The sequence below is a fragment of the Salmo salar genome, chromosome 02 (assembly GCF_965601325.2).
Source record: "Salmo salar chromosome 02, fSalSal1, whole genome shotgun sequence".
Lineage (NCBI taxonomy): Eukaryota > Metazoa > Chordata > Actinopteri > Salmoniformes > Salmonidae > Salmo > Salmo salar.
The window spans coordinates 19,327,931-19,614,808 of NC_138292.1; the positions used below are offsets into that span (position 1 = coordinate 19,327,931).

At 44.3% G+C, this 286,878-nt stretch overlaps 10 protein-coding genes and 2 non-coding genes across 23 annotated transcripts; 7 read left to right on the plus strand and 5 right to left on the minus strand.

The window, feature by feature from the left end:
* Positions 1 to 8,591: 8,591 nt before the first annotated feature.
* LOC106605899 (small ribosomal subunit protein eS27) lies at positions 8,592 to 13,163 on the minus strand. 3 transcript variants are annotated; one of them, XM_014201900.3, is made up of 5 exons: positions 13,058 to 13,161; positions 12,364 to 12,472; positions 11,599 to 11,709; positions 10,657 to 10,775; positions 8,592 to 8,866 (listed from the first exon to the last, which is right to left on the minus strand). In XM_014201900.3, exons 1-4 carry the CDS (start codon positions 13,061 to 13,063, stop codon positions 10,684 to 10,686), a joined length of 318 nt encoding a protein of 105 aa, XP_014057375.1. In that variant the 5' UTR covers positions 13,064 to 13,161; the 3' UTR covers positions 8,592 to 8,866; positions 10,657 to 10,683. The 3 variants fall into 3 exon arrangements, with proteins under 3 accessions (XP_014057375.1, XP_045554942.1, XP_014057376.1); XM_045698986.2 differs by lacking the exon at positions 10,657 to 10,775 and having other exon boundaries at positions 13,058 to 13,163; XM_014201901.1 differs by lacking the exons at positions 10,657 to 10,775; positions 13,058 to 13,161 and having other exon boundaries at positions 12,364 to 12,514.
* Positions 11,390 to 11,524, minus strand: LOC123739750 (small nucleolar RNA SNORA13). Its single transcript, XR_006767907.1, has one exon. It is a non-coding gene; the product is annotated as a small nucleolar RNA SNORA13 (small nucleolar RNA).
* Positions 11,820 to 11,955, minus strand: LOC123739739 (small nucleolar RNA SNORA13). The gene has a single exon (XR_006767896.1). It is a non-coding gene; the product is annotated as a small nucleolar RNA SNORA13 (small nucleolar RNA).
* Positions 13,164 to 13,597: 434 nt separating the features above from the next.
* On the plus strand, positions 13,598 to 24,023 carry LOC106605895 (ras-related protein Rab-13). Its single transcript, XM_045699001.2, has 7 exons — positions 13,598 to 14,259; positions 15,123 to 15,183; positions 19,351 to 19,411; positions 19,699 to 19,776; positions 21,628 to 21,717; positions 21,959 to 22,024; positions 22,254 to 24,023. The coding sequence occupies exons 1-7, from the start codon at positions 14,136 to 14,138 to the stop codon at positions 22,371 to 22,373; spliced, it is 600 nt and encodes a 199-aa protein (XP_045554957.1). The 5' UTR covers positions 13,598 to 14,135; the 3' UTR covers positions 22,374 to 24,023.
* A 559-nt stretch (positions 24,024 to 24,582) lies between these two features.
* Positions 24,583 to 126,408, plus strand: LOC123733553 (protein ENTREP3-like). The gene is made up of 12 exons (XM_082968610.1): positions 24,583 to 25,993; positions 26,637 to 26,693; positions 27,596 to 27,703; positions 28,077 to 28,193; positions 119,120 to 119,227; positions 119,378 to 119,538; positions 123,781 to 123,880; positions 124,203 to 124,275; positions 124,974 to 125,283; positions 125,379 to 125,719; positions 126,167 to 126,235; positions 126,395 to 126,408. Exons 1-12 carry the CDS (start codon positions 25,763 to 25,765, stop codon positions 126,406 to 126,408), a joined length of 1,689 nt encoding a protein of 562 aa, XP_082824736.1. The 5' UTR covers positions 24,583 to 25,762.
* On the plus strand, positions 125,382 to 129,579 carry LOC123728170 (uncharacterized). Its single transcript, XM_082960519.1, has 4 exons — positions 125,382 to 125,719; positions 126,167 to 126,509; positions 126,649 to 126,795; positions 126,900 to 129,579. The coding sequence occupies exons 2-4, from the start codon at positions 126,420 to 126,422 to the stop codon at positions 127,149 to 127,151; spliced, it is 489 nt and encodes a 162-aa protein (XP_082816645.1). The 5' UTR covers positions 125,382 to 125,719; positions 126,167 to 126,419; the 3' UTR covers positions 127,152 to 129,579.
* Positions 129,580 to 129,887: 308 nt separating this feature from the next.
* fpps (Farnesyl pyrophosphate synthetase) lies at positions 129,888 to 134,514 on the plus strand. Of its 3 annotated transcripts, NM_001140378.1 has the most exon segments (11): positions 130,089 to 130,149; positions 130,840 to 130,995; positions 131,179 to 131,319; positions 131,434 to 131,514; positions 131,723 to 131,845; positions 131,938 to 132,026; positions 132,185 to 132,257; positions 132,357 to 132,434; positions 132,642 to 132,776; positions 132,943 to 134,197; positions 134,271 to 134,514. In NM_001140378.1, coding segments are annotated over 10 exon segments (1,080 nt in total). In that variant the 5' UTR covers positions 130,089 to 130,146; the 3' UTR covers positions 133,144 to 134,197; positions 134,271 to 134,514.
* Positions 134,515 to 134,813: 299 nt separating this feature from the next.
* LOC106605797 (uncharacterized) lies at positions 134,814 to 164,101 on the plus strand. The gene is given in 14 exon segments (XM_082960521.1): positions 134,814 to 135,067; positions 136,766 to 138,993; positions 138,995 to 140,411; positions 149,289 to 150,341; positions 152,714 to 152,836; positions 153,107 to 153,183; positions 153,898 to 153,915; positions 155,290 to 155,464; positions 156,019 to 156,124; positions 156,209 to 156,255; positions 156,411 to 156,928; positions 157,062 to 157,306; positions 157,409 to 157,567; positions 159,280 to 164,101. Coding segments are annotated over 13 exon segments (6,222 nt in total). The 5' UTR covers positions 134,814 to 135,067; positions 136,766 to 136,875; the 3' UTR covers positions 159,446 to 164,101.
* A 1,019-nt stretch (positions 164,102 to 165,120) lies between these two features.
* Positions 165,121 to 193,592, minus strand: LOC106590786 (uncharacterized). 5 transcript variants are annotated; one of them, XM_082960527.1, is made up of 13 exons: positions 193,379 to 193,592; positions 192,261 to 192,291; positions 186,789 to 187,501; positions 181,112 to 185,459; positions 172,338 to 172,647; positions 171,853 to 172,026; positions 171,651 to 171,742; positions 168,964 to 169,037; positions 168,820 to 168,865; positions 168,455 to 168,590; positions 168,181 to 168,344; positions 167,470 to 167,564; positions 165,121 to 167,279 (listed from the first exon to the last, which is right to left on the minus strand). In XM_082960527.1, exons 3-13 carry the CDS (start codon positions 187,356 to 187,358, stop codon positions 167,166 to 167,168), a joined length of 6,123 nt encoding a protein of 2,040 aa, XP_082816653.1. In that variant the 5' UTR covers positions 187,359 to 187,501; positions 192,261 to 192,291; positions 193,379 to 193,592; the 3' UTR covers positions 165,121 to 167,165. The 5 variants fall into 5 exon arrangements, 4 of the variants coding, with proteins under 4 accessions (XP_082816653.1, XP_045554973.2, XP_082816649.1 ...); XR_014380207.1 differs by lacking the exon at positions 192,261 to 192,291 and having other exon boundaries at positions 168,168 to 168,344; positions 193,379 to 193,579; XM_045699017.2 differs by lacking the exon at positions 192,261 to 192,291 and having other exon boundaries at positions 181,112 to 185,456; positions 193,379 to 193,579.
* Positions 193,593 to 194,208: 616 nt separating this feature from the next.
* On the plus strand, positions 194,209 to 204,881 carry LOC106591640 (small ribosomal subunit protein mS29). 2 transcript variants are annotated; one of them, XM_045699031.2, is made up of 13 exons: positions 194,209 to 194,352; positions 194,592 to 194,633; positions 197,950 to 198,063; positions 198,152 to 198,253; positions 198,325 to 198,433; positions 200,148 to 200,240; positions 200,330 to 200,460; positions 202,620 to 202,700; positions 203,295 to 203,459; positions 203,680 to 203,739; positions 203,848 to 203,937; positions 204,182 to 204,299; positions 204,396 to 204,881. In XM_045699031.2, exons 1-13 carry the CDS (start codon positions 194,326 to 194,328, stop codon positions 204,479 to 204,481), a joined length of 1,218 nt encoding a protein of 405 aa, XP_045554987.1. In that variant the 5' UTR covers positions 194,209 to 194,325; the 3' UTR covers positions 204,482 to 204,881. The 2 variants fall into 2 exon arrangements, with proteins under 2 accessions (XP_045554987.1, XP_045554992.1); XM_045699036.1 differs by having other exon boundaries at positions 194,219 to 194,366.
* A 20,950-nt stretch (positions 204,882 to 225,831) lies between these two features.
* On the minus strand, positions 225,832 to 242,681 carry asal (Mannose-specific lectin). Of its 3 annotated transcripts, none has more exons than XM_082958490.1 (4): positions 242,402 to 242,681; positions 236,103 to 236,195; positions 235,676 to 235,769; positions 225,832 to 226,884 (listed from the first exon to the last, which is right to left on the minus strand). In XM_082958490.1, the coding sequence occupies exons 3-4, from the start codon at positions 235,763 to 235,765 to the stop codon at positions 226,639 to 226,641; spliced, it is 336 nt and encodes a 111-aa protein (XP_082814616.1). In that variant the 5' UTR covers positions 235,766 to 235,769; positions 236,103 to 236,195; positions 242,402 to 242,681; the 3' UTR covers positions 225,832 to 226,638. The 3 variants fall into 3 exon arrangements, with proteins under 3 accessions (XP_082814616.1, XP_014057348.1, NP_001134458.1); XM_014201873.3 differs by lacking the exon at positions 242,402 to 242,681 and adding an exon at positions 238,655 to 238,911; NM_001140986.2 differs by lacking the exon at positions 242,402 to 242,681 and having other exon boundaries at positions 226,332 to 226,884; positions 236,103 to 236,164.
* A 12,690-nt stretch (positions 242,682 to 255,371) lies between these two features.
* LOC100196392 (glucosylceramidase beta) lies at positions 255,372 to 265,417 on the plus strand. Its single transcript, NM_001141421.2, has 5 exons — positions 255,372 to 255,456; positions 264,151 to 264,219; positions 264,484 to 264,675; positions 264,805 to 264,951; positions 265,124 to 265,417. The coding sequence occupies exons 2-5, from the start codon at positions 264,156 to 264,158 to the stop codon at positions 265,219 to 265,221; spliced, it is 501 nt and encodes a 166-aa protein (NP_001134893.1). The 5' UTR covers positions 255,372 to 255,456; positions 264,151 to 264,155; the 3' UTR covers positions 265,222 to 265,417.
* Positions 265,418 to 286,878: the final 21,461 nt, after the last annotated feature.

Here is a 286,878-nt window from a genome sequence, read left to right on the forward strand (position 1 = left end):
TACCTTATTCATAGGTAACTAACCACACCACCACCTTGTTCATAGGTAACTAACCACACCCCACTCCTTGTTCATAGGTAACTAACCACACCACCACTACCTTGTTCATAGGTAACTAACCACACCACCACTACCTTGTTCATAGGTAACTAACCACACCACCTTGTTCATAGGTAACTAACCACACCACCACCACCTTGTTCATAGGTAACTAACCACACCGCCACTACCTTGTTCATAGGTTACTAACCACACCACCACTACCTTATTCAGAGGTAACTAACCACACCACCACTACCTTATTCATAGGTAACTAACCACACCACCACCACCTTGTTCATAGGTAACTAACCACACCGCCACTACCTTGTTCATAGGTTACTAACCACACCACCACTACCTTATTCATAGGTAACATAACCACACCACCTTGTTCATAGGTAACTAACCACACCACCACCACCTTGTTCATAGGTAACTAACCACACCACCACTACCTTATTCATAGGTAACTAACCACACCACCACTACCTTGTTCATAGGTAACTAACCACACCACCTTGTTCATAGGTAACTAACCACACCACCACTACCTTGTTCATAGGTTACTAACCACACCACCACTACCTTATTCATAGGTAACTAACCACACCGCCACTACCTTGTTCATAGGTAACTAACCACACCACCTTGTTCATAGGTAACTAACCACACCACCACTGCCTTATTCATAGGTAACTAACCACACCACCACCACCTTGTTCATAGGTAACTAACCACACCGCCACTACCTTGTTCATAGGTAACTAACCACACCACCTTGTTCATAGGTAACTAACCACACCACCACCACCTTGTTCATAGGTAACTAACCACACCGCCACTACCTTGTTCATAGGTTACTAACCACACCACCACTACCTTATTCAGAGGTAACTAACCACACCACCACTACCTTATTCATAGGTAACTAACCACACCACCACTACCTTGTTCATAGGTAACTAACCACACCACCACTACCTTGTTCATAGGTAACTAACCACACCACCACTACCTTGTTCATAGGTTACTAACCACACCACCACTACCTTGTTCATAGGTAACTAACCACACCACCACTACCTTGTTCATAGGTAACTAACCCCACCACCACTACCTTGTTCATAGGTAACTAACCACACCACCACTACCTTGTTCATAGGTTACTAACCACACCACCACTACCTTGTTCATAGGTAACTAACCACACCACCACTACCTTGTTCATAGGTAACTAACCACACCACCACTACCTTATTCATAGGTAACTAACCACACCACCACTACCTTGTTCATAGGTAACTAACCACACCACCACTACCTTGTTCGTAGGTAACTAACCACACCACCACTACCTTATTCATAGGTAACTAACCACACCACCACTACCTTGTTCATAGGTAACTAACCACACCACCACTACCTTGTTCATAGGTAACTAACCACACCACCTTGTTCATAGGTAACTAACCACACCACCACTACCTTGTTCATAGGTAACTAACCACACCACCACTACCTTGTTCATAGGTAACTAACCACACCACCACTACCTTGTTCATAGGTAACTAACCACACCACCACTACCTTGTTCATAGGTAACTAACCACACCACCACTACCTTGTTCATAGGTAACTAACCACACCACCACTACCTCTAGGTAACTAACCACACCACCACTCTAGGTAACTAACCACACCACCTTGTTCATAGGTAACTAACCACACCACCACTACGTTATTCATAGGTAACTAACCACACCACCTTGTTCATAGGTAACTAACCACACCACCACCATATTGTTCATAGGTTACTAACCACACCACCACTACCTTATTCAGAGGTAACTAACCACACCACCACCTTCTAATAGGTAACTAATCACACCACCACTACCTTCTTCATAGGTAACTAACCACACCACCACTACCTTATTCATAGGTAACTAACCACACCACCTTGTTCATGGTAACTAACCACACCACCACCATATTGTTCATAGGTTACTAACCACACCACCACTACCTTATTCAGAGGTAACTAACCACACCACCACCTTCTAATAGGTAACTAATCACACCACCACTACCTTCTTCATAGGTAACTAACCACACCACCACTACCTTATTCATCGGTAACTAACCACACCACCACTACCTTGTTCATAGGTAACTAACCACACCACCACTACCTTGTTCATAGGTTACTAACCACACCACCACTACCTTATTCATAGGTAACTAACCACACCACCACTACCTTGTTCATAGCTAACTAACCACACCGCCACTGCGTAATTCATAGGTAACTAACCACACCACCACCACCTTGTTCATAGGTAACTAACCACACCGCCACTACCTTGTTCATAGGTAACTAACCACACCACCTTGTTCATAGGTAACTAACCACACCACCACCACCTTGTTCATAGGTAACTAACCACACTGCCACTACCTTGTTCATAGGTTACTAACCACACCACCACTACCTTATTCAGAGGTAACTAACCACACCACCACTACCTTATTCATAGGTAACTAACCACACCACCACCACCTTGTTCATAGGTAACTAACCACACCGCCACTACCTTGTTCATAGGTTACTAACCACACCACCACTACCTTGTTCATAGGTAACTAACCACACCACCACCACCTTGTTCATAGGTAACTAACCACACCACCACTACCTTATTCATAGGTAACTAACCACACCACCACTACCTTATTCATAGGTAACTAACCACACCACCACTACCTTGTTCATAGGTAACTAACCACACCACCTTGTTCATAGGTAACTAACCACACCACCACTACCTTGTTCATAGGTTACTAACCACACCACCACTACCTTGTTCATAGGTAACTAACCACACCACCACTACCTTGTTCATAGGTTACTAACCCCACCACCACTACCTTGTTCATAGGTAACTAACCACACCACCACTACCTTGTTCATAGGTAACTAACCCCACCACCACTACCTTGTTCATAGGTAACTAACCACACCACCACTACCTTGTTCATAGGTTACTAACCACACCACCACTACCTTGTTCATAGGTAACTAACCACACCACCACTACCTTGTTCATAGGTAACTAACCACACCACCACTACCTTATTCATAGGTAACTAACCACACCACCACTACCTTGTTCGTAGGTAACTAACCACACCACCACTACCTTATTCATAGGTAACTAACCACACCACCACTACCTTGTTCATAGGTAACTAACCACACCACCACTACCTTATTCATAGGTAACTAACCACACCACCTTGTTCATAGGTAACTAACCACACCATCACTACCTTGTTCATAGGTAACTAACCACACCACCACCACCTTGTTCATAGGTAACTAACCACACCACCACTACCTTGTTCATAGTTAACTAACCACACCACCACCACCTTGTTCATAGGTAACTAACCACACCACCACTACCTTGTTCATAGGTAACTAACCACACCACCACTACCTTGTTCGTAGTTAACTAACCACACCACCTTGTTCATAGGTAACTAACCACACGTCCTTGCTCATAGGTAACTAACCACACCACCACGTTCATAGGTAACTAACCACACCACCACGCTCATAGGTAACTAACCACACCACCACGCTCATAGGTAACTAACCACACCACCACGTTCATAGGTAACTAACGACACCACCACTACCTTGTTCATAGGTAACTAACCACACCACCACTACCTTGTTCATAGGTAACTAACCACACCACCACTACCTTGTTCATAGGTAACTAAACACACCACCACGTTCATAGGTAACTAAACACACCACCACGTTCATAGGTAACTAACCACACCACCACTACCTTGTTCATAGGTAACTAACCACACCACCACGTTCATAGGTAACTAACCACACCACCACGTTCATAGGTAACTAACCACACCACCACTACCTTGTTCATAGGTAACTAACCACACCACCTTGTTCATAGGTAACTAATCACACCACCTTGTTCATAGGTAACTAACCACACCACCTTGTTCATAGGTAACTAACCACACCACCACTACCTTGTTCATAGGTAACTAACCACACCACCACTACCTTGTTCATAGGTAACTAATCACACCACCTTGTTCATAGGTAACTAACCACACCACCTTGTTCATAGGTAACTAACCACACCACCACGTTCATAGGTAACTAACCACACCACCACGCTCATAGGTAACTAACCACACCACCACGCTCATAGGTAACTAACCACACCACCACGCTCATAGGTAACTAACCACACCACCACGCTCATAGGTAACTAACCACACCACCACGCTCATAGGTAACTAACCACACCACCACTTTCATAGTTAACTAACCACACCACCACGTTCATAGGTAACTAACGACACCACCACTACCTTGTTCATAGGTAACTAACCACACCACCACGTTCATAGGTAACTAACCACCACTACCTTGTTCATAGGTAACTAACCACACCACCACTACCTTGTTCATAGGTAACTAACCACACCACCACTACCTTGTTCATAGGTAACTAAACACACCACCACGTTCATAGGTAACTAAACACACCACCACGTTCATAGGTAACTAACCACACCACCACTACCTTGTTCATAGGTAACTAACCACACCACCACGTTCATAGGTAACTAACCACACCACCACGTTCATAGGTAACTAACCACACCACCACTACCTTGTTCATAGGTAACTAACCACACCACCTTGTTCATAGGTAACTAATCACACCACCTTGTTCATAGGTAACTAACCACACCACCACTACCTTGTTCATAGGTAACTAACCACACCACCACTACCTTGTTCATAGGTAACTAACCACACCACCTTGTTCATAGGTAACTAATCACACCACCTTGTTCATAGGTAACTAACCACACCACCTTGTTCATAGGTAACTAACCACACCACCACGTTCATAGGTAACTAACCACACCACCACGCTCATAGGTAACTAACCACACCACCACGCTCATAGGTAACTAACCACACCACCACGCTCATAGGTAACTAACCACACCACCACGTTCATAGGTAACTAACCACACCACCACGCTCATAGGTAACTAACCACACCACCACGCTCATAGGTAACTAACCACACCACCACGCTCATAGGTAACTAACCACACCACCACGCTCATAGGTAACTAACCACACCACCACGCTCATAGGTAACTAACCACACCACCACGTTCATAGGTAACTAACCACACCACCACTACCTTGTTCATAGGTAACTAAACACACCATAAAGTTCATAGGTAACTAACCACACCACCACTACCTTGTTCATAGGTAACTAACCACACCACCACGTTCATAGGTAACTAACCACACCACCTTGTTCATAGGTAACTAACCACACCACCACTACCTTGTTCATAGGTAACTAATCACACCACCTTGTTCATAGGTAACTAACCACACCACCACGTTCATAGGTAACTAACCACACCACCACGTTCATAGGTAACTAACCACACCACCACCACCTTGTTCATAGGTAACTAACCACACCACCACGCTCATAGGTAACTAACCACACCACCACGCTCATAGGTAACTAACCACACCACCACTACCTTGTTCATAGGTAACTAACCACACCACCACGTTCATAGGTAACTAACCACACCACCACTACCTTGTTCATAGGTAACTAACCACACCACCACTACCTTGTTCATAGGTAACTAACCACACCACCACGTTCATAGGTAACTAACCACACCACCACGTTCATAGGTAACTAACCACACCACCACTACCTTGTTCATAGGTAACTAACCACACCACCTTGTTCATAGGTAACTAATCACACCACCTTGTTCATAGGTAACTAACCACACCACCTTGTTCATAGGTAACTAATCACACCACCTTGTTCATAGGTAACTAACCACACCACCTTGTTCATAGGTAACTAACCACACCACCACTACCTTGTTCATTGGTAACTAACCACACCACCACTACCTTGTTCATAGGTAACTAACCACACCACCTTGTTCATAGGTAACTAACCACACCACCACGTTCATAGGTAACTAACCACACCACCACGCTCATAGGTAACTAACCACACCACCACGCTCATAGGTAACTAACCACACCACCACGCTCATAGGTAACTAACCACACCACCACGTTCATAGGTAACTAACCACACCACCACGCTCATAGGTAACTAACCACACCACCACGCTCATAGGTAACTAACCACACCACCACGCTCATAGGTAACTAACCACACCACCACGCTCATAGGTAACTAACCACACCACCACGTTCATAGGTAACTAACCACACCACCACTACCTTGTTCATAGGTAACTAAACACACCATAAAGTTCATAGGTAACTAACCACACCACCACTACCTTGTTCATAGGTAACTAACCACACCACCACGTTCATAGGTAACTAACCACACCACCTTGTTCATAGGTAACTAACCACACCACCACTACCTTGTTCATAGGTAACTAATCACACCACCTTGTTCATAGGTAACTAACCACACCACCACGTTCATAGGTAACTAACCACACCACCACGTTCATAGGTAACTAACCACACCACCACCACCTTGTTCATAGGTAACTAACCACACCACCACGCTCATAGGTAACTAACCACACCACCACGCTCATAGGTAACTAACCACACCACCACTACCTTGTTCATAGGTAACTAACCACACCACCACGTTCATAGGTAACTAACCACACCACCACTACCTTGTTCATAGGTAACTAACCACACCACCACTACCTTGTTCATAGGTAACTAACCACACCACCACGTTCATAGGTAACTAACCACACCACCACGTTCATAGGTAACTAACCACACCACCACTACCTTGTTCATAGGTAACTAACCACACCACCTTGTTCATAGGTAACTAATCACACCACCTTGTTCATAGGTAACTAACCACACCACCTTGTTCATAGGTAACTAATCACACCACCTTGTTCATAGGTAACTAACCACACCACCTTGTTCATAGGTAACTAACCACACCACCACTACCTTGTTCATTGGTAACTAACCACACCACCACTACCTTGTTCATAGGTAACTAACCACACCACCTTGTTCATAGGTAACTAACCACACCACCACGTTCATAGGTAACTAACCACACCACCACGCTCATAGGTAACTAACCACACCACCACGCTCATAGGTAACTAACCACACCACCACGCTCATAGGTAACTAACCACACCACCACGTTCATAGGTAACTAACCACACCACCACGCTCATAGGTAACTAACCACACCACCACGCTCATAGGTAACTAACCACACCACCACGCTCATAGGTAACTAACCACACCACCACGTTCATAGGTAACTAACCACACCACCACGTTCATAGGTAACTAACCACACCACCACTACCTTGTTCATAGGTAACTAACCACACCACCACTACCTTGTTCATAGGTAACTAACCACACCACCACTACCTTGTTCATAGGTAACTAACCACACCACCACGTTCATAGGTAACTAACCACACCACCTTGTTCATAGGTAACTAACCACACCACCACTACCTTGTTCATAGGTAACTAACCACACCACCACGTTCATAGGTAACTAATCACACCACCACGTTCATCGGTAACTAACCACACCACCACCACCTTGTTCATAGGTAACTAACCTCTCAGTTGGTGGTGACTTACTCTCTTCTGTATTTGTCAGTGTACAACTCCTGCATGCAGACGGTTCCTGTCCCGGTGGTCGGCCTGTACCCAAACACACGTCAGTACCAGTTATCTTCTCCTACTATATTGGTGCATCAGGTAGCATAAATTATTTCTAGGCTTTATATCAGAGGTAATTGTTCTCCAGTGGAATTCAGCAGTCTTAGTGTTGTGTCTAAGCTGGTGTGTGTTCTCCAGTGGGATGCAGCAGTCTTAGGGTTGTGTCTAAGCTGGTGTGTGTTCTCCAGTGGAATGCAGCAGTCTTAGGGTTGTGTCTAAGCTGGTGTGTGTTCTCCAGTGGAATGCAGCAGGACGGTGCGTTTCTCTCCCTGAATCAGACCCTCGTCCCCAGACACAGCTGGAGCACACACTAACAGCCCTGTGAATGATCCATGTTAAAACCTTCAACTAAACAATTTCCTGCCAAACGTTGTCAGTGTGTTGCGTTGGCACAGGTGTCAAACTCATTCCAGAGGGACGAGTGTCTGCGGGTTCTCTCCTCCCTTGTACTTGGTTGAATTAAGGTCACGGATTACTGTCCTCACCTGGTTGCCTAGGTCTTAATTGAAAGGGAAAACCCAGCAGATCCTAGGTCCTCCATGGAATGAGTGACACCCTAATTTAAGAACAGTGGGTCTACTTGAACAGGGTCTCGAGGTAGTTGTTCAGGCATAGATCTAGGACCAGCTTACCTTCCCCATATGACACCATGTTGTTTTCTAATAATAGAGTCAAACATATGACACCTGGATCAAAGACTGACAAGTAAACTGGATTCTTTAACGAAAAAACTAAACTTTATTAAGAAGTGAGAGAAAGGCCGATGGAGGAGTGATGTCATCATGCCAGGGGACGTTTTCTCTACGTACACAAAACAGAGCTCAACACCATCTTTCCTCTTCTTCAGTTTCATCTCCACTTTTCCTCTCGCGTTGTCACTTCCTGAGCAGGGTCACTGTGGGGTCAATCCCGTCTCTCCTCCCTTGGGTCTCTCGATCCAACAAGCTCCATTGCTGAGAGTCTAGTGCTGTTTTCTCCTGAATGAGCATCCTGGGTGAAGGAGAAAGAGTTAGTTATGGTCCCAGACAGATTTCACTTTTATATGGGAGGGAGAGTGAGAAGATCAAACAGTTTATTGTTAAGGCCAGACTGACAGCCTACCGGTTATTCAATAATTTAATCTAAACTGTACACTCGTCTGCGTAACCAGCGTTTGACGCGCTGCAAGTCCCACCTCTCCCATCTTCTCATTGGTTTTTAGGAGCATATACCCACATTGGTTATAGAAATATGAACTAAAGGTCCACACACCAGTCCAGTCGGTGGTGGTAATGCACTTAAGTTGGTTGCCAACCGACAAAGCCCACAGAAGAAGAGTACACTAGAAACTAAATAGGTTTCCCCTTTTATCTGTGGATTGTCGGAGTATAGAACACACAATTGTGTACAACTCAAAATGGGTCAATATTCTACAGAGATCCAGAAAAAAGGACATTGTGCATTTCAGATAAAATAACCCAATGTATACATCTATGTAATTTATCCAGAGCGACTTACAAATTGGTGCATTCACCTTATGATGAACAACCACTTTACAATAGTACATCTTTACTTTATCCTATCCCAGGTATTCCTTAAAGAGGTGGGGTTTCAGGTGTCTCCGGAAGGTGGTGATTGACTCCGCTGTCCTGGTGTCGTGAGGGAGCCAGAGCAGCGAACAGTTTATCTCCCAGGACAAATTAGCTCGCAACAGCAAGGTAGCTAAATGTTTTGTGTTTCAACCTGAACAAATCAGTCAATGTAAATAAATTCATTAAGCCCTAATCTATGGATTTCACATGACTGGGAAGACATATGCATCTGTTGGTCTAAGATTAAAAAAAGGGTCTCATGCTATTTCTGTGCATTCAAATTGCCATTGATGAAATACAATTGTGTTCATAGCTTATTCCTGCCCATACCGTAACCCTGGGGCACTGTTCACCCACGCGACGCCGATTGGATGTACTGCCAAATTCTCTTAAAACGACGAAGGCAGGTTATGGTAGAGAAAAACATTCAATGCTCTGGTGGATATTCCTGCAGTCAGCATGCCAACTGCACGATCCCTCAACTCATCTGTGGCATTGTGTTGTCTGACAAAACTGCACATTTGAGTGGCCTTCTGTGTAATGATCATGCTGTTGAATCAGCTTCTTGATATACCACACCTGTCAGGTGGATTATCTTGGCAAAGGAGATATGCTCACTAACAGGGATCTTTTATTTCAGCTCATGGGACCAACACATGCTGCGTTTATATCTTAGTATATAGTTGGTTCAGAGCTCGTTCTGATATTTCAACCTGCCTGTCTTGGATCGCGTCTGGTGTGGACATACAAAACCAACATGGTCCAGTCAGCATGTTATATGGACAGACATTCACTAGGAACTCATTGCATGCCAATATTGTCAATCATTAATACTAGTACAATATTGACCAACTGACTGATGACCCAGGAAACGGTATATAGCACCGCTGTCACTAAGCAAACAATACAGGGAATAGGTTCCACCTGGCAACAGCACATAGTGAGAAATATGTTTAACATCAAATCGCAATACACAGCATTTTGAATGTGTTTTTGTGCATCTCTTGGTGATGTTCTATCAATTCATGTGTATCGGAGCCATTGCCGTTCAAGCAGCCAGAAATTCAGGCACCACTGATAGTCAATAGGAATATGACTTTTAGATTGCAAAACAGTCCGTCATACAGGTCAGATTTTAATACGGGCCAATGTCATAACACGAGAGGTTGTCTTCTCTCAAATGAGCCATCATTTTTGCAATTTTCTTACATCGAAATGTGTAATTTAACAGAGGGTCTAACACATTCCTCCTGTGTCTGCTTCGTCAGTCCAGGGTGCATTGCATGGTGCTGCTGTGAATGTCAGACTCCACGATGAGGCACATCGATCTGCAGGTCGAAAATGGTGAGATTGTAGACTCCTAAATTGATAGTGCAGTTTGTTTAGGTGATTTCATAGCTAACTAGCAACTTCATATGCTGATATTGACTTGTGTTTAGGTACGTTTGCGAGCCAGCTACCTACCTAGCTAGCCTATAGAGCTTTGCATTGTGGATTTTGTAGTCGACTTGAGCTGCAACAGATTTCCACAAGTTGCTACCAACCTTATAACAAAATGAAACATTTCTTCACAAAACATTGTCCACAGTGTTATGTAGCACTGTAAATGATAGGAATGAGTGGTTTTGGATGGAATCTTCCTTTCAGTATTGTTCTGATATTGTGAGGTCCCTGGCCATTCCTATCCCCACAAATACTGCCAACCTGAGCTGTGGTGAATACAAACCAAGCCAGCTGAGCTGGTAAAGGATCACACTTCAATTGGGGCTATTGAAAAGCAATACATTAAATTATTTTGGTCATGGTCAGTAAAGTATGAAAACTACATTTAACTGGAAAACAAAAATAGTTTTATTTGACATCTCATGGCATGATTCTAAAGAGTGGCAGGTCAGACTATTACAACTAGAAACAGAACAGACAGTATTATTTCTGTATACTACTGTGTTCCTGCAGTTACTTATTGAAAGGAATCAGTGGAGACTCCTTCCAAACAAAGACAATCACAAGGTTACTGTATGCCTTGGTAGACACCTCATTCACTCTGGAGACAATGAATGGGCAACACATAAAGGCATCAATCATGTCCAACAGTATTTTTCCATCCTGGATACTCTGTGTGGAAGGCTGGGAGTGTGTGTAGTATAGTACCTTCTGTGAGGCGTGCTTTACCCCCTGTAGGTTGACACAGGACTGTGGAGCATCCGACACACAGCACGACCGTCTGGGCGTGACTGAACACTGTCGTGATCTTATAGCATCCTGTAGAGAGAACAGTAAAGACAAATTAACATTCACCTCAATGTCCTAAACTGAACGAGACGTACTCGTGTTTTCAGTCCCAACAAATCACACACAAATTATGTTCGAATTACTGTTGTGTTCTTGCAGTTATTGAAAGGAATCAGTGGAGACTCCTTCCAAACAAAGACAATCACAAGGTTACTGTATGCCTTGGTTGACACCTCATTCACTCTGGAGACAATGAATGGGCAACACATAAAGGCAAGTCGCTACTCATCCCTCTAGAAACAAGTCAGTCTCAGTAATCAATAACTACCAGACTAGATTTACATTTAAGTCATTTAGCTGACAACTTACAGAGCGCATACATTGTTGTACTGTTCCCCTGTGGGAATCAAACCCACAACCCTGGCTTTGAAAGCACAATGCTCTACCAACCGAGCCACATCGAGTTTCCATTGGCGGACTGACCAGTTTTACTGAAGACAGGCAAACCAATGACTTGTCAGTTGAATATGGTCCCACATCCTTTGATTCTAAACCAATGTCAGTTTAGTTAACTTTTTTTTTAAAGTCAGTTAAGAACACGTTCTTATTTACAATGATGGCTGCGTTTGGTGTGAGCTGAGCCTGGGAGTCACTTCTAGCTAAGCTACAGGGAGACACACTAACCTGGACATTTGACATCCATAAAATACGAGTTAGGGCTCTGTACAAGACGCTTCTTCTTGTGACTTCTCTTCTCCTCCTCGGAGGTTGGGTGCAACAGGTCCTTTGCGAGCTGAAAGAGAAACCAGAGGGTGGCCATCTTAGAAAATGCAGATGGAAAAGTCCATTTGATAATCTAGCTAACTAACAAGTTAAAACAAATGTCCATACAGGAGACGTGTACGTAAGTTAGTATAATCAAAAATATTTGACAAAAAAATTTCGTCTGGTAAACGCCTGGCTAGTAACTTCAGTACTGGCTAGCCTAAGCTTTTTAACGTTAGCTTGTTTAGCTAAAGAATGCGTACGTCCACTAACAAACATAAGTCAAGGAATGCGCATATCTAGTAAAACTGCATCGTGTACAAGCGCTGTCAAATGCTTAGAAACAATCACTAAACATCAAACTAGTTAGTTACATGTCAGTCCATGCTTTCTAGTGCATGTACGCCGCCATATTGCATCAATTCAGCAGACCATAGCACGCGCTTGGCACGCAGTTTAAGATTGTTCTAGCTATCCATTGGTTGAATAATTCTGAATATAAATAAATCTGAATATTTGCAAAGTTCTAATACATCGATGGATGTGGTCATGTCCCGCTCAAACAAAATTCCCGAGCTGAAGCAAGGGTTATATTGCCTGTGTGCGCACTTACTGGCATGTTGGCGAGTTTGTAGCCGTTGCCGAAAAGAAGGATCAACCGGAAGTTGACAGTTAATAAATGAACGGGGTCGAAGAGCAGGGGCCGGAAGTGTTTTGTCGCTATTACGTGTCAAGGAGGCGAGACAAAGGAGGCCATGTTTGTGAGGTCAACTCTTCCAAAACACAGGTCTACACACAGAGGTTTTGTTCAGCGCCATCTATAACTAGCCTTACTGGCACATTTTGTTAGATTTCTCTCGCAGTGTGAGGGAGAGACCACATATTTTTTAATAGAGACATTCAATTTTATATTTCTCATCCACCTCATTTTTTCATTTACTTGTCAGTCAAATCGTGTTTGTTACTCATTGTTTTATCCACGAAAATAAATATGGTACTAAGGAAACGTATACAGAGATATTATAACATATTTCAGTACATGGGGCTCTATAATACACCTAAATAACCATTGACTTTATTCATATGGTCGAGCGCCCTCTGCTGTCTATAAGCAGTATCGGTCATTCCTGCTGTCCCATGTCAGTCTGTTCCCTCCACTGTAATAACTGAACCTCTCCCTCTACGTAATTCTACGTGAACTTCGGCAGGAGAAAGTTTTTGGGCGAAAACGTAGCCCTGTCTGTGTGGAATGGATGTATGTTAATCGGCCTTTGGAAGAAAATAACTTGACATTTTGGCTTGATAAATGGATTTTAACAAAGCTTTGTGGCGCTGTAGAATTGTATAGCCCATTGAAGTGCTGAAACGTTGGTTCCAACTTTCGTTTTGAACTTGTGGCGTTCTGTTTTATTTTTCTCGGACCAAAAGAGACATTGGGGGAGAACCGTATTTACCGGTGACAGTTTTCAAGGGAAAGGGAAAACTAGCGGATTTTATGCTAAAGAAAGCAGAAATTCCCCAGGAGAAATGAGAGTGTGATTTTGACCTTTGTGTATGTTGAGCAATACTTTTTAAGGCATTTGTTAACCTCTTAAACGTTACAAATAAGTGTAAGAAGAACATTGGAAAGTGTATTGGTTTTGTAAAGAGTCATAGTTTCTGATCATTCACCAAACACTTTGAAAAACATTATGGCGAAGAAGTACGACTTCCTTTTCAAATTATTACTCATCGGAGATAGTGGAGTGGGGAAAACATGTCTGATTATTCGATTTGCTGAGGACAACTTCAACTCAACCTACATATCAACTATCGGTATGTAGCCTAGCTCTACGAAATCCCATTTAATCGGTTATAGCCTAATCGCCCCCAAAATATTCAGCAACCCTTTAAATTCGTCATTGCTGATATAGGTACCATTCTGTCAGCTAACATATAATGCCAAGTTCTTATCACTTTCACCACGCAGTTATCTCACGTTTCCAGTTCTGCTGTGTTCATGTCTCTACACGTCTATCGCTGTCTTCCTATATCCCTATTGTAGTTCACCTGCATTATTGCTGTGTTGCTGTTGTTTCTATATCTTTTCCATATCTCCCTCTCCCTTCCCTCACTTTACCCAGAGGGTCCACCCACCCCCATTCCTCCTATCTCTCCTATCTCTTTTCAGTCTCTCATTATCAGAAAAATGGTTGTCCTCCCTTGGAATTCACAGTTTAAGACGCCCATCTTCTCTGTCCTCTCTCTGCCCTCTCTCTCTATCTGCCATCCCTCTCTTTCTCTGACCGTCCCTGTCCTGCAGGAAACCCAGACAATAACAAACCCAGAGACCGTGTGTGTGTGTGTGTGTGTGTGTGTGTGTGTGTGTGTGTGTGTGTGTGTGTGTGTGTGTGTGTGTGTGTGTGTGTGTGTGTGTGTGTGTGTGTGTGTGTGTGTGTGTGTGTGTGTGTGTGTGGTACAATACAGCAGAATGGGGCAGAGCTAGACAGACTTTACTATCCCAGTGAAAGTTTGATGAATTGAGAATGCCTGTCTCCCCCTCCATGCATGTTAAATGGTTTAATTGGCATGACCTATATTTGCTGCAATGTGTGTGGGAATTGAACTCATTGTCTTCCCTCCCTTCCTGTCGACCTCCTCCCTCCCCTCTCTCTGTCATCCTCCCATCCTTTCTTCAGGCATCGACTTTAAAGTAAAGACCATAGACGTGGAGGGAAAGAAAGTCAAACTGCAAGTCTGGTAAGAGAAGAGGATCCAGGCAGAGAAAGAATGAAAGGTCCATTTAGGACTACTGTTTGCTGCTCTCTAAGAGTGATGACCGTTATGGGACCGACACACAGATTTTATTCAACTCCTCGTGTGTTATGGACATGTGTCTACTTCTCTTTCTCAGAGGAAAGAGGAACCTCCCTTTTTACCAAAACAACCAACTGTTTATGACAGGGTTTACTGTCCAAATGTCACTCAAAGGGTCACCACACACTGATTGTAGTACAAGACCTTAGGAATGCAAGATTTTGATTTTATTTGTCTTGTTAGACTAAAGGCAGGCAACCCAGTATGCAATAGCTGCAATATACACTACAAATCAAAATCACATTGTATTTGTCACATGCGCCAAATACAACAGGTGTAGTAGACCTTACCGTGAAATGCTTACTTACAAGCGCTTAACCAACAATGCAGTTCAAGAAATGTAGGGGGACAATGTAGATAGTCCAGGTGGCCATTTGATTAGTTGTTCAGCAGTCTTATGGCTTGGGGGTAGAAGCTGTTAAGGAGCCTTTTGGTCCTAGACTTGGCGCTCCGGTACCGCTTGCCTTGCGGTAGCAGAGAGAACAGTCTATGACTTGGGTGACTGGAGTGGTTGACAATTTTTTGGGCTTTCCTCTGACACCGCCTATTATATAGGTCCTGGATGTCAGGAAGCTTGGCCCCAGTGATGTACTGGGCTGTACGCACTACCCTCTGTAGCGCCTTACGGTCAGATGCCGAGCAGTTACCATACCAGGCGGTGATGCAACTGGTCAGGATGCTCTTGATTTTTTACCTTTATTTAACTAGGCAAGTCAGTTAAGAACAAATTCTTATTTTCAATGATGACCTAGGAACAGTGGGTTAACTGCCTTGTTCAGAGGCAGAACGACAGATTTTTACCTTGTCAGCTCGGGGATTCGATCTTGCGACCTTTCAGTTACAAGTCTAACACTCTAACCACTAGGCTACCTGCCGCCCGATGGTGCAGCTATAGAACTTATTGAGGATCTGGGGACCCATGCCCAAAAAGGTGTTGTCGTGCCCTCTTCACAACTGTCTTGGTGTGTTTGGACCATGATAGTTTGTTGGTGATGTGGACACCAAGGAACTTGAAACTCTCGACCCGCTCCACTTCAGTCCCGTCGATGTTAATGGGGGCCTGTTCGGCCTGCCTTTTCCTGTAGGCCACGATCAGCTCCTTTGTCTTGCTCACATTGAGGGAGAGGTTGTACTCCTGGCACCACACTGCCAGGTCTAGAACTCCTCCCTATAGGCTGTCTCATCGTTGTCGGTGATCAGGCCTACCACTGTTGTGTCGTCAGCAAACTTAATGATGGTGTTGGAGTCGTGCTTGGCCATGCAGTCATGGGTGAACAGGGAGTACAGGAGGGGACTCAACATGCACCCCTGAGGGGCCCCAGTGTTGCGAATCAACATGGCAGATGTGTTGTTGCCTACCCTTACCACCTGGGGGCGGCCCGTCAGGAAGTCCAGGATCCAGTTGCAGATGGAGGTGTTTATTCCCAGGGTCCTTAGCTTAGTGATGAGCTTTTTTGGGCACTGGTGTTGAACACTGAGCTGTAGTCAATGAACAGCATTCTCACATATGTGTTCCATTTGTCCAGGTGGGAAAGGGCAGTGTGGAGTGCAATAGAGATTGCATCATCTGTGGATCTGTTGGGGTGGTATGTGAATTGGAGTGGGTCTAGGGTTTCTGGCATGATGGTGTTGATGTGAGCCATGACCAGCCTTTCAAAGCACTTCATGGCTACCGAAGTGAGTGCTACGGGGCAGTAATCATGTAGGCAGGTTACCTTTGCTTTCTTGGTCACAGGGACTATGGTGGTAATTTTGAAACGTGTAAGTATTACAGACTCGGTGAGGTTGAACATGTCAGTGAAGACACTTGCCAGTTGGTAATGCTTTGAGTACACGTCCTGGTAATCCATCTGTCCCTGCAGCCTTGTGAATGTTGACCTGTTTTTAAAGATCTTGCTCACATCGGCTATGGAGAGCGTGATCATACAGCTGGTGCTCTCATGCATGCTTCAGTGTTGCTTGCCTCGAAGCGAGCATGAAAGGCATTTAGCTCATCTGGTAGGCTCGTGGTGACCAAAAGCATGTGGGCACCTGTTCGTTGAACATCTCATTCCAGATTCATGGGCATTAATATGGGGTTGAGGTCAGGGCTCTGTGCAGGCCAGTCAAGTTCTAACACACCAATCTCGACAAACCATTTTTGTATGGACTTGGCTTTGTCATGCTGAAACAGGAAAGGGCCTTCCCCAAACTGTTGCCACAAAGTTGGAAGCACAGAATCGTCCAGAATGTCATTGTATGCTGTAGTGTTAAGATTTCCCTTCACTGGAACTAAGGGGCCTAGCCGGAACCATGAAAAACAGCCCCAGACCATTATTCCTCCTCCACCAAACTGTACAGTTAGCACTATGCATTGGGGCAGGTAGCTTTGTCGTGGCATCAGCCAAACCCAGATTTGTCGGTCGGACTGCCAGATGGTAAAGCGTGATTCATCATTCCAGAGAACATGTTTCCACTGCTCCAGAGTCCAATGGCAGCTAGCTTTACACCACTCTACCTGACGCTTGGCATTGCGCATGGAGATCTTAGGCTTGTGTGAGGCTGTTCGGCCATGGAAACCCATTTCATCAAGCTCCCAATGAACAGTTCTTATGCAGAGGCAGTTTGGAACTTGGTAGTGAGTGACAATTTTTACACGGTACGTGCTTCAGCACTCAGCAGTCCCGTTCTGTGAGCTTTTGTGGCCTACGACTTCACGACTGAGCCGTTGTTGCTCCTAGGCGTTTCCACTTCACAATAACAGCACTTACAGTTGACTCGGGCAGCTCTAGCACGAACTGACTTGTTGAAAAGGTTGCATCCTATGACGGTGCCACATTCAAAGTCACTGAGCTCTTCAGTAAGGCCATTGTACTGCCAATGTTTGTCAATGGAGATTGCATGGCGGTGTGCTCGATTTTTATACACCTGTCAGCAATGGGTGTGGCTGAAATAGCCGAACCCACTAATTTTAGAAGAGGTGTCCACATACTTTTTTATATATAGTGTATATCTGGCATATGTCACTGAGTACACTGAGATATTGACTGGCAAGGCCTTTGGTGTAGGCTATGACTTCACCTATGTTTTATCTGTCAGTGAATGCCAGTGAGTTATCATAAAGCCAGACATGAAATCTGAAGCCGCCATAAAGAGTTTATTGAACTGGCATAAAACATACGCATGTCTCATCTCTGTGGATTCCACACCCCTGGTAGAAGTTGTCCTTTAATACAGGATCAGGTTAACCTCCCCAAATCCTGACTTGAGCCATTAGGGGGATATGCCATATTGACCATCACAGGAGGCTGCTGAGGGGAGAATGGACAGAACGGAGCAAATGGAGTGGCATCAAACACCTGGAAACCATGTGTTTGATGTATTTGTTACCATTTCACTTATTCCGCTCCAGTCATTAGAACGAGCCTGTCCCCCCCAATTTAAGGTGCCACCAACCTCCTTTGCCGACTATAGCTCAGTGTGTAGGTGGGGAACTTCCACGTTCTGTGCTGTGAGAACATTAGTGTGACCATAGCGTAATGTTTTTGCAGAAGCGTGGATAATTGATGTGCAGGACACGTGTGTAAAGGCTGTATTGCTCTGGATATGTATGTATAAACAGTGTACTCTTTGAATTGGGTGCTGCGTTAGAAAAACAGGAAATGTATAGAGAAAGAACAGCTGCCAACACAGACAAATCTGCAGTAGTTTCAGTGCTCACTACAGATGTAGGATCTTAATTTGATCATTCTTTTGTTTCTGAGAATCATCCTGCAAAGCATGAAATCCAAACTTGTAGTGTATTTGATTTTTAAAAAGGGTTCTAAAATGTGTAATTTCCACTTTGAAATTTCAGACTTGATTTACCCTTATGGAAAATGTATCAACCCCCACAAAAATGCTCCATTAATTATAATCCACATAATAATTCACATTTCCTGTTGCTGCAGGATTATTTTCCTGTTGTAGCAAACTGGCTCAAATTAAGATCCTACATCTGTACTCTAGGGTGTTCAAAGAGCTACTTTTTGAAGGAGGTGAAACATTTTCTCTAATGTATTCTGTTTCCAGGGACACAGCAGGGCAGGAGAGGTTTAAGACCATCACTACAGCCTACTACAGAGGAGCTATGGTGAGTCTCTCAACTCTCTCTCGATCAGATCACAAGCCATTTAATCATCTACACCTGTCTAAAACTGTGAGCACAATCAGAATGTGGACAAGATCAGGACAAAATGGGCATCTTAGCACCAGGCATAAACGGGCCTTCTCTCTCCCTTCACCTTTGTAGATATGAGAGAACATTATGGGTGTAAGATTATGACTGAAACTATTAGTATCATATTTCTTACATCCATCAGGTTGATTTTGAATTGCACAATGTTTTATTTTTGACTCATGTCTCCCGTGATCTCTCAGGGCATCATCCTGGTGTATGACATCACAGACGAGAAGTCCTACGAGAACATTCAGAACTGGATGAAGAGCATCAAGGAGGTGACAGGGAAACACACAGACTGACTGTTGACAGGGAAACACGAAGACTGACTGTTGACAGGGAAACACACAGACTGACTGTTGACAGGGAAACACGAAGACTGACTGTTGACAGGGAAACACACAGACTGACTGTTGACAGGGAAACACGAAGACTGACTGTTGACAGGGAAACACGAAGACTGACTGTTGACAGGGAAACACGAAGACTGACTGTTGACAGGGAAACACGAAGACTGACTGTTGACAGGGAAACACACAGACTGACTGTTGACAGGGAAACACGAAGACTGACTGTTGACAGGGAAACAGTTGACAGGGAAACACGAAGACTGACTGTTGACAGGGAAACAGTTGACAGGGAAACACGAAGACTGACTGTTGACAGGGAAACACGAAGACTGACTGTTGACAGGGAAACACGAAGACTGACTGTTGACAGGGAAACACGAAGACTGACTGTTGACAGGGAAACACGAAGACTGACTGTTGACAGGGAAACACACAGACTGACTGTTGACAGGGAAACACGAAGACTGACTGTTGACAGGGAAACAGTTGACAGGGAAACACGAAGACTGACTGTTGACAGGGAAACACGAAGACTGGCTGTTGACAGGGAAACACGAAGACTGACTGTTGACAGGGAAACACGAAGACTGACTGTTGACAGGGAAACACGAAGACTGACTGTTGACAGGGAAACACGAAGACTGACTGTTGACAGGGAAACACGAAGACTGACTGTTGACAGGGAAACACGAAGACTGACTGTTGACAGGGAAACACACAGACTGACTGTTGACAGGGAAACACGAAGACTGACTGTTGACAGGGAAACAGTTGACAGGGAAACACGAAGACTGACTGTTGACAGGGAAACACGAAGACTGACTGTTGACAGGGAAACACGAAGACTGACTGTTGACAGGGAAACACGAAGACTGACTGTTGACAGGGAAACACGAAGACTGACTGTTGACAGGGAAACACGAAGACTGACTGTTGACAGGGAAACACGAAGACTGACTGTTGACAGGGAAACACACAGACTGACTGTTGACAGGGAAACACGAAGACTGACTGTTGACAGGGAAACACGAAGACTGACTGTTGACAGGGAAACACGAAGACTGACTGTTGTGAAAGAGGGAAAGGACAAGACATGACACAGGCCAGAAAGAAACTGAGAGGGCAGCATTTTCTCAGGCCTCTAGGAAGGATTTGAAACAATACAATGAGACATGAGCAACACTACCAGAGGGTCTCATACTACTGTTTCCTTATTCTGTGGTCAGTGATGGATGACTTTTAGAAAAGCACGAGGAGCAGAAATTATGTAGCTGTCTCTCCACTGACATTGGAGGCACAGTCCTGGTCCTCATTATAGAAACATGTTAACATTCTTTAGATGAATCAGCCATTATGCACAGTGACATCAAACAACCCCTAGACAGACAGTCTTATGGAATGACTGCACAGGACATTATTCTGATTGACCAGACTTGCCATCTATAAACCACAATAACAAGGGTTACATTGAGACTAGATGTTGGTCTGTTTTCTACGGGGGTGCCTTTAGCGAATAACGGGGCATACAACTACACTCCCAAAAACATGTTTAAATGTGTTTAATTTTGTTTGCATAGTTAACAAAGATAAGTTCAAAGTGGACATTTTGAAATGAGTTCATGATTTCCCATCTGAACCAAGAGTTAGACGTGGCTCCAATGTAGAGCTGAATTAAAACCTCCTAGAGGGTGCTTGTGGAGGCAGAATTAAGGCCAGAAGTTGAGGGATACGTCATTGAAATATAAAATGGATGCCAACTCCCTATCTTTTATCCCCCAGAATGCATCAGCGGGGGTCAGCCGGATGTTGCTAGCTAACAAGTGTGACATTGAGGCCAAGAGGAAGGTATCCAAGGAAACGGGGGAAAAGGTGAGCCTCTACAATTTTAATAATCATTGTTTTGATTATGAAGTGTTTTCTTTCAATGATATTGACACTGATGTGCAGATGTTAGTGATGGATGAATGGATGTGTGGATCATTGAGGGCTAAGAGCTCTGACTTTTCAACATGTTCCCAGTTGTTTTGAACGTGGCATAAACTCTGCTGATTAGGAGAGGGACGTGACATCATATCCTGCTGTAATCACACTTGTGTTATGTTGTTGACAGCTGGCAAAGGATCATGGGATCAGATTCTTTGAGACCAGTGCAAAGGCCAGCATCAATGTTGATGAGGTGAGATAAATATGTTATTTTACATATTATATTTATGTCCTTTATTCAATCACAGAGTCTGTCTTTATCTGGTCCTTTATTATGCATTTCACATGGGGAATATGGGTGATATGTTCTTTTCATACAGGTTACATGTGCCACATACTCTAATAATCCCCATGCCCCCTCTCGCCTACTGTTACCCTTTCTCTGCCTCTCTCTCCCTCCACCTCTTCCTGCCTCTCTGTAGTCTTTTATGGCTTTGGCTCGAGATATTCTACTGAAGTCCAGCAAGAAGCCGGGCTCCACAGGTCGCGAGGTCAAAATCACCAACGCTGAGAAGAAATCCTCCAAATGTCTCCTACTGTAGAGGCAGAGCTGGCCTGTCCTGGCTGACTCCTCGTTACCTGAGGGAACTATCACATATAGGAACAATATTATTGCAAAGGAAAGGGTTTCAAAGGCGCAATCCACAAGTTCTCTGTCCCCTGTGGCAACAAGATCAATTTCAAACACTATTGACTTGAGAAAATATATAAATGTTTTCATTTACTACCCCCTCCCCTTTAAAACATGCTAACTACATTTTTTTTTACCAGAAAGCGAACTTATGGATTGCACTTTTAATGACCATGTAACTATGTTGAGGTGGTCCAAGGGCATTTTACAGAGGAATATCCAGTGGTTTGTTTAAATAATAGGATGAACACCACCTTGATTTCACCCAAAACATGTTTTGTATCAACTGTCTTCAATCTCCTGCAATGGCTTTGTTGTCATGGTGACTGACTGATTGACAGCCATGGTATGTTTACACTCCACCAGAGCCATACAGAGTTAAGGAAAATATCTTCCATGTTGGCTCTGCATGTTCCATGAGACAACATTCCAATATGAATTCCTTCTACAATGATCTGTTGAATTAGATGTTTTGGAACCAACATGGTGGTCGCTCAAATTCTAAATCCCAAACCGAGTTTGCTGAACTCTGTAATCCCATGGCTCTGGACTTCACACTGTAGGGAAGTGGTGCACAGCTCCTTAATGGAACAAGAGTCTGCTGTGTTTCATCTGATCTCTCTATTTCAGAGGAATTATTTTTCCTTGATTAACCAGGAACATTAACAAGTGACCTTTCAGTGAAACTGCCAATCACATTCTTGCTTTTTGATTGAACAGTTGATGTAACAGTAGATTGTCTCGAGAGTGTAACTAGAGGACCTGAGTTGTGCACCGCTGCCATAGAATCACTTTTCAGTGTCACAGCCAAAGAATTTGAATTAGGACAACACGCAGACATTCCTTTCCATTTGTTTTATTTCTATGGTCATAGCAGCTCAGAGCTGTTTAGGCAGAGCACAGGGGGCATTCTAGAGAGTGACGGGAGTTTAGATCTATATGCTGTAACTATGGTGATGGAACATTATGCTCTTAAAGGGATAGTTCACCCTGAATTGTAATTTTGCCTGTGTTTTCCACACTACGTAAAGATGAGTGATCTGGGTTGTGCCTGTTGTAAACTATTCTTCTACTACATAAAGTGTGGTGCACCCCTGGAGGTAATCACTGATGTACTACTGGATAGATTTGCAAATATATCTCTCCATATATCATATACTGTACTGTGATTGGACAAGACTTCCACCTCGATACTCTCACCATTCCAAACGTGTCAGATCAGTGATTACTCTGAAGGAAGGAATGATGTCGCTTCCCATGCCAGACACTATATAATAATTACTGTGCCAGCAAGCTTCTCTGTCTATGGGTTCATTTCAATACTCTAAAGTGTCTTCTGGGAAGAAGACGAGGGGAAGAAGCTACTCCAGACTGTTGATGATGCACCCTGTGTGTTTTTACTCTGATATCTCACTGTCCCCTCCTTCACCTTTCCTCTTTTCCGTCACACACCTTTTCACCCTATCCACCATTCCTTGTCTGATCAATTATCTTATGACCAATGTATTCCATTTTACATACGCGCTGCTTAGCCTATTCAATAAAAGACTGTCAAAAAGAACCCTTCTATTTTGTAGGCTTATACTTTAATTTTCTCAGGGTGAATTGCATTTTGGTGCATCACTCTTGTCTGTCCCACTAAAATAGTGTATCTCAGTTTACAGGAGTCAGTGCATTGTCCCCCACTCTCCAAACATTCACAGTTTCATGAATAAGTCTAACAGCCCCCCCTAAAGAGCATTGCTGCATTTTTACGCTATGACAATACCAGCTGGGCAAAATGTGTCTAATGGTTTACATAAATGTTCTTGTTGAGCCCCTCGCCATTTCTTCCCCCTGGTATGTATAGGCCTATATAAGAGATGAGGATGGAACCAAAGTGAAACATAATGTGACATGCAGGCAGTCCTATAGTGTGAGACGTGTATAATAGGGAACTACAACTGCCTATAGTCCTGGGACTACAAACTTCCTGGAGGACGCACAGTGCAGTGAAATCCTATCTGATTGGCTGGCTGCAGTAAGCCTTGAAGGTGGGTGCCCCTCCCGCGCAGCATCAGCACCACCAGGACACTCGGGCTTTGCCGCATCCTCCTCGCGCGTCTTGCGTGCATTTTCGTCACATGACGACGTGTCGGTTTACAAACACTAGGCATTCCTTTATTTTGCCTCTATGGTGAAGGAGAGAGGATGGAGGGGTGGGGTGATGGTGAACGGGAAAGAGAAGAATGATCATCAGCAAGGCTCTTTGACTTGGGAAACGGATGTGTGTGAAACTGGAACCGATCGCTTGAGATGTGTGTGTGACGTATAATTCGGTGCAGTGAGGTAGATGTCCGGGATATACAGAAGCAGAACGAGAGGCCCGCGTGACTGCTGCAGGGAAGAGAGAAGAGGACAGAGGGGGGTGAGTTTGTGTGTTCCAGCGCAAAACTCCCACGGAGGCAAAAGATGGAAAGAGGAGGAATAGTAAATGAAAACAGCACAAACGTACCGACGGCTCAAGGAGGATGGACTTCCTATCATTTATTTACGTTTACTTTCGACGGATTTAAGTAATTTCTTAACCTGAACGGTTTGCCGACCGGACCGATTAAGATCTGATCAAGAGCTATCTCTCTCATCCTTCGGATAGGTCCGGTCGTCGGACCTTCGTGAGGACAGAACAACTCGGGCCTTGTTTCGATGCTTGTTCCTCGTCACCTTGACAAGATCCAGACCCACTCACCGCCCTACACAATACATGTGGTTTCTCATTACGGTAGAAACAACGGGATATCTGGTGCTTATTAACGGGTGATGCTACAGGGCTGCGGCCTCGGGGCTCCGCCCAGCGCAATGCTATGGACCTTAGGAGGTAGAGATATGGAGAGAGAGGAACGGAGGAACGGAGGAACGGAGCTGTGTGTCGTAAATGCATTTAGGTTCTCAAGGATTAGCCCTAGGTATTTTTCTTGTTTTTTTCCTTGTCTGGGGTGCAGTTTTAATAGGACATAAACACTCTGCTAAGCAGCTATTGCTGTTTTCATATGCTAAATAGCCCAGGCTTCTGAGTTGAGAGTTTTTGGAAACTGCACTGAGGCGCGTCAGGATCGAACCTTGCGGATTGCACAACGCGCTTTGTCATCTGCCAATTGACTACGCCGGGTCAAAGTGAAAAGGGGGGGATTTTTTTCAAAGCAACAAACTCTCCATCTCTCTTTCACACACACACACACACACACACACACACACACACACACACACCGCATATAGGCCTACACACGCACACAGACTCACCACTCTCCACACCCACCAGCCATGCCATCCCGGTCAGACTCCAGCAGTGTAGTGTCAGCCTCTGGCTCTAGGGGCTGGTCAGATAGCTGCCGGGGCATGTCTGGCCGTCAGGGTGGCGCCAAACTGCTGCTGTACCTGGGGCTGTGCCACTTGGGCCTGGGGGCCATGGTCCTGGCCTTCTCCTTCACCAGCATGGCCTTCACATCCTCAGCCCGCGTACGACAGTCCTGCCCCTTCTGGGCCGGCTTCTTTGTGAGTATCCTGTGGGAGCATCTTTAAATGGGCTGAATCACTACCTTTCCTTCATCTGCACTGATAAGGAGGGACGATCCTGGAAACCTAAATATCATGTTTAGCAGGATAATCATAAGTCCATTATGCAATGGAGGAACATGATCTGAATGCAAAAAAATAGATTTATATTTTACAGATGTGGGACCTTCATTTGATCACTATTTCATGCAAAGCATGAAATGCAAACTTGTAGTGTATTTTATTTTTTCCCACTTTGAAATTTCTGGCATGATTTGCCCTAACTGAAAATGTATCAACCCGTACAAAAATATCCGCAAATTATAATTCACATAATAATTCACATTTCCTTTTGCGGCAGGATTATTGTCCAAACTGCACCAAACTGGCTCAAATGAAGATCCTACATCTGTATGTGAAACTCGCCCCTGAAAAGACAGAAGGCTGTTTTATAGGTGAAAGCAGTATGGAGAATGTCTCTGTTAGATGGAGATGGAGTGCAGATGGAGGAAAGGATACATGGAGAAGAAACCTCTTCAGAATATTGAAATGATCCCATATTTCCTGGCTGTGGTTGATTGTTTTCTAGATATGATAATTGATGAATGGATTTTCCTTACTGTAATGTGTGTGTTGTTCTTAGGTTGTGGCATCAGGGTTAGTTGGACTTATCTCATGGAGAAGACCACTCACTCTTGTGGTGAGTAGTACACAAGTGTCTATTTATATGTCTATGGTGTGTGTGTGTGTGTGTGTTTGTGTGTTTGTGCGTGTGTTTGTGTGTGTTTGTGTGTATGTATGTATGTTTGTGTGTGTGTGTGTATGTATGTTTGTGCGTGTGTTTGTGTGTATGTATGTTTGTGTGTGTGTGTTTGCGTGTATGTATGTTTGTGTGTGTGTGTTTGTGCGTGCGTGTGTTTGTGCGTGTGTGTGTTTGTGTGTATGTATGTTTGTGCGTGTGTTTGTGTGTATGTATGTTTGTGTGTGTGTGTTTGTGTGTATGTATGTTTGTGTGTGTGTGTTTGTGTGTGTGTATGTATGTTTGTGTGTGTGTGTGTGTGTTTGTGTGTATGTATGTTTGTGCGTGTGTTTGTGGGTGTTTGTGTGTATGTATGTTTGTGTGTGTGTGTGTGTGTTTGTGTGTATGTATGTTTGTGTGTGTGTGTTTGTGTGTATGTATGTTTGTGTGTGTGTGTTTGTGTGTATGTATGGTTGTGCGTGTGTTTGTGTGTGTTTGTGTGTATGTATGTTTGTGCGTGTGTTTGTGTGTGTGTGTTTGTGCGTGTGTTTGTGTGTGTGTGTTTGTGTGTATGTATGTTTGTGCGTGTGTTTGTGTGTGTGTGTTTGTGCGTGTGTTTGTGCGTGTGTGTGTTTGTGTGTATGTATGTTTGTGTGTGTGTGTTTGTGTGTATGTGTGTTTGTGCGTGTGTATGTAACGGACCAACCTGCTACCTGATTGGAACACAGGTCATCTGCACACCGAGCCCACCGAGCTACAGCCTATAGGCAGCTAGAACAAGTATTTAGGTCATAGCCAAGGTTACTCATCCCATGTGTAGTTCTCTGACCCCCTACGAGTCCTCCCCATGTCTCCCTCTCCAGGTCTCCCTCTTCATGCTGCTGTCTGCTGTGTGTGTCATCCTTAGTCTGGCTGGATCCATGCTCTCCTGTCAGAATGCACAGATGGTCAAGTCTCTCCTCACCTGCCAGGTATGTAGGGAAAGGGGAAATGGGTTGTACAACTGAATGCATTCAACCAAAATGTGTCTTCCTCATTTAACCCAACCCCTCTGAATCAGAGAGATGCACACAGCCCTGTGGAGAGTATGTGTGTGTGTTAATCCTCTGTGTGTGTGTTGATCCTCTGTGTGTGTGCTTTGCAGGTGGAGAATGGGTTGTGTGTGTGTTAATCCTCTGTGTGTGTGCTTTGCAGGTGGAGAATGGGTTGTGTGTGTGTTAATCCTCTGTGTGTGTGCTTTGCAGGTGGAGAATGGGTTGTGTGTGTGTTAATCCTCTGTGTGTGTGCTTTGCAGGTGGAGAATGGGTTGTGTGTGTGTTAATCCTCTGTGTGTGTGCTTTGCAGGTGGAGAATGGGTTGTGTGTGTGTTGCGCTCCAACACACTCCTGCTCTATAAACGAGGAGGAGACCCTGGTCCTCTACCTAAACGCAGACTGCCACTCTGTCAGACATCAGCTCAAGGTGTGTGTCTGTTTTATGACAGCTCAGTGTGTGTGTTTTATGACAGCTCAGTGTGTGTGTTTAATGACAGCTCAGTGTGTGTGTGTTTAATGACAGCTCAGTGTGTGTGTTTAATGACAGCTCAGTGTGTGTGTTTTATGACAGCTCAGTGTGTGTGTTTAATGACAGCTCAGTGTGTGTGTGTTTAATGACAGCTCAGTGTGTGTGTGTTTTATGACAGCTCAGTGTGTGTGTGTTTAATGACAACTCAGTGTGTGTGTTTAATGACAGCTCAGTGTGTGTGTTTAATGACAGCTCAGTGTGTGTGTTTAATGACAACTCAGTGTGTGTGTTTAATGACAGCTCAGTGTGTGTGTGTTTAATGACAGCTCAGTGTGTGTGTGTTTAATGACAGCTCAGTGTGTGTGTGTTTAATGACAGCTCAGTGTGTCTGTGTTTAATGACAGCTCAGTGTGTGTATTTAATGACTGCTCAGTGTGTGTGTTTTATGACAGCTCAGTGTGTGTGTTTAATGACAGCTCAGTGTGTGTGTTTTTAATGACAGCTCAGTGTGTGTGTGTTTAATGACAGCTCAGTGTGTGTGTGTGTTTAATGACAGCTCAGTGTGTGTGTTTAATGACAGCTCAGTGTGTGTGTGTTTAATGACATCTCAGTGTGTGTGTGTTTAATGACAGTTCAGTGTGTGTGTTTAATGACAGCTCAGTGTGTGTGTTTAATGACAGCTCAGTGTGTGTGTGTTTAATGACAGCTCAGTGTGTGTGTTTTATGACAGCTCAGTGTGTGTGTTTAATGACAGCTCAGTGTGTGTGTTTTATGACAGCTCAGTGTGTGTGTTTAATGACAGCTCAGTGTGTGTGTTTAATGACAGCTCAGTGTGTGTGTTTAATGACAGCTCAGTGTGTGTGTTTAATGACAGCTCAGTGTGTGTGTTTAATGACAGCTCAGTGTGTATGTTTAATGACAGCTCAGTGTGTGTGTTTAATGACAGCTCAGTGTGTGTGTTTTATGACAGCTCAGTGTGTGTGTGTTTAATGACAGCTCAGTGTGTGTGTTTTATGACAGCTCAGTGTGTGTGTTTAATGACAGCTCAGTGTGTGTGTGTTTAATGACAGCTCAGTGTGTGTGTTTAATGACAGCTCAGTGTGTGTGTTTAATGACAGCTCAGTGTGTGTGTTTAATGACAGCTTAGTGTGTGTGTTTAATGACAGCTCAGTGTGTGTGTTTAATGACAGCTCAGTGTGTGTGTTTAATGACAGCTCAGTGTGTGTGTTTAATGACAGGTCAGTGTGTGTGTTAAATGACAGCTCAGTGTGTGTGTTTAATGACAGCTCAGTGTGTGTGTTTTATGACAGCTCAGTGTGTGTGTTTAATGACAGCTCAGTGTGTGTGTTTAATGACAGCTCAGTGTGTGTGTTTTATGACAGCTCAGTGTGTGTGTTTAATGACAGCTCAGTGTGTGTGTGTTTAATGACAGCTCAGTGTGTGTGTTTAATGACAGCTCAGTGTGTGTGTGTTTAATGACAGCTCAGTGTGTCTGTGTTTAATGACAGCTCAGTGTGTGTGTTTAATGACAGCTCAGTGTGTGTGTTTTATGACAGCTCAGTGTGTGTGTGTTTAATGACAGCTCAGTGTGTGTGTTTTATGACAGCTCAGTGTGTGTGTTTAATGACAGCTCAGTGTGTGTGTTTTTAATGACAGCTCAGTGTGTGTGTTTAATGACAGCTCAGTGTGTGTGTGTTTAATGACAGCTCAGTGTGTGTGTTTAATGACAGCTCAGTGTGTGTGTGTTTAATGACATCTCAGTGTGTGTGTGTTTAATGACAGCTCAGTGTGTGTGTTTAATGACAGCTCAGTGTGTGTGTTTAATGACAGCTCAGTGTGTGTGTGTTTAATGACAGCTCAGTGTGTGTGTTTTATGACAGCTCAGTGTGTGTGTTTAATGACAGCTCAGTGTGTGTGTTTTATGACAACTCAGTGTGTGTGTTTAATGACAGCTCAGTGTGTGTGTTTAATGACAGCTCAGTGTGTGTGTTTAATGACAGCTCAGTGTGTGTGTTTAATGACAGCTCAGTGTGTGTGTTTAATGACAGCTCAGTGTGTGTGTTTAATGACAGCTCAGTGTGTGTGTTTATTGACAGCTCAGTGTGTGTGTGTTTAATGACAGCTCAGTGTGTGTGTTTTATGACAGCTCAGTGTGTGTGTTTAATGACAGCTCAGTGTGTGTGTGTTTAATGACAGCTCAGTGTGTGTGTTTAATGACAGCTCAGTGTGTGTGTTTAATGACAGCTCAGTGTGTGTGTTTAATGACAGCTCAGTGTGTGTGTTTAATGACAGCTCAGTGTGTGTGTTTAATGACAGCTCAGTGTGTGTGTTTAATGACAGCTCAGTGTGTGTGTTTAATGACAGCTCAGTGTGTGTGTTTAATGACAGCTCAGTGTGTGTGTTTTATGACAGCTCAGTGTGTGTGTGTTTAATGACAGCTCAGTGTGTGTGTTTTATGACAGCTCAGTGTGTGTGTTTAATGACAGCTCAGTGTGTGTGTTTTAATGACAGCTCAGTGTGTGTGTTTAATGACAGCTCAGTGTGTGTGTGTTTAATGACAGCTCAGTGTGTGTGTTTAATGACAGCTCAGTGTGTGTGTGTTTAATGACAGCTCAGTGTGTGTGTGTTTAATGACAGCTCAGTGTGTGTGTTTAATGACAGCTCAGTGTGTGTGTTTAATGACAGCTCAGTGTGTGTGTGTTTAATGATAGCTCAGTGTGTGTGTTTTATGACAGCTCAGTGTGTGTGTTTAATGACAGCTCAGTGTGTGTGTTTTATGACAACTCAGTGTGTGTGTTTAATGACAGCTCAGTGTGTGTGTTTAATGACAGCTCAGTGTGTGTGTTTAATGACAGCTCAGTGTGTGTGTTTAATGACAGCTCAGTGTGTGTGTTTAATGACAGCTCAGTGTGTGTGTTTAATGACAGCTCAGTGTGTGTGTTTAATGACAGCTCAGTGTGTGTGTTTAATGACAGCTCAGTGTGTGTGTTTAATGACAGCTCAGTGTGTGTGTTTAATGACAGCTCAGTGTGTGTGTTTAATGACAGCTCAGTGTGTGTGTTTTATGACAGCTCAGTGTGTGTGTTTAATGACAGCTCAGTGTGTGTGTGTTTAATGACAGCTCAGTGTGTGTGTTTAATGACAGCTCAGTGTGTGTGTTTAATGACAGCTCAGTGTGTGTGTTTAATGACAGCTCAGTGTGTGTGTTTAATGACAGCTCAGTGTGTGTGTTTAATGACAGCTCAGTGTGTGTGTTTAATGACAGCTCAGTGTGTGTGTTTAATGACAGCTCAGTGTGTGTGTTTAATGACAGCTCAGTGTGTGTGTTTAATGACAGCTCAGTGTGTGTGTTTAATGACAGCTCAGTGTGTGTGTTTAATGACAGCTCAGTGTGTGTGTTTAATGACAGCTCAGTGTGTGTGTTTTATGACAGCTCAGTGTGTGTGTTTAATGACAGCTCAGTGTGTGTGTTTAATGACAGCTCAGTGTGTGTGTGTTTAATGACAGCTCAGTGTGTGTGTGTTTAATGACAGCTCAGTGTGTGTGTTTAATGACAGCTCAGTGTGTCTGTGTTTAATGACAGCTCAGTGTGTGTGTTTAATGACAGCTCAGTGTGTGTGTTTAATGACAGCTCAGTGTGTGTGTTTAATGACAGCTCAGTGTGTGTGTTTTAATGACAGCTCAGTGTGTGTGTGTTTAATGACAGCTCAGTGTGTGTGTGTTTAATGACAGCTCAGTGTGTGTGTTTAATGACAGCTCAGTGTGTGTGTGTTTAATGACAGCTCAGTGTGTGTGTGTTTAATGACAGCTCAGTGTGTGTGTTTAATGACAGCTCAGTGTGTGTGTTTAATGACAGCTCAGTGTGGTGTGTTTAATGACAGCTCAGTGTGTGTGTGTTTAATGACAGCTCAGTGTGTGTGTTTAATGACAGCTCAGTGTGTGTGTTTAATGACAGCTCAGTGTGTGTGTTTTATGACAGCTCAGTGTGTGTGTTTAATGACAGCTCAGTGTGTGTGTTTAATGACAGCTCAGTGTGTGTGTTTAATGACAGCTCAGTGTGTGTGTTTAATGACAGCTCAGTGTGTGTGTTTAATGACAGCTCAGTGTGTGTGTTTAATGACAGCTCAGTGTGTGTGTGTTTAATGACAGCTCAGTGTGTGTGTTTAATGACAGCTCAGTGTGTGTGTTTAATGACAGCTCAGTGTGTGTGTTTAATGACAGCTCAGTGTGTGTGTTTTATGACAGCTCAGTGTGTGTGTTTAATGACAGCTCAGTGTGTGTGTTTTAATGACAGCTCAGTGTGTGTGTTTAATGACAGCTCAGTGTGTGTGTTTAATGACAGCTCAGTGTGTGTGTTTAATGACAGCTCAGTGTGTGTGTTTAATGACAGCTCAGTGTGTGTGTTTAATGACAGCTCAGTGTGTGTGTTTAATGACAGCTCAGTGTGTGTGTTTAATGACAGCTCAGTGTGTGTGTGTTTAATGACAGCTCAGTGTGTGTGTTTAATGACAGCTCAGTGTGTGTGTTTAATGACAGCTCAGTGTGTGTGTGTTTAATGACAGCTCAGTGTGTGTGTTTAATGACAGCTCAGTGTGTGTGTTTAATGACAGCTCAGTGTGTGTGTTTAATGACAGCTCAGTGTGTGTGTTTAATGACAGCTCAGTGTGTGTGTTTAATGACAGCTCAGTGTGTGTGTTTAATGACAGCTCAGTGTGTGTGTTTAATGACAGCTCAGTGTGTGTGTTTAATGACAGCTCAGTGTGTGTGTTTAATGACAGCTCAGTGTGTGTGTTTAATGACAGCTCAGTGTGTGTGTTTAATGACAGCTCAGTGTGTGTGTTTTAATGACAGCTCAGTGTGTGTGTTTAATGACAGCTCAGTGTGTGTGTGTTTAATGACAGCTCAGTGTGTGTGTTTAATGACAGCTCAGTGTGTGTGTTTAATGACAGCTCAGTGTGTGTGTTTAATGACAGCTCAGTGTGTGTGTGTTTAATGACAGCTCAGTGTGTGTGTTTAATGACAGCTCAGTGTGTGTGTTTAATGACAGCTCAGTGTGTGTGTTTAATGACAGCTCAGTGTGTGTGTTTAATGACAGCTCAGTGTGTGTGTTTAATGACAGCTCAGTGTGTGTGTTTAATGACAGCTCAGTGTGTGTGTTTAATGACAGCTCAGTGTGTGTGTTTAATGACAGCTCAGTGTGTGTGTTTAATGACAGCTCAGTGTGTGTGTTTAATGACAGCTCAGTGTGTGTGTTTAATGACAGCTCAGTGTGTGTGTTTAATGACAGCTCAGTGTGTGTGTTTTAATGACAGCTCAGTGTGTGTGTTTAATGACAGCTCAGTGTGTGTGTTTAATGACAGCTCAGTGTGTGTGTTTAATGACAGCTCAGTGTGTGTGTGTTTAATGACAGCTCAGTGTGTGTGTTTTAATGACAGCTCAGTGTGTGTGTTTAATGACAGCTCAGTGTGTGTGTTTAATGACAGCTCAGTGTGTGTGTGTTTAATGACAGCTCAGTGTGTGTGTTTAATGACAGCTCAGTGTGTGTGTTTAATGACAGCTCAGTGTGTGTGTTTAATGACAGCTCAGTGTGTGTGTTTAATGACAGCTCAGTGTGTGTGTTTAATGACAGCTCAGTGTGTGTGTTTAATGACAGCTCAGTGTGTGTGTTTAATGACAGCTCAGTGTGTGTGTTTAATGACAGCTCAGTGTGTGTGTTTAATGACAGCTCAGTGTGTGTGTTTAATGACAGCTCAGTGTGTGTGTTTAATGACAGCTCAGTGTGTGTGTGTTTAATGACAGCTCAGTGTGTGTGTTTAATGACAGCTCAGTGTGTGTGTTTAATGACAGCTCAGTGTGTGTGTTTAATGACAGCTCAGTGTGTGTGTTTAATGACAGCTCAGTGTGTGTGTTTAATGACAGCTCAGTGTGTGTGTTTTAATGACAGCTCAGTGTGTGTGTTTAATGACAGCTCAGTGTGTGTGTTTAATGACAGCTCAGTGTGTGTGTTTTAATGACAGCTCAGTGTGTGTGTTTAATGACAGCTCAGTGTGTGTGTTTAATGACAGCTCAGTGTGTGTGTTTAATGACAGCTCAGTGTGTGTGTTTAATGACAGCTCAGTGTGTGTGTTTAATGACAGCTCAGTGTGTGTGTTTAATGACAGCTCAGTGTGTGTGTTTAATGACAGCTCAGTGTGTGTGTTTAATGACAGCTCAGTGTGTGTGTTTAATGACAGCTCAGTGTGTGTGTGTTTAATGACAGCTCAGTGTGTGTGTTTAATGACAGCTCAGTGTGTGTGTTTAATGACAGCTCAGTGTGTGTGTTTAATGACAGCTCAGTGTGTGTGTTTAATGACAGCTCAGTGTGTGTGTTTTATGACAGCTCAGTGTGTGTGTTTAATGACAGCTCAGTGTGTGTGTGTTTAATGACAGCTCAGTGTGTGTGTTTAATGACAGCTCAGTGTGTGTGTGTTTAATGACAGCTCAGTGTGTTGTGTTTAATGACAGCTCAGTGTGTGTGTTTAATGACAGCTCAGTGTGTGTGTTTAATGACAGCTCAGTGTGTGTGTTTAATGACAGCTCAGTGTGTGTGTTTTAATGACAGCTCAGTGTGTGTGTGTTTAATGACAGCTCAGTGTGTGTGTGTTTAATGACAGCTCAGTGTGTGTGTTTAATGACAGCTCAGTGTGTGTGTTTTAATGACAGCTCAGTGTGTGTGTGTTTAATGACAGCTCAGTGTGTGTGTTTAATGACAGCTCAGTGTGTGTGTTTAATGACAGCTCAGTGTGTGTGTGTTTAATGACAGCTCAGTGTGTGTGTTTAATGACAGCTCAGTGTGTGTGTTTAATGACAGCTCAGTGTGTGTGTTTAATGACAGCTCAGTGTGTGTGTTTAATGACAGCTCAGTGTGTGTGTTTAATGACAGCTCAGTGTGTGTGTTTAATGACAGCTCAGTGTGTGTGTTTAATGACAGCTCAGTGTGTGTGTTTAATGACAGCTCAGTGTGTGTGTTTAATGACAGCTCAGTGTGTGTGTTTTATGACAGCTCAGTGTGTGTGTTTAATGACAGCTCAGTGTGTGTGTTTTAATGACAGCTCAGTGTGTGTGTTTAATGACAGCTCAGTGTGTGTGTGTTTAATGACAGCTCAGTGTGTGTGTTTAATGACAGCTCAGTGTGTGTGTTTAATGACAGCTCAGTGTGTGTGTTTAATGACAGCTCAGTGTGTGTGTGTTTAATGACAGCTCAGTGTGTGTGTTTAATGACAGCTCAGTGTGTGTGTTTAATGACAGCTCAGTGTGTGTGTTTAATGACAGCTCAGTGTGTGTGTTTAATGACAGCTCAGTGTGTGTGTTTAATGACAGCTCAGTGTGTGTGTTTAATGACAGCTCAGTGTGTGTGTTTAATGACAGCTCAGTGTGTGTGTTTAATGACAGCTCAGTGTGTGTGTTTTATGACAGCTCAGTGTGTGTGTGTTTAATGACAGCTCAGTGTGTGTGTTTAATGACAGCTCAGTGTGTGTGTTTAATGACAGCTCAGTGTGTGTGTTTTAATGACAGCTCAGTGTGTGTGTTTAATGACAGCTCAGTGTGTGTGTGTTTAATGACAGCTCAGTGTGTGTGTTTAATGACAGCTCAGTGTGTGTGTGTTTAATGACAGCTCAGTGTGTGTGTGTTTAATGACAGCTCAGTGTGTGTGTTTAATGACAGCTCAGTGTGTGTGTTTAATGACAGCTCAGTGTGTGTGTGTTTAATGACAGCTCAGTGTGTGTGTTTTATGACAGCTCAGTGTGTGTGTTTAATGACAGCTCAGTGTGTGTGTTTAATGACAGCTCAGTGTGTGTGTTTAATGACAGCTCAGTGTGTGTGTTTAATGACAGCTCAGTGTGTGTGTTTAATGACAGCTCAGTGTGTGTGTTTAATGACAGCTCAGTGTGTGTGTTTAATGACAGCTCAGTGTGTGTGTTTAATGACAGCTCAGTGTGTGTGTTTAATGACAGCTCAGTGTGTGTGTTTAATGACAGCTCAGTGTGTGTGTGTTTAATGACAGCTCAGTGTGTGTGTTTAATGACAGCTCAGTGTGTGTGTTTAATGACAGCTCAGTGTGTGTGTTTTATGACAGCTCAGTGTGTGTGTTTAATGACAGCTCAGTGTGTGTGTTTAATGACAGCTCAGTGTGTGTGTTTTATGACAGCTCAGTGTGTGTGTTTAATGACAGCTCAGTGTGTGTGTTTAATGACAGCTCAGTGTGTGTGTTTTATGACAGCTCAGTGTGTGTGTTTAATGACAGCTCAGTGTGTGTGTTTTATGACAGCTCAGTGTGTGTGTTTAATGACAGCTCAGTGTGTGTGTTTAATGACAGCTCAGTGTGTGTGTTTAATGACAGCTCAGTGTGTGTGTTTAATGACAGCTCAGTGTGTGTGTTTAATGACAGCTCAGTGTGTGTGTTTAATGACAGCTCAGTGTGTGTGTTTTATGACAGCTCAGTGTGTGTGTGTTTAATGACAGCTCAGTGTGTGTGTTTAATGACAGCTCAGTGTGTGTGTTTAATGACAGCTCAGTGTGTGTGTGTTTAATGACAGCTCAGTGTGTGTGTTTAATGACAGCTCAGTGTGTGTGTTTAATGACAGCTCAGTGTGTGTGTTTAATGACAGCTCAGTGTGTGTGTGTTTAATGACAGCTCAGTGTGTGTGTGTTTAATGACAGCTCAGTGTGTGTGTGTTTAATGACAGCTCAGTGTGTATGTGTTTAATGACAGCTCAGTGTGTGTGTTTAATGACAGCTCAGTGTGTGTGTTTAATGACAGCTCAGTGTGTGTGTTTAATGACAGCTCAGTGTGTGTGTTTTAATGACAGCTCAGTGTGTGTGTGTTTAATGACAGCTCAGTGTGTGTGTGTTTAATGACAGCTCAGTGTGTGTGTTTAATGACAGCTCAGTGTGTGTGTGTTTAATGACAGCTCAGTGTGTGTGTGTTTAATGACAGCTCAGTGTGTGTGTTTAATGACAGCTCAGTGTGTGTGTTTAATGACAGCTCAGTGTGTGTGTGTTTAATGACAGCTCAGTGTGTGTGTTTTATGACAGCTCAGTGTGTGTGTTTAATGACAGCTCAGTGTGTGTGTTTTATGACAGCTCAGTGTGTGTGTTTAATGACAGCTCAGTGTGTGTGTTTAATGACAGCTCAGTGTGTGTGTTTAATGACAGCTCAGTGTGTGTGTTTAATGACAGCTCAGTGTGTGTGTTTAATGACAGCTCAGTGTGTGTGTTTAATGACAGCTCAGTGTGTGTGTTTTATGACAGCTCAGTGTGTGTGTGTTTAATGACAGCTCAGTGTGTGTGTTTAATGACAGCTCAGTGTGTGTGTTTAATGACAGCTCAGTGTGTCTGTGTTTAATGACAGCTCAGTGTGTGTGTTTAATGACAGCTCAGTGTGTGTGTTTTATGACAGCTCAGTGTGTGTGTTTAATGACAGCTCAGTGTGTGTGTTTTATGACAGCTCAGTGTGTGTGTTTAATGACAGCTCAGTGTGTGTGTTTTATGACAGCTCAGTGTGTGTGTGTTTAATGACAGCTCAGTGTGTGTGTTTAATGACAGCTCAGTGTGTGTGTGTTTAATGACAGCTCAGTCTGTGTGTGTTTAATGACAGCTCAGTGTGTGTGTGTTTAATGACAGCTCAGTGTGTGTGTGTTTAATGACAGCTCAGTGTGTGTGTTTAATGACAGCTCAGTGTGTGTGTTTAATGACAGCTCAGTGTGTGTGTTTTATGACAGCTCAGTGTGTGTGTTTGATGACAGCTCAGTGTGTATGTGTTTAATGACAGCTCAGTGTGTGTGTTTAATGACAGCTCAGTGTGTGTGTTTAATGACAGCTCAGTGTGTGTGTTTAATGACAGCTCAGTGTGTGTGTTTTAATGACAGCTCAGTGTGTGTGTGTTTAATGACAGCTCAGTGTGTGTGTGTTTAATGACAGCTCAGTGTGTGTGTTTAATGACAGCTCAGTGTGTGTGTGTTTAATGACAGCTCAGTGTGTGTGTGTTTAATGACAGCTCAGTGTGTGTGTTTAATGACAGCTCAGTGTGTGTGTTTAATGACAGCTCAGTGTGTGTGTGTTTAATGACAGCTCAGTGTGTCTGTGTTTAATGACAGCTCAGTGTGTGTGTTTAATGACAGCTCAGTGTGTGTGTTTTATGACAGCTCAGTGTGTGTGTTTTATGACAGCTCAGTGTGTGTGTTTAATGACAGCTCAGTGTGTGTGTTTTAATGACAGCTCAGTGTGTGTGTTTAATGACAGCTCAGTGTGTGTGTGTTTAATGACAGCTCAGTGTGTGTGTTTAATGACAGCTCAGTGTGTGTGTGTTTAATGACAGCTCAGTGTGTGTGTGTTTAATGACAGCTCAGTGTGTGTGTTTAATGACAGCTCAGTGTGTGTGTTTAATGACAGCTCAGTGAGTGTGTGTTTAATGACAGCTCAGTGTGTGTGTTTTATGACAGCTCAGTGTGTGTGTTTAATGACAGCTCAGTGTGTGTGTGTTTATGACAGCTCAGTGTGTGTGTTTAATGACAGCTCAGTGTGTGTGTTTAATGACAGCTCAGTGTGTGTGTTTAATGACAGCTCAGTGTGTGTGTTTAATGACAGCTCAGTGTGTGTGTTTAATGACAGCTCAGTGTGTGTGTTTAATGACAGCTCAGTGTGTGTGTTTATTGACAGCTCAGTGTGTGTGTGTTTAATGACAGCTCAGTGTGTGTGTTTTATGACAGCTCAGTGTGTGTGTTTAATGACAGCTCAGTGTGTGTGTGTTTAATGACAGCTCAGTGTGTGTGTTTAATGACAGCTCAGTGTGTGTGTTTAATGACAGCTCAGTGTGTGTGTTTAATGACAGCTCAGTGTGTGTGTGTTTAATGACAGCTCAGTGTGTGTGTTTAATGACAGCTCAGTGTGTGTGTTTAATGACAGCTCAGTGTGTGTGTTTAATGACAGCTCAGTGTGTGTGTTTAATGACAGCTCAGTGTGTGTGTTTAATGACAGCTCAGTGTGTGTGTTTTATGACAGCTCAGTGTGTGTGTTTAATGACAGCTCAGTGTGTGTGTTTTAATGACAGCTCAGTGTGTGTGTTTAATGACAGCTCAGTGTGTGTGTGTTTAATGACAGCTCAGTGTGTGTGTTTAATGACAGCTCAGTGTGTGTGTTTAATGACAGCTCAGTGTGTGTGTTTAATGACAGCTCAGTGTGTGTGTGTTTAATGACAGCTCAGTGTGTGTGTTTTATGACAGCTCAGTGTGTGTGTTTAATGACAGCTCAGTGTGTGTGTTTAATGACAGCTCAGTGTGTGTGTTTAATGACAGCTCAGTGTGTGTGTTTAATGACAGCTCAGTGTGTGTGTTTAATGACAGCTCAGTGTGTGTGTTTAATGACAGCTCAGTGTGTGTGTTTAATGACAGCTCAGTGTGTGTGTTTAATGACAGCTCAGTGTGTGTGTGTTTAATGACAGCTCAGTGTGTGTGTTTTATGACAGCTCAGTGTGTGTGTTTAATGACAGCTCAGTGTGTGTGTTTTAATGACAGCTCAGTGTGTGTGTTTAATGACAGCTCAGTGTGTGTGTGTTTAATGACAGCTCAGTGTGTGTGTTTAATGACAGCTCAGTGTGTGTGTGTTTAATGACAGCTCAGTGTGTGTGTGTTTAATGACAGCTCAGTGTGTGTGTTTAATGACAGCTCAGTGTGTGTGTTTAATGACAGCTCAGTGTGTGTGTGTTTAATGACAGCTCAGTGTGTGTGTTTTATGACAGCTCAGTGTGTGTGTTTAATGACAGCTCAGTGTGTGTGTTTTATGACAGCTCAGTGTGTGTGTTTAATGACAGCTCAGTGTGTGTGTTTAATGACAGCTCAGTGTGTGTGTTTAATGACAGCTCAGTGTGTGTGTTTAATGACAGCTCAGTGTGTGTGTTTAATGACAGCTCAGTGTGTGTGTTTAATGACAGCTCAGTGTGTGTGTTTAATGACAGCTCAGTGTGTGTGTTTAATGACAGCTCAGTGTGTGTGTGTTTAATGACAGCTCAGTGTGTGTGTTTAATGACAGCTCAGTGTGTGTGTTTAATGACAGCTCAGTGTGTGTGTTTTATGACAGCTCAGTGTGTGTGTTTAATGACAGCTCAGTGTGTGTGTTTAATGACAGCTCAGTGTGTGTGTTTTATGACAGCTCAGTGTGTGTGTTTAATGACAGCTCAGTGTGTGTGTTTAATGACAGCTCAGTGTGTGTGTTTTATGACAGCTCAGTGTGTGTGTTTAATGACAGCTCAGTGTGTGTGTTTTATGACAGCTCAGTGTGTGTGTTTAATGACAGCTCAGTGTGTGTGTTTAATGACAGCTCAGTGTGTGTGTTTAATGACAGCTCAGTGTGTGTGTTTAATGACAGCTCAGTGTGTGTGTTTAATGACAGCTCAGTGTGTGTGTTTAATGACAGCTCAGTGTGTGTGTTTTATGACAGCTCAGTGTGTGTGTGTTTAATGACAGCTCAGTGTGTGTGTTTAATGACAGCTCAGTGTGTGTGTTTAATGACAGCTCAGTGTGTGTGTGTTTAATGACAGCTCAGTGTGTGTGTTTAATGACAGCTCAGTGTGTGTGTTTTATGACAGCTCAGTGTGTGTGTTTAATGACAGCTCAGTGTGTGTGTGTTTAATGACAGCTCAGTGTGTGTGTGTTTAATGACAGCTCAGTGTGTGTGTGTTTAATGACAGCTCAGTGTGTTGTGTTTAATGACAGCTCAGTGTGTGTGTTTAATGACAGCTCAGTGTGTGTGTTTAATGACAGCTCAGTGTGTGTGTTTAATGACAGCTCAGTGTGTGTGTTTTAATGACAGCTCAGTGTGTGTGTGTTTAATGACAGCTCAGTGTGTGTGTGTTTAATGACAGCTCAGTGTGTGTGTTTAATGACAGCTCAGTGTGTGTGTGTTTAATGACAGCTCAGTGTGTGTGTGTTTAATGACAGCTCAGTGTGTGTGTTTAATGACAGCTCAGTGTGTGTGTTTAATGACAGCTCAGTGTGTGTGTGTTTAATGACAGCTCAGTGTGTGTGTTTTATGACAGCTCAGTGTGTGTGTTTAATGACAGCTCAGTGTGTGTGTTTTATGACAGCTCAGTGTGTGTGTTTAATGACAGCTCAGTGTGTGTGTTTAATGACAGCTCAGTGTGTGTGTTTAATGACAGCTCAGTGTGTGTGTTTAATGACAGCTCAGTGTGTGTGTTTAATGACAGCTCAGTGTGTGTGTTTAATGACAGCTCAGTGTGTGTGTTTTATGACAGCTCAGTGTGTGTGTGTTTAATGACAGCTCAGTGTGTGTGTTTAATGACAGCTCAGTGTGTGTGTTTAATGACAGCTCAGTGTGTCTGTGTTTAATGACAGCTCAGTGTGTGTGTTTAATGACAGCTCAGTGTGTGTGTTTTATGACAGCTCAGTGTGTGTGTTTAATGACAGCTCAGTGTGTGTGTTTTATGACAGCTCAGTGTGTGTGTTTAATGACAGCTCAGTGTGTGTGTTTTATGACAGCTCAGTGTGTGTGTGTTTAATGACAGCTCAGTGTGTGTGTTTAATGACAGCTCAGTGTGTGTGTGTTTAATGACAGCTCAGTCTGTGTGTGTTTAATGACAGCTCAGTGTGTGTGTGTTTAATGACAGCTCAGTGTGTGTGTGTTTAATGACAGCTCAGTGTGTGTGTTTAATGACAGCTCAGTGTGTGTGTTTAATGACAGCTCAGTGTGTGTGTTTTATGACAGCTCAGTGTGTGTGTTTAATGACAGCTCAGTGTGTATGTGTTTAATGACAGCTCAGTGTGTGTGTTTAATGACAGCTCAGTGTGTGTGTTTTATGACAGCTCAGTGTGTGTGTTTAATGACAGCTCAGTGTGTGTGTTTTAATGACAGCTCAGTGTGTGTGTGTTTAATGACAGCTCAGTGTGTGTGTGTTTAATGACAGCTCAGTGTGTGTGTTTAATGACAGCTCAGTGTGTGTGTGTTTAATGACAGCTCAGTGTGTGTGTGTTTAATGACAGCTCAGTGTGTGTGTTTAATGACAGCTCAGTGTGTGTGTTTAATGACAGCTCAGTGTGTGTGTGTTTAATGACAGCTCAGTGTGTGTGTTTTATGACAGCTCAGTGTGTGTGTTTAATGACAGCTCAGTGTGTGTGTTTTATGACAGCTCAGTGTGTGTGTTTAATGACAGCTCAGTGTGTGTGTTTAATGACAGCTCAGTGTGTGTGTTTAATGACAGCTCAGTGTGTGTGTTTAATGACAGCTCAGTGTGTGTGTTTAATGACAGCTCAGTGTGTGTGTTTAATGACAGCTCAGTGTGTGTGTTTAATGACAGCTCAGTGTGTGTGTTTTATGACAGCTCAGTGTGTGTGTGTTTAATGACAGCTCAGTGTGTGTGTTTAATGACAGCTCAGTGTGTGTGTTTAATGACAGCTCAGTGTGTGTGTTTAATGACAGCTCAGTGTGTGTGTGTTTAATGACAGCTCAGTGTGTGTGTTTTATGACAGCTCAGTGTGTGTGTTTAATGACAGCTCAGTGTGTGTGTTTTATGACAGCTCAGTGTGTGTGTTTAATGACAGCTCAGTGTGTGTGTGTTTTATGACAGCTCAGTGTGTGTGTGTTTTATGACAGCTCAGTGTGTGTGTGTTTAGTGACAGCTCAGTGTGTGTGTTTAATGACAGCTCAGTGTGTGTGTGTTTAATGACAGCTCAGTGTGTGTGTGTTTAGTGACAGCTCAGTGTGTGTGTTTAATGACAGCTCAGTGTGTGTGTGTTTAATGACAGCTCAGTGTGTGTGTGTTTAATGACAGCTCAGTGTGTGTGTGTTTAATGACAGCTCAGTGTGTGTGTGTTTAGTGACAGCTCAGTGTGTGTGTGTTTAATGACAGCTCAGTGTGTGTGTGTTTAATGACAGCTCAGTGTGTGTGTGTTTAATGACAGCTCAGTGTGTGTGTTTAATGACAGCTCAGTGTGTGTGTTTAATGACAGCTCAGTGTGTGTGTTTAATGACAGCTCAGTGTGTGTGTTTAATGACAGCTCAGTGTGTGTGTTTAATGACAGCTCAGTGTGTGTGTTTAATGACAGCTCAGTGTGTGTGTTTTATGACAGCTCAGTGTGTGTGTGTTTAATGACAGCTCAGTGTGTGTGTTTAATGACAGCTCAGTGTGTGTGTTTAATGACAGCTCAGTGTGTGTGTGTTTAATGACAGCTCAGTGTGTGTGTGTTTAATGACAGCTCAGTGTGTGTGTGTTTAATGACAGCTCAGTGTGTATGTGTTTAATGACAGCTCAGTGTGTGTGTTTAATGACAGCTCAGTGTGTGTGTTTAATGACAGCTCAGTGTGTGTGTTTAATGACAGCTCAGTGTGTGTGTTTTAATGACAGCTCAGTGTGTGTGTGTTTAATGACAGCTCAGTGTGTGTGTGTTTAATGACAGCTCAGTGTGTGTGTTTAATGACAGCTCAGTGTGTGTGTGTTTAATGACAGCTCAGTGTGTGTGTGTTTAATGACAGCTCAGTGTGTGTGTTTAATGACAGCTCAGTGTGTGTGTTTAATGACAGCTCAGTGTGTGTGTGTTTAATGACAGCTCAGTGTGTGTGTTTTATGACAGCTCAGTGTGTGTGTTTAATGACAGCTCAGTGTGTGTGTGTTTAATGACAGCTCAGTGTGTGTGTTTTATGACAGCTCAGTGTGTGTGTTTAATGACAGCTCAGTGTGTGTGTGTTTAATGACAGCTCAGTGTGTGTGTTTAATGACAGCTCAGTGTGTGTGTTTAATGACAGCTCAGTGTGTGTGTTTAATGACAGCTCAGTGTGTGTGTTTAATGACAGCTCAGTGTGTGTGTTTAATGACAGCTCAGTGTGTGTGTTTAATGACAGCTCAGTGTGTGTGTTTAATGACAGCTCAGTGTGTGTGTTTAATGACAGCTCAGTGTGTGTGTTTAATGACAGCTCAGTGTGTGTGTTTAATGACAGCTCAGTGTGTGTGTTTAATGACAGCTCAGTGTGTGTGTGTTTAATGACAGCTCAGTGTGTCTGTGTTTAATGACAGCTCAGTGTGTGTGTTTAATGACAGCTCAGTGTGTGTGTTTAATGACAGCTCAGTGTGTGTGTTTAATGACAGCTCAGTGTGTGTGTTTAATGACAGCTCAGTGTGTGTGTTTTAATGACAGCTCAGTGTGTGTGTTTAATGACAGCTCAGTGTGTGTGTGTTTAATGACAGCTCAGTGTGTGTGTTTAATGACAGCTCAGTGTGTGTGTGTTTAATGACAGCTCAGTGTGTGTGTGTTTAATGACAGCTCAGTGTGTGTGTTTAATGACAGCTCAGTGTGTGTGTTTAATGACAGCTCAGTGAGTGTGTGTTTAATGACAGCTCAGTGTGTGTGTTTTATGACAGCTCAGTGTGTGTGTTTAATGACAGCTCAGTGTGTGTGTGTTTAATGACAGCTCAGTGTGTGTGTTTAATGACAGCTCAGTGTGTGTGTTTAATGACAGCTCAGTGTGTGTGTTTAATGACAGCTCAGTGTGTGTGTTTAATGACAGCTCAGTGTGTGTGTTTAATGACAGCTCAGTGTGTGTGTTTAATGACAGCTCAGTGTGTGTGTTTAATGACAGCTCAGTGTGTGTGTGTTTAATGACAGCTCAGTGTGTGTGTTTTATGACAGCTCAGTGTGTGTGTTTAATGACAGCTCAGTGTGTGTGTGTTTAATGACAGCTCAGTGTGTGTGTTTAATGACAGCTCAGTGTGTGTGTTTAATGACAGCTCAGTGTGTGTGTTTAATGACAGCTCAGTGTGTGTGTTTAATGACAGCTCAGTGTGTGTGTTTAATGACAGCTCAGTGTGTGTGTTTAATGACAGCTCAGTGTGTGTGTTTAATGACAGCTCAGTGTGTGTGTTTAATGACAGCTCAGTGTGTGTGTTTAATGACAGCTCAGTGTGTGTGTTTAATGACAGCTCAGTGTGTGTGTTTAATGACAGCTCAGTGTGTGTGTTTTAATGACAGCTCAGTGTGTGTGTTTAATGACAGCTCAGTGTGTGTGTGTTTAATGACAGCTCAGTGTGTGTGTTTAATGACAGCTCAGTGTGTGTGTTTAATGACAGCTCAGTGTGTGTGTTTAATGACAGCTCAGTGTGTGTGTGTTTAATGACAGCTCAGTGTGTGTGTTTAATGACAGCTCAGTGTGTGTGTTTAATGACAGCTCAGTGTGTGTGTTTAATGACAGCTCAGTGTGTGTGTTTAATGACAGCTCAGTGTGTGTGTTTAATGACAGCTCAGTGTGTGTGTTTAATGACAGCTCAGTGTGTGTGTTTAATGACAGCTCAGTGTGTGTGTTTAATGACAGCTCAGTGTGTGTGTTTAATGACAGCTCAGTGTGTGTGTTTTAATGACAGCTCAGTGTGTGTGTGTTTAATGACAGCTCAGTGTGTGTGTTTAATGACAGCTCAGTGTGTGTGTTTAATGACAGCTCAGTGTGTGTGTTTAATGACAGCTCAGTGTGTGTGTTTAATGACAGCTCAGTGTGTGTGTTTAATGACAGCTCAGTGTGTGTGTTTAATGACAGCTCAGTGTGTGTGTTTAATGACAGCTCAGTGTGTGTGTGTTTAATGACAGCTCAGTGTGTGTGTTTAATGACAGCTCAGTGTGTGTGTTTAATGACAGCTCAGTGTGTGTGTTTAATGACAGCTCAGTGTGTGTGTTTAATGACAGCTCAGTGTGTGTGTTTAATGACAGCTCAGTGTGTGTGTTTAATGACAGCTCAGTGTGTGTGTTTAATGACAGCTCAGTGTGTGTGTTTAATGACAGCTCAGTGTGTGTGTTTAATGACAGCTCAGTGTGTGTGTTTAATGACAGCTCAGTGTGTGTGTTTAATGACAGCTCAGTGTGTGTGTTTAATGACAGCTCAGTGTGTGTGTTTAATGACAGCTCAGTGTGTGTGTTTAATGACAGCTCAGTGTGTGTGTTTAATGACAGCTCAGTGTGTGTGTTTAATGACAGCTCAGTGTGTGTGTTTAATGACAGCTCAGTGTGTGTGTTTAATGACAGCTCAGTGTGTGTGTGTTTAATGACAGCTCAGTGTGTGTGTTTAATGACAGCTCAGTGTGTGTGTTTAATGACAGCTCAGTGTGTGTGTTTAATGACAGCTCAGTGTGTGTGTTTAATGACAGCTCAGTGTGTGTGTTTAATGACAGCTCAGTGTGTGTGTTTAATGACAGCTCAGTGTGTGTGTGTTTAATGACAGCTCAGTGTGTGTGTGTTTAATGACAGCTCAGTGTGTGTGTGTTTAATGACAGCTCAGTGTGTGTGTTTAATGACAGCTCAGTGTGTGTGTTTAATGACAGCTCAGTGTGTGTGTTTAATGACAGCTCAGTGTGTGTGTTTAATGACAGCTCAGTGTGTGTGTTTTAATGACAGCTCAGTGTGTGTGTGTTTAATGACAGCTCAGTGTGTGTGTGTTTAATGACAGCTCAGTGTGTGTGTTTAATGACAGCTCAGTGTGTGTGTGTTTAATGACAGCTCAGTGTGTGTGTGTTTAATGACAGCTCAGTGTGTGTGTTTAATGACAGCTCAGTGTGTGTGTTTAATGACAGCTCAGTGTGTGTGTGTTTAATGACAGCTCAGTGTGTGTGTTTAATGACAGCTCAGTGTGTGTGTTTAATGACAGCTCAGTGTGTGTGTTTAATGACAGCTCAGTGTGTGTGTTTAATGACAGCTCAGTGTGTGTGTTTAATGACAGCTCAGTGTGTGTGTTTAATGACAGCTCAGTGTGTGTGTTTAATGACAGCTCAGTGTGTGTGTTTAATGACAGCTCAGTGTGTGTGTTTAATGACAGCTCAGTGTGTGTGTTTAATGACAGCTCAGTGTGTGTGTGTTTAATGACAGCTCAGTGTGTGTGTTTAATGACAGCTCAGTGTGTGTGTTTAATGACAGCTCAGTGTGTGTGTTTAATGACAGCTCAGTGTGTGTGTTTAATGACAGCTCAGTGTGTGTGTTTAATGACAGCTCAGTGTGTGTGTTTAATGACAGCTCAGTGTGTGTGTTTAATGACAGCTCAGTGTGTGTGTTTAATGACAGCTCAGTGTGTGTGTTTAATGACAGCTCAGTGTGTGTGTGTTAATGACAGCTCAGTGTGTGTGTTTAATGACAGCTCAGTGTGTGTGTGTTTAATGACAGCTCAGTGTGTGTGTTTAATGACAGCTCAGTGTGTGTGTTTTAATGACAGCTCAGTGTGTGTGTGTTTAATGACAGCTCAGTGTGTGTGTTTAATGACAGCTCAGTGTGTGTGTTTAATGACAGCTCAGTGTGTGTGTTTAATGACAGCTCAGTGTGTGTGTTTAATGACAGCTCAGTGTGTGTGTTTAATGACAGCTCAGTGTGTGTGTTTAATGACAGCTCAGTGTGTGTGTTTAATGACAGCTCAGTGTGTGTGTTTAATGACAGCTCAGTGTGTGTGTTTTAATGACAGCTCAGTGTGTGTGTGTTTAATGACAGCTCAGTGTGTGTGTGTTTAATGACAGCTCAGTGTGTGTGTTTAATGACAGCTCAGTGTGTGTGTGTTTAATGACAGCTCAGTGTGTGTGTTTAATGACAGCTCAGTGTGTGTGTTTAATGACAGCTCAGTGTGTGTGTTTAATGACAGCTCAGTGTGTGTGTGTTTAATGACAGCTCAGTGTGTGTGTTTAATGACAGCTCAGTGTGTGTGTTTAATGACAGCTCAGTGTGTGTGTTTAATGACAGCTCAGTGTGTGTGTTTAATGACAGCTCAGTGTGTGTGTTTAATGACAGCTCAGTGTGTGTGTTTAATGACAGCTCAGTGTGTGTGTTTAATGACAGCTCAGTGTGTGTGTTTAATGACAGCTCAGTGTGTGTGTTTAATGACAGCTCAGTGTGTGTGTTTAATGACAGCTCAGTGTGTGTGTTTAATGACAGCTCAGTGTGTGTGTGTTTAATGACAGCTCAGTGTGTGTGTTTAATGACAGCTCAGTGTGTGTGTTTAATGACAGCTCAGTGTGTGTGTTTAATGACAGCTCAGTGTGTGTGTGTTTAATGACAGCTCAGTGTGTGTGTTTTAATGACAGCTCAGTGTGTGTGTTTAATGACAGCTCAGTGTGTGTGTTTAATGACAGCTCAGTGTGTGTGTTTAATGACAGCTCAGTGTGTGTGTTTTAATGACAGCTCAGTGTGTGTGTGTTTAATGACAGCTCAGTGTGTGTGTGTTTAATGACAGCTCAGTGTGTGTGTTTAATGACAGCTCAGTGTGTGTGTTTAATGACAGCTCAGTGTGTGTGTTTAATGACAGCTCAGTGTGTGTGTTTAATGACAGCTCAGTGTGTGTGTTTTAATGACAGCTCAGTGTGTGTGTTTAATGACAGCTCAGTGTGTGTGTTTAATGACAGCTCAGTGTGTGTGTTTTAATGACAGCTCAGTGTGTGTGTTTAATGACAGCTCAGTGTGTGTGTGTTTAATGACAGCTCAGTGTGTGTGTGTTAATGACAGCTCAGTGTGTGTGTTTAATGACAGCTCAGTGTGTGTGTTTAATGACAGCTCAGTGTGTGTGTTTAATGACAGCTCAGTGTGTGTGTTTAATGACAGCTCAGTGTGTGTGTTTAATGACAGCTCAGTGTGTGTGTTTAATGACAGCTCAGTGTGTGTGTTTAATGACAGCTCAGTGTGTGTGTGTTTAATGACAGCTCAGTGTGTGTGTTTAATGACAGCTCAGTGTGTGTGTTTAATGACAGCTCAGTGTGTGTGTGTTTAATGACAGCTCAGTGTGTGTGTTTAATGACAGCTCAGTGTGTGTGTTTAATGACAGCTCAGTGTGTGTGTTTAATGACAGCTCAGTGTGTGTGTTTAATGACAGCTCAGTGTGTGTGTTTAATGACAGCTCAGTGTGTGTGTTTAATGACAGCTCAGTGTGTGTGTTTAATGACAGCTCAGTGTGTGTGTTTAATGACAGCTCAGTGTGTGTGTTTAATGACAGCTCAGTGTGTGTGTTTAATGACAGCTCAGTGTGTGTGTTTTAATGACAGCTCAGTGTGTGTGGTTTAATGACAGCTCAGTGTGTGTGTTTAATGACAGCTCAGTGTGTGTGTTTAATGACAGCTCAGTGTGTGTGTGTTTAATGACAGCTCAGTGTGTGTGTTTAATGACAGCTCAGTGTGTGTGTTTAATGACAGCTCAGTGTGTGTGTGTTTAATGACAGCTCAGTGTGTGTGTTTAATGACAGCTCAGTGTGTGTGTTTAATGACAGCTCAGTGTGTGTGTGTTAATGACAGCTCAGTGTGTGTGTTTAATGACAGCTCAGTGTGTGTGTTTAATGACAGCTCAGTGTGTGTGTTTAATGACAGCTCAGTGTGTGTGTTTAATGACAGCTCAGTGTGTGTGTTTAATGACAGCTCAGTGTGTGTGTTTAATGACAGCTCAGTGTGTGTGTTTAATGACAGCTCAGTGTGTGTGTTTAATGACAGCTCAGTGTGTGTGTTTAATGACAGCTCAGTGTGTGTGTTTAATGACAGCTCAGTGTGTGTGTTTAATGACAGCTCAGTGTGTGTGTGTTTAATGACAGCTCAGTGTGTGTGTTTAATGACAGCTCAGTGTGTGTGTTTAATGACAGCTCAGTGTGTGTGTTTAATGACAGCTCAGTGTGTGTGTTTAATGACAGCTCAGTGTGTGTGTTTAATGACAGCTCAGTGTGTGTGTTTAATGACAGCTCAGTGTGTGTGTTTAATGACAGCTCAGTGTGTGTGTTTAATGACAGCTCAGTGTGTGTGTTTAATGACAGCTCAGTGTGTGTGTTTAATGACAGCTCAGTGTGTGTGTGTTTAATGACAGCTCAGTGTGTGTGTTTAATGACAGCTCAGTGTGTGTGTTTAATGACAGCTCAGTGTGTGTGTTTAATGACAGCTCAGTGTGTGTGTTTAATGACAGCTCAGTGTGTGTGTTTAATGACAGCTCAGTGTGTGTGTGTTTAATGACAGCTCAGTGTGTGTGTTTAATGACAGCTCAGTGTGTGTGTTTAATGACAGCTCAGTGTGTGTGTTTAATGACAGCTCAGTGTGTGTGTTTAATGACAGCTCAGTGTGTGTGTTTAATGACAGCTCAGTGTGTGTGTTTAATGACAGCTCAGTGTGTGTGTTTAATGACAGCTCAGTGTGTGTGTTTAATGACAGCTCAGTGTGTGTGTTTAATGACAGCTCAGTGTGTGTGTTTAATGACAGCTCAGTGTGTGTGTTTAATGACAGCTCAGTGTGTGTGTTTAATGACAGCTCAGTGTGTGTGTTTAATGACAGCTCAGTGTGTGTGTTTAATGACAGCTCAGTGTGTGTGTTTAATGACAGCTCAGTGTGTGTGTTTAATGACAGCTCAGTGTGTGTGTTTAATGACAGCTCAGTGTGTGTGTTTAATGACAGCTCAGTGTGTGTGTTTAATGACAGCTCAGTGTGTGTGTTTAATGACAGCTCAGTGTGTGTGTTTAATGACAGCTCAGTGTGTGTGTTTAATGACAGCTCAGTGTGTGTGTTTAATGACAGCTCAGTGTGTGTGTTTAATGACAGCTCAGTGTGTGTGTGTTTAATGACAGCTCAGTGTGTGTGTTTAATGACAGCTCAGTGTGTGTGTTTAATGACAGCTCAGTGTGTGTGTTTAATGACAGCTCAGTGTGTGTGTGTTTAATGACAGCTCAGTGTGTGTGTTTAATGACAGCTCAGTGTGTGTGTTTAATGACAGCTCAGTGTGTGTGTTTAATGACAGCTCAGTGTGTGTGTTTAATGACAGCTCAGTGTGTGTGTTTAATGACAGCTCAGTGTGTGTGTTTAATGACAGCTCAGTGTGTGTGTTTAATGACAGCTCAGTGTGTGTGTTTAATGACAGCTCAGTGTGTGTGTTTAATGACAGCTCAGTGTGTGTGTTTAATGACAGCTCAGTGTGTGTGTTTAATGACAGCTCAGTGTGTGTGTTTAATGACAGCTCAGTGTGTGTGTTTAATGACAGCTCAGTGTGTGTGTTTAATGACAGCTCAGTGTGTGTGTTTAATGACAGCTCAGTGTGTGTGTTTAATGACAGCTCAGTGTGTGTGTTTAATGACAGCTCAGTGTGTGTGTTTAATGACAGCTCAGTGTGTGTGTTTAATGACAGCTCAGTGTGTGTGTTTAATGACAGCTCAGTGTGTGTGTTTAATGACAGCTCAGTGTGTGTGTTTAATGACAGCTCAGTGTGTGTGTTTAATGACAGCTCAGTGTGTGTGTTTAATGACAGCTCAGTGTGTGTGTTTAATGACAGCTCAGTGTGTGTGTTTAATGACAGCTCAGTGTGTGTGTTTAATGACAGCTCAGTGTGTGTGTTTAATGACAGCTCAGTGTGTGTGTTTAATGACAGCTCAGTGTGTGTGTTTAATGACAGCTCAGTGTGTGTGTTTAATGACAGCTCAGTGTGTGTGTTTAATGACAGCTCAGTGTGTGTGTTTAATGACAGCTCAGTGTGTGTGTTTAATGACAGCTCAGTGTGTGTGTTTAATGACAGCTCAGTGTGTGTGTTTAATGACAGCTCAGTGTGTGTGTTTAATGACAGCTCAGTGTGTGTGTTTAATGACAGCTCAGTGTGTGTGTTTAATGACAGCTCAGTGTGTGTGTTTAATGACAGCTCAGTGTGTGTGTTTAATGACAGCTCAGTGTGTGTGTTTAATGACAGCTCAGTGTGTGTGTTTAATGACAGCTCAGTGTGTGTGTTTAATGACAGCTCAGTGTGTGTGTGTTTAATGACAGCTCAGTGTGTGTGTTTAATGACAGCTCAGTGTGTGTGTTTAATGACAGCTCAGTGTGTGTGTTTAATGACAGCTCAGTGTGTGTGTTTAATGACAGCTCAGTGTGTGTGTTTAATGACAGCTCAGTGTGTGTGTTTAATGACAGCTCAGTGTGTGTGTTTAATGACAGCTCAGTGTGTGTGTTTAATGACAGCTCAGTGTGTGTGTTTAATGACAGCTCAGTGTGTGTGTTTAATGACAGCTCAGTGTGTGTGTTTAATGACAGCTCAGTGTGTGTGTTTAATGACAGCTCAGTGTGTGTGTTTAATGACAGCTCAGTGTGTGTGTTTAATGACAGCTCAGTGTGTGTGTTTAATGACAGCTCAGTGTGTGTGTTTAATGACAGCTCAGTGTGTGTGTTTAATGACAGCTCAGTGTGTGTGTGTTTAATGACAGCTCAGTGTGTGTGTTTAATGACAGCTCAGTGTGTGTGTTTAATGACAGCTCAGTGTGTGTGTGTTTAATGACAGCTCAGTGTGTGTGTTTAATGACAGCTCAGTGTGTGTGTTTAATGACAGCTCAGTGTGTGTGTTTAATGACAGCTCAGTGTGTGTGTTTAATGACAGCTCAGTGTGTGTGTTTAATGACAGCTCAGTGTGTGTGTTTAATGACAGCTCAGTGTGTGTGTTTAATGACAGCTCAGTGTGTGTGTTTAATGACAGCTCAGTGTGTGTGTTTAATGACAGCTCAGTGTGTGTGTTTAATGACAGCTCAGTGTGTGTGTTTAATGACAGCTCAGTGTGTGTGTGTTTAATGACAGCTCAGTGTGTGTGTTTAATGACAGCTCAGTGTGTGTGTTTAATGACAGCTCAGTGTGTGTGTTTAATGACAGCTCAGTGTGTGTGTTTAATGACAGCTCAGTGTGTGTGTTTAATGACAGCTCAGTGTGTGTGTTTAATGACAGCTCAGTGTGTGTGTTTAATGACAGCTCAGTGTGTGTGTTTAATGACAGCTCAGTGTGTGTGTTTAATGACAGCTCAGTGTGTGTGTTTAATGACAGCTCAGTGTGTGTGTTTAATGACAGCTCAGTGTGTGTGTTTAATGACAGCTCAGTGTGTGTGTTTAATGACAGCTCAGTGTGTGTGTTTAATGACAGCTCAGTGTGTGTGTTTAATGACAGCTCAGTGTGTGTGTTTAATGACAGCTCAGTGTGTGTGTTTAATGACAGCTCAGTGTGTGTGTTTAATGACAGCTCAGTGTGTGTGTTTAATGACAGCTCAGTGTGTGTGTTTAATGACAGCTCAGTGTGTGTGTGTTTAATGACAGCTCAGTGTGTGTGTTTAATGACAGCTCAGTGTGTGTGTTTAATGACAGCTCAGTGTGTGTGTTTAATGACAGCTCAGTGTGTGTGTTTAATGACAGCTCAGTGTGTGTGTTTAATGACAGCTCAGTGTGTGTGTTTAATGACAGCTCAGTGTGTGTGTTTAATGACAGCTCAGTGTGTGTGTTTAATGACAGCTCAGTGTGTGTGTTTAATGACAGCTCAGTGTGTGTGTTTAATGACAGCTCAGTGTGTGTGTTTAATGACAGCTCAGTGTGTGTGTTTAATGACAGCTCAGTGTGTGTGTTTAATGACAGCTCAGTGTGTGTGTTTAATGACAGCTCAGTGTGTGTGTTTAATGACAGCTCAGTGTGTGTGTTTAATGACAGCTCAGTGTGTGTGTTTAATGACAGCTCAGTGTGTGTGTTTAATGACAGCTCAGTGTGTGTGTTTAATGACAGCTCAGTGTGTGTGTTTAATGACAGCTCAGTGTGTGTGTTTTAATGACAGCTCAGTGTGTGTGTTTAATGACAGCTCAGTGTGTGTGTTTAATGACAGCTCAGTGTGTGTGTTTAATGACAGCTCAGTGTGTGTGTTTAATGACAGCTCAGTGTGTGTGTTTAATGACAGCTCAGTGTGTGTGTTTAATGACAGCTCAGTGTGTGTGTTTAATGACAGCTCAGTGTGTGTGTTTAATGACAGCTCAGTGTGTGTGTTTAATGACAGCTCAGTGTGTGTGTTTAATGACAGCTCAGTGTGTGTGTTTAATGACAGCTCAGTGTGTGTGTTTAATGACAGCTCAGTGTGTGTGTTTAATGACAGCTCAGTGTGTGTGTTTAATGACAGCTCAGTGTGTGTGTTTAATGACAGCTCAGTGTGTGTGTTTAATGACAGCTCAGTGTGTGTGTTTAATGACAGCTCAGTGTGTGTGTTTAATGACAGCTCAGTGTGTGTGTTTTAATGACAGCTCAGTGTGTGTGTTTAATGACAGCTCAGTGTGTGTGTTTAATGACAGCTCAGTGTGTGTGTTTAATGACAGCTCAGTGTGTGTGTTTAATGACAGCTCAGTGTGTGTGTTTAATGACAGCTCAGTGTGTGTGTTTAATGACAGCTCAGTGTGTGTGTTTAATGACAGCTCAGTGTGTGTGTTTAATGACAGCTCAGTGTGTGTGTTTAATGACAGCTCAGTGTGTGTGTTTAATGACAGCTCAGTGTGTGTGTTTAATGACAGCTCAGTGTGTGTGTTTAATGACAGCTCAGTGTGTGTGTTTAATGACAGCTCAGTGTGTGTGTTTAATGACAGCTCAGTGTGTGTGTTTAATGACAGCTCAGTGTGTGTGTTTAATGACAGCTCAGTGTGTGTGTTTAATGACAGCTCAGTGTGTGTGTTTAATGACAGCTCAGTGTGTGTGTTTAATGACAGCTCAGTGTGTGTGTTTAATGACAGCTCAGTGTGTGTGTTTAATGACAGCTCAGTGTGTGTGTTTAATGACAGCTCAGTGTGTGTGTTTAATGACAGCTCAGTGTGTGTGTTTAATGACAGCTCAGTGTGTGTGTTTAATGACAGCTCAGTGTGTGTGTTTAATGACAGCTCAGTGTGTGTGTTTAATGACAGCTCAGTGTGTGTGTTTAATGACAGCTCAGTGTGTGTGTTTAATGACAGCTCAGTGTGTGTGTTTAATGACAGCTCAGTGTGTGTGTTTAATGACAGCTCAGTGTGTGTGTTTAATGACAGCTCAGTGTGTGTGTTTAATGACAGCTCAGTGTGTGTGTTTAATGACAGCTCAGTGTGTGTGTTTAATGACAGCTCAGTGTGTGTGTTTAATGACAGCTCAGTGTGTGTGTTTAATGACAGCTCAGTGTGTGTGTTTAATGACAGCTCAGTGTGTGTGTTTAATGACAGCTCAGTGTGTGTGTTTAATGACAGCTCAGTGTGTGTGTTTAATGACAGCTCAGTGTGTGTGTTTAATGACAGCTCAGTGTGTGTGTTTAATGACAGCTCAGTGTGTGTGTTTAATGACAGCTCAGTGTGTGTGTTTAATGACAGCTCAGTGTGTGTGTTTAATGACAGCTCAGTGTGTGTGTTTAATGACAGCTCAGTGTGTGTGTGTTTAATGACAGCTCAGTGTGTGTGTTTAATGACAGCTCAGTGTGTGTGTTTAATGACAGCTCAGTGTGTGTGTTTAATGACAGCTCAGTGTGTGTGTTTAATGACAGCTCAGTGTGTGTGTTTAATGACAGCTCAGTGTGTGTGTTTAATGACAGCTCAGTGTGTGTGTTTAATGACAGCTCAGTGTGTGTGTTTAATGACAGCTCAGTGTGTGTGTTTAATGACAGCTCAGTGTGTGTGTTTAATGACAGCTCAGTGTGTGTGTTTAATGACAGCTCAGTGTGTGTGTGTTTAATGACAGCTCAGTGTGTGTGTTTAATGACAGCTCAGTGTGTGTGTTTAATGACAGCTCAGTGTGTGTGTTTAATGACAGCTCAGTGTGTGTGTTTAATGACAGCTCAGTGTGTGTGTTTAATGACAGCTCAGTGTGTGTGTTTAATGACAGCTCAGTGTGTGTGTTTAATGACAGCTCAGTGTGTGTGTTTAATGACAGCTCAGTGTGTGTGTTTAATGACAGCTCAGTGTGTGTGTTTAATGACAGCTCAGTGTGTGTGTTTAATGACAGCTCAGTGTGTGTGTTTAATGACAGCTCAGTGTGTGTGTTTAATGACAGCTCAGTGTGTGTGTTTAATGACAGCTCAGTGTGTGTGTTTAATGACAGCTCAGTGTGTGTGTTTAATGACAGCTCAGTGTGTGTGTTTAATGACAGCTCAGTGTGTGTGTTTAATGACAGCTCAGTGTGTGTGTTTAATGACAGCTCAGTGTGTGTGTTTAATGACAGCTCAGTGTGTGTGTTTAATGACAGCTCAGTGTGTGTGTTTAATGACAGCTCAGTGTGTGTGTTTAATGACAGCTCAGTGTGTGTGTTTAATGACAGCTCAGTGTGTGTGTTTAATGACAGCTCAGTGTGTGTGTTTAATGACAGCTCAGTGTGTGTGTTTAATGACAGCTCAGTGTGTGTGTTTAATGACAGCTCAGTGTGTGTGTTTAATGACAGCTCAGTGTGTGTGTTTAATGACAGCTCAGTGTGTGTGTTTAATGACAGCTCAGTGTGTGTGTTTAATGACAGCTCAGTGTGTGTGTGTTAATGACAGCTCAGTGTGTGTGTTTAATGACAGCTCAGTGTGTGTGTTTTAATGACAGCTCAGTGTGTGTGTTTAATGACAGCTCAGTGTGTGTGTTTAATGACAGCTCAGTGTGTGTGTTTAATGACAGCTCAGTGTGTGTGTTTAATGACAGCTCAGTGTGTGTGTTTAATGACAGCTCAGTGTGTGTGTTTAATGACAGCTCAGTGTGTGTGTTTAATGACAGCTCAGTGTGTGTGTTTAATGACAGCTCAGTGTGTGTGTTTAATGACAGCTCAGTGTGTGTGTTTAATGACAGCTCAGTGTGTGTGTTTAATGACAGCTCAGTGTGTGTGTTTAATGACAGCTCAGTGTGTGTGTTTAATGACAGCTCAGTGTGTGTGTTTAATGACAGCTCAGTGTGTGTGTTTAATGACAGCTCAGTGTGTGTGTTTAATGACAGCTCAGTGTGTGTGTTTAATGACAGCTCAGTGTGTGTGTTTAATGACAGCTCAGTGTGTGTGTTTAATGACAGCTCAGTGTGTGTGTTTAATGACAGCTCAGTGTGTGTGTTTAATGACAGCTCAGTGTGTGTGTTTAATGACAGCTCAGTGTGTGTGTTTAATGACAGCTCAGTGTGTGTGTTTAATGACAGCTCAGTGTGTGTGTTTAATGACAGCTCAGTGTGTGTGTTTAATGACAGCTCAGTGTGTGTGTTTAATGACAGCTCAGTGTGTGTGTTTAATGACAGCTCAGTGTGTGTGTTTAATGACAGCTCAGTGTGTGTGTTTAATGACAGCTCAGTGTGTGTGTTTAATGACAGCTCAGTGTGTGTGTTTAATGACAGCTCAGTGTGTGTGTTTAATGACAGCTCAGTGTGTGTGTTTAATGACAGCTCAGTGTGTGTGTTTAATGACAGCTCAGTGTGTGTGTTTAATGACAGCTCAGTGTGTGTGTTTAATGACAGCTCAGTGTGTGTGTTTAATGACAGCTCAGTGTGTGTGTTTAATGACAGCTCAGTGTGTGTGTTTAATGACAGCTCAGTGTGTGTGTTTAATGACAGCTCAGTGTGTGTGTTTAATGACAGCTCAGTGTGTGTGTTTAATGACAGCTCAGTGTGTGTGTTTAATGACAGCTCAGTGTGTGTGTTTAATGACAGCTCAGTGTGTGTGTTTAATGACAGCTCAGTGTGTGTGTTTAATGACAGCTCAGTGTGTGTGTTTAATGACAGCTCAGTGTGTGTGTTTAATGACAGCTCAGTGTGTGTGTTTAATGACAGCTCAGTGTGTGTGTTTTAATGACAGCTCAGTGTGTGTGTTTAATGACAGCTCAGTGTGTGTGTTTAATGACAGCTCAGTGTGTGTGTTTAATGACAGCTCAGTGTGTGTGTTTAATGACAGCTCAGTGTGTGTGTTTAATGACAGCTCAGTGTGTGTGTTTAATGACAGCTCAGTGTGTGTGTTTAATGACAGCTCAGTGTGTGTGTTTAATGACAGCTCAGTGTGTGTGTTTAATGACAGCTCAGTGTGTGTGTTTTAATGACAGCTCAGTGTGTGTGTTTAATGACAGCTCAGTGTGTGTGTTTAATGACAGCTCAGTGTGTGTGTTTAATGACAGCTCAGTGTGTGTGTTTAATGACAGCTCAGTGTGTGTGTTTAATGACAGCTCAGTGTGTGTGTTTAATGACAGCTCAGTGTGTGTGTTTAATGACAGCTCAGTGTGTGTGTTTAATGACAGCTCAGTGTGTGTGTTTAATGACAGCTCAGTGTGTGTGTTTAATGACAGCTCAGTGTGTGTGTTTAATGACAGCTCAGTGTGTGTGTTTAATGACAGCTCAGTGTGTGTGTTTAATGACAGCTCAGTGTGTGTGTTTAATGACAGCTCAGTGTGTGTGTTTAATGACAGCTCAGTGTGTGTGTTTAATGACAGCTCAGTGTGTGTGTTTAATGACAGCTCAGTGTGTGTGTTTAATGACAGCTCAGTGTGTGTGTTTAATGACAGCTCAGTGTGTGTGTTTTAATGACAGCTCAGTGTGTGTGTTTAATGACAGCTCAGTGTGTGTGTTTAATGACAGCTCAGTGTGTGTGTGTTTAATGACAGCTCAGTGTGTGTGTTTAATGACAGCTCAGTGTGTGTGTTTAATGACAGCTCAGTGTGTGTGTTTAATGACAGCTCAGTGTGTGTGTTTAATGACAGCTCAGTGTGTGTGTTTAATGACAGCTCAGTGTGTGTGTGTTTAATGACAGCTCAGTGTGTGTGTTTAATGACAGCTCAGTGTGTGTGTTTAATGACAGCTCAGTGTGTGTGTTTAATGACAGCTCAGTGTGTGTGTTTAATGACAGCTCAGTGTGTGTGTTTAATGACAGCTCAGTGTGTGTGTTTAATGACAGCTCAGTGTGTGTGTTTAATGACAGCTCAGTGTGTGTGTTTAATGACAGCTCAGTGTGTGTGTTTAATGACAGCTCAGTGTGTGTGTTTAATGACAGCTCAGTGTGTGTGTTTAATGACAGCTCAGTGTGTGTGTTTAATGACAGCTCAGTGTGTGTGTTTAATGACAGCTCAGTGTGTGTGTTTAATGACAGCTCAGTGTGTGTGTTTAATGACAGCTCAGTGTGTGTGTTTAATGACAGCTCAGTGTGTGTGTTTAATGACAGCTCAGTGTGTGTGTTTAATGACAGCTCAGTGTGTGTGTTTAATGACAGCTCAGTGTGTGTGTTTTAATGACAGCTCAGTGTGTGTGTTTAATGACAGCTCAGTGTGTGTGTTTAATGACAGCTCAGTGTGTGTGTTTAATGACAGCTCAGTGTGTGTGTTTAATGACAGCTCAGTGTGTGTGTTTAATGACAGCTCAGTGTGTGTGTTTAATGACAGCTCAGTGTGTGTGTTTAATGACAGCTCAGTGTGTGTGTTTAATGACAGCTCAGTGTGTGTGTTTAATGACAGCTCAGTGTGTGTGTTTAATGACAGCTCAGTGTGTGTGTTTAATGACAGCTCAGTGTGTGTGTTTAATGACAGCTCAGTGTGTGTGTTTAATGACAGCTCAGTGTGTGTGTTTAATGACAGCTCAGTGTGTGTGTTTAATGACAGCTCAGTGTGTGTGTTTAATGACAGCTCAGTGTGTGTGTTTTAATGACAGCTCAGTGTGTGTGTTTAATGACAGCTCAGTGTGTGTGTGTTTAATGACAGCTCAGTGTGTGTGTTTAATGACAGCTCAGTGTGTGTGTTTAATGACAGCTCAGTGTGTGTGTTTAATGACAGCTCAGTGTGTGTGTTTAATGACAGCTCAGTGTGTGTGTTTAATGACAGCTCAGTGTGTGTGTTTAATGACAGCTCAGTGTGTGTGTTTAATGACAGCTCAGTGTGTGTGTTTAATGACAGCTCAGTGTGTGTGTTTAATGACAGCTCAGTGTGTGTGTTTAATGACAGCTCAGTGTGTGTGTTTAATGACAGCTCAGTGTGTGTGTTTAATGACAGCTCAGTGTGTGTGTTTAATGACAGCTCAGTGTGTGTGTTTAATGACAGCTCAGTGTGTGTGTTTAATGACAGCTCAGTGTGTGTGTTTAATGACAGCTCAGTGTGTGTGTGTTTAATGACAGCTCAGTGTGTGTGTTTAATGACAGCTCAGTGTGTGTGTGTTTAATGACAGCTCAGTGTGTGTGTTTAATGACAGCTCAGTGTGTGTGTTTAATGACAGCTCAGTGTGTGTGTGTTTAATGACAGCTCAGTGTGTGTGTTTAATGACAGCTCAGTGTGTGTGTTTAATGACAGCTCAGTGTGTGTGTTTAATGACAGCTCAGTGTGTGTGTTTAATGACAGCTCAGTGTGTGTGTGTTTAATGACAGCTCAGTGTGTGTGTGTTTAATGACAGCTCAGGTGTGTGTGTTTAATGACAGCTCAGTGTGTGTGTTTAATGACAGCTCAGTGTGTGTGTTTAATGACAGCTCAGGTGTGTGTGTTTAATGACAGCTCAGTGTGTGTGTTTTAATGACAGCTCAGTGTGTGTGTTTAATGACAGCTCAGTGTGTGTGTTTAATGACAGCTCAGTGTGTGTGTTTAATGACAGCTCAGTGTGTGTGTTTAATGACAGCTCAGTGTGTGTGTTTAATGACAGCTCAGTGTGTGTGTTTTAATGACAGCTCAGTGTGTGTGTTTTAATGACAGCTCAGTGTGTGTGTTTAATGACAGCTCAGTGTGTGTGTTTAATGACAGCTCAGTGTGTGTGTTTAATGACAGCTCAGTGTGTGTGTTTAATGACAGCTCAGTGTGTGTGTTTAATGACAGCTCAGTGTGTGTGTTTAATGACAGCTCAGTGTGTGTGTTTAATGACAGCTCAGTGTGTGTGTGTTTAATGACAGCTCAGTGTGTGTGTTTAATGACAGCTCAGTGTGTGTGTTTTAATGACAGCTCAGTGTGTGTGTTTAATGACAGCTCAGTGTGTGTGTGTTTAATGACAGCTCAGTGTGTGTGTTTAATGACAGCTCAGTGTGTGTGTTTAATGACAGCTCAGTGTGTGTGTTTAATGACAGCTCAGTGTGTGTGTTTAATGACAGCTCAGTGTGTGTGTTTAATGACAGCTCAGTGTGTGTGTTTAATGACAGCTCAGTGTGTGTGTTTAATGACAGCTCAGTGTGTGTGTTTAATGACAGCTCAGTGTGTGTGTTTAATGACAGCTCAGTGTGTGTGTTTAATGACAGCTCAGTGTGTGTGTTTAATGACAGCTCAGTGTGTGTGTTTAATGACAGCTCAGTGTGTGTGTTTAATGACAGCTCAGGTGTGTGTGTTTAATGACAGCTCAGTGTGTGTGTTTAATGACAGCTCAGTGTGTGTGTGTTTAATGACAGCTCAGTGTGTGTGTTTAATGACAGCTCAGTGTGTGTGTTTAATGACAGCTCAGTGTGTGTGTGTTTAATGACAGCTCAGTGTGTGTGTTTAATGACAGCTCAGTGTGTGTGTTTAATGACAGCTCAGTGTGTGTGTTTAATGACAGCTCAGTGTGTGTGTTTAATGACAGCTCAGTGTGTGTGTTTAATGACAGCTCAGTGTGTGTGTTTAATGACAGCTCAGTGTGTGTGTTTAATGACAGCTCAGTGTGTGTGTGTTTAATGACAGCTCAGTGTGTGTGTTTAATGACAGCTCAGTGTGTGTGTTTAATGACAGCTCAGTGTGTGTGTTTAATGACAGCTCAGTGTGTGTGTGTTTAATGACAGCTCAGTGTGTGTGTTTAATGACAGCTCAGTGTGTGTGTGTTTAATGACAGCTCAGTGTGTGTGTTTAATGACAGCTCAGTGTGTGTGTTTAATGACAGCTCAGTGTGTGTGTTTAATGACAGCTCAGTGTGTGTGTTTAATGACAGCTCAGTGTGTGTGTTTAATGACAGCTCAGTGTGTGTGTTTAATGACAGCTCAGTGTGTGTGTTTAATGACAGCTCAGTGTGTGTGTTTAATGACAGCTCAGTGTGTGTGTTTAATGACAGCTCAGTGTGTGTGTGTTTAATGACAGCTCAGTGTGTGTGTGTTTAATGACAGCTCAGTGTGTGTGTTTTAATGACAGCTCAGTGTGTGTGTGTTAATGACAGCTCAGTGTGTGTGTTTAATGACAGCTCAGTGTGTGTGTTTAATGACAGCTCAGTGTGTGTGTTTAATGACAGCTCAGTGTGTGTGTTTAATGACAGCTCAGTGTGTGTGTTTAATGACAGCTCAGTGTGTGTGTTTAATGACAGCTCAGTGTGTGTGTTTAATGACAGCTCAGTGTGTGTGTTTTAATGACAGCTCAGTGTGTGTGTTTAATGACAGCTCAGTGTGTGTGTTTAATGACAGCTCAGTGTGTGTGTTTTATGACAGCTCAGTGTGTGTGTTTAATGACAGCTCAGTGTGTGTGTTTAATGACAGCTCAGTGTGTGTGTTTAATGACAGCTCAGTGTGTGTGTTTAATGACAGCTCAGTGTGTGTGTTTAATGACAGCTCAGTGTGTGTGTGTTTAATGACAGCTCAGTGTGTGTGTTTAATGACAGCTCAGTGTGTGTGTTTAATGACAGCTCAGTGTGTGTGTTTAATGACAGCTCAGTGTGTGTGTTTAATGACAGCTCAGTGTGTGTGTTTAATGACAGCTCAGTGTGTGTGTGTTTAATGACAGCTCAGTGTGTGTGTTTAATGACAGCTCAGTGTGTGTGTTTAATGACAGCTCAGTTGTGTGTGTTTAATGACAGCTCAGTGTGTGTGTTTTAATGACAGCTCAGTGTGTGTGTTTAATGACAGCTCAGTGTGTGTGTTTAATGACAGCTCAGTGTGTGTGTGTTTAATGACAGCTTAGTGTGTGTGTTTAATGACAGCTCAGTGTGTGTGTTTATGACAGCTCAGTGTGTGTGTTTAATGACAGCTCAGTGTGTGTGTTTAATGACAGCTTAGTGTGTGTGTTTAATGACAGCTTAGTGTGTGTGTTTAATGACAGCTCAGTGTGTGTGTTTAATGACAGCTCAGTGTGTGTGTTTAATGACAGCTCAGTGTGTGTGTTTAATAACAGCTCAGTGTGTGTGTGTTTAATGACAGCTCAGTGTGTGTGTGTTTAATGACAGCTCAGTGTGTGTGTTTAATGACTGCTCAGTGTGTGTGTTTAATGACAGCTCAGTGTGTGTGTGTGTTTAATGACAGCTCGGTGTGTGTGTTTAATGACAGCTCAGTGTGTGTGTTTTATGACAGCTCAGTGTGTGTGTTTTATGACAGCTCAGTGTGTGTGTTTAATGACAGCTTAGTGTGTGTGTTTAATGACAGCTTAGTGTGTGTGTTTAATGACAGCTCAGTGTGTGTGTTTAATGACAGCTCAGTGTGTGTGTTTAATGACAGCTCAGTGTGTGTGTTTAATGACAGCTCAGTGTGTGTGTGTTTAATGACAGCTCAGTGTGTGTGTTTAATGACAGCTCAGTGTGTGTGTGTTTAATGACAGCTCAGTGTGTGTGTGTTTAATGACAGCTCAGTGTGTGTGTGTTTAATGACAGCTCAGTGTGTGTGTGTTTAATGACAGCTCAGTGTGTGTGTTTAATGACAGCTCAGTGTGTGTGTTTAATGACAGCTCAGTGTGTGTGTTTAATGACAGCTCAGTGTGTGTGTTTAATGACAGCTCAGTGTGTGTGTTTAATGACAGCTCAGTGTGTGTGTTTAATGACAGCTCAGTGTGTGTGTTTAATGACAGCTCAGTGTGTGTGTTTAATGACAGCTCAGTGTGTGTGTTTAATGACAGCTCAGTGTGTGTGTTTAATGACAGCTCAGTGTGTGTGTTTTATGACAGCTCAGTGTGTGTGTTTAATGACAGCTCAGTGTGTGTGTTTAATGACAGCTCAGTGTGTGTGTGTTTAATGACAGCTCAGTGTGTGTGTGTTTAATGACAGCTCAGTGTGTGTGTGTGTTTAATGACAGCTCAGTGTGTGTGTTTAATGACAGCTCAGTGTGTGTGTTTAATGACATCTCAGTGTGTGTGTGTTTAATGACAGCTCAGTGTGTGTGTTTAATGACAGCTCAGTGTGTGTGTTTAATGACAGCTCAGTGAGTGTGTTTAATGACAGCTCAGTGTGTGTGTGTTTAATGACAGCTCAGTGTGTGTGTGTTTAATGACAGCTCAGTGTGTGTGTGTGTTTAATGACAGCTCAGTGTGTGTGTGTTTAATGACAGCTCAGTGTGTGTGTGTGTGTTTAATGACAGCTCAGTGTGTGTGTGTTTAATGACAGCTCAGTGTGTGTGTGTTTAATGACAGCTCAGTGTGTGTGTGTTTAATGACAGCTCAGTGTGTGTGTGTTTAATGACAGCTCAGTGTGTGTGTGTTTAATGACAGCTCAGTGTGTGTGTGTTTAATGACAGCTCAGTGTGTGTGTTTAATGACAGCTCAGTGTGTGTGTTTAATGACACCTCAGTGTGTGTGTTTTATGACAGCTCAGTGTGTGTGTGTTTAATGAAAGCTCAGTGTGTGTGTGTAATGACAGCTCAGTGTGTGTGTTTAATGACAGCTCAGTGTGTGTGTTTTATGACAGCTCAGTGTGTCTGTTTTATGACAGCTCAGTGTGTTTGTTTAATGACAGCTCAGTGTGTGTGTTTAATGACAGCTCAGTGTGTGTGTTTAATGACAGCTCAGTGTGTGTGTGCGTTTAATGACAGCTCAGTGTGTGTGTGTAATGACAGCTCAGTGTGTGTGTTTTATGACAGCTCAGTGTGTGTGTTTAATGACAGCTCAGTGTGTGTGTGTGTGTTTAATGACAGCTTAGTGTGTGTGTTTAATGACAGCTTAGTGTGTGTGTTTTATGATAGCTCAGTGTGTGTGTTTTATGACAGCTCAGTGTGTGCGTTTAATGACAGCTTAGTGTGTGTGTTTAATGACAGCTTAGTGTGTGTGTTTAATGACAGCTCAGTGTGTGTGTTTAATGACAGCTCAGTGTGTGTGTGTTTAATGACAGCTCAGTGTGTGTGTTTAATGACAGTTCAGTGTGTGTGTTTAATGACAGCTCAGTGTGTGTGTGTTTAATGACAGCTCAGTGTGTGTGTTTAATGACAGGTCAGTGTGTGTGTTTAATGACAGCTCAGTGTGTGTGTTTAATGACTGCTCAGTGTGTGTGTTTAATGACAGCTCAGTGTGTGTGTTTAATGACAGCTCAGTGTGTGTGTTTAATGACAGCTCAGTGTGTGTGTTTAATGACATCTCAGTGTGTGTGTGTTTAATGACAGCTCAGTGTGTGTGTTTAATGACAGCTCAGTGTGTGTGTTTAATGACAGCTCAGTATGTGTGTGTTTAATGACAGCTCAGTGTGTGTGTGTGTTTAATGACAGCTCAGTGTGTGTGTTTTATGACTGCTCAGTGTGTGTGTTTAATGACAGCTCAGTGTGTGTGTGTGTTTAATGACAGCTTGGTGTGTGTGTTTAATGACAGCTTAGTGTGTGTGTTTTATGACAGCTCAGTGTGTGTGTTTTATGACAGCTCAGTGTGTGTGTTTAATGACAGCTTAGTGTGTGTGTTTAATGACAGCTTAGTGTGTGTGTTTAATGACAGCTCAGTGTGTGTGTTTAATGACAGCTCAGTGTGTGTGTTTAATGACAGCTCAGTGTGTGTGTTTAATAACAGCTCAGTGTGTGTGTGTTTAATGACAGCTCAGTGTGTGTGTGTTTAATGACAGCTCAGTGTGTGTGTGTTTAATGACAGCTCAGTGTGTGTGTGTTTAATGACAGCTCAGTGTGTGTGTTTAATGACAGCTCAGTGTGTGTGTTTAATGACAGCTCAGTGTGTGTGTTTTATGACAGCTCAGTGTGTGTGTTTAATGACAGCTCAGTGTGTGTGTTTAATGACAGCTCAGTGTGTGTGTTTAATGACAGCTCAGTGTGTGTGTTTAATGACAGCTCAGTGTGTGTGTGTTTAATGAGAGCTCAGTGTGTGTGTGTAATGACAGCTCAGTGTGTGTGTTTAATGACAGCTCAGTGTGTGTGTTTTATGACAGCTCAGTGTGTCTGTTTTATGACAGCTCAGTGTGTCTGTTTTATGACAGCTCAGTGTGTGTGTTTAATGACAGCTCAGTGTGTGTGTTTAATGACAGCTCAGTGTGTGTGTTTAATGACAGCTCAGTGTGTGTGTGTTTAATGACAGCTCAGTGTGTGTGTGTAATGACAGCTCAGTGTGTGTGTTTAATGACAGCTCAGTGTGTGTGTTTAATGACAGCTCAGTGTGTGTGTTTAATGACAGCTCAGTGTGTGTGTTTAATGACATCTCAGTGTGTGTGTGTGTTTAATGACAGCTCAGTGTGTGTGTTTAATGACAGCTCAGTGTGTGTGTTTAATGACAGCTCAGTATGTGTGTGTTTAATGACAGCTCAGTGTGTGTGTGTGTTTAATGACAGCTCAGTGTGTGTGTTTTATGACTGCTCAGTGTGTGTGTTTAATGACAGCTCAGTGTGTGTGTGTGTTTAATGACAGCTTGGTGTGTGTGTTTAATGACAGCTTAGTGTGTGTGTTTTATGACAGCTCAGTGTGTGTGTTTTATGACAGCTCAGTGTGTGTGTTTAATGACAGCTTAGTGTGTGTGTTTAATGACAACTTAGTGTGTGTGTTTAATGACAGCTCAGTGTGTGTGTTTAATGACAGCTCAGTGTGTGTGTTTAATGACAGCTCAGTGTGTGTGTTTAATAACAGCTCAGTGTGTGTGTGTTTAATGACAGCTCAGTGTGTGTGTGTTTAATGACAGCTCAGTGTGTGTGTGTTTAATGACAGCTCAGTGTGTGTGTGTTTAATGACAGCTCAGTGTGTGTGTGTTTAATGACAGCTCAGTGTGTGTGTGTTTAATGACAGCTCAGTGTGTGTGTTTAATGACAGCTCAGTGTGTGTGTTTAATGACAGCTCAGTGTGTGTGTGTTTAATGACAGCTCAGTGTGTGTGTTTAATGACAGCTCAGTGTGTGTGTTTTATGAAAGCTCAGTGTGTGTGTTTAATGACAGCTCAGTGTGTGTGTTTAATGACAGCTCAGTGTGTGTGTTTAATGACAGCTCAGTGTGTGTGTTTAATGACAGCTCAGTGTGTGTGTTTAATGACAGCTCAGTGTGTGTGTTTAATGACACCTCAGTGTGTGTGTGTTTAATGACAGCTCAGTGTGTGTGTTTAATGACAGCTCAGTGTGTGTGTTTAATGACAGCTCAGTGTGTGTGTTTTATGAAAGCTCAGTGTGTGTGTTTAATGACAGCTCAGTGTGTGTGTTTAATGACAGCTCAGTGTGTGTGTTTAATGACAGCTCAGTGTGTGTGTTTAATGACAGCTCAGTGTGTGTGTTTAATGACAGCTCAGTGTGTGTGTTTTATGACAGCTCAGTGTGTGTGTTTAATGACAGCTCAGTGTGTGTGTTTAATGACAGCTCAGTGTGTGTGTTTAATGACAGCTCAGTGTGTGTGTTTAATGACACCTCAGTGTGTGTGTTTTATGACAGCTCAGTGTGTGTGTGTTTAATGACAGCTCAGTGTGTGTGTTTAATGACAGCTCAGTGTGTGTGTTTAATGACAGCTCAGTGTGTGTGTTTAATGACAGCTCAGTGTGTGTGTTTTATGAAAGCTCAGTGTGTGTGTTTAATGACAGCTCAGTGTGTGTGTTTAATGACAGCTCAGTGTGTGTGTTTAATGACAGCTCAGTGTGTGTGTTTAATGACAGCTCAGTGTGTGTGTTTAATGACAGCTCAGTGTGTGTGTTTAATGACAGCTCAGTGTGTGTGTTTAATGACAGCTCAGTGTGTGTGTTTAATGACACCTCAGTGTGTGTGTGTTTAATGACAGCTCAGTGTGTGTGTTTAATGACAGCTCAGTGTGTGTGTTTAATGACAGCTCAGTGTGTGTGTTTTATGAAAGCTCAGTGTGTGTGTTTAATGACAGCTCAGTGTGTGTGTTTAATGACAGCTCAGTGTGTGTGTTTAATGACAGCTCAGTGTGTGTGTTTAATGACAGCTCAGTGTGTGTGTTTAATGACAGCTCAGTGTGTGTGTTTTATGACAGCTCAGTGTGTGTGTTTAATGACAGCTCAGTGTGTGTGTTTAATGACAGCTCAGTGTGTGTGTTTAATGACAGCTCAGTGTGTGTGTTTAATGACACCTCAGTGTGTGTGTTTTATGACAGCTCAGTGTGTGTGTGTTTAATGACAGCTCAGTGTGTGTGTTTAATGACAGCTCAGTGTGTGTGTTTAATGACAGCTCAGTGTGTGTGTTTTATGACAGCTCAGTGTGTGTGTTTAATGACAGCTCAGTGTGTGTGTTTAATGACAGCTCAGTGTGTGTGTTTAATGACAGCTCAGTGTGTGTGTTTAATGACAGCTCAGTGTGTGTGTGTTTAATGACAGCTCAGTGTGTGTGTGTAATGACAGCTCAGTGTGTGTGTTTAATGACAGCTCAGTGTGTGTGTTTTATGACAGCTCAGTGTGTCTGTTTTATGACAGCTCAGTGTGTCTGTTTAATGACAGCTCAGTGTGTGTGTTTAATGACAGCTCAGTGTGTGTGTTTAATGACAGCTCAGTGTGTGTGTTTTATGACAGCTCAGTGTGTCTGTTTTATGACAGCTCAGTGTGTCTTTTTAATGACAGCTCAGTGTGTGTGTTTAATGACAGCTCAGTGTGTGTGTTTAATGACAGCTCAGTGTGTGTGTTTAATGACAGCTCAGTGTGTGTGTTTAATGACAGCTCAGTGTGTGTGTTTTATGACAGCTCAGTGTGTCTGTTTTATGACAGCTCAGTGTGTCTGTTTTATGACAGCTCAGTGTGTGTGTTTAATGACAGCTCAGTGTGTGTGTTTAATGACAGCTCAGTGTGTGTGTTTAATGACAGCTCAGTGTGTGTGTGTGTTTAATGACAGCTCAGTGTGTGTGTGTAATGACAGCTCAGTGTGTGTGTTTAATGACAGCTCAGTGTGTGTGTTTAATGACAGCTCAGTGTGTGTGTTTAATGACAGCTCAGTGTGTGTGTTTAATGACATCTCAGTGTGTGTGTGTTTAATGACAGCTCAGTGTGTGTGTTTAATGACAGCTCAGTGTGTGTGTTTAATGACAGCTCAGTATGTGTGTGTTTAATGACAGCTCAGTGTGTGTGTGTGTTTAATGACAGCTCAGTGTGTGTGTTTTATGACTGCTCAGTGTGTGTGTTTAATGACAGCTCAGTGTGTGTGTGTGTTTAATGACAGCTTGGTGTGTGTGTTTAATGACAGCTTAGTGTGTGTGTTTTATGACAGCTCAGTGTGTGTGTTTTATGACAGCTCAGTGTGTGTGTTTAATGACAGCTTAGTGTGTGTGTTTAATGACAGCTTAGTGTGTGTGTTTAATGACAGCTCAGTGTGTGTGTTTAATGACAGCTCAGTGTGTGTGTTTAATGACAGCTCAGTGTGTGTGTTTAATAACAGCTCAGTGTGTGTGTGTTTAATGACAGCTCAGTGTGTGTGTGTTTAATGACAGCTCAGTGTGTGTGTGTTTAATGACAGCTCAGTGTGTGTGTGTTTAATGACAGCTCAGTGTGTGTGTTTAATGACAGCTCAGTGTGTGTGTGTTTAATGACAGCTCAGTGTGTGTGTTTAATGACAGTTCAGTGTGTGTGTGTTTAATGACAGCTCAGTGTGTGTGTGTTTAATGACAGCTCAGTGTGTGTGTTTAATGACAGGTCAGTGTGTGTGTTTAATGACAGCTCAGTGTGTGTGTTTAATGACTGCTCAGTGTGTGTGTTTAATGACAGCTCAGTGTGTGTGTTTAATGACAGCTCAGTGTGTGTGTTTAATGACAGCTCAGTGTGTGTGTTTAATGACATCTCAGTGTGTGTGTGTTTAATGACAGCTCAGTGTGTGTGTTTAATGACAGCTCAGTGTGTGTGTTTAATGACAGCTCAGTATGTGTGTGTTTAATGACAGCTCAGTGTGTGTGTGTGTTTAATGACAGCTCAGTGTGTGTGTTTTATGACTGCTCAGTGTGTGTGTTTAATGACAGCTCAGTGTGTGTGTGTATTTAATGACAGCTTGGTGTGTGTGTTTAATGACAGCTTAGTGTGTGTGTTTTATGACAGCTCAGTGTGTGTGTTTTATGACAGCTCAGTGTGTGTGTTTAATGACAGCTTAGTGTGTGTGTTTAATGACAGCTCAGTGTGTGTGTTTAATGACAGCTCAGTGTGTGTGTTTAATGACAGCTCAGTGTGTGTGTTTAATGACAGCTCAGTGTGTGTGTTTAATAACAGCTCAGTGTGTGTGTGTTTAATGACAGCTCAGTGTGTGTGTGTTTAATGACAGCTCAGTGTGTGTGTGTTTAATGACAGCTCAGTGTGTGTGTGTTTAATGACAGCTCAGTGTGTGTGTTTAATGACAGCTCAGTGTGTGTGTGTTTAATGACAGCTCAGTGTGTGTGTTTAATGACAGCTCAGTGTGTGTGTTTAATGACAGCTCAGTGTGTGTGTTTTATGAAAGCTCAGTGTGTGTGTTTAATGACAGCTCAGTGTGTGTGTTTAATGACAGCTCAGTGTGTGTGTTTAATGACAGCTCAGTGTGTGTGTTTAATGACAGCTCAGTGTGTGTGTTTAATGACAGCTCAGTGTGTGTGTGTTTAATGACAGCTCAGTGTGTGTGTTTAATGACAGCTCAGTGTGTGTGTTTAATGACAGCTCAGTGTGTGTGTTTAATGACAGCTCAGTGTGTGTGTTTAATGACAGCTCAGTGTGTGTGTTTTATGACAGCTCAGTGTGTGTGTTTAATGACAGCTCAGTGTGTGTGTTTAATGACAGCTCAGTGTGTGTGTTTAATGACAGCTCAGTGTGTGTGTTTAATGACAGCTCAGTGTGTGTGTGTTTAATGACAGCTCAGTGTGTGTGTGTAATGACAGCTCAGTGTGTGTGTTTAATGACAGCTCAGTGTGTGTGTTTTATGACAGCTCAGTGTGTCTGTTTTATGACAGCTCAGTGTATCTGTTTAATGACAGCTCAGTGTGTGTGTTTAATGACAGCTCAGTGTGTGTGTTTAATGACAGCTCAGTGTGTGTGTTTTATGACAGCTCAGTGTGTCTGTTTTATGACAGCTCAGTGTGTCTTTTTAATGACAGCTCAGTGTGTGTGTTTAATGACAGCTCAGTGTGTGTGTTTAATGACAGCTCAGTGTGTGTGTTTAATGACAGCTCAGTGTGTGTGTTTAATGACAGCTCAGTGTGTGTGTTTTATGACAGCTCAGTGTGTCTGTTTTATGACAGCTCAGTGTGTCTGTTTTATGACAGCTCAGTGTGTGTGTTTAATGACAGCTCAGTGTGTGTGTTTAATGACAGCTCAGTGTGTGTGTTTAATGACAGCTCAGTGTGTGTGTGTGTTTAATGACAGCTCAGTGTGTGTGTGTAATGACAGCTCAGTGTGTGTGTTTAATGACAGCTCAGTGTGTGTGTTTAATGACAGCTCAGTGTGTGTGTTTAATGACAGCTCAGTGTGTGTGTTTAATGACAGCTCAGTGTGTGTGTGTTTAATGACAGCTCAGTGTGTGTGTTTAATGACAGCTCAGTGTGTGTGTTTAATGACAGCTCAGTGTGTGTGTTTTATGACAGCTCAGTGTGTGTGTTTAATGACAGCTCAGTGTGTGTGTTTAATGACAGCTCAGTGTGTGTGTTTAATGACAGCTCAGTGTGTGTGTTTAATGACAGCTCAGTGTGTGTGTGTTTAATGAGAGCTCAGTGTGTGTGTGTAATGACAGCTCAGTGTGTGTGTTTAATGACAGCTCAGTGTGTGTGTTTTATGACAGCTCAGTGTGTCTGTTTTATGACAGCTCAGTGTGTCTGTTTTATGACAGCTCAGTGTGTGTGTTTAATGACAGCTCAGTGTGTGTGTTTAATGACAGCTCAGTGTGTGTGTTTAATGACAGCTCAGTGTGTGTGTTTAATGACATCTCAGTGTGTGTGTGTGTTTAATGACAGCTCAGTGTGTGTGTTTAATGACAGCTCAGTGTGTGTGTTTAATGACAGCTCAGTATGTGTGTGTTTAATGACAGCTCAGTGTGTGTGTGTGTTTAATGACAGCTCAGTGTGTGTGTTTTATGACTGCTCAGTGTGTGTGTTTAATGACAGCTCAGTGTGTGTGTGTGTTTAATGACAGCTTGGTGTGTGTGTTTAATGACAGCTTAGTGTGTGTGTTTTATGACAGCTCAGTGTGTGTGTTTTATGACAGCTCAGTGTGTGTGTTTAATGACAGCTTAGTGTGTGTGTTTAATGACAACTTAGTGTGTGTGTTTAATGACAGCTCAGTGTGTGTGTTTAATGACAGCTCAGTGTGTGTGTTTAATGACAGCTCAGTGTGTGTGTTTAATAACAGCTCAGTGTGTGTGTGTTTAATGACAGCTCAGTGTGTGTGTGTTTAATGACAGCTCAGTGTGTGTGTGTTTAATGACAGCTCAGTGTGTGTGTGTTTAATGACAGCTCAGTGTGTGTGTGTTTAATGACAGCTCAGTGTGTGTGTTTAATGACAGCTCAGTGTGTGTGTTTAATGACAGCTCAGTGTGTGTGTGTTTAATGACAGCTCAGTGTGTGTGTTTAATGACAGCTCAGTGTGTGTGTTTTATGAAAGCTCAGTGTGTGTGTTTAATGACAGCTCAGTGTGTGTGTTTAATGACAGCTCAGTGTGTGTGTTTAATGACAGCTCAGTGTGTGTGTTTAATGACAGCTCAGTGTGTGTGTTTAATGACAGCTCAGTGTGTGTGTTTAATGACACCTCAGTGTGTGTGTGTTTAATGACAGCTCAGTGTGTGTGTTTAATGACAGCTCAGTGTGTGTGTTTAATGACAGCTCAGTGTGTGTGTTTTATGAAAGCTCAGTGTGTGTGTTTAATGACAGCTCAGTGTGTGTGTTTAATGACAGCTCAGTGTGTGTGTTTAATGACAGCTCAGTGTGTGTGTTTAATGACAGCTCAGTGTGTGTGTTTAATGACAGCTCAGTGTGTGTGTTTTATGACAGCTCAGTGTGTGTGTTTAATGACAGCTCAGTGTGTGTGTTTAATGACAGCTCAGTGTGTGTGTTTAATGACAGCTCAGTGTGTGTGTTTAATGACACCTCAGTGTGTGTGTTTTATGACAGCTCAGTGTGTGTGTGTTTAATGACAGCTCAGTGTGTGTGTTTAATGACAGCTCAGTGTGTGTGTTTAATGACAGCTCAGTGTGTGTGTTTAATGACAGCTCAGTGTGTGTGTTTTATGAAAGCTCAGTGTGTGTGTTTAATGACAGCTCAGTGTGTGTGTTTAATGACAGCTCAGTGTGTGTGTTTAATGACAGCTCAGTGTGTGTGTTTAATGACAGCTCAGTGTGTGTGTTTAATGACAGCTCAGTGTGTGTGTTTAATGACAGCTCAGTGTGTGTGTTTAATGACAGCTCAGTGTGTGTGTTTAATGACACCTCAGTGTGTGTGTGTTTAATGACAGCTCAGTGTGTGTGTTTAATGACAGCTCAGTGTGTGTGTTTAATGACAGCTCAGTGTGTGTGTTTTATGAAAGCTCAGTGTGTGTGTTTAATGACAGCTCAGTGTGTGTGTTTAATGACAGCTCAGTGTGTGTGTTTAATGACAGCTCAGTGTGTGTGTTTAATGACAGCTCAGTGTGTGTGTTTAATGACAGCTCAGTGTGTGTGTTTTATGACAGCTCAGTGTGTGTGTTTAATGACAGCTCAGTGTGTGTGTTTAATGACAGCTCAGTGTGTGTGTTTAATGACAGCTCAGTGTGTGTGTTTAATGACACCTCAGTGTGTGTGTTTTATGACAGCTCAGTGTGTGTGTGTTTAATGACAGCTCAGTGTGTGTGTTTAATGACAGCTCAGTGTGTGTGTTTAATGACAGCTCAGTGTGTGTGTTTTATGACAGCTCAGTGTGTGTGTTTAATGACAGCTCAGTGTGTGTGTTTAATGACAGCTCAGTGTGTGTGTTTAATGACAGCTCAGTGTGTGTGTTTAATGACAGCTCAGTGTGTGTGTGTTTAATGACAGCTCAGTGTGTGTGTGTAATGACAGCTCAGTGTGTGTGTTTAATGACAGCTCAGTGTGTGTGTTTTATGACAGCTCAGTGTGTCTGTTTTATGACAGCTCAGTGTGTCTGTTTAATGACAGCTCAGTGTGTGTGTTTAATGACAGCTCAGTGTGTGTGTTTAATGACAGCTCAGTGTGTGTGTTTTATGACAGCTCAGTGTGTCTGTTTTATGACAGCTCAGTGTGTCTTTTTAATGACAGCTCAGTGTGTGTGTTTAATGACAGCTCAGTGTGTGTGTTTAATGACAGCTCAGTGTGTGTGTTTAATGACAGCTCAGTGTGTGTGTTTAATGACAGCTCAGTGTGTGTGTTTTATGACAGCTCAGTGTGTCTGTTTTATGACAGCTCAGTGTGTCTGTTTTATGACAGCTCAGTGTGTCTGTTTTATGACAGCTCAGTGTGTGTGTTTAATGACAGCTCAGTGTGTGTGTTTAATGACAGCTCAGTGTGTGTGTTTAATGACAGCTCAGTGTGTGTGTGTGTTTAATGACAGCTCAGTGTGTGTGTGTAATGACAGCTCAGTGTGTGTGTTTAATGACAGCTCAGTGTGTGTGTTTAATGACAGCTCAGTGTGTGTGTTTAATGACAGCTCAGTGTGTGTGTTTAATGACATCTCAGTGTGTGTGTGTTTAATGACAGCTCAGTGTGTGTGTTTAATGACAGCTCAGTGTGTGTGTTTAATGACAGCTCAGTATGTGTGTGTTTAATGACAGCTCAGTGTGTGTGTGTGTTTAATGACAGCTCAGTGTGTGTGTTTTATGACTGCTCAGTGTGTGTGTTTAATGACAGCTCAGTGTGTGTGTGTGTTTAATGACAGCTTGGTGTGTGTGTTTAATGACAGCTTAGTGTGTGTGTTTTATGACAGCTCAGTGTGTGTGTTTTATGACAGCTCAGTGTGTGTGTTTAATGACAGCTTAGTGTGTGTGTTTAATGACAGCTTAGTGTGTGTGTTTAATGACAGCTCAGTGTGTGTGTTTAATGACAGCTCAGTGTGTGTGTTTAATGACAGCTCAGTGTGTGTGTTTAATAACAGCTCAGTGTGTGTGTGTTTAATGACAGCTCAGTGTGTGTGTGTTTAATGACAGCTCAGTGTGTGTGTGTTTAATGACAGCTCAGTGTGTGTGTGTTTAATGACAGCTCAGTGTGTGTGTTTAATGACAGCTCAGTGTGTGTGTGTTTAATGACAGCTCAGTGTGTGTGTTTAATGACAGTTCAGTGTGTGTGTGTTTAATGACAGCTCAGTGTGTGTGTGTTTAATGACAGCTCAGTGTGTGTGTTTAATGACAGGTCAGTGTGTGTGTTTAATGACAGCTCAGTGTGTGTGTTTAATGACTGCTCAGTGTGTGTGTTTAATGACAGCTCAGTGTGTGTGTTTAATGACAGCTCAGTGTGTGTGTTTAATGACAGCTCAGTGTGTGTGTTTAATGACATCTCAGTGTGTGTGTGTTTAATGACAGCTCAGTGTGTGTGTTTAATGACAGCTCAGTGTGTGTGTTTAATGACAGCTCAGTATGTGTGTGTTTAATGACAGCTCAGTGTGTGTGTGTGTTTAATGACAGCTCAGTGTGTGTGTTTTATGACTGCTCAGTGTGTGTGTTTAATGACAGCTCAGTGTGTGTGTGTATTTAATGACAGCTTGGTGTGTGTGTTTAATGACAGCTTAGTGTGTGTGTTTTATGACAGCTCAGTGTGTGTGTTTTATGACAGCTCAGTGTGTGTGTTTAATGACAGCTTAGTGTGTGTGTTTAATGACAGCTCAGTGTGTGTGTTTAATGACAGCTCAGTGTGTGTGTTTAATGACAGCTCAGTGTGTGTGTTTAATGACAGCTCAGTGTGTGTGTTTAATAACAGCTCAGTGTGTGTGTGTTTAATGACAGCTCAGTGTGTGTGTGTTTAATGACAGCTCAGTGTGTGTGTGTTTAATGACAGCTCAGTGTGTGTGTGTTTAATGACAGCTCAGTGTGTGTGTTTAATGACAGCTCAGTGTGTGTGTGTTTAATGACAGCTCAGTGTGTGTGTTTAATGACAGCTCAGTGTGTGTGTTTAATGACAGCTCAGTATGTGTGTTTTATGAAAGCTCAGTGTGTGTGTTTAATGACAGCTCAGTGTGTGTGTTTAATGACAGCTCAGTGTGTGTGTTTAATGACAGCTCAGTGTGTGTGTTTAATGACAGCTCAGTGTGTGTGTTTAATGACAGCTCAGTGTGTGTGTGTTTAATGACAGCTCAGTGTGTGTGTTTAATGACAGCTCAGTGTGTGTGTTTAATGACAGCTCAGTGTGTGTGTTTAATGACAGCTCAGTGTGTGTGTTTAATGACAGCTCAGTGTGTGTGTTTTATGACAGCTCAGTGTGTGTGTTTAATGACAGCTCAGTGTGTGTGTTTAATGACAGCTCAGTGTGTGTGTTTAATGACAGCTCAGTGTGTGTGTTTAATGACAGCTCAGTGTGTGTGTGTTTAATGACAGCTCAGTGTGTGTGTGTAATGACAGCTCAGTGTGTGTGTTTAATGACAGCTCAGTGTGTGTGTTTTATGACAGCTCAGTGTGTCTGTTTTATGACAGCTCAGTGTGTCTTTTTAATGACAGCTCAGTGTGTGTGTTTAATGACAGCTCAGTGTGTGTGTTTAATGACAGCTCAGTGTGTGTGTTTAATGACAGCTCAGTGTGTGTGTTTAATGACAGCTCAGTGTGTGTGGTTTATGACAGCTCAGTGTGTCTGTTTTATGACAGCTCAGTGTGTCTGTTTTATGACAGCTCAGTGTGTGTGTTTAATGACAGCTCAGTGTGTGTGTTTAATGACAGCTCAGTGTGTGTGTTTAATGACAGCTCAGTGTGTGTGTGTGTTTAATGACAGCTCAGTGTGTGTGTGTAATGACAGCTCAGTGTGTGTGTTTAATGACAGCTCAGTGTGTGTGTTTAATGACAGCTCAGTGTGTGTGTTTAATGACAGCTCAGTGTGTGTGTTTAATGACATCTCAGTGTGTGTGTGTTTAATGACAGCTCAGTGTGTGTGTTTAATGACAGCTCAGTGTGTGTGTTTAATGACAGATCAGTATGTGTGTGTTTAATGACAGCTCAGTGTGTGTGTGTGTTTAATGACAGCTCAGTGTGTGTGTTTTATGACTGCTCAGTGTGTGTGTTTAATGACAGCTCAGTGTGTGTGTGTGTTTAATGACAGCTTGGTGTGTGTGTTTAATGACAGCTTAGTGTGTGTGTTTTATGACAGCTCAGTGTGTGTGTTTTATGACAGCTCAGTGTGTGTGTTTAATGACAGCTTAGTGTGTGTGTTTAATGACAGCTTAGTGTGTGTGTTTAATGACAGCTCAGTGTGTGTGTTTAATGACAGCTCAGTGTGTGTGTTTAATGACAGCTCAGTGTGTGTGTTTAATAACAGCTCAGTGTGTGTGTGTTTAATGACAGCTCAGTGTGTGTGTGTTTAATGACAGCTCAGTGTGTGTGTGTTTAATGACAGCTCAGTGTGTGTGTGTTTAATGACAGCTCAGTGTGTGTGTTTAATGACAGCTCAGTGTGTGTGTGTTTAATGACAGCTCAGTGTGTGTGTTTAATGACAGTTCAGTGTGTGTGTGTTTAATGACAGCTCAGTGTGTGTGTGTTTAATGACAGCTCAGTGTGTGTGTTTAATGACAGGTCAGTGTGTGTGTTTAATGACAGCTCAGTGTGTGTGTTTAATGACTGCTCAGTGTGTGTGTTTAATGACAGCTCAGTGTGTGTGTTTAATGACAGCTCAGTGTGTGTGTTTAATGACAGCTCAGTGTGTGTGTTTAATGACATCTCAGTGTGTGTGTGTTTAATGACAGCTCAGTGTGTGTGTTTAATGACAGCTCAGTGTGTGTGTTTAATGACAGCTCAGTATGTGTGTGTTTAATGACAGCTCAGTGTGTGTGTGTGTTTAATGACAGCTCAGTGTGTGTGTTTTATGACTGCTCAGTGTGTGTGTTTAATGACAGCTCAGTGTGTGTGTGTATTTAATGACAGCTTGGTGTGTGTGTTTAATGACAGCTTAGTGTGTGTGTTTTATGACAGCTCAGTGTGTGTGTTTTATGACAGCTCAGTGTGTGTGTTTAATGACAGCTTAGTGTGTGTGTTTAATGACAGCTCAGTGTGTGTGTTTAATGACAGCTCAGTGTGTGTGTTTAATGACAGCTCAGTGTGTGTGTTTAATGACAGCTCAGTATGTGTGTGTTTAATAACAGCTCAGTGTGTGTGTGTTTAATGACAGCTCAGTGTGTGTGTGTTTAATGACAGCTCAGTGTGTGTGTGTTTAATGACAGCTCAGTGTGTGTGTGTTTAATGACAGCTCAGTGTGTGTGTTTAATGACAGCTCAGTGTGTGTGTGTTTAATGACAGCTCAGTGTGTGTGTTTAATGACAGCTCAGTGTGTGTGTTTAATGACAGCTCAGTGTGTGTGTTTTATGAAAGCTCAGTGTGTGTGTTTAATGACAGCTCAGTGTGTGTGTTTAATGACAGCTCAGTGTGTGTGTGTGTTTAATGACAGCTCAGTGTGTGTGTGTAATGACAGCTCAGTGTGTGTGTTTAATGACAGCTCAGTGTGTGTGTGTGTTTAATGACAGCTCAGTGTGTGTGTGTAATGACAGCTCAGTGTGTGTGTTTAATGACAGCTCAGTGTGTGTGTTTAATGACAGCTCAGTGTGTGTGTTTAATGACAGCTCAGTGTGTGTGTTTAATGACATCTCAGTGTGTGTGTGTTTAATGACAGCTCAGTGTGTGTGTTTAATGACAGCTCAGTGTGTGTGTTTAATGACAGATCAGTATGTGTGTGTTTAATGACAGCTCAGTGTGTGTGTGTGTTTAATGACAGCTCAGTGTGTGTGTTTTATGACTGCTCAGTGTGTGTGTTTAATGACAGCTCAGTGTGTGTGTGTGTTTAATGACAGCTTGGTGTGTGTGTTTAATGACAGCTTAGTGTGTGTGTTTTATGACAGCTCAGTGTGTGTGTTTTATGACAGCTCAGTGTGTGTGTTTAATGACAGCTTAGTGTGTGTGTTTAATGACAGCTTAGTGTGTGTGTTTAATGACAGCTCAGTGTGTGTGTTTAATGACAGCTCAGTGTGTGTGTTTAATGACAGCTCAGTGTGTGTGTTTAATAACAGCTCAGTGTGTGTGTGTTTAATGACAGCTCAGTGTGTGTGTGTTTAATGACAGCTCAGTGTGTGTGTGTTTAATGACAGCTCAGTGTGTGTGTGTTTAATGACAGCTCAGTGTGTGTGTTTAATGACAGCTCAGTGTGTGTGTGTTTAATGACAGCTCAGTGTGTGTGTTTAATGACAGTTCAGTGTGTGTGTGTTTAATGACAGCTCAGTGTGTGTGTGTTTAATGACAGCTCAGTGTGTGTGTTTAATGACAGGTCAGTGTGTGTGTTTAATGACAGCTCAGTGTGTGTGTTTAATGACTGCTCAGTGTGTGTGTTTAATGACAGCTCAGTGTGTGTGTTTAATGACAGCTCAGTGTGTGTGTTTAATGACAGCTCAGTGTGTGTGTTTAATGACATCTCAGTGTGTGTGTGTTTAATGACAGCTCAGTGTGTGTGTTTAATGACAGCTCAGTGTGTGTGTTTAATGACAGCTCAGTATGTGTGTGTTTAATGACAGCTCAGTGTGTGTGTGTGTTTAATGACAGCTCAGTGTGTGTGTTTTATGACTGCTCAGTGTGTGTGTTTAATGACAGCTCAGTGTGTGTGTGTATTTAATGACAGCTTGGTGTGTGTGTTTAATGACAGCTTAGTGTGTGTGTTTTATGACAGCTCAGTGTGTGTGTTTTATGACAGCTCAGTGTGTGTGTTTAATGACAGCTTAGTGTGTGTGTTTAATGACAGCTCAGTGTGTGTGTTTAATGACAGCTCAGTGTGTGTGTTTAATGACAGCTCAGTGTGTGTGTTTAATGACAGCTCAGTATGTGTGTGTTTAATAACAGCTCAGTGTGTGTGTGTTTAATGACAGCTCAGTGTGTGTGTGTTTAATGACAGCTCAGTGTGTGTGTGTTTAATGACAGCTCAGTGTGTGTGTGTTTAATGACAGCTCAGTGTGTGTGTTTAATGACAGCTCAGTGTGTGTGTGTTTAATGACAGCTCAGTGTGTGTGTTTAATGACAGCTCAGTGTGTGTGTTTAATGACAGCTCAGTGTGTGTGTTTTATGAAAGCTCAGTGTGTGTGTTTAATGACAGCTCAGTGTGTGTGTTTAATGACAGCTCAGTGTGTGTGTGTGTTTAATGACAGCTCAGTGTGTGTGTGTAATGACAGCTCAGTGTGTGTGTTTAATGACAGCTCAGTGTGTGTGTTTAATGACAGCTCATTGTGTGTGTTTAATGACAGCTCAGTGTGTGTGTTTAATGACATCTCAGTGTGTGTGTGTTTAATGACAGCTCAGTGTGTGTGTTTAATGACAGCTCAGTGTGTGTGTTTAATGACAGCTCAGTATGTGTGTGTTTAATGACAGCTCAGTGTGTGTGTGTGTTTAATGACAGCTCAGTGTGTGTGTTTTATGACTGCTCAGTGTGTGTGTTTAATGACAGCTCAGTGTGTGTGTGTGTTTAATGACAGCTTGGTGTGTGTGTTTAATGACAGCTTAGTGTGTGTGTTTTATGACAGCTCAGTGTGTGTGTTTTATGACAGCTCAGTGTGTGTGTTTAATGACAGCTTAGTGTGTGTGTTTAATGACAGCTTAGTGTGTGTGTTTAATGACAGCTCAGTGTGTGTGTTTAATGACAGCTCAGTGTGTGTGTTTAATGACAGCTCAGTGTGTGTGTTTAATAACAGCTCAGTGTGTGTGTGTTTAATGACAGCTCAGTGTGTGTGTGTTTAATGACAGCTCAGTGTGTGTGTGTTTAATGACAGCTCAGTGTGTGTGTGTTTAATGACAGCTCAGTGTGTGTGTTTAATGACAGCTCAGTGTGTGTGTGTTTAATGACAGCTCAGTGTGTGTGTTTAATGACAGTTCAGTGTGTGTGTGTTTAATGACAGCTCAGTGTGTGTGTGTTTAATGACAGCTCAGTGTGTGTGTTTAATGACAGGTCAGTGTGTGTGTTTAATGACAGCTCAGTGTGTGTGTTTAATGACTGCTCAGTGTGTGTGTTTAATGACAGCTCAGTGTGTGTGTTTAATGACAGCTCAGTGTGTGTGTTTAATGACAGCTCAGTGTGTGTGTTTAATGACATCTCAGTGTGTGTGTGTTTAATGACAGCTCAGTGTGTGTGTTTAATGACAGCTCAGTGTGTGTGTTTAATGACAGCTCAGTATGTGTGTGTTTAATGACAGCTCAGTGTGTGTGTTTTATGACTGCTCAGTGTGTGTGTTTAATGACAGCTCAGTGTGTGTGTGTATTTAATGACAGCTTGGTGTGTGTGTTTAATGACAGCTTAGTGTGTGTGTTTTATGACAGCTCAGTGTGTGTGTTTTATGACAGCTCAGTGTGTGTGTTTAATGACAGCTTAGTGTGTGTGTTTAATGACAGCTCAGTGTGTGTGTTTAATGACAGCTCAGTGTGTGTGTTTAATGACAGCTCAGTGTGTGTGTTTAATGACAGCTCAGTGTGTGTGTTTAATAACAGCTCAGTGTGTGTGTGTTTAATGACAGCTCAGTGTGTGTGTGTTTAATGACAGCTCAGTGTGTGTGTGTTTAATGACAGCTCAGTGTGTGTGTGTTTAATGACAGCTCAGTGTGTGTGTTTAATGACAGCTCAGTGTGTGTGTGTTTAATGACAGCTCAGCGTGTGTGTTTAATGACAGCTCAGTGTGTGTGTTTAATGACAGCTCAGTGTGTGTGTTTTATGAAAGCTCAGTGTGTGTGTTTAATGACAGCTCAGTGTGTGTGTTTAATGACAGCTCAGTGTGTGTGTTTAATGACAGCTCAGTGTGTGTGTTTAATGACAGCTCAGTGTGTGTGTTTAATGACAGCTCAGTGTGTGTGTGTTTAATGACAGCTCAGTGTGTGTGTGTTTAATGACAGCTCAGTGTGTGTGTTTAATGACAGCTCAGTGTGTGTGTGTTTAATGACAGCTCAGCGTGTGTGTTTAATGACAGCTCAGTGTGTGTGTTTAATGACAGCTCAGTGTGTGTGTTTAATGACAGCTCAGTGTGTGTGTTTAATGACAGCTCAGTGTGTGTGTTTAATGACATCTCAGTGTGTGTGTGTTTAATGACAGCTCAGTGTGTGTGTTTAATGACAGCTCAGTGTGTGTGTTTAATGACAGCTCAGTATGTGTGTGTTTAATGACAGCTCAGTGTGTGTGTGTGTTTAATGACAGCTCAGTGTGTGTGTTTTATGACTGCTCAGTGTGTGTGTTTAATGACAGCTCAGTGTGTGTGTGTGTTTAATGACAGCTTGGTGTGTGTGTTTAATGACAGCTTAGTGTGTGTGTTTTATGACAGCTCAGTGTGTGTGTTTTATGACAGCTCAGTGTGTGTGTTTAATGACAGCTTAGTGTGTGTGTTTAATGACAGATTAGTGTGTGTGTTTAATGACAGCTCAGTGTGTGTGTTTAATGACAGCTCAGTGTGTGTGTTTAATGACAGCTCAGTGTGTGTGTGTTTAATGACAGCTCAGTGTGTGTGTGTTTAATGACAGCTCAGTGTGTGTGTGTTTAATGACAGCTCAGTGTGTGTGTGTTTAATGACAGCTCAGTGTGTGTGTTTAATGACAGCTCAGTGTGTGTGTGTTTAATGACAGCTCAGTGTGTGTGTTTAATGACAGTTCAGTGTGTGTGTGTTTAATGACAGCTCAGTGTGTGTGTGTTTAATGACAGCTCAGTGTGTGTGTTTAATGACAGGTCAGTGTGTGTGTTTAATGACAGCTCAGTGTGTGTGTTTAATGACTGCTCAGTGTGTGTGTTTAATGACAGCTCAGTGTGTGTGTTTAATGACAGCTCAGTGTGTGTGTTTAATGACAGCTCAGTGTGTGTGTTTAATGACATCTCAGTGTGTGTGTGTTTAATGACAGCTCAGTGTGTGTGTTTAATGACAGCTCAGTGTGTGTGTTTAATGACAGCTCAGTATGTGTGTGTTTAATGACAGCTCAGTGTGTGTGTGTGTTTAATGACAGCTCAGTGTGTGTGTTTTATGACTGCTCAGTGTGTGTGTTTAATGACAGCTCAGTGTGTGTGTGTATTTAATGACAGCTTGGTGTGTGTGTTTAATGACAGCTTAGTGTGTGTGTTTTATGACAGCTCAGTGTGTGTGTTTTATGACAGCTCAGTGTGTGTGTTTAATGACAGCTTAGTGTGTGTGTTTAATGACAGCTCAGTGTGTGTGTTTAATGACAGCTCAGTGTGTGTGTTTAATGACAGCTCAGTGTGTGTGTTTAATGACAGCTCAGTGTGTGTGTTTAATAACAGCTCAGTGTGTGTGTGTTTAATGACAGCTCAGTGTGTGTGTGTTTAATGACAGCTCAGTGTGTGTGTGTTTAATGACAGCTCAGTGTGTGTGTGTTTAATGACAGCTCAGTGTGTGTGTTTAATGACAGCTCAGTGTGTGTGTGTTTAATGACAGCTCAGCGTGTGTGTTTAATGACAGCTCAGTGTGTGTGTTTAATGACAGCTCAGTGTGTGTGTTTTATGAAAGCTCAGTGTGTGTGTTTAATGACAGCTCAGTGTGTGTGTTTAATGACAGCTCAGTGTGTGTGTTTAATGACAGCTCAGTGTGTGTGTTTAATGACAGCTCAGTGTGTGTGTTTAATGACAGCTCAGTGTGTGTGTGTTTAATGACAGCTCAGTGTGTGTGTTTAATGACAGCTCAGTGTGTGTGTTTAATGACAGCTCAGTGTGTGTGTTTAATGACACCTCAGTGTGTGTGTTTTATGACAGCTCAGTGTGTGTGTGTTTAATGACAGCTCAGTGTGTGTGTTTAATGACAGCTCAGTGTGTGTGTTTAATGACAGCTCAGTGTGTGTGTTTTATGACAGCTCAGTGTGTGTGTTTAATGACAGCTCAGTGTGTGTGTTTAATGACAGCTCAGTGTGTGTGTTTAATGACAGCTCAGTGTGTGTGTTTAATGACAGCTCAGTGTGTGTGTGTTTAATGACAGCTCAGTGTGTGTGTAATGACAGCTCAGTGTGTGTGTTTAATGACAGCTCAGTGTGTGTGTTTTATGACAGCTCAGTGTGTCTGTTTTATGACAGCTCAGTGTGTCTGTTTAATGACAGCTCAGTGTGTGTGTTTAATGACAGCTCAGTGTGTGTGTTTAATGACAGCTCAGTGTGTGTGTTTAATGACAGCTCAGTGTGTGTGTGTGTTTAATGACAGCTCAGTGTGTGTGTTTAATGACAGCTCAGTGTGTGTGTGTTTAATGACAGCTCAGTGTGTGTGTTTAATGACAGCTCAGTGTGTGTGTTTAATGACAGCTCAGTGTGTGTGTTTAATGACACCTCAGTGTGTGTGTTTTATGACAGCTCAGTGTGTGTGTGTTTAATGACAGCTCAGTGTGTGTGTTTAATGACAGCTCAGTGTGTGTGTTTAATGACAGCTCAGTGTGTGTGTTTTATGACAGCTCAGTGTGTGTGTTTAATGACAGCTCAGTGTGTGTGTTTAATGACAGCTCAGTGTGTGTGTTTAATGACAGCTCAGTGTGTGTGTTTAATGACAGCTCAGTGTGTGTGTGTTTAATGACAGCTCAGTGTGTGTGTAATGACAGCTCAGTGTGTGTGTTTAATGACAGCTCAGTGTGTGTGTTTTATGACAGCTCAGTGTGTCTGTTTTATGACAGCTCAGTGTGTCTGTTTAATGACAGCTCAGTGTGTGTGTTTAATGACAGCTCAGTGTGTGTGTTTAATGACAGCTCAGTGTGTGTGTTTAATGACAGCTCAGTGTGTGTGTGTGTTTAATGACAGCTCAGTGTGTGTGTGTAATGACAGCTCAGTGTGTGTGTTTTATGACAGCTCAGTGTGTGTGTTTAATGACAGCTCAGTGTGTGTGTGTTTTAATGACAGCTCAGTGTGTGTGTTTTATGACTGCTCAGTGTGTGTGTTTAATGACAGCTCAGTGTGTGTGTGTGTTTAATGACAGCTTGGTGTGTGTGTTTAATGACAGCTTAGTGTGTGTGTTTTATGACAGCTCAGTGTGTGTGTTTTATGACAGCTCAGTGTGTGTGTTTAATGACAGCTTAGTGTGTGTGTTTAATGACAGCTTAGTGTGTGTGTTTAATGACAGCTCAGTGTGTGTGTTTAATGACAGCTCAGTGTGTGTGTTTAATGACAGCTCAGTGTGTGTGTTTAATAACAGCTCAGTGTGTGTGTGTTTAATGACAGCTCAGTGTGTGTGTGTTTAATGACAGCTCAGTGTGTGTGTGTTTAATGACAGCTCAGTGTGTGTGTGTTTAATGACAGCTCAGTGTGTGTGTTTAATGACAGCTCAGTGTGTGTGTGTTTAATGACAGCTCAGTGTGTGTGTTTAATGACAGTTCAGTGTGTGTGTGTTTAATGACAGCTCAGTGTGTGTGTGTTTAATGACAGCTCAGTGTGTGTGTTTAATGACAGGTCAGTGTGTGTGTTTAATGACAGCTCAGTGTGTGTGTTTAATGACTGCTCAGTGTGTGTGTTTAATGACAGCTCAGTGTGTGTGTTTAATGACAGCTCAGTGTGTGTGTTTAATGACAGCTCAGTGTGTGTGTTTAATGACATCTCAGTGTGTGTGTGTTTAATGACAGCTCAGTGTGTGTGTTTAATGACAGCTCAGTGTGTGTGTTTAATGACAGCTCAGTATGTGTGTGTTTAATGACAGCTCAGTGTGTGTGTGTGTTTAATGACAGCTCAGTGTGTGTGTTTTATGACTGCTCAGTGTGTGTGTTTAATGACAGCTCAGTGTGTGTGTGTATTTAATGACAGCTTGGTGTGTGTGTTTAATGACAGCTTAGTGTGTGTGTTTTATGACAGCTCAGTGTGTGTGTTTTATGACAGCTCAGTGTGTGTGTTTAATGACAGCTTAGTGTGTGTGTTTAATGACAGCTCAGTGTGTGTGTTTAATGACAGCTCAGTGTGTGTGTTTAATGACAGCTCAGTGTGTGTGTTTAATGACAGCTCAGTGTGTGTGTTTAATAACAGCTCAGTGTGTGTGTGTTTAATGACAGCTCAGTGTGTGTGTGTTTAATGACAGCTCAGTGTGTGTGTGTTTAATGACAGCTCAGTGTGTGTGTGTTTAATGACAGCTCAGTGTGTGTGTTTAATGACAGCTCAGTGTGTGTGTGTTTAATGACAGCTCAGTGTGTGTGTTTAATGACAGCTCAGTGTGTGTGTTTAATGACAGCTCAGTGTGTGTGTTTTATGAAAGCTCAGTGTGTGTGTTTAATGACAGCTCAGTGTGTGTGTTTAATGACAGCTCAGTGTGTGTGTTTAATGACAGCTCAGTGTGTGTGTTTAATGACAGCTCAGTGTGTGTGTTTAATGACAGCTCAGTGTGTGTGTTTAATGACAGCTCAGTGTGTGTGTGTTTAATGACAGCTCAGTGTGTGTGTTTAATGACAGCTCAGTGTGTGTGTTTAATGACAGCTCAGTGTGTGTGTTTAATGACACCTCAGTGTGTGTGTTTTATGACAGCTCAGTGTGTGTGTGTTTAATGACAGCTCAGTGTGTGTGTTTAATGACAGCTCAGTGTGTGTGTTTAATGACAGCTCAGTGTGTGTGTTTTATGACAGCTCAGTGTGTGTGTTTAATGACAGCTCAGTGTGTGTGTTTAATGACAGCTCAGTGTGTGTGTTTAATGACAGCTCAGTGTGTGTGTTTAATGACAGCTCAGTGTGTGTGTTTAATGACAGCTCAGTGTGTGTGTGTTTAATGACAGCTCAGTGTGTGTGTAATGACAGCTCAGTGTGTGTGTTTAATGACAGCTCAGTGTGTGTGTTTTATGACAGCTCAGTGTGTCTGTTTTATGACAGCTCAGTGTGTCTGTTTAATGACAGCTCAGTGTGTGTGTTTAATGACAGCTCAGTGTGTGTGTTTAATGACAGCTCAGTGTGTGTGTTTAATGACAGCTCAGTGTGTGTGTGTGTTTAATGACAGCTCAGTGTGTGTGTGTAATGACAGCTCAGTGTGTGTGTTTTATGACAGCTCAGTGTGTGTGTTTAATGACAGCTCAGTGTGTGTGTGTTTTAATGACAGCTTAGTGTGTGTGTTTAATGACAGCTTAGTGTGTGTGTTTTATGACAGCTTAGTGTGTGTGTTTTATGACAGCTCAGTGTGTGTGTTTAATGACAGCTTAGTGTGTGTGTTTAATGACAGCTTAGTGTGTGTGTTTAATGACAGCTCAGTGTGTGTGTTTAATGACAGCTCAGTGTGTGTGTTTAATGACAGCTCAGTGTGTGTGTTTAATGACAGCTCAGTGTGTGTGTTTTATGAAAGCTCAGTGTGTGTGTTTAATGACAGCTCAGTGTGTGTGTTTAATGACAGCTCAGTGTGTGTGTTTAATGACAGCTCAGTGTGTGTGTTTAATGACAGCTCAGTGTGTGTGTTTAATGACAGCTCAGTGTGTGTGTTTTATGACAGCTCAGTGTGTGTGTTTAATGACAGCTCAGTGTGTGTGTTTAATGACAGCTCAGTGTGTGTGTTTAATGACAGCTCAGTGTGTGTGTTTAATGACACCTCAGTGTGTGTGTTTTATGACAGCTCAGTGTGTGTGTGTTTAATGACAGCTCAGTGTGTGTGTTTAATGACAGCTCAGTGTGTGTGTTTAATGACAGCTCAGTGTGTGTGTTTTATGACAGCTCAGTGTGTGTGTTTAATGACAGCTCAGTGTGTGTGTTTAATGACAGCTCAGTGTGTGTGTTTAATGACAGCTCAGTGTGTGTGTTTAATGACAGCTCAGTGTGTGTGTGTTTAATGACAGCTCAGTGTGTGTGTGTAATGACAGCTCAGTGTGTGTGTTTAATGACAGCTCAGTGTGTGTGTTTTATGACAGCTCAGTGTGTCTGTTTTATGACAGCTCAGTTTGTCTGTTTAATGACAGCTCAGTGTGTGTGTTTAATGACAGCTCAGTGTGTGTGTTTAATGACAGCTCAGTGTGTGTGTTTTATGACAGCTCAGTGTGTCTGTTTTATGACAGCTCAGTGTGTCTTTTTAATGACAGCTCAGTGTGTGTGTTTAATGACAGCTCAGTGTGTGTGTTTAATGACAGCTCAGTGTGTGTGTTTAATGACAGCTCAGTGTGTGTGTTTAATGACAGCTCAGTGTGTGTGTTTTATGACAGCTCAGTGTGTCTGTTTTATGACAGCTCAGTGTGTCTGTTTAATGACAGCTCAGTGTGTGTGTTTAATGACAGCTCAGTGTGTGTGTTTAATGACAGCTCAGTGTGTGTGTTTAATGACAGCTCAGTGTGTGTGTGTGTTTAATGACAGCTCAGTGTGTGTGTGTAATGACAGCTCAGTGTGTGTGTTTAATGACAGCTCAGTGTGTGTGTGTTTAATGACAGCTCAGTGTGTGTGTTTAATGACAGGTCAGTGTGTGTGTTTAATGACAGCTCAGTGTGTGTGTTTAATGACTGCTCAGTGTGTGTGTTTAATGACAGCTCAGTGTGTGTGTTTAATGACAGCTCAGTGTGTGTGTTTAATGACAGCTCAGTGTGTGTGTTTAATGACATCTCAGTGTGTGTGTGTTTAATGACAGCTCAGTGTGTGTGTTTAATGACAGCTCAGTGTGTGTGTTTAATGACAGCTCAGTATGTGTGTGTTTAATGACAGCTCAGTGTGTGTGTGTGTTTAATGACAGCTCAGTGTGTGTGTTTTATGACTGCTCAGTGTGTGTGTTTAATGACAGCTCAGTGTGTGTGTGTATTTAATGACAGCTTGGTGTGTGTGTTTAATGACAGCTTAGTGTGTGTGTTTTATGACAGCTCAGTGTGTGTGTTTTATGACAGCTCAGTGTGTGTGTTTAATGACAGCTTAGTGTGTGTGTTTAATGACAGCTCAGTGTGTGTGTTTAATGACAGCTCAGTGTGTGTGTTTAATGACAGCTCAGTGTGTGTGTTTAATGACAGCTCAGTGTGTGTGTTTAATAACAGCTCAGTGTGTGTGTGTTTAATGACAGCTCAGTGTGTGTGTGTTTAATGACAGCTCAGTGTGTGTGTGTTTAATGACAGCTCAGTGTGTGTGTGTTTAATGACAGCTCAGTGTGTGTGTTTAATGACAGCTCAGTGTGTGTGTGTTTAATGACAGCTCAGTGTGTGTGTTTAATGACAGCTCAGTGTGTGTGTTTAATGACAGCTCAGTGTGTGTGTTTTATGAAAGCTCAGTGTGTGTGTTTAATGACAGCTCAGTGTGTGTGTTTAATGACAGCTCAGTGTGTGTGTTTAATGACAGCTCAGTGTGTGTGTTTAATGACAGCTCAGTGTGTGTGTTTAATGACAGCTCAGTGTGTGTGTTTAATGACAGCTCAGTGTGTGTGTGTTTAATGACAGCTCAGTGTGTGTGTTTAATGACAGCTCAGTGTGTGTGTTTAATGACAGCTCAGTGTGTGTGTTTAATGACACCTCAGTGTGTGTGTTTTATGACAGCTCAGTGTGTGTGTGTTTAATGACAGCTCAGTGTGTGTGTTTAATGACAGCTCAGTGTGTGTGTTTAATGACAGCTCAGTGTGTGTGTTTTATGACAGCTCAGTGTGTGTGTTTAATGACAGCTCAGTGTGTGTGTTTAATGACAGCTCAGTGTGTGTGTTTAATGACAGCTCAGTGTGTGTGTTTAATGACAGCTCAGTGTGTGTGTGTTTAATGACAGCTCAGTGTGTGTGTAATGACAGCTCAGTGTGTGTGTTTAATGACAGCTCAGTGTGTGTGTTTTATGACAGCTCAGTGTGTCTGTTTTATGACAGCTCAGTGTGTCTGTTTAATGACAGCTCAGTGTGTGTGTTTAATGACAGCTCAGTGTGTGTGTTTAATGACAGCTCAGTGTGTGTGTTTAATGACAGCTCAGTGTGTGTGTGTTTAATGACAGCTCAGTGTGTGTGTGTAATGACAGCTCAGTGTGTGTGTTTTATGACAGCTCAGTGTGTGTGTTTAATGACAGCTCAGTGTGTGTGTGTTTTAATGACAGCTCAGTGTGTGTGTTTTATGACTGCTCAGTGTGTGTGTTTAATGACAGCTCAGTGTGTGTGTGTGTTTAATGACAGCTTGGTGTGTGTGTTTAATGACAGCTTAGTGTGTGTGTTTTATGACAGCTCAGTGTGTGTGTTTTATGACAGCTCAGTGTGTGTGTTTAATGACAGCTTAGTGTGTGTGTTTAATGACAGCTCAGTGTGTGTGTTTAATGACAGCTCAGTGTGTGTGTTTAATGACAGCTCAGTGTGTGTGTTTAATGACAGCTCAGTGTGTGTGTTTAATAACAGCTCAGTGTGTGTGTGTTTAATGACAGCTCAGTGTGTGTGTGTTTAATGACAGCTCAGTGTGTGTGTGTTTAATGACAGCTCAGTGTGTGTGTGTTTAATGACAGCTCAGTGTGTGTGTTTAATGACAGCTCAGTGTGTGTGTGTTTAATGACAGCTCAGTGTGTGTGTTTAATGACAGCTCAGTGTGTGTGTGTTTAATGACAGCTCAGTGTGTGTGTGTTTAATGACAGCTCAGTGTGTGTGTTTAATGACAGCTCAGTGTGTGTGTTTAATGACAGCTCAGTGTGTGTGTTTTATGACAGCTCAGTGTGTGTGTTTAATGACAGCTCAGTGTGTGTGTTTAATGACAGCTCAGTGTGTGTGTTTAATGACAGCTCAGTGTGTGTGTTTAATGACAGCTCAGTGTGTGTGTGTTTAATGACAGCTCAGTGTGTGTGTGTAATGACAGCTCAGTGTGTGTGTTTAATGACAGCTCAGTGTGTGTGTTTTATGACAGCTCAGTGTGTCTGTTTTATGACAGCTCAGTGTGTCTTTTTAATGACAGCTCAGTGTGTGTGTTTAATGACAGCTCAGTGTGTGTGTTTAATGACAGCTCAGTGTGTGTGTTTAATGACAGCTCAGTGTGTGTGTTTAATGACAGCTCAGTGTGTGTGGTTTATGACAGCTCAGTGTGTCTGTTTTATGACAGCTCAGTGTGTCTGTTTTATGACAGCTCAGTGTGTGTGTTTAATGACAGCTCAGTGTGTGTGTTTAATGACAGCTCAGTGTGTGTGTTTAATGACAGCTCAGTGTGTGTGTGTGTTTAATGACAGCTCAGTGTGTGTGTGTAATGACAGCTCAGTGTGTGTGTTTAATGACAGCTCAGTGTGTGTGTTTAATGACAGCTCAGTGTGTGTGTTTAATGACAGCTCAGTGTGTGTGTTTAATGACATCTCAGTGTGTGTGTGTTTAATGACAGCTCAGTGTGTGTGTTTAATGACAGCTCAGTGTGTGTGTTTAATGACAGATCAGTATGTGTGTGTTTAATGACAGCTCAGTGTGTGTGTGTGTTTAATGACAGCTCAGTGTGTGTGTTTTATGACTGCTCAGTGTGTGTGTTTAATGACAGCTCAGTGTGTGTGTGTGTTTAATGACAGCTTGGTGTGTGTGTTTAATGACAGCTTAGTGTGTGTGTTTTATGACAGCTCAGTGTGTGTGTTTTATGACAGCTCAGTGTGTGTGTTTAATGACAGCTTAGTGTGTGTGTTTAATGACAGCTTAGTGTGTGTGTTTAATGACAGCTCAGTGTGTGTGTTTAATGACAGCTCAGTGTGTGTGTTTAATGACAGCTCAGTGTGTGTGTTTAATAACAGCTCAGTGTGTGTGTGTTTAATGACAGCTCAGTGTGTGTGTGTTTAATGACAGCTCAGTGTGTGTGTGTTTAATGACAGCTCAGTGTGTGTGTGTTTAATGACAGCTCAGTGTGTGTGTTTAATGACAGCTCAGTGTGTGTGTGTTTAATGACAGCTCAGTGTGTGTGTTTAATGACAGTTCAGTGTGTGTGTGTTTAATGACAGCTCAGTGTGTGTGTGTTTAATGACAGCTCAGTGTGTGTGTTTAATGACAGGTCAGTGTGTGTGTTTAATGACAGCTCAGTGTGTGTGTTTAATGACTGCTCAGTGTGTGTGTTTAATGACAGCTCAGTGTGTGTGTTTAATGACAGCTCAGTGTGTGTGTTTAATGACAGCTCAGTGTGTGTGTTTAATGACATCTCAGTGTGTGTGTGTTTAATGACAGCTCAGTGTGTGTGTTTAATGACAGCTCAGTGTGTGTGTTTAATGACAGCTCAGTATGTGTGTGTTTAATGACAGCTCAGTGTGTGTGTGTGTTTAATGACAGCTCAGTGTGTGTGTTTTATGACTGCTCAGTGTGTGTGTTTAATGACAGCTCAGTGTGTGTGTGTATTTAATGACAGCTTGGTGTGTGTGTTTAATGACAGCTTAGTGTGTGTGTTTTATGACAGCTCAGTGTGTGTGTTTTATGACAGCTCAGTGTGTGTGTTTAATGACAGCTTAGTGTGTGTGTTTAATGACAGCTCAGTGTGTGTGTTTAATGACAGCTCAGTGTGTGTGTTTAATGACAGCTCAGTGTGTGTGTTTAATGACAGCTCAGTATGTGTGTGTTTAATAACAGCTCAGTGTGTGTGTGTTTAATGACAGCTCAGTGTGTGTGTGTTTAATGACAGCTCAGTGTGTGTGTGTTTAATGACAGCTCAGTGTGTGTGTGTTTAATGACAGCTCAGTGTGTGTGTTTAATGACAGCTCAGTGTGTGTGTGTTTAATGACAGCTCAGTGTGTGTGTTTAATGACAGCTCAGTGTGTGTGTTTAATGACAGCTCAGTGTGTGTGTTTTATGAAAGCTCAGTGTGTGTGTTTAATGACAGCTCAGTGTGTGTGTTTAATGACAGCTCAGTGTGTGTGTGTTTAATGACAGCTCAGTGTGTGTGTGTAATGACAGCTCAGTGTGTGTGTTTAATGACAGCTCAGTGTGTGTGTGTGTTTAATGACAGCTCAGTGTGTGTGTGTAATGACAGCTCAGTGTGTGTGTTTAATGACAGCTCAGTGTGTGTGTTTAATGACAGCTCAGTGTGTGTGTTTAATGACAGCTCAGTGTGTGTGTTTAATGACATCTCAGTGTGTGTGTGTTTAATGACAGCTCAGTGTGTGTGTTTAATGACAGCTCAGTGTGTGTGTTTAATGACAGCTCAGTATGTGTGTGTTTAATGACAGCTCAGTGTGTGTGTGTGTTTAATGACAGCTCAGTGTGTGTGTTTTATGACTGCTCAGTGTGTGTGTTTAATGACAGCTCAGTGTGTGTGTGTGTTTAATGACAGCTTGGTGTGTGTGTTTAATGACAGCTTAGTGTGTGTGTTTTATGACAGCTCAGTGTGTGTGTTTTATGACAGCTCAGTGTGTGTGTTTAATGACAGCTTAGTGTGTGTGTTTAATGACAGCTTAGTGTGTGTGTTTAATGACAGCTCAGTGTGTGTGTTTAATGACAGCTCAGTGTGTGTGTTTAATGACAGCTCAGTGTGTGTGTTTAATGACAGCTCAGTGTGTGTGTGTTTAATGACAGCTCAGTGTGTGTGTGTTTAATGACAGCTCAGTGTGTGTGTGTTTAATGACAGCTCAGTGTGTGTGTGTTTAATGACAGCTCAGTGTGTGTGTTTAATGACAGCTCAGTGTGTGTGTGTTTAATGACAGCTCAGTGTGTGTGTTTAATGACAGTTCAGTGTGTGTGTGTTTAATGACAGCTCAGTGTGTGTGTGTTTAATGACAGCTCAGTGTGTGTGTTTAATGACAGGTCAGTGTGTGTGTTTAATGACAGCTCAGTGTGTGTGTTTAATGACTGCTCAGTGTGTGTGTTTAATGACAGCTCAGTGTGTGTGTTTAATGACAGCTCAGTGTGTGTGTTTAATGACAGCTCAGTGTGTGTGTTTAATGACATCTCAGTGTGTGTGTGTTTAATGACAGCTCAGTGTGTGTGTTTAATGACAGCTCAGTGTGTGTGTTTAATGACAGCTCAGTATGTGTGTGTTTAATGACAGCTCAGTGTGTGTGTGTGTTTAATGACAGCTCAGTGTGTGTGTTTTATGACTGCTCAGTGTGTGTGTTTAATGACAGCTCAGTGTGTGTGTGTATTTAATGACAGCTTGGTGTGTGTGTTTAATGACAGCTTAGTGTGTGTGTTTTATGACAGCTCAGTGTGTGTGTTTTATGACAGCTCAGTGTGTGTGTTTAATGACAGCTTAGTGTGTGTGTTTAATGACAGCTCAGTGTGTGTGTTTAATGACAGCTCAGTGTGTGTGTTTAATGACAGCTCAGTGTGTGTGTTTAATGACAGCTCAGTATGTGTGTGTTTAATAACAGCTCAGTGTGTGTGTGTTTAATGACAGCTCAGTGTGTGTGTGTTTAATGACAGCTCAGTGTGTGTGTGTTTAATGACAGCTCAGTGTGTGTGTGTTTAATGACAGCTCAGTGTGTGTGTTTAATGACAGCTCAGTGTGTGTGTGTTTAATGACAGCTCAGTGTGTGTGTTTAATGACAGCTCAGTGTGTGTGTTTAATGACAGCTCAGTGTGTGTGTTTTATGAAAGCTCAGTGTGTGTGTTTAATGACAGCTCAGTGTGTGTGTTTAATGACAGCTCAGTGTGTGTGTGTGTTTAATGACAGCTCAGTGTGTGTGTGTAATGACAGCTCAGTGTGTGTGTTTAATGACAGCTCAGTGTGTGTGTTTAATGACAGCTCATTGTGTGTGTTTAATGACAGCTCAGTGTGTGTGTTTAATGACATCTCAGTGTGTGTGTGTTTAATGACAGCTCAGTGTGTGTGTTTAATGACAGCTCAGTGTGTGTGTTTAATGACAGCTCAGTATGTGTGTGTTTAATGACAGCTCAGTGTGTGTGTGTGTTTAATGACAGCTCAGTGTGTGTGTTTTATGACTGCTCAGTGTGTGTGTTTAATGACAGCTCAGTGTGTGTGTGTGTTTAATGACAGCTTGGTGTGTGTGTTTAATGACAGCTTAGTGTGTGTGTTTTATGACAGCTCAGTGTGTGTGTTTTATGACAGCTCAGTGTGTGTGTTTAATGACAGCTTAGTGTGTGTGTTTAATGACAGCTTAGTGTGTGTGTTTAATGACAGCTCAGTGTGTGTGTTTAATGACAGCTCAGTGTGTGTGTTTAATGACAGCTCAGTGTGTGTGTTTAATAACAGCTCAGTGTGTGTGTGTTTAATGACAGCTCAGTGTGTGTGTGTTTAATGACAGCTCAGTGTGTGTGTGTTTAATGACAGCTCAGTGTGTGTGTGTTTAATGACAGCTCAGTGTGTGTGTTTAATGACAGCTCAGTGTGTGTGTGTTTAATGACAGCTCAGTGTGTGTGTTTAATGACAGTTCAGTGTGTGTGTGTTTAATGACAGCTCAGTGTGTGTGTGTTTAATGACAGCTCAGTGTGTGTGTTTAATGACAGGTCAGTGTGTGTGTTTAATGACAGCTCAGTGTGTGTGTTTAATGACTGCTCAGTGTGTGTGTTTAATGACAGCTCAGTGTGTGTGTTTAATGACAGCTCAGTGTGTGTGTTTAATGACAGCTCAGTGTGTGTGTTTAATGACATCTCAGTGTGTGTGTGTTTAATGACAGCTCAGTGTGTGTGTTTAATGACAGCTCAGTGTGTGTGTTTAATGACAGCTCAGTATGTGTGTGTTTAATGACAGCTCAGTGTGTGTGTTTTATGACTGCTCAGTGTGTGTGTTTAATGACAGCTCAGTGTGTGTGTGTATTTAATGACAGCTTGGTGTGTGTGTTTAATGACAGCTTAGTGTGTGTGTTTTATGACAGCTCAGTGTGTGTGTTTTATGACAGCTCAGTGTGTGTGTTTAATGACAGCTTAGTGTGTGTGTTTAATGACAGCTCAGTGTGTGTGTTTAATGACAGCTCAGTGTGTGTGTTTAATGACAGCTCAGTGTGTGTGTTTAATGACAGCTCAGTGTGTGTGTTTAATAACAGCTCAGTGTGTGTGTGTTTAATGACAGCTCAGTGTGTGTGTGTTTAATGACAGCTCAGTGTGTGTGTGTTTAATGACAGCTCAGTGTGTGTGTGTTTAATGACAGCTCAGTGTGTGTGTTTAATGACAGCTCAGTGTGTGTGTGTTTAATGACAGCTCAGCGTGTGTGTTTAATGACAGCTCAGTGTGTGTGTTTAATGACAGCTCAGTGTGTGTGTTTTATGAAAGCTCAGTGTGTGTGTTTAATGACAGCTCAGTGTGTGTGTTTAATGACAGCTCAGTGTGTGTGTTTAATGACAGCTCAGTGTGTGTGTTTAATGACAGCTCAGTGTGTGTGTTTAATGACAGCTCAGTGTGTGTGTGTTTAATGACAGCTCAGTGTGTGTGTGTTTAATGACAGCTCAGTGTGTGTGTTTAATGACAGCTCAGTGTGTGTGTGTTTAATGACAGCTCAGTGTGTGTGTTTAATGACAGCTCAGTGTGTGTGTTTAATGACAGCTCAGTGTGTGTGTTTAATGACAGCTCAGTGTGTGTGTTTAATGACAGCTCAGTGTGTGTGTTTAATGACATCTCAGTGTGTGTGTGTTTAATGACAGCTCAGTGTGTGTGTTTAATGACAGCTCAGTGTGTGTGTTTAATGACAGCTCAGTATGTGTGTGTTTAATGACAGCTCAGTGTGTGTGTGTGTTTAATGACAGCTCAGTGTGTGTGTTTTATGACTGCTCAGTGTGTGTGTTTAATGACAGCTCAGTGTGTGTGTGTGTTTAATGACAGCTTGGTGTGTGTGTTTAATGACAGCTTAGTGTGTGTGTTTTATGACAGCTCAGTGTGTGTGTTTTATGACAGCTCAGTGTGTGTGTTTAATGACAGCTTAGTGTGTGTGTTTAATGACAGATTAGTGTGTGTGTTTAATGACAGCTCAGTGTGTGTGTTTAATGACAGCTCAGTGTGTGTGTTTAATGACAGCTCAGTGTGTGTGTTTAATAACAGCTCAGTGTGTGTGTGTTTAATGACAGCTCAGTGTGTGTGTGTTTAATGACAGCTCAGTGTGTGTGTGTTTAATGACAGCTCAGTGTGTGTGTGTTTAATGACAGCTCAGTGTGTGTGTTTAATGACAGCTCAGTGTGTGTGTGTTTAATGACAGCTCAGTGTGTGTGTTTAATGACAGTTCAGTGTGTGTGTGTTTAATGACAGCTCAGTGTGTGTGTGTTTAATGACAGCTCAGTGTGTGTGTTTAATGACAGGTCAGTGTGTGTGTTTAATGACAGCTCAGTGTGTGTGTTTAATGACTGCTCAGTGTGTGTGTTTAATGACAGCTCAGTGTGTGTGTTTAATGACAGCTCAGTGTGTGTGTTTAATGACAGCTCAGTGTGTGTGTTTAATGACATCTCAGTGTGTGTGTGTTTAATGACAGCTCAGTGTGTGTGTTTAATGACAGCTCAGTGTGTGTGTTTAATGACAGCTCAGTATGTGTGTGTTTAATGACAGCTCAGTGTGTGTGTGTGTTTAATGACAGCTCAGTGTGTGTGTTTTATGACTGCTCAGTGTGTGTGTTTAATGACAGCTCAGTGTGTGTGTGTATTTAATGACAGCTTGGTGTGTGTGTTTAATGACAGCTTAGTGTGTGTGTTTTATGACAGCTCAGTGTGTGTGTTTTATGACAGCTCAGTGTGTGTGTTTAATGACAGCTTAGTGTGTGTGTTTAATGACAGCTCAGTGTGTGTGTTTAATGACAGCTCAGTGTGTGTGTTTAATGACAGCTCAGTGTGTGTGTTTAATGACAGCTCAGTGTGTGTGTTTAATAACAGCTCAGTGTGTGTGTGTTTAATGACAGCTCAGTGTGTGTGTGTTTAATGACAGCTCAGTGTGTGTGTGTTTAATGACAGCTCAGTGTGTGTGTGTTTAATGACAGCTCAGTGTGTGTGTTTAATGACAGCTCAGTGTGTGTGTGTTTAATGACAGCTCAGCGTGTGTGTTTAATGACAGCTCAGTGTGTGTGTTTAATGACAGCTCAGTGTGTGTGTTTTATGAAAGCTCAGTGTGTGTGTTTAATGACAGCTCAGTGTGTGTGTTTAATGACAGCTCAGTGTGTGTGTTTAATGACAGCTCAGTGTGTGTGTTTAATGACAGCTCAGTGTGTGTGTTTAATGACAGCTCAGTGTGTGTGTGTTTAATGACAGCTCAGTGTGTGTGTTTAATGACAGCTCAGTGTGTGTGTTTAATGACAGCTCAGTGTGTGTGTTTAATGACAGCTCAGTGTGTGTGTTTTATGACAGCTCAGTGTGTGTGTGTTTAATGACAGCTCAGTGTGTGTGTTTAATGACAGCTCAGTGTGTGTGTTTAATGACAGCTCAGTGTGTGTGTTTTATGACAGCTCAGTGTGTGTGTTTAATGACAGCTCAGTGTGTGTGTTTAATGACAGCTCAGTGTGTGTGTTTAATGACAGCTCAGTGTGTGTGTTTAATGACAGCTCAGTGTGTGTGTGTTTAATGACAGCTCAGTGTGTGTGTTAATGACAGCTCAGTGTGTGTGTTTAATGACAGCTCAGTGTGTGTGTTTTATGACAGCTCAGTGTGTCTGTTTTATGACAGCTCAGTGTGTGTGTTTAATGACAGCTCAGTGTGTGTGTTTAATGACAGCTCAGTGTGTGTGTTTAATGACAGCTCAGTGTGTGTGTTTAATGACAGCTCAGTGTGTGTGTGTGTTAATGACAGCTCAGTGTGTGTGTTTAATGACAGCTCAGTGTGTGTGTGTTTAATGACAGCTCAGTGTGTGTGTTTAATGACAGCTCAGTGTGTGTGTTTAATGACAGCTCAGTGTGTGTGTTTAATGACACCTCAGTGTGTGTGTTTTATGACAGCTCAGTGTGTGTGTGTTTAATGACAGCTCAGTGTGTGTGTTTAATGACAGCTCAGTGTGTGTGTTTAATGACAGCTCAGTGTGTGTGTTTAATGACAGCTCAGTGTGTGTGTTTAATGACAGCTCAGTGTGTGTGTTTAATGACAGCTCAGTGTGTGTGTTTAATGACAGCTCAGTGTGTGTGTTTAATGACAGCTCAGTGTGTGTGTGTTTAATGACAGCTCAGTGTGTGTGTTAATGACAGCTCAGTGTGTGTGTTTAATGACAGCTCAGTGTGTGTGTTTTATGACAGCTCAGTGTGTCTGTTTTATGACAGCTCAGTGTGTCTGTTTAATGACAGCTCAGTGTGTGTGTTTAATGACAGCTCAGTGTGTGTGTTTAATGACAGCTCAGTGTGTGTGTTTAATGACAGCTCAGTGTGTGTGTGTGTTTAATGACAGCTCAGTGTGTGTGTGTAATGACAGCTCAGTGTGTGTGTTTTATGACAGCTCAGTGTGTGTGTTTAATGACAGCTCAGTGTGTGTGTGTTTTAATGACAGCTCAGTGTGTGTGTTTTATGACTGCTCAGTGTGTGTGTTTAATGACAGCTCAGTGTGTGTGTGTGTTTAATGACAGCTTGGTGTGTGTGTTTAATGACAGCTTAGTGTGTGTGTTTTATGACAGCTCAGTGTGTGTGTTTTATGACAGCTCAGTGTGTGTGTTTAATGACAGCTTAGTGTGTGTGTTTAATGACAGCTCAGTGTGTGTGTTTAATGACAGCTCAGTGTGTGTGTTTAATGACAGCTCAGTGTGTGTGTTTAATGACAGCTCAGTGTGTGTGTTTAATAACAGCTCAGTGTGTGTGTGTTTAATGACAGCTCAGTGTGTGTGTGTTTAATGACAGCTCAGTGTGTGTGTGTTTAATGACAGCTCAGTGTGTGTGTGTTTAATGACAGCTCAGTGTGTGTGTTTAATGACAGCTCAGTGTGTGTGTGTTTAATGACAGCTCAGTGTGTGTGTTTAATGACAGTTCAGTGTGTGTGTGTTTAATGACAGCTCAGTGTGTGTGTGTTTAATGACAGCTCAGTGTGTGTGTTTAATGACAGGTCAGTGTGTGTGTTTAATGACAGCTCAGTGTGTGTGTTTAATGACTGCTCAGTGTGTGTGTTTAATGACAGCTCAGTGTGTGTGTTTAATGACAGCTCAGTGTGTGTGTTTAATGACAGCTCAGTGTGTGTGTTTAATGACATCTCAGTGTGTGTGTGTTTAATGACAGCTCAGTGTGTGTGTTTAATGACAGCTCAGTGTGTGTGTTTAATGACAGCTCAGTATGTGTGTGTTTAATGACAGCTCAGTGTGTGTGTGTGTTTAATGACAGCTCAGTGTGTGTGTTTTATGACTGCTCAGTGTGTGTGTTTAATGACAGCTCAGTGTGTGTGTGTATTTAATGACAGCTTGGTGTGTGTGTTTAATGACAGCTTAGTGTGTGTGTTTTATGACAGCTCAGTGTGTGTGTTTTATGACAGCTCAGTGTGTGTGTTTAATGACAGCTCAGTGTGTGTGTTTAATGACAGCTCAGTGTGTGTGTTTAATGACAGCTCAGTGTGTGTGTTTAATGACAGCTCAGTGTGTGTGTTTAATGACAGCTCAGTGTGTGTGTTTAATAACAGCTCAGTGTGTGTGTGTTTAATGACAGCTCAGTGTGTGTGTGTTTAATGACAGCTCAGTGTGTGTGTGTTTAATGACAGCTCAGTGTGTGTGTGTTTAATGACAGCTCAGTGTGTGTGTTTAATGACAGCTCAGTGTGTGTGTGTTTAATGACAGCTCAGTGTGTGTGTTTAATGACAGCTCAGTGTGTGTGTTTAATGACAGCTCAGTGTGTGTGTTTTATGACAGCTCAGTGTGTGTGTTTAATGACAGCTCAGTGTGTGTGTTTAATGACAGCTCAGTGTGTGTGTTTAATGACAGCTCAGTGTGTGTGTTTAATGACAGCTCAGTGTGTGTGTTTAATGACAGCTCAGTGTGTGTGTTTAATGACAGCTCAGTGTGTGTGTGTTTAATGACAGCTCAGTGTGTGTGTTTAATGACAGCTCAGTGTGTGTGTTTAATGACAGCTCAGTGTGTGTGTTTAATGACAGCTCAGTGTGTGTGTTTTATGACAGCTCAGTGTGTGTGTGTTTAATGACAGCTCAGTGTGTGTGTTTAATGACAGCTCAGTGTGTGTGTTTAATGACAGCTCAGTGTGTGTGTTTTATGACAGCTCAGTGTGTGTGTTTAATGACAGCTCAGTGTGTGTGTTTAATGACAGCTCAGTGTGTGTGTTTAATGACAGCTCAGTGTGTGTGTTTAATGACAGCTCAGTGTGTGTGTTTAATGACAGCTCAGTGTGTGTGTGTTTAATGACAGCTCAGTGTGTGTGTAATGACAGCTCAGTGTGTGTGTTTAATGACAGCTCAGTGTGTGTGTTTTATGACAGCTCAGTGTGTCTGTTTTATGACAGCTCAGTGTGTCTGTTTAATGACAGCTCAGTGTGTGTGTTTAATGACAGCTCAGTGTGTGTGTTTAATGACAGCTCAGTGTGTGTGTTTAATGACAGCTCAGTGTGTGTGTGTGTTTAATGACAGCTCAGTGTGTGTGTGTAATGACAGCTCAGTGTGTGTGTTTTATGACAGCTCAGTGTGTGTGTTTAATGACAGCTCAGTGTGTGTGTGTTTTAATGACAGCTTAGTGTGTGTGTTTAATGACAGCTTAGTGTGTGTGTTTTATGACAGCTTAGTGTGTGTGTTTTATGACAGCTCAGTGTGTGTGTTTAATGACAGCTTAGTGTGTGTGTTTAATGACAGCTTAGTGTGTGTGTTTAATGACAGCTCAGTGTGTGTGTTTAATGACAGCTCAGTGTGTGTGTTTAATGACAGCTCAGTGTGTGTGTTTAATGACAGCTCAGTGTGTGTGTTTTATGAAAGCTCAGTGTGTGTGTTTAATGACAGCTCAGTGTGTGTGTTTAATGACAGCTCAGTGTGTGTGTTTAATGACAGCTCAGTGTGTGTGTTTAATGACAGCTCAGTGTGTGTGTTTAATGACAGCTCAGTGTGTGTGTTTTATGACAGCTCAGTGTGTGTGTTTAATGACAGCTCAGTGTGTGTGTTTAATGACAGCTCAGTGTGTGTGTTTAATGACAGCTCAGTGTGTGTGTTTAATGACACCTCAGTGTGTGTGTTTTATGACAGCTCAGTGTGTGTGTGTTTAATGACAGCTCAGTGTGTGTGTTTAATGACAGCTCAGTGTGTGTGTTTAATGACAGCTCAGTGTGTGTGTTTTATGACAGCTCAGTGTGTGTGTTTAATGACAGCTCAGTGTGTGTGTTTAATGACAGCTCAGTGTGTGTGTTTAATGACAGCTCAGTGTGTGTGTTTAATGACAGCTCAGTGTGTGTGTGTTTAATGACAGCTCAGTGTGTGTGTGTAATGACAGCTCAGTGTGTGTGTTTAATGACAGCTCAGTGTGTGTGTTTTATGACAGCTCAGTGTGTCTGTTTTATGACAGCTCAGTTTGTCTGTTTAATGACAGCTCAGTGTGTGTGTTTAATGACAGCTCAGTGTGTGTGTTTAATGACAGCTCAGTGTGTGTGTTTTATGACAGCTCAGTGTGTCTGTTTTATGACAGCTCAGTGTGTCTTTTTAATGACAGCTCAGTGTGTGTGTTTAATGACAGCTCAGTGTGTGTGTTTAATGACAGCTCAGTGTGTGTGTTTAATGACAGCTCAGTGTGTGTGTTTAATGACAGCTCAGTGTGTGTGTTTTATGACAGCTCAGTGTGTCTGTTTTATGACAGCTCAGTGTGTCTGTTTAATGACAGCTCAGTGTGTGTGTTTAATGACAGCTCAGTGTGTGTGTTTAATGACAGCTCAGTGTGTGTGTTTAATGACAGCTCAGTGTGTGTGTGTGTTTAATGACAGCTCAGTGTGTGTGTGTAATGACAGCTCAGTGTGTGTGTTTAATGACAGCTCAGTGTGTGTGTGTTTAATGACAGCTCAGTGTGTGTGTTTAATGACAGGTCAGTGTGTGTGTTTAATGACAGCTCAGTGTGTGTGTTTAATGACTGCTCAGTGTGTGTGTTTAATGACAGCTCAGTGTGTGTGTTTAATGACAGCTCAGTGTGTGTGTTTAATGACAGCTCAGTGTGTGTGTTTAATGACATCTCAGTGTGTGTGTGTTTAATGACAGCTCAGTGTGTGTGTTTAATGACAGCTCAGTGTGTGTGTTTAATGACAGCTCAGTATGTGTGTGTTTAATGACAGCTCAGTGTGTGTGTGTGTTTAATGACAGCTCAGTGTGTGTGTTTTATGACTGCTCAGTGTGTGTGTTTAATGACAGCTCAGTGTGTGTGTGTATTTAATGACAGCTTGGTGTGTGTGTTTAATGACAGCTTAGTGTGTGTGTTTTATGACAGCTCAGTGTGTGTGTTTTATGACAGCTCAGTGTGTGTGTTTAATGACAGCTTAGTGTGTGTGTTTAATGACAGCTCAGTGTGTGTGTTTAATGACAGCTCAGTGTGTGTGTTTAATGACAGCTCAGTGTGTGTGTTTAATGACAGCTCAGTGTGTGTGTTTAATAACAGCTCAGTGTGTGTGTGTTTAATGACAGCTCAGTGTGTGTGTGTTTAATGACAGCTCAGTGTGTGTGTGTTTAATGACAGCTCAGTGTGTGTGTGTTTAATGACAGCTCAGTGTGTGTGTTTAATGACAGCTCAGTGTGTGTGTGTTTAATGACAGCTCAGTGTGTGTGTTTAATGACAGCTCAGTGTGTGTGTTTAATGACAGCTCAGTGTGTGTGTTTTATGAAAGCTCAGTGTGTGTGTTTAATGACAGCTCAGTGTGTGTGTTTAATGACAGCTCAGTGTGTGTGTTTAATGACAGCTCAGTGTGTGTGTTTAATGACAGCTCAGTGTGTGTGTTTAATGACAGCTCAGTGTGTGTGTTTAATGACAGCTCAGTGTGTGTGTGTTTAATGACAGCTCAGTGTGTGTGTTTAATGACAGCTCAGTGTGTGTGTTTAATGACAGCTCAGTGTGTGTGTTTAATGACACCTCAGTGTGTGTGTTTTATGACAGCTCAGTGTGTGTGTGTTTAATGACAGCTCAGTGTGTGTGTTTAATGACAGCTCAGTGTGTGTGTTTAATGACAGCTCAGTGTGTGTGTTTTATGACAGCTCAGTGTGTGTGTTTAATGACAGCTCAGTGTGTGTGTTTAATGACAGCTCAGTGTGTGTGTTTAATGACAGCTCAGTGTGTGTGTTTAATGACAGCTCAGTGTGTGTGTGTTTAATGACAGCTCAGTGTGTGTGTAATGACAGCTCAGTGTGTGTGTTTAATGACAGCTCAGTGTGTGTGTTTTATGACAGCTCAGTGTGTCTGTTTTATGACAGCTCAGTGTGTCTGTTTAATGACAGCTCAGTGTGTGTGTTTAATGACAGCTCAGTGTGTGTGTTTAATGACAGCTCAGTGTGTGTGTTTAATGACAGCTCAGTGTGTGTGTGTGTTTAATGACAGCTCAGTGTGTGTGTGTAATGACAGCTCAGTGTGTGTGTTTTATGACAGCTCAGTGTGTGTGTTTAATGACAGCTCAGTGTGTGTGTGTTTTTAATGACAGCTCAGTGTGTGTGTTTTATGACTGCTCAGTGTGTGTGTTTAATGACAGCTCAGTGTGTGTGTGTGTTTAATGACAGCTTGGTGTGTGTGTTTAATGACAGCTTAGTGTGTGTGTTTTATGACAGCTCAGTGTGTGTGTTTTATGACAGCTCAGTGTGTGTGTTTAATGACAGCTTAGTGTGTGTGTTTAATGACAGCTTAGTGTGTGTGTTTAATGACAGCTCAGTGTGTGTGTTTAATGACAGCTCAGTGTGTGTGTTTAATGACAGCTCAGTGTGTGTGTTTAATAACAGCTCAGTGTGTGTGTGTTTAATGACAGCTCAGTGTGTGTGTGTTTAATGACAGCTCAGTGTGTGTGTGTTTAATGACAGCTCAGTGTGTGTGTGTTTAATGACAGCTCAGTGTGTGTGTTTAATGACAGCTCAGTGTGTGTGTGTTTAATGACAGCTCAGTGTGTGTGTTTAATGACAGTTCAGTGTGTGTGTGTTTAATGACAGCTCAGTGTGTGTGTGTTTAATGACAGCTCAGTGTGTGTGTTTAATGACAGGTCAGTGTGTGTGTTTAATGACAGCTCAGTGTGTGTGTTTAATGACTGCTCAGTGTGTGTGTTTAATGACAGCTCAGTGTGTGTGTTTAATGACAGCTCAGTGTGTGTGTTTAATGACAGCTCAGTGTGTGTGTTTAATGACATCTCAGTGTGTGTGTGTTTAATGACAGCTCAGTGTGTGTGTTTAATGACAGCTCAGTGTGTGTGTTTAATGACAGCTCAGTATGTGTGTGTTTAATGACAGCTCAGTGTGTGTGTGTGTTTAATGACAGCTCAATGTGTGTGTTTTATGACTGCTCAGTGTGTGTGTTTAATGACAGCTCAGTGTGTGTGTGTATTTAATGACAGCTTGGTGTGTGTGTTTAATGACAGCTTAGTGTGTGTGTTTTATGACAGCTCAGTGTGTGTGTTTTATGACAGCTCAGTGTGTGTGTTTAATGACAGCTTAGTGTGTGTGTTTAATGACAGCTCAGTGTGTGTGTTTAATGACAGCTCAGTGTGTGTGTTTAATGACAGCTCAGTGTGTGTGTTTAATGACAGCTCAGTGTGTGTGTTTAATAACAGCTCAGTGTGTGTGTGTTTAATGACAGCTCAGTGTGTGTGTGTTTAATGACAGCTCAGTGTGTGTGTGTTTAATGACAGCTCAGTGTGTGTGTGTTTAATGACAGCTCAGTGTGTGTGTTTAATGACAGCTCAGTGTGTGTGTGTTTAATGACAGCTCAGTGTGTGTGTTTAATGACAGCTCAGTGTGTGTGTTTAATGACAGCTCAGTGTGTGTGTTTTATGAAAGCTCAGTGTGTGTGTTTAATGACAGCTCAGTGTGTGTGTTTAATGACAGCTCAGTGTGTGTGTTTAATGACAGCTCAGTGTGTGTGTTTAATGACAGCTCAGTGTGTGTGTTTAATGACAGCTCAGTGTGTGTGTTTAATGACAGCTCAGTGTGTGTGTGTTTAATGACAGCTCAGTGTGTGTGTTTAATGACAGCTCAGTGTGTGTGTTTAATGACAGCTCAGTGTGTGTGTTTAATGACACCTCAGTGTGTGTGTTTTATGACAGCTCAGTGTGTGTGTGTTTAATGACAGCTCAGTGTGTGTGTTTAATGACAGCTCAGTGTGTGTGTTTAATGACAGCTCAGTGTGTGTGTTTTATGACAGCTCAGTGTGTGTGTTTAATGACAGCTCAGTGTGTGTGTTTAATGACAGCTCAGTGTGTGTGTTTAATGACAGCTCAGTGTGTGTGTGTTTAATGACAGCTCAGTGTGTGTGTAATGACAGCTCAGTGTGTGTGTTTAATGACAGCTCAGTGTGTGTGTTTTATGACAGCTCAGTGTGTCTGTTTTATGACAGCTCAGTGTGTCTGTTTAATGACAGCTCAGTGTGTGTGTTTAATGACAGCTCAGTGTGTGTGTTTAATGACAGCTCAGTGTGTGTGTTTAATGACAGCTCAGTGTGTGTGTGTGTTTAATGACAGCTCAGTGTGTGTGTGTAATGACAGCTCAGTGTGTGTGTTTTATGACAGCTCAGTGTGTGTGTTTAATGACAGCTCAGTGTGTGTGTGTTTTTAATGACAGCTTAGTGTGTGTGTTTAATGACAGCTTAGTGTGTGTGTTTTATGACAGCTTAGTGTGTGTGTTTTATGACAGCTCAGTGTGTGTGTTTAATGACAGCTTAGTGTGTGTGTTTAATGACAGCTTAGTGTGTGTGTTTAATGACAGCTCAGTGTGTGTGTTTAATGACAGCTCAGTGTGTGTGTTTAATGACAGCTCAGTGTGTGTGTTTAATGACAGCTCAGTGTGTGTGTTTTATGAAAGCTCAGTGTGTGTGTTTAATGACAGCTCAGTGTGTGTGTTTAATGACAGCTCAGTGTGTGTGTTTAATGACAGCTCAGTGTGTGTGTTTAATGACAGCTCAGTGTGTGTGTTTAATGACAGCTCAGTGTGTGTGTTTTATGACAGCTCAGTGTGTGTGTTTAATGACAGCTCAGTGTGTGTGTTTAATGACAGCTCAGTGTGTGTGTGTGTTTAATGACAGCTCAGTGTGTGTGTGTTTAATGACAGCTCAGTGTGTGTGTTTTATGACAGCTCAGTGTGTGTGTTTAATGACAGCTCAGTGTGTGTGTTTAATGACAGCTCAGTGTGTGTGTTTAATGACAGCTCAGTGTGTGTGTGTGTTTAATGACAGCTCAGTGTGTGTGTGTTTAATGACAGCTCAGTGTGTGTGTTTTATGACAGCTCAGTGTGTGTGTTTAATGACAGCTCAGTGTGTGTGTTTAATGACAGCTCAGTGTGTGTGTTTAATGACAGCTCAGTGTGTGTGTTTTATGACAGCTCAGTGTGTCTGTTTTATGACAGCTCAGTGTGTCTGTTTAATGACAGCTCAGTGTGTGTGTTTAATGACAGCTCAGTGTGTGTGTTTAATGACAGCTCAGTGTGTGTGTTTAATGACAGCTCAGTGTGTGTGTGTGTTTAATGACAGCTCAGTGTGTGTGTGTAATGACAGCTCAGTGTGTGTGTTTAATGACAGCTCAGTGTGTGTGTGTTTAATGACAGCTCAGTGTGTGTGTTTAATGACAGGTCAGTGTGTGTGTTTAATGACAGCTCAGTGTGTGTGTTTAATGACTGCTCAGTGTGTGTGTTTTATGACAGCTCAGTGTGTGTGTTTAATGACAGCTCAGTGTGTGTGTTTAATGACAGCTCAGTGTGTGTGTTTAATGACATCTCAGTGTGTGTGTGTTTAATGACAGCTCAGTGTGTGTGTTTAATGACAGCTCAGTGTGTGTGTTTAATGACAGCTCAGTATGTGTGTGTTTAATGACAGCTCAGTGTGTGTGTGTGTTTAATGACAGCTCAGTGTGTGTGTTTTATGACTGCTCAGTGTGTGTGTTTAATGACAGCTCAGTGTGTGTGTGTATTTAATGACAGCTCGGTGTGTGTGTTTAATGACAGCTTAGTGTGTGTGTTTTATGACAGCTCAGTGTGTGTGTTTTATGACAGCTCAGTGTGTGTGTTTAATGACAGCTTAGTGTGTGTGTTTAATGACAGCTCAGTGTGTGTGTTTAATGACAGCTCAGTGTGTGTGTTTAATGACAGCTCAGTGTGTGTGTTTAATGACAGCTCAGTGTGTGTGTTTAATAACAGCTCAGTGTGTGTGTGTTTAATGACAGCTCAGTGTGTGTGTGTTTAATGACAGCTCAGTGTGTGTGTGTTTAATGACAGCTCAGTGTGTGTGTGTTTAATGACAGCTCAGTGTGTGTGTTTAATGACAGCTCAGTGTGTGTGTGTTTAATGACAGCTCAGTGTGTGTGTTTAATGACAGCTCAGTGTGTGTGTTTAATGACAGCTCAGTGTGTGTGTTTTATGAAAGCTCAGTGTGTGTGTTTAATGACAGCTCAGTGTGTGTGTTTAATGACAGCTCAGTGTGTGTGTTTAATGACAGCTCAGTGTGTGTGTTTAATGACAGCTCAGTGTGTGTGTTTAATGACAGCTCAGTGTGTGTGTTTAATGACAGCTCAGTGTGTGTGTGTTTAATGACAGCTCAGTGTGTGTGTTTAATGACAGCTCAGTGTGTGTGTTTAATGACAGCTCAGTGTGTGTGTTTAATGACACCTCAGTGTGTGTGTTTTATGACAGCTCAGTGTGTGTGTGTTTAATGACAGCTCAGTGTGTGTGTTTAATGACAGCTCAGTGTGTGTGTTTAATGACAGCTCAGTGTGTGTGTTTTATGACAGCTCAGTGTGTGTGTTTAATGACAGCTCAGTGTGTGTGTTTAATGACAGCTCAGTGTGTGTGTTTAATGACAGCTCAGTGTGTGTGTTTAATGACAGCTCAGTGTGTGTGTGTTTAATGACAGCTCAGTGTGTGTGTAATGACAGCTCAGTGTGTGTGTTTAATGACAGCTCAGTGTGTGTGTTTTATGACAGCTCAGTGTGTCTGTTTTATGACAGCTCAGTGTGTCTGTTTAATGACAGCTCAGTGTGTGTGTTTAATGACAGCTCAGTGTGTGTGTTTAATGATGCTCAGTGTGTGTGTTTAATGACAGCTCAGTGTGTGTGTGTGTTTAATGACAGCTCAGTGTGTGTGTGTAATGACAGCTCAGTGTGTGTGTTTTATGACAGCTCAGTGTGTGTGTTTAATGACAGCTCAGTGTGTGTGTGTTTTTAATGACAGCTCAGTGTGTGTGTTTTATGACTGCTCAGTGTGTGTGTTTAATGACAGCTCAGTGTGTGTGTGTGTTTAATGACAGCTTGGTGTGTGTGTTTAATGACAGCTTAGTGTGTGTGTTTTATGACAGCTCAGTGTGTGTGTTTTATGACAGCTCAGTGTGTGTGTTTAATGACAGCTTAGTGTGTGTGTTTAATGACAGCTTAGTGTGTGTGTTTAATGACAGCTCAGTGTGTGTGTTTAATGACAGCTCAGTGTGTGTGTTTAATGACAGCTCAGTGTGTGTGTTTAATAACAGCTCAGTGTGTGTGTGTTTAATGACAGCTCAGTGTGTGTGTGTTTAATGACAGCTCAGTGTGTGTGTGTTTAATGACAGCTCAGTGTGTGTGTGTTTAATGACAGCTCAGTGTGTGTGTTTAATGACAGCTCAGTGTGTGTGTGTTTAATGACAGCTCAGTGTGTGTGTTTAATGACAGTTCAGTGTGTGTGTGTTTAATGACAGCTCAGTGTGTGTGTGTTTAATGACAGCTCAGTGTGTGTGTTTAATGACAGGTCAGTGTGTGTGTTTAATGACAGCTCAGTGTGTGTGTTTAATGACTGCTCAGTGTGTGTGTTTAATGACAGCTCAGTGTGTGTGTTTAATGACAGCTCAGTGTGTGTGTTTAATGACAGCTCAGTGTGTGTGTTTAATGACATCTCAGTGTGTGTGTGTTTAATGACAGCTCAGTGTGTGTGTTTAATGACAGCTCAGTGTGTGTGTTTAATGACAGCTCAGTATGTGTGTGTTTAATGACAGCTCAGTGTGTGTGTGTGTTTAATGACAGCTCAATGTGTGTGTTTTATGACTGCTCAGTGTGTGTGTTTAATGACAGCTCAGTGTGTGTGTATTTAATGACAGCTTGGTGTGTGTGTTTAATGACAGCTTAGTGTGTGTGTTTTATGACAGCTCAGTGTGTGTGTTTTATGACAGCTCAGTGTGTGTGTTTAATGACAGCTTAGTGTGTGTGTTTAATGACAGCTCAGTGTGTGTGTTTAATGACAGCTCAGTGTGTGTGTTTAATGACAGCTCAGTGTGTGTGTTTAATGACAGCTCAGTGTGTGTGTTTAATAACAGCTCAGTGTGTGTGTGTTTAATGACAGCTCAGTGTGTGTGTGTTTAATGACAGCTCAGTGTGTGTGTGTTTAATGACAGCTCAGTGTGTGTGTGTTTAATGACAGCTCAGTGTGTGTGTTTAATGACAGCTCAGTGTGTGTGTGTTTAATGACAGCTCAGTGTGTGTGTTTAATGACAGCTCAGTGTGTGTGTTTAATGACAGCTCAGTGTGTGTGTTTTATGAAAGCTCAGTGTGTGTGTTTAATGACAGCTCAGTGTGTGTGTTTAATGACAGCTCAGTGTGTGTGTTTAATGACAGCTCAGTGTGTGTGTTTAATGACAGCTCAGTGTGTGTGTTTAATGACAGCTCAGTGTGTGTGTTTAATGACAGCTCAGTGTGTGTGTGTTTAATGACAGCTCAGTGTGTGTGTTTAATGACAGCTCAGTGTGTGTGTTTAATGACAGCTCAGTGTGTGTGTTTAATGACACCTCAGTGTGTGTGTTTTATGACAGCTCAGTGTGTGTGTGTTTAATGACAGCTCAGTGTGTGTGTTTAATGACAGCTCAGTGTGTGTGTTTAATGACAGCTCAGTGTGTGTGTTTTATGACAGCTCAGTGTGTGTGTTTAATGACAGCTCAGTGTGTGTGTTTAATGACAGCTCAGTGTGTGTGTTTAATGACAGCTCAGTGTGTGTGTGTTTAATGACAGCTCAGTGTGTGTGTAATGACAGCTCAGTGTGTGTGTTTAATGACAGCTCAGTGTGTGTGTTTTATGACAGCTCAGTGTGTCTGTTTTATGACAGCTCAGTGTGTCTGTTTAATGACAGCTCAGTGTGTGTGTTTAATGACAGCTCAGTGTGTGTGTTTAATGACAGCTCAGTGTGTGTGTTTAATGACAGCTCAGTGTGTGTGTGTGTTTAATGACAGCTCAGTGTGTGTGTGTAATGACAGCTCAGTGTGTGTGTTTTATGACAGCTCAGTGTGTGTGTTTAATGACAGCTCAGTGTGTGTGTGTTTTTAATGACAGCTTAGTGTGTGTGTTTAATGACAGCTTAGTGTGTGTGTTTTATGACAGCTTAGTGTGTGTGTTTTATGACAGCTCAGTGTGTGTGTTTAATGACAGCTCAGTGTGTGTGTTTAATGACAGCTCAGTGTGTGTGTTTAATGACAGCTCAGTGTGTGTGTTTAATGACAGCTCAGTGTGTGTGTTTAATGACAGCTCAGTGTGTGTGTGTTTAATGACAGCTCAGTGTGTGTGTTTAATGACAGCTCAGTGTGTGTGTTTAATGACAGCTCAGTGTGTGTGTTTAATGACAGCTCAGTGTGTGTGTTTAATGACAGCTCAGTGTGTGTGTGTTAATGACAGCTCAGTGTGTGTGTTTAATGACAGCTCAGTGTGTGTGTTTAATGACAGCTCAGTGTGTGTGTTTTATGACAGCTCAGTGTGTGTGTTTAATGACAGCTCAGTGTGTGTGTTTAATGACAGCTCAGTGTGTGTGTTTAATGACAGCTCAGTGTGTGTGTGTTTAATGACAGCTCAGTGTGTGTGTAATGACAGCTCAGTGTGTGTGTTTAATGACAGCTCAGTGTGTGTGTTTTATGACAGCTCAGTGTGTCTGTTTTATGACAGCTCAGTGTGTCTGTTTAATGACAGCTCAGTGTGTGTGTTTAATGACAGCTCAGTGTGTGTGTTTAATGACAGCTCAGTGTGTGTGTTTAATGACAGCTCAGTGTGTGTGTGTGTTTAATGACAGCTCAGTGTGTGTGTGTAATGACAGCTCAGTGTGTGTGTTTTATGACAGCTCAGTGTGTGTGTTTAATGACAGCTCAGTGTGTGTGTGTTTTTAATGACAGCTTAGTGTGTGTGTTTAATGACAGCTTAGTGTGTGTGTTTTATGACAGCTTAGTGTGTGTGTTTTATGACAGCTCAGTGTGTGTGTTTAATGACAGCTTAGTGTGTGTGTTTAATGACAGCTTAGTGTGTGTGTTTAATGACAGCTCAGTGTGTGTGTTTAATGACAGCTCAGTGTGTGTGTTTAATGACAGCTCAGTGTGTGTGTTTAATGACAGCTCAGTGTGTGTGTTTTATGAAAGCTCAGTGTGTGTGTTTAATGACAGCTCAGTGTGTGTGTTTAATGACAGCTCAGTGTGTGTGTTTAATGACAGCTCAGTGTGTGTGTTTAATGACAGCTCAGTGTGTGTGTTTAATGACAGCTCAGTGTGTGTGTTTTATGACAGCTCAGTGTGTGTGTTTAGTGACAGCTCAGTGTGTGTGTTTAATGACAGCTCAGTGTGTGTGTTTAATGACAGCTCAGTGTGTGTGTTTAATGACACCTCAGTGTGTGTTTTATGACAGCTCAGTGTGTGTGTGTTTAATGACAGCTCAGTGTGTGTGTTTAATGACAGCTCAGTGTGTGTGTTTAATGACAGCTCAGTGTGTGTGTTTTATGACAGCTCAGTGTGTGTGTTTAATGACAGCTCAGTGTGTGTGTTTAATGACAGCTCAGTGTGTGTGTTTAATGACAGCTCAGTGTGTGTGTGTTTAATGACAGCTCAGTGTGTGTGTGTAATGACAGCTCAGTGTGTGTGTTTAATGACAGCTCAGTGTGTGTGTTTTATGACAGCTCAGTGTGTCTGTTTTATGACAGCTCAGTGTGTCTGTTTAATGACAGCTCAGTGTGTGTGTTTAATGACAGCTCAGTGTGTGTGTTTAATGACAGCTCAGTGTGTGTGTTTTATGACAGCTCAGTGTGTCTGTTTTATGACAGCTCAGTGTGTCTTTTTAATGACAGCTCAGTGTGTGTGTTTAATGACAGCTCAGTGTGTGTGTTTAATGACAGCTCAGTGTGTGTGTTTAATGACAGCTCAGTGTGTGTGTTTAATGACAGCTCAGTGTGTGTGTTTTATGACAGCTCAGTGTGTCTGTTTTATGACAGCTCAGTGTGTCTGTTTAATGACAGCTCAGTGTGTGTGTTTAATGACAGCTCAGTGTGTGTGTTTAATGACAGCTCAGTGTGTGTGTTTAATGACAGCTCAGTGTGTGTGTGTGTTTAATGACAGCTCAGTGTGTGTGTGTAATGACAGCTCAGTGTGTGTGTTTAATGACAGCTCAGTGTGTGTGTTTAATGACAGCTCAGTGTGTGTGTTTAATGACAGCTCAGTGTGTGTGTTTAATGACATCTCAGTGTGTGTGTGTTTAATGACAGCTCAGTGTGTGTGTTTAATGACAGCTCAGTGTGTGTGTTTAATGACAGCTCAGTATGTGTGTGTTTAATCACAGCTCAGTGTGTGTGTGTGTTTAATGACAGCTCAGTGTGTGTGTTTTATGACTGCTCAGTGTGTGTGTTTAATGACAGCTCAGTGTGTGTGTGTGTTTAATGACAGCTTGGTGTGTGTGTTTAATGACAGCTTAGTGTGTGTGTTTTATGACAGCTCAGTGTGTGTGTTTTATGACAGCTCAGTGTGTGTGTTTAATGACAGCTTAGTGTGTGTGTTTAATGACAGCTTAGTGTGTGTGTTTAATGACAGCTCAGTGTGTGTGTTTAATGACAGCTCAGTGTGTGTGTTTAATGACAGCTCAGTGTGTGTGTTTAATAACAGCTCAGTGTGTGTGTGTTTAATGACAGCTCAGTGTGTGTGTGTTTAATGACAGCTCAGTGTGTGTGTGTTTAATGACAGCTCAGTGTGTGTGTGTTTAATGACAGCTCAGTGTGTGTGTTTAATGACAGCTCAGTGTGTGTGTGTTTAATGACAGCTCAGTGTGTGTGTTTAATGACAGTTCAGTGTGTGTGTGTTTAATGACAGCTCAGTGTGTGTGTGTTTAATGACAGCTCAGTGTGTGTGTTTAATGACAGGTCAGTGTGTGTGTTTAATGACAGCTCAGTGTGTGTGTTTAATGACTGCTCAGTGTGTGTGTTTAATGACAGCTCAGTGTGTGTGTTTAATGACAGCTCAGTGTGTGTGTTTAATGACAGCTCAGTGTGTGTGTTTAATGACATCTCAGTGTGTGTGTGTTTAATGACAGCTCAGTGTGTGTGTTTAATGACAGCTCAGTGTGTGTGTTTAATGACAGCTCAGTATGTGTGTGTTTAATGACAGCTCAGTGTGTGTGTGTGTTTAATGACAGCTCAGTGTGTGTGTTTTATGACTGCTCAGTGTGTGTGTTTAATGACAGCTCAGTGTGTGTGTGTATTTAATGACAGCTTGGTGTGTGTGTTTAATGACAGCTTAGTGTGTGTGTTTTATGACAGCTCAGTGTGTGTGTTTTATGACAGCTCAGTGTGTGTGTTTAATGACAGCTTAGTGTGTGTGTTTAATGACAGCTCAGTGTGTGTGTTTAATGACAGCTCAGTGTGTGTGTTTAATGACAGCTCAGTGTGTGTGTTTAATGACAGCTCAGTGTGTGTGTTTAATAACAGCTCAGTGTGTGTGTGTTTAATGACAGCTCAGTGTGTGTGTGTTTAATGACAGCTCAGTGTGTGTGTGTTTAATGACAGCTCAGTGTGTGTGTGTTTAATGACAGCTCAGTGTGTGTGTTTAATGACAGCTCAGTGTGTGTGTGTTTAATGACAGCTCAGTGTGTGTGTTTAATGACAGCTCAGTGTGTGTGTTTAATGACAGCTCAGTGTGTGTGTTTTATGAAAGCTCAGTGTGTGTGTTTAATGACAGCTCAGTGTGTGTGTTTAATGACAGCTCAGTGTGTGTGTTTAATGACAGCTCAGTGTGTGTGTTTAATGACAGCTCAGTGTGTGTGTTTAATGACAGCTCAGTGTGTGTGTTTAATGACAGCTCAGTGTGTGTGTGTTTAATGACAGCTCAGTGTGTGTGTTTAATGACAGCTCAGTGTGTGTGTTTAATGACAGCTCAGTGTGTGTGTTTAATGACACCTCAGTGTGTGTGTTTTATGACAGCTCAGTGTGTGTGTGTTTAATGACAGCTCAGTGTGTGTGTTTAATGACAGCTCAGTGTGTGTGTTTAATGACAGCTCAGTGTGTGTGTTTTATGACAGCTCAGTGTGTGTGTTTAATGACAGCTCAGTGTGTGTGTTTAATGACAGCTCAGTGTGTGTGTTTAATGACAGCTCAGTGTGTGTGTGTTTAATGACAGCTCAGTGTGTGTGTAATGACAGCTCAGTGTGTGTGTTTAATGACAGCTCAGTGTGTGTGTTTTATGACAGCTCAGTGTGTCTGTTTTATGACAGCTCAGTGTGTCTGTTTAATGACAGCTCAGTGTGTGTGTTTAATGACAGCTCAGTGTGTGTGTTTAATGACAGCTCAGTGTGTGTGTTTAATGACAGCTCAGTGTGTGTGTGTGTTTAATGACAGCTCAGTGTGTGTGTGTAATGACAGCTCAGTGTGTGTGTTTTATGACAGCTCAGTGTGTGTGTTTAATGACAGCTCAGTGTGTGTGTGTTTTTAATGACAGCTTAGTGTGTGTGTTTAATGACAGCTTAGTGTGTGTGTTTTATGACAGCTTAGTGTGTGTGTTTTATGACAGCTCAGTGTGTGTGTTTAATGACAGCTTAGTGTGTGTGTTTAATGACAGCTTAGTGTGTGTGTTTAATGACAGCTCAGTGTGTGTGTTTAATGACAGCTCAGTGTGTGTGTTTAATGACAGCTCAGTGTGTGTGTTTAATAACAGCTCAGTGTGTGTGTTTAATGACAGCTCAGTGTGTTTGTGTTTAATGACAGCTCAGTGTGTGTGTGTTTTATGACAGCTCAGTGTGTGTGTTTAATGACAGCTCAGTGTGTGTGTGTTTAATGACAGCTCAGTGTGTGTGTTTAATGACAGCTCAGTGTGTGTGTTTAATGACAGGTCAGTGTGTGTGTTTAATGACAGATCAGTGTGTGTGTTTTATGACAGCTCAGTGTGTGTGTGTTTAATGACAGCTCAGTGTGTGTGTTTTTTGACAGCTCAGTGTGTGTGTGTTTAATGACAGCTCAGTGTGTGTGTGTTTAATGACAGCTCAGTGTGTGTGTTTAATGACAGCTCAGTGTGTGTGTGTTTAATGACAGCTCAGTGTGTGTGTTTAATGACAGTTCAGTGTGTGTGTTTAATGACAGCTCAGTGTGTGTGTGTTTAATGACAGCTCAGTGTGTGTGTTTAATGACAGCTCAGTGTGTGTGTTTTATGACTGCTCAGTGTGTGTGTTTAATGACAGCTCAGTGTGTGTGTTTAATGACAGCTCAGTCTGTGTGTTTAATGACAGCTCAGTGTGTGTGTTTAATGACAGCTCAGTGTGTGTGTTTAATGACAGCTCAGTGTGTGTGTTTAATGACAGCTCAGTGTGTGTGTTTAATGACAGCTCAGTGTGTGTGTTTAATGACAGCTCAGTGTGTGTGTTTTATGACAGCTCAGTGTGTGTGTGTTTAATGACAGCTCAGTGTGTGTGTTTAATGACAGCTCAGTGTGTGTGTTTAATGACAGCTCAGTGTGTGTGTTTAATGACAGCTCAGTGTGTGTGTGTTTAATGACATCTCAGTGTGTGTGTGTTTAATGACAGCTCAGTGTGTGTGTTTAATGACAGCTCAGTGTGTGTGTGTTTGATGACAGCTCAGTGTGTGTGTGTTTGATGACAGCTGAGTGTGTGTGTGTTTAATGACAGCTCAGTGTGTGTGTGTTTAATGACAGCTCAGTGTGTGTGTGTTTAATGACAGCTCAGTGTGTGTGTGTTTGATGACAGCTCAGTGTGTGTGTGTTTAATGACAGCTCAGTGTGTGTGTTTAATGACAGCTCAGTGTGTGTGTTTAATGACACCTCAGTGTGTGTGTTTTATGACAGCTCAGTGTGTGTGTGTTTAATGACAGCTCAGTGTGTGTGTTTAATGACAGCTCAGTGTGTGTGTTTAATGACAGCTCAGTGTGTGTGTTTTATGACAGCTCAGTGTGTGTGTTTAATGACAGCTCAGTGTGTGTGTTTAATGACAGCTCAGTGTGTGTGTTTAATGACAGCTCAGTGTGTGTGTTTAATGACAGCTCAGTGTGTGTGTGTTTAATGACAGCTCAGTGTGTGTGTAATGACAGCTCAGTGTGTGTGTTTAATGACAGCTCAGTGTGTGTGTTTTATGACAGCTCAGTGTGTCTGTTTTATTACAGCTCAGTGTGTCTGTTTAATGACAGCTCAGTGTGTGTGTTTAATGACAGCTCAGTGTGTGTGTTTAATGACAGCTCAGTGTGTGTGTTTAATGACAGCTCAGTGTGTGTGTGTGTTTAATGACAGCTCAGTGTGTGTGTGTAATGACAGCTCAGTGTGTGTGTTTTATGACAGCTCAGTGTGTGTGTTTAATGACAGCTCAGTGTGTGTGTGTTTTTAATGACAGCTTAGTGTGTGTGTTTAATGACAGCTTAGTGTGTGTGTTTTATGACAGCTTAGTGTGTGTGTTTTATGACAGCTCAGTGTGTGTGTTTAATGACAGCTTAGTGTGTGTGTTTAATGACAGCTTAGTGTGTGTGTTTAATGACAGCTCAGTGTGTGTGTTTAATGACAGCTCAGTGTGTGTGTTTAATGACAGCTCAGTGTGTGTGTTTAATAACAGCTCAGTGTGTGTGTTTAATGACAGCTCAGTGTGTTTGTGTTTAATGACAGCTCAGTGTGTGTGTGTTTTATGACAGCTCAGTGTGTGTGTTTAATGACAGCTCAGTGTGTGTGTGTTTAATGACAGCTCAGTGTGTGTGTTTAATGACAGCTCAGTGTGTGTGTTTAATGACAGGTCAGTGTGTGTGTTTAATGACAGCTCAGTGTGTGTGTTTTATGACAGCTCAGTGTGTGTGTGTTTAATGACAGCTCAGTGTGTGTGTTTTTTGACAGCTCAGTGTGTGTGTGTTTAATGACAGCTCAGTGTGTGTGTGTTTAATGACAGCTCAGTGTGTGTGTTTAATGACAGCTCAGTGTGTGTGTGTTTAATGACAGCTCAGTGTGTGTGTTTAATGACAGTTCAGTGTGTGTGTTTAATGACAGCTCAGTGTGTGTGTGTTTAATGACAGCTCAGTGTGTGTGTTTAATGACATGTCAGTGTGTGTGTTTAATGACAGCTCAGTGTGTGTGTTTAATGACTGCTCAGTGTGTGTGTTTAATGACAGCTCAGTGTGTGTGTTTAATGACAGCTCAGTGTGTGTGTTTAATGACAGCTCATTGTGTGTGTGTTTAATGACATCTCAGTGTGTGTGTGTTTAATGACAGCTCAGTGTGTGTGTTTAATGACAGCTCAGTGTGTGTGTGTTTGATGACAGCTCAGTGTGTGTGTGTTTAATGACAGCTCAGTGTGTGTGTGTTTAATGACAGCTCAGTGTGTGTGTGTTTAATGACAGCTCAGTGTGTGTGTGTTTAATGACAGCTCAGTGTGTGTGGCGTCTATATTCTCTGAGAGTATGTGGGCTACGTTTTCTGATGTCGACAATAATTGATGCAGATGATGTAAGCAGAGCATAATATAATAGCCAAGGCACATGATGCACGCTGCAGTATGTATAAATTATTACAAACAGTAACCAAACTGCTCCTAACTGCCCTGGCCTCCTGACTGTGTGTTACGTGCTGATCTCCTCTCCTCTGTTCCAGGACCTGTTGTTCAGTGCTTGTGGTCTGAGTGTCCTCTTCTCTGTTCCAGGACCTGTTATTCAGTGCTTGTGGTCTGAGTGTCCTCTTCTCTGTTCCAGGACCTGTTGTTCAGTGTTTGTGGTCTGAGTGTCCTCTTCTCTGTTCCAGGACCTGTTGTTCAGTGCTTGTGGTCTGAGTGTCCTCTTCTCTGTTCCAGGACCTGTTGTTCAGTGCTTGTGGTCTGAGTATTCTCTCCTCTGTTCCAGGACCTGTTGTTCAGTGCTTGTGGTCTGAGTATTCTCTCCTCTGTTCCAGGACCTGTTGTTCAGTGCTTGTGGTCTGAGTGTCCTCTTCTCTGTTCCAGGACCTGTTGTTCAGTGTTTGTGGTCTGAGTGTCCTCTTCTCTGTTCCAGGACCTGTTGTTCAGTGCTTGTGGTCTGAGTGTCCTCTTCTCTGTTCCAGGACCTGTTGTTCAGTGCTTGTGGTCTGAGTATTCTCTCTACCATCATCTGTACTCTCTCTACTGTCACCTGTAGTATACACATCTTCTCCCTGGACCTAGTGCACCTGGTGAGTCTACACACACACACACACACACACACACACACACACACACACACACACACACACACACACACACACACACACACACACAAAATATTTTCTTTATCCATCCCTTATGATTCCTCCCCTCCTCTATCTCTGTTTGTTTCTCTCTAGCTTGCCCCGCACCGCTCTCGCTCCGTCAACCCAGAATGCACCACTCCTCAGGACGCCTTCCTGACCAACATCATGGACTTTGAGGAGTTTGTCCCGCCCATCCCTCCGCCCCCCTACTACCCCCCTGAATACACCTGCAGCTCTGAGACAGACGCACAGAGGTAATAACACACACACAGGTAGCCTGAAGGTTAGAGCGTTGGGGTTGCTGGTTCGGATACCGGACCTGACAAGGTGATAAATATGTTGCTGTGCCCTTGAGCATCGCACTTAACCCTAATTGCTCCAGGGGCGCTGGACAATGGTGACCCTGGCTGTGACCCCACTCCCTGCGGGTGTCTCAGGGGGAGTTGGGGTATGCAAGAACCACATTTGTTACAGTTTTTCTTCAATTGCTAACAATCATTGGTCAATACTGAAGCCACTCTTTCAAAACTCTTCACACAGTCTGCATTACCAACATGCATCTTGGCCAAACAGTTAATCTCACCTCCAAAACTCATTCAAACCACCAAAACACTTCATACATGTCTCAAAATAAGCTTGTTCGACCAAAACACTGGCAACAATTCTCACTCAGAAAGCATACAGTCACTCATAACACACTGACCTAAAAAACACTAACAGGGAGAATTACATAAATGATGGACTTTTCTTTGAAGTTTGAATGATTTTTCACATAAATCAGTATTTCATTATAGAATAAGATGAACACCTTTTCACTTTATTGACTGTACTAAAGTATATGTAACAAGAATGAATCAGAAATGCAGCAATTTGCTTCAATAACCTTAATTTTTTCTATATCTTTGCATATAGTAATTTACTTGTGAACAATAAAAAGTTGAAACAAAAAACTAATTCCAGAAATTCCAGGACTGCAATAATAATTACAAAAACACATTAACAACATGTATAGTATAACACTCATACTATACAGTACTGTGAGGGTTCTAGTTCTCATCAACATGTATAGTATAATCACTCATACTGTACAGTACTGTGAGGGTTCTAGCTCTCATCAACATGTATAGTATAATCACTCATACTGTACAGTACTGTGAGGGTTCTAGCTCTCATCAACATGTATAGTATAATCACTCATACTGTACAGTACTGTGAGGGTTCTAGTTCTCATCAACATGTATAGTATAATCACTCATACTGTACAGTACTGTGAGGGTTCTAGTTCTCATCAACATGTATAGTATAATCACTCATACTGTACAGTACTGTGAGGGTTCTAGTTCTCATCAACATGTATAGTATAATCACTCATACTGTACAGTACTGTGAGGGTTCTAGTTCTCATCAACATGTGTAGTATAATCACTCATACTGTACAGTACTGTGAGGGTTCTAGTTCTCATCAACATGTATAGTATAATCACTCATACTGTACAGTACTGTGAGGGTTCTAGTTCTCATCAACATGTGTAGTATAATCACTCATACTGTACAGTACTGTGAGGGTTCTAGTTCTCATCAACATGTATAGTATAATCACTCATACTGTACAGTACTGTGAGGGTTCTAGTTCTCATCAACATGTATAGTATAATCACTCATACTGTACAGTACTGTGAGGGTTCTAGTTCTCATCAACATGTGTAGTATAATCACTCATACTGTACGGTACTGTGAGGGTTCTAGTTCTCATCAACATGTGTAGTATAATCACTCATACTGTACGGTACTGTGAGGGTTCTAGTTCTCATCAACATGTATAGTATAATCACTCATACTGTACAGTACTGTGAGGGTTCTAGTTCTCATCAACATGTATAGTATAATCACTCATACTGTACAGTACTGTGAGGGTTCTAGTTCTCATCAACATGTCTGGTATAATCACTCATACTGTACAGTACTGTGAGGGTTCTAGTTCTCATCAACATGTATAGTATAATCACTCATACTGTACAGTACTGTGAGGGTTCTAGCTCTCATCAACATGTATAGTATAATCACTCATACTGTACAGTACTGTGAGGGTTCTAGTTCTCATCAACATGTATAGTATAATCACTCATACTGTACAGTACTGTGAGGGTTCTAGTTCTCATCAACATGTGTAGTATAACACTCATACTGTACAGTACTGTGAGGGTTCTAGTTCTCATCAACATGTATAGTATAACACTCATACTGTACGGTACTGTGAGGGTTCTAGTTCTCATCAACATGTATAGTATAATCACTCATACTGTACAGTACTGTGAGGGTTCTAGTTCTCATCAACATGTGTAGTATAATCACTCATACTGTACAGTACTGTGAGGGTTCTAGTTCTCATCAACATGTATAGTATAATCACTCATACTGTACAGTACTGTGAGGGTTCTAGTTCTCATCAACATGTCTAGTATAATCACTCATACTGTACAGTACTGTGAGGGTTCTAGTTCTCATCAACATGTATAGTATAATCACTCATACTGTACAGTACTGTGAGGGTTCTAGTTCTCATCAACATGTATAGTATAATCACTCATACTGTACAGTACTGTGAGGGTTCTAGTTCTCATCAACATGTGTAGTATAATCACTCATACTGTACAGTACTGTGAGGGTTCTAGTTCTCATCAACATGTATAGTATAATCACTCATACTGTACAGTACTGTGAGGGTTCTAGTTCTCCCTCTCTCCTGCATTTGGCCACAAGTTCTCATCAACATCACATCTTAAGTCTTCTCAGTTGATGCATCTTGGAAAGTATCTTCTGTAATTTGTAATCCAACCCTGGCAGTCTTCAGGAGAAGTGTCTCCACACCCCGCATTCATGTCCAGTAAGGACATCTGGTCATGTGGATGGTGGTCATAATCCTTCCACCTCCACGCAGAGAGAAACTCCTCTATGGGGTTTAGGAAGGGGGAGTATGTAGGCAGGAATAGTACTGACATCCTGGGATGTGCAGTAAACCAGTCTGTGACTGCAGCAGAGTGGTGGAATGCCACATTATCCCACACAACAACGAAGGTAGGGGAGTTTCTTGCCCCTCTCTCCTCCGCTGGCACAAGTCGATTATGCAGGTCATCCAGAAAAGAAGTGAGCCTCTCTGTATTGTAGGGGCCAATGAGTGGTTTGTGTAACAGCAAACCACCATTGGACAGTACTGCACACATTGTGATGTTAGCTCCTCTCTGGCCTGGGACATCCACGGTTGCTCTCTGTCCAATCACATTTCTTCCCCTGTGGCATGTTTTTGCCAGGTTGAATCCAGCTTTATCCACAAAGATGAGTGTATGTGCAGTTTGCCTGGCTTCCATCTCCATTACTCTCTAAAATACAGTAAATCCACAGTTTTACAGTACTTTACATGTGTATGTATTGAACAGACATCTTACCTGGACATACTGATACCGGAGTTCTCTCACAGGTTCACCGTTTCTCTCAAAGGGTACAGTGTACAACTGCTTCATCCTTATTTTATGTTTCTCTAGGACTCTGGCAATTGTCGTTGTGCTGACTGTATTCACATTCCCAAAAGTGATAGTCTACCAGCACTCTGTCCCGAACTTCCCACAGTTTTATTGCATTGTTGCCAATTATCATGTCAACCACGGCAATTTCCTGTTCAGCTGATAATATTCTGCCTCTTCCTCCTCTGGGAGGCAACCTTTGGATCCTACTGAAAAACACAAAACAATCAATATATTTCCAAATGTCAGTACATGTAAAAATGTAAACATACTGTATTGTACTGTAATATGTAGTTCAAGAGAGACCATGGTTTACAACATGGTCAATAATTGTGGCCCTTATCTCATCCTCCACACATTCTCCCTCTCCCTGCCACTCTTCTTCCCCCACCAACCTGTCTTCCTTCATCCATGTTTCCAAGCTAAATCATTCCTAAGCCGTCCTCTTTTGTCTGTTTGGTAGCGAGACTAAAAACAGGACACTTGGGTAGGCTTTCAGCTGAAATTGCAATCAGCTGTGTTTGGAATTATTAAATGTTCTGCTGAGTTTTTCTATGTTTCAATCAGGTTACTGCAGAAATGCATGACATTTGCCATCATTCTGTGTTGAATGTGTTTTTCACAGTTTTGGAAACAGTGTGTCAGCATTTGAAAACGTGCTGCAAGTATATAGTTTTGCAGGTGGTGGAGTATGAATGAGAAAAAAGTTCATGGATTTTGGAGAATAAGGTCATTGGATGCATTTTGTGTGAAAGCAATGAAAAATGATTCACAGTTTGGTCCAAATACACTTCTGTGTCGCTGACTGTGTGAAGAGTTTTCACAATGTGACTTCAGTTTGGACCAATGCATGTTAGCAATTGGAAAAAAAACTGTAAACACAAATATATATATTATTATTACACACACACGCTAGCATTTGTAAATAGCCAATAAAATCATTCTTCATTGTTTGTCTGTGTATCTATATGTCCTCAGTATCACCTATAACGGGTCGATGGAGAGTCCAGTGCCTCTGTACCCCACTGACTGTCCCCCTCCTTACGAATTAGTGATGGGACAGAGAGCAGCTAGCCAGGTCAGTGGGGTAATCTGGACATGTTTGCTTGTGTGTGTGTGTGTGTGTGTGTGTGTGTGTGTGTGTGTGTGTGTGTGTGTGTGTGTGTGTGTGTGTGTGTGTGTGTGTGTGTGTGTGTGTGTGTGTGTGTGTGTGTGTGTGTGTGTGTGTGTGTGTGTGTGTGTGTGTGTGTGTGTGTGTGTGTGTGTGTGTGTGTGTGTGAGAGAGAGAGAACGTGCTAAGCAGGAATACAGGACAGTTGCCTCTGTGTGTTTGTATGTGTGTACGTGTGCATGCGGGTGTGTGTGTCTATTAAACACATGTCCTGTGTGGTTGTCTTTAGGCCACGGTGTTTGACAGCCATGGGAACGAGCTGTCAGGAGAGAGGGCCACATCCACTGCCTTCAGCGGAGAGGGTGAGAGTCACATGCTACATTCTGTTCACTTCAGCTCTATTATTCATGTTTTTACAGGTCTGTATTGAATGGAGAGTTTCCATGAAGGGCCCATTGACTCTTTACCTACAGTTCAAATCAGAAGTTTACATACACCTTAGCCAAATACATTTAAACTCAGTTTTTCACAGTTCCTGACATTTAATCCTAGTAAAAAAAATATTCTGAGGTCTTGGCTGATTTCTTTTGATTTTCCCATGATGTCAAGCAAAGAGGCACTGAATTTGAAGGTTGGCCTTGAAATACATCCACAGGTACACCTCCAATTGACTCAAATTGTATCAGTTAGCCTATCAGAAGCTTCTAAAGCCATGACATCATTTTCTGGAATTTTCCAAGCAGTTTAAAGGCAGTCAATTTAGTGTATGTAAACTTCTGACCCACTGGAATTGTGATACAGTGAATTATAAGTGAAATAATCTGTTTGTAAACAATTGTTGGAAAAATGACTTGTGTCATGCAGAAAGTAGATGTCCTAACCGACTTGCCAAAACTATAGTTTGTTAACAAGAAATTTGTAGAGAGGTTGAAAAACGAGTTTTAATGACTGCAACCTAAGTGTATGTAAACTTCCGACTTCAACTGTAAACAGGCAACACTGCCAATTCATAAATTTAGCCTTATATAAACAAGTAAATGAACCGTCTCCCTCCATCCAGTCTCCATGGACAGTGGTTCTCTGTTGATGTCGGAGATCATTGACATCCCAGATGACTCCTCACCTTCAGAGGACTCCTGCCTCGTTGGGGTGGGGGGGAGGGCTAGGGGGGAGAGAGGGAGCACCTGGGGAGTGGAGGGGGGAGACGGGGGAGAAGGAGGGGAGTATGTGAGCTTCCGTGCCCCCCCTCCCCAAGCCCCGGAGAGTCCCCTGGTAGAGAGTCCCCTGGTGGGCCCCAGGGCCAGGCGATGCTACAGAGGAGAGAGGTCCAACTCCTGCTCCTCATCTAGCACTGCTACAGCTACATACAGGTAAGTACAAGGACAATCACACACACAGTTCACAGCCACTTTCTTACAGCTCCTTCTCAAAAGAGAACAACCCTCCCCCTCCCCCCTCTTTGCAGGTCTCCAGTGTTGAGGCGACAGGCTATGTTGGCCAGTAGTTGTTCCCAGTTGGAGCTGCTAGAGGGCGCCACCTCTCACCAGCGCTCCTCTATCCTAGAGAAACGAGTCGGGCCTTGCACCCCTTTACGACGCGGTTCCACCTCTGCCTCTGCAGCTCCTGCCACTTCCTCATCCTCAGCTGTCAATCAGCAGGGTGGTCAGGGCAATGGGGTGCCCCTCCCCCTACAGCCGTTATACCTGCGTCGTCAGGGTGGAAGGAGCGAGAGGAGGGATAGTGGCGGGCTTCTGACCCTAGTGAGGTCACACAGCGAGCCTGGCCTCAGCTCTTCTGCTGATACAGGTGGGTACACACACACAACACACATGTACAGACATCCAGTGTTAGTGATTTACAACTCACACTATGAACACACTATATAACACACTATGCAAGAAAGACGAGGTGATAGTTTGCATTTCATATCTATATCATACCTCCCTCTCTCCCTCTCCCTCACTCTCTCCTCTTTCACTCCCTCTCTCCTCTCTCTCTCTCCCTCCCTCTCTCCTCTATCTCTCCCTCCCTCTCCCTCCATCTCTCCCCTCCCTCTCTCCTCTCTCCCTTCCTTTCTCCTCCCTCCCTTTCTCCTCTCTCCCTTCCTCTCTCTCCCTCCTTCTCTCCTCCCTTTCTCAACTCTCCCACCCTCTCTCCCTTCTCCCAACTCCTTCTCTTCTCTCCCCTCCCTCTCTCCTCTCCCTCTCTCCTCTCTCCCTCCCTCTCTGCTCTCTCCCTCCCTCTCTGCTCTAGTTGACTTCAGTGGTGGCTCAGTGGGCAGTAAAGGAGTGAGGGAGGGCTCTCAGACCTCTACAGACACAGGTGAGAAGTTAAAGGTTAGCGGTTAGAGAAGGCAGTATTGACCACCCTTGGGTTAGACACTACAGATTATAGTTTCTGTCTGTCTTCCCCAGGTCCGTCCTCTGAGGCATGCCTGCTGCCCCGCTCCTCTCTGGTGCCCCCCTCAGCCCTCCTCCCCAGGAAAGGCAGTGTGAAGGCAGCCACCATGGGGCGCACCTTGCCCCTCTCCAAAGGCCCCGCCAACTCTCCCTTGCACCTGCCCAAAGAATGCAACCGCTCTCTTGGGGACCTCAAGGTGTGTAATGGCTGAAAAAGACTAATAACAGCAGCCATAAACTCTGCAAAGATACTTATATCTAGAAATTGACATATTGTATGTAGAAAGATTATGCCAGGTCCTCATTTCTCATCCTCTCTCCTTTTCTTCCTGTCAGGTGACGAGGGGGTTGGTGGCTCGCTTCCTGCAGCGCTCCAAACGGAACCTGGCGTCCGCCGCAGAGCATTCTGGGAACACGGGACAAGGTCAGAAAAGGAGAGGCGGGGTGGAGGGCAACGGGACAGGCCATCTCCCTTTAGAGCAGGTAACACACACTGACACATATACACACATACAGTAAATACACACATACTCACACACACATACAGACGCACACACTCACACTAGTGTCTGTCTGTCTGTCTCCAGGTGTTACGTAACTCCTGGGGGGCCAGCCAGGGATCCCACCCCCCACACCCTCATCACCGTGGTCACCACCACTCCCATAGCGACAGCCGCCACAACCGCCGTCATAGCAACCAAACCCCTGTGACGGAGGGGATCCACTTGCGCAGCTGCGGCGACTTAAGCTCCTCCTCCTCTGCGTCGCTATGGCGATTACTGACAGCCAACCCCCCTCACGGGTCATCAGGGGCGCTGTACACAGAGTCAGCCCTGTGAGAGGGGGAGGAGGGAGGAAAGATGGGAGGGGAGGGGGAGGAAAAGGAGAGGAGGCAGAAAGTGTACACACACAGAGGAGAGTGGAGGCATGGTATGGTCTAATGAAGAAGAGATACAAAGGGAGGAGGAGAGGCGAAGGATGGTAGGATGAGTTAGACATGGGAGAGGAAGGATGAAGGAACAGGCTACTGACATATCCTGATGGGCGGTGGAGGGAGTCAGCACTATGAGGAGGGAACGACTGGACCTTTGCTACAGCCTTGTTCCAATACTTTCAACATGCATCCTTCCTCTTTCCCCTTGGAGCCCTCCTCTGCACCTGTGCCTGGCCTTCCTTTCCTGAACTTTGACCTCTCGACTAACCTCCTATCTTCAACCTCCACCTAGCCATACTGAACACAACTCTATCTGTCCTCTCCAACTCTCTGGGATCTCTCTCTAACTTCAAGACTAGAGAGGATGGAGAGAAGGAGTAGGATAATTAAGTTTCTCCTAGACTCTGAGCTATGGTCAGTTTAGTGTTTCCCCTCCTAATGGTTAAGGTTAGGATCAGTGGAGCATAAGCTGATCCTAGATCTGTGTCTAAGGTAAACACTTTTCTGGAGCTGTGAACATCACTCTCACACGAACCGCATACACTCATTAAACTGCTCACTCTTTTTCAAAACTCAAATGTACGTTCATTAATCCAGCTCTTCATCCGGAGCGAAACTCATTTTAAGTGTTCACGGAACTCACCTTTTTGTCTTCCACTCGTGAAATGGTTAACCTTCCTTTTCTCCTGATGACACTGTAAAATGTACAGAAAATGTATACTCGTTTTGCCCACTGACAGTGAAAGTTTAATGGCCTGCTAGTGTCGCCGTATGTTTACAATCTTACATCGTTATTATTTTAGTCATTTTTTTTTGTGGTTCATTTTCTTGAGGTAAAATCAACATGTAATCCTCAACACCCCTTACCTAGTCCATCTCCAAACTGCCTTCAGAAGAAAGGTGCCTCAAACTCAAAACTCACATACCATCTACCCCAAACTCAAAACTAACTCTATTACAGCCTTCCCTGTAGCTCAGTTGGTAGAGCATGGTGTTTGCAACACCAGGGTTGTGGGTTCGATTCCCACGGGGGGCCAGCATAGAAGAAAAAAATGTATGAAATGTATGCATTCACTACTGTAAGTCACTCTGGATAAGAGCGTCTGCTAAATGACTAAAATGTAAATGTAATAACACTGGTCTAAGACATCATACTCCCAAACTCGGCGTTTCCTCTCTCTGAGATGACCGTGGACATAGCGATTTGATTTGTTTGTTATGCTACAACCCCCCATAATGTACTCCAAATGAACAGGAGCCTTGGTCAAATACTACAACTTCCCTCCCTGTGTATCAAATCCTACAAAATAACTAACCTCCCCCTAAGAATGACTTTAGCTGCATGTTTTGGCAATGCTTCTTACTTTTCTCCCTCTCTCTCTCTCTCTTGCACCAAAACCTAGTTGCTCTGAGCCTTTGGAAATGTGTTAATGTATAGTGAAGGGGATGGATCAATGTTGTGCTGTTGAACCCAGAGCCGTAGATATACTGAGATCTAACTAACTATCATCCACGAACTCTGTGATGTGTATGGCTCTGGCTGAACGGTTATGTATGATAAATTGCACCTCAGTATGATTCCAAAAGCACTAAAGAGATTCTTGCAATAAATGTACAGATAAGTTTGTATAGATGTTGGGGATCAGATATTCAGGATGGTAGTTCCAGCAAGACTTAGTGGGAACTATGAGAATCTGCATATTATAGTCTGATACTGGAGGTTGGACGACACAAAGTGTGCAGTATTCTTAGAGGACATACTGTCTGCATTGGACTAGAAAGCTAGCTAACCTCAACCCAGTCGGACAAGAGTTATACACGGAATGGCGATATTGTGAAGACTTAAGTTTTGAATATACACACAATTATGTATCTAACTGATTTAAACACAACACACAGATACACATATGCACACACACACGCGCGCACACACACACACACACACACACACACACACACACACACACACACACACACACACACACACACACACACACACACACACACACACACACACACACACACACACACACACACACACACACACACACACACACACACACACACACACACACACACACACAGACAGCAGACAGACACACAACCACACACACACACTCAAACACACAGAAGCACTGAGCTGTGTTAAAAATGTTGCTATAATTTCTACCTCCTATTTTGCACATTGTATAATTGTATGGCTTGAAGTGATAGAGCCTAACTGAATAAACATATTATTCTCTTCAAATATGATATGTAAATGTTCTAATGCAAGAACTTTTAATGCAAGTCATGTATTTCAACATATTGAATAAATTATCCACAACATGAAAGTGTTCATGTGTCTAATGCGTTCAAAATGTGTAGCTAGTCGAAACATTTTATAGAAATGCGCTATTCCATTTTATTCTGTTCTTATGAACCACAGATTTAATGTTGCATATTATATATTGTTTCATGTATTAGACTATTAGCAAAGAAACCTCTAACTCATGCTAAGCAATTGATTGGGTTAATGTACATATTTTGAGGGCAGTTCCTTTCACCACAAAACTCTCTGAACATCAGACATGTCCCCCCATCTAAACTCCTCCTCTTCCGGATTTCTATTGGTTAGTCAGCCCGAAAGCCCATCCTGGTTCGATGGCGTTATCGAATCAAAAGGCTCGATGTCATATGAAGCCTTGTGGTCCCACGGCCCTGCCATCACTCGCGAAGGCTGTCGGGACGTTTAGTTCCTAAGCTAAGCGGTAAAATTAACGCCATTGTGGTGAAAAACTACAATATACCGAATTACTAAATTCTGCGTGCGTCGTACTCTCCCATTTGACAGGTAAAGAAACACCAGTGAAGAGGGATTTGCCAAACAGACTGTCACTACGAGCAAGGACAAGATAATCATGGTAAGAAGGACAGCAGATATCAACCTAGTGTGAAATTGCTTATCTAGTTATCTATTTATGAAAGGGATCTAACTTTCAGGCTTGATATCGCTCTGTGTCGTGAATGTCTAGCCAGACAAGTTTACTATCTGGAGACTAAGCTCTGTCTACAGTAGCTAGGTAACGTTAGGTAGCTAGTCGTATTCTAGCCAAGGTAACTTGCTATTTTTACTCATGTTAGTGGGTCATCTCTATTATTAGACTTTGTTTATCTGGGTCTTTCGAGATAGTGAACACAGACTGTTAGCTATAGTTTCACCTCAAATTCGTCACATTACTGCAGAGAACAGACTGTTGAAGCTACTGCTGACAGCACCGCTGGGATGTTGCTAGCTGTCATTTACTGTAGTTGTGCAGTTTGCTGTAAAGATGTTCACCCTTTCTGCTTGTGTGTGTAATGAGCTTACAGTTTTAGTTAGTTAGCTACATTGGTATAACCAACTAACTTAGTACTGTTAGCTAACAAACTGAGAGTTGTTGTCGTTGACACTGTGAACTATGTTTCTGTGTAAGCATTTTTTTTTTGGGGGGGGGGGGGGATAAGCACAAACCAGACCTTGTATTAACATGTGATGCTTTGGAAACTAATGCTGTTGTTTTCTATCTCCTTCTTGCCTTTCCCTCACAATCTGAAATGTCCTCTGCTCTCAGGGTGACAGTAGTTGCAGCAACGGGACCCACCACTCGGGGGCAGTGCAGTCAGACCCACAGCTGTTTGAAGCCCAGTTTGAGGAGCTGGTGACTGAGCTCACAGAGCAGGACCTCACAGACTCTGTCCTCACTGACGCTCTCAACAGACTCCGAGAGGTAGGGTGTGTTGTGTTTGGGTGTGTAGGGGTTGTGAGACCACTATAGGAAGTTAAAAAAAAGTATTTCTCCTTCAGATCTATGAGAAGTGTCTAGGGGTAGTTGCTAGTTTGATTTGAGAAATTGAGATGTGCAAAGATGCCATACAACTCATCTCTATTTCTCTGTCTCTCTTTCTCTTAGGTGTTGCATTACAACACTCCTGGAGGAAAAAGAAACAGAGGTCTGTCTGTGATTGGCTCTTTGAGGGAGCTTGTTCCTCCCACTGAGCTGACCCAGGATGCTGTGCGAAGGGCCCTGCTAGTTGGCTGGTGCATTGAGCTGGTGAGAGACACACACTCAGTTATTGCATCAATTAGCACTTTGCTGAGGTACCACAGTGAAGTGACTAACGCTGACTTTTTATTTCTCTCTCTCTCTCTCCTCTCTCTCTCTCAGCTCCAGGCGTTCTTCCTGGTAGCTGATGACATCATGGATGCTTCAGTGACTCGGCGAGGTCAGCCCTGCTGGTACAAGAGGGTGAGACTGACTAATGTTATCGCTCACACAAGAATTGTAGTCTAATCTAAAAGCATTGTTATGGTCAGCCAACTGGTTTACCCAAAACTAACTGTAAGCTTACATCAACTTCCATATTGCATCACCTGCCAACAACACCATGTGTCCCTGTTAACGTAGTAGGGTTTGAAGGGTTTGCTCAGTCAGTAACATGGCTGTTGTTTCTCAGGAGAGAGTGGGTCTGGATGCCATCAATGATTCCTTCCTCCTGGAGGGATCCATCTACAGACTACTGCGCAGACACTGCAGGGCACAGCCCTACTATGTACACCTATTGGAGCTCTTCACTGAGGTACACACACACACACACACACACACACACACACACACAGCTGACTCTTGTGCTGTAGCTGACTATTGTTTCTCTGTCCCTGTGTGTTTCAGACGTCCTTCCAGACAGAGCTGGGCCAGGCACTGGACCTGATGACCGCTCCTCCTGGTCAAATAGACCTCAACCGCTTCACCATGGAGAGGTTTGTAAGAGAGAGAGAGGGGGGATATAGAGATGGAGGGGTATATGGAGATTTAAGGTACAGGTGATTGGGTGTTGTTGACAGAATGAGTGTATGGCTGTTGGGGTTTGGAAGGGTATAATCTTTATTCTTTCTCCCTCCCTCTCCCTGTGTGTCAGATATAAGGCCATAGTAAAGTACAAGACTGCCTTCTACTCCTTCTACCTCCCTGTGGCAGCAGCCATGTACATGGTGAGTGTTTAGTGTTGTAATGTCTGGTCAGTCTCATTATACAAGGTGCAGAAACTGTAACTTATAGAAATGGAGTATCTCTTTCTGAATAATTCCCAGGCGGGCATCGACAGTGAAGAGGAACACAACAACGCCAAGCACATCTTACTGGAGATGGGAGAGTTCTTCCAGATACAGGTGAGACCACAGTAATTCTATGAGACTGACACACACACACACACACACACACACACACACACACACACACACACACACACACACACACACACACACACACACACACACACACACACACACACACACACACACACACACACACACACACACACACACACACAAACAATGTCATAACAGCATTGTTTTACAATGCTTCTCTGTTGCCAGGATGACTACCTGGATTGCTATGGCGACCCGGCGGTGACGGGGAAGATTGGAACAGACATCCAGGACAACAAATGCGGCTGGCTGGTGGTGACCGCTCTAGGGGTCATGACCCCGGAACAAAGGGCAGAGCTGGAGGTGAGAGGTCAACCATGAACAGTTGACCATAAACACATCAAACCATGATGGATGGAGGATTGAATGCATTTATTAACTTCTTTACATAGCTCAATACAGTAAACTGCTCTGACTAGACTATCTCTGGTGAGGAATAATTCACTTTTATTTTATTTTCCTCTTCCAGTCATGTTATGGTCGGCATGACAGTGTGAGTGTGGAGAAGGTGAAAGCACTGTACAACACCCTACAGATGCCCACCCTGTACCACCAATACGAAGGCGACAGCTATCAGCGCTTACAGAAACTCATCGCGCGTCACGCCCAAAACCTTCCACACGCAGTTTTCCTCAACTTCGCCAAGAAAATCTACAAGAGAAACAAGTGAAGACTATGATGAGGGGACTGTTTTTATTTAGTGTGTGTTGCACTGTAGCTGGACTGAGGAGGGCTAGTTGGTGTGGCTGCTTCCATTTCGGTCCCCTGCTCCTACCCCTTCAGTGAACACCATGGGGTTAAGGGCTAGGGCAGGACTCTCCAACCCTGGTCCTGGAGAGCTTCCATCCTGTAGGTTTTCGCTCCAACCCTAATCTAACGCACCTGATTGTAATAAGAGTGGAAACCTACAGGAGGGTAGCTCTCCAGGAACAGGGTTGGAGAGCCCTGGGTTAGGTTAAGGGTCTAGGGACCTAAATAGAACAAGGCTTTAGTTTGGACTGTGAGTGATCCTGGTTGCGATTTGGCCAGTCAGTCTTAAACCTGGTCTTCAAGGACCCCTGTGTGCCCACTTTCTTTTCTCCATAATATGATTTTCAATTATGTACAGAATAACTGATTACTCAAACTGGGAATATCATGTCATCAAAAAAGTATGTCTGTCTCTGTATCAATCTCTTTATTTATTGATGATGACGTGAGTATGACATCATGTCACTGTTAGGAGCTGTCTGCTCTAGAATCCTGTGGATTTGATGATGACGGCAGGGAGTGACATTATTGGTTGATGATCACATCAATCAGGATGGCAACCTTGGGCCCTGTTTAGCAGAGTGCTCTGGTCTCTACCGGCCGAGTGCTCTGGTCTCTACCGGCCCGAGTGCTCTGGTCTCTACCGGCCCGAGTGCTCTGGTCTCTACCGGCCCGAGTGCTCTGGTCTCTACCGGCCCGAGTGCTCTGGTCTCTACCGGCCCGAGTGCTCTGGTCTCTACCGGCCCGAGTGCTCTGGTCTCTACCGGCCCGAGTGCTCTGGTCTCTACCGGCCCGAGTGCTCTGGTCTCTACCGGCCCGAGTGCTCTGGTCTCTACCGGCCCGAGTGCGTCTGGTCTCTACCGGCCCGAGTGCGTCTGGTCTCTACCGGCCCGAGTGCTCTGGTCTCTACCGGCCCGAGTGCTCTGGTCTCTACCGGCCCGAGTGCTCTGGTCTCTACCGGCCCGAGTGCTCTGGTCTCTACCGGCCCGAGTGCGTCTGGTCTCTACCGGCCCGAGTGCGTCTGGTCTCTACCGGCCGAGTGCTCTGGTCTCTACCGGCCGAGTGCTCTGGTCTCTACCGGCCCGAGTGGTTTAGTAGAGTGCAGTCTATAGAGCAGGAGCTTCCTGAAAGGAACAATCCTACTGTCTCTCACACCATGTTCTGTCTTTGTATTTTGTTTTCTCTATCTCCCTCTGTGTAATCATCTCTTTCTGTCTAATTACTACTGTACATCTACCTGCTGCTGACAATATGGCATCTTATTGCTTTTAATAAAGAAATGTGACCAACATGGGTTTGGTATTCAGAACTTTAGTGGAAAACAATATAAAGTACAGCGAGCTCTAACACTGTATGGCTTTCCATCATGATTCATAAAGACAATGAGTGTGTTTTTCACGGTTCCTGTGTTTAATAGGGAAACAGTATAGCCCTGTCTTGCTCATCAGTGTGAACAGACTACTATACAGCATGTGCTTTTACCACTGAGAATGAAAGAGAATTATAAAGATGGAGGGAGTATGATGGCGGATAAAAGAGAATACGGTAGAAGATTCCGTAGTGATTGTCTTCTTCTTGGAGGGAGGAAGGGAAGGCTGGGGGATGGAAGGAGCTGACATGAACAGAGAGGGAGATTGATTGGTGAGGCAGAAGAGGGGTGTGTTCCCGGCGGAGGAGCTAGAGAAATAGGCGGATGACGAAAGATAAGGTGGTCGCGAGAGGAGCGAGATCTCGCTTTAACCCTTAGAGAGGCTGTCCGTTGGTCGGACGGGGTTGCGTGCGCTCGCATCCGTTTACCGAGAACGGGCTCCAGCATCTCCATCTTCTCCTCAACCGAGCCGATGGTGAGTCAAATATCTCACAATCATATGATTATAGGTGTTGTTGACCAAATGCTCTCTATGTACCGAGATCTAGGCTATATGTTTTGCTATGCTTTCAACCCCTGCCCACATCCCCAGATCCAGATAACCAATTTGAATAGCCGTTGTCTTGATTTATAGCTTACGGTTGTTTACTAGAATGACAGACATAGGCATGTTATAGTTCATTTAATAACAATTGCGATACATTTTGTCATTAGTAGCGGGTGGTGGCTGTGTCAGGACGATGCGGCTTGAGGTACCCCCTCCTCCTCCTCTCCCCTCCCCTCCCCTCTTCCTCTCCCTCCCCCTCTCCTCTCCCCTCCTCCTCTCCCTCCCCCTCTCCACGGTCTCCATCCGCCACTTCAGGTCGGTAAATCCGATGGTAAATACCGAAAATCCAGCAGATGATGTGCTCTGCGGTTACGGGGCGTTATTCTAACGGTTCTGAACAGGGCGACGTGTCCCAGGCCCGATCTAAGCGCTGTTCAGGTTCTGATTTATATGGGCCTACCTTCTTCTCCCGGTTTGATGTGAAGGGCACGGTGCTGCTGCTGTGGAGGAATATGAGCAGTGTGTTTAGCCTGGGCAGTGGATGGCTTTTAAAAGACAGCCTGCACCTTAGTCATTGCGCAATTGAGGATTTTCTGCTCTAAATCATTTGATCTTGTTTACTAAAGATGTTTGTACTAGGCTATATATTGGGGGCAGCAGGTAGCCTAGTGGTTAGAGCGTAGGGCCAGTAACCAGATCGAATCCCCGAGCTGACAAGGTAAAAATCTGTCGTTCTGCCCCTGAACAAGTTAACCGACTGTTCCTAGGCCGTCATTGTAAATAATAATTTGTTCTTAACTGACGTGCCTAGTTAAAATAAATGTCAACAAAAAATACATGACTTTTACCCATCGAATACATTCAAGGGTCTAGAAAGATTTATTAAATAGATACAACTTGCATCAACGGTTTTATGTTAGAGGCAATATAAGCGACCTAGTTCCTGAAACACTTGGCAAGAACACATTTGGCAAAGCAAATACAGTAGGAAGATCAATGACTGAGAGGTTGACGGTGTGATATTTGGTTGCTTCCTGTGTAAATAATTTCCGTCAACATTTATTTTAACGCAAATAAGCTTAGAATTGAGATAGTTCATTTTGATTTCTCACGATTCAATTTACATGGCCTATACTTCACCTATTTGTCAGAGAGCGAGTGAGAGTTACAGTACATCCTTTCTCAAGGGTTTAACATCATCACTCCATCAAGCTGAATCTCAGAGTAGACTGGGATGCTGAAGGATGACAATAATCCTTCATTAGTTCCCAACTGTTTTCATGGAGATCTCCTCTCTTATCACTGACATTGAATTTAGGTGTGTGTGTGTGTGTGTGTGTGTGTACACGTGTCTGTCTGTTTATATAGAGAGAGAGAGGGAGGGAGGAGAGGAGAGATGGATTTAATTTTCATCTAACTAGTCCCAGCACTGATGAGGTAATTATACAGCAGAAAAGCCCAATAGATATATGGAACAAACCAGGGGATGATTTAACTTCTAAGATTTCTTATGAACAAGAACAAGCTGCTCCCTTGTGCAGTTAGAGGAACATGGAAGCACAGACTCCTCTCATCTCTATTATCTGCTGTGCCTCTATTGACTGCAAGTCTCTTTTGATGTTGCAGGATCTTTGGAGTCAAGCCAAGATGTGACCGTCATGTTTTAGATAGAAAACAGAACCCCTGTTTCTATAGAAACAGAAATAATTGACAATTAGAAAACTATTATTCCTAAAATGCACTCCTCTAGCCGAACCTTCGCTCCGCCCTCGAGGCCTCGTCGCATCGACACGAGCAGGCGGACCACCACCGCAGCGGAACCAAAGACACACGGTCCTGTTTCCCAGAGGGAAGACAAAAACATGAACACCATTTCCTCTCCTCGGCGCTCCACCAAAGCGACCCCCGAGTCTTCCAGGACCAGGGTGGGGGTCCAGCCTCGTGCCCCCAGATTGGGCTTACAGAGAAACACAGCTCCCCTCTCTACGACCAAACCCAAACCCAAAAGTGTCCGTGCAGCAGCAGCTGTGTCCAAACGCGCCCCTCCTCCTCCTCCTCTTCCTCTTCTTCCTCATCTGGACCCCAACTGTAATGAACCCAGCCTGCCTTGTCTGTGCTGCGACGGCCATTCCCCCCAGGACAATAACAGTCTGTTCAACCACAACCACAACAACAACAATACCATCTCCATCAGACAGCAGCTGAAGCTTCAGCCCCCTCCACCACCTCCCCTGCTACCCCAGAGACAGGAGGGGACAGGGGGCAAGACCAAGACACAGGCCAGCCCCTCTCAGACCAGGCCCCAGCCTCAGGTCCTGGCCCCGGCCTGCCCCCCTAATGGCCTGGAACTGGAGAAAGGAATAAAAGATGAGGAGAATGCAGATGTTAACAAGAACACAGATGTGGTCATAGATAACAAGAAAGAAACAGAGGAAGAGATGGATAACAAGAAAGAAATGGAGGAAGAGATGGATAACAAGAAAGAAACGGAGGAAGAGATGGATAACAAGAAAGAAACAGAGGAGGAAGAGATGGATAACAAGAAAGAAACAGAGGAAGAGATGGATAACAAGAAAGAAATGGAGGAAGAGATGGATAACAAGAAAGAAACGGAGGAAGAGATGGATAACAAGAAAGAAACAGAGGAGGAAGAGATGGATAACAAGAAAGAAATGGAGGAAGAGATGGATAACAAGAAAGAAACAGAGGAGGAAGAGATGGATAACAAGAAAGAAACGGAGGAGGAAGAAGAAAACAGTGTTGATGATGATGATGATGATGATGATGATGATGATGATGACACATTGGTCCCATCGTGCTGTGACTTCCCTCCCTCTCTCCTGGATCTCTCCCTGACCTCCTCCACCTCCTCATCCTCCACTTCCATCAGCTCCTGCTCCGATCTGGAGTCAGACTGCGCCGATCTCTCCATCTCTCTCTCGTCCTCTGGCCACAAGGGGAACGCTGATCTGTTAATCTCTCAGGACCACACTCTCATTCACGTTCCTGAACGCTACCCAGCCTCCCGTTCACCCCCAGTCCTGCTCCTCAACCCCAAACCCCCCTCTGTCTCTCGTTGCCCTTCCTCCCCCCCACACGCCTGCTCCCCAGACGAGGGCTACCCCTCCGCCCCCGCCTCCCCCTCCTCCTCTGACTACCTGGGGGTCAAAGGTCAGACAGGCTTAGGGTCAGAGGTCGCCAAACTAGGCCTCCTGGACTTCCTGGAGTCAGTGGGAGACTTTGGAAAGATGGAGCGCTTTAGCCAGGTGATTCAGGTGGCTCGCTGGGACCTGGAGGGGGATCCTCAGGGGGATCTACTGAGGGATCGACTGGATCACCTGGACCGACTGGAGAGTGTCAACAGGCAGGTGAAGCTGGCCCACATCGCCAGGCTCCATGAGAAGGGACTGGATCTAGGTGATCTGGGCAAGGAGGATCTCTCTGATGTTCTGGATGAGATGGGGAACGTGGATATGTCTTGGAAGCTGTATAAGGGCCGGGGAGGGTCGTTGGGAGATTCCCAGGAGTTCTCTGATGCTGGAGTGGATCTGACAGCACCTTCAGACTGTGACGAGCCCCTGGTCTCACAATCAGAGACCTCTTCGCCCATAGAGCCCCCACCGAGACCCCCCAAACCCCCTGCCCGCTATGCCAGCGTGAACTCTGAACTCCACACCTACATCAACATCAGCCGTGACATCACCCCCTCCGTCTCTGTCTGCACCTCTCCATCCTCATCCCCCACTTTCTACACCTTCAGGTGTGAGAAGGCCCTCCCTCCTTCCCCACGCTCCGTCCACCCTCCTCTTCTCTGTCAGCCCATCCCTTACTTTACTCTCTACAAATCTTCCCCTCTCCCATTCTCCCTCCCCTCCTCCACTCCCCCCATCCCCCCCCCCTCGGAGGAAGCACCTAGCCCGTAAGGAGGCTCAGCGTCTCGCCACCCTCCAAGCAGGATGCGGGAAGACCCCCCTGTCCCTCCCCCCTCCCACCTCTCGCCCTCCTCCTCTCCCCCCTGCTCCCACCATTTCCATCTCCAACTCCGCCACCCCCCCTGCCATCCCTCCCCCTCCCTCTTTCCATGCGTTGGATGATGAGATCCGTAAGCTACTGGTGCTAGCAGGACTGACCCAGGCTGAGCTCCTGAAACTCAGCCCAGAGCTGGGGGTTTGTGTGGGGGGACTGGAGGAGGAGGGAGCGGGGGAGACCCACCACACCTCCAGGCCTGGACAGACACAAGATAGAGGGATGAGGAGAAAAGAGGAGAGGGCTAAGGAGCAGTATGATATAGATGGGTTGGCTGTGGATGGATGGAGAGATGGAGGAGGGAGGTCAGGGGTGGAGAGGGATAGAGAGACTGATATATTTGGAGGAGTAAAGGAGGATGAGGGAGAGAAAGAGGAGAGCAGAGATGTGTTTAGAACCACGTCTTTCACTGACATGGCGAGAAGGAGGAAGAGAAACAGTGGGTTTGGGGCTAACGTTAGCCTAGCATCTGACCCCTACTACAGCACTGGCAATACCAACACCTCTAACAATGTTAACTTTGAGACTTTCAAATATTCCCCTGTGCTCTCGGAAATCCCTCCCGCTCCTCCCCCGCGTCCCTTACCCCCTGTCCCCCCTACCCTGCCCCCCCTCAAGGTTTGCACCCTTCTCGCCAACTCTTTACGCCCAGAGCGATTTGATTGGCTCATGGCTTTCTCCCCCGATGGTGAAACCCTGAACCCGCCCTTGGAAGTTAGAAAATCCAATGAGGAAACCCTGAAGAAATCTACTTCCGGGTCAACGTCGTCATCTGGGTCAACGTCAGGGTCGGGTTCAAAAGTGATGACCTTCAAGGAACTGCGTAACCGTAGCAAACACAGCTCCCCGGCCTACCAACTAATAACTGAACCGGATCCTGATCCCACAGTCATAACCCCTGACCCTGACTTCCTCTACAACCTCAAGTGGAGGAGGGAAAAGACGGACAGCGACGGAATCCAATGGGAGTACACCTCCCAGGCCCAGGCCACCTTCCTGCAACCACCTCCCCTCACCTCATTGGCTGCTTTTAGGGAAATGTTCCAGAAAGCAGAGGATGCGATTGGACAACCCGAGTTATGTCCCTCGCAGCAGATTGGGTGCTCAGCCAGTGAAGGGAACCTGTGGAGGATGGATGGACAGAGAAAAGAGGAGGGAGAAAAGAGGAAAGAAGAGGTAGAGGAAGAAGAGGTGGAGGTGAGAGGAACAGCTGATGGAGGAAGAACCTGGGAGTCAAGAACTACAGGTGAGTTAGATGATGATGATGACTATAGGCCTAGTTGTTGACTTTGAGGTGCTGATTTGGGGTGAAAATGTGGAGGTAGTAACAAACTACAGTATTCACTGTAGCCACCTTCCATCTAATATTATGTACACAACACCACATCTGAAACTGTGTCCTCTCTTGGGAATAAAAACTAAACCAGCAGAGAGAAGGGTGACAAAAACACGGGAGAATCCCCCGCATTCCAGAGTAGAGGGAAAGAGAAATAAGGGGGAACAAGATAGAGATACATACATAGATGGGTGCAGTGCAATGTAGTTTCTATCTAGGATGGACAGATAGATGAAGGAGATGGAAAGGATTAGATGGGCTGCACTCATTCTTTTTCAGGGATGGACAGGTAAGTGTATGGGGCAGAGTGGGAGAGGGAGACAGAGAGGGAGGAAGAGATGGTGGAATCTCTTCAGTGCTTCCTGTGGGCCTGGTGTGATGTCATCACTGCCTTATTAAATTATTCATCCAATCTGCAGCCTGGGGGGAAGCAATGGAGTACCCACAGCTATCTCTCCCTCTCTCCATCTCCGTCTATGTCAGCCCCTCTCTCTCTCTCCATCTCCCTCTAGCTCACCCTCTCTCTCTCTCTCTCTCTCTCTCTCTCTCTCTCTCTCTCTCTCTCTCTCTCCCCATCTCTCTCTCCCCCATCTCTCTCTCTCTCTCTCTCCCCATCTCTCTCTCCCCATCTCCTCTCTCTCTCTCCATCTCCCTCTAGCTCACTCTCTCTCTCTCTCTCTCTCTCTCTCTCTCTCTCTCTCTCTCTCTCTCTCTCTCTCCCCCATCTCTCTCTCCCTCTCCCCATCTCTCTCTCCCCCATCTCTCTCTCTCTCTCCCCATCTCCTTCTCTCTCTCCCCATCTCCTCTCTATCTCCCTCTAGCTCACCCTCTCTCTCTCTCTCTCTCTCTCTCTCTTCCCCTCTCCCCATCTCCCTCTCTCTCTCTCTCTCTCTCTCTCTCTCTCCCCATCTCCCTCTAGCTCTCTCTCTCTGTATATCTCTCTTCCTCTTTCTATCTCTTTTCCTCTTTCTGTCTCATTCCTCCTCCCTCATTCTCTTTCTATCCTTTTCACTGTTTATACACTGTACCCCGTTCTCTCGGTCTCCCCTTCCCTCTATTATGCCTTCTCTCTCTCCACTATCTGGTGAGTCATCGGTTCATGTTTTGTTGCCTACCTCCTCCTGTCTCTCTTCTGTCCTTGACCTCTCACTCACTCCTTTCTCCTCTATCTTCCATCTTTCTTTTTTCCAGACTGTTCTCCCCATCCCAGAGTGGCTGAGATTCAGCTCAAATCTGATTACTCATACTATAGGCTACCTTTAGAGTGGTTCTTAGTAGAGGTCGACCGATTGTGATTTTTTTAATACCGATACCGATTATCGGAGGACCAAAAAACCCCGCTGCCGATTAATCGCCCTATTTATATATATATATATATATATATATAGAGAGAGAGAGGCTGACATAGACGGAGATGGAGAGAGAGAGAGAGAGAGAGAGATAATGACAATTACAACAATACTGAACAATAATAATAATGAACAATGAACGCTTTTATTTTAACTTAATATACTACATTAATAAAATCAATTTAGTCTGAAATAAATAATGAAACATGTTCAATTTGGTTTAAATAATGCAAAAACAAAGTTTGGAGAAGGAAGTGCAATATGTGCCATGTAAAAAAGCTAATGTTTAAGTTCCTTGCTCAGAACATGAGAACATATGAAAGTTGGTGGTTCCTTTTAACATGAGTCTTCAATATTCCCAGGTAAGAAGTTTTAGGTTGTAGTTATTATAGGACTATTTCTCTCTATACCATTTGTATTTCATATACCTTTGACTATTGGATGTTCTAATAGGTACTTTAGTACTGCCAGCCTAATCTCTGGAGTTGATAGGCTTGAAGTCATAAACAGCGCAATGCTAGAAGCACAGCTAAGAGCTGCTGGCAAACGCAGTAAAGTGCTGTTTGAATGAATGCTTACAAGCCTGCTGCTGCCTACCACCGCTCAGTCAGACTGCTCTATCAAATCATAGACTTAATTATAATACACTGCTAAAAAAAATAAAGGGAACACTTAAACAACACAATGTAACTCCAAGTCAATCACACTTCTGTGAAATCAAACTGTCCACTTAGGAAGCAACACTGATTGACAATAAATTTCACATACTATTGTGCAAATGGAATAGACAACAGGTGGAAATTATAGGCAATTAGCAAGACACCCCCAATAAAGGAGTGGTTCTGCAGGTGGTGACCACAGACCACTTCTCAGTTCCTATGCTTCCTGGCTGACGTTTTGGTCACTTTTGAATGCTGGCGGTGCTTTCACTCTAGTGGTAGCATGAGACCGAGTCTACAACCCACACAAGTGGCTCAGGTAGTGCAGCTCATCCAGGATGGCACATCAATGCGAGCTGTAGCAAGAAGGTTTGCTGTGTCTGTCAGCGTAGTGTCCAGAGCATGGAGGCGCTACCAGGAGACAGGCCAGTACATCAGGAGACATGGAGGAGGCCGTAGGAGGGCAACAACCCAGCAGGAGGAGCACTGCCAGAGCCCTGCAAAATGACCTCCAGCAGGCCACAAATGTGCATGTGTCTGCTCAAACGGTCAGAAACAGACTCCATGAGGGTGGTATGAGGGCCCGACGTCCATAGGTGGGGGTTGTGCTTACAGCCCAACACCGTGCAGGACGTTTGGCATTTGCCAGAGAACACCAAGATTGGCAAATTCCCCACTGGCGCCCTGTGCTCTTCACAGATGAAAGCAGGTTCACACTGAGCACGTGACAGAGTCTGGAGACGCCTTGGAGAACGTTCTGCTGCCTGCAACATCCTCCAGCATGACCGGTTTGGCGGTGGGTCAGTCATGGTGTGGGGTGGCATTTCTTTGGGGGGCCGCACAGCCCTCCATGTGCTCGCCAGAGGTAGCCTGACTGCCATTAGGTACCGGGATGAGATCCTCAGACCCCTTGTGAGACCATATGCTGGTGTGGTTGGCCCTGGGTTCCTCCTAATGCAAGACAATGCTAGACCTCATGTGGCTGGAGTGTGTCAGCAGTTCCTGCAAGAGGAAGGCATTGATGCTATGGACCGCCCGTTCCCCAGACCTGAATCCAATTGAACACATCTGGGACATCATGTCTCGCTCCATCCACCAACGCCACGTTGCACCACAGACTGTCCAGGAGTTGGCGGATGCTTTAGTCCAGGTCTGGGAGGAGATTCCTCAGGAGACCATCCGCCACCTCATCAGGAGCATGCCCAGGCGATGTAGGGAGGTCATACAGGCACGTGGAGGCCACACACACTACTGAGCCTCATTTTGACTTGTTTTAAGGACATTACATCAAAGTTGGATCAGCCTGTAGTGTGGTTTTCCACTTTAATTTTGAGTGTGACTCCAAATCCAGACCTCTATGGGTTGATAAATTGGATTTCCATTGATTATTTTTGTGTGATTTTTGTTGTCAGCACATTCAACTATGTAAAGAAAAAAGTATTTAATAAGATTATTTCATTCATTCAGATCTAGGATGTGTTATTTTAGTGTTCCCTTTATTTTTTTGAGCAGTGTATAATAACACACAGAAATACGAGCCTTTGGTCATTAATATGGTCAAATCCGGAAACTATCATTTCGAAAACAAAACGTTTATTCTTTCATTGAAATACGAAACCGGTCCGTATTTTTATCTAACTGGTGGCATCCCTAAGTCTAAATATTGCTGTTACATTGCACAACCTTCAATGTTATGTCATAATTACGTAAAATTCTGGAAAATTAGTTCGCAATGAGCCTTTCGGCCCAAACTGTTGCATATACCCTGACTGCGTGCAATTAACGCAAGAGAAGTTACACAATTTCCCTAGTTTAATATTGCCTGCTAACCTGGATTTCTTTTAACTAAATATGCAGGTTTAAAAAAATATACTTCTGTGTATTGATTTTAAGAAAGGCATTGATGTTTATGGTTAGGTACAGTCGTGCAACGATTGTGCTTTTTTCGCAAATGCACTTTTGTTAAATCATCCCCCGTTTGGCGAAGTCGGCTGTCTTTGTTAGGAAGAAATGGTCTTCACGCAGTTAGCAACGAGCCAGGCGGCCCAAACTGCTGCATATACCCTGACTCTGTTGCACAGAACGCAAGAGAAGTGACACAATTTCCCTAGTTAAAAGAAATTCATGTTAGCAGGCAATATTAACTAAATATGCAGGTTTAAAAATATATACTTGTGTATTGATTTTAAGAAAGGCGTTGATGTTTATGGTTTGGTACACATTGGTGCAACGACAGTGCTTTTTTTGCCAACGCGCTTGTTAAATCACCGTTTGGCGAAGTAGGCTGTGATTCAATGATAAATTAACAGGCACCGCATCGGTTATATGCAACGCAGGACAAGCTAGATAAACTAGTAATATCATCAACCATGTGTAGTTAACTAGTGATTATGTTAAGATTGATTGTTTTTTATAAGATAAGTTTAATGCTAGCTAGCACCTTACCTTGGCTCCTTGCTGCACTCGCATAACAGGTAGTCAGTCTGCCACGCAGTCTCCTCGTGGAGTGCAATGTAATCGGCCATGATCGGTGTTAAAAAATGCAGATTACTGATTATTATGTAATCTTGAAATCGGCCCTAATTAATCGGCCATTCCGATTAATCGGTCGACCTCTAGTTCTTAGTTCCATAGGCTGAAGGGCTGAATACCTCTATTCATCTGTATTTCAATTACACAGCTTTATTGTTTTGAGAACAATTTACATTAAGTAATTTCATTGTGTGATTATTGTCTGAAATATATATTTTTGTAATCAAAGTCACAATGTACATTTCAGGAGAAATGCTGAATGTGTGTGTGTGCGTGTGAATGTGTGTGTAGTGTGCTTCCCTCTGTGTGTATGTAAAAGCCAAGTTGTATGGTATTTGTCAACGTGGAAGGAGTTATGTATGGGCAGCTCGTCACAGCAGTAGGATAAACTTATCCTAGGTTATGTAGGGCCAACTTCTACCCACAGACTGTAAACAAATAATACAATCCAGACCAGACTATTTGTCACGTGTGCGTGTACAGCTTTAAGAACCAAAGAGGAGGGGCTCCATCTACCAACCAATGGCAGAGACTTATTTCACAGTAGCGCAAAAAAAAACAGGAAGTGTAATGTGTGGCTGCATCTGAGAGAGAGCCAGATCAACTCAAGGCTAAACCAAGGTATGGTAGTTAACACGCTCTGTGGAGCCTCTATCTCTCTGTCACGGTGATATTAAATGAGACAATGTATTTCTGTGCAGAATGGACTTCTGGTCAGCATAGGCTATTATCCAATCATCTCCAAGGAGACAGAGAGATAGACAGTGCGCAGCCAGGCAGGAACAGAACTCTCCATAGCCTGACTCAGCGTAACCAACGGTACTCTTCTCTGCTAGAGAGAGGGAAAGAAAGAGAGAGAGAGAGAGAGAGAGAAGGTGAAGATGGAGGACAGCATACCACTACTGTACAGAGAGAGAGAGGACAGCATACCACTACTGTACAGAGAGAGAGAGAACAGCATACCACTACTGTACAGAGAGAGAGAGAACAGCATACCACTACTTTACAGAGAGAGAGAACAGCATACCACTACTTTACAGAGAGAGAGAACAGCATACCACTACTGTACAGAGAGAGAGAGAACAGCATACCACTACTGTACAGAGAGAGAGAGAACAGCATACCACTACTGTACAGAGAGAGAGAACAGCATACCACTACTGTACAGAGAGAGAGGACAGCATACCACTACTGTACAGAGAGAGATGACAGCATACCACTACTGTACAGAGAGAGAGAGAACAGCATACCACTACTGTACAGAGAGAGAGGACAGCATACCACTACTGTACAGAGAGAGAGAGAGAACAGCATACCACTACTGTACAGAGAGAGAGGACAGCATACCACTACTGTACAGAGAGAGAGAGAGAGAACAGCATACCACTACTGTACAGAGAGAGAACAGCATACCACTACTGTACATAGAGAGAGAGAACAGCATACCACTACTGTACAGAGAGAGAGAGAACAGCATACCACTACTGTACAGAGAGAGAGAGAACAGCATACCACTACTGTACAGAGAGAGAGAGAACAGCATACCACTACTGTACAGAGAGAGAGAACAGCATACCACTACTGTACTGTACAGAGAGAGAGAACAGCATACCACTACTGTACAGAGAGAGAACAGCATACCACTACTGTACAGAGAGAGAGAGAACAGCATACCACTACTGTACAGAGAGAGAGGACAGCATACCACTACTGTACAGAGAGAGAGGACAGCATACCACTACTGTACAGAGAGAGAGGACAGCATACCACTACTGTACAGAGAGAGAGAGAGAGAGAGAGAGAACAGCATACCACTACTGTTCATAGAGAGAGGACAGCATACCACTACTGTTCATAGAGAGAACAGCATACCACTACTGTACAGAGAGAGAGAACAGCATACCACTACTGTACAGAGAGAGAGGACAGCATACCACTACTGTACAGAGAGAGAGAGAGAACAGCATACCACTACTGTACAGAGAGAGAGAGAACAGCATACCACTACTGTACAGAGAGAGAGAAAACAGCATACCACTACTGTACATAGAGAGAGAAAACAGCATACCACTACTGTACAGAGAGAGAGAGAGAGAGAGAGGACAGCATACCACTACTGTACAGAGAGAGAAAACAGCATACCACTACTGTATATATAGAGAGAGAGAGAGAGAACAGCATACCACTACTGTACAGAGAGAGAGAGAGGACAGCATACCACTACTGTACAGAGAGAGAACAGCATACCACTACTGTACAGAGAGAGAGAGAACAATATACCACTACTGTACAGAGAGAGAGAGAACAGCATACCACTACTGTACAGAGAGAGAGAGAGGACAGCATACCACTACTGTACAGAGAGAGAGAGAATAGCATACCACTACTGTACAGAGAGAGAGAGAACAGCATACCACTACTGTACAGAGAGAGAGAACAGCATACCACTACTGTACAGAGAGAGAGAACAGCATACCACTACTGTACAGAGAGAGAGAGGACAGCATACCACTACTGTACAGAGAGAGAGAGAACAGCATACCACTACTGTACAGAGAGAGAGAGAATACCATACCACTACTGTACAGAGAGAGAGAACAGCATACCACTACTGTACAGAGAGAGAGAGGACAGCATACCACTACTGTACAGAGAGAGAGAACAGCATACCACCACTGTACAGAGAGAGAGAAACCAGCATACCACTACTGTACAGAGAGAGAGAGAGAGAGAGAACAGCATACCACTACTGTACAGAGAGAGAGAGAACAGCATACCACTACTGTACAGAGAGAGAGGACAGCATACCACTACTGTACAGAGAGAGAGAACAGCATACCACTACTGTACAGAGAGAGAGAACAGCATACCACTACTGTACAGAGAGAGAGAACAGCATACCACTACTGTACAGAGAGAGAGAGAGAGAGAGAGAGAACAGCATACCACTACTGTACAGAGAGAGAGAACAGCATACCACTACTGTACAGAGAGAGAGAGAGAGAGAGAACAGCATACCACTACTGTACAGAGAGAGAGAACAGCATACCACTACTGTACAGAGAGAGAGAACAGCATACCACTACTGTACAGAGAGAGAGAGTGGCACTAACTATGGACAGTGATAACCTCATCTTTGCCAGTCACCTGCACATATACATTTTATAATACAGAATACACACTGACGGAAGAGTAGAACATGAAACCACTAGCTTAAACCACTGGAAAAAGGTTTGGGCGTGGTTGAAATAATGGTGAACGACTGTGAGATTAGGAAACAATAGAGAAAGGCTTCTCTAAACCTGAACTTTGACTCCTCTGTTCATGAACCACCTCCATTGACTCTGTCATGTATTGTGGTCAGTCTGTGTGCATCTGTTGGGTCAGACTATTGGACATATGTTGTTGTGTGGGTACTGGGTGGTGTACTGCGTTACTACATGTTGTGGTGGGGATCTACTGGTTTACATTGCATTCTTCTCTCAACAGACACTAACATTCTCTCCATTTCTCTCTCTCCTCCCAATTTATTTGCAACATACATTTTTGCTCCTCTCCTTGTTCTCATCCCTCTATCCTATCCGTCCTTCCAACATTTGTCCATGGCTCTACTTCTCCTTTACCTTCCCCTCTTCTCCGCTTTCGCTTGTCCTCCGGCCCCCAACTACCCCTACCTACCCCTACCTACCCCCAACTACCCCTACCTGCCCCCAACTACCCCTACCTGCCCCCAACTACCCCTACCTACCCCCAACTACCCCTACCTGCCCCCAACCTGCCCCCAACTACCCCTACCTGCCCCCCACTACCCCTACCTGCCCCAACTCCCCCTACCTGCCCCCAACTCCCCCTACCTGCCCCCAACTACCCCTACCTGCCCCAACTCCCCCTACCTGCCCCCAACTACCCCTACCTGTCCCCAACTACCCCTACCTACCCCCAACTACCCCTACCTGCCCCCAACCTGCCCCCAACTACCCCTACCTGCCCCCAACTACCCGTACCTGCCCCCAACGACCCCTACCTACCCCCAACTACCCCTACCTGCCCCCAACTACCCCTACCTGCCCCCAACTACCCCAACTATCCCTACCTGCCCCCCCACCCACACACCACTTACTCACACTCCTACCCCCTGAATGCCCCCCTTGTCCACCTCAAATCCACATTTCCACCTCAACCTGCCTCTGTTACTCATACTCCTCTCCCTTCTCTCCTCCTGCCCTTTGCCCCTTTTGACTGGGCAGTGTCCTCACCCCCTCTCTCCCTGGCCCACTCCCAGCCCTCCTCCTATTTCCTCCACTCTGTAATCCCCCCTTACCGCCCAGGATACTGTGGTGCTCATGCGAGACCAGTCCCCAGGACCCAACCTCACAGCCACACTGAAACCCAGTCCACAGCCGTAGGCACTAACCCCTACACTACCCAGTCCACAGCCACGGCCCCTAACCCCTACACTACCCAGTCCACAGCCACGGCCCCTAACCCCTACACTACCCAGTCCACAGCCACGGCCCCTAACCCCTACACTACCCAGTTATCTAACCCCTTTGCTACACCATACACTCATACAGATTTAAATGAAGACAGCCATGGAACTTATTCTAAGAATGCTATTGATTCTGGATATAGCTATAGTGACTATTTTAAGAAGGATGGAGGCTCTGCACGTCGTTTTGGAAAGGACTTCAAGAGCAACATTGATAGTTTGTATCGTTATGTGAATGACTCCAAGACTAAAGAAAAGCTGGAGTATGGCTTTGGCTCTGAATCCATCACTAACTTTGACTCCCTGTACTGCACCGCCAACGCCACTGATAAACAGCCTCACACCGGCTCACACACACTCGTCAGCAATGACACACACACTCAAGGCTGCACCACCCCATATAAAAACGTTGACGCGATGATGATGGAATATGCCAAAACACACACCGTCGGTTCCCTTGGTTGCACTGACACACACACATACACCTCTCTCCCTGGCCAGAGTAGAACCTCTAAAGATCTCCCTCCGCTCCCCTCCTGGTACCTCTACCACCCCAAAAACTGTCCCATCCACAGGGGTGCTCCTCCCCGCCTCTCCCCCATCGGGGCTCTCGACCCCCCCCATCGCTCTGGAGCCCCCCCTCCAGGCCTGGACGCGTCCTGCCTCAGCTCACCCCTGTTCCCCCGCTCTCACACCCTCCATGCCCTGGCCGCCCCCCTCTACTACCCCTTCCTCTACCCCCCTATCCCCCCCAGGAAAACCTCAGACCCCCCAAAACTCATCCAGGCTCCGCCGCTGCCACCCGCGCTGAGTAAGAGCTCTCTCTCTCACACTCCCTCCCCCTGTCTAACACCCTGCTCGCCTGTCTGTCACTCTGTCTGTCTGTTTAACACCCTGCTCGCCTGTCTGTCACTCCCTCCCCCTGTCTAACACCCTGCTCGCCTGTCTGTCACTCCCTCCCCCTGTCTAACACCCTGCTCGCCTGTCTGTCACTCCCTCCCCCTGTCTAACACCCTGCTCGCCTGTCTGTCACTCCCTCCCCCTGTCTAACACCCTGCTCGCCTGTCTGTCACTCCCTCCCCCTGTCCAACACCCTGCTCGCCTGTCTGTCACTCCCTCCCCCTGTCTAACACCCTGCTCGTCTGTCTGTCACTCCCTCCCCCTGTCTAACACCCTGCTCGCCTGTCTGTCACTCCCTCCCCCGTCTAACACCCTGCTCGCCTGTCTGTCACTCCCTCCCCCTGTCTAACACCCTGCTCGCCTGTCTGTCACTCCCTCCCCCTGTCTAACACCCTGCTCGCCTGTCTGTCACTCTGTTAGTCTGTCTAACACCCTGCTCACCTGTCTGTCACTCTGTTAGTCTGTCTAACACCCTGCTCGCCTGTCTGTCACTCTGTCTGTCTAACACCCTGCTCGCCTGTCTGTCACTTTGTTAGTCTGTCTAACACCCTGCTCGCCTGTCTGTCACTCCCTCCCGCTGTCTAACACCCTGCTCGCCTGTCTGTCACTCCCTCCCCCTGTCTAACACCCTGCTCGCCTGTCTGTCACTCTGTCTGTCTGTCTGTCTAACACCCTGCTCGCCTGTCTGTCACTCTGTCTGTCTGTCTAACACCCTGCTTGCCTGTCTGTCACTCTGTCTGTCTAACACCCTGCTCGCCTGTCTGTCACTCTGTCTGTCTGTCTGTCTAACACCCTGCTTGCCTGTCTGTCACTCTGTCTGTCTGTCTAACACCCTGCTCGCCTGTCTGTCACTCTGTCTGTCTGTCTAACACCCTGCTTGCCTGTCTGTCACTCTGTCTGTCTGTCTAACACCCTGCTCGCCTGTCTGTCACTCTGTCTGTCTGTCTGTCTAACACCCTGCTTGCCTGTCTGTCACTCTGTCTGTCTGTCTAACACCCTGCTCACCTGTCTGTCACTCCCTCCCCCTGTCTAACACCCTGCTCGCCTGTCTGTCACTCCCTCCCCCTGTCTAACACCCTGCTTGCCTGTCTGTCACTCTGTCTGTCTGTCTAACACCCTGCTCGCCTGTCTGTCACTCTGTCTGTCTGTCTGTCTAACACCCTGCTCGCCTGTCTGTCACTCTGTTAGTCTGTCTAACACCCTGCTCACCTGTCTGTCAGTTTGTCTGTCTGTGTGTTTATCTACATCTCTATCGCCCTGTCAGTCTGTCTGTAGTCTGTCTGTCCGTCTCAGTGTGTATATCTATCTCGCTGTCAATCAGTCTGTCTGTCTGTGTGTATATCTATATCTCTGTCTGTCTGTCTGTCACTCTGTCAGTCTGTCTGTCCATACTGTCGTGTGTCTGTATTGCATGGAGTGCTGAAATAGACACCTCACCTTAATAAAGCTATGACCTTCAGCTTCTGTTGAACCATGATAATCACTGTGATGATGATTATCACGCTTTAGTGTGTGCATGAATGCGTGCATTGGTGTAGATACGTGTGTTTGGGTACGACTATACACGATGTGTTTAATGTAGTGGTGAATGGCTATAAACTGGGCTGAACACTAACCTTCTATAGTGTCTATATGTTTCATCATGAGGTCAGACAGGAATGTTCTCACACCTTACTGATACCACAGGAGGCTGTTGAGGGGAGGACGGCTCATAATAATGGTGGGAACGGAGCAAATGGAATGACATCAAACACATGGGAACCAGGTGTTTGATGTATTTGATCCCATTCCAGTCATTCCTCTCCAGACATTACCACAAGCCTGTCCTCCCCAACCAAGGTGCCACCAACCTGTGACTGATAGCTGACTTCTGCATGGCTGTCTTCTCCAATAGGAGGTTTTATGTTTCCTGTGTCTGTCCAGGTTAATGCAGCCGCTTCCCATTCACATAATGTACCACCCTCAGAAGGGACGATGTCCTGTGTAGAATATTGGAAAAGCAAAGTGTACAAGACAACCATTTTAGAATCTGTGAAAAATATTGGACTGGGATGTTTCAAGAAACTAAGCTATGCTATCACTATGCTATCACTACTACACTACTACTGATAGTACTGCTACTCTACCACTGCTTTAACTAACTGCTAAAACAACTAATATCACTAATACTCAAACAGTTACACAGAAATACCAAGTAACATTGCTCTTCCTCTCGGTGAGTCCACCACTGATTAGAGTAGAGTAGGTTGTAAGTGATCCTTCCTCTATCTCTGTCAATCTCAGCGGTTCGTAGCGTCTCATTCGCCGGCTCTGTACAGAGAGGCGGGACTTCCTGGATGGGCGATGACGTGAAGGCCCCTCTGAGAGGCCTAGGGCTGTCCTCTCTGTGCCTGCTGGAAAAAAGAGGTACGATATACCTGTATTTAGCAGACGCTCTTATCCAGAGTGACTTAAGTTCATACATTTTCATACTGGTCCCCCGTGGGAATCAAACCCACAACCCTGGTGTTGCAAGCACCATGCTCTACCAACTGAGTCACACGGGATCATATATAGCCTAGATGTATATTTATATACAGTCTATGTGATATACAGTACATCCAGTACATTTATTCATGTACATTTACACTGTTAGAGAAATGATGTTTGTGTATGTCTAACTGTTCCCGTCCACAGCTCTGGTCAGTGCAGTCAGTGTGGCAGTGGAGGCCATTTTGGCTCAGTTCAGCACCTCACGGACCCTGGTGCAGAAGGTCAGTTTCCACTGTCTCTGCGTTTAACACCATGTTTAACACCATGTTTAACACCATGTTTAACACTGTCTCTTCAGTAACATGGTGTACACACCACATGATGTGAGATATGGAAAATGGCCTTGAGTTTTTAATCATTATGTCTGTACTTTAATGATGTATTTCTGAGGGCATGCCTGTTTGTTTCTACTGTTCGCTGTTGTCTGATGCTGGCAGCAAACCCAGCTTCTCCTCTGTGGATCAATCAATTATATTCATTTCAATTAGGAGAAATATGAGGGCCAATCATCTTCCTCCGATTTCACATTTTGGTGAAAGGAGGAGGTAATCCAATCAGTACAAACCTCCACCCCCGCGTTTATAATACCTAGCTACCGCCCCTAACGATGTATTGTTAACTGTTGCTATGACAGGGTTTCCACACCGACAGGCAAAGTGAAAAACAGACAGACAGAAGATCAACCAGCTCAAACTCCCCAAAGACTTCATTGCCTTATAGGATTTGTGTATCCGTGTCTCTGGAATTAGACGTCGGTCTGTAGCAGCGGTGGTTGCATTCAGCTCATTGGAACTTAATAACGTGTGACACTTGATGGCTCAAACAGCCTGTTAGTGGCTCTATATCTATATATGAATCCTCCATATATGAATCATCCATTGAATAACAGGACATATCTGTGTCTCTTTCTGTCTCTCCCTCTTCCTCTCCCCTAGTCTGCCTCCATTAACAAGGTGCTAGGTTGTCTTCAGATATCCCTATCTTTGGCTCAGTAGTCAGAACCTCTGTATACTAACTCCTTCCTTCCACATCCCTCTTTCCCACATATTTCTCTCTACTCCTTTCCTCTTCTATATCTCTGTTTTCATCCTTCTCGATTTATCTTCTCTTCCTATCCATAACACCCTCTCCTTTCTTCCATCTCTCTCTATTTCTCCCCTCCTCCCTCTCTTCTCTCCTATTTCTCCCCTCTCCTCTCTTACCTCTCTCTCCTCCCCTCTCTCCGTTCCCTCTTCAATCTCTCTCTTCTGCCATTTCTCCTCTCCTCCCACTTTCTCTCCTATTTCTCCCATCCCCTCCTTTATTCTGTCTCTCCTCTATTTCTTGCCTCTCTCTCTCCTCTTCTATTTCTCCCCTCTCCTCTCTTCCCTCTTTCCTCCCCTCTCCTCTCCTCTCTTCCCTCTCTCCTCCTCTATTTCTCCCCTCTCCTCTCTTCCCTCTCTCCTCCTCTATTTCTCCCCTCTCCTCTCTTCCCTCCCTCCTCCCCTATTTCTCCCCTCTCCTCTCTTCCCTCTCTCCTCCCCTATTTCTCCCCTCTCCTCTCCTCTCCTCTCTTCCCTCTCTCCTCCCCTATTTCTCCCATCTCCCCTCCTCTCCCTCTCTCCTCCACTATTTCTCCTCTCCTCCCTCTCTCCTCCCCTATTTCTCACCTCTCCTCTCCTCTCTTCCCTCTCTCCTCCCCTATTTCTCTCCTCTCCCCTCCTCTCCCTCTCTCCTCCACTATTTCTCCTCTCTTCCCTCTCTCCTCCCCTATTTCTCCCCTCTCCTCTCCTCTCTTCCCTTTCTCCTCCTCTATTTCTCCCCTCTCCTCTCTTCCCTCTCTCTCCTCCCCTATTTCTCTCCTCTCCCCTCCTCTCCCTCTCTCCTCCACTATTTCTCCTCTCTTCCCTCTCTCCTCCCCTATTTCTCCCCTCTCCTCTCCTCTCTTCCCTTTCTCCTCCTCTATTTCTCCCCTCTCCTCTCTTCCCTCTCTCTCCTCCCCTATTTCTCTCCTCTCCTCTCTTCCCTCTCTCCTCCCCTATTTCTCCCCTCTCCTCTCCTCTCTTCCCTCTCTCCTCCCCTATTTCTCCCCTCTCCTCTCTTCCCTCTCTCCTCCACTATTTCTCTCCTCTCCTCTCTTCCCTCTCTCCTCCCCTATTTCTCCCCTCTCCTCTCTTCCCTCTCTCCTCCACTATTTCTCTCCTCTCCTCTCTTCCCTCTCTCTCCTCCCCTGTTTCTCCCCTCTCCTCTCCCTCTCTCCCCTATTTATTCCCTCTTCATCCCCTCTTCCCTCTCTCGCCTCCTCTATTTTGCCACTCTACTTTCTCCTCTCCTCCTCCCCTTTCCAGGCTCTATCAGGAGACAGCAGTGTGAATCCGTCTCTGGGTCGGCTGGTGCTGCAGTGTTTGTGCCCCGCCCTGCGGAGCCTGCTCTCTGACGGCCTCAAGCCCCACCAGAGTGATTTGATCTCGGGCAGGAGGCCAAACTCAGCCTGGGGACTGGTCCAGGCCTCCACCAGGCCAGGTAGGAACTCTGGAGCGCAGTACAGAGGTGGGTTACAAGAGAACATAGACAGCATAGGAGGGCTGTGGTTGTTATACCCCCTGCCTTTCCATATATTTATATATCTCTCTCTATATCCATCTCTCTCTATTTCTCCTTCTCAGACATGATGGAAGTACATAGCCAATCTCTCAATATCTCTCTTCCTCTTTCCAATGTGTATCTCTCTCACCCTCCCAGACATCATGTGGGTTCATAGTACTTTCAGTCTCTCTCTCCTCCTCTCCTCTCTCGCTCTAGTCTGGCACTCATTATTCTGCAGTGTTGAGTCATCCTTCTCTCTATCTCTCTCTCTGATTATCACTCTCTCCCCTCCTCTATTCCCTCTTATTCTCTCCTTCCCACTACTCTGCTGATCAGGGTTATTCCATTGACTCAGTACTTGTTCATTTCAATTTCAGTCAATTCAGGTCAAAGGTAACATAACATGTTGATTAGATATTGATTTGTTTCTCTGTGCCAAAGCTTAACCAAAGCCTTTCTTTCTCTCGTCTCTGCTCCCCTTCTCCCTCCAGGGCCCAGCACTCAGTCCCTGTACAGCCTCCAGGCTAGAATAGGAGAGCTGCCCCAGCTCAGGCAGAACAAACACAGGTTCAACGCCTTCCTCCTCGGCCTCCTCAAGTAAGACCTGGCTCTTCTCTCCTAGGGTTTTTCTGTTTGACTTTTTCAATTCCAATTCTCACCTGCTTCTTGTCTCTCGTTCAGCATCAAGCTTATGGATTTCTGGCTGTCCCATCTCCAGTCATGCAGTGGTAAGTCTCTGAAGACTAAAGTTCATGTCCGCAATCTATCTGTTTGAATATTAATATGTTATAACATTATTTCTCTCCTCCCTTCACCCCACCCCCTCTCTCTCCCCTTCCGTCTCTTTCTCTCTCTCTCCTTCGCCTCCGTCTCTCTCTGTCAGATGTGTTGGTGACGTTCTACCGGCCCTCCTCCTTCATGCGTTTGTCATTGACTTCCTGCCAGCCTCTGTTTGAGGAGCTCCTCCTCCTGCTGCAGCCCCTCAGTCTCCTGACCCTTAACCTCGACCTGCTCTTCCAGCACCACCACCTGGAGCCAGCCAATCACAGCCCAGAGATCCCCAGCCCACCCAATCAGGACCTGGGATTCAGGCTCTCGCCCCGGGGGTCCGCTTCCCAAGGCAGGGGCAGCAGCTATCTCGAGAGCCTATCAGAGCTGGACTTTGGGAGAGCAGAACCCGAGGCGACCAATCGTAATGCGAGCTCGTCGTCCCTGGCCAATTCAGGGGTGAGAGGGTTGGTGGAGTCACTGAAGCCAGAGAGTCTCAGTGTGGGGCCTGCGAAGGTCTCTGGGGGTCTTGCGGAGACAAGTCCTCAGCTGATGTGGGTTCAGGAGAAAGAAATGATGGAGCTAGCACCTCCTAATGTTGAGGAGGCCAGTCTCTCCCAACAGGCAGGACAGGTGAGCACAATTCAATGTGTGTGTATTTGTGTATTTGTGTGTGTGTGTTTGTTTGTGTGTGTTTGTTTGAATGCATGGGTGGGTGGGTGTCCGTATCACACAGCACTTTTCTGAGCTGTTATTCTCTCCCTAGGTGATCCAGCAGGGATGGGGGGCTGTGGTACGCTGGGGGGGCAAGCTGGGCCAGAACCTGGCTGAACTCAGCCTGTCTGCAGTACAGAACCAGGAGGGGACATCCAGAGACCCCCCAGAGCCCCAGGCCAGTACCCAGGCCAGGAGTGACCCTCCTCAGGTCGATGGAGCATTGGCGGTCCCCTGGGGTTTGGGACGGCTGTTTGGAGCCTCCAATAACCCCACGATACCCACACTTCCAACCAGGTGCGCTGGTGTGTGTGCACGTGTTTGTGTGATAGAGTTTTCTGATACTAGACAGTTGAAGTATCTTACTCTTATCACTGATGTATCTCTCTCCCTCCCCAGACGTCCATCTCAGTGGTTGTCTCCAGGGGTGTCTGTTCTGACCCGGATGGTGAGCAGCAGTTCCAGCGCTAACCAGAGGAGGGTGCTGGAGCCCCAGCAGGTAGAAGAGGTGGTAGAGAGAGAGATGGAGGAGACATGGGACAACCCAAGACCCCTCAGGTATTGGAAATATGTGGAAATATACTGCTCAAAAAAATAAAGGGAACACTAAAATAACACATCCTAGATCTGAATGAATGAAATAATCTTATTAAATACTTTTTTCTTTACATAGTTGAATGTACTGACAACAAAATCACACAAAAATAATCAATGGAAATCCAATTTATCAACCCATGGAGGTCTGGATTTGGAGTCACACTCAAAATTAAAGTGGAAAACCACACTACAGGCTGATCCAACTTTGATGTAATGTCCTTAAAACAAGTCAAAATGAGGCTCAGTAGTGTGTGTGGCCTCCACGTGCCTGTATGACCTCCCTACAACGCCTGGGCATGCTCCTGATGAGGTGGCGGATGGTCTCCTGAGGGATCTCCTCCCAGACCTGGACTAAAGCATCCGCCAACTCCTGGACAGTCTGTGGTGCAACGTGGCGTTGGTGGATGGAGCGAGACATGATGACCCAGATGTGCTCAATTGGATTCAGGTCTGGGGAACGGGCGGGCCAGTCCATAGCATCAATGCCTTCCTCTTGCAGGAACTGCTGACACACTCCAGCCACATGAGGTCTAGCATTGTCTTGCATTAGGAGGAACCCAGGGCCAACCGCACCAGCATATGGTCTCACAAGGGGTCTGAGGATCTCATCTCGGTACCTAATGGCAGTCAGGCTACCTCTGGCGAGCACATGGAGGGCTGTGTGGCCCCCCAAAGAAATGCCACCCCACACCATGACTGACCCACCGCTAAACCGGTCATGCTGGAGGATGTTGCAGGCAGCAGAACGTTCTCCACGGCGTCTCCAGACTGTCACATGTGCTCAGTGTGAACCTGCTTTCATCTGTGAAGAGCACAGGGCGCCAGTGGCGAATTTGCCAATCTTGGTGTTCTCTGGCAAATGCCAAACGTCCTGCACGGTGTTGGGCTGTAAGCACAACCCCCACCTGTGGACGTCGGGCCCTCATACCACCCTCATGGAGTCTGTTTCTGACCGTTTGAGCAGACACATGCACATTTGTGGCCTGCTGGAGGTCATTTTGCAGGGCTCTGGCAGTGCTCTTCCTGCTCCTCCTTGCACAAAGGCAGAGGTAGTGGTCCTGCTGCTGGGTTGTTGCCCTCCTACGGCCTCCTCCACGTCTCCTGATGTACTGGCCTGTCTCCTGGTAGCGCCTCCATGCTCTGGACACTACGCTGACAGACACAGCAAAGCTTCTTGCTACAGCTCGCATTGATGTGCCATCCTGGATGAGCTGCACTACCTGAGCCACTTGTGTGGGTTGTAGACTCCGTCTCATGGTACCACTAGAGTGAAAGCACCGCCAGCATTCAAAAGTGACAAAAAAATCAGCCAGGAAGCATAGGAACTGAGAAGTGGTCTGTGGTCACCACCTGCAGAACCACTCCTTTATTGGGGGTGTCTTGCTAATTGCCTATCATTTCCACCTGCTGTCTATTCCATTTGCACAACAGCATGTGAAATTTATTGTCAATCAGTGTTGCTTCCTAAGTGGACAGTTTGATTTCACAGAAGTGTGATTGACTTGGAGTTACATTGTGTTGTTTAAGTGTTCCCTTTATTTTTTTGAGCAGTGTATATCTAGATTACATGTTTAGTTTGTTCAGTTCAGTTATCGTGACTGTCTATGACGGTGTTACGTCATTCTTATGACACTTTTTTACAGCAGTATCACTTATTTTTCTCTCTTTCGCAGGTCAGTCAGAACACTATGCGACCACTCTGGCACAGGGGCGGAGCTAAGCTTCCAGAAAGGGGAGGAGTTAGTGGTTTTAGGGGGTGTCGATCACGACTGGATTCGCTGTCGTCAGGGAGACCGAGAGGGGCTCGTACCCATTGGCTACGCCTCACTGATCCTGTGATTTCAGACACCGTATCAGAGTTTTGATTGTTTGAATATATATGGGGGAGGGAAAATGAAGTCATAAAGCTATAATGTATTTAGGCAACCATAGAGAGGCTGTGGCGAAGTCCCAATGCTCTCAGAGAAATAGTTCACCCCCGAATCTAAGTTCAAATCACGTTTTTATATCTCTAAAGTAGTCCAAAGTCGTATGTCAGGGTTCCCCAACTGGCGGCCCATGATTTTATTTGGCCCCCAAGTTTTCTGAGCAAAGGGTTAGAATTACTTGTTGGACATAAAAGACTAAAATCAGCAGTAAATGTTGGAAATCTGTTCCAAAGTATTCCCACACATAGAGAGAGATGTGATTGTTTACAAATCTAAGCAAGGTTTGAAATGATTACATTTTTGTCAAATGTTATATCTGTTTGGGCTTCTTGCGGTCAATTTGCAGTTTACAAATGATTTGTGATTATGTTCCAGCCCCCTGACCATCCATGGCTGAATCTAGTTGATGATCTCTGGTCTAAGTGATTTAGTTCAGTCCGTACTCCGCACCATCTTTTGTGTAGATCCCACTATATGCACTGGTAGAAATCTGCAAAACTCAATGCCATCTAATTAGGGGGATTTAATGAAGATTTAATTTAGCTCACCAGATGGTGTGGAATATGGACCCAGCACGACTTCAGACCACTTTTGAAGTGTGAAAACTTCAGACAAACACTTATCTTGGTGTGGACTATCCCTATAAATGTCCTCCATTCATCATCTCCTCTCTTTGGTGACCACTGATCTGAGGAGGACTGGATAAAGCTTTGTAGAATTCTATTCATAGGTTGCACCTCCGTCACTACATGCCATTGTTATGAACTTTCTCAAGCCGCCATCGGCGTTGCCCTAAAGTGGTGATAAGTCCAGTCATTCTGAAATGAGTCTAACTACTGTTTAGTCTAAATTACACTATAGTGCCTGTGGAAATACGGTGACGTTGCTAAAGTAGTCAAAAATGTAGTAGGAAACAACTTTCCCAGCATGATCATGTCGTCAAATTTACTTTAGACAGATGGCAACGTCATCATTTATTTTGCAAAAATAGCTAGCAAGGCTAACGTTAGCTAGTTACAATCAGGTGGCCTCCCCTCAATTTAAGCTAGTTAGCTAACGTTATACTGCATCTAAAGTCTATCTGGTGACATCTAAATGATGACGAATGGGTTTCCTAATAATAATTTGCCTGTTTTTGAATGTCATTGTATTTCCTGGCCACTGTAATGCACTTTCGATGAAATCTTCATCAGCGCTTATTGACGATGCATTGAGTAGAATGCTCAGTCGGGCATCAGTCCAGACGAACGTTAAAAACTATATTGTGACGAAACATGCAACGCATGCATTCAGCTTATCCAGACACTTTCAGATCAGCAGTCACTATGGGAAGATTTATAGCCTGGTAGCCAGGTCTGTTTCTGCTCTAGCCAACTCCTTCGCCTCAGACCCAGGACCCAGACCTTGCGCCAGGCTAACCGGTGAAGGGAGCCATGGTAGAGTATTGGAGCGTAGCCCCTGTTACGTAACGTAGTACCATAGTGAAATGTAGCTGTTTTCTGTGTTCTATTTGACCTTTCACCCCTATTGATCTCTCACCTCTTTCGCCTGGTCTCTGTGTGTGTGTTTGACATGTTCCCACTACAATTAATAGTCAGTTTAAAAAGGATAACTATTTGACTGTATAAATATACATACATAATATATAGGTATATAAATATAGATTAATTTAACCGAGATAGATAGATAGATAGATAACCAAGAGAAACAGATAGTCAAACGTTACTATAGATACGGTTGATCATGAATCAAATTGATAAGTGATCTGGCCTTTTATCCCCAACTCACCAGTCACTACTCTATAGTCATTATACACAGCTCCAGTGTTTTTGTCAATTATTGGAATCCAGTGGCTTCATCTTAGTGTGTATTGTATGCATTGCCTTGACTTCATATCCTTCATAGCGTCATCATACCCTGATAGATTTAGTCTCATACCTTTACACTGTATTTATTGTATAATAAATGCTTTGAGTGAATGCAGCAGGGTTGGGCTCAATATGGCAGTCAATTCAGGAAGTAAACTGAAATTCCAATTCGATGATTGAAATAGGGGCCTCTTTTTTTAATGACTTCTTAATGAATTAAAAAAGAGAAGCTATTTATGTTTTTTAATTAGCTGATTTTAAATTAAAATCACTTCCTGAATTGGCAGCCTTCAATTCGAATTGAGCCCAACCCTAGAATGCAGAAGAGTATCTATCTATACAACACATATCTATCTAAAGGACATTCTAGTATCCAACAGTATATTAGTATAACTGGCATAGCAATGCTGTAACTTCAATCAGTCCACACCTCTTAAACCTCACTAACACATACTACTCAGTGCTTATGGAAATATCAATGCTTTGAGATAGACAGATAAACAGACAGATAAACAGACAGATAAACAGACACATAAACAGATAGACAGACAGACAGATAAACAGACAGATAAACAGATAGATAAACAGATAGATAAACAGACAGATAAACAGACAGATAAACAGATAGATAAACAGACAGATAAACAGACAGATAAACAGACAGATTAACAGATAGATAAACAGACAGATTAACAGACAGATTAACAGACAGATTAACAGACAGATAAACAGATAGATAAACAGACAGATTAACAGACAGATTAACAGTCTGAGGGACTTGAGACCTGTCTCTTTCTACTCAGCCCAGGGTTGATCAACTGTAGTCTGGTTACTTTTCCTTTACCTCATAGATCAATTAGTATCTTTGATTCCCCAGATATTTAACTCTACTGGTTACCTGGGCATTACTAAGTCTGACTATAAGACAATTGAAAAGACTACAGAGACCAGTAGACAATGTGGGTTTCCATAGTTGTACATTCCTGACCGAGACTATCCAAGCTTTCAGATGAAGCAGTAAGCTACTCCCTGATGTACTGTATGTGTATGAAGATACCACGACTGTCAAGCCTATGTGTTTGAGGAAGAGGCTGTCCTTCCCCCAACCGTACCTCAGCTCTCATATGTACCTTCCTTCTTTCCCTACCTGTCATGCTAACCCGTGTAAGGTCATCATTTTTAATACCGTAGTAACGATAGTGGTAGTTGAATAACGTTAAAGTAATAATGTTTATTACTATGTTTATCTTCTGATTTGGTTGGTAGTTATTCTGTAGGCTTGGTAATGATGATGCATAATGATGTACTTCTCAAAGGCTTCTGGTTTAAAGGAACTGTTTGTATGCTGTTTTTTTTGTTTTGTCACTTGCGGGTGACATGGCGCTTCTTGAAGAGTTCAGGTTACTTGAGGAATGAAGAATAGAACATATTACCCATAAATTCAAATTCAATGGGAATATCGCTCTTTTGATTGATCAGAAAAAAATATAAAAGGTTACCATGCCAACAAGCCTCTGTGGTGTAGCACAGGGTTAGTGTCCCTATGACAACCCTATGACAACATTAGATTGGAAACATTGTAACTTTGCACTTGCATTACACAGGCTACCAAATCTTCCACCAAATGCAATGGTATGGCACTGGCTAGTATGTCAACAACCTAACTAGCTAATCCAAATCGCTGGTGTCTCAAGACAATGTGTATCTAGAATAGATAGTTGTTTACCAAACAGTGGAGCCACTGTGTGTCATGGCCAGTCACACTAAACCCCTGGTTTTCTAAAGGCTTTAGCTGGGTCACGGCAACAAAACAAGATAGACAACTACTTTCTTAGGCCAGTCAATTGACATGAGTCGTTTTAGAGCTATCTATAATGTATTTTAATTACAGCTTGTAGTAAATTAGGCTGTATGAGGGAGGAGCTAGTTAGTGTCAGCAAGGCCCACCATTCAATGTGCCATGCCTAGATGCAGGTGAAGGGTAAACCTAACTTCAGGAAATACACATGGTCTGTGACGGTAACAATCTCAGTATGTTGACAAGGATTTTTTTGTTATTTTTGTCATTGATTCGGGTATATTTTCCATTGTGTGAGATGATCCATGATAAATGCATTGATTTGTATGAAAAGCTGTACATTTATTGGAGGTGGTATTTATTGACCCTGGAGTCCCTGAAAGGTATATAGCTCTGTTGTATTTATCCCCTCACATCTATCTATCAATCTATCTATCTATCTATCTCGGGTGTGTGTGTGTGCGTGTGCGTGTGCGTGTGCGGGGGGGGGTGTGTGTGTGTGTGTGTGTGTGTGTGTGTGTGTGTGTGTGTGTGTGTGTGTGTGTGTGTCACAGGAGGTTGGTGGCACCATAATTGGGGAGGACAGGCTTGTGGTAATGGCTGGAGCGGAATATGTGGAACGTTATCAAATACATGAAACACCTGGTTTGATGCCATTCCATTCGCTCCGTTCCAGCCATTATTATGAGCCGTCCTCCCCTCAGCCTCCACTGGTGTGTGTGTGTGTGAACGACCATGTGTCTGTGTGTGTAGCAGTGGGTTCTGTATCTCTCTGGTGTGATGTAGCCTGCCCTGTACCTCACTGTTCCATAGTGTACTGTGTCCCTGTAGCGTCAGTCAGCGTCCGACTCCCGCATGAGCTTGTTTGTAAATACCCAATAAATAATCAACATAAACCAAACCTCAAAGTCTCTCATGTGTCTCATTTCTTCTCTATTCCCCTCAATCTCATCTCTGGACCTCAAAGCCACTTCCACTGTGTTTTTTCATTGTTCCCCTCTAATGAGGGACTGATTTAGACCACAGACACCAGGTGAGTGCAATTCATCATCAGGTAGAACAGAAAACCAGCAGGCTCCGGACCTCGTAGGGTAAGAGTTGAATAACCCTGCTCTATTCCATCGAGCTATGGCAAATTCTTGCCTAGAAAGTATGTGGTACCTCGATATTAAAGCCATTCCAATCAAAGAGCTTAGTGTATGTTTTCATCTGACCTAGCCACTTCTGTCAGAGCGGTGAAGGGGAGTGCATGAGGGAAGATCGAGGGAAGGACTTACTCTCTGAAATGAGAAACTATCCCTGTTTGAATACTTTAAATGATTTCCTCATTAAAGTACCCACAGACCTGAGAGGGAGGGATTGGCTAGGCAGCTTTAGCTCACACATGCAGAGTGGAGGCTCGTGGGAGGAGCTATAGGTGGACGAGCTCATTGTAATGGCTGGAATGGAATGGATGGAACGGAGTGGTTGCCATGTTTGTTTAGTACTGTTCCATTAATTCCATTCCAGCCATTACAATGAGTCCATCCTCCTATAGGTCCTCCCACCAGCATCCACTTACACATAGCCTACATAATCACATACAGATCAGTGATTTGCTGAAGGTAAGTAGGAGAGAAGGGCTTCAGGCTCAGTCCTGCCTGTCTGTCTGTCCTCTTGAGGTCACGTCCTCAGATGAGGGTTGTGATGGAGGAAAACGCTGTATCACCTGGCCATTGGAGTCATTCAGCTTTACACCAGCAGATGGTGCTGTATATAACACATTTACATGTTGGTTATTTAGCAGTGGCTCCATTATGTGTAATGAATATCCCACCAGTTATGCAGCGTCTTCATAAGGATGGAGGAGCAGCGATATTCATGGGCCTGTGATAGTATGAAGGGTTAAGTGCTTTAGAATATAACAAGTCCACAATGCTCTGTAAACAAAAACGCCATTTTATTGTTATTGATAATAAGGTCAATGTTTGAAATGACATTCTGTCAGATGAACTCTGTGGTATTTTCTCCAAAGACAGGTTATAAGCAGCAATTTAAATTGTACAACAAAGGGCTGGATTCTCACCGCATCGCAGAAGTATCACGGGAGATCTGCGTTATAGCTCCATTTAAATTTAAAGGCAATGTTTCCACGTTCGTGGAGACTGCATTCACGATAAACACTGCCTATGTCGGCCTAATCGGAAGTTACCTTTACACTTTAATGCGATCTTCCGCGATACGGATTGAATCCAGCCCAAAGTTACATTTCATGCAAACTACATAAATAACCCTTCACTATATTGATGAATGCTATAATATTCCTAATCACCCATTGGCAATAGTGAGTGAAGCAAATACACAGGTCAACTATAAAACATTCAACTTAGTGTTCAAAGTCAAACTAGAAACTGCACCAAAGAGAACTGTACAAATGAACGGTTACAAATCTCAGATTCAATTCATTTTCCTGATTGACCAAAATAAAAAGAAGAACATTCCATCAGTCAGAAAAAGTATAGAGGTGAAGAAAAGAAAGTCATATACAATCATAGCAATATTTAACATAGGTCAGTTATGTTTAACACTTTGTAGCAAAATGAAGGCCTTTGACTATTAACTTTAACGCTTAGATAATAACTATCAATTATGAAATTGATTCAATACATTACTTAGGTCAATGTTACTGCATTATCATTGGTACAATATAACGATCTTGAAATGATCATATTCACTAAGGCAATAAAAACTACTTGGTTTGATACATAGAAGGGTCTCTAGCTGGTACTGGTACTGATATTAAAGTTACTGTACTGAAATCCTTACAGGACGTATTGCTTTTGGAGATTGAACTCACTTAGGCGTCAGTTTATTTACAACATGGCACTTTTACATTAAAGGCTTGATTCAATACGTAGAGCTGAAGAGAACATTAAAGGAAATGTCCCGCATTATAGCGGAGACTGCATTCACGGTAAAAACTGCATATATCGGCTCAATTGGAAATTACCTTTACAATCATGCTATAGTGCCGAACTTCAGCGACAGGGATTGAATCAAACCCTAAGGGCTGTGTATCGCGAAAGTATTGCAGAAGATCTGCATAAAAATGTAGAGGTAGGCCTCCCAAGTGGTGCAGCGGTATATGGCAGCGGTCTATGGCACTGCATCGCAGTGTTGCGGTGTCACTACAGCCTGGGGTTCGATCCCAGGCTGTGTCACAACCGGCTGTGACTGGGAGTCCCATAGGGCGGCGCACAATTGGCCCAGGGTTGTCCGGGTTAGTGGAAGGTTTGGCCCGAAGGGGGCTTTACTTGGCTCATCGCGCTCTAGCGACTCCTTGTGGCAGGCCAGGCACCTGCAAGCTGACAGTCTCAGTTGGCCGGTGTTTCCTCCGACACATTCCGGTTAAGCAAGCAGGTGTTAAGAAGCGCGGCTTGGGTCACGCTTTGGAGGACGCATGACTCGACCTTCGCCTGTCCGAGCCCATTGGGTAGTTGCAGCGATGAGACAAGATCGTAATTGGATATCACAAAAAAGGGGGTAAAATTGTAAAAAATGATATTGTCATGGTAATTTCAGATTGAGCCGACATGCAGCGTTTACTGTGAATGTAGTCTGCGAGAACATGGGAACATTTCCTTTACATTTAAATCGAGCTATAATGCGGATCTTCCGCAATACGAATTGAATCCAGCCCTAAGACTCTATGGTCTCCATCCATCCCTTCCACCCTCTCTGACTATTAAATCAGACTGTCACTGGTCTGCTGACCATCTGTCAATCATTCTCAATGGTACAGTAAACAACAACACCCTCATTCCTCTCAGAAACAAAGGCCAAAATCATCTTTATAACAAATCATTTCAGGGAAGCTTTTTCCCCCCAACACTAGTGCAAAGTTAGCTGAACTGAGCTACTTGGAAGAAGAAGGGAGATTGAGCTGAGATTTCCCCCCTCCTTCCTTCCTTGTCCTCTCTCACCAATCATGTCTGCCGCAGCTTCAGGAGTATGTTGTTCAGTCGCTCCTTCCGGACCTCCCTCCAGCCCTCCTCTTCCTCCTCCACCTGTTTTTTCTCCTCTTGTCTGTTCTGAGTGAGCTGTGGTGGGGGCAGATGCGGCATCAGGAGTTAGTTATAAGAATTAGTGACACAGACAAAGAACTCCATATGAATACTTCAAGACAGCCCTCATGGGAGACACTAATGAGTGAATATCTTTACAGTTACAGTACAGGGGAGAGCACTCAGAGTAGAGTACTCAGAGTAGAGCACTCAGGAGAGCACTCACATGGAGCGTGGTGCTGAGGGGGTTATGGGGGCACTGGGGATCACGAAGGGGCTCACTAGTCCACACAACCTTCTTCTTCACCGCCATTTGTCGACCTAGAGGGAGGGGAAAGAACCTTAGTGCCCATGGATGGAATTGTGTGTGTGTGTGTGTGTGTGTGTGTGTGTGTGTGTGTGTGTGTGTGTGTGTGTGTGTGTGTGTGTGTGTGTGTGTGTGTGTGTGTGTGTGTGTGTGTGTGTGTGTGTGTGTGTGTGTGTGTGTGTGTGTGTGTGTGTGTGTATATATATATATACAGTAGATGTCCTTAAAATTCCTTTATGAGTGTCTGTTCTTAGCTGGTGACTGTTTGATGGAAATACATTTTGGTTGATAGTTTATGGGGAAAGCTGAACCTAGCTGGATGTTCTTGGACGGCAGTGAAGAGATGACAGAAATGGGAAAGCACTTATTTCTGTGGTTGGAAAACTGCTGTGTGTGTAATGCTGAATATGATATGGCTCAATAAATACTGTAAAACAGAGAGCTAAACTGAGCACTGAGATGAACACACACATTTATGTCCATAGAAACATACACTCAGTACAATACTACTGAAAGACAATGAACACATTTAAAATAAAACACACTGACACACAGGCGCACACACACAGGCGTGCGAGCACACACACACCTACAAAAACTTAAACTAACACACACACTTGCTTCATGGACCTGACATGATGTGGCTGTTGTTGTCCCCAGTAGCTACATAGCTGGAAACTCCTCCTCCATCTTTCTCTCGTTCCCCCTCTCTCCCCCTCCTCAGGCGTATCTGTCTGTCTCTGACCCTCTCCCAGTTCCTCAAAAGGAACACGCGGTGCTTCAGGACAAACACCCTGACAATCAAACAAATACATAAATAAGATCATTATTTTGAGAAATGCACACAAACTACTAGTCTGCACCTCCATGTGTACTGACATGGCGGGTTGTCTTCTGTCTTTACCTGTCACTGGTGGTCATAGGCTCCATGTCCAGGTAGGGAAACAGCTTCTTACTGGGACTGGAACACTCCTCATGGGGAGAGGGAGGGAGGGACACCCCTGTCTGGTGACTGGACAGGCTCTTCTCTTTTGGTTGGTCTGGGAGGAAAACAAAGACAGAGAGATAATGAGGTATGGATCCCTCCACACAGACCGAACACTTTCAACGTGTCACTGCAACAGTGGGATGTCCCCCCCCCCCCCCAACCAAGTAGGGTGGTAAGTCATGTTGAAGTCAAGTATTGATGTACACACTACAGTATTAACGTTGTGTATGGTATGCACCGTATGCACATACAGAAGCCAGCTGTGACTTTAGGGTACTCACAGGATGAGATCTCTCTGGTCAGATGAACATCTGGCTCTTTGTGGAGCTGGAACACACAGAGACATGGTCATTCAAGTGAGTGAGTTTATTCTGTGTGTGTGTGTTTGTACATTGTGTATAGTGTATAGTGTGTGTGTTACACACCTGGTTGTGCCTGAAGAGCCACATGACGTCAAAAGGCAACTGAAAGTCAATACGTCTCATTCTTAGGTACTTCCCTGTGAGAGAAAGGGGGGTGTTAAAAACCTGACACACACAATCTCTCTCACACACACACACACACACACACACACACACACACACACACACACACACACACACACACACACACACACACACACACACACACACTTCGTTCTGTTAGGTGACCTAAACTGGGATATGCTTAACACCCCGGCAGTCCTACAATCTAAGCTAGATGCCCTCAATCTCACACAAATCATCAAGGAACCCACCAGGTACAACCCTAAATCCGAAAACATGGGCACCCTCATAGATATTATCCTGACCAACTTGCCCTCCAAATACACCTCTGCTGTTTTCAATCAGGATCTCAGCGATCACTGCTTCATTGCCTGCATCCGTAATGGGTCCGCAGTCAAACGACCACCCCTCATCACTGTCAAACGCTCCCTAAAACACTTCTGCGAGCAGGCCTTTCTAATCGACCTGGCCCGGGTATCCTGGAAGGATATTGACCTCCTGCCGTCAGTAGAGGATGCCTGGTCATTCTTTAAAAGTAATTTCCTCACCATCTTAAATAAGCATGCCCCTTTCAAAAAATGTAGAACTAAGAACAGATATAGCCCTTGGTTCACTCCAGACCTGACTGCCCTTGACCAGCACAAAAACATCCTGTGGCGGACTGCACTAGCATCGAATAGTCCCCACAATATGCAACTTTTCAGGGAAGTCAGGAGCCAATACACGCAGTCAGTTAGGAAAGCAAAGGCTAGATTTTTCAAACAGAAATTTGCATCCTGTAGCTCTAACTCCAAAAAGTTTTGGGACACTGTAAAGTCCATGGAGAATAAGAGCACCTCCTCCCAGCTGCCCACTGCACTGAGGCTAGGAAACACTGTCACCACCGATAAATCCTCGATAATCGATAATTTCAATAAGCATATCTCTACAGCTGGCCATGCTTTCCTCCTGGCTACCCCAACTCCGGCCAACAGCTCGGCACCCCTTGCAGCTACTTGCCCTGCAGCTACTTGCCCAAGCCTCCCCAGCTTCTCCTTCACCCAAATCCAGATAGCAGATGTTCTGAAAGAGCTGCAAAACCTGGACCCGTATAAATCAGCTGGATTAGACAAACTGGACCCTCTCTTTCTAAAATGATCTGCCGCCATTGTTGCAACCCCTATTACCAGTCTGTTCAACCGCTCTTTCGTATCGTCCGAGATTCCTAAAGATTGGAAAGATGCCGCGGTCACCCCCCTCTTCAAAGAGGGTGACAGTCTGGATCCAAACTGTTATAGACGTATAGATAGAGTTCAGTGTGTCAAATCGGAGGGCCTGTTGTCCAGACCTCTGACAGTCTCTATGGGGGTACCACAGGGTTCAATTCTCGGGCCGACTCTTTTCTCTGTATATATCAACGATGACGCTCTTGCTGCGGGTGATTCCTTGATCCACCTCTACGCAGACGACACCATTCTGTATACATCTGGCCCTTCTTTGAACACTGTGTTAACAAACCCCCAAACGAGACTCAATGCCATACAACACTCCTTCCGTGGCCTCCAACTGCTCTTAAACGCTAGTAAAACTAAATGCATGCTCTTCAACCGATCGCTGCCCGCACCCACCTGCCCGACCAGCATCACTAATCTGGATGGTTCTGACTTAGAATATGTGGACAACTACAAATACCTAGGTGTCTGGCTAGACTGTAAACTCTCCTTCCAGACTCATATTAAACATCTCCAATCCAAAATTAAATCCAGAATCGGCTTCCTATTTCGCAACAAGGCCTCCTTCACTCACGCTGCCAAACATACCCTTGTAAAACTGACTATCCTACCGATCCTCGACTTCGGCGATGTCATTTACAAAATAACCTCCAACACTCTACTCAGCAAACTGGATGCAGTCTATCACAGTGCCATCCGTTTTGTCACCAAAGCCCCATATACCACCCACCACTGCGACCTGTATGCTCTCGTCGGCTGGCCCTCGCTACATTTTCGTCGCCAGACCCACTGGCTCCAGGTCATCTATAAGTCTATGCTAGGTAAAGTCACCCTAACAACACCCACCCGTAGCACGCGCGCCAGCAGGTATATCTCACTGGTCATCCCCAAAGCCAACACTCCCTTTGGCCGCTTTTCCTTCCAGTTCTCTGCTGCCAATTACTGGAATGAATTGCAAAAATCGCTGAAGTTGGAGACTTATATCTCCCTCACTAACTTAAACATCAGCTATCTGAGCAGCTTACCGATCGCTGCAGCTGTACACAGCCCATCTGTAAATAGCCCATCCAACAACCTACCTCATCCCCATATTGTTATTATTTACTTTTTTTGCTCTTTTGCACACCAGTATTTCTACTTGCACATCTATCACTCCAGTGTTAATTTGCTAAATTGTAATTACTTCGCTACTATGGCCTATTTATTGCCTTCACTCCACACCATTTGCACACACTGTATATAGACTTTTTTTCCTATTGTGTTATTGACTGTACGTTTGTTTATTCCATGTGTAACTGTGTTGTTGTCTGTGTTGCACTGCTTTGCTTTGCTTTATCTTGGCCAGGTCACAGTTGTAAATGAGAACTTGTTCTCAACTGGCCTACCTGGTTAAATAAAGGTCAAATAAAAACTCACCAACATGTATGGGAGCAGGCAGGAGGCTGTAGTCTTGTTCTCCTGGTGTATATTCCAGTCTCTCTCTGTTCAGCTGGTTCTGAGAGGAGGGACTGGGGAAGAGACACATTTACACTAGGAAATGAATAGAATACACACCATTTGTGAAATCAATTCAGAGTATGTGAAGTTAGTTTGTATGAACGGGTGTATGAAAACTCACTCTGTAGTTTTGTAGTCATCTGAGTAGAGCCCCGCCCTCTGAAACCTCTTCCTCGGCAGCTGGTCAGCTCCCTTATCTGATTGGCTGGCCGGGGTTAGGGATGGAGTTTGGGTTAGCTCTGATTGGCCTGTGCATATGGAGGGGGTGTGGGTGACTGGCTCACCTTCACCAGAACTAAGAGGAAGGAATAAAGTGAGAGAGCGAGAGATAGGATAGAGAGAAAGAAAAAGAGAGAGAAAGGGCACTGGCTTAGCACACAGTGCTGTCAACCATGTGTTAATATACTTTGTCTGTGTGAGGTATTAAGCCTTCAGTGCACATCTAGCAGCTAGTTGCAGGGTATGTAAAACAGCATGCATTTTCTAGACTTTCTCAGTAACGCTTTGATCGCTGTGGGAGTGAAATGTTGTTGCGTTAAACTTTACGACCATCTGCGAGGGCACTCGCTGGGTCAATTGGGATAAGGGTGAGTTCTGACGGTTTACCTTTGGAGACAGGATGGACGCTCAACCTCCTCTTTCTCAATGCGCCTCCTCTTCCGTCTTCTCCTCCTCTGGCTCTGAATCACAGCTTCAATCACCTCTTGTACTGAATCTCCTCCTCCTCTGTTTCTGTCTCTGTTCTGGACGTCTGTCTCAGTTGGAGGGTTTGGTTGGCTTGTAGGAGAGAGGAAGGGGGAGACCAAAGGGGAGGCTAGAGGGTTCTTCCTGGGTCGTCCAGGCCCTCTCTTAGCCCCAAAACTTTGACCGGTTCTCAGCCACTTCAGTTGCCTCCTGCTCAGGTCATAGTGTGGGTCTTGAGTCCAGAGAGAAGTCATTGGAGCGAGGACAGGGAGTGAGAGAGAGAGAGAGGACAGAGAGAGGTGGGAGACAGAGAAAGGAGAAAGGGAATGATTGGGAAATAAAGAGAGGGGAAGAGAGAGAAAGGAGAAAGGGAATGATTGGGAAATAAAGAGAGGGGAAGAGAGAGAGAGGAGAAAGGGAATGATTGGGAAATAAAGAGAGGGGAAGAGAGAGAGAGGAGAAAGGGAATGATTGGGAAATAAAGAGGGGAAGAGAGAGAGAGAGGAGAAAGGGAATGATTGGGAAATAAAGAGAGGGGAAGAGAGAGAGAGGAAAGGGAATGATTGGGAAATAAAGAGAGGGGAAGAGAGAGAGGAGAGAAAGGGAATGATTGGGAAATAAAGAGAGGGGAAGAGAGAGAGAGAGAGAGAGAGAGAGGTGTATATGTATCAGTAACTGAAACAGCAGCAGTCTGTCTCAGTGTGTGCCTGGGATGGGGTGACTCTACACTTCCTTTGCACTGCTGCCTGGTATTCCCCTCAAATCATATACTCCCCTTCTGGGAATCACAACAAGCAGTCAAGCACACACACATACGCGCACGGTATGCACCAGAGAAGGCTGGTGGAATGAGCTTTAGGAGGACGGGCTCATTGTAGCGGCTGGAATAGAATCATTGGAACAGAGTCAATCTTTCCATGTATTTGATGTGTTTGGTACAATTCTACTAATTCCATTCCAGGCATTACAAAGAGCCCGTCCACCTATATCTCCTCCCACAAGCCCCCTCTGGTATACACGCACGCGCGCAAACACCCACACACACAAATTATACATTAGAATGTGTGTGTGTGGGCTGTGTGTGTGTGTGCTCAGTCACATATGTGTCTGGTTAGATGATGTGCGACTGCCAAACAAATCCATCCTCCCTCCTCCCCTCTCAAAAACAACTCTTTACCTCCCTCCCTCTGCCCTCCCTCTCTATCCTCCCTCACTATCAGTCCCCCGCCATCCCTCTATCCATCACTTCTCCTCAAGTATCTCTTTTCTTCCCATCTTTCCAAAATTCCCCAACATTAACCCTGACTGAGCAGCCTTTCCTTCTAGTGTTTTTCCAGCCAGCGTACTGGACAGTATGTTGGCCAGCCTGTCAGCCAGGCAGTGTACAGTATAGTATGTTGGCCAGCCAGCCAGCCAGCCAGGTAGGCAGTGTACTGTATTGTTGGCCAGACAGCTAGGCAGTGTACTGTACAGTATGTTGAACAGCCAGCCAGCCAGACAGTGTATACTACAGTATGTTGGCCAGCCACTCAGCAAAGCAGTGTACAGTACAGTATGTTTGCCAGCCAGCCAGCCAGGCAGGCAGGCAGTGTACAGTATTATATGTTGGCCAGCCAGCCAGGCAGTGTATAGTAAAGTATGTTGGCCAGCCGCTCAGCCAGCCAGCCAGGCAGTGTACAGTACAGTATGTTGGCCAGCCAGCCAGCCAGGCAGTGTACAGTACAGTATGTTGGCCAGCCACTCAGCCAGCCAGGCAGTGTACAGTATTATATGTTGGCCAGCCAGCCAGCCAGGCAGTGTACAGTACAGTATGTTGGCCAGCCAGCCATCCAGGCAGTGTACATTACAGTGTGTTAGCCAGCCAGCCAGCCAGGCAGTGTACAGTATTATATGTTGGCCAGCCAGCCAGCCAGGCAGTGTACAGTACAGTATGTTGGCCAGCCAGCCAGCCAGGCAGTGTACAGTATGTTGGCCAGCCAGTCAGTGTACAATACAGTATGTTGGCCAGCCAGCCAGGCAGTGTACAGTATGTTGGCCAGCCAGTCAGTGTACAATACAGTATGTTGGCCAGCCAGCCAGGCAGTGTACAGTACAGTATGTTGGCCAGCCAGGCAGTGTACAATACAGTATGTTGGCCAGCCAGCCAGGCAGTGTACAGTACAGTATGTTGGCCAGCCAGGCAGTGTACAGTACGGTATGTTGGCCAGCCAGCCAGCCAGACAGGCAGTGTACAGTACAGTATGTTGGCCAGACAGCCAGCCAGACAGGCAGTGTACAGTACAGTATGTTGGCCAGCCAGCCAGCCAGCCAGGCAGTGGCCAGCCAGCCAGTGTACTGTACAGTATGTTGGCCAGCCAGCCAGCCAGTGTACAGTACAGTATGTTGGCCAGCCAGCCAGCCAGTGTACAGTATGTTGGCCAGCCAGCCAGCCAGTGTACAGTACAGTATGTTGGCCAGCCAGCCAGCCAGTGTACAGTACAGTATGTTGGCCAGCCAGCCAGCCAGCCAGCCAGCCAGGCAGTGTACAGTACAGTATGTTGGCCAGCCAGCCAGCCAGCCAGCCAGGCAGTGTACAGTACAGTATGTTGGCCAGCCAGCCAGGCAGTGTACAGTACAGTATGTTGGCCAGCCAGCCAGGCAGTGTACAGTACAGTATGTTGGCCAGCCAGCCACGCAGTGTACAGCAAGTCAAATTAAATGAAGCTTTAATTACACAGCACATTTCAGACATGGAATGCAACACAATGTGCTTCACATAAAAAATAAAACATATGAAAATAGAATATTTACTACACCACAAACATAAGAGGATAAAAAACTAAAGAATAACAATAAAACCTGAATGACTAAAAAGCACCCTAAGGAAAAGGTATGTTTTAAGATCTATTTGAAATATGTCCACAGTTTCGGCCCCCCTCAGGTTCTCTGGCAGGCTCTTCCAGAGGCAGGGGGCATAATAACTAAAGGCTGCCTCTCCATGTCTCTTGGTCCTAGGCTTTGGGGTAGTTAAAAGGCCAGTACCAGAGGACCTGAGGGACCTACTGGGTACATAACTTAATTGACATGCATTGGGGTGCACAATCGTGGATTGTTTTAAAAACCAATAGAATAATCTTTAAATGAATTCTAAAACTCACAGGCAGCCAGTGCAGAGACCTTAAAACCTGTGTAATGTGTTCTCTCCATCTGGTCTTGGTCAGTACCCGCGCTGCAACATTCTGTATGTTTTGCAGTTGACCAATGGCTTTCTTGGGTAGACCAGACAGGAAGGCATTACAGTAGTCAAGCCTGTTTGTAATAAAAGCATGGATGAGTCTCTCTGTACCAGCCTAAGAGAGAAGCGGCCGCACCTTGGCAATGTTCCTCAGGTGGCAAAAAGCTATTTTGGTCACATTCCTAATGTGTGATTCAAAATGGAGTTCAGAATCTAAAATAACACCTAGCTTTATAGTATTACACTTACCGTATGTTGGCCAGCCAGACAGACAGTGTACCGTACAGTGTACCGTACAGTATGTTGCCCAGCCAGGCAGCCAGTGTACAGTATGTTGGCCAGCCAGCCAGCCAGTGTACAGTATGTTGGCCAGCCAGCCAGCCAGCCAGGCAGCCAGTGTACAGTATGTTGGCCAGCCAGCCAGCCAGTGTACAGTATGTTGGCCAGCCAGCCAGCCAGCCAGGCAGCCAGTGTACAGTATGTTGGCCAGCCAGCCAGCCAGTGTACAGTATGTTGCCCAGCCAGCCAGCCAGTGTACAGTATGTTGCCCAGCCAGGCAGCCAGTGTACAGTATGTTGGCCAGCCAGGCAGACAGTGTACAGTATGTTGGCCAGCCAGCCAGCCAGACAGTGTACAGTATGTTGGCCAGCCAGCCAGCCAGTGTACAGTATGTTGGCCAGCCAGGCAGCCAGTGTACAGTATGTTGCCCAGCCAGGCAGACAGTGTACAGTATGTTGGCCAGCCAGGCAGACAGTGTACAGTATGTTGGCCAGCCAGCCATCCAGTGTACAGTATGTTGCCCAGCCAGGCAGACAGTGTACAGTATGTTGGCCAGCCAGGCAGACAGTGTACAGTATGTTGGCCAGCCAGCCAGCCAGTGTACAGTATGTTGGCCAGCCAGGCAGCCAGTGTACAGTATGTTGGCCAGCCAGGCAGGCAGACAGTGTACAGTATGTTGGCCAGCCAGGCAGACAGTGTACAGTATGTTGGCCAGCCAGCCAGCCAGTGTACAGTATGTTGGCCAGCCAGCCATCCAGTGTACAGTATGTTGCCCAGTCAGGCAGACAGTGTACAGTATGTTGGCCAGCCAGGCAGACAGTGTACAGTATGTTGGCCAGCCAGCCAGCCAGTGTACAGTATGTTGGCCAGCCAGGCAGCCAGTGTACAGTATGTTGGCCAGCCAGGCAGACAGTGTACAGTATGTTGGCCAGCCAGGCAGACAGTGAAAAGTATGTTGGCCAGCCAGCCAGCCAGTGTACAGTATGTTGCCCAGCCAGGCAGACAGTGTACAGTATGTTGCCCAGCCAGCCAGCCAGTGTACAGTATGTTGGCCAGCCAGGCAGCCAGTGTACAGTATGTTGGCCAGCCAGGCAGCCAGTGTACAGTATGTTGGCCAGCCAGCCAGCCAGTGTACAGTATGTTGCCCAGCCAGGCAGACAGTGTACAGTATGTTGCCCAGCCAGCCAGCCAGTGTACAGTATGTTGGCCAGCCAGGCAGCCAGTGTACAGTATGTTGGCCAGCCAGGCAGCCAGTGTACAGTATGTTGCCCAGCCAGGCAGACAGTGTACAGTATGTTGGCCAGCCAGGCAGACAGTGTACAGTATGTTGGCCAGCCAGCCAGCCAGTGTACAGTATGTTGCCCAGCCAGGCAGACAGTGTACAGTATGTTGGCCAGCCAGGCAGACAGTGTACAGTATGTTGGCCAGCCAGGCAGACAGTGTACAGTATGTTGGCCAGCCAGGCAGACAGTGTACAGTATGTTGCCCAGCCAGGCAGCCAGTGTACAGTATGTTGGCCAGCCAGCCAGCCAGTGTACAGTATGTTGCCCAGCCAGGCAGACAGTGTACAGTATGTTGCCCAGCCAGCCAGCCAGTGTACAGTATGTTGGCCAGCCAGGCAGCCAGTGTACAGTATGTTGGCCAGCCAGGCAGCCAGTGTACAGTATGTTGCCCAGCCAGGCAGACAGTGTACAGTATGTTGGCCAGCCAGGCAGACAGTGTACAGTATGTTGGCCAGCCAGCCAGCCAGTGTACAGTATGTTGCCCAGCCAGGGCAGACAGTGTACAGTATGTTGGCCAGCCAGGCAGACAGTGTACAGTATGTTGGCCAGCCAGGCAGACAGTGTACAGCATGTTGCCCAGCCAGGCAGACAGTGTACAGTATGTTGCCCAGCCAGCCAGGCAGACAGTGTACAGTATGTTGGCCAGCCAGCCAGGCAGACAGTGTACAGTATGTTGGCCAGCCAGGCAGACAGTGTACAGTATGTTGGCCGGCCAGCCAGCCAGTGTACAGTATGTTGCCCAGCCAGGCAGACAGTGTACAGTATGTTGCCCAGCCAGGCAGACAGTGTACAGTATGTTGGCCAGCCAGGCAGCCAGTGTACAGTATGTTGCCCAGCCAGGCAGACAGTGTACAGTATGTTGGCCAGCCAGGCAGCCAGTGTACAGTATGTTGGCCAGCCAGGCAGACAGTGTACAGTATGTTGCCCAGCCAGGCAGCCAGTGTACAGTATGTTGCCCAGCCAGCCAGGCAGACAGTGTACAGTATGTTGCCCAGCCAGGCAGCCAGTGTACAGTATGTTGCCCAGCCAGCCAGGCAGACAGTGTACAGTATGTTGGCCAGCCAGCCAGCCAGTGTACAGTATGTTGGCCAGCCAGGCAGCCAGTGCACAGTATGTTGGCCAGCCAGCCAGCCAGTGTACAGTATGTTGGCCAGCCAGCCAGCCAGTGTACAGTATGTTGGCCAGCCAGCCAGCCAGTGTACAGTATGTTGGCCAGCCAGGCAGCCAGTGTACAGTATGTTGGCCAGCCAGGCAGACAGTGTACAGTATGTTGGCCAGCCAGCCAGCCAGTGTACAGTATGTTGCCCAGCCAGGCAGACAGTGTACAGTACAGTATGTTGGCCAGCCATGCAGACAGTGTACAGTATGTTGGCCAGCCAGCCAGGCAGACAGTGTACAGTATGTTGGCCAGCCAGCCAGGCAGCCAGTGTACAGTATGTTGGCCAGCCAGGCAGACAGTGTACAGTATGTTGGCCAGCCAGCCAGCCAGCCAGTGTACAGTATGTTGGCCAGCCAGGCAGACAGTGTACAGTATGTTGGCCAGCCAGCCAGGCAGACAGTGTACAGTATGTTGGCCAGCCAGGCAGCCAGTGTACAGTATGTTGGCCAGCCAGCCAGTGTACAGTATTTTGGCCAGCCAGGCAGACAGTGTACAGTATGTTGGCCAGCCAGCCAGCCAGCCAGTGTACAGTATGTTGCCCAGCCAGGCAGACAGTGTACAGTATGTTGCCCAGCCAGCCAGCCAGTGTACAGTATGTTGGCCAGCCAGGCAGCCAGTGTACAGTATGTTGGCCAGCCAGGCAGCCAGTGTACAGTATGTTGCCCAGCCAGGCAGACAGTGTACAGTATGTTGGCCAGCCAGGCAGACAGTGTACAGTATGTTGGCCAGCCAGCCAGCCAGTGTACAGTATGTTGCCCAGCCAGGGCAGACAGTGTACAGTATGTTGGCCAGCCAGGCAGACAGTGTACAGTATGTTGGCCAGCCAGGCAGACAGTGTACAGCATGTTGCCCAGCCAGGCAGACAGTGTACAGTATGTTGCCCAGCCAGCCAGGCAGACAGTGTACAGTATGTTGGCCAGCCAGCCAGGCAGACAGTGTACAGTATGTTGGCCAGCCAGGCAGACAGTGTACAGTATGTTGGCCGGCCAGCCAGCCAGTGTACAGTATGTTGCCCAGCCAGGCAGACAGTGTACAGTATGTTGCCCAGCCAGGCAGACAGTGTACAGTATGTTGGCCAGCCAGGCAGCCAGTGTACAGTATGTTGCCCAGCCAGGCAGACAGTGTACAGTATGTTGGCCAGCCAGGCAGCCAGTGTACAGTATGTTGGCCAGCCAGGCAGACAGTGTACAGTATGTTGCCCAGCCAGGCAGCCAGTGTACAGTATGTTGCCCAGCCAGCCAGGCAGACAGTGTACAGTATGTTGCCCAGCCAGGCAGCCAGTGTACAGTATGTTGCCCAGCCAGCCAGGCAGACAGTGTACAGTATGTTGGCCAGCCAGCCAGCCAGTGTACAGTATGTTGGCCAGCCAGGCAGCCAGTGCACAGTATGTTGGCCAGCCAGCCAGCCAGTGTACAGTATGTTGGCCAGCCAGCCAGCCAGTGTACAGTATGTTGGCCAGCCAGCCAGCCAGTGTACAGTATGTTGGCCAGCCAGGCAGCCAGTGTACAGTATGTTGGCCAGCCAGGCAGACAGTGTACAGTATGTTGGCCAGCCAGCCAGCCAGTGTACAGTATGTTGCCCAGCCAGGCAGACAGTGTACAGTACAGTATGTTGGCCAGCCATGCAGACAGTGTACAGTATGTTGGCCAGCCAGCCAGGCAGACAGTGTACAGTATGTTGGCCAGCCAGCCAGGCAGCCAGTGTACAGTATGTTGGCCAGCCAGGCAGACAGTGTACAGTATGTTGGCCAGCCAGCCAGCCAGCCAGTGTACAGTATGTTGGCCAGCCAGGCAGACAGTGTACAGTATGTTGGCCAGCCAGCCAGGCAGACAGTGTACAGTATGTTGGCCAGCCAGGCAGCCAGTGTACAGTATGTTGGCCAGCCAGCCAGTGTACAGTATTTTGGCCAGCCAGGCAGACAGTGTACAGTATGTTGGCCAGCCAGGCAGACAGTGTACAGTATGTTGGCCAGCCAGCCAGGCAGACAGTGTACAGTATGTTGGCCAGCCAGGCAGACAGTGTACAGTATGTTGGCCAGCCAGGTAGACAGTGTACAGTATGTTGGCCAGCCAGCCGGCCAGTGTACAGTATGTTGGCCAGCCAGGCAGACAGTGTACAGTATGTTGGCCAGCCAGCCAGCCAGCCAGCCAGTGTACAGTATGTTGGCCAGCCAGCCAGCCATGCAGGCAGACAGACAAGCAGCAGCTGAGACAGTGACACATGAACAGGACTATACATAGAGACTAGTGGTTAACTAATGACTGTGTTCTGCTCATAGCTTCATAGCCCAGGGCTCAAACAGCACAGCAGGTGGCCAACTTCACAACCAGAGACATTTCTAAGATCTCTGGCAGATCGGACTGGAAGGGTTATTAACAGACTGTGAGAATGAACCAACAAATGAGGGGAAAATAATGTGTGCGTGTGTGAGTGTACGCGTGTATGTGTGACAGTTCATGTGTCATGCAGGTTCTCTGTTCATGTCTCTAACTGCTGTGATAATAAAAAGAACAGAGACTAATTTCCTCTCTTATGTAGTGATTACATTACCTGAGAGAAGGACAGTCTACCAACCTTACTACTGTCTCTGCTATGTGAAAACCTGCTGTCACTGTAGTATGTCTAGCCTGGGTGCCTGGTTTCAATAATTCTCTCTCTCTCACTCTCTCTCACACACACACACACACACACACACACACACACACACACACACACACACACACACACACACACACACACTCACACAACATTCCCGTCTCACCTGTGCCTCTCCTCTCTGTCTGTGATGGCTCCTCACTCCTCAGTGACCCGTCTTGACTCCCTGGTCTCCAATTGTCTCTTCCGCTCCTCATGCCCCTCCCACTGGTGACAGAGGAGGTGAAGAGGTTGGTGTGTGTCGGGGGGGTGAAGGTGCTGTGACAGGGTGTGTGTCTCTCCCCCGCCTCTTTCTCTGACCCCCCCACAGCGGCCGTTCTCTGCCCTTCTGTCAGAGTGCCCCAGGTGGGATCGGGGGGTCTGAATCCTGCCCCCAGCCCCCCTCTCCTCAGCCAGGGGTTCTGCCGACCCCCCCAGCCCTCCCCAAACGAGGACAGGTGAGAGGAGCCTAGACATGTGAGGGGTGTGTGTTTGAGCCTCTCTGATGATGATGATGATGAAGAGGCTGGTTTAGCAGAAGCAGAGAAGAAAGATGAGGGGTATTTGCCGTGCCTATGTTGCCATGGAGACTCCATCAACCCAGCACTCCCTTGTCCTCCAGTCTTTCTACTTTCTCCTGACCCTGTGGTGAACTCTGACCTTAGCTGTGACCCTGCAACTCTCCCCTCCTCTTCTTCCGTTCCGTCACGATCACGCTGTCTGTGACGATGTTTGTGTCTGAGCTTGTGTTCACTCCCCCCACAGACACAGGACCTACCAGGGATGGACCCTGCTGGACAGGAACGGACCCCGGCCCTCTTTCCTTCACCCCTAACCCCCACGTCCTCACCTCCACCTCCACCCAACCCAGCCTCCCTCAGCTGCCTGCTCCTCCTCCTGTGGAACCTGGCTGGGTTGAGGAGGAGGTGAGGGGGGTGGAGGTGGGGGTGGTGGGGGGCGTAGGGGTGAGGGGGAGGCAGGGGAAAGGAGGGGTGGGGGTTTGGGTAATGGGCCATGGTCAGAGGATAGCCTCTGTAGTAGCCAAAACCCAGAGGCATGGGGGTGGTGGAAGAGGTGGTGGAGGAGGACAGGGGGGTACTGAGAGAGGAGGGGTGGAGGTGCCCTGCGATACCCTGTAAGGCACACCTCCGCCCCTGGCCACAGTCACCCTGGTCTAGGGACTCACAGGGCTTGGTGGGACAGCCACACCTCAACCTCTGCTCTGGCTTTCTGCTGCCATAAGGCAGGCCGTGGCAGGGGTGGGGGTGGAGCGGGGAGAAGGAGGGGTGAGGGGGGTAAGACAGGGGGTGAGGCGAGTAGTATCCACTCAAGTTGATTCTGTAAACGTTTGAGAGGAAATTTTGCGATGACAATAAGGAAGAGTGGCGTCTTTTCCCCCCACTCTCATCGAGATCCTGCCCCAGTCCAGCTCTCGCCCAATCACGATGGCGACCGATGCGGACCTCGCTGAACTGCCCAATGAGATCGTCCAGTTCAGAGAGGAAGTCTGGGTCGTGCGCGTGCATGAGCAGGTGCTGGTACTTCCTCTTGCGTTTGTGTTTCTGTCTCTTGTGTGTGTGGTGCCCGAGGCAGGGGCAGAGGTCCAGGTGGGAGCGCTGGTTGTGCCCTAGGCAGGGGCAGGGGGGGCAGGTATAGGGACATTCGTACCCCCTCCGCCTGTGCCTGTGTCTGTCTCTGGGTTCCACTAAGTCAGAAGGAGGCGTGTGTCTGGGGGAGGCAGAGGGGGGAGAGGGGGGTGAGGCTGACACTCTGATGGGTGAGGGTACAGGGGGGGGGTGTTCTAGTAACATGGAGGGCGAGGGTTGTCTCTGACCCTTCAGGTTGACCCCTAAACCTGTCCGGAACACTGACCTGGTGACATCTGAGGTCATCCCCATGGTTACCCCCCCTCTCCCTCGGCCCCTCCTCTCCCCCCGCTCTGAGATAGTGTTGTGGTCCATTCCAATCACACTGTCACTAGGCAACATCTCCTTGCTGTGTGATTTACTGATAGGTGAGGGTGTGGCCTCTTTCAGGTGTGCGGGGAAGTCAGGCAGATGGGGGTGAGGAGGGTGAGGAGGGTGAGGAAGAGGAGGAGAAGAGAGTCTGCTGGAGGGATGGTGGAAGAGGGGATGTCGTCCCTGACCTGGAGAACTCCTCTTTAGGGAGGGAGAGAGGGATGAGGAGGAGGAGAAGGAGGAGGAGAGAGGACGTGGTGATGCGCAGGAGGAGGAGGGTGAGGGGAGGGAGAAGGTGTGGGGGAGGAAGAGGGAGGGAGCTGGTTCTGTGCAGCCTCCATCACTGTAAGGGCTCTGGGCTCCACTGGAGTGGGTGAGAGATGGGGAGGGGAATGGGTGAGAGAGGGGAGGATGGGGCTGGGGAGAGGAGAAGAGAGAGGGACCAGAGAGACTGGTGAACAGTGTGGACTGAGAGGCAGGGTTAGAGTTAGCTGGAGCTTTGGGTTTGCGTCCTCTCCTCTTTCCCATGTAGATGGTCCCCCTCTTACTCACGTTGATCTGGGGACCTAGGTTACCCCCAAAGGAGGAGGACAGGGAGGGTGCTGTGGCCAACCCACACACCCCTCCTGCACCCCCACGAGAGTTCTCTCTACCTCCCTCTCTTCCTCTCCCCTCCTTCCCCCCTCCACACCCAGAAAGCATTTCCCTGAGTAGCCTCCTCCTCTTCCTCCTCTTCATCTCTCCGATGATGCTCCTCATCCTCAGCTTCCTGTTCCCCTTTTCAGAGGGGAAGTCTTTACCCCCCTCCTCACCTCCAGAGGGGGTCAGTGTACCCCTGTTGTGGTCCTGTAGAGTCTGTTTGGGGAGGAGGGGGGAGGGGGGCAGCCGTTTGGGGCGACCTCGTTTCCTGGGCGTGGGGTTGGGGCTAGAGGGATTGGTGAGGGTGGGACTGTGATCCAGCACTGGGTTGAGCACATGGGGGTCCGGAGTCTCATCATGCCCATGAGGGAGCACCTCAGCTCGGGTAGGTTTGGGGGAGTGTCTGGGTTGGGGTTCGTCTAAGCTCGAGGTTTGGGATTTGGGGCGACCCCTTTTTCTGGCCTGAGAGACGGGACGGCCAGGTCCAGGTGAAGGGCTAGGGTCAGAGGTCAACAGGTGAGACTGGGTGGGGGATGGGGGTCGCCCTGCTGGTCTGGGTCTCACAGGGGTTGAGGTAGAGGGGGAGAGGGAGGACGGACTGGAGGGTGGGGGAACGGAGGGGGCTAGGCATGACTCAGCTGACCAAAGGTTGGGTGAGTTGGTAGTTGCGGGTGTCTGGGGGGTAGTGGGGGATGTCTGGGGGGAAGTAGGGGATGTCTGGGGGCTAGTGGGGGTCTGTGGGGCAACTAAGGGGGCATCTTGGGGGCCATCTGGGTTCTCTGCCAGTCTCTGTGCCCGGTTCACCAGCCTGGTCCAGCTTGGCCGTCGGGTCTTACGTTTCTTCAGTGGACGGCTGTCCTGCTCTCGGGGGGAAGTAGGAGGAGAGGAAGAGTGGAGAGAGAGAGAGGGAGGAGGGAGGGAGGTGAGGGGAGAGGAGGCAGTGGATGGGTTGGAGGGAGAGACGGTGGGTCTTGAGGGGGCACGAGTATCATCTGATTCCCCTGTTCCTCTGGTCAGGTCTGGGCTGGGTGTACCTGTCTTCCTGCTCTGAACCTCAGACAACATCTGACACTTTGTAGAAGAGGGCGATTTATTCATCCTCAAGTCTCTGGGCTTCTCTCTTTCCTTGTCCTCGTCCCCATTTCTCTCCTCCTTCCCCGTCATATCCCTCCTGCTCTCATCCATCCCAGTTCCCTCCTTCCCTCTCTCATCTCTGTCCATCTTTGGACTCTCATTCCTCCCTCTGTCCTCCTTCCCTCTCCCCTTCTCCCCTCTCTTGCCCTTCCCTTTCTCACCCCTCGCTTTGTCATCTTTCTCTTTCTTCTTCTTGGCTTTCTCTTCCTTCCCTCTCTCATTTCCCACAGAGGACGGTAGTAATGGTCCCCTGCTCAGGCTGGTGAGGGAGGCAGCAGGACTCAGTCTTCCATCAGCCACTGGGGCTCCTCTCTGGTCTGGAAGTAGGGGTGTGGATGGGGGCGGTGTAGGAGGGCAGCTGAAGTCTGTAGTCCTGTCCTGGGCTGCAATGTCAGCCTGATGGGGGCTGGAGGCTGGAGGTCTTGTTGTTGAGTTCACGTTAGAGGGGGCGGCTGAGGAAGAACAGTTCTGTTTGCGACCTTTGACCTTTGTGAGTCTGGTAGGATGGCAGGTGACTGTAGGTACTCCTCCATTCAGCATACCTCCCTCCCCCTTAACACCTGCCTCACCGCTAGGGTCCTTTACCAAGGGGGAATGGGGAGATGAAGCTGTGGGGTCAGAGGGGGTTGCCTGGTCCATTTGGGCAGGTGAGGGTAGTTTGCTGTGGGCATCAGGTGGGTCAGGGTGCCTTGGTTTCTCCGGTAGGGTGTCTGACTTCTTATAGCCCAGGTTCACAGGGACCTGCTGGGATGAAAACATGGTTATAAACACATTGTTATCAGATCAGATTGGTCATTTATTATGTCAGAAAAGATCAGAAAATATCTAGTTAATTTACAGGTAAAGATTTTAATATAATCAAAAATATTTGAAAGAAATATTTCTCCAAAAGAATCCCGGTTAGACCTATGATAGAGTTCTGTTCATGTATTACACAATTGCTATTTTCTAATAATTTACAGCATTGTGCCCTTGTTGACAAGGAAGTAGAGGTATGTAAATGTAATGTGTTTCAGAGCTGCATAGTTCATTAGCATTAGTGGGTCAGAGAGAGGACAGGGAGAGGAAAGAGAAAGAGGGAGGGAAAAGGAGAGCAAACAAGAGAGAGAAACAGTAAGGGTGGGGTGCTGGTGCAAGCCTGTTGGAAGACAGCTAAAGGACACAATGACAAAGAGAGAGAGAGAGAAAGAGACAGAAAGAGAGGAAGAGAGGAAGAGAGAGCGTGAGAGGAAGAGAGAGAGAGGAAAAGAGAGAGAGCGAGAGAGACGAAGAGAGAGCGAGAGAAAGATAGAGAAATTAGGACAAATGGGAGGAGAGAAGCTGAGGTGATGGAGACTGAAATGAGGTTGACCCGGCAAGAGGAGAAATTGAGCGATCGAGAAAGAGAGAGAGGTGGAGAGAAAGAGAAATGAGAGCAGGTAGAGAAAAGAGGGGAGGTAAAAATAGACAGAGAGAAAGAGACAGAGTAGAGAGAACTAGAGAGCGATCGAGAAAGAGAGAGAAAGGCAGCTGTGCTATTGGTAGCTATAAATGGCCACGAATAGAGATGAGGAGGCTTGACATTTCATGCTTGTCCTGTAATTTGACTGGTGTGTTTGCAGCTAAAGCAATAATCTACTCTCTGGGGTGGGTGATTGTCATAAGAGCTGATGGACCAATGTCTGGATCAGCTGCTAATAGTTGCTGTGCTGTGTGACTATTAATAGTCCTGTTCTCTATTCTAACACACCACTGCTGCTGCTGTTTAACTTTCTCTATCCAGACAATCACTCACTTGACCTTATTATTATTAGAAACCATTAGGAACCGCTGAGTGTTCTGGATCGGATAGCACGCCTGCTGGGGGATGAATAGGAAACACACATACTGAACACTAATGCATATCATGCACAAGCCTACATAAATGTGTAATAATATATAATTGTGTCAAATGTGAATACTTCTTCACACTGGAGAGATTTGTAGGGGAGCCGGTGTATAAAACAGAACTGAAGTACTAGTCAATGTAATAAACTAGTAGCAAGCGATTAACAAGTCAGGTATTCAGTGAGGTAGTAGTGGTTCTCTTCTTACCTGTTTGGCTGGCGCAGTCTGAGGGTTGGCTGGGCTGGGAGGGGTGGTTGTAGGGGCTGTTGATGATGATGATGATGAAGACGGAGGCGAGGAGGAGTGTATCTTCCTGGTCTGGGTGGTGCTGGGGTCTGACCCCTGGTTCTGCTCTCCGTCCCCCTCCTCCAGAGGGCTGTTCCCCTGCCCACTCCCCCCTCCCTCCTGACTCCCCCTCCCTGCTGCCCCCCTCCCAGGCCTCTGGTACGTCCTGATGGTGGGTTTACACTCGTAGCCCTCCAGGGTCCTGGGGGGTTTCTTGGTGCGTTTGGCCGTTTGGACTCCGATCCTCAGCCTCACATTACCCTCAGTGCAGCTCCTCTCTCTGCCTGGGAATGGGAGCTGTCTCTGCCCTGCAGCACCACAGCGCCCCTCAATGAGCACCTCCAGTACTGCACCACCTGCTTCCTTCTCTATCCTCTTCCTCGTCCCACCGCCTACCTCTTTCTCTGGGTACTGCTGTGGTGGGGCTGTGGGGAGGAGAGGCGGTGAGGATGGTGGAGGTAGATATGGACCCCCCTTCGCTCTCTGGTCCATCAGAGATGTGAGGGGGGAGGGGTGGGGGGTGAGGCACCCAGGGTGGGAGGGAACAGGTATTGTCCAGAGATTAAATATCAAAAAGCTTTCTTGACCCAAATGTCCAGCGCTCTGTCCCTCTCTGTCTGTCAGTCAGGCTTGAACTGAGAAGGATGGAGTGAAAGAGAGAAACAGACAGAGAAAGAGGTCATTTCACTGACACCAGACATTAGTAGCAGCAATACAACAACAACAGGAGAAGTCTCTGTCAGCTTTACTGAAAAACAACAGAATGACAATCCAAATGTAAAGTACTTTACAAGAACGTGAAAACACAGAAACTATACTGCCTCTAAACTATACTGGCACTTCCTATAATGCTTTCAACAGACGACAAAAGACACCAGTTAAATGTCAGCTTACAAGTAGACTATGTCCTGTTCTCCACTGCAGCTGACCACAGCATCACCCAGCCTGGCAACCCGACACTATACTAAACCCTACAACTGGAGTCAGCTCCCTCTCTTTCCTCCGCTCTCTCCGGCCAAAGTCCTGAAGAAAATGCTGCAATACAATTTCCCTAGCCGCGTGTGTATGGTGTGTGTGTGTGTATGTGGTGTGTGTGTGTGTATGGTGTGTGTGTGTGTGTATGGTGTGTGTGTGTGTGTGTGTGTGGTGTGTGTGTGTGTGTGGTGTGTGTGTGTGTGTGTGTGTGTGTGTGTGTGTGTGTGTGTGTGTGTGTGTGTGTGTGTGTGTGTGTGTGTGTGTGTGTGTGTGTGTGTATGTGGTGTGTGTGTGTGTATGGTGTGTGTGTGTGTGTGTGTGTGTGTGTGTGTGGTGTGTGTGTGTGTATGGTGTGTGTGTGTGTGTGTGGTCGTATGAAGCAGATTGCAGTAAAGTCACTCAGGAGATGATTCAGATGATGACCTCACTGATGACCTCACTGAACGGAACCCCAGGGGACCAATCATACTCAGCAGAGCAGCCCTTTCCAAGAATGCCTGCACTTACTGGAAAACTCTCTTCAAATTCTTTAAAAAGGTATCATTCCTTCCTTTCTCCATCTTTCTTTCTTTCTTTCGTTCGTGAAGGGATCACAGATCTAAGGGCTTATGCTCGATACCAACTTCTACTTCTCTCCACACCACAACCCTGCTACCTTTCCCTCCCTCCTCCCTCCTCTCTACTGTACTCTGCCTTTCTCTCTTTTCTCTCCAACCTTCTCTGTTTCATGTCTGTCAGCAACCCTTTGCAACTCTCTCTCTCGGAACAGACCACACAGTAAAACGGTCAACCCAGCACCAGGCACCGTATCCATGTTAATGAAAACCATATTTCCTCCCCCTCTTCTCTTCATTCTTTTTCTCCTCTTCAACCTCAATCCTTCCATTCACGTCCTCCAGAACGTTCCCCTCCTCCCCTCTCAGTAGTGGTGTAACACCAATCCGTAGGAACGGGCAAAACTTATTTTTGGAAACGAGTGTGAATTCCTCCCCCTCTCCTGGTTTCCTCTAAGTCAAGTAAGCTTTTCATTGACCCCTTTGTAAATGGACTTTTAATGTGATGCTATGGCAAGTAACACACCCAACAATAATGTTCCCCTGAACAGCCATACTTTACTCTACTCTCTCTGTCTGTCTCCCTCTCTCTGTCTCCCTCTCTCTGACTCCCTCTCTCTGTCTCCCTCTCTCTGTCTCCCTCTCTCTGTCTCCCTCTCACACATACACACTTGCTCTGTAGTCTATGTGCTGACCAATACACGCCAAAACAAACACCATCTCCTATAACTCTTTCCCTATCATCCCCTCTGTCTCATTCCCCTCTGTCTCATTCCTCTCTCTCTCTCCCTCTCTTCATTTCCTAATAAAACACACCCTGTTGTACATTCTTTACTCTCTATGGAGAGCCTCTTACGAAACAACTCATCTGTCTCTCAACAGTGCCTTGTCCTTCTCCTCTGAAGAGGCTTCCAGTCAGACCATGTTATCATATAGAGCTCAGTATCTCTCAGACTACTGGTCACCTCTACAGTGACCACTACTGTGGCCTGACCCAGATAGACAGACACACACACAGATAGACAGACACACACAGAGAGAGAGAGAGAGAGAGAGAGAGAGAGAGTGTACATATTGTGGAGGTCACAGTGACATGAAGACATGGTGAGATAGAGGACAGTATAGTACAGTATACTACAGTACAATATAGTATAGCCCTGTTTGTCAATACAATGTAAAGTTGGCTAGATTGAGTGACAGGTTGAAATACCTTTCATTTTCAGAATATGGCATTATAGAATAGGCAACATTACGTGTTTAGATAACACAAGTACAAGTGCCATGAGTCAACAAGCAGGCCCACACGTAGCCTACATGTAGATAGACTGAGGAAAGAGGTGTGGCCAATACATACTGGACAGAACAAAAGCTAATGGTATTATTCACTATGACTAAATAGGAATGTTATGAACCTCAGTCCTATAAACAGCCTGTCTGTCTGTTCCAAGGTAGTGTCTGTCGTGCTAACTAACCAGCAGTCAACGATATCGCAACATTAAAAGTAGACTCAGCGATATGATGTAGATGCAGAAAGTAAACAGCATAGTGGGTCAATTTTCGCAACAACTACTGTAATTGAGCATTGGCTCAACTTCTCTGTTTTGATGACCTGGCTACCACGCTGTGAACAGCGTGAAGCGAAGCCCTGCACATGCGCAGATACTGTGTGTGACTGAGTGAGAGTGAAGTCTTGCATCTTGCTCATCTCAATATCTCCGGTGCTGCTCGTGGCAAAGTAATTTCGCTCAGTCTGCCTTTAAGCAGCGGGTCTACAGCTATTGCAGATGTCAGAGTGATGGATAGAGTTGACACTATTATCATTTTGATCCTCTGCACTCAACAAGCAGTGGGTTAAATCATTGTAAGGGCCCTCTCATATCCAACCATCTCCATCAGACTGTCACTGTTATCAGCCATAACTACTAGTACATAAGCATCTCTATGAAAACACACTAGTGACAGATCATCCCATTATACGCTATATATACAAAAGTATGTGGACACCCCTTCAAATGAGGGAATTCGGCTATTTCAGCCACATCCGTTGCTGACAGGTGTATAAAGTTGCGCACACAGCCATGCAATCTCCACAGACAAACATTGTCAGTAGAATGGCCTTACTGAAGAGCTCAGTGACTTTCAACGTGGTACCGTCATAGGATGCCACTTTTCCATCAAGTCAGTTCATCAAATTTCTGCCCTGCTAGAGCTTCCCCGGTCAACTGTAAGTGCTGTTATTGTAAAGTGGAAACATCTAGGAGCAACAACGGCTCAGCCACAAAGTGGTAGGCCACACAAGCTGACAGAATGGGACACCCGAGTGCTGAAGTGTGTAGCACATAAAAATCGTCTGTCCTCAGCTGCAACGCTCACTACCGAGTTCCAAACTGCCTCTGAAATCAACGTCAACACAATAACTGTTTGTCAGGAGCTTCATTAAATGGGTTTCCCTGGCCAACCAGCTCCATATTAATGCCTATGATTTTGGAATGAGATGTTCGACGAGCAGGTGTCCATATACTTTTGGTCATGTAGTGTACATGATAGTGATCGGTTGAGATAGTATTTCAGTATACTAAGTGGTACCGCTACTCCATACAAGCTGATGAGACACACACAGAGAAAAGTTGGTGGTCATACGCACATCCTTAAAAACATAGGTACTGGGCTAATAAAGAACACTACTAAAGAACAAGAAGGCCTGCACACTGTTAAAGCTCCCAATTCACCACTTTATTGACAACGTTTCCATCTGAAACGGATCTTCGTCAGGTCAAATAAACAAACTGAGTGCTCACATCCCAAAATATTCACATTTGACCTCACATGACCATTACGCACACATGGTGACACATGGTGGGTGCAAAAACTATTTGTGTACCTCTAATAATTTGATATCAATGAGATGGGAACATGTAGTAGTTACAGAAAATAATATATATTTACAAAATGGCCAAGGAGACCTGGAAGGCAAGATAAATCAAAGTGATATATTCATGTAACAAATGGTCTGATATCAAACTCTTGGTTCAGACCTTTAGGAGACACACACAAACGATGAATCCAATACAATTCTATTCTCAATAATAGACTATCAGTACCCCCCAGGAGTCTTAACATGTTCGTTACCAATATATCTAAGAGAGCTAATGTTGTGACACACACGCACACTCTCTGCCCTTCTCTTCACAGTTATTACTGTCTGTATCAGGCTCTTGGTCGGTGGGGCGTACATTGTGTACCCTGGTCGCTGCTACACTGGCTGGCTGATCTAGAGCGGAGGGGAGTGATGTCCAGTACCACACTCACTTGTGTGATCTACCCGCGTTCACGGTGTCACTGTCATGTCAACATTACGCACTAGTTTATTTTGCGAATGGCGATGCATCGTGTGAACTATGGTAGCTTGTAGGCATTACGCACAGTGCACACATAACGTAGGTGATGACATGACACGTGCCATTGTTGTTGTTGTCATTCATATAGCCTATTTCATAGAACATCTGCCAATAATACATATAATTGCACAACGAATTTAACCATTAAACTATTACATGTCTGTCAGTTATCACAATTCTCTATGATGATACAGTATTTTTTTGTGTGATGAGTCCATGCCCCTTTCCCCTCCCTCATCTGTCCTCTGTCTACCTTATAATACTTGTGTCAGCAACATTGGCTTAATAAATATTATCACAGTCTGTGAAGGGAAAATTCAACCCTGGTCCCACACCCCCATAATAAATTATATGACAGATGCAATATTGTCGCAACGCTGTGATACAGCACGCTAGCATATACTTACTAACTAACATAACATGATGGTTTGATATGTTACAAAATTAGACATATTCGTGCTACTTACCGAGCGTGCGTGTCCCAGAACTGCGTTTAGCCTACATTAGACAAGATAAGAGAGCTTGGTGATACTGTCCTATCCTCTCGACAACCGTCAACAATCATGCGATGTATTCAGATATTGGTTTGGTTACATAACTAAAGTCGCTAGGCCTACTCCTCCTAGGAATCCCTACGCATAGGCTGGCTGGATACAGAAGAGAACAACATTTGCGCGGCGGTTTTCATAGCGCTGGGTTGAAGACACTACAGTAGCATTCTCCGTAGTAACATGTCTCAACAGCTAGGTGGAGAGCTTGTTACAGTACTGCAGGCGAAGACAAGTAGATTCCGCCGCGGAGTCGATGGTTATGGCCCGGTGCATAATTATAATAATGCTGCAAATTCACCACAACTAATACCAATAATAGATTGTATTTTGAAAATAGCAATCATTTCATACCTTGATTACATTGAGACATGATCACATACAAAAGACATGTCTCTTTTTTAATTTGTGGTATACTTGGGAACATATTTCCTAAATTAAACAAATGTGTAGCTGAATTCCTTGTGATTTTAGTCTTTTTTTTTTTTTTACATAAACAAAATCCTATGTTTTATTTTGTTATAAAAAATGGGGGAGGTGGGGTATCAATCGCGGGCCAGTTTTGTTTAGTTTATTTTGTAACTATTTCTCAGCCAGCCAGGAAAAGGGAAAGTTCGGCTACATTGTTTCCTTCAGACTGATCAGATCGTGCACTGTGCTAGAGGACGGTGAACGCCCCCCGTGAGGCTGCGTCATTCTGTGCCAAAACATTGTTGACAGCTAGGCTTTCTATTCGATTGCATAGTTGCGAGCTTCACTCGTAATAAATGATGAGCACATACGCCAGCAATCTCTTAGCAAAGGCAACTTTCGTGAGAAAATGTAATCAGAAGCTATATGTGCAGTTGGCCGAAATAATAAAATACCTCAACAGTTCAATGTGCATCTAAATGATTTTTAAAAAGTTGCTAAAAACTTATGTTCACAAAATAGCCTAAATTATTTAGAAATACATAATGATATAAAAAAATTATAACAAAATGGCGACGACATATCAAGCCTTGCTTTCTCTTGGCCCTTCTTTCCCAAGCAGTTACCTGTTTGCATATCTGAATTCGTTCCTTGCGCTACCCGGGCACGGTTGAAGTCAGAGCGGACTGAAGCCCATTCACAAAACCGGGGCTTCTGAGCGGAAAGCGCCCGTAGTAGATGCACTGAGTAGAAGGTTACAGCAGTCTCAAACAAGCTGAAAGCAACACACCGCACTCTTTCAGGAGCTCCAAGAGGCGGGAGAGAAGGGAGGGAGAGAAGGGTGATTGATGTGCGCTATGGGAGATGCAGTAGACTGTAAGATTTAGATGCACTATTGTAAAGTGGTTGTTCCACTGGATATTATAAGGTGAATGCACCAATTTGTAAGTCGCTCTGGATAAGAGCGTCTGCTAAATGACTTAAATGTAAATGTAATGATGTAAATGTAAGCCTATACAGCCAAAGCCTACTGTTTTTTTTTTTGTTGTTAAGAAATTGTATTTCATTAAAAAAATTATCTCTATCGAACATTATTGTGGTTGAATGTCAAATACTAGGCCTAAGGCTATAATTATATAACAAACGAAAACAATATATTTTTTGGTTTCATTCCCGCATACTCCACTTTGAAATGTATGGGACCATCTTGCATAGAATCACCCTGAGAATGTTTATACAGTTTTTCCTCATCCTGTCATAACCATTGGAAACCTATAGGCCTAAATCCTAGGTCCATTGACTTAAATCTATTTTAGGCCAACAAACAGTTATTATGTGGACGTTATATATATATAAATCAGACTGGTTCTAAATAAGACCACCTAGCTCTAAAAAAAAACTGTGGATGACATCTGGATTTGCGGAAACGATGCGCATATTTCAGCTCTCTACGTAACATCCTTCGTCTACAAACCAAAATGGCGACCGCCACAGATTTAGCACCGTGACAGTTCGACCGAAATTGTGCAACTCTTCAGTGTTTTCAAAATAGACCTGAACCGTCTAAAACTACATGACCTTGCCTGTTTGGATTTTAATTGTATGAATTAATTGGTAAATTGTTGTTGTGTACATACAGTTGTTGTAGTCTTGCTGCAGTGTACTGTAAAACAAGGATGCATGTTAGTGTCTTGCTAGCAGATATTGAGCTGAGATTACATTGCTAGTCCTAAAAACATAGTCATTATTTTACAGTGAAGGTCGCCCCTGCAATAGTACAGATGGTACCAGTGTAACTGTGTAAACTGACCTGGGTTTATGTACTTATTCATGTTCCAGACCATGGCCCTTCGCAGACTATCCTTCAGATTACGACAAACGGTGAGTCCATGGTGCAAGATCCCATGAAATTCATTGCTTTATTTATTTTATTTAACTAGGCAAGTCAGTTAAGAACAAATTCTTATTTACAATGACGGCCTACCAAAAGGCAAAAAGGCCTCCTGCGGGGACGGGAGCTGGGATAAAAAAAAAGAAATATATAGGACAAAACACACATCACGACAAGAGAGACAACACCACACTACACAAAGAGAGACCTAAGAAAACAACATAGCAAGGCAGCAACACATGATAACACAGCATCGTAGCAGCACAAAACATGGTACAAACATTTTTGGGCACAGACAACAGCACAATTTGGCAAGAAGGTAGAGACAACAATACATCACACAAAGCAGCCACAACTGTCGGTAAGTGTCTATGATTGAGTATTAGAATGAAGAGAGCTTGAGGCTTGCACTAATACTATAGTCCCTTATACCTAATTATGTGCTGACTCAACTCTCATTTCCATTACACATAAGTGTTTAGTTAAGAGCCCCAACGCTCGGTCTGAACATTAACATGCATCGCTTCCTTATCTTTCATATCAGCGAGAAACAATAAAAAAAATATATACAGTACCAGTAAAAAGATTGGACACACCTACTCATTCCAGGGTTTTTCTTTATTTTTACTATTTTCGAAATTGTAGAATAATAGTGAAGACATCAAAACAATGAAAAGCTCAAAGCTCTGCACACTTGCCATTCTCTCAACCAGCTTCATGACATAGTCACCTGGAATGCATTTCAATTGAGAGGTGTACCTTGGTAAACGTTTATTTGTGGAATTTCTTTCCTTAATGCATTTGAGCCAATCAGTTGTGTTGTGACAAGGCAGGAGTGGTATACTGAAGATAACCCTATTTGGTAAAAGACCATGTCGAATTGCTGCAAAGAAGCCACTACTAAAGGACACCAATAAGAAGAAGAGACTTGATTGGGCCAAGAAACACAAGCAATGGACATTACACTGGTAGAAATCTGTCCTTTTGGTCTGATGAATCCAAATTTGAGATGTTTGGTTCCATCCGCCATGTCTTTGTGAGATGCAGAGGAGGCCCACCTCACCGCTGCCCTCACCGGCCCACCTCAGCCACGCTCAAGGTCCTAAACGATATCATAACCGCCATCCATAAGAGACAATACTGTGCAGCTGTATTCATCGACCTGGCCAAGGCTTTCGACTCTGTCAATCACCACATTCTAATCGGCAGACTTAACACCCTTGGTTTCTCAAATGACTGCCTCGTCTGTTTCACCAACTACTTCTCAGACAGAGTTCAGTGTGTCAAATCGGAGGGCTGTTGTCCGAAACTCTGGCAGTCTCTATGGGGGTGCCACAGGGTTCAGTTCTCGGGCCGACTCTTTTCTCTGTATACATCAATGATGTCGCTCTTGCTGCTGGTGATTCTCTGATCTACCTCTACGCAGACGACACCATTTTGTATACTTCTGGCCCTTCTTTGGACACTGTTAACTAACCTTCAGACAAGCTTCAATGCCGTACAACTCTCCTTCCGTGGCCTCCAACTGCTCTTAAATGCAAGTAAAACTAAATGCATGCTCTTCAACCGATCGCTGCCCACACCGGCCCGCCCGTCCATCATCACTACTTTGGACGGTTCTGACTTAGAATATGTGGACAACTACACATACCTAGGAGTCTGGTTAGACTGTTAACTCTCCTTCGACTCACATTAAGCATCTCCAATCCAAAATTAAATCTAGAATCGGCTTCCTATTTCGCAACAAAGCATCCTTCACTCATGCTGCCAAACCCCCTAGTAAAACTGACTATCCTGCCCATCCTTGACTTCGGCAATGTCATTTACAAATTAGCCTCCAACACTTTACTCAGCAAATTGGATGCAGTCTATCACAGTGCCATCCGTTTTGTCACCAAAGCCCCATATACTACCCACCACTGGGACTTGAATGCTCTTGTTGGCTTGCCCTCGCCTCATATTCGTCATCAAACCCACTGGCTCCAAGGTCATCTATAAGTCTTTGCTAGGTAAAGCTCCGCCTTATCTCAGCTCACTGGTCACCATAGCAGCACCCACCCGTAGCACGCGCTCCAGCAGGTATATGTCAATGGTCACCCCCAAAGCTAATTCCTCCTTTGGCCACCTTTCCTTCCAGTTTTCTGCTGCCAATGACTGGAACGAACTGCAAAAATCACTGAAGCTGGAGACCCATATCTCCCTCACTATCTTTAAGCACCAGCTATCAGAGCAGATCACTGCACCTGTACATAGCCCATCTGTAATAGCCCATCCAACTACCTCATCCCCATACTGTTATTTATTTTATTTATTTTGCTCCTTTGCACCCCAGTATGTCTACTTGCACACTCATTTTCTGCACATCTCACTCCAGTGTTTAATTGCTATATTGTAATTATTTCGCCACTATAGCCTATTTATTGCCTTACCTCCCTTATCCTACCTCATTTGCACACACTGTGTATATATACTTGACTGCATGTTTGTTTATTCCATGTGTAACTCTGTTGTTTTGTGTTGCACTGCTTGGCTTTATCTTGGCCAGGTCGCAGTTGTGAATGAGAACTTCTTCTCAACTAGCCTAACTGGTTAAATAAAGGTGAAATTAAAATTTAAAAAACAATATACAGTGGTGGAGGCTGCTGAGGGGAGGACGGCTCATAATAATGACTGGAAAGGAGCTAATGGAATGGCATCAAACACCTAGAAACCATGTTTTATTTATTTGATACCATTCCACTTATTCCGCTCCAGCCATTACCACGAGCCTGTCCTCCCCAATTAAGGTGCCACCATCCTCCTGTGGTGTACAGTATGTGTGTATTTTGCATTTGTTAAATTATTTTGATGTGATATAAAAGTAAAGGGCCTTATTTTTCTAGTATCGCATTTGAGAATCGATTGGCGTTTAGAAGTTTTGGCTGCCAGAGCCAGTCTACCTCTGAAAATAACATAAGGTCCTTGGACCTTAAGGAGTAACGGCGACGTTAGGCTCCTTAAGAGTACATCTTGAGCTAGTGCTAGCTATGAATATTTATTAACATTTAAGATGCGTTGGGATGTCAGTTTCCATGTGATCAATGCATATAAAAAGTCAGTACGATACAAATACAGTACATGTCTTTCTGGAGATGTGCTGGTACTAGTAGAAATGTGTTTTGTGCTTCACCACTGTACTGTAGTTCATTTTAACGGTCCTAAATTCTAGAACACTGCTGTGCTTAGGCGTACACGTTTTGGACTATGATAGACGCTCAACACCTCCACCTGCATCTTACCTGTGGAATGTGATGATGTCACGGACAGGTAGTGCCGGTGCGGCCGCTCCATGGCAGTGGGTGTGGCCAGCAGCTGGAGGCGGTTGGCATGGAGACGAGACCGGAGACATTTTCCATCTTCAGAACACAGGAGAACGACCCGGTAGGTGGAAGAATCAATCACACTTTATTCTGTAGCATGTGGTAATAAGTGTGGAGGGTACTGATATTTCATCTCCCTCTGTCCCCAGGCCTGTCAGTCAGAACAGCACCTAGGGCAGTACTACACTGTGCCCCCCTCCCACTTCCACACTGTCTTCCCCCACGGCCTGCCGCCACGATACCAACAACAGGTATTGTGTGTGTGTGTGTGTGTGTGTGTGTGTGTATTACAGTATGACTGACGGTCTGTACCCGTGTCCAGGTGAAGACGTTTAACGAGGGCTGTGTGATGGTGAGGCAGCCAGCTCTGGAGCTGATATCTCACCTGAAGAGAGCCGACTACAGCAAGCCCACCCTGCGCTACCTACTCTGTATCCTACCCTACCTAATACACCTGATCACACCTCAATATACCTTTATACATTTAATATACAGTCGTGGCTAACATTTTTGAGAATGACACAGATATTAATTTCCACAAAGTTTGCTGCTTCAGTGTCTTTAGATATTTTTGTCAGATGTTACTATGGAATACTGAAGTATAATTACAAGCATTTCATAAGTGTCAAAGGCTTTTATTGACAATTACATGAAGTTGATGCAAAGAGTCACCTCTTCTTTTTCAAGACCTCTGCAATCCGCCCTGGCATGCTGTCAATTAACTTCTGGGCCACATCCTGACAGATGGCAGCCCATTCTTGCATAATCAATGCTTGGAGTTTGTCAGAATTTGTGGGTTTTGGTTTGTCCACCTCCCTCTTGAGGATTGACCACAAGTTCTCAATGGGATTAAGGTCTGGGGAGTTTCCTGGCCATGGACCCAAAATGTCAATGTTTTGTTCCCCGAGCCACTTAGTTATCACTTTTGCCTTATGGCAAGGTGCTCCATCATGCTGGAAAAGGCATTGTTCGTCACAAAACTGTTCCTGGATGTTTGGGAGAAGTTGCCCTCTGAGGATGTGTTAGTACCATTCTTTATTCATGGCTGTGTTCTTAGGCAAAATTGTGAGTGAGCCCACTCCCTTGGCTGAGAAGCAACCCCACACATGAATGGTCTCAGGATGCTTTACTGTTGGCATGACACAGGTCTGATGGTAGCGCTCACCTTGTCTTTTCCGGACAAGCTTTTTTCCCGGATGCAATCGGAAAGGGGATTCATCAGAGAAAATGACTTTACCCCAGTCCTCAGCAGTCCAATCCCAGTACCTTTTGCAGAATATCAGTCTGTCCATGATGTTTTTTTCTGGAGAGAAGTGGCTTCTTTGCTGCCCTTCTTGACACCAGGCCATCCTCCAAAAGTCTTTGCCTCACTGTGCGTGCAGATGCACTCACACCTGCCTGCTGCAATTCCTGAGCAAGCTCTGTACTGGTGGTGCCCCGATCCCGCAGCTGAATCAACTTTAGGAGACGGTCCTGGCGCTTGCTTGACTTTCTTGGGCGCCCAGAAGCCTTCTTCACAACAATTGAACCGCTCTCCTTGAAATTCTTGATGATCCGATAAATGGTTGATTTAGGTGCAATCTTACTGGCAGCAATATCCTTGCCTGTGAAGTCCTTTTTGTGCAGCTCAGTTGGTAGAGCATGGTGTTTGTAACACCAGGGTTGTGGGTTTGATTCCCACGGGGGGCCAGCACACGAAAAAAAAGGTATGAAATGTATGCATTCACTACTGTAAGTCGCTCTGGTTAAGAGCGTCTGCTAAATGACTAAAATATAATAAAAAAATATATATAAAAAATATGACGGCACGTGTGTTAACGAGAGAATCACTGACATGATGTCAGCTGGTCCTTTTGTGGCAGGGCTGAAATGCAGTGGAAATGTTTTTTGGGGGATTGAGTTCATTTCCATGGCAAAGAGGGATTTTGCAATTAATTGCAATTCATCTGATCACTCTTCATAACATTCTGGAGTATGTGCAAATTGCCATCATACAAACTGAGGCAGCAAACTTTGTGGAAATTAATATTTGTGTCATTCTCAAAACTTTTGGCCACGACTGTACACACAGTCATCCCCGTACCGCTCTATGACCAGTGTTGTCTACCTGTATTGTGTTGGTGTTGACCTTGACTGGTTGTGTAGATGGTGTGAAGGGCAGTGGGAAGACCATGTCTCTCTGTCATACTGTCCACTACTGCTCCACACAGGGATGGCTAGTACTACACATACCAGATGGTAACACACATACACCCCAACATGGCATACACACACACACAAAATAATGATGATGATAATAATGATTGTGATAATAATCTCCTCTATAGCCCACCTGTGGGTGAAGAACTGTAAGGAGCTGTTGCCCTCCTCCTACCACACCTCCCGCTTTGACCAGCCAATACAGGCCTCCAACTGGCTACGCAACTTCAGAACCACCAATGAACACTTCCTCTCCAAGGTAGCTCCTCCTCCTCAGATAGATAGTGGGCGCCAGGTACAGTGCCAGTCAAAAGTTTGGGCACACAGTGTACAAAGCTGTCATCAAGGCAAAGGGTGGCTATTTTGAATACTGTAATTTCCGGACTATTAAGCGCACCTGAATATAAGCCGCACGCACCGAATTATTATTATTTTTTATTATTTTGAACATAAATAAGCCGCACATGTCTATAAGCCGCAGGTGCCTACCGGTACATTGAAACAAATTAACTTTACACAGGCTTTAACGAAACACGGCTTGTAACAAAAAATAAAAAATTAGCAGTAAGCTTTAGTTGTCTTTTTGCACTGAGTCAATTCCTCACGCTGCTGTTTCCAACGTCTTATCATCGACTCATTAAGACCAAGCTCCCGTGCAGCAGCTCTATTTCCTTTTCCAACAGCCAGATCAATTGCCTTCAACTTGAAAGCTGCATCATATGCATTTCTCCGTGTCTTTGCCATGATGAGGGTGACAAAATGACTACCGTAATCAGAATGATGGGAAGTTTGAGAGCGCTCGATTTAATCTAAACAGTAAACAAAAAAGTTGTTTGACCTTAACCCGTTCAACAATTTCATTGGTCAAATCAAAGCTTCATGCCGCCAAAAAACTGAGCACGTCACAGAATGTGTTTTTTTTGGAAATTGAAAGCGGGAAAAATCCATATATTAGCCGCGTCATTGTTTAAGCCGCGAGGTTCAAAGCCTGGGAAAAAAGTTGCGGCTTATAGTCCCAAATTTACGGTAATCAAAAATATTTTCTGATTTGTTTAACACTTTTTGGGTTACTACATGATTCCATATGTTATTACATAGTTTTGATGTCTTCACTATTATTCTACAATGTGGAAAATAGTAATAAAAAAAACAACCCTGGAATAAGTAGGTGTGTCCAAACCTTTGACTGGCACTGTACGTGTTGCCTGTAGGAACAAATCTAGGATCAGTTTACCATCCCCTAATCCTAACATTAGAAATAAGATACAGTGCCTTTAGAAAGTATTCACACACCTTGACTTTTTCCAGGTTTTGTTGTTACAAAGCAGGATTAAAATTGATTTAATTGTTGTTTTTTTGTCGACCATCTACACAAGTTTTCAAAGTGGAAGAAACATTAAAAAAATTTAATTCATGGAAAATAAAACTAATATTTTGATTTGAGTTAATACATGTCAATCACCTTTTAGTAGCAATTACAGCTGTGAGTCTTTCTGGGTAAGTCTCTGAGAGCTTTGCACACCTGGATTGTACAATATTTGCCTATTCTTTTTTTATTTTTTATTGTGAAGTTGGTTGTTGATCATTGCTAGACAGCCATTTTCAACTATTGCCATAGATTTTCAAGCTGATTGTAAGTCAACACTATAACTAGGCCACTCAGGAAAATTCAATATCATCTTGGTAAGCAATTCCAGTGTATATTTGGCTTTGTTTGTTTCCCAGTGTCTGTTTCTTTTTATCCTAAAAAACTCCAGAGGTGTTGCCGATGACAAGCATACCCATAACATGATGCAGCCACCACCATTCTTGAAGATATGACATGATACTCAGTGATATTCAGGACAAAAAGTTAATTTCATGCCACATTTTATTCAGTATTACTTTAGTGCCTTATTGCAAACAGGATGGCTTCCTTCTTTTCACTCTATCAATTATGTTAGTATTGTGAAATAACTACAATGTTGATCCATCCTCCGTTATCTCCTATCACAGCCTTTAAACTCAAACTTTTTAAAATCACGTTTCGCCTCATGGTGAAATCTCTGAGCGGTTCCTGCCTCTCCGGAAACTACGTTAGGATTGCCGCCTGTATCACTGTGGCGAAGTGGGTTTAATTTTACACTTTGGATGGTGCATCAATAATAGCTCCACCATACTCAAAGGAATATTCAATGTCTGTTTTATTTGTATTTTTCCAAACCACCAATAGGTGTCCTTTGTGAACCGTAGGAAAAGCTCCCTTGCCTTTGGTTGAATCTGTGCTTGAAATTCATTGCTTGACTTAGGAACCTTACTGATAATTGTGTGTGTGTGGTACAGAGATGTCATTTTAAATACTATTGCATACAGTTGTTTAGCATATTTTTACTCCTTGAGGCATCCTGTATTTGTCACTGTCTCCCCTTGTTGTTTTAGATCAAGTTGAGGCAGCGGTACGTGTGGACTAAGAGAGAGAGCACTGAGGAGGGACGGCCATTAGGGGAGCTGGTGGACATGGTGAGTCCAGCGTCAACGTGCCCTTTATTAAGGCGTCAGCATCCTTTAGTTTGGCCGAACTTGGCTAGGCGAACCGAACGAGTGTGCTCGCATGCTCCCTTGAAAGACCTTCACTTCAAAAATGAGAAAGCGTTAATAGTGCTGTTTGTCCATTTGAGGTGCCGTAGTCAGAATTAATCTAAAATAACTTAAATCTGTTATGAAGTTTTTGCCAAGGAGATCTTAGTCGTGCAATTTTATATCTAACTAAGATGTATGGTGCAGTATTTTTCAATGAAAAAATGTGCATGAAAACAAGTAATCTCTTGTTGAATGACAACAAAGACTTTATTGCAGAATCCCTACTGTTGACCAATCACCAACGAAGGGGCGTAGACTTCAGCTACCGACTTCGGCTTGCCTCCAGAAACAAATGAACACAAACATCACAATGTCGTCGTAATATATGCACAAACTGTTCCGACCTGTTTTGGCTGGGAATCATGTGAACGCCTTGCGTCTGGGCTCCAGTTCTGCAACATAACTGGTTCAGTGCACTTCTCTTGAGAATCTCATACCACGTATCATTGTTAAACTGTGTTTTTTTCACCCCAGGGAGTGTCTCGTGTGAAGAGCAGCAGTGATGTGGTGGGGGCAGTTCTAAAGGAGCTGAGGCTACAGGCTGGGGGGACAGAGGGGGGCTTCAGGCTGGCTGTGGCTGTTGATGGAGTCAACGGTCTCTGGGGAAGGACCACGCTCAAGAAGGAGGATAAGAGCCCTGTACTTATACACCTATACATTCATTCACCTCTCACTGTGGATCTATAAAAAATACATGTTGATTTATATTGCTTCCATTTTTGTATCTTTGTAATTTCTGTGTAAAGATTGCTTACTTGACTGACCTGTCTCTCTCTCCCCTCCATTTCATCCTCTTTTCCTGTCACTTTTCCCTTCTCTCTCTACTTTTTCTGTGTCTCTCTCTTCTCCTGTCTGTCAGGTGGCTCCAGAGGAGTTGACGTTGGTTCATAACTTGAGGAAGATGATCAACAATGACTGGGTGAGAACTGCATGGAGTTGTTATCCTCTATGTCTAATAGACATAAGAAAATTACATGATTGTTATTTACACCACCACCCCTATCTCTCCCTCTCTTTCTCTCCTCAGTGTGGAGGGGCGGTCATCGCCACTCTGTCTCAGACAGGGTCGCTCTACGCTCCAAGCTCTGCCTACCTGCCCCAGGAGCTGCTGGGAGAGGTCAGGGGTTATGATTACATCCTGGTTAATGTTGTTGTATGTCCAGTCCAAAAACGACCTCTAACCCTTGGTGTCTATTGATCTGGGCTAACAAGGGCTAAGGGGAGGATGTAGAGGTTTTTGCACAAGACCCTTCTGACGTGTTTACATGCATCATGTTTCATGTTATTGTATGACCAGTCAAATAGAAACAGAAGTTCACCTATAAAAAATTCTATCCTCATCCTCTTTGTTCCTCCTACAGGAGGGCTTTGACAGCATGGACCCGTTTGTCCCAGTACCAGTCTCCCTCTACAGTGAGAAGGAGTTTGAGAGCAGTTACCTCTACTACCTGGACCGCCACTGGCTACAACACCCACACAGTAAGAGATAGTCACTTTCACCACTGGCACTGTTTGTGATGGTTTAGACTATGACATGTTGAACTGATTTCTGGGAGATTTCTGTCTCTCCATCAGGTCAGACAGAGGAAGGGAAGAAAGAACTGATCTTCCTCAGCAACAAAAACCCTTCTGTACTGGAGAGACTGTGTGCCTTCCTGTAACATCACACATGGACCCACTCCCTCCCACTCACACACACCCATAATCATGGACAAACCATAGAGATAGATAGAGGACTCATCTTTATATCTGTGCCTTTACAGCGTCTGTGACAGCATGGGCAGCCCCATTGAGGCTACAACCCATAGGAATCCCCACTCAGTTGACTACTTTGACTACTTTAAAATGGCGGAAGCATGGTGGAAGCCCTCAATGGTGCTGCCGACGCACTATCAAGGCCACTAGCGGCCTCTATCATTCTCTATGGGACAAACACCAATACAGACTCACGCATAACTGCAATGTTATAATCCATGTATATGTGTGTATCCCTCCATAAATTATTCTGGTGTGATGCATGATAGTGTATGTCTTTTTCATAATAAAAATGTACATGAAAAACAGATCTCATGTTCTCTTATATGAGCCGATAAAGTTAGTAGTGATGTTTGTCTTTTGAATATAGAGAGTATCTGACACAATGCGCAGAATTACAACACAAACCACTACTTTAAAAGTCAATACATTTTTATTTGACCAAATCAAAGGGTTAAAAAGCCTCAAGGCTTTTGAATATGCATTTTAGTGGTATAGACAGGTATGGTAAAGTGAAGATGTTACTCTGCCTCATTACTAGTGTCCTCACGAGAGCACCAGACCACATTTCTGGGACTGGAACACCTGGGCACCCTTGTCAGTGAGGGTGAGTTGACCGCTTTGTGCATTGATGGGTGGCCTGTGGGATGGCCCTGTGTGGTGTAGATCAGGGTTTCCCAAACTCAGTCCTGGGGCCCCCCTGGGTGCACGTTTAGTTTTTTTGCCCTGGCACTACACAACTGACTCAGCAGGACTGAGTTTGGGAAACCCTGGTGTAGATGACCAGGTTCCCATCCTGTTGGAGGATGAGCTCATGATCATCTGTGTTCAGAGTTTGATTCCCAGAGAACCTGACTCCAACTATAGAGCACAAAGTTGCCATTGGCCTGCAAATATAAAATGAATTAGCGTAAAAGGATGCCTCTGTTCTGTACTGCTGTGTGCATTCCCTTGATCCACTTATAAATTATTATTATTAAGTTAGAGGGTGATAACATTTCCTAAATTACATTTTTTTCATATTAGCGTAGTGTACGCCAAAACCCACTGGTGTACGTCAGCAAAATATACAGTGCCAAAAGAAAGTCTACACCCCCTTGAACTTTTTTTCACATTTTGCTAAGAATGGGTTACATTTGTTTTTTTCCTACAGATCTACACAACCTAATCCACATTTTAAAAGTGAAAAAGTTATAGAAAATGTTCCAATAAATAAATTTCATAATTTGATAGGTAACCACCCCCTCCTCAGGGTAGTACTTGGCAGAAGCACCTTTGGCAGCCATTACATCTGTAAATAATTGGTGGATCCTTACCACCAATTTTGCACAACTCTTAGGGTAACACAGTATATCCATCGATTTAGTCAAAATTACTCAGGCTTAGTGCATTGTTGGTTGGGGATTATTGATGCGAAGTGATATTTAAACCTTGTCACCTCTTGGCAATCTATTCTGGTGTGTCTTTGGAATTAAAATGTGTGCAATTGTCTAGCTGAAAAAGAAAACTATCCCAGGGTCAGGTTTTCCAAAGACTAACTTTTTACCTGGGCTTTGTTCCTTTCATATTTCTTTTGATCCTGACAAACTCCCCAATCCCTACCAATGACAAGCATACCCATAACATGATGCTGCCACCACAATACTTGAAAATAGAAAAGGGTTTCACTCTGTGTTGTATTGGATTTGACCCAACCCTGTAGGTTTTTAATTTATACCTAAAAGTTAATTTATTTGCTGTGCTGTCTTGCAGTATTACTTAACCGACAAATTCATCCCGTGGGCCGCCAGTTGGGGAACCCTGCTGTAGGCTATGTTTTGGATCTCCGTTCATCTTTGGTTTACTGCGTTTATTTACTGTTAATATAACTAGCCTAAATATAGATTGTCATGCCTTTATTCATCTGATATTTTGTTTACTACTCCTACTAGTTGGTACCACTGTTTCTTTGTTTTGTTCTGTTCGCAGTTTTCGGTATTCTAAGCCAAACTGCTATTCAGTATTTTTGTTTGCATGCATGAATAACTAGGCTACAACTTTCAGCATTTAGTTTGCATTATTTTTGGTAAAACAGCTGTGTGTACGACTGCATTCACATAGGCTGTTTGTAATAGGTGAATTGCCCTATCGATCTTTTAGGTAATATTCATTACCAAAACAGCCTAGCTGTAGGGCGTCCATTGTGCTAATACAGCGCATCACAGATTTCAAAAGCATTTCAATGATCTCGGAGTCTCGGCATTTGAACTTTATGTGTATTGTGGTATAGCGTGATTATACAGTATAATCAGAATTCAATATAATTCCAATGCAAAACCCCCCCAAATGTTTTGCCCCATCGCCGATTTCAACTGCCCCCCTTAGTCACTTTATCCTGGCTCCGGGTCAGATAATATCTTAAGCAATATAATGTGTTTTTAAGTTTTAGTTTGAACATTCTGAAAGTTCTGTTGCAGGGATTTCAGTTAAGAATGTTGAAGCCTGCAATCTGCCATTAAAATGAATGGGGATACAACAAGCTTTATAGTTTATAAAGTATGAATGGTAGCAAAAATCTGTGTTGACATTATCTATGTTGAGTCATTCTGCACATTTGAATGTTGGGTTGGTCTTTAGCTGAAACGGATCAAGAGCAGTGGCAAATCCCACATTTCCCTTTGAAGTTGATGGCGATTTTAAGCAAATTTGAAATGATTTTAGTTCAGAAATCACAAATAGTATCAACAGTCTTTTGACAGGCAATATAAGTTGGGTCAGTATGTACATGTAAACGGTTAAAAACACAGTGGCAAATCCAAATAAATCTAATCAAATTGTATTTGCCACATGCTTCGTAAACAACAGGTGTAGATTAACAGTGAAAGGCTTATTTATGGGCCCTTCCCAACAACGCAGAGAGAAAAAAAGAGAACTAATAGAAAAAAAACAAGTAATTAAAGAGGAGCAGTAAAATAACAAGGAATAAATACACAATGAGTAACGATAACTTGGCTATATACACGGGGGAACCAGTACCGAGTCAATGTGCAGGGGTACATGGTAATTGAGGTAGATATGTACATATAGGTAGGGATAAAGTGACTAGGCAACAGGATAGATAATAAACAGCAACAGCAGCATATGTAATGAGTTAGTGCAAAAAGGGTAAATGCAGATAGTTCGGATAGCTATTGTTAACTATTTTACTTTTTTAATTGTATTTATTTATTATTTTTTTATTAAGGGCTGGATCAGCTTAACATTGCGGAAAGATTGTTGCTTCCATCAATGTAATTGTCTGCATCATTTCCAATCCCCCATATATATTCTTTTGTAAATCTATATCCATATTTCTGAACCTATATACATTTTACAGACCCTGTATGTTTTACATTGGTTATCTTGTTATTAGTCCCACCCTTCAGATCCATTCAACCCCTCCCATCTATCTCTCAACACCATCCTTTTTGTATTTCTATTTGAAAAAAGTACTGAACCTTTCTATTCTCATAGCTTCTACAGATTGTAAATTTAAAAATAAACATTTTTGCTAAAATAATTATTATATTATTGATTGATTGACTATGGCTTTTCAAATCACCCAGTATTGCTATCTGCAGCGTTAGTTCTAGGCAAATGTTGCAATTCTTCAGCCATTCCTGGACCTGTGACCAAAAACGAGCTACATATGGACAATACCAAAATAAATGATCTAATGACTCTGCCTCCTCACAGCAAAATCTGCAGAGCTGGGAAGATTGTATCCCCCATATATTTAACATTCTATTGGTTGCAAGAATTTTGTATAGTAATTTAAATAGAAAAATTCAAAGATTTGAATCCGGCGTTGTTTTGCGTATCAATTCATAAACCATGTGCCATGGAATGGGTACATCGAAAATCTCTTCCCAACTATTTTGCAATTTATATGGCACAGCTGTCAGTTTTTTGGTCCTTAAATGAAATTGGTATATGTTTTTATTTATCACACTTTTATTTAACCATTTATGTTCTTTAATACAGGGCCGACATACAAGTTCCTTACTTTTTTCCCCTTCTACTTGCCTCTTCCATTTTTGTGGTAATGCTGCAATTAGTTGGTTGTAATTTTGGGTAGAGCAGACATTTCCATGTGTCTGTGTTAGCTGCATGTGTGACATAACTCCACCAGTCCTATTTATGATATCATTCACTAAAATTATACCTTTTTTAAACATTTCTTTGAAAAATACGTTTTTTTTTTATCAATTAGTATATTTGAGTTTAACCACAATATTTGTTGTATTATTTGTTCTGTCTTTTCAGGTGGATAAAACTGAAATTGCAACCAACTTTCTAAGGCTTGATTTTTTTGGAGATGATTTCCTTTTCAAACAGGGATAAAGGGATAAAGTGACTAGGCAACAGGATAGATAATAAACAGCATCAGCAGCGTATGTAATGAGTCAAAAGAGTTAGTGCAAAAAGGGTAAATGCAGATAGTTTGGATAGCTATTGTTAACTATTTAGCAGTCTTATGGCTTGGTGGGGGTAGAAGCTGTTCATGGTCCTGTTTGTTCCAGACTTGGTGCATCGGTACCGCTTGCCGTGCGGTAGCAGAGAGAACAGTCTATGACTTGGGTGGCTGGAGTCTTAGACAATTTTTACGGCCTTCCTCTGACACGGCCTGGTATAGAGGTCATGGATGGTAGGGACCTCGGCCCCAGTGATGTACTGGGTCGTATGCCAAGCAGATGCCATACCAAGCGGTGATGCAGCCAGTCAAGATGCTCTCAGTGGTGCAGTTGTACAACTTTTTGAGGATCTGAGGGCCCATGCTGAATCTTTTCAGCCTCCTGAGGCGGAAGAGGCATTGTCGTGCCCTCTTCACGACGGTGTTGGTGTGTGTGGGCCATGATAATTCCTTAGTGATGTGGACACCGAGGAACTTGAAGCTCACAATCTTCTCCACTACAGCCCCATCGATGTAGATGGGGGTATGCTCAGCCCTCTGTTTCCTGTAATTCACGATCAGCTCATTTGTCTTGCTGATGTCGAGGGAGAGGTTGTTGTCCCGGCACCACACTGCCAGGTCTCTGACCTCCTCCCTGTAGGCTGTCTCATCGTTGTCGGTGATCAGGCTTACTACCATCGTGTCGTCGGCAAACTTAATGATGGTGTTCTGCTCGGCCACGCAGTCGTGGGTGAACAGGAAGTACAGGAGGGGACTAAACACGCATCCCTGAGGGACCCCTGTATTGAGGGTCAGAGTGGTGGATGTGTTGTTGCCTACCCTCACCACCTGGGGTCGACCCGGTCCCTACCTTAATGATGAGCTTGGAGGGCACTGTGGTGTTGAACGCTGAGCTGTAGTCAACAAACAACATTCTCACATAGGTGTTCTTTTTGTCCAGATGGTAAATGGCAGTGAGAGAGGTAAAATGGCAGAGAGAGAGAGCACTGAGGAGGGACGGCCACTAGGGGAGCTAGTGGACATGGAGCGTTCAGTGTACACTTGCCCTATATTAGTCTGGGCTCCAGTTCTACCAGATGATTGGTTCAGTGCACTTCTCTTATAAGAACACCGTACCATGTATCACAGTTTAAACGCATTGTGAGCAGTAGTGCTGAGGGAGATGAGGCTACAGGCTGTGGGGACAGAGAGGGCTGACGGGGGCTTCAGGCTGGCTTTGGCTGTAGATGGAGTCAATGGTCTCTTGGGGAGGACCTTGCTCTTGGAGGACCAGAGCCCTGTACTAATACATTCTAAATAGTCAGTCACTGTGATGTTGATTTATTGCTTCCATTTTGTTGTCTTTGTAATTTCTGTGTAAGGGTTGAGTACCTGACTGACCTCTCTCTCTTTCTCTTTCTTTCTCCTGTCTGTCAAGTGGCTCCAGAGGAGTTGACGTTGGTTCATAACGTGAGGAAGATGATCTACAATGACTGGGTGAGAACTGCATGGAGTGGTTATCCTCTATGTCTAATGGAGAGCTCAGGAAAAATGATTACCTCTTGTTCAAATCAATTATTGGTCACATACACATATTTAGCAGATGTTATTGTGGGTGTAGTGAAATGCGTGTGGTCCTAGCTTCCTTACAACAATACACACAAATCTAAAATGTCGGAGTGGCATTGACTAAAATACAGTAGAATAGAATACAGTATACACATATGAAATGAGTAAAGCAGTATGTAAACATTATTAATGTGACAAGGGCAGCAGCCTCTAAGGTGCAGGGTTGAGTAAACGGGTGGTATCCAGCTAGTGATGGCTATTTAACAGTCTGATGGCCTTGAGATAGAAGCTGTCTCTTTCTCTCCCTCCATTTCATCCTCTTTTTCTCTGTCTGTCTGTCTGTCTGTCTGTCTGTCTGTCTGTCTGTCTGTCTGTCTGTCTGTCTGTCTGTCTGTCTGTCTGTCTGTCTGTCTGTCTGTCTGTCTGTCTGTCCGGACGGACGTAGGGACGGACGTAGGGGCGGACGTAGGGACGTATTTAAACACTTACTTAGGTACAACCTCTGATCTTTCCAAGCATTTTTTATATGCTAAAACAGGATAAAAATTTTAAGAAAAATAAGAAAACATATCAAATCATACTACTGTATGTAAACGTCTGTCTGGACAGACGGACGGACAGACAGACAGACAGACGTTTACATACAGTAGTATGATTTGATATGTTTTCTTATTTTTCTTAAAATTTTTATCCTGTTTTAGCATATAAAAAATGCTTGGAAAGATCAGAGGTTGTACCTAAGCAAGTGTTTAAATACGTCCGTCCGTCCCTACGTCCCTACGTCCCTACGTCCGTCCGTCCCTCCCAGAGGAGTTGACGTTGGTTTATAACTTGAGGAAGATGATTTACAGTTGAAGTCGGAAGTTTACATACAGGTTGGAGTCATTAAAACTCGTTTATCAACCATTCCACAAGTCTTGGCAAGTCGGTTAGGACATCTTCTTTGTGCATGACACAAGTATTTTTTCCAACAATTGTTTACAGACAGATTATTTCACTTATAATTCACTGTATCACAATTCCAGTGGGTCAGAAGTTTACATACATTAAGTTGACTGTGACTATAAACAGCTTGGAAAATTCCAGAAAATCATGTCATGGCTCTAGAAGCTTCTGGATGTGGATGTATTTCAAGGCCTACCTTCAAATTCAGTGCCTCTTTGCTTGACATCATGGGACATCATGGGACAAGCAAAAGAAATCAGCAAAGACCTCAGGAAAAGAATTGTAGACCTCCACAAGTCTGGTTCATCCTTGGGAACAATTTCCAAACTCCTGAAGGTACCACGTTCATCTGTACAAACAATAGTACAAAAGGATAAACACCATGAGACCACGCAGCCGTCATACCACTCAGGAAGGAGACGTCTTGTGTCTCCTAGAGATGAATGTACGTTGGTGCGAAAAGTGCAAATCAATCCGAGAACAACAGCAAAGGACCTTGTGAAGATACTGGAGGAAACAGGTACAAAAGTATCTATGTCCACAGTAAAACGAGTCCTATATCAACATAACCTGAAAGCCCGCTCAGCAAGGAAGAAGCCACTGCTCCAAAACTGCCATAAAAGAGCCAGACTACAGTTTGCAACTGCACATGGGGACAAAGATCGTACTTTTTGGAGAAATGTCCTCTGGTCTGATGAAACAAAAATAGAACTGTTTGGCTATAATGACCATCGTTATGCTTGGAGGAAAAGGGGGAGGCTTGCAAGCCAAAGAACACCATCCCAACCGTGAAGCATGGGGTTCGTAGCATCATGTTGTGGGGGTGCTTTGCTGCAGGAGGGACTGGTGCACTTCACAAAGTAGATGGCATCACGAGGAAGGAAACTTATGTGGATATATTGAAGCAACATCTCAAGACAGCAGTCAGGAAGTTAAAGCTTGGTTACAAATGGGTCTTCCAAATGAACAATGACCCCAAGCATACTTCCAAAGTTGTGGCAAAATGGCTTAAGGACAACAAAGTCAGGGTATTGGAGTGGCCATCACAAAGCCCTGACCTCAAACCTATAGATCATATGTGGGCAGAACTGAAAAAGTGTTTGCGAGCAAGGAGGCCTACAAATCTTACTCAGTTACACCAGCTCTGTCAGGAGGAATAGGCCAAAATTCATCCAACTTATTGTGGGAAGCTTGTGGAAGGCTACCCGTAACATTTCACCCAAGTGAAACAATTTAAAGGCAATGTTACCAAATACTAATTGAGTGTATGTAAGCTTCTGACCCACTGGAAATGTGATGAAAGAAATAAAAGCTGAAATAAATCATTCTCTCTACTATTATTCTGAAATTTCACATTCTTAAAATAAAGTGGTGATCCTTACTGACCTAAAACAGGGAATTGTTACTAGGATTAAATGTCAGGGATTGTGAAAAACGGAGTTTAAATGTATTTGGCAAAGGCGTATGCAAACTTCTGACTTCAACTGTATGTCTAATGCGAAGTCAGGGGTACACACAAATTAAAAAGTAAAAGAATGGAATTAAGAAATATATTAATATTAGGACAAGCAATGTCGGAGAGGCATTGACTAAAATACAGTAGAATAGAATACAGTATACACATGAAATGAGTAAAGCAGTATGTAAACATTATTAAAGTGACTAGGGCTGCAGCCTCTAAGGTATCTGGCTAGTGATGGTTATTTAACAGTCTTATTGCTTGGGGGTAGAAGCTGTTTTTCAGACTCTCGATCCCAGCTTTGATGCACCTGTACTGACCTCTCCTTCTGGATGGTAGCCGGGTGAACAGGCAGTGGCTTGGTTGGTTCATGTCCTCAATTAACTTTTTGTCCTTCCTGTGATATCAGGTGCTGTAGGTGTCCTGGAGGGCAGGAAGTGTGCGTTGGGCAGACCGCATCACTCTCTGGAGAGCCCTGCGGTTGCGGGCGATACAGTTGCCGTACCAGGCGGCGATACAGCATGACGGGATGCTCTCAATTGTGCATCTGTAAAAGTTTGTGAGGGTCTTAGGGGCCAAGCTGAATTTCTTCAGTCACCTGAGGTTAAAGAGGCGGTGTTGTGCCGTCTTCACCACACTGTCTGTGTGGGTGGACCATTTTAGATTGTCAGTGATGTGTACGTCAAGGAACTTGATGCTTTTCACCTTCTCCACTGCGGTCCCGTCGATGTGGATAGGGGCGTGCTCCCTCTGCTGTTTCCCGAAGTCCACGATCAGCTCCTTCGTTTTGTTGACGTTAAGGGAGAGGTTATTTTCCTGGCACCACTCCGCCAGGGCCCTCACCTCCTCCCTGTAGGCTGTCTCGTCATTGTTGTTAATCAGGCCTACTGCTGTTGTGTTGTGATTAATGTTGTTGTATGTCCAGTCCAAAAACGACCTCCAGCCATTTGGTGTCTTTAGATCAGGGCTATTAGGGGGAAGGGACTATGGCAATGATCTAGATGTTTTTGGACAAGACCCTTCTGACGTGTTTTCATGCATCATGTTTCATGTTATTGTATGACCTGTCAAATAGAAACAGAAGTTCACCTATAAAAACTTCTATCCTCATCCTCTGTGGCTTTGACAGCATGGACCCGTTTGTCTCAGTACCAGTCTCCCTCTACAGTGAGGAGTTTATATATTTTTTTGTATATATATTTTATTTTAAAGGATTTTCTTTTGCAATTTAGTACAAAACAAAAACACACAAAACAATGCCAAAAAAAAACACAGCTGCCAGACATGTGAGGTATTGCTTAAGCAAGACATGTGACTGGAATAGAACAACACTAAGCATTCCTAGTGTTCACAATCAGTCTTTGTCCAGAAGGTCCCCAAATCATGATAAATCTGCTGGAGGAGTTAGTCCTGAATAAAACTAAAACTAACAGAGTTGTTGCCTGTCAGTTTGTTTGGGCACTGATTTGGAGAAAGGCAAGGCTGGAAGAGAGGAATTTGTTACAGACTTGACTTCCATATGTAGCCACAGGGGGGCAACCGTGTCCAACTTATCAGGGAAACCCAGATGGCAGTATGTTAATGCCCTGGCATTTGCAGCCCAGTAGTAATGCGTAAAGATGTGTAGGCCTATACCACCACTTTCCTTGGGCTTTTGCAAGTAGGCTTAACAAATATGATGTTTTTTGTAACCCCAGACAAATGGCAAGATTGTCGAGTCCAATGTCTTCAAAAATGAAGAGGTAAGAAAAATGAGAAGATTCTGGCTACCAGCTCACTGTAGTTAAGCTTGAAGATGAGCTTTGGATTTCTGGGTATTTTTAGTAAGTTAAGTGGTCATGCACCATTTAAAATGGTATCCTCTGTAGCTCGCTTGCTGTAATATTATATGAGATTAAAAAATATATATGTTTTTGTCTTTTGAGCTTCTAGTCTTGAAATCTATGCAGCCTACTCAATCACTTTTTATAGCTACTGTTTACAGGCCTCCTGGGCCATATACAGTATTCCTCACTGAGTTCCCTGAATTCCTATTGGACCTTGTAGTCATAGCAGATAATATTCAAATGTTTGGTGACTTTAATATTCACATGGAAAAGTCCACAGACCCACTCCAAAAGGCTTTCGGAGCCATCATCGACTCAGTGGGTTTTGTCCAACATGTCTCCGGACCTATTCACTGCCACAGTCATACTCTGGAACCAGTTTTGTCCCATGGAATAAATGTTGTGGATCTTAATGTTTTTCCTCATAATCCTGGACTATTGGACCACCATTTTATTACGTTTGCAATCGCAACAAATAATTTGCTCAGACCCCAACCAAGGAGCATCAAAAGTCGTGCTATAAATTCTCAGACAAACCAAAGATACCTTGATGCCCTTCCAGACTCCCTCTGCCTACCCAAGGACGTCAGAGGACAAAAATCAGTTAACCACCTAACTGAGGAAATGAATGTAACCTTGCGCAATACTCTAGATGCAGTTGCACCCCTAAAAACGAAAAACATTTGTCATAAGAAACTAGCTCCCTGGTATACAGAAAATACCCGAGCTCTGAAGCAAGCTTCCAGAAAATTGGAACAGAAATGGCACCACACCAAACTGGAAGTCTTCCGACTAGCTTGGAAAGACAATACCGTGCAGTATCGAATAGCCCTCACTGCTGCTGGATCATCCTATTTTTCCAACCTAATTGAGGAAAATAAGAACAATTTATTTTTGATACCATCGCAAAGCTAACTAAAAAGAAGCATTCCCCAAGAGAGGATGGCTTTCACTTCAGCAGTAATAAATTCATGAACTTCTTTGAGGAAAAGATCATGATCATTAGAAAGCAAATTACGGACTCCTCTTTAAGGACAGATGTCTGCGGAACCCCTAGCCAACAGCCAATGGAATCGCACGGCGCGAAATACAAAACCAACTAAAATACCACAATTCAATTTTCTCAAACAATCAACTAATTTACACCATTTTAAAGACAAGACTCTCGTTAATCTAACCACATTGTCCGATTTCAAAAAGGCTTTACAGCGAAAGCAAAACATTAGATTTATGTCAGGAGACTACCCTGCCAAAAATAATCACACAGCCATTTTCAAAGCAAGCATATATGTCACAAAAACCAAAACCACAGCTAAATGCAGCACTAACCTTTGATGATCTTCATCAGATCACACTCCTAGGACATTATGTTATACAATACATGCATGTTTTGTTCAATCAGGTTCATATTTATATAAAAAAACAGCTTTTTACATTAGCATGTGACGTTCAGAACTAGCAAACATACCGAAAACTTCCGGTGAATTTACTAAATTACTCACGATAAACGTTCACAAAAAACATAACAATTATTTTAAGAATTATAGATACAGAAGTCCTTTATGCAATCGCGGTGTCAGATTTTAAAATAGCTTTTCGGCAAAAGCACATTTTGCAATATTCTGAGTAGATAGCTCGCCATCACGGGCTAGCTAATTTGACACCCACCAAGTTTGGCACTCACCAAACTCAGATTTACTATAAGAAAAATTGGATTACCTTTGCTGTTCTTCGTCAGAATGCACTCCCAGGACTTCTACTGCATCCACAAATGTTGTTTTGGTTCAAAATAATCCATAGTTATGTTCAAATATCCTCTGTTTTGTTCTTGTGTTCAAGACACGATCCGAAGGGTGACGCGCCGGCGCGTATCGTGACAAAAAAAATCTAAATATTCCATTACCGTACTTCGAAGCATGTCAAACGCTGTTTAAAATCAATTTTTATGCGATTTTTCTCGTAAAATAGCGATAATATTCCGACCGGGAGACGTCTTTTTCGTTCAAAGACTGAAAATGTAAAATGGCCTCTTCACGTGCACGCGCGGACCCGTCTCATTGTTCTCAGATCGACCACTATCCAAATGCGCTACTGTTTTTCAGGCAGGGGCTGCAGAGTCATCATTCAACGTTCTGGCGCCTTCTGAGAGCCTATGGGAGCCTTAGAAAGTGTCACGTTACAGCAGAGATCCTCTGTTTTCGATAAAGAGAGTGTAGAAGGCCAAGAAATGGTCAGAGAGGGCACTTCCTGTACAGAATCTTCTCAGGTTTTGGCCTGCCATATGAGTTCTGTTATACTCACAGACACCATTCAAACAGTTTTAGAAACTTTAGGGTGTTTTCTATCCAAATCAAACAATTATATGCATATTCTAGTTTCTGGGCAGTAGTAACAACCAGATTCAATCGGGTACGTTTTTTATCCGGATGTGAAAATACTGCCCCCTACCCAAAGAGGTTAACAGGTTAAATCTGCGTATTCCTCCAAAGCTCAGTTGTCCTGAGTCTGCACAACTCTGCCAGGACCTAGGATCAAGGGAGACACTCAAGTGTTTTAGTACTATATCTCTTGACACAATGATTTAAATAATCATGGCCTCTAAACCTGAAAGAGCTGCTTCCTGTGCTTGGCCCTCCTAGGATCATTAATTAACTTCTTTGTGGAAAAGATCATGATCATTAGAAAGGAAATCACGGACTCCTCTTTAAATAAACGGCTCTCTATCCACCGGATGTGTACCAAACTCACTAAAAGTGGCAGTAATAAAGCCTCTCTTGAAAAAGCCAAACCTTGACCCAGAAAATCTAAAAAAATATCGGCCTATATTGAATCTCCCATTCCTCTCAAAAAAAATTTGAAAAGCTGTTGCGCAGCAACTCACTGCCTTCCTGAAGACAAACAATATATACGAAATGCTTCTGTCTCATTTTAGACCCCATCATAGCACTGAGACTGCACTTGTGAAGGTGGTAAATTACCTTTTAATGGCGTCAGACTGAGGCTCTGCATCTGTCCTCATGCTCCTAGACCTTAGTGCTGCTTTTGATACCGTTGATCACCACATTCTTTTGGAGAGATTGGAAACCCAAATTGGTCTACACGGACAAGGTCTGGCCTGGTTTAGATCTTATCTGTCGGAAAGATATCAGTTTGTCTCTGTGAATGGTTTGTCCTCTGACAAATCAACTGTACATTTCTGTGTTCCTCAAGGTTCCATTTTAGGACCATTATTGTTTTCACTGTGTATTTTAACTCTTGGGGATGTCATTCGAAAACATAATGTTAACTTTCACTGCTATGCGGATGACACACAGCTGTACATTTCAATGAAAAATGGTGAAGCCCCACACAATTGCCCTCGCTGGAAGCCTGTGTTTCTGATAAGAGAATTATCTAATAAAGGTAAATGAATCAATAATCTATTATTAATTAGTAGTTATGTAGCATGGATAATGAATAATTAATGTACTGAACGTTAGTCCCATAAGGTCTAGTAGAGGCCCAGGACAAAATGTGTGTGTGTGTGTGTGTGTGTGTGTGTGTGTGTGTTTTAGTGGGCCTAAGATAACAACAAGTAGACTGTGCTTGACCCTGCAGCTGAGGAACTTGGAGTAACTTAGAGGAGAAAGGGAGTGACCCTCAAGGCTTCTCTAATCTCGGGGGAAAGGAACGGGCAGCGCTGGATAGTGATTAACAGTGGTGGGAAGTCAAGGGAGAGATACTGTTCACCTACTGTTTGTGTGTATGTGTGTGCGTAGGTAATCTACTGTTGGTGTGGAGGTGTGTGCGTAAGCGGAGAGAGAGGATAAAATGAACTTCTTTGTTAATGTTGGGCAGAACGTTCTCTGAATAAACCGTACGAACCTTTTGCAGAAAGCTGAGTCCTTGCCTAATTATTAACCCATTGTCTTACAAACCTTGGGGATTAGTCAAGGCTTATTGATTGTTAATTAATATCATTAGGATAGAAAATTCCTATGACAGTTTCAGACATAAGGAAGTGGATGGCTGCAAACTTTCTACTTTTAAACTCGGACAAAACAAAAATGCTTGTTCTAGGTCCCAAGAAACAAAGAGATCTGTTGAATCTGACAATTAATCTTGATGGTTGTACAGTCGTCTCAAATAAAACTGTGAAGGACCTCGGCGTTACTCTGGACCCTGATCTCTAACTTTTGACGAACATATCAAGATTGTTTCAAGGACAGCTTTTTTCCATCTACGTAACATTGTAAAAATTTGAAATTTTCTGTCCAAACATTATGCAGAAAAATGAATCCATGCTTTTGTTACTTCCAGGTTAGACTACTGCAATGCTCTACTTTCCGGCTCCCCGGATAAAGCACTAAATCAACTTCAGTTAGTGCTAAATATGGCTGCTAGAATCCTGACTAGAACTAAAAAATTTGATGATATTACTCCAGTGCTACCCTCCCTACACTGGCTTCCTGTTAAGGCAAGGGCTGATTTCAAGGTTTTACTGCTAACCTACAAAACATTACGTGGGCTTGCTCATACCTATCTTTCCGATTTGGTCCTGCCGTATATACCTACACGTACGCTACGGTCACAAGACGCACTCCTCCTAATTGTCCCTAGAATTTCTAAGCAAACAGTTGGAGGCAGGGCTTTCTCCTATAGAGCTCCATTTTTATGGAATGGTTTGCCTACCCATGTGAGAGACGCAGACTTGGTCTCAACCTTTAAGTCTTTATGAAGACTCATCTTTTCAGTAGGTCCTATGATTGAGCGTAGTCTGGCCCAGGAGTGTGAAGGTGAACAGAAAGGCACTGGAGCAACAAACCACCCTTGCTGTCTCTGCCTGGTCGGTTCCCCTCTCTCCACTGGGATTCTCTGCCTCTAACCCTGTTACAGGGGCTGAGTCACTGGCTTACTAGTGCTCTTCCATGCCGTCCCTAGGAGGGGTGCGTCACTTGAGTGGGTTGAGTCACTGACGTGGTCTTCCTGTCTGGGTTGGCGCCCCCCCTTGGGTTGTGCCGTGGCGGAGATCTTTGTGGGCTATACTCGGCCTTGTCTCAGGATGGTAAGTTGGTGGTTGAAGATATCCCTTTAGTGGTGTGGGGGCTGTGCTTTGGCAAAGTGGGTGGGGTTATAACCTACCTTGTTTGGCCCTGTCCAAGGGTATCATCGGATGGGGCCACAGTGTCTCCTGACCCCTCCTGTCTCAGCCTCCAGTATTTATGCTGCAGTAGTTTATGTGTCGGGGGGCTAGGGTCAGTCTGTTATATCTGGAGTATTTCTCCTGTTTTACCTGGTGTCCTGTGTGAATTTAGGAATGCTCTTTCTAATTATATTTCTATCTTTCTTTTTCTCTCATAGAGGACCTGAGCCCTAGGACCATGCCTCAGGACTACCTGGCATGATGACTCCTTGCTGTCCCCATTCCACCTTGCCGTGCTGCTGATCCAGTTTCAACTGTTCTGCCTGCGGCTATGGAACCCTGACCTGTTCACCGGACGTGCTACCTGTCCCAGACCTGCTGTTTCCAACTCTCTAAAGACAGCAGGAGCGGTTGAGGTGCTGACCTGTTGCACCCTCGACAACTACTGTGATTATTATTATTTGACCATGCTGGTCATTTATGAAAATTTGAACATCTTGGCCATGTTCTGCTATAATCTCCACCCGGCACAGCTAGAAGAGGACTGGCCACCCCTCATAGCCTGGTTCCTCTCTAGGTTTCTTCCTAGGTTTTGGCCTTTCTAGGGAGTTTTTCCTACACCTGCATTGCTTGCTGTTTGGGGTTTTAGGCTGGGTTTCTGTACAGCACTTTGAGATATCAGCTGATGTAAGAAGGGCTATATAAATACATTTGATTTGATTTGAGATACGCATGAGATCACGTTTCCCCCAATTTCTTAAATGGCCAGATATTTTGCCAAATGAATTGATTAAGTCTTGTAAGTTAGGAACAGAGGCTACTGGGTCCGAGATGTATAGAAGCTTATTACAAAATGCAGCTTTCTTTGTTTCCTACTTTAAGACCTTGAAAATTAGGATGGTCCCTTATTTGTATCGCTAGTGGTTCAAGGGAAACAGCGAAGAGCAGAGGACTGAGTGGCCAGCCCTGCTGAACAGATCTATGTAGTTCAAAAGGACTGGATTTGTCACTGGAGGTCAGAATAAAGTATGTTGTGGAGGCACAGAGCATTTTGACCCAGGTGATTAATAAGTGACCAAATGCAAACCTAGTGAGTGTTTCGAACATGTATGATGATTCTATTTGGTCAAACGCTTTTTGAGCATCTAGCGATATAATAGCCGCCTTGGAGCCTTTCGCATGATTTGCATATAGAATGTTAAGCAGCCTGCGCACATTATGAAAAGACTTTCCGGAGATGAACACTGTCTGATCCGGATGAATAATGTTTTTTACATGTTGTTCAAGCACATTAGTGCTATCATCAAGTTTTGGCAGTTACTTTTTGTCACTATCATCAAGTTTTGGCAGGCTGATGGAATATAAGAAGGCTGATACATCAGAACTAGAAGCATCAAATCTGGAAGAATATACGGTGCATTCAGAAAGTATTCAGACCCCTTGACCTTTTCCACATTTAGTTATGTTACAGCCTTATTCTAAAATAGATGAAATACTTTTTTCCCTCATCAATCTACACACAATACTGCATAATGACAAAGTTAAAACAGGTTTTTCAATTTGTTTTGCAAATTTATCAGATAAAAAAAACCCAGATACCTTATTTACATAAGTATTCAGAACCTTTGCTATGAGACTCGAAATTGAGCTCAGGTGCATCCTGTTTCCATTTATCATCCTTGAGATGTTTCTACAACTTGATTGGAGTCCACCTGTGGCAAATTCAATTGATTGGACATGATTTGGAAAGGAACACACCTGTCTATATAAGGTCTCACAGTTGACAGTGCATGTCAGAGTAAAAACCAAGCCATGAGGTCAAAGGAATTGTCCGTAGAGCTCCGAGACAAAATTGTGTCGAGGCACAGATGTGGGGAAGGGCACCAAAACATTCATGCAGTATTGAAGGTCCCCAAAAACACAGTGGCCTCAATCATTCTTAAATGGAAGAAGTTTGGAACCACCAAGACTCTTCCTCTTTGGCCGCCCGGCCAAAGTGAGCAATCAGGGGAGAAGGCCCTTGGTCAGGGAGGTGACCAAGAACCTGATGGTCACTCTGACAGAACTCCAGAGTTCCTCTGTGGAGATGGGAGAATCTTCCAGAAGGACAACCATCTCTGCAGCACTACACCAATCAGGCCTTTATGGTAGAGTGGCCAGACGGAAGCCACTCCTCAGTAAAAGGCATATGACAGCCATTTGGAGTTTGCGAAAAGGCACCTAAAGGACTCTCAGACCATAAGAAACTACATTTGCTGGCCTGATGAAACCAAGTTTGAACTCTTTGGCCTGAATGCCAAGCATCACGTCTGGCACCATCCCTACGGTGAAGAATGGGGGTGGCAGAACCATGCTGTGGGGATGTTTTTCAGCGGCAGGGACTGGGAGACTAGTCAGGATCGAGGGAAAGATGAACGGAGCAAAGTACAGAGAGATTCTTGATGAAAACCTGCTCCAGAGCGCTCAGGACCTCAGACTGAGGATAAGGTTCACCTTCCAACAGGACAACGACTCTAAGCATACAGCCAAGACAACGCAGGAATGGCTTCGGGACAAGTCTCTGAATGTCCTTGAGTGGCCCAGCCAGAGCCCGGACTTGAACTTGGCTGTCATGCAGTCAATTAATTCATGGTCTGTGAGCAAGGAGGGGTTAAAACGCCAACTGTAATTCTGTTTTGGTAAAGCAAGATTGAGGGACAAGATAATTGGACTGTGGTCACTTATTAAGATGCTATGTCATTTCAAATTGAGCACGTTGGGTATCAATTTGGAATCTATTTGGAAGTAGTCGATTGTAGAATAATACTTGGGAACATGAGAGTAGAATGAGTAGGATGTTGCCGTCTCCAGATGTACACTAGATTGCTGGATTTGATTAGATTATTTAGAACCTGGACAGAGGTGATATTTGGTGGAGTACTTGTAGACAGTCTGTCAAGATACAGGTCAATGTAACAATTAAAATCGCCTTTGATTATTAGATTAGTGGTACTAAGATCTGGGAGTAAATCAAAGACATTACGAAAGAAATGTGGGTCATCAATGTTTGGGCCATAAACGTTAAATAGGGTGACAGGGAAATAGTTAATTTTCCCTGATACTATGATATACTTACCGTGTGGGTCTGTAGACAAGGACGAGAGTTGAAAAGGGATGTTTTTACAGAAATGAATAGCAACACATCAAGCCTTGGAAGAGAAGGGTGATTGATAAACTTGAGAAATCCAGTTGGATCTCAGATGCCGCTGCACCGTGGCATTTATGTGCGTTTCTTGCAGTAAAATGATGTCAGCACCAAGTGATTTCAATTGCTTAAATACCATACCCTTTTTGCGTGTGTGCCCGAGACCGTGCACATTCCAGGAGATTAATATGACACCTTTAACATCTGACTGATTACTGTCACGTATTCTCTTAGGAGCAGGAAAGGAGCAGAGTCAAATGCAGGAGACTGAGGTCCGGTAGATCAAAAGTTTATTTCCACCGTAGACAATAAGGCGTCCGAAAAAAAGCGCAGGGTGCGCATAACACCCAAAAATAGGAGAATCGTACGGAAACGTTTAACGCACGGGGCGCAGCCCGGCAAACACCGTACAGAACAGTAACACGTTTAACCTGTTAGGGCTAGGGGGCAGTATTGACACGGCTGGATAAAAAAAGTACCCGATTTAATCTGGTTACTACTCCTGCCCAGTAAGTAGAATATGCATATAATTATTGGCTTTGGATAGAAAACACTCCAAAGTTTCTAAAACTGTTTGAATGGTGTCTGTGATTATAACAGTATTAATTTTCCCTGATACTATGATATACTTACCGTGTGGGTCTGTAGACAAGGACGAGAGTTGAAAAGGGATGTTTTTACAGAAGTGAATAGCAACACCTCAAGCCTTGGAAGAGAAGGGTGATTGATAAACTTGAGAAATCCAGTTGGATCTCAGATGTTGCTGCACCGTGGCTTTTATGTGCGTTTCTTGCAGGAAAATGATGTCAGCACCAAGTGATTTCAATTGCTTAAATACCATACCCTTTTTGCGTGTGTGCCCGAGACCGTGCACATTCCAGGAGATTAATATGACACCTTTAACATCTGACTGATTACCATGATCGTTTCCTGGCATTTATATCCAAGAACATTTCAAATAAAACATCTTAAACATGTACGAATTAAAATAAAACTTGTCTGGCAGCAGAAAACAAAACACAGTAACAGACCCCAGAGAAACCCGGCCTCCCGACTGCTTCCCCAAATGAAGCACTGTTTTCACCAATCTCACGTAAATTAAGACCGCCGGTCATGATGGCTAGAACAGACAAATACGACGCTAACAAGCTAACAACACTTAGACTTAACTAACAGTCCTCTCCTCAGTTGTTGGAAAACAAATTAATATGTTACCGTTCATGAATAAACATAAAATCCACTGTTTGCTCAGACAATATCCCAGAATTTTGTGGCGAGTGATTTCACGCTTTCAGGCGGTTTGTTGTAGTTTTGATTTGATGCTTGCAGCCTCTTTGGGCTTGGTGAAGACTCTTGGCATGCCGTTGTGATGAACATGTAGCTTGTCTGGAAAACGAAAGCTCTATTTCACCTCTGCCTCTCTCATGGTCTGCATCACATCTTGGAATGTGCACTGTTGCTCCATCACCTCCATGGTGTAGTCTGAGAAGATGAGAACCTTTTGGCCTTTGTATTCCATAGCTTGCTGTCATCCAAGTCATAGAATGAGTTTATTTTCCTGAAAGTGATGTACCCTTGCGATTATGATGTGCGGCTTGGCACCTAGTGAGGGCTTCACCTGTAGAGAGCGGTATGCATAGTCAATTATGAGGGGCTTTGGGAAGTTATCGTCGCCCAGCAGCTTGGGAATGAGCTTAGACACAAACTCTGTGCGTTTCCCTTGTTCTTCGTCCTCCAAAATCCCCACGAGTTTGATGTTCAGCCTGCGACTCCTGCCCTCTAAATTGAGAACCTTTGCTCGTTCTTCACTCAGGTGTCTATGCAGCCCTTCAGTTCGGCCTGTGCTGTCTTGAGACTCAAACATTGTCTCAAGCCTGTTCAACGATCATTGATAGTTATTACAGCCTCTTTCATTTGTTGACACATGGCCGTGGCAGAATCTTGTTGCTGGGTAGCTGGAGAGTTGTAGTCATCAGTTCTCAAAATGGTGCTAGCTGCTGCTTGTTGGGCCTGGGCCTTTGTCAACTTTGCATTAGATGTTCTGTTGGTTTTCGTCGCCATATTTCACTTTTTCACTATTAGTTAGTGCCTGTGGTATATACTAAACAATGTGTATATATTTTTGGGGGCAAACATGGAAATAAAAATGTAAAAATGTAAGATTTCCAAATTCTTGGAGAGGAGATCTGAAGATTCTACTCCATATTCATATGCACCAGCACCCTCAGTGAGAAGGAGGTGAGAGCTGTTACCTCTACTACCTGGACCGCCACTGGCTACAACACCCACACAGTAAGAGATAATCACTTTCACTACTGGCACTGTTTGTGATGGTTTAGATTATGACATGTTGAACTGATTTCTGAGAGATTTCTCTCCCCATCTCTCTCTCTCTCTCTCTCTCTCTCTCTCCCCATCAGGCTGGACAGAGGAAGAAAGAACTGACCTTCCTCAGCAACAGAAACTCTTCTGTACTGGAGAGACTGTGTGCCTTCCTGTAACATCACACATGGACACACACACTCACACACCCATAATCATGAACAATCAATAGATACACTGATACAGACACCCACTAACTGACAAACACAGACACAACCTCACACATAGCTGTAACGTTATAATCCATGTATATGTGTGTATCCTGCCATAATTCATTCTGTTGTGATGCATGATACAGTATTTCTGAGGTCTCATGTATTATTTTATGTGAGCCAAAAAAGCTATAATCTCCATGATGAAAAGTTAGTAGTGATGTTTATTGTCTACAGAAAACATTGAGAATCAGCACAGTCACAATGCACAGAATTACAACACAAACCACTACTTTAAAAGCCAATATATTCTTTATTTTATTCTTTATTAAAATTGTCAACGACTCCAGCCACCATAGTCATAGACTGTTCTCTCTGGTATCGCATGGCAAGTCTAGGTCCAAGAGGCTTCTAAACAGCTTCTACCTCCAAGCCATAAGACTCCCGAACACCTAATCAAATGGCTACTCAGACTATTTGCATTGCTCCCCCCCCCCCCTTTTTACGCTGCTGCTACTCTGTTGTTATCATCTACGCATAGTCACTTTACTAACTACCTACATGTACATATTACCTCAACTAACCGGTGCCCCTGCTCTTTTGTTCTGTATCGGTACCCCCTGTATATAGTGTCGCTATTGTTATTTTACTGCTGCTCTTTAATTACTTGTTACTTTTATTTTTTATTCTTATCCTTATTTTTTTTAACTGCATTGTTGGTTAGGGGCTCGTAACTACACCTGTTGTATTTGGCGCATGTGACTAATAACATTTGATTTGATTTGAAAAAGCCTCAAGGCTTTTGAATCCACATTTTAGTGGTAGACGTAGACAGGTATGGTAAAGTGAAGATGTTACTCTGCCTCATTACTAGTGTCCTCACGAGAGCACCAGACCACATTTCTGGGACTGTAGAGCATCAGGGCATCTTCGTCAGTGAGGGTGAGGTGACCTCTTTGTGCATTGTTGGGCCGGTCGGTGTTACAGTAGACAGGTATGAGGATCCAATGATGTTATGATTTCCAGATCACCTCTCGATCTCCGTAGAGCTCCAGGGTACCTTTGTCAGTGAGGGTGAGGTGACCTCTTTGTCTATTGTTGCAACGGGCAGTGTGACTTGCCCAAATGGGATGGTCCTGTGTGGTGTAGATGACCAGGTTACCATCCTGTTGGAGGATGAGCCTCTGAGCATCTTTGTTCACAGTGTTTGATGCCCAGACAACCCGACCCCAACCGTAGAGCACAAAGTTGCCATCGGTCTGCAAAGAGAAAATGAATTACCATATAAACATGTTAGAGAAAGATGACCTCTGTTCAGGATGCCTCTGTTCTGTACTGCTGTGTATTCCTTTCATCCACTTTTAAATGATTACTTAAAAAATAAATAATTAAGTTATAGGGCGAAAAATATTTCCCAAATTATTTTTCAATATTCGCGGCAAGTGTTTGTCAGCTAAATCAAAATATTAGCGGTGTGCATTTATCCCATTCAAGACGATTTGATACGTATCTAGATACTTGGTCTGCGATATGATACAGGAATGATACGTTTTCATATGAAACAATTCGGTGCGATTCGGTTTGATTAGAGAATGAATCAATGCGATTTGGTTTGATGCGATGTAAATCGATGCACTAAGATTTGTTTAATTTTCCATTCTAAATTAAAATCTGCAATTCGTAACATATCAATCGAAATGTATAATGAACATCCACAAATTAATACACACATTAGGAAACGTAACATGTCATTGAGGGAAGGTGGGGCAGAGCCTGCTTTACATGTTATTTTGGCATTAATACGTGTCACATATCAGTTTGCAAACAATGTAAAAAAAAAAAAAAAATGTTGTTAATAAATCCGCATACGAACATGGTTTTTTTTTTGCTTTTTTGAGTAAGACAGCTCCAAAATGCAGGTGTTTCAGCTTAGCTCAGTGCTTTCTGTGGTGGTGGTGGGGCAGCCATCGGAAAATACAGAGCTTAGGGGTTGGTAATGTTCTCTAGTTGCGCCGTGATTGGCTCAGTGTTCTGTCACTCATGGGGACACCACATCACCACAAAATATACAGGGAGACCTCAAATTCAAGCCCCATGGGTGCTGCTATAGAGTTACATTAGAAGTGCCCATCCAAGAAGGCTCAAGGTCATTGGCCACAGATAAATTATGTTAAATCACATTATATCTACCATAGATTTGATTGGACTGATCATGTCAACATCATACTTTCAACATTTTAGCTAGCAAGCTAGACAAGCAGTCATCGTCATGAATAACGCTGACAGTCTGCTGGCAAATCCTTTTCAATCCTTGTCATATGGAGAGAAATTATAGATAAAATGTATTGCTGCTCATCAGCCATTGGACATAAACATTACACAACAAGTTGGAAATTGCAAATTCAACAATGAGTTGTTTGGAAGGAATCAGTGGCTAACTGCAAGCGTTGCAAAGCAATCACTAGCCTGCTATTCAGTGGAGACGGTGTGTGGTCCAAGTCTGGGTTTAAGGGTCTCTATTCCAAGCTTAAAAGGATAAACATTCAACACCACGGGCCAGAAAAGTTTGAATACATTGGCCATGCTGTCAATCCAGCATGCCTTCTGCCGCATTCAAAACAACTGAAAACTTGGAACTTGGAAATCTCAGACTTTAATGAGTTCAAGACAACTGGGAACTCTGAAAAAAACAAGCTCAGACTTGGAAAATACATTTTTGAGTGGTCATTCAACTCGGAATTCAAAGTTGTGAATTCGGGCCTCTTTCTAGAGCTCCGACCTGAAGATCACTGACGTCATGATTTAACCTTGTTTCTTTTTCTAGTTCCCAATTGTCTTGAAAACACCATAAATCCAGAAAATGCCAGACTTTGATGACAAAGTTTGATGAAAAATTTGCCCACAAGCATCGCCGCGCCACCTTCCTGTTCAAGTGAGCACGGCACAACAAGGGGAGTCCAAAAATGTCTTGTTTGCTGCTGCATAAATTATATAATATGACAGGGAGATATGTATACTGTAGCTAAGAAAGTACTACTACGTGTATTTTGTGTAGTAAGCTGTTAGTAGCCCATGTGCCTCACCCTAATAATTTGGTCCCTCCCCCCTACTGTTCTGACTTGGTGGTGCACATGTAGCCTATAGCCTGTTTTAGAGTAATGTAATCATTGAATATTGTAAGAGCTTTCATTGTCTGCTTATATGCCCCCTTTCTCCTATGGTACTGACTTGTACAGGGAGAATACTGTAAGAACGGCCCATGTTCTGAATTCTGTCACTGTACATTTCAAAAGTGCTGAACAATTAGCAATATTGACTGCGTCCATTCTAGATCGCTCATTAATGTTGTGATCGAAATTACGGATTGCCTCTTCTCTGCTCGTTGTCCCCTTATGCCATAGTTTGTACATATCAATTATCAGTAGAAACCACATTTGTTTAAGCAAGTAGCCATATCAGCTATGTTTTTTTAAAAGGCAGTAAATGAGGATGAATTAACTGTTTCGCTGCCAGACAAGGCTCCAATGATAGCCAGGTGGTAATGATTTAGTCCATTGTGCTGAAAATAAATCTCTGCTGCTGGGACAGCTTTATGAAGGCCTTAACAGTTTGTGGGCACCGTTTGTCACCATTATAGTGCAATTCGTGTATTGCTTAGTGTTGTGTATTGGCTTTGCTGTCATGCATCTAAAACATTTTTTTTTTCTGTTCACCCACCAAGATTTACATGCTAAAATTGCCACTGCATATCCATACTAAATGCAGTGTCTCGGATTTACTTACAGGATAACAGGAAATGCTCAGAGACAACATTGAGTGGGGTGGTAGATGCCTAGTCTCCATTATTGCTCAGCTCAAGTGCCTATATAGACATACATCATTTACACACACGCATTATGTTATATCTACCGTAGATTTGATTGGACTGATCATGTCAACATCATACTTTAAAAATTTTAGCTAGCAAGCTAGACAAGCAGTCATCATCAGGAATCAGAACCCAGGCCCTGCGTGTCCCCAGGCACTCTCATTTGTTGACTTCTGTAATCGAAAAAGCCCTGGTTTCATGTATGTTAACATCAGAAGCCTCCTCCCTAAGTTTGTTTTACTCACTGCTTTAGCACACTCTGCCAACCCTGATGTCCTTGCCGTGTCTGAATCCTGGCTTCGGAAGGCCACCAAAAATTCGGAGATTTCCATACCCAACTACAACATTTTCCATCAAGATAGAACTGCCAAAGGGGGAGGAGTTGCGATCTACTGCAGAGATAGCTTGCAAAGTTCTGTCATACTTTCCAGGTCTATGCCCAAACAGTTCGAGCTTCTAATTTTTTTATTTAATCTCTCCAGAAATAAGTCTCTCACTGTTGCCGCCTGTTATAGACCCCCCCTCAGCTCCCAGCTGTGCCCTGGACACCATATGTGAATTGATTGCCCCTAATCTATCTTCAGAGTTCGTTCTGTTAGGTGACCTAAACTGGGATATGCTTAACACCCCAGCAGTCCTACAATCTAAACTAGATGCCCTCAATCTCACACAAATTATCAAGGAAACCACCAGGTACAACCCTAAATCCGTAAACATGGGCACCCTCATAGATATTATCCTGACCAACTTGCCCTCCAAATACACCTCTGCTGTTTTCAATCAGGATCTCAGCGATCACTACCTCATTGCCTGCAACCACTATGGGTCCGCGGTCAAACGACCACCCCTCATCACTGTCAAACGCTCCCTAAAACACTTCTGCGAGCAGGCCTTTATAATCGACCTGGCCCAGGAATCCTGGAAGGATATTGACTTCATCCCGTCAGTCGAGGATGCCTGGTCGTTCTTTAAAAGTAATTTCCTCACCATCTTAAATAAGCATGCCCCTTTCAAAAACGTAGAACTAAGAACAGATATAGCCCTTGGTTCACTCCAGACGTGACTGCCCTCCACCAGCACAAAAACACCCTGTGGCGGACTGCACTTGCATCGAATAGTCCCCGCGATATGCAACTGTTCAGGGAAGTCAGGAACCAATACACTCAGTCAGTCAGGAAAGCAAAGGCTAGCTTTTTCAAACAGAAATTTGCATCCTGTAGCTCTAACTCCAAAAAGTTTTGGGACACTGTAAAGTCCATGGAAAACACGAGCACCTCCTTCCAGCTGCCCACTGCACTGAGGCTAGGAAACACGGTCACCACCGATAAATCCATGATAATCAAAAATTTAAATAAGCATTTCTCTACAGCTGGCATGCTTTCCTCCTGGCTATCCCAACCCCGGCCAACAGCTCTGCACCCCTCGCAGCTACTTGCCCGAGCCTCCCCAGCTTCTCCTTCACCCAAATCCAGATAGAAGATGTTCTGAATGAGCTGCAAAACCTGGACAAGTACAAATAAGCTGGGCTAGACAATCTGGATCCTCTCTTTCTAAAATTATCCGTCGCCATTGTTGCAACCCCTATTACCAGTGTGTTTTATATCCATCCTGCCCTGCCTTTCTAAAGTCTTCGAAAGCCAAGTTAATAAACAGATCACTGACCATTTCGAATCCCACCGTACCTTCTCCGCTGTGCAATCCGGTTTCCGAGCTGGTCATGGGTGCACCTCAGCCACGCTCAAGGTACTAAACGATATCATAACCGCCATCGATAAAAGACAGTACTGTACAGCCGTCTTCATCGACCTGGCCAAGGTTTTCGACTCTGTCAATCACCGTATTCTTATCGGCAGACTCAATAGCCTTGGTTTCTCAAATGACTGCCTGGCCTGGTTCACCAACTACTTCGCAGACAGAGTTCAGTGTGTCAAATCGAAGGGCCTGTTGTCCGGACCTCTGGCAGTCTCTATGGGGGTACCACAGGGTTCATTTCTCGGGCCGACTCTTTTCTCTGTTTAAATCAACGATGTCGCTCTTGCTGCGGGTGATCCCCTCATCCACCTCTACGCAGACGACACCATTCTGTATACTTCTGGCCCTTCTTTGGACACTGTTAACTAACCTCCAAACGAGGTTCAATGCCAACCAACACTCCTTCCGTGGCCTCCAACTGCTCTTAAACGCTAGTAAAACCAAATGCATGCTTCTTCAAACGTTCGCTGCCCGCACCCGCCCGCCCGACTAGCATCACTACTCTGGACGGTTCTGACCTAGAATATGTGGACAACTACAAATACCTAGGTGTCTGGCTAGACTGTAAACTCTCCTTCCAGACTCATATCAAACATCTCCAATCCAAAATGAAATCTAGAATCGGCTTTCTATTTCGCAACAAAGCCTCCTTCACTCACGCTGCCAAACTTACCCTAGTAAAACTGACTATCCTACCGATCCTCAACTTCGGCGATGTCATCTACAACATAGCTTCCAATACTCTACTCAGCAAACTGGAAGCAGTCTATCCCAGTGCCATCCGTTTTGTTACCAAAGCCCCTTATACCACCCACCACTGCGACCTGTATGCTCTAGTCGGCTGGCCCTAGCTACATATTTGTCGCCAGACCCACTGGCTCCAGGTCATCTATAAGTCTATGCTAGGTAAAGCTCCACCATATCTCAGCTCACTGGTCACGATAACAACACCCACCCGCAGCACGGCCTCCAGCAGGTATATCTCACTGGTCATCCCCAAAGACAACACCTCCTTTGGCCGCCTTTTCTTCCAGTTCTCTGCTGCCAGTAACAGGAATGGATTGCAAAAATCACTGAAGTTGGAGACTTATTTCCCTCACTAACTTTAAACATCAGCTATCTGAGCAGCTCACCGATCGCTGCAGCTGTACATAGTCCATCTGTAAATAATCCACCCAATCTACCTACCTCATCCCCATATTTTTTTATTTACTTTTCTGCTCTTTTGCACACCAGTATCACTACTTGCACATCATCCTCTGGTCATTTATCACTCCAGTGTTAATCTGTTAAATTGTAATTACTTCGCTACCATGGCATATTTATTGCCTTACCTCCTCACGCCATTTGCACACACTATATATAGACTTTCTTTTTTTCTATTGTGTTATTGACTGTATGCTTGTTTATTCCATGTGTAACTCTGTGTTGTTGTTTGTGTCGCACTGCTTTGCTTTATCTTGGCCAGGTCGCAGTTGTAAATGAGAACTTGTTCTCAACTAGCCTAACTGGTTAAATAAAGGTAAAAAAAAAATCTAGCTCATGATCTCCATCAGCAGCAGATATTCATTTAGAATGGGAAATGAATGTGTTTATGCAACAAATGTTAGTGCATAGAATCATATCGCATCGAACTGAATCTCATCAATTCGTTCTCTAATCAAACCGTATCGTTTCAAACTAAAACATGTTTCATATAAGAGCCCATGTATCTAGATAGGCCTACGTATCTAATCGTTTTAAACGGGAAAGATGCACATCCCTAATATACACTGATTGTTTAAAGAAAAACTACCAAAACTATTTCTGATCGTGAACCTGTACAATAAAAATAAAATATATTGCAAGTCCATTCATGAGGTAATTCGATGAGAAAGCTGCCCATTCCTGGTGCTTTTTCTCCACGCGAATGTTTTAAAAGCATCTAATATTTATTTTTTGGTGGTCTCTGTTTTTAGGATTTTATTTTTCATCTGCTGATAATTGCTTCAGGGTTGTTGAGGCTAAGAAGGCTATAGGATTCATCCAACTGTTTATTCTGATTTATCTCAATTTCCATAAAGCTTTTAAAATTGTCATTAATTGCATTGTTGTTTCGAATTAACATTCATTTGTATCTTTTACAATTATAACTGGTTTAGCATGTATTCGTTTTGTGAGATATTTACCAGGCTTATTTGCCAGTAAGTAGTTTGCTTTATTTGAGTTTAAGAGTTGGCTCTCTTTAAAAGTAAAAGATCGTATTCCTGCTTAAATTCAGAAATGTTATTTTCTTCTTTATCTTGTAAAGATTTTTTATGTGCTTTTTCTAAGGTTGTGATTTATTTATTTTTCTTTCATTTTAATTTCTAAATCAGATGTAACTTTTTGCAGAGTATGAGATTATTATTTCCCTAATGTTTTTTAAAATGTTTATTTAAATAGGCAAGTCAGTTAAGAACAAATTCTTATTTACAATGACGGTGTAGGAACAGTTGGTTAACTGCCTTGTTCAGGGGCAGAACGACAGATTTTTACCTTGTCAGCTCGGGGATTCGATCTAGCAAGCTTTCGGTTACTGGCCAAACGCTTTAACCACTGGGCTACTTGCCGCCCCAATGTACACCTTAAAGGCATAACAAATGATATCAGCTGTTGGCTTTTCTCTGTCCTCTATGTCTACATTTGTAATGGTAAAGGTTTTAGTTTAGGTATTTAATACATTTCGGATCCAGAAGATGCCCGCTGATAATTCTCCAACTACTGTTCCGAAGTGTATTTTTCTGTTAATCAGAATGATCAATATCACTATATCACAAATTGTTTTTATCCAGTAAATTGTTGAATGCATTTTTGGAGAGAAAGAAATGTAGTCAATTCTTGAATAGCTTTTCTTACTCAGAGAAAAAACAGACGCCTCGAGATCTTCAGTTTCGAGATCTTTAGTTTCTTGGTAATTTCTCATATGAAATAGCCTGTCATTTCTCAGAACAATAATAGACTGACGAGTTTCAGAAGAAAGTTATTTGTTTCTGGACATTTTGAGCCTGTAATTGAACCCACAAATGCTGATGCTCCAGATACACAACCAGTCTCTAGAAGGACAGTTTTATTGCTTCTTTAATCAGAACAGCGTTTTCTAATGATCAATTAGCCTTTTCAAATGATAGACTTTGCAAATGATAGCTAACACAACGTGGCTTTGGAACACAGGAGTGATGCTTGCTGATAATGGGGCTATGTACGCCTATGTAGATATTCCATAAAAAAAATCAGTCGTTTCCAGCTACACTAGTCATTTACAACATTAACAATGTCTACACTCTATTTCTGATCAATTTGATGTTATTTTAATGGACAAGAAATGTGCTTATCTTTCAAAAACAATAACATTTCTAAGTGGCCCCAAACTTTTGAACAGTAGTGTGTGTGTGTATATATATATAGAGAATAAAGATCATATTTCAAGATTAAGGTTCAGCTGAGGATAGCTGAAGGCACCAGTGTTATAGCCTCTCACTTTGCCAGAAATTCATTCAAACGGTCTAATTTTAATTTAGTTTTGTCAATGTTAGACTGTTGTAATGTTTTTAACTTTGAATGGTTGTTCAATAAACTTTATTACTGTTAACTGTGTAATTGACTTTTTACAGTCTAATATGTCTGTTGTAGGCTATGCAATACAATAATGTCAAGTTTATTAGTGCTGTTTCATGGCGGTACAAAATGCATCCATCCACTGACAGTCAAAGTAATAAAAAAAGAAGAAGAATCTGATCATATGTAAAGCATTAAAGCATTCAGGCTGTATCTCAACTGTCTGTGTTTGGGAGTACCATAGGGCAGCGCACAAATGGCCCAGCGGTGGCCCAGGGTTTGGCCGGTGTAGGCCGTCATTGTAAATAAGAATTTGTTCTTAACTGACTTGTCTAGGTAAAAAAGGTTAAATAAAAAATGACTTTAAAAATAGCAACTTTTTCCACATTGGAAATCTGTAAGTCTCTTTGCTATAAACAACATGGGACAGTGCAGGAACTGACCAATGGCAGGTACCAATGACAGGCACCAATGGATATTTCCTAATATCGATGGTCTGATCAATGGCAGACACCAACCGACGTTTCCTGATATCAAGGAACGCCCCGAATTATGTTGGATTTATTGAATTTATGCATCAAACTGTATGCGTAGACAGCTTGACGTTAATGGTAGCAGAAGGTGAATGTTGAACTTTTGTTGCACACATATCCATTAAACATTTTTGAAATATATAATTAAAGTTTGACTACAGAATTTATTACACAGCTTTGATTTAATGACGCTGTCTGTCTGATCAAAGCGTGAATCGTTACATCCCTACAAAATATACTTTTCTAAGGTCAAAATCAGTTGCAGACCAGATATCTAATGTTAATATAATTGAAATGTATGTGTTTCACTAACTATTGTACCTGAAAGATAGCTTTAAATTGTCCATTGTTGGAGAGGAGGTAGTCCCCTTTCAGCAGAATCCTCTCGGTGCTCATGTAGTTCATACTCATGATTCTGAAAGAGAGGATTTATATTGTTTATTTGCTGCAGTTTATTATAGTGGCAAAGTCTGCTTCTATAGTAAACACAAACCCAAACAGGAAGGAGCAAAACACATTTAGACAAAAAAAGAGAGAGAGAGAGAAAAAATGTACCTAAACTAGTCCTTTTATAATGACAATGGATCATTTCTGTTCTAAATGCCAAATGTAAACAACTAAATAATATACACAAGTAATGGAAATGCAACTCATTAAAACCTAATTTAACTGTGGCCATTCCCTGTGCATAAATGAAAAAACACACATGTTCAAGTAAGAGTTACCTCAAGTTCTTAAAGGAACTTACAAGTATTTAGGAGCAGTAGATTGAAGAGGTGAATTGCAGGTTCAGTGGCAGGTTGCAGTTGTGCGGTGATGAAGCAGCTCTGGCCTTATATCCCTGCTCAGGTGAAGGGGGTGGAGTAATAAGGATGAGGAAATGGGTGGCATCCACTGTACATTATATTTGACCAAGTGAAACTGAAATGAACATGATAGTTACAATGACCAGTGGTGGAAAAAGTACCCAAATGTCCTACTTGAGTAAAAGGAAAGATACCTTAATAAAAAATGGCTAAAGTAAAAGTCACCCAGTAAAATCTTATTTGAGTAATATATATATATATATATATATATATATATATATATATATATATATATATATATATATATATATATATAAATACACTGCTCAAAAAATAAAGGGAACACTAAAATAACACATCCTAGATCTGAATTAATAAAATAATCTTATTAAATACTTTTTTCTTTACATAGTTGAATGTGCTGACAACAAAATCACACAAAAATAATCAATGGAAATCCAATTTATCAACCCATGGAGGTATGGATTTGGAGTCACACTCAAAATTCAAGTGGAAAACCACACTACAGGCTGATCCAACTTTGATGTAATTTCCTTAAAACAAGTCAAAATGAGGCTCAGTAGTGTGTGTGGCCTCCACGTGCCTGTATGACCTCCCTACAACGCCTGGGCATGCTGCTGATGAGGTGGCGGATGGTCTCCTGAGGGATCTCCTCCCAGACCTGGACTAAAGCATCCGCCAACTCCTGGACAGTCTGTGGTGCAACGTGGCGTTGGTGGATGGAGCGAGACATGATGTCCCAGATGTGCTCAATTGGATTCAGGTCTGGGAAACGGGCGGGCCAGTCCATAGCATCAATGCCTTCCTCTTGCAGGAACTGCTGACACACTCCAGCCACATGAGGTCTAGCATTGTCTTGCATTAGGAGGAACCCAGGGCCATCCGCACCAGCATATGGTCTCACAAGGGGTCTGAGGATCTCATCTCGGTACCTAATGGCAGTTAGGCTACCTCTGGCGAGCACATGGAGGGCTGTGCGGCCCCCCAAAGAAATGCCACCCCACACCATGACTGACCCACCGCCAAAACGGTCATGCTGGAGGATGTTGCAGGCAGCAGAACGTTCTCCACGGCATCTCCAGACTCTGTCATGTCTGTCCCATGTGGTCAGTGTGAACCTGCTTTCATCTGTGAAGAGCACAGAGCGCCAGTGGCGAATTTGCCCATCTTGGTGTTCTCCGGCAAATGCCAAACGTCCTGCACGGTGTTGGGCTGTAAGCACAACCCCCACCTGTGGACGTCGGGCCCTCATACCACCCTCATGGAGTCTGTTTCTGACCGTTTGAGCAGACACATGAACATTTGTGGCCTGCTGGAGGTCATTTTGCAGGGCTCCTGGCATTGCTCCTCCTGCTCTTCCTTGTACAAAGGCGGAGGTAGCGGTCCTGCTGCTGGGTTGTTGCCCTCCTACGGCCTCCTCCACATCTCCTGATGTACTGGCCTGTCTCCTGGTAGCGCCTCCATGCTCTGGACACTACGCTGACAGACACAGCAAACCTTCTTGCCACAGCTCGCATTGATGTGCCATCCTGGATGAGCTGCACTACCTGAGCCACTTGTGTGGGTTGTAGACTCCGTCTCATGCTACCACTAGAGTGAAAGCACCGCCAGCATTCAAAAGTGACCAAAACATCAGACAGGAAGCATAGGAACTAAGAAGTGGTCTGTGGTCACCACCTGCAGAACCACTCCTTTATTGGGGGTGTCTTGCTAATTGCCTATAATTTCCACCTGTTGTCTATTCCATTTGCACAACAGCATGTGAAATTTATTGTCAATCAGTGTTGCTTCCTAAGTGGACGTTTGATTTCACAGAAGTGTGATTGACTTGGAGTTACATTGTGTTGTTTAAGTGTTCCCTTTATTTTTTTGAGCAGTGTATGTAAATATATATATATATATATATATATATATTTGTTTTTAAATATACTTAAGTATCAAAAGTAAATGTAATTGCTAAAATATACTTAAGTATGAAAAGTAAAAGTTGAATAATTGAATAATTTCAAATTCCTTATATTAAGCAAACCAGACTGCACCATTTTCTAGTTTTTTTATATTTACCGATAGCCAGGGGCACGCTTAAACACTAAGACATAATTTACAAACAAAGCTAGGGTTTAGTGAGTCCGCTAGATCAGGGGCAGTAGAAATGACCAGGGATGATTGTTACGGAGTCTAGTTGATAGGTAATCGACTAGACGGACTGTTCCCCGGACTACGCGTGTAGGGATTTGTACAATGCTTGAAGGCTATTGAACTTGACATTGGTGTCTGTCTTTATTCCTTTATCCAACATATCATACTGAAACATGGTATCAGAAGTGGCTCGAATACAACACGTTTGTTATTTTTGTAGCTAAGTACAGTATAGGCGCAGTTACGTTCCATTTGCGAACACACGCCGTTTCCTACTGCTAGTCACAACACTGATCAACTCGTTGTTAGCTGGCAAGCTAGCATCACTACCTACGTCGATGGCTGAAGGCAAAGAGATCTCCTATTCCATCGCTATGGCAGCGAACATTCCGCCACCAACTCCCATGGTTCTCACAGGGGACTGGAATACTAATTGGAACAACTTCAGGGATGAATTCGAGGACTATGCGCTGGCAACCGGTCTACATGAGAAACCCAACGACGTCCAAGCGGCAACTCTGAGGAGGTTAATGGGCAGCAAATGCAGGCATATCTACAAGCACAATCTCACCCTCACAGCACGACAACAGTGTGATGCAATGGCTATATTGGATGCATTGGAGAATTACTTAAAACCTGCCAGGAACGTCATTTACGATTGGTTTGTTTTCAGAAGCTGCAAACAGGAAGAGGGTGAGTCAGTACACAACTTTGTAACACGTTTGAGAGAAAGATCCACTACTTGTGAATACGGGGGATTGAAAGATGAATTGTTTCGTGACAAAATAGTACTGGCAATTGCAAATGAGGATACGCGCCGGCGTCTACTGAGAGAGAGAGGCTTAACATTAGTAACTGCCATTGAAATGTGCCGCACTGCTGAAGTCACTGACATGAGAATGAGAGCAATGGAAATCAAAACCCCACGCACCGACGTTGACACTGTTCACGCTGTTGCCAGGCAGACATTCAGACAAAACCAATCGAGGCAGAGTAATTCACCACGAACGGTGAACACAGAGAGCCCCATAGCATGTAAATACTGTGGAAATACACATGCACGAGGCAAAGAGCACTGCCCTGCCTACAGAAAACCATGCAGAGCTTGTGGAACTAATAATCACTTTGTAAAAGTGTGTCTCAAAAGCAAAAGACGGGTGAGTGAGGGCAAGATTCACTGTGTTGATGATGTCACTCAGTGTTCAGAACAGTGAAAGTGACATTTACATGCATGAATCCATTGGAGCTGTACACTGAAGAGGGAAGAAATGGTTTGTGACACTACGACTACACAACAAGCAACGTAATGAGCTACAAATACAAAATCAATCTGGCACCTGATACACATCTCTTGCCCAGTGATACTAGACTAAAGCTGTACACAGGAGAGCTAATGAGCTCTATGGGCATCTTTGTGACCGAATGTGTTATTCGGGGACGCAAACACAAGCTGGAGTTTGAGATTGTGAAAACCAGTCAACATTCTCTCCTCTCAGGCTCTACATGCGAACGCCTGGGACTGATACAATTCACCGTACCAAATGACCTGCACATCGTGGAGCATGTCCAGCATGGACCCCTGTCCGAAGAACAACTACTCAGCAGATATGCCGATGTATTCAACAGGCCCGTTGAATCAGTGCCTGGGGAGGTACACTTTGAATTGGATGAGAGCGTCACTCCAGTCCAGTGTGCTCCTCGCAATGTGCCCATTGCAATGAAAGTGGCTGTGAAGGCCCAGCTGGACAAGTATGAGGCCGATGGCCACATGACATCTGTGACTAAACCAACTGACTGGATCAGCAATATGGTCATAGTGAAAAAAACAGAGAAGCTGAGGGTCTGCATCGACCCAAAGCATCTGAACCAAGCACTGAAACGATCCCACTACATCATGCCGACACTGGAGGATGTCCTCTACAAGCTTCCCAAGGCTAGGATTTTCACCTTGGTGGACGCCCGAGATGCATTCCTTCAATGCAAGCTGGACGAAGAAAGCAGCTTCATGAATACCTTCTGGACCCCTGGGGCCAGAAACACTGGCTCAAGCTCCCGTTTGGTGCCTCAGTGGCGCCTGAGGTATACCAACGCAAGCAGCACGAGTTACTGGCTGGGCTCAAGGGCATTGAACCCATCGCCGATGATGTCCTGATCGTAGGCTGTGGTTGTGGTGACACAGATGAAAAAGCAGAACGCGACTATGATGTGAAGCTCCTGGCACTGATGGACCGCTGCCGATCAGTTAAGCTTTGCCTTGGCCTGAAGAAGCTGCAGTTCAAGGTGAAAGACGTCCACTTCCATGGCCACATTCTCTCGGCCAAAGGCCTGAAGCCAGACCCAAACAAAGTCAGAGTGATCCTCGACATGCCATACCCCTCTGATGCAAAAGGAGTACAGCGTCTCATCGGCTTTGCAGACTATCTTGCAAAGTTCATGCCACACCTATCAACAGTCTGTGAGCCTCTGCGCCGGTTGCTGGACAACGACACACCATGGCATGGGCTACCAAAACACGAGGCCGCAGTGCAGTACAGAAGCTTTCAAGTATTTTTAATGAAGTACTTTACACTACTGACAATGACTCAACATATTCCAGAAGCACAATCAACACCACGAGTCAGGTGTTGAAAACAAGTGCGCTATACACTATGGTGCAATGCATCAGATTATTGTTTATTAAATGTGTTAATGTGTTTGTACCTGTCCCTATTCAAATAAACCATAAAATACCACATTCACTACTATAAAGCAGTTCATTTCTGCCACGGTTTGAGGAAAGAAAGATAGTTGGTGAAATCCCATGTCAAGAGAATCCTGTAGTAGCCTATCAGTTTTTCTGTGATGAAAATAAATATGTTATTGAATGTTTTCCTGCAATGTTTCCTCATTCTCAAAGTGTCACTTCCTCCTCAACTTGCCAAGGCATTACTTCAGGTGTAATGGGTCCTATGTGTGGCTGGTGTAGAGAGTCAGGTGCAGGACAGCAGATATGAGTAATCAACGTACTTTTACTCAACCAGGGGCGAAAATCTGATATCAACTTTGGAGGGGACAATTACATTACATTTTCTCAAGAGCAATTCCTGAGGGGGACACCAAAAGTAGTGCTGTAACACATAGCCTACGTTTAATATGGTAAATGTATATTGAGGAACCAAAGAAATAAAGTGTTTGCTGTACTCCTAACTACCGGTACCCAAAACTACACAACTAATCACAATAGTAATACCATTGCCTTTAACAAATCTTAGTTCAGTCACCAGTTTAAGTTGAGAGTGGGGGTATCCATGGCATTTTCCAATTATGTTCCTATTTTACAAGTCAAACAAATTGAGAACCTTTCATAATGTTGCCAAACAAAGACTCAACAAACTTAACTGAGACTCCCTGTCTCTGCCAGTCTGTCCCTGCATATCTGTCCCCAACTCTGCTGTCTGTGTGCCATCTGTTGCCTGCTCTGCCTAATGACATCATTGTGAAACATTTCCATTAGAATTTCATTTCTTTCTTATGAACATTTTATCAACTAGTCTTTGAGATATTAGGCTACTAGGGTTCTTACTTTGCGTTTTGGTGTACTGAAAAATACTCTGATGTCCGTCTTTTTTCTGCCATTTTTCTACCTGGTTGGCTACACACACACAGTGTGTAGGTTATTTACAGTAGGAGATGGGCTTCTATCGTCTTATCTTCTATCATTCTATATGGGCTTCGATCTAAAAGGTAGCTAGCAAATGTGAAACGGATTGCAGTGACAAGAGTTGACAGCTGTATGAGTTCACCACTTACACAACATATGCTGCAACCTTTTGTAATTTTAATCGTTTGTTTCATATTGGCTGGCTTCTAACAATAGCTGAATTTGCAAAGCTAGCGAGCACCAATTCAGTGGTGTTTGCTATAATCTTTGCTACCCGGGTTAAATAAAGGTCAAATAAAATATATAAATAAAAGTTCCCTTGCGACAATTTAGCTTTTGCAACGAGGCCATTAAATATATTTAAAACAATGGTAGAAGAGAGTGTAGTTCTGTTCAGTTTATCGCTAACCTTATCACAGGGACTTTGAAGCACTAACTTACATGAATGCTGATCTTGGAATAAATTGACGATAGCAAAAGATTCCATCTTTGACGACGCCACATAAATGGAATAGGTACTAGCTAGCTTAATAGTTAATATTTGCGCGCTAGCTCTGCATATTCAGCTAGTGTGTGTGCGTGATTGACTGGATTAACCTCACGTCAGTTACGTGCATTGAGTGCCTTTCAGACAGTAGATACGACCTCTACGTTACCTCACAAGCTAAGGAACTGGCAGTGGATCAAACCATTGTGAGGCAAAGGGTGGGGGGGTCGCAATCTTTTGAATCTTAAAAACGAGCTATTAAGTGTCTATAATCAGCACAATTGCTTTCATTGCGTATTATGAAATATTATTTAAATTACATAGTTATGTTTCAGTGATATATTGGGGGACACAAATCATATTTTTCCCAGGATGGGGGGGTCGTGTGTCCCCCGTCCCCCCTGGGATTTCCGCCCCTGTACTCAACATGTCAAATAACAAAGTAACAAATACACACAGACCATGACAGACCGAAAATACAATAAACAATCACTCACAAAAACCCATGGGGGAACAGAGGGTTAAATAATGAAACTGTAATTGTGGGATTGAAATCAGGTGTGTAAAACAAAGACAAAACAAATGGAAAAATGAAAAGTGGATCAGCGGTGGCTAGAAGGCCGGTGACGTCAACCGCCGAACGCCGCCCGAACAAGGAGAGGGACCGACTTCGGCGGAAGTCGTGACATCAGGACTCAGGAGTGAGGAAAGGACTTGGTAAGAAAGGGCCTTAAATCCTACCCTTTCTGGAACAGATGCTTAAAACTAGCGTGTGTTAATTGATAGAATGCTTCAGATTGTTTTTTTCAATGTGTCAATGTTTGAAGAATAGGCATGACTCCCACTCACAATGGTTCTCTGGGAAAATGTTACTCAACACCCAACTATGGAAGTCTCATTAGCATGCTGTGACAAGTTAAAGGAGGATGTTTCTCAGTATTCGCCCACATTTCTTTATCATTCCATAACATCAGGTAGTAGTCATTTCCATGGAATAACAGAAGACGAGTAGGCTGCCAGTATGTTGCAAATATCTTTAGTGAACTATTAACAGAACTGTGTTCTGAAGAATTGATGTGTTATTCCCCACCCATCTTAAAGCGTCAATCCGCAGTTGAAACAAGAACCAAACATCTTCCCCGGCCATGTTTTGGTAAAAAGCTGAGGGTTGGGGCTCGAGAAATGTAACCACTCTTAAATTCATAGAAAAAGCTATGGATGCAAGGACTGACCATCCATGATATCAAAATGATAAGTTATAGTGTTTGTTTACTTTTCCGTTGTTTACAAAAATTGGAGTAAAACCAAGCTTTTATTTTGTGTTCTGATGATTGGGTATGACAGTTGTAAAATGGCGCCGGAGAAGAAGGCAGACGTTTTACGTGCCCCCAACCAATTGTGTTGTTTTGTTCGTTTATTTGCGTTGTTTGTATCTTGTTTTTGTACTTATTTTGTACATAATGTTGCCGCTACCGTGTCTTATGACTGAAAAAAACTTCTGGACATCAGGACTGTGATTACTCACCATGGACTGGCAGAATCCTTTTTTTCCTTTAACGAGTCTGACGAGCCCGAGGCGAACGATATACTGCTTTCTCGGGAACAGGCCCAGATCCCTGTGATTTGCGTGAAGAGGAGGAGGAGATAAAGGGAACGGAGGGCGGGCTGCCTTCTGAGAATTCGTAGGCGATCGCAAAAACCCCCACTTCCTTCCATTCTTCTTGCAAACGTGCAATCTTTGGACAATAAATTAGATGACCTACGCGGAAAATTAAACTACCAATGGGACATTCAAAACTGTAATATCTTATGCTTCACGGCTGAACGACGACACTATCAACATACAGCTGGCTTGTTATATGCTGCACCGGCAGGATAGAACAGCGGCGTCTGGTAAGACAAGGGGTGGCAGACAATGTATTTTTGTAAATAACAGCTGGTGCACGATATCTAAGGAAGTCTCAAGCTATTACTCGCCTGAGGTATAGTATCTCATGATAAGCTGTAGACCACACTATCTACCTAGAGAGATTTCATCTGTATTTTTCATAGCTGTTTACATACCACCACAGTCAGAGGCTGGCACTAAAGCAAACCAGAAAACACTCACCCAGAGGCGGTGCTACTAGCAGCCGGGGACTTTAATGCAGGGAAACTTAAATCCGTTTTGCCAAATTTCTATCAGCATGTTAAATGTGCAACCAAAGGAAAAAAACTCTGGACCACCTTTACTCCACACACAGAGATGCATACAAAACTCTCCCTCACCCTCCATTTGGCAAATCTGACCATAATTCTATCCTCCTGATTCCTGCTTACAAGCTAAAATTATAGCAAGAAGCACCAGTGACTAGATCAATAAAAAAGTGGTCAGATGAAGCAGATGTTAAGCTACAGGACTATTTTGCTAGCACAGACTGGAATATGTTCCCGGATTCCTCCGATGGCATTGAGGAGTACACCACATCAGTCATTGGCTTCATCAATAAGTGCATTGATGACGTTGTTCCTACAGTGACCGTACGTACATACCCCAACCAGAAGCCATGGGTTACATGCAGCATCCACACTGAGCTAAAGGCTAGAGATGCCGCTTTCAAGGAGCGGGACTCTAACCCGGAAGCTTATAAGAAATCCCGCTATGCACTCAGACGAACCATCAAACAGGCAAAGCATCAATACAGGGCTAAGATCGAGTCGTACTACACCGGCTCTGATGCTCGTCGGATGTGGCAGGGCTTGCAAACCATTACAGACTACAAAGGGATGCACAGCCGAGAGCTGCCCAGTGACACGAGCCTACCAGACGAGCTAAACTACTTCTACGCTTCGAGGAAAATAATACTGAAACATGCGTGAGAGCACCAGCTGTTCTGGAAGACTGTGTGATCACTCTCTCCGCAGCCGATGTGAGTAAGACCTTTAAACAGGTCAACATTCACAAGGCCGCAGGGCCAGACGGATAACCAGGACTTGTACAGCGAGCGTGCGCTGACCAACTAGCAAGTGTCGTCACATTTTCAACCTCACCCTGTCCGAGTCTGTAATACCAACATGTTTTAAGCAGGCTACAAAAGTCCCTGTGCCTAAGAACACTAAGGTAACCAGCCTAAATGACTACCGACCCGTAGTATTCAGGTCTGTAGCCATGAAGTGCTTTGAAAGGCTGGTCATGGCTCACATCAACACCATTATCCCAGAAACCCTAGACCCCCCCCAAATTTGCATACCGCCTCAACAGATCCATCGATGATGCAATCTCTATTGCACTCCACACTGCCCTTTCCCACCTGGACAAAAGGAACACCTATGTGAGAATGCTATTCATTGACTACAGCTCAGCATTCAACACCATAGTGCCCTCAAAGCTCATCAATAAGCTAAGGATCCTGGGAAATAACACCTCCCTCTGAAAATGGTTCCTGGACTTCATAACGGGCCGCCCCCAGGTGGTAAGGGTAGGTAACAACACATCCGCCACACTGATCCTCAACACAGGGGCCCCTCAGGGGTGTGTGCTCAGTCCCTTCCTGTACTCCTTGTTCACTCATGACTGCATGGCCAGGCACGACTCCAACATCATTATTAAGTTAGCAGATGACACAACAGTGGTAAGCCTGATCACCGACAACGACGAGATAGCTTATAGGGAGGAGGTTACAGACCTGACAGTGTGGTGCCAGGACAACAACCTCTCCCTCAACGTGATCAAGACAAAGGAGATGATTGTGGACTACAGGAAAAAGAGGACCAAGCACACCCCTATTCTCATCAACGGGGCTGCAGTGGAGCAGGTTGAGAGCTTCAAGTTCCTTGGTGTCCACATCACCAACAAACTAACATGGCCCAAGCACACCAAGACAGTCGTGAAGAGGGCACGACAAAACCTTTTCCCCCTCAGGAGACTGAAAAGATTTGGCATGGGTCCTCAGATCCTCAAAGGTTCTACAGCTGCACCATCGACAGGATCCTGACTGGTTGCATCAGTGCCTGCCTCCGAACGCAAGGCACTACAAAGGGTAGTGTGAACGGCCCAGTACATCACTGGGGCCAAGCTTCCTGCCATCCAGGACCTCTATACCAGGCGCTGTCAGAGGAAGGCCCTAAAAATGGTCAAGACTCCAGCCACCCTAGTCATAGACTGTTCTCTCTGCTACCACATGGCAAGCGGTACCGGAGTGCCAAGTCTAGGTCCAAGAGGCTTCTAAACAGCTTCTACCCCCAAGCCATAAGACTCCTGAACATCTAGTCAAATGGCTACCCAGACTATTTGCAGTGACCCCCCCTCCCCTCGTTACACCACTGCTACTCTCTCTTGTCATCTATGCATAGTCACTTTAATAACTTTACCTACATGTATATACTACCTCAACTAACCGGTGCCCCCGCACATTGATTCTGTATCATTACCCCACTGTATATAGTCTCGCTATTGTTATTTCACTGCTGCTCTTTAATTACTTGTTACTTTTATCTCTTATTCTTATCTGTATTTTTTTAAACTACATTGTTGGTTAGGGGTTCGTAAGTAAGCATTTCACTGTTGTAAGTAAGCATACCTGTTGTATTCGGCGCATGTGTCTAATAACATTTGATTTGATTTATTTGATGCAATGCATCAGATTGGTTATTCAATGTGTCAATGTTGAAGAATAGGCATGACATCCGCTCACAATGGTTCTCTGGAAAAATGTTACTCAATGGAAGTCTCATTAGCATGCTGTGACAAGTTAAAGGAGGATGTTTCTCAGTATTCGCCCACATTTCTTTATCATTCCATAACATCAGGTAGTAGTCATTACCATGGAATAACAGAAGACGAGTAGGCTGCCAGTATGTTGCAATAAACTTTAGTGAACTATTAACAGAACTGTGACATGGGGTTGGACCCAGGTGCAGAGAAGAGACCAGACTAGGAATCAGTGGTTTAGGATAAACTAAAATACTTTACTGAGAAACAGTAACATCACAGTAACACTGGGAAAACAACAAACACTAGGGCTAGACCACTCATTCAGGCAACAAACGCACACGGCAAACGAATCAAGCTTCTGCAAATGGAAACAGAAAACACATCTCTCTTAAAAGGGAAATCATAATTGGTGATAGAACACACCTGAGTGTCATTACTCCTCTAGGATGGTCTCTACCCTCTGGTGACAGGTGGAACCATGACAAGAACAGTGTTTCTGAAGAATGTATGTGTTATTCACCACCAATCTCCCCATCAATCCACAGTTGAAATAATAACCAAGATTCTTCCCCGCCCCTGTTTTGGTAAAAAGCTGAGGGATGGGGTTGGGGAAATGTAACCACTCTTAAATTCATAGACAGAGCTATGGATGCAAGGACTGACCATCCAGGATATAAAATTGATAGTTTATAGTGTTTGTTTACTTTTACTTTGTTGACAAATATTGGAGTAAAAACAAGCTTATATTTTGTGTTCTGATGATTGACGCATTTACAAGTTATATTCTTCAAGAATCAATGGGAACATCATCATGTCATTAATTTACAAGTTGAAAAATGGATGTAGCAACTGCAGATTGCCCTATTAATGTACCAGTCCTAGTTGAACTAGAAAAGTTAAATGTGTTTGCTTGCTAGTCTTGAAGTATTTATGGTTGTGAAATAGTAGTAGTGGTAACGACAGCAGTAGTAATGTTAGTAGTAGCAATGGTAGTGGGTTGCAGTTGACATAAGACTCCTCCTGGCGGGCATGTTGGAAGACCACCACATTAATTCTTCCAACAACAGCTAAGTGGCTACCCCAAGCTGCATGATTAAAGTGCCTAAAACTAGTTGATTCTTCACTACGGTCATTGTCTGTGCAGTGCTTGTAGTCTAGTGCTTGTAGTCGTTTTTGCAGATTAATGTAAGCCGACTATTCCTAATGTGAGGAGTACATTGGATAGTCATTAAGGCTGTTAATGAGCGCATAGTGGCATAGGCCTATAGGCCATATCAGAGACATGTCTTTCTTTTGCACGGGAAAAATGTGGCCTTTGATAAACACTTCATGCAATTCTACTACACTTTATATGACTGGAGACTTTAGCAGAATCTTTTTTAATATGGCAAATCACAGATTATCTTAGGCCTACTCTGCTGACACAGACAACAGATCAATACAAACGTCCTTGTCTTGAATGCAACCATGTAATCTAGGCCTTCGAAGGGGATACACAAATTGTACAGGTGCATCTAGCCTGGAGGAGGACATTATTGGCCCAATGATAATTTGTTGAACTTTATTCATAAGAGGATGGAAATGTATGGACATTACAGTATAGAACCAAGGCCTCAATGGGATAGGTTAACCTGCAGTGATAACTGTTGGTTGTTCCAGCCCAACAATAGATTTAATCATTATATGACACAAAAACGCCTGAATTAAACACAACCAAACAGTCAAGAGCACAGATGGTATAGGTGAAATGAAGAAGTGATATTCTAACATCAGTTGGGTTCTTCATTTGTTTATGTACTGTAGGTTGACCAGCTGACCTCTATCAAGACACCCATGTCGACTGGATTCCCACTGTGAAGATGAGCAATGCTGCAGCAGCATCAGTTTCTACTTCTACTATTTAGTCCTTTTCCAGATATGAAAGGAGACATCCCCGATTTACACAAGATGGTTGTCATGCTCACTCCCCCACCCTCCTTTTGGCAAATCTGACCGCGACTCCATTTTGCTCCTCCTTTCCAATAAGCAGAAACTCAAACAGGAAGAACCCATGCTAAGGACTATTCAATGCTGGTCTGACCAATTGGAATCCACGCTTCAAGATTGTTTTGATCATGCGGACTGGGATAGGTTCCGGTTAGCTTCCGAGAACAATATTGACAAATACACTGAGACGGTGACTGAGTTTATCAGGAAGTGCATAGGAAACGTTGTACCCACTGAGACTATTAAAACCTACCCTAACCAGAAACTGTGGATAGTTGGCAGCATTTGCACCAAACTGAAAGCGCGAACCACCGCATTTAACCATGGCAAGGTGACTGGGAATATATGGCAGAATACAAACAGAGTAGTCATTCCCTCCGCAAGGCAATCAAACAGGCAAAACGTCAGTATAGAGACAAAGTGGAGTCGCAATTCAACGGCTCAGACACGAGACGTGTGTGGCAGGGTCTACAGACAATCACGGACTACAAAAGGAAAACCAGCCACGTCACGGACAACGACGTCTTGCTTCCGGACAAGCTAAACGTGTTCTTTGCATGCTTTGAGGATAACACAGTGCCACCGACGTAGCCCGCTACCAAGGACTGTGGGTTCTCCTTCTCTGCGGCTGACATAAGACATTTAAAAGTGTTAACCTTCGGATGTCTGTCATCCCAGATGGCATCCCTAGCCGCGTCCTCAGATCATGCGCAGACCAGCTGGCTTGTGTGTTAACGGACATATTCAATCTCTCCCTATCCCAGTCTGCTGTCCCCACATGCTTCAAGATGTCCACCATTTTTCCTGTACCCAAAAAAGCAAAGGTAACTGAACTGACCATTGCCCCGTAGCACTCACTTCTGTCATCATGAAGTGCTTTGAGAGACTAGTCAAGGATCATATCACCTCCACCTTACCTGTCACCCTAGACCCAATTCAATTTGCTTACCTCCCCATTAGGTCCACAGACGATGCAATCGCCATCACACTGCACACTGCCCTATCCCATCTGGACAAGACAAATATTTATGTAAGAATGCTGTTCATTGACTAAAGCTCAGCATTCAACACCATAGTACCCTCCAAGCTCATCATTAAGCTCAAGGCCCTGGGTCTGAACCCCGCCCTGTGCAATTGGGTCCTGGACCACCTGACGGGCCGCCCCCAGGTAATGAAGGTAGGAAACAACACCTCCACTTTGCTGATCCTCAATACTGGGGCCCCACAAGGGTGCGTGCTCAGCCCCCTCCTGTACTCCCTGTTCACCTATGACTGCATGTCCAAGCACGCCTCCAACTCAATCATCAAGTTTGCAGACAACACAACAGTAGTAGGCTTGATTACCAACAACGATGAGACAGCCTACAGAGAGGAGGTGATGGCTCTGGGAGTGTGGTGGCAGGAAAATAACATTCACTCAACGTCAACAAAGCAAAGGAGATGATTGTGGACTTCAGGAAACAACAGAGGGAGCACTGCCCTATCCACATCGACTGGACACCAGTGGAGAAGGTGGAAAGTTTAAGTTCCTCGGTGTACACGTCACTGACAAACTGAAATGGTCCACCCACACAGACAGTGTGGTGAAGAAGGCGCAACAACCTCAGGAGGCAGAAGAAATATGACTTGTCACCTAGAACCCTCTCAAACCTTTGCAGATGCACAATTAAGAGCATCATGTCGGGCTGTATCACCGCCTGGTACGGCAACTGCACCGCCCACAACCACACAACCACAAACTACCTGCCCTCCAGGACACCTACAGCACCAGATGTCACAGGAAGGCCAAAAAGATCATCAAGGGCAACAACCAACTGAGCCACTGCCTGTTCACCCCGTTATCATCCATAAGGCGAAGTCAGTACATGTGCATCAAAGCTGGGACCGAGATACTGAAAAACAGCTTCTATCTCAAGGCCATCAGACTGTTAAACAGCCATCACTAGCACAGAGAGGCTGCTGCATTTAAATATACACAGACATTGTGTATATTAAATGTATTTATATAGCCCTTCTTACATCAGCTGATATCTCAAAGTGTGAAATCATTGGCCACTTTAATAAATGGAACACTAGTCACTTTAATAATATTTACATACAGTTGAAGTTGGAAGTTTACATAGACTTAGGTTGGAGTCATTAAAACTTGTTTTTCAACCACTCCACAAATTTCTTGTTAACAAACTATAGTTTTGGCAAGTCGGTTAGGACATCTACTTTGTGCATGACAAGTCATTTTTCCAACAATCGTTTACAGACAGATTATTTCACTTATAATTCACTGTATCACAATTCCAGTGGTCAGAAGTTTACATACACTAAGTTGACTGTGCCTTTAAACAGCTTGGAAAATTCCAGAAAATGATGTCATGGCTTTAGAAGTTTCTGATAGGCTAATTGACATTGTTTGAGTCAATTGGAGGTGTACGTGTGGATGTATTTCAAGGCCTACCTTCAAATTCAGTGCCTCTTTGCTTGACATCATGGGACAATCAAAAGAAATCAGCCAAGACCTCAGAAAAAAAATTGTAGACCTCCACAAGTCTGGTTCATCCTTGGGAACAATTTCTAAACGCCTGAAGGTACCACGTTCATCTGTACAAACAATAGTACAAAAGGATCAACACCATGAGACCACGCAGCTGCCATACCGCTCAGGAAGGAGACGTGTTGTGTCTCCTAGAGATGAACGTACTTTGGTGCGAAAAGTGCAAATCAATCCCAGAACAACAGCAAAGGACCTTGTGAAGATGCTGGAGGAAACAGGTACAAAAGTCCACAGTAAAACGAGTCCTATATCGACATAACCTGAAAGGCAGCTCAGCAAGGAAGAAGCCACTGCTCCAAAACCGCCATAAAAAAATCCAGACTACGGTTTGCAACTGCCCATGGGGACAAAGATCGTACTTTTTGGAGAAATGTTCTCTGGTCTGATCAAACAAAAATAGAACTGTTTGGCCATAATGACCATCGTTATGCTTGGAGGAAAAAGGGGGAGGCTTGCAAGCCAAAGAACACCATGCCAATCGTGAAGCATGGGGATGGTAGCATCATGTTGTGGGGGTGCTTTGCTGCAGGAGGGACTGGTGCACTTCACAAAATAGATGGCATCACGAGGAAGGAAAATTATGTGGATAAATTGAAGCAACATTTCAAGACAGCAGTCAGGAAGTTAAAACTTGGTCGCAAATGGGTCTTCCAAATGAACAATGACCCCAAGCATACTTCCGAAGTTGTGGCAAAATGGCTTAAGGACAACAAAGTCAGGGTATTGGAGTGGCCATCACAAAGCCCTGACCTCAATCCTTTAGAACATTTGTGGGCAGAACTGAAAAAGCGTGTGCGAGCAAGGAGGCCTACAAACCTGACTCAGTTACACCAGCTCTGTCAGGAGGAATGGGCCAAAATTCACCAAACTTACTGTGGGAAGGTTGTGGAAGGCTACCCGAAACACTTGACCCAAGTGAAACAATTTAAAGGCAACGCTACCAAATACTAATTGAGTGTATGCAAACTTCTGACCCACTGGGAATGTGATGAAAGAAATAAAATCTGAAATAAATCGTTCTCTCTACTGTTATTCTGACATTTCACATTTTTAAAATAAAGTGGTGATCCTAACTGACCTAAAACAGGGAATTTTTACTAGGATTAAATGTCAGGGATTGTGAAAAACTGAGTTTAAATGTATTTGGCTAAGGTGTATGTAAATTTCCGACTTCAACTGTATCTTACATTACTCATCTCGTACGTATATACTGTATTCTACTGTCTATGCCGCTCTGACATTGCTCGTCCATATATTTATCTATTCTTAATTCCATTCCTTTACTAAGATTTGTGTGTATTGGGTATATGTTGTGAAATTGTTAGATATTGCTTGTTAGATATTGCTACACTGTTAGAACTAGACGCACAAGCATTTCGCTACACCCAAAATAATATGATGTTCTATGTGGAATCAAAACGGGTTCGATATGATCCGAAAATAGTTCTATCTGGAACTTTTTTCAGAGGGTTCTCCAACAGGGACATGGTTGTACATTGCCTCTTACAAAAAAAAGAGTGCTAACGCCATACCTAATCAGGAAGCAGAAACAGTGGCCAAGAAACTGGTTGAGGGATTTGTGTTGAAGCTAAGTGTTCATCGCTCAATCCATTGTGACCAGTGGAGACATTTTGAATATACTCTTTTCAGAGAGATATGCAAACTGTTAAACACTTAATAAAGCCAGAACCACTCCATACAACCGTCAATCAAATGAACAGGACTCATCACTCTGATCAATACGATGTCACTTTATGTTGTTGACAAATAAAACATTTGAATGAGATTCACCCATAAAATCTGATGGCATGCAGGAGTAGTACTACATTTTCCACTGGGTTCACACCATACAATTTATTTTATTTAACCCTTCAGAGAGACCTTCCCAGTGAGAGCACTTTTGGTCTGCAACCATGCAGGGGCGCTCCAGGAATTGGCCAGCAGAGACAGGGGGCAGGTCTCTCTCGGGCCTTGTGTCCAGGTCTCTCTCGAGCCATGCGCCCAGGTCTCACTCTCTCTCGAGCCATGCGCCCAGGTCTCTCTCGAGCCATGCGCCCAGGTCTCTCTCGAGCCATGCGCCCAGGTCTCTCTCGAGCCATGCGTCCAGGTCTCTCTCGAGCCATGTGTCCAGGTCTCTCTCGAGCCATGTGTCCAGGTCTCTCTCGAGCCATGTGTCCAGGTCTCTCTCTCGAGCCATGTGTCCAGGTCTCTCTCGAGCCATGTGTCCAGGTTTCTCTCTCGAGCCTTGTGTCCAGGTCTCTCTCTCGAGCCTTGTGTCCAGGTCTCTCTCGAGCCATGTGTCCAGGTCTCTCTCTCGAGCCTTGTGTCCAGGTCTCTCTCTCGAGCCTTGTGTCCAGGTCTCTCTCTCGAGCCTTGTGTCCAGGTCTCTCTCGAGCCATGTGTCCAGGTCTCTCTCTCGAGCCTTGTGTCCAGGTCTCTCTCTCGAGCCTTGTGTCCAGGTCTCTCTCTCTCGAGCCTTGTGTCCAGGTCTCTCTCTCGAGCCATGTGTCCAGGTCTCTCTCTCGAGCCTTGTGTCCAGGTCTCTCTCGAGCCATGTGTCCAGGTCTCTCTCTCTCGAGCCTTGTGTCCAGGTCTCTCTCTCGAGCCTTGTGTCCAGGTCTCTCTCGAGCCTTGTGTCCAGGTCTTACTTGAGTCCATGTCTCTCTTGAGTCCATGTCTATCTTGAGTCTTGTGTCCAGGTCTTACTTGAGTCCATGTCTCTCTTGAGTCCAGGTCTCCCCTTAAAACAAGACTAACCTGGTTAAATAAAAGGTTAACCTGGGGGCAAGGTGCACAAGACCTGGGCTAAATACCATGTCAGGTAACATGCAGTAATCACACCTAAACCTGGGCTAAATAATATGTTATGGATCATACAGTATACACACCTTAACCTGTCCGTGTCCAAAATGTGTTAGTGTGTGTGTGTTACAGTACGACTGACTGTCTGTACCCGTGTCCAGGTGAAGACATTTAATGAGGGCTGTGTGATGGTGAGGCAGCGAGCTCTGGAGCTGATATCTCACCTGAAGAGAGCCGACTACAGCAAGCCCACCCTGCGCTACCTACTCTGTATCCTACCCTACCTAATACACCTGATCACACCTCAATGTACCTTTACACATTTAATATACACACAGTCATCCCCATACCTGTCTGACCAGTGTTGTCTACCTGTATTGTGTTGTATTGTGTTGGTGTTGACCTTGACTGGTTGTGTAGATGGGGTGAAGGGCAGTGGGAAGACCATGTCTCTCTGTCATACTGTCCACTACTGCTCCACACAGGGATGGCTAGTACTACACACACACACACCGAGACGGCATACACACAGACAGACAAAAGAATGATGATAATAATGATTGTGATAATAATCTCCTCTCTATAGCCCACCTGTAGGTGAAGAACTGTAAGGAACTGCTGCCCTCCTCCTACCACGCTTCCCGCTTCGACCAGCCAGTTCATGCCTCCAACTGGCTACACACCTACAGATCCACCAATGAAAACTCTCTCTCCAAGGTAGCTCCTCCTCCTCAGACTGATAGTGGGCGCCAGGTACATGTTGCCTGCAGGAACAGATCTTGGATCAGCTTTCCCTCCCCTAATCCTAACATAAGACATTAGAAGTAAGGTATGTATGGAAACTTGAGGTGTGCTGTATGTGTGACTAGTGTATCTCTCCTTGTGTTGTTGTTTTAGATCAAGTTGAGGCAGCGGTATGTGTGGACTAAGAGAGAGAGAGCACTGAGGAGGGTCGGCCACTAGGAGAGCTGGTGGACATGGTGAGTCCAGCGTCAACGTGCCCTTTATTAGTCTGGGATCCAGTCTTGCAACATGATTGGTTCAGTGCACTTCTCTTCTAAGAACCTGTAATGAAAATGTTATGATTAAAGGTTTGACTAAATGATTTCACCCTGAAAATGTATAACCGAGTGATTATAAGATGAAGGTACTAATGTGTGTGTGTGTGTAGGAAAAGTTTAAGCTTAAGGATTTAGCAATGTAAGCAAGACATTCAAGGAAAAAGGGGAACTGTTAACAGACAACTTGTGACCACTGTGAAACTAATAACAGGAAGAAGGTCTCCCCACCCTGGGAGGGGAGAAACCTTTAGGCTTACAGTAGATTATGTAACATGGGGCAGGATATGATAAGCAATGTATGTGATGGAGAAGACTTGTGTGCTTATTTACACAGTGTTAAAGAAGAGGAGGGGGCATCTGTAAGGGGTATGACATATGATATGACCAAATGTTAGGTATAAAAGGCTGTGTACATTGTATGATATTCAGAGCTCTCGTGAATAAACTTGGTTGACTATTGTAGGCTGGGCCTCCGTCTGTGTCATTTAACCAGAACCTTACAAACTCTGGGGTGCAGACTGAGTAGTTTAATTGAAGTTCAGTTTATGAACATTGGGAACAAAATTCTCATAATAATTTGGTCCTTCGAGCCGGATTTCAATACCTGCCCCTGTCGTCCAAAGGTGACACGCCGAAAACCGTGCACGGGCGGGTCTTTGACCCGTAAATTAAAGACCTGACCCCTGACGTTGGGGTTCCATAACAGGCCGGCATATATCTAAGGTCGACAGAGACGGTGACGGAATCCAACCAACATTGCTTTTCCCAGCCTACAAGACGAAGATCAGTAAATCTTTATTCACGAATTTGGGGGAATAATTTAAGGTATCTTGGATTTGATGTTCTAAATACTTGGAATTTATCAATAATAAGAGCTTAGTTATTCTAAACAGATTCACTAAGGTGTTTTTATTTTGTGTATTAACAAAATCGATAAGGGCGCAGGTCCGCAAAGACCTGAGGTACATGTGCACTACCATAAATTAAACTAGCTTAATAATTGAGGTCAGTGTTTTCTTTGTGAAGTGGCCGAGAGGTTATTAAGAAGGGATATAAAATAGGTGCTGTGAGATAGGACGGTGATTTTGTGCAAATAGGATAACTTAAAGGGTTAATTAACGAGTGGTAAATTAGCCATAGATCCGAGTCAAGAGACATACGTAAATAAAATCCTAAATTGAGGAGAGGAGAGGATATAAAATAGGTTTTGAGAGATAGAATTACCGTCCTATGCGAACAAGATAACTCCGATGGTCAATTAACAAGAGTGAATTAACCATAGATCCGATTCAAAAGACAACACTGAAATAAAGTCCAAAAAGGAGGAGAGGCAAGAGCATTAAATTAAACGGAACAAGGTAAACTAATTGTAGATCCAAATTAACAGAGTGTAATTAAATAAAACAAGGTAAGATAATCATAGATCCAAATTAGTAGTCGTAATAGAACAAAACCAGGTTAAAATGGGAAGTAAAGGGTCTAAGGGGCGTGGAGAACTCACAGGCGATAAGAGATATATGGAGCTAAAAGATAAACGGAATGTAGATTATGGCCCAAAATGGAGGAAGAAATATGGGTTTGAGGGTCGCCTGGACGTAGATAAACTGGAGTCTATGATTAAACGGATGCATAAGGAATGTGGGAGAGATGAGAACAAGCCGAAAAAACAAGGTTTGAACACAGCTAGGGTCTGGCTTTCAGAAGCCAGAAAGAGGGTGGAAGGAGAGAAGAAAAAGGAAGTCATAGAGAGCCAAGAAACACTACCCTCCGCTCCTCCAGCCGAAAGAATAAGCCAATCGGGTGGGGGTGGGGGTCAAAACCTATACCCATCGCTGGTAGACCAAGCGTGGAGGGGAAATCCCGATGATGAGGTGGTGGTGGTTCAGAGGAGAGTGCAGTTGCCGCCCCGGGTTGAACCTCCCCCAGCTTATGATCGAGGCGTGGGTGGTGAAGAGGTAGAGAGAGAGAGAGAGAGAATGAGAGAAATAGAAAAATAGAGAGGGAGAAAGAACAGGAACTGATTGTTGCAGCATCGAGGAAAGTAGAGTTGGAAAGGGCATGGGCCGAGGCTCAAACAGTAAAAGATAGAGAAATGTTGTGGAAGGGAAAGTATCAAGCACATTCTCCAAGGCAGAACCGATCAGGACTACTCAGGAGAACATCAGACACAGGAGAAAGGAATAGACTAAAACCAAGGAGGGAGTTTCAGTATTATAGTGGGGAAGAAGACAGTGGGGAGAGAGAAGAGCAGTATCCCCTGATAGAACTACCCAATCCCCAAGCTGGGGTGGGGGATAACGAACCTACTGTTCGGGTCTACAGGCCCTGGACACAGAGAGATATAGAGAAGGCAGTGGAAGGGATTCCCCACCCTAAGACAGGAATGGCTGGATTTGAGAGAGATTTGAACGGGCTAGCGTCCAGTTTTAGATTAGACACAGGGGAGATAGAGAGAGCAGTCAGAACCATTGTAGGTAAGGATTGGTTCGCCGTGCGTGGGGCGTGGGTGCCCACGGGGCAGGACGGGAACGTCATTCAGTGGACCGAGGGGCCAGGGGATCCTTTTAGAGCTAAAATCACGGAATTATGCGCTAATCTGACGGTACATTATCACCGACATGCCGATTTCTCCAAGATAACTGAATGCAGACGGAGATAGTGAGACGGTCAGCCAGTACCTAGAACGGTTAAAGGATGTATTTAACGCCAACAGTGGCACACCAGAACCTCCCCACGGGGGAGACCAAAACACCCCTTATCATCAGCAATTAAAGATAGCCTTTTTGACAGGGATGCATCCTGAAGTAAGTAAGGAGGTGAGGAAAAATTTGGTAGGATGGGGATTAGCTACCCTGGCGGAGGTAAAAAGATATGCTGTCCACCATGAACAGCATGCACAGACAGAAAGGAGGAAGAAAGAGAACAGGAAAGATGCATTTCCAATGTCAGTTTTAGAAGACAAGGTCATGGGAGGAAGAGAAAGAGAGGACAGGACTAGACCAGACGGAAAAGGAACGTCAAAGGGGGGAACTAGAAAATGTTACAATTGTCAGAAAGATGGGCATTTTGCTAGAGAGTGTAAGGCCCCATGTGAGCATTGTGGTAGGACGGGACATAATCACCGCGATTGTAAACAAAAACCAAAGTGTAAGGTAGATAAAAAGGGAAAGACGCCCAAAACCTCATTCAGAGGACGAAGACGATGAATCCTGACTAGAGAAGGACCCTATGACAGAGAACGAGACTGACTGGACAAACTGGTATGGAGGGCCTGACAGTGACGATGGAGAACTAGATTTAAAACTGAGTATGTCAAATAACTTAGATTTTGAATGTGAAGTGTTTGAATTAGCTAATGTGGATCTGGCCTTGGCACAGGAACAGAAACCGTTTTTAACTCTTACAGTATTGGAAAGAAAATTAAGTTCCTATGTGATACTGGTGCTTGTAGAACAGCCATATGTAATGAGGATGCCCCCAGGGGGATTGCGTCATCAGGGGAGAAAATCATTGTACGATCAGCAACGGGACATCAGTGCATGGAGAGGCTATCCGCTCCTGTAACACTGAAACATGAGGCGTCTGGGGGAGAAGCTACGGTTCCCGTACTGATATCTAAACTTTGCCCAGTTAACCTCTCTGGGCTAGGTGGGACATTTGCGTCCCACCCTAGTCAACAGCCAGTGGAATCCCGTGGCGCGAAATACAAATACCTCAAAAATGCTATAACTTCAATTTCTCAAACATATGACTATTTTACACCATTTTAAAGACAAGACTCTCGTTAATCTAACCACATTGTCCGATTTCGAAAAGGCTTTACAACGAAAGCAAAACATTAGATTATGTCAGCAGAGTACCCAGCCAGAAATAATCAGACACCCATTTTTCAAGCTAGCATATAATGTCACAAAAACCAAAACCACAGCTAAATGCAGCACTAACCTTTGATGATCTTCATCAGATGACACTCCTAGGACATTATGTTATACAATACATGCATGTTTTGTTCAATCAAGTTCATATTTATATCAAAAACGAGCTTTTTACATTAGCATGTGACGTTCAGAACTAGCATTCCCACCGAACACTTCCGGTGAACTTACTAAATTACTCACGATAAACGTTCACAAAAAACATAACAATTATTTTAAGAATTATAGATACAGAACTCCTTTATGCACTCGCTATGTCCGATTTTAAAATAGCTTTTGGGTGAAAGCACATTTTGCAATATTCTAAGTAGATAGCCCGGCATCACAGGGCTAGCTATTTAGACACCCACCAAGTTTAGCCCTCACCAAAGTCAGATTTACTATAAGAAAAATGTTATTACCTTTGCTGTTCTTCGTCAGAATGCACTCCCAGGACTTCTACTTCAATAACAAATGTTGGTTTGGTTCAAAATAATCCATAGTTATGTTCAAATATCCTCTGTTTTGTTTGTGCGTTCAAGACACTATCCGAAGTGTAAAGAAGGGTGACGCGCCCGACGCGTTTCGTGACAAAAAATTTCTAAATATTCCATTACCGTACTTCGAAGCATGTCAACCGCTGTTTAAAATCCATTTTTATGCCATTTTTCTCGTAAAAAAGCGATAATATTCCGACCGGGAATCTGTGTTTTAGCTCAAAGAGAGAGAAAATAAAAACATGGGGTCGCCTCGTGCACGCGCCTCAGTCTCATTGTCCTCTGATAGACCACTTACCAAAGGCGCTAATGTTTTTCAGCCAGGGGCTGCAAAGACGTCATTCAGCTTTTTCCCGGGTTCTGAGAGCCTATGGGAGCCGTAGGAAGTGTCACGTTACAGCAAAGATCCTAAGTTTTCAATAAAAAGAGTCAAGAAGCCTAAGGAATGGTCAGAGAGGGCACTTCCTGTACAGAATCTTCTCAGGTTTTTGCCTGCCATATGAGTTCTGTTATACTCACAGACACCATTCAAACAGTTTTAGAATCTTTAGGGTGTTTTCTATCCAAAGCCCATAATTATATGCATATTCTAGTTTCTGGGCAGTAGTAATACTCAGATTAAATCGGGTACGTTTTTTATCCGGCCGTGTAAATACTGCCCCCTAGCCCTAACAAGTTAACTCTGGAAATTCCATCTGTTTCTTTCCACCCCATGTACAGTATGGAACAGTTTTCAGAGTTCCCTAGAAATGGATGTATTGGTGCCTTTTGGGCATTTCAGTGTTTAATGAGGACCTCTGCTGAGGAATGTGATTGTTTTTCATGAGTGTGTTCCTTGTATATTTATTTTCTGGTGTATTTCCTATGTGTCATTTGTTGTGTAATTGTGAGATGCAGGGCTCCCTTGCAAAAGAGACCTTGGTCTCAATGGGACTTCTTGTTAAAATAAAGGTCCAAAATAAATATTTGATTGTCATTTACACCAACGCCCCTACAGTATATGGGTCTCTCTCTGTCCCTCTCTTTCCTCAGTGTGGCGGGGTGGTCATCGCCACTCTGTCTCAGACGGTGTCTCTACGCCCTGATTAAAGTTATTTTATGTCCAGTCCCAGTCTAAACTCCAGCTCTTTGGTGTCTTTAGATCTGGGCTATTAGGGTTAAGGGAAGGGACTAAGGTAATGACCTGTAGACACAGCCGACCCACGGTAGTTTACTGTCAATCTGAGAGCCATCGTCATCAAGCCTCAGGGTGTCGCTATTGAGCCTGCAGTCAGAGCTCAAACAAGCCAGTTAGTTCAAACAAATGCAGCTTTCCTTTTGGAAGCACAGGATAGAGACCCAGTGGTCTTCCAGTTAAAGAAATTGAAAAAAGAGGGTAGAGCAGAGCGCCCTGTTGAAATGCAAACAGACGAAATTCAAGCCATTCAAACAACTGTGGGGAGGCATTACATGTGAAGAATGGGGTGTTATGGCTTGACAGTGGTGATTTTAACATGTAAATATTGGTAGGGCAAAAATAAGATATGTACATAAAACGAATATGCATCAAAACCACTACACTACAAATTGAATGCACCAATGCAAGAAATGAGTTTTGAGCCACACAAACTTTCTAACATTTGGGTTATGATCAGTTTATAGGCTAGTTACTTCCCCTATATTTAGCTCTTAGTGCACTAAAGACCACAGGACTTTAGCATTTACTTTTAAAGTGTAAAGTGTATTTTACGTTCAGAATCAAATTCAGCATCGGTCTGACATCAAACATCAACAAAGATACGTCCTAACTAGCTAACGTTAGCTACCTCAATACAGCTGCTAGCCACTGCTTCCATCCAAACAACTCTGGATGAATCTTCAATTTTTTTGCCATGTCCTTATGTAATGTTGAGTGGCTAATGAGCACCACGAGAAGTTTTCTCTGTATTTCTTCATTACACAAAGTTTGAAAAGGATTTGCTAGGAGATAGTCGACATGATTAGAGCAAGAGAGAGATATCCTGGAGGGCCACAGTGTTTGATCTAAAGATGACACCCCCAGGTATGAGGATAATGAATGGGTGTGGCTTAGTGAATACCAGAAGAAGAGGTTGTCAGCTTACTTTTAAATTGCAGAAACAACGGTCAGATGTGCTGTATGAAGTACTGTAGTACAGTGGAATGGGCCTTATTATTCCATCGTACACTATAACCTTACTTATACTCAAACCTTACTTTGGGGTTGTTTCAGAGCACAATAAACCAGTGTTGCCTAGGTTACCCTTCAGGAGAAGGGTGGAGGAAAATGGTAAACTGTGGGCTCCAAGGGATGTTGATGTGTCAGCTGAAAGGGAACTGGACACTGTCAGGACTGAAAGCTAGTCAAAGACACAGAGACATATACATCACAAACGGACGTAAACACTGAGATGCCCTGTGCACCTACAAGAGAAAGTGTCAAGCACCTGAGTCAATTGCAGCAGGTCAGGGGGTGGACCCCAAAGAACTGTTAGGAGCACTGAACTATATATTAACAGTTAGGAAGCCCGCTTGGCAAGAGGGTTTGGTTTTTAACACTGGTAACCATATACATTCAGAAAGCATTGACAAAGATTTTCATAATGCAGTCTATCACAGTGCCATCCGTTTTTGTTACCAAAGCCCCTTATACCAACCACCACTGTGACCTGTATGCTCTAGTCGCCAGACCCACTGGCTCCAGGTCATCTATAAGTCTATGCTAGGTAAAGCTTTGCCTTACCTCAGCTCACTGGTCACGATAACAACACCCACCCGTAGCACATGCTCCAGCAGGTATATCTCACTGGTCATCCCCAAAGCCAGCACCTGCTTTGGTCGCCTTTCCTTCCAGTTCTCTGCTGCCAGTAACTGGAACGAATTGCAAAAAATGCTGAAGCTGGAGACTTTTATTTCCCTCACTAACTTTAAACATCAGCTATCTGAGCAGCTAACCGATCGCTGCAGCTGTACATAGTCCATCTGTAAATAGCCCCCAATCTACCTACCTAATCACCATATCGTTTTAATGAACCTTTCTGCTCTTTTCCACACCAGTATCACTACTTGCACATCATCATCTGCTCATCTATCACTCCAGTGTTAATTTGCTAAATTGTAATTACTTCGCTACTATGGCCTATGTATTGCCTTAACTCCTCACGCCATTTGTACACACTGTATATAGACTTTCTTTTTTCTATTGTGTTATTGACTGTAAGCTTGTTTATTCCATGTGTAACTCTGTGTTGTTGTTTTTGTCGCACTGCTTTGCTTTATCTTGGCCAGGTAGCAGTTGTAAATGAGAACTTGTTCTCAACTAGCTTACCTGGTTAAAAAAAAAAATGTCAATAACTAACCCACACTAGGTTATTGTTCTATCTGTGTGGTCACTGTACAATGTCTCAGTGGGTTACATATATATTGTTTTATGTTTAGTCAGTTAAATGATGTGTTTCAGTCTAAGTTAATGTCAGAAATAGAATCCATGGATTATATTTACATGGGTAACGTAAACTAACGTGTGTATACGTTTGAATATCTCTCAGTCTATCACACAGTGTTATGCAAATGAGTTTCTGTATGTGACGACGCTGTCTGGGGCGCGCTGGGCCAGTCACTTTGAGTAGCGCCTGTGTGCGTTGGGTCCAGGTTGGTGGCTACTATATTCATCCAAATAAACCACAACTTGATTATTTCATGGAAATGATCGTCCCGAACTGTTTATGCTAGTTAACTAGCTACGTGAATTTCAGGCTTTGCAGGCTTGTTACACATTGGTTACAATACTATGGTGGGCAATGTTCCCAACCTTGTATTTGTCACTGGCGACCCCTAGCGGTAAACTACAATTTACATCGAAGTGACGTACCACAGTGCGCTTGTCATATGACTATCGAGGTCCATACAATTTTGGACAATCCGGACATAGCAGAGAAAATCGATCAGTTGGACATGTGACTCAATACTTGACGTGCACTTTATGACATGTCAAAGATCCTGATAAAAACTAAGTAAGAACGAACCTCTGATGCGCACTGGTGACAGTGAATGTTACAGTTGCGGATTAAAATGACACTAGCTAATGGACTAAAGGAGCCATACGTTACTCCGTATGTATGTAATGGAACTGAGAGTCATGACCAGGGGCTAGTAGGCTACAGCACCTGTCAGCATGCTGCTGTTATTCTCTGCTCTCTCTACAGATAGAATGCCATTGTCAACAGCACTCATCCCTCTCGCTTTGTTCATTGGAGTAGCAACACGATCCAGAGGTACAGTATGTTATGTATGGCCACTTTCACATGGGAACTAACTAACTAGTCGAATTAAATGTAGAACCAGCCATGACCATGTTTATAACTACTTAACACATACAGCTTTATGACACGTTTCTGAACTGCATTGTTTAAATCAGCATATTTACCACTGTCAGTCATGTCATTTATTGACGCTGATGACCCAAGACCCATAGCTTCCCTTCTCCTCATTTCCCTTATAAACGACCCTCTATAACCCTGTGTGTGTTTTCTCCCCAGGCAGTGATGAGTGTGTGGCCCGTAACTTTGGCCATGGCTCGGTGGTGTGTGAGTGTAACTCCACCCACTGTGACAGTATTGGGTCGGACACACTACCTGCACTGGGGCAGTTCCTGTCCTTCACCAGCAGTAAGGCTGGCAGCAGGCTGCAGAGAGGACAGGGACAGGTACAGAACAACAGCACTGGAGCAGGTGAGAATAGCCTGGGCTGAAAACAACAACCCCCACTAGCCCATGGGTGAGAAACAAAAAAAGACAAAAGCCTGCACACACTGTTACCCTTCAGGACCTGTACTGACCACCCCCTTCTCTCCCTCCCAGTTCTCAGGCTGACTGTGGTTCCCAACCAGAAGTACCAGAGGATCAGAGGGTTTGGAGGAGCCATGACAGACTCAGCTGCCATCAACATCCTGTCTCTGTCCCCCAGAACACAGGACCAGCTACTACGACAGTACTTCTCTGCTCAGGGTGAGAGGTCAGGGTGTCAGTAAGGGCCATAGCTATAATCATAATTACTAGAATAGTCCTGCCTATTTTATTTGAGTAAGACCTTTTATGTCAATGGGACAAACCTGGTCAAATAAAGGCTGAGTTAAGTGTGTATACTGCTGTTGCTTTGTGTTCCCGGTATTGGGTACAGTGTGGTGCGGGTGCCCATTGCCAGCTGTGACTTCTCAACCCATCTGTACACCTACGCCGACTCACCTGGAGATTACAACCTGGACAACTTTACCTTAACACCAGAAGACACTAACATGAAGGTGGTTTAGATAGAGCTGGAAACAGAGAGACTTTCTGTTCTTTGACTTGTTAGATTGTAAACATATCAAATTAAAGTTTATTGGTCACGTAAACAGTTTAGCAGGTGTTACAGCGGTGCAGCGAAATGCTTATGTTACTGGCTCCAAACACTGCAGTCAGATGTCAAACAATTAAAAGAAGAAAAAAAAAAGACACGAAATGAAGAACGTCCGAATCAAATGAACACCCTAAACAGCACTGTAGCAGTATCCAAATGAAATCCATACAGTATGTACACCACAAGCTAAACTAAGAATGGGATTTACAGCAGTGGTACACTACATGGCCAGAAGTATGTGGACACCACTTGAAATTAGTGGATTTGGCTATTTCAGCCACACCGTTGTGACAGGTGTATAAAATCGAGCACACAGCAATTCAATTTCCATAGACAAACATTGGCAAAGAATGGCCCATACTGAAGAGCTCAGTAACTTTTAACGTGGCACAGTCATAGGATGCCACCTTTCCAACAAGTCAGCTTGTCACATTTCTGCCCTGCTAGAGCTGTTCTGGTCAACTGTAAGTGCTGTTATTGTGAAGTGGAGTTTGGCCGGGCGGCCAGCTCTAGGAAGAGTCTTGGTGGTTCCAAACGTCTTTCATTTAAGAATGATGGAGGCCACTGTGTTCTTGGGGACCTTCAATAATGCAGAATAATTTATCTATGTCGGGATACAGTATTTAAATACAGTGTGAAACAGGAAGTGACTAGTGGTTCAATGTCTCTATAACATGGGACAGTATGCGGTGTCAGTGAGTGTGCATCACCTTGTAGACAGCTAGTGATGGCTGTTCAACAGTCTGATGGCCTGGTATTAGAAGCAGTTTTTTTGTCTCCCTGTCTTGGCTTTGATACACCTGTAATGTCTTCGAATGTCTGACGGTAGCCGGGTAACAGGCCTACCACTGATGAATGAGTTGGAGTCGTGCATGGCCATGCAGTCATGGATGAATAGGGATGTATGTACTCACAACACCACTTCCCTGTTGTTGTTCCAATCCCAGATCCCCCTGCTGCAGCGAGCCCAGGCCCTGTCGCCCCACCCCCTGTCTCTGCTGGCCAGTGCCTGGAGCGCCCCCGCATGGTTGAAGACCAACAGTGCTCTCACTGGCAAGGGCTCTCTGAAGGGCCAGCCTGGGGGCAAGGAGCACAAGACCTGGGCTAAATACTATGTCAGGCATCATACAGTATACACACAAAGACCTGGGCTAAATACTATGTCAGGTATCATACAGTATACACACAAAGACCTGGGCTAAATACTATGTCAGGTATCATACAGTATACACACAAAGGCCTGGGCTAAATACTATGTCAGTTATCATACAGTATTCACACAAAGACCTGGGCTAAATACTATGTCATGTATCATACAGTATACACACAAAGACCTGGCCTAAATACCCTGTCAGTTATCATACAGTATACACACAAAGACCTGGGCTAAATACTATGTCAGGTATCATACAGTATACACACAAAGACCTGGCCTAAATACCCTGTCAGTTATCATACAAAAACCATACACACAAAGAACTGGGGACATGGAGCCTTACAGAGGAGTTGGACTTTTCCCCCTCTCTCTGAGTATTCATTCTACTTCCTCTTCCTCAGGTTCCTGGAGGAGTATGCCAAATACAACCTGTCATTCTGGGCCATGACCACAGGCAACGAGCCCTCTGCTGGACAGATGACCAACTACAGGTCACATCTCACTTTATATTACATGTGTATCTAAGGCAGGTACATAATTGACAACAGGAAAAAGTGATATTTAGTTAGTAATTACATTCTGGTAATGAAGTTAGTTATAGAGGAAGTACATGTTACAGGTTCTTTTAGCTCAGTTGGTAGAGTATGGAGCTTGTAAAGCCAGGGTAGTGGGTGCGATTCCCGGAACCACCAAAATACGTCAAATCTATGCACGCTTTGGATAAAAGCGTCTGCTAAATGGCATATATTATATTATAACAGTAATCTGTTTTCTCTGCTCCAGTTTCCAGGCTCTGGGCTTCACAGCAGAGGAGCAGAGGGATTGGGTGGGCCTAGACCTTGGCCCCGCCCTGCACACCTCCACACACCCCCACACACACCTCCTCATCCTGGACGACAACAGACTGCTACTGCCACACTGGGCTAAAGTGGTGAGAGAGAGGGACTCTGAAAGAAGAAAAGAACAGGGGTAGGCTTTGAGAGGGAGGAAAGGAATGAGAGATGAAGGGATGGGGTAAGGTAGGGTCAAGGACAGAGAGTAGAGAGAGTCAACAAAAGAAGGAGGAATGGGAAAAGGGGAGAAGTCCATAAAGAAATAGTGAGATGTTGAAAGTGTACATTTGGACAATATTGAAGTATGCTCCTCCCCCCAGGTCCTCAGTGATGTGCGTGCTGGCAGGTATATCCATGGTGTTGGAGTCCACTGGTACCTGGACACCCTGGTGCCGGCAGAGCTCTCCCTCGGCACTACCCACCACCTGTACCCAGAATACTACCTGTTTGGAACGGAGGCCTGTGCTGGCTGGAGCCCCACAGACAGAGGAGTACGGCTGGGCAGCTGGGAGAGGGCTGAGCAGTACGCACACAGCATCATACAGGTTAGATAGCCATATGACCTAGAATGAGGATCGTCAATACGTACTATTTCTTAGTCGTATGGCTCACGGGTGAGAATGACATCGTACAGGTGTACATGTGCAAGTGAAGGTGTTACTGTAGCAGGTAATTGAACAGGTCAGCATGACGTCAGACAAAAACAAGTTGAGTGTGACCTCAATGTTTTGTCAGATTCCTGTATTGTTTATGCTGATGCAATGCCAGGTAACACAACAACACAAACTAGACAGTGAATGAGTCACTTTCTTCCTCTCTCTACTCTCCCTCTCCTCTCTTGTCTGCTGTAGGACCTGAACCACTATGTGGTGGGCTGGACAGACTGGAACCTGGCTCTGGACCAAGGAGGAGGGCCCAACTGGGTGAAGAACTTCGTGGACAGCCCCATCATCGTGTACTACAGCCGAGACATCTTTTACAAACAGCCCACCTTCTATAGCATGGCCCACTTCAGGTACTGTACTGTCCCACCTTCTATAGCATGGCCCACTTCAGGTACTGTACTGTCCCACCTTCTATAGCATGGCCCACTTCAGGTACTGTCCCACCTTCTATAGCATGGTCCACTTCAGGTACTGTCCCACCTTCTATAGCATAGCCCACTTCAGGTACTGTACTGTCCCACCTTCTATAGCATGGCCCACTTCAGGTACTGTACTGTCCCACCTTCTATAACATGGCCCAGTTCAGGTACTGTACTACCTTCTCTAGCATGGCCCACTTCAGGTACTGTACTGTCTCACCTTCTATAGCATGGCCCACTTCAGGTACTGTCCCACCTTCTACAGCATGGCCCACTTCAGGTACTGTACTGTCCCACCTTCTATAGCATGGCCCACTTCAGGTACTGTACCACCACCTATAGCATAGCCCACTTCAGGTACTGTCCCACCTTCTATAGCATGGCCCACTTCAGGCACTGTACTGTCCCACCTTCTATAGCATAGCCCACTTCAGGTACTGTACCACCTTCTATTGCATGGCCAACTTCAGGTACTGTCCCACCTTCTATAGCATGGCCCACTTCAGGTACTGTACCACCTTCTATAGCATGGCCCACTTCAGGTACTGTACTGTCCCACCTTCTATAGCATGGCCCACTTCAGGTACTGTACCACCTTCTATAGCATGGCCCACTTCAGGTACTGTCCCACCTTCAACAACATAGCCCACTTCAGGTACTGTCCCACCTTCTATAGCATGTCCCACTTCAGGTACTGTACCACCTTCTATAGCATGGCCCACTTCAGGTACTGTACTGTCCCACCTCCTATAGCATGGCCCACTTCAGGTACTGTACCACCTTCTATAGCATGGCCCACTTCAGGTACTGTACTGTCCCACCTTCTATAGCATGGCCCACTTCAGGTACTGTACTGTCCCACCTTCTATAGCATGGCCCACTTCAGGTACTGTCCCACCTTCTATAGCATGGTCCACTTCAGGTACTGTACCACCTTCTATAGCATGGCCCACTTCAGGTACTGTCCCACCTTCTATAGCATGGCCCACTTCAGGTACTGTCCCACCTTCTATAGCATGGCCCACTTCAGGTACTGTACTGTCCCACCTTCTATAGCATGGCCCACTTCAGGTACTGTCCCACCTTCTATAGCATGGCCCACTTCAGGTACTGTACTGTCCCACCTTCTATAGCATGGCCCACTTCAGGTACTGTACTCACCTTCTATAGCATGGCCCACTTCAGGTACTGTACTGTCTCACCTTCTATAGCATGGCCCACTTCAGGTACTGTCCCACCTTCTATAGCATGGCCCACTTCAGGTACTGTACTGTCCCACCTTCTATAGCATGGCCCACTTCAGGTACTGTACCACCACCTATAGCATAGCCCACTTCAGGTACTGTCCCACCTTCTATAGCATGGCCCACTTCAGGCACTGTACTGTCCCACCTTCTATAGCATAGCCCACTTCAGGTACTGTACCACCTTCTATAGCATGGCCCACTTCAGGTACTGTCCCACCTTCTATAGCATGGCCCACTTCAGGTACTGTACCACCTTCTATAGCATGGCCCACTTCAGGTACTGTACTGTCCCACCTTCTATAGCATGGCCCACTTCAGGTACTGTACCACCTTCTATAGCATGGCCCACTTCAGGTACTGTCCCACCTTCTATAGCATGGCCCACTTCAGGTACTGTCCCACCTTCTATAGCATGGCCCACTTCAGGTACTGTACCACCTTCTATAGCATGGCCCACTTCAGGTACTGTCCCACCTTCTATAGCATGGCCCACTTCAGGTACTGTACCACCTTCTATAGCATGGCCCACTTCAGGTACTGTACCATCTTCTATAGCATGGCCCACTTCAGGTACTGTACCACCTTCTATAGCATGGCCCACTTCAGGTACTGTACTGTCCCACCTTCTATAGCATGGCCCACTTCAGGTACTGTACCACCTTCTATAGCATGGCCCACTTCAGGTACTGTACCACCTTCTATAGCATGGCCCACTTCAGGTACTGTACCACCTTCTATAGCATGGCCCACTTCAGGTACTGTCCCACCTTCTATAGCATGGCCCACTTCAGGTACTGTACTGTCCCACCTTCTATAGCATGGCCCACTTCAGGTACTGTACCACCTTCTATAGCATGGCCCACTTCAGGTACTGTACCACCTTCTATAGCATGGCCCACTTCAGGTACTGTACCACCTTCTATAGCATGGCCCACTTCAGGTACTGTACCACCTTCTATAGCATGGCCCACTTCAGGTACTGTCCCACCTTCTATAGCATGGCCCACTTCAGGTACTGTACCACCTTCTATAGCATGGCCCACTTCAGGTACTGTACCACCTTCTATAGCATGGCCCACTTCAGGTACTGTCCCACCTTCTATAGCATGGCCCACTTCAGGTACTGTCCCACCTTCTATAGCATGGCCCACTTCAGGTACTGTACTGTCCCACCTTCTATAGCATGGCCCACTTCAGGTACTGTACCACCTTCTATAGCATGGCCCACTTCAGGTACTGTACCACCTTCTATAGCATGGCCCACTTCAGGTACTGTACCACCTTCTATAGCATGGCCCACTTCAGGTACTGTCCCACCTTCTATAGCATGGCCCACTTCAGGTACTGTACCACCTTCTATAGCATGGCCCACTTCAGGTACTGTACCACCTTCTACAACATGGCCCACTTCAGGTACTGTACTGTCCCACCTTCTATAGCATGGCCCACTTCAGGTACTGTACTGTCCCACCTTCTATAGCATGGCCCACTTCAGGTATGGTACTGTACCACCTTCTATAGCATGGCCCACTTCAGGTACTGTCCCACCTTCTATAGCATGGCCCACTTCAGGTACTGTACTGTCCCACCTTCTATAGCATGGCCCACTTCAGGTACTGTACTGTCCCACCTTCTATAGCATGGCCCACTTCAGGTACTGTACTGTCCCACCTTCTATAGCATGGCCCACTTCAGGTACTGTCCCACCTTCTATAGCATGGCCCACTTCAGGTACTGTACCACCTTCTATAGCATGGCCCACTTCAGGTACTGTACCACCTTCTATAGCATGGCCCACTTCAGGTACTGTACCACCTTCTATAGCATGGCCCACTTCAGGTACTGTACCACCTTCTATAGCATGGCCCACTTCAGGTACTGTACCACCTTCTATAGCATGGCCCACTTCAGGTACTGTACCACCTTCTATAGCATGGCCCACTTCAGGTACTGTCCCACCTTCTATAGCATGGCCCACTTCAGGTACTGTACCACCTTCTATAGCATGGCCCACTTCAGGTACTGTACCACCTTCTATAGCATGGCCCACTTCAGGTACTGTACCACCTTCTATAGCATGGCCCACTTCAGGTACTGTACCACCTTCTATAACATGGCCCACTTCAGGTACTGTACTGTCCCACCTTCTATAGCATGGCCCACTTCAGGTACTGTACTGTCCCACCTTCTATAGCATGGCCCACTTCAGGTACTGTACCACCTTCTATAGCATGGCCCACTTCAGGTACTGTACCACCTTCTATAGCATGGCCCACTTCAGGTACTGTACCACCTTCTATAGCATGGCCCACTTCAGGTACTGTACCACCTTCTATAGCATGGCCCACTTCAGGTACTGTACCACCTTCTATAGCATGGCTCACTTCAGGTACTGTCCCACCTTCTATAGCATGGCCCACTTCAGGTACTGTACCACCTTCTATAGCATGGCCCACTTCAGGTACTGTACCACCTTCTATAGCATGGCCCACTTCAGGTACTGTACCACCTTCTATAGCATGGCCCACTTCAGGTACTGTACCACCTTCTATAGCATGGCCCACTTCAGGTACTGTACTGTCCCACCTTCTATAGCATGGCCCACTTCAGGTACTGTACTGTCCCACCTTCTATAGCATGGCCCACTTCAGGTACTGTCCCACCTTCTATAGCATGGCCCATTTCAGGTACTGTACTGTACCACCTTCTATAGCATGGCCCACTTCACGTACTGTACTGTCCCACCTTCTATAGCATGGCCCACTTAAGGTACTGTACTGTCCCACCTTCTATAGCATGGCCCACTTCAGGTGCTGTACCACCTTCTATAGCATGGCCCACTTCAGGTACTGTACCACCTTCTATAGCATGGCCCACTTCAGGTACTGTACCACCTTCTATAGCATGGCCCACTTCAGGTACTGTACCACCTTCTATAGCATGGCCCACTTCAGGTACTGTACCACCTTCTATAGCATGGCCCACTTCAGGTACTGTACTGTCCCACCTTCTATAGCATGGCCCACTTCAGGTACTGTACCACCTTCTATAGCATGGCCCACTTCAGGTACTGTCCCACCTTCTATTGCATGGCCCACTTCAGGTACTGTACTGTCCCACCTTCTATAGCATGGCCCACTTCAGGTACTGTACTGGCCCACCTTCTATAGCATAGCCCACTTCAGGTATGGTACTGTACCACCTTCTATAGCATAGCCCACTTCAGGTACTGTACCACCTTCTATAGCATGGCCCACTTCAGGTACTGTCCCACCTTCTATAGCATGGCCCACTTCAGGTACTGTACTGTCCCACCTTCTATAGCATGGCCCACTTCAGGTACTGTACTGTCGCACCTTCTATAGCATGGCCCACTTCAGGTACTGTACCACCTTCTATAGCATGGCCCACTTCAGGTACTATACCACCTTCTATAGCATGGCCCACTTCAGGTACTGTCCCACCTACTATAGCATGGCCCACTTCAGGTACTGTACTGTCCCACCTTCTATAGCATGGCCCACTTCAGGTACTGTACCACCTTCTATAGCATGCCCCACTTCAGGTACTGTACCACCTTCTATAGCATGGCCCACTTCAGGTACTGTACCACCTTCTATAGCATGGCTCACTTCAGGTACTGTCCCACCTTCTATAGCATGGCCCACTTCAGGTACTGTCCCACCTTCTATAGCATGGCCCACTTCAGGTACTGTCCCACCTTCTATAGCATGGCCCACTTCAGGTACTGTACCACCTTCTATAGCATGGCCCACTTCAGGTACTGTACCACCTTCTACAACATGGCCCACTTCAGGTACTGTACTGTCCCACCTTATATAGCATGGCCCACTTCAGGTACTGTACTGTCCCACCTTCTATAGCATAGCCCACTTCAGGTATGGTACTGTACCACCTTCTATAGCATGGCCCACTTCAGGTACTGTCCCACCTTCTATAGCATGGCCCACTTCAGGTACTGTACTGTACTGTACCACCTTCTATAGCATGGCCCACTTCAGGTACTGTACTGTCCCACCTTCTATAGCATGGCCCACTTCAGGTACTGTACTGTCCCACCTTCTATAGCATGGCCCACTTCAGGTACTGTCCCACCTTCTATAGCATGGCCCACTTCAGGTACTGTACCACCTTCTATAGCATGGCCCACTTCAGGTACTGTACCACCTTCTATAGCATGGCCCACTTCAGGTACAGTCCCACCTTCTATAGCATGGCCCACTTCAGGTACTGTACCACCTTCTATAGCATGGCCCACTTCAGGTACTGTACCATCTTCTATAGCATGGCCCACTTCAGGTACTGTACCACCTTCTATAGCATGGCTCACTTCAGGTACTGTCCCACCTTCTATAGCATGGCCCACTTCAGGTACTGTACCATCTTCTATAGCATGGCCCACTTCAGGTACTGTACCACCTTCTATAGCATGGCTCACTTCAGGTATTGTACCATCTTCTATAGCATGGCCCACTTCAGGTACTGTACCACCTTCTATAACATGGCCCACTTCAGGTACTGTACTGTCCCACCTTCTATAGCATGGCCCACTTCAGGTACTGTACTGTCCCACCTTCTATAGCATAGCCCACTTCAGGTACGGTACTGTACCACCTTCTATCGCATGGCCCACTTCAGGTACTTTACCACCTTCTATAGCATGGCCCACTTCAGGTACTGTCCCACCTTCTATAGCATGGCCCACTTCAGGTACTGTCCCACCTTCTATAGCATGGCCCACTTCAGGTACATGTCCCACCTTCTATAGCATGGCCCACTTCAGGTACTGTACCACCTTCTATAGCATGGCCCACTTCAGGTACTGTACCACCTTCTATAGCATGGCCCACTTCAGGTACTGTACCACCTTCTATAGCATGGCCCACTTCAGGTACTGTACCACCTTCTATAGCATGGCCCACTTCAGGTACTGTACCACCTTCTATAGCATGGCTCACTTCAGGTACTGTACCATCTTCTATAGCATGGCCCACTTCAGGTACTGTACCACCTTCTATAGCATGGCCCACTTCAGGTACTGTACTGTCCCACCTTCTATAGCATGGCCCACTTCAGGTACTGTACTGTCCCACCTTCTATAGCATAGCCCACTTCAGGTACGGTACTGTACCACCTTCTATCGCATGGCCCACTTCAGGTACTGTACCACCTTCTATAGCATGGCCCACTTCAGGTACTGTCCCACCTTCTATAGCATGGCCCACTTCAGGTACTGTCCCACCTTCTATAGCATGGCCCACTTAAGGTACTGTACTGTCCCACCTTCTATAGCATGGCCCACTTCAGGTACTGTCCCACCTTCTATAGCATGGCCCACTTCAGGTACTGTACTGTCCCACCTTCTATAGCATGGCCCACTTCAGGTACTGTACTGTCGCACCTTCTATAGCATGGCCCACTTCAGGTACTGTACCACCTTCTATAGCATGGCCCACTTCAGGTACTATACCACCTTCTATAGCATGGCCCACTTCAGGTACTGTCCCACCTTCTATAGCATGGCCCACTTCAGGTACTGTCCCACCTTCTATAGCATGGCCCACTTCAGGTACTGTACCACCTTCTATAGCATGGCCCACTTCAGGTACTGTACCACCTTCTACAACATGGCCCACTTCAGGTACTGTACTGTCCCACCTTATATAGCATGGCCCACTTCAGGTACTGTACTGTCCCACCTTCTATAGCATAGCCCACTTCAGGTATGGTACTGTACCACCTTCTATAGCATGGCCCACTTCAGGTACTGTCCCACCTTCTATAGCATGGCCCACTTCAGGTACTGTACTGTACTGTACCAGCTTCTATAGCATGGCCCACTTCAGGTACTGTACTGTCCCACCTTCTATAGCATGGCCCACTTCAGGTACTGTACTGTCCCACCTTCTATAGCATGGCCCACTTCAGGTACTGTCCCACCTTCTATAGCATGGCCCACTTCAGGTACTGTACCACCTTCTATAGCATGGCCCACTTCAGGTACTGTACCACCTTCTATAGCATGGCCCACTTCAGGTACGGTACTGTCACCACCTTCTATAGCATGGCCCACTTCAGGTACTGTACCACCTTCTATAGCATGGCCCACTTCAGGTACTGTACCACCTTCTATAGCATGGCCCACTTCAGGTACTGTCCCACCTTCTATAGCATGGCCCACTTCAGGTACTGTACTGTCCCACCTTCTATAGCATGGCTCACTTCAGGTATTGTACCATCTTCTATAGCATGGCCCACTTCAGGTACTGTACCACCTTCTATAACATGGCCCACTTCAGGTACTGTACTGTCCCACCTTCTATAGCATGGCCCACTTCAGGTACTGTACTGTCCCACCTTCTATAGCATAGCCCACTTCAGGTACGGTACTGTACCACCTTCTATTGCATGGCCCACTTCAGGTACTTTACCACCTTCTATAGCATGGCCCACTTCAGGTACTGTCCCACCTTCTATAGCATGGCCCACTTCAGGTACTGTCCCACCTTCTATAGCATGGCCCACTTAAGGTACTGTACTGTCCCACCTTCTATAGCATGGCCCACTTCAGGTACTGTCCCACCTTCTATAGCATGGCCCACTTCAGGTACTGTACTGTCCCACCTTCTATAGCATGGCCCACTTCAGGTACTGTACTGTCGCACCTTCTATAGCATGGCCCACTTCAGGTACTGTACCACCTTCTATAGCATGGCCCACTTCAGGTACTGTCCCACCTTCTATAGCATGGCCCACTTCAGGTACTGTACTGTCCCACCTTCTATAGCATGGCCCACTTCAGGTACTGTACCACCTTCTATAGCATGGCCCACTTCAGGTACTGTACCACCTTCTATAGCATGGCCCACTTCAGGTACTGTACCACCTTCTATAGCATGGCCCACTTCAGGTACTGTACCACCTTCTATAGCATGGCCCACTTCAGGTACTGTCCCACCTTCTATAGCATGGCCCACTTCAGGTACTGTACCACCTTCTATAGCATGGCCCACTTCAGGTACTGTACCACCTTCTATAGCATGGCCCACTTCAGGTACTGTACTGTCCCACCTTCTATAGCATGGCCCACTTCAGGTACTGTACTGTCCCACCTTCTATAGCATGGCCCACTTCAGGTACTGTACCACCTTCTATAGCATGGCCCACTTCAGGTACTGTCCCACCTTCTATAGCATGGCCCACTTCAGGTACTGTCCCACCTTCTATAGCATGGCCCACTTCAGGTACTGTACCACCTTCTATAGCATGGCCCACTTCAGGTACTGTACCACCTTCTATAGCATGGCCCACTTCAGGTACTGTACCACCTTCTATAGCATGGCCCACTTCAGGTACTGTACTGTCCCACCTTCTATAGCATGGCCCACTTCAGGTACTGTACGCCACCTTCTATAGCATGGCCCACTTCAGGTACTGTACCACCTTCTATAGCATGGCCCACTTCAGGTACTGTACCACCTTCTATAGCATGGCCCACTTCAGGTACTGTCCCACCTTCTATAGCATGGCCCACTTCAGGTACTGTACTGTCCACCTTCTATAGCATGGCCCACTTCAGGTACTGTACCACCTTCTATAGCATGGCCCACTTCAGGTACTGTACCACCTTCTATAGCATGGCTCACTTCAGGTACTGTCCCACCTTCTATAGCATGGCCCACTTCAGGTACTGTACCACCTTCTATAGCATGGCCCACTTCAGGTACTGTACCACCTTCTATAGCATGGCCCACTTCAGGTACTGTACCACCTTCTATAGCATGGCCCACTTCAGGTACTGTACCACCTTCTATAGCATGGCCCACTTCAGGTACTGTACCACCTTCTATAGCATGGCCCACTTCAGGTACTGTCCCACCTTCTATAGCATGGCCCACTTCAGGTACTGTACTGTCCACCTTCTATAGCATGGCCCACTTCAGGTACTGTACCCACCTTCTATAGCATGGCCCACTTCAGGTACTGTACCACCTTCTATAGCATGGCCCACTTCAGGTACTGTCCCACCTTCTATAGCATGGCCCACTTCAGGTACTGTACTGTCCCACCTTCTATAGCATGGCCCACTTCAGGTACTGTACCACCTTCTATAGCATGGCCCACTTCAGGTACTGTACCACCTTCTATAGCATGGCCCACTTCAGGTACTGTACCACCTTCTATAGCATGGCCCACTTCAGGTACTGTCCCACCTTCTATAGCATGGCCCACTTCAGGTACTGTACCACCTTCTATAGCATGGCCCACTTCAGGTACTGTACCACCTTCTATAGCATGGCCCACTTCAGGTACTGTACCACCTTCTATAGCATGGCCCACTTCAGGTACTGTACCACCTTCTATAGCATGGCCCACTTCAGGTACTGTACTGTCCCACCTTCTATAGCATGGCCCACTTCAGGTACTGTACCACCTTCTATAGCATGGCCCACTTCAGGTACTGTACCACCTTCTATAGCATGGCCCACTTCAGGTACTGTCCCACCTTCTATAGCATGGCCCACTTCAGGTACTGTCCCACCTTCTATAGCATGGCCCACTTCAGGTACTGTCCCACCTTCTATAGCATGGCCCACTTCAGGTACTGTACTGTACCACCTTCTATAGCATGGCCCACTTCAGGTACTGTACCACCTTCTATAGCATGGCCCACTTCAGGTACTGTACCACCTTCTATAGCATGGCCCACTTCAGGTACTGTACTGTCCCACCTTCTATAGCATGGCCCACTTCAGGTACTGTACCACCTTCTATAGCATGGCCCACTTCAGGTACTGTACCACCTTCTATAGCATGGCCCACTTCAGGTACTGTACCACCTTCTATAGCATGGCCCACTTCAGGTACTGTCCCACCTTCTATAGCATGGCCCACTTCAGGTACTGTACTGTCCACCTTCTATAGCATGGCCCACTTCAGGTACTGTACCATCTTCTATAGCATGGCCCACTTCAGGTACTGTACCACCTTCTATAGCATGGCTCACTTCAGGTACTGTACCACCTTCTATAGCATGGCCCACTTCAGGTACTGTACCACCTTCTATAGCATGGCCCACTTCAGGTACTGTACCACCTTCTATAGCATGGCCCACTTCAGGTACTGTACCCACCTTCTATAGCATGGCCCACTTCAGGTACTGTACCACCTTCTATAGCATGGCCCACTTCAGGTACTGTACCCACCTTCTATAGCATGGCCCACTTCAGGTACTGTACTGTCCCACCTTCTATAGCATGGCCCACTTCAGGTACTGTACTGTCCCACCTTCTATAGCATGGCCCACTTCAGGTACTGTACCACCTTCTATAGCATGGCCCACTTCAGGTACTGTACCACCTTCTATAGCATGGCCCACTTCAGGTACTGTCCCACCTTCTATAGCATGGCCCACTTCAGGTACTGTACTGTCCCACCTTCTATAGCATGGCCCACTTCAGGTACTGTACCACCTTCTATAGCATGGCCCACTTCAGGTACTGTACCACCTTCTATAGCATGGCCCACTTCAGGTACTGTACTGTCCACCTTCTATAGCATGGCCCACTTCAGGTACTGTCCCACCTTCTATAGCATGGCCCACTTCAGGTACTGTACCACCTTCTATAGCATGGCCCACTTCAGGTACTGTCCCACCTTCTATAGCATGGCCCACTTCAGGTACTGTACTGTCCACCTTCTATAGCATGGCCCACTTCAGGTACTGTACTGTCCCACCTTCTATAGCATGGCCCACTTCAGGTACTGTACCCACCTTCTATAGCATGGCCCACTTCAGGTACTGTACCACCTTCTATAGCATGGCCCACTTCAGGTACTGTACCACCTTCTATAGCATGGCCCACTTCAGGTACTGTCCCACCTTCTATAGCATGGCCCACTTCAGGTACTGTACCACCTTCTATAGCATGGCCCACTTCAGGTACTGTACCACCTTCTATAGCATGGCCCACTTCAGGTACTGTACCACCTTCTATAGCATGGCCCACTTCAGGTACTGTACCACCTTCTATAGCATGGCCCACTTCAGGTACTGTACCACCTTCTATAGCATGGCCCACTTCAGGTACTGTACCACCTTCTATAGCATGGCCCACTTCAGGTACTGTACCACCTTCTATAGCATGGCCCACTTCAGGTACTGTACTGTCCCACCTTCTATAGCATGGCCCACTTCAGGTACTGTACCACCTTCTATAGCATGGCCCACTTCAGGTACTGTACCACCTTCTATAGCATGGCCCACTTCAGGTACTGTCCCACCTTCTATAGCATGGCCCACTTCAGGTACTGTACCACCTTCTATAGCATGGCCCACTTCAGGTACTGTACCACCTTCTATAGCATGGCCCACTTCAGGTACTGTACCACCTTCTATAGCATGGCCCACTTCAGGTACTGTACTGTCCCACCTTCTATAGCATGGCCCACTTCAGGTACTGTACTGTCCCACCTTCTATAGCATGGCCCACTTCAGGTACTGTACCACCTTCTATAGCATGGCCCACTTCAGGTACTGTACCACCTTCTATAGCATGGCCCACTTCAGGTACTGTACCACCTTCTATAGCATGGCCCACTTCAGGTACTGTCCCACCTTCTATAGCATGGCCCACTTCAGGTACTGTCCCACCTTCTATAGCATGGCCCACTTCAGGTACTGTCCCACCTTCTATAGCATGGCCCACTTCAGGTACTGTACCACCTTCTATAGCATGGCCCACTTCAGGTACTGTCCCACCTTCTATAGCATGGCCCACTTCAGGTACTGTACTGTCCCACCTTCTATAGCATGGCCCACTTCAGGTACTGTACTGTCCCACCTTCTATAGCATGGCCCACTTCAGGTACTGTACCACCTTCTATAGCATGGCCCACTTCAGGTACTGTACCACCTTCTATAGCATGGCCCACTTCAGGTACTGTCCCACCTTCTATAGCATGGCCCACTTCAGGTACTGTACTGTCCCACCTTCTATAGCATGGCCCACTTCAGGTACTGTACCACCTTCTATAGCATGGCCCACTTCAGGTACTGTCCCACCTTCTATAGCATGGCCCACTTCAGGTACTGTACCACCTTCTATAGCATGGCCCACTTCAGGTACTGTACCACCTTCTATAGCATGGCCCACTTCAGGTACTGTACCCACCTTCTATAGCATGGCCCACTTCAGGTACTGTACCACCTTCTATAGCATGGCCCACTTCAGGTACTGTACCACCTTCTATAGCATGGCCCACTTCAGGTACTGTACCACCTTCTATAGCATGGCTCACTTCAGGTACTGTCCCACCTTCTATAGCATGGCCCACTTCAGGTACTGTCCCACCTTCTATAGCATGGCCCACTTCAGGTACTGTCCCACCTTCTATAGCATGGCCCACTTCAGGTACTTGTACCACCTTCTATAGCATGGCCCACTTCAGGTACTGTACCACCTTCTATAGCATGGCCCACTTCAGGTACTGTACCCACCTTCTATAGCATGGCCCACTTCAGGTACTGTACTGTCCCACCTTCTATAGCATGGCCCACTTCAGGTACTGTACCACCTTCTATAGCATGGCCCACTTCAGGTACTGTACCACCTTCTATAGCATGGCCCACTTCAGGTACTGTACCACCTTCTATAGCATGGCCCACTTCAGGTACTGTCCCACCTTCTATAGCATGGCCCACTTCAGGTACTGTACTGTCCACCTTCTATAGCATGGCCCACTTCAGGTACTGTACCATCTTCTATAGCATGGCCCACTTCAGGTACTGTACCACCTTCTATAGCATGGCCCACTTCAGGTACTGTCCCACCTTCTATAGCATGGCCCACTTCAGGTACTGTACCACCTTCTATAGCATGGCCCACTTCAGGTACTGTACCACCTTCTATAGCATGGCCCACTTCAGGTACTGTACTGTCCCACCTTCTATAGCATGGCCCACTTCAGGTACTGTACCACCTTCTATAGCATGGCCCACTTCAGGTACTGTACCACCTTCTATAGCATGGCCCACTTCAGGTACTGTCCCACCTTCTATAGCATGGCCCACTTCAGGTACTGTACTGTCCACCTTCTATAGCATGGCCCACTTCAGGTACTGTACCACCTTCTATAGCATGGCCCACTTCAGGTACTGTCCCACCTTCTATAGCATGGCCCACTTCAGGTACTGTCCCACCTTCTATAGCATGGCCCACTTCAGGTACTGTCCACCTCGCTCCACTTCAGGTACTGTCCCACCTTCTATAGCATGGCCCACTTCAGGTACTGTACCACCTTCTATAGCATGGCCCACTTCAGGTACTGTACCACCTTCTATAGCATGGCCCACTTCAGGTACTGTACTGTCCCACCTTCTATAGCATGGCCCACTTCAGGTACTGTACTGTCCACCTTCTATAGCATGGCCCACTTCAGGTACTGTACCACCTTCTATAGCATGGCCCACTTCAGGTACTGTACCACCTTCTATAGCATGGCCCACTTCAGGTACTGTCCCACCTTCTATAGCATGGCCCACTTCAGGTACTGTCCCACCTTCTATAGCATGGCCCACTTCAGGTACTGTACCACCTTCTATAGCATGGCTCACTTCAGGTACTGTACCACCTTCTATAGCATGGCCCACTTCAGGTACTGTACCACCTTCTATAGCATGGCCCACTTCAGGTACTGTACTGTCCCACCTTCTATAGCATGGCCCACTTCAGGTACTGTACTGTCCCACCTTCTATAGCATGGCCCACTTCAGGTACTGTACCACCTTCTATAGCATGGCCCACTTCAGGTACTTACCACCTTCTATAGCATGGCCCACTTCAGGTACTGTACCACCTTCTATAGCATGGCCCACTTCAGGTACTGTACCCACCTTCTATAGCATGGCCCACTTCAGGTACTGTCCCACCTTCTATAGCATGGCCCACTTCAGGTACTGTACCACCTTCTATAGCATGGCCCACTTCAGGTACTGTACCACCTTCTATAGCATGGCCCACTTCAGGTACTGTACCACCTTCTATAGCATGGCCCACTTCAGGTACTGTACCACCTTCTATAGCATGGCCCACTTCAGGTACTGTACCACCTTCTATAGCATGGCCCACTTCAGGTACTGTACCACCTTCTATAGCATGGCCCACTTCAGGTACTGTACCCACCTTCTATAGCATGGCCCACTTCAGGTACTGTACCACCTTCTATAGCATGGCCCACTTCAGGTACTGTACCACCTTCTATAGCATGGCCCACTTCAGGTACTGTCCCACCTTCTATAGCATGGCCCACTTCAGGTACTGTACCACCTTCTATAGCATGGCCCACTTCAGGTACTGTACCCACCTTCTATAGCATGGCCCACTTCAGGTACTGTACTGTCCCACCTTCTATAGCATGGCCCACTTCAGGTACTGTACCACCTTCTATAGCATGGCCCACTTCAGGTACTGTACCACCTTCTATAGCATGGCCCACTTCAGGTACTGTACCACCTTCTATAGCATGGCCCACTTCAGGTACTGTACCACCTTCTATAGCATGGCCCACTTCAGGTACTGTACCACCTTCTATAGCATGGCCCACTTCAGGTACTGTCCCACCTTCTATAGCATGGCCCACTTCAGGTACTGTACCACCTTCTATAGCATGGCCCACTTCAGGTACTGTACCACCTTCTATAGCATGGCCCACTTCAGGTACTGTACTGTCCCACCTTCTATAGCATGGCCCACTTCAGGTACTGTACCACCTTCTATAGCATGGCCCACTTCAGGTACTGTACCACCTTCTATAGCATGGCCCACTTCAGGTACTGTCCCACCTTCTATAGCATGGCCCACTTCAGGTACTGTACTGTCCCACCTTCTATAGCATGGCCCACTTCAGGTACTGTACTGTCCCACCTTCTATAGCATGGCCCACTTCAGGTACTGTACCACCTTCTATAGCATGGCCCACTTCAGGTACTGTACCACCTTCTATAGCATGGCCCACTTCAGGTACTGTACCACCTTCTATAGCATGGCCCACTTCAGGTACTGTCCCACCTTCTATAGCATGGCCCACTTCAGGTACTGTACCACCTTCTATAGCATGGCCCACTTCAGGTACTGTACCACCTTCTATAGCATGGCCCACTTCAGGTACTGTACCACCTTCTATAGCATGGCCCACTTCAGGTACTGTCCCACCTTCTATAGCATGGCCCACTTCAGGTACTGTACTGTCCCACCTTCTATAGCATGGCCCACTTCAGGTACTGTACCACCTTCTATAGCATGGCCCACTTCAGGTACTGTCCACCTTCTATAGCATGGCCCACTTCAGGTACTGTACCACCTTCTATAGCATGGCCCACTTCAGGTACTGTACCACCTTCTATAGCATGGCCCACTTCAGGTACTGTACCACCTTCTATAGCATGGCCCACTTCAGGTACTGTACCACCTTCTATAGCATGGCCCACTTCAGGTACTGTACCACCTTCTATAGCATGGCCCACTTCAGGTACTGTACCACCTTCTATAGCATGGCCCACTTCAGGTACTGTACTGTCCCACCTTCTATAGCATGGCCCACTTCAGGTACTGTACTGTCCCACCTTCTATAGCATGGCCCACTTCAGGTACTGTACCACCTTCTATAGCATGGCCCACTTCAGGTACTGTACCACCTTCTATAGCATGGCCCACTTCAGGTACTTTACCACCTTCTATAGCATGGCCCACTTCAGGTACTGTCCCACCTTCTATAGCATGGCCCACTTCAGGTACTGTCCCACCTTCTATAGCATGGCCCACTTCAGGTACTGTACCCCACCTTCTATAGCATGGCCCACTTCAGGTACTGTCCCACCTTCTATAGCATGGCCCACTTCAGGTACTGTACTGTCCCACCTTCTATAGCATGGCCCACTTCAGGTACTGTACTGTCGCACCTTCTATAGCATGGCCCACTTCAGGTACTGTACCACCTTCTATAGCATGGCCCACTTCAGGTACTATACCACCTTCTATAGCATGGCCCACTTCAGGTACTGTCCCACCTACTATAGCATGGCCCACTTCAGGTACTGTACTGTCCCACCTTCTATAGCATGGCCCACTTCAGGTACTGTACCACCTTCTATAGCATGGCCCACTTCAGGTACTGTACCACCTTCTATAGCATGGCCCACTTCAGGTACTGTACCACCTTCTATAGCATGGCCCACTTCAGGTACTGTACCACCTTCTATAGCATGGCCCACTTCAGGTACTGTCCCACCTTCTATAGCATGGCCCACTTCAGGTACTGTCCCACCTTCTATAGCATGGCCCACTTCAGGTACTGTACCACCTTCTATAGCATGGCCCACTTCAGGTACTGTCCCACCTTCTATAGCATGGCCCACTTCAGGTACTGTACTGTCCCACCTTCTATAGCATGGCCCACTTCAGGTACTGTACTGTCCACCTTCTATAGCATGGCCCACTTCAGGTACTGTACCACCTTCTATAGCATGGCCCACTTCAGGTACTGTACCACCTTCTATAGCATGGCCCACTTCAGGTACTGTCCCACCTTCTATAGCATGGCCCACTTCAGGTACTGTCCCACCTTCTATAGCATGGCCCACTTCAGGTACTGTCCCACCTTCTATAGCATGGCCCACTTCAGGTACTGTACCACCTTCTATAGCATGGCCCACTTCAGGTACTGTCCCACCTTCTATAGCATGGCCCACTTCAGGTACTGTACTGTCCCACCTTCTATAGCATGGCCCACTTCAGGTACTGTACCCCACCTTCTATAGCATGGCCCACTTCAGGTACTGTACTGTACCACCTTCTATAGCATGGCCCACTTCAGGTACTGTACCACCTTCTATAGCATGGCCCACTTCAGGTACTGTACCACCTTCTATAGCATGGCCCACTTCAGGTACTGTCCCACCTTCTATAGCATGGCCCACTTCAGGTACTGTACTGTCCCACCTTCTATAGCATGGCCCACTTCAGGTACTGTACCACCTTCTATAGCATGGCCCACTTCAGGTACTGTACCACCTTCTATAGCATGGCCCACTTCAGGTACTGTCCCACCTTCTATAGCATGGCCCACTTCAGGTACTGTCCCACCTTCTATAGCATGGCCCACTTCAGGTACTGTACCACCTTCTATAGCATGGCCCACTTCAGGTACTGTACCACCTTCTATAGCATGGCCCACTTCAGGTACTGTACCACCTTCTATAGCATGGCCCACTTCAGGTACTGTACCACCTTCTATAGCATGGCCCACTTCAGGTACTGTACCACCTTCTATAGCATGGCCCACTTCAGGTACTGTACCACCTTCTATAGCATGGCCCACTTCAGGTACTGTACCACCTTCTATAGCATGGCCCACTTCAGGTACTGTACCACCTTCTATAGCATGGCCCACTTCAGGTACTGTACTGTCCCACCTTCTATAGCATGGCCCACTTCAGGTACTGTACCACCTTCTATAGCATGGCCCACTTCAGGTACTGTACCACCTTCTATAGCATGGCCCACTTCAGGTACTGTACCACCTTCTATAGCATGGCCCACTTCAGGTACTGTACCCACCTTCTATAGCATGGCCCACTTCAGGTACTGTACCCACCTTCTATAGCATGGCCCACTTCAGGTACTGTACCACCTTCTATAGCATGGCCCACTTCAGGTACTGTACCACCTTCTATAGCATGGCCCACTTCAGGTACTGTACCACCTTCTATAGCATGGCCCACTTCAGGTACTGTCCCACCTTCTATAGCATGGCCCACTTCAGGTACTGTACCACCTTCTATAGCATGGCCCACTTCAGGTACTGTACCACCTTCTATAGCATGGCCCACTTCAGGTACTGTCCCACCTTCTATAGCATGGCCCACTTCAGGTACTGTACTGTCCCACCTTCTATAGCATGGCCCACTTCAGGTACTGTACCACCTTCTATAGCATGGCCCACTTCAGGTACTGTACCACCTTCTATAGCATGGCCCACTTCAGGTACTGTACCACCTTCTATAGCATGGCCCACTTCAGGTACTGTCCCACCTTCTATAGCATGGCCCACTTCAGGTACTGTACCACCTTCTATAGCATGGCCCACTTCAGGTACTGTACCACCTTCTATAGCATGGCCCACTTCAGGTACTGTAC

Coding starts and splice junctions, on each gene's coding strand:
- LOC106605899 (XM_014201900.3), bottom strand. Junction 11,710..12,363: donor TATGGATGTCAAATGTCCAG/GTTAGTGTGTCT, acceptor TTCTCTCTACAG/GATGCTATAAGATCACGACA. Junction 10,776..11,598: donor TAAAGCACGCCTCACAGAAG/GTACTATACTAC, acceptor TTCGACCTGCAG/ATCGATGTGCCTCATCGTGG.
- LOC106605895 (XM_045699001.2), top strand. CDS start 14,136: ATGGCGAAGAAGTACGACTTCCTTTTCAAATTATTACTCATCGGAGAT. Junction 15,184..19,350: donor AAAGTCAAACTGCAAGTCTG/GTAAGAGAAGAG, acceptor TTCTGTTTCCAG/GGACACAGCAGGGCAGGAGA. Junction 21,718..21,958: donor CCAAGGAAACGGGGGAAAAG/GTGAGCCTCTAC, acceptor TGTTGTTGACAG/CTGGCAAAGGATCATGGGAT.
- LOC123733553 (XM_082968610.1), top strand. CDS start 25,763: ATGCCATCCCGGTCAGACTCCAGCAGTGTAGTGTCAGCCTCTGGCTCT. Junction 28,194..119,119: donor CTGTCAGACATCAGCTCAAG/GTGTGTGTCTGT, acceptor TCTCTGTTCCAG/GACCTGTTGTTCAGTGCTTG. Junction 119,539..123,780: donor TCTGAGACAGACGCACAGAG/GTAATAACACAC, acceptor ATATGTCCTCAG/TATCACCTATAACGGGTCGA.
- LOC123728170 (XM_082960519.1), top strand. CDS start 126,420: ATGGGGCGCACCTTGCCCCTCTCCAAAGGCCCCGCCAACTCTCCCTTG. Junction 126,510..126,648: donor GCTCTCTTGGGGACCTCAAG/GTGTGTAATGGC, acceptor TCTTCCTGTCAG/GTGACGAGGGGGTTGGTGGC. Junction 126,796..126,899: donor GCCATCTCCCTTTAGAGCAG/GTAACACACACT, acceptor GTCTGTCTCCAG/GTGTTACGTAACTCCTGGGG.
- fpps (XM_082958366.1), top strand. Junction 131,320..131,433: donor TTGGCTGGTGCATTGAGCTG/GTGAGAGACACA, acceptor TCTCTCTCTCAG/CTCCAGGCGTTCTTCCTGGT. Junction 132,027..132,184: donor AACCGCTTCACCATGGAGAG/GTTTGTAAGAGA, acceptor CCTGTGTGTCAG/ATATAAGGCCATAGTAAAGT.
- LOC106590786 (XM_082960527.1), bottom strand. CDS start 187,358: ATGGACCAGAGAGCGAAGGGGGGTCCATATCTACCTCCACCATCCTCA. Junction 185,460..186,788: donor AGACTGCGCCAGCCAAACAG/GTAAGAAGAGAA, acceptor TTTTCATCCCAG/CAGGTCCCTGTGAACCTGGG. Junction 167,280..167,469: donor CCCTCAGCACCACGCTCCAT/GTGAGTGCTCTC, acceptor CCCCCACCACAG/CTCACTCAGAACAGACAAGA.
- LOC106591640 (XM_045699031.2), top strand. CDS start 194,326: ATGACCTTGCCTGTTTGGATTTTAATT. Junction 198,434..200,147: donor CACCCTGCGCTACCTACTCT/GTATCCTACCCT, acceptor CTGGTTGTGTAG/ATGGTGTGAAGGGCAGTGGG. Junction 204,300..204,395: donor CTGGCTACAACACCCACACA/GTAAGAGATAGT, acceptor TCTCTCCATCAG/GTCAGACAGAGGAAGGGAAG.
- asal (XM_082958490.1), bottom strand. CDS start 235,765: ATGAGTATGAACTACATGAGCACCGAGAGGATTCTGCTGAAAGGGGAC. Junction 226,885..235,675: donor AATTTAAAGCTATCTTTCAG/GTACAATAGTTA, acceptor TTCTCTTTGCAG/ACCGATGGCAACTTTGTGCT.
- LOC100196392 (NM_001141421.2), top strand. CDS start 264,156: ATGCCATTGTCAACAGCACTCATCCCTCTCGCTTTGTTCATTGGAGTA. Junction 264,220..264,483: donor AGTAGCAACACGATCCAGAG/GTACAGTATGTT, acceptor TTTTCTCCCCAG/GCAGTGATGAGTGTGTGGCC. Junction 264,676..264,804: donor GAACAACAGCACTGGAGCAG/GTGAGAATAGCC, acceptor TCTCCCTCCCAG/TTCTCAGGCTGACTGTGGTT.